Here is a 288,358-nt window from a genome sequence, read left to right as displayed (position 1 = left end):
ACAACTGTTTAAAAGTAATAGGAAATAGCAGGGGGAAAAAATTAGCGAAAGACCATTGTTTCTAAGGTAGCCTTGAATTATTTTCCCAGGAAGGAGAAAAAAAGGGGCTAAGAAACCACTTTGGTTTCCTTCGGAACCTTAGTGCCAGCTGGAGACCATGTGGATCTCCATGTGCAGGAATCCAGGTTCTGTATGGATTTTGTAGGTCCCAGTTCCACGTGTGGATCCAACGTGTGGATTCTCCGGAAGGGCTGGAATGAGTTCAGTGTCACTGCATGAGCTGCAGTGCTGTGAAACTGGCACTTACCTTTCTGACTTTGCAGACAACATCTGCTTACTCAGGCTTCTTGTCTCCCTCTCGGAATTCCTCTTGCCATGAGCTGTGTTTCCTGCCTCTGGAAGGTGCTCCATGTCTCTGCACGTTCAGCGGCACCTCCAGACGGCTTTGGGATATGCAAATTCCTCTCTCTGGTTCACTCTGAGGATTTAACCTGTGGACCTGTGCCAGCAGTTCTCATCTCCAAATACATGGATTGAGGATCTGAATAGGGATTTAACTTCCTACCAGTGGAACATAATGAAACATGCCTTTGGTTCAAAAACTGCCGACAATTTGTGGGATGGAGATGAGCTCCAGGTCCTCATTCTTATTCAAAGCTTGTGGCCAGACTCATCTCTCTGTTGAAGAAATGGATAAAACTCACATGGAGACAGCCAGAAGGTTGCATTTAGTTTTTGAGCTTCAGGTCTGAATAGGAATAATGAATAAAACAGTGTCAATTGACTCTGCTATGTCCTAATGATGTTCTGAGACATCCCCTTGCCCCTCAGAGAGCTGTGGAGGTGATGTTCTGTCTGTCAGACTGCAGGTAAGATTTGCCAGGTTGTCTTTTGGGGCAGTTGATACCAGCAGGTTCTGTGATAGAGTTGATATCTTGCTGTGTATCTTGCTGCTTCAGCTTCAAGATCACAAATTCATGTGGGCTGGGATGCTCAGAATGGAGGTACGAGACCTCCAGCATATCCACAGATGTACTGGAGGATGTATTGTTCTGACCCAATGCTGACCCAAACTGTGGTATGAACAGACACTGTGTTGGTGAGGGCTGTGCTCTGCAGGTGAGGCTCAGATTTCTTTTGGAGACACAAGATCCCAAAGAGCCATAAAGATCTGTCAAATGAGTATCTTGCACTTGCCCAGGTGTCACACTGCATTAAAATGGGATAGCTTTGGTCAGTCCCCGGGGGAACTGTTGGGGGTTAACGTTGCACGCTGCCCTTCACTGTGCTCCAGTTCCATGTAGCTTCTGCTCCATCAGCAAACAGAGACTTCCTCTCTGCTTTTTCATTTGTCTCATAGAAACATACATATAAATCCGTAGGTGTATTTTTTGTGCATACATCGTAATAATACAAAGCAGATTGTAAATAATTTTGTAATGCTTTGAAATAATTGCAAGTAATTTGGAAATCCTTTGGACACAAGTGACTCTTGCCATTATCACTATATTTTATGTATGTCTTGTAAGTCTTGTATGAAGAGAATACATTGTTGAAGGAACCACACCTGAGGCAAGGACACAACTCTTTTCCTTCCATTTTTTTTCTCTCAGTCTGGTTCTAATTGCAGCACCCTAATCTGGGAGGGAGTGAGGTGTCCCACTGAACAGCACCAGTACCTTTAGATCTCCCCCTCGAGGTCAGGCTGTGTTTTTGTAGGAGAGCTGTCAAGGCTGACATTTAGCTCCTGTGTCACCAGCACAATATTGCAGCTGTTCCTGTTAGGAACTCCTGGATGCTTGTTTAGATGCTGAAGGCAATGCATTAGGAACTGATGGTGAGTGATTATTATCCAATCAGTTCCTGATGCAGTATCTGCGACATCAAAAACTCTGCAGTGGTTTTCATTACTGTTTTTTAATTTTAAACTTCAAATGTTGAAGCTTAACAAGGTCAGTGTACTAGGAAGAAAAAAACCCCATCTTAATTGCACCACTCATTTTTTTTAGGGGAATTTATACCTTTTATCTAAGAAATACTAAGAATAAATATTACCAAGAGTCACTCTAGGTAGCACTGCTGGAGAGCATTATACATCTTGCGCAAGTTTTACTTTTTAATTATTCAAACCTGTTGTTTGTTGGTTGAATAGTTGAACACAAATTAGTCAGCAAGTGTGTTCTGCTTCTCAAAAGGGCAGGAAATGATGTAGGCCTGCAGCAGGGCGAGTCTGCAAATTCACTGTGTGTGAGTTGTGAAATTGAGGAGAAACTCTACCCCTGTGCCAGCGTGGGTGGGCTTTCTGTGTGCAGCACTTTGGCAGTGAGAACTACAGACCTAATGTTACTGTTCCATTTCTCACACTTGTGCTGGATCTAGAGAAAATACTACATTGGAAAGGAATAATCTGGTTCCGGACCTGAGTCTTGATATCCTTCTGTGTCCTCTGGGTGGGTGTGTGCCAGGGATGTCTGTCCATTTGCTGTAGGTACTGAGAGCAAATTGCACACCCTGCATAAGCAGCATATGGTCATCACAGCCCTCAGACATCAGGATTTCTGCTTTTGCCCACTTCTGTTTGAAAGTCAATGATTTTGGAGACAGTTGGGGTTTGTATTTCTGGCTCAGGCCTAAAATGTGAAATGTGTCTGACTGACTGATTTAATGGAGCTGCTCTTCCTACAGACATGCCCTGGTTGTATTTAACTGGTAACTTGTTACTGATTTCATGGTGCATGTGGTCTGTCCTAAAATACTCTGCAGTCTGTCCTACAGATACTTTCATTAACCTCAGCTTTGGGTATGGAAGACAGATGCTTACAGTGGACAGGGGAGTGTCAGGTGACATGTGGTGACCAATGAGAATGATAACCAAATCCACATAAATGTCCTGCACAAGCTACACTTTTACATCAGGGGTACTTCTGTTAGCAGTTCCTGAGGCAGCAATGGTGTCCCTTCACCAGGGCTGTGTCAAACAGGGAATTTTATCTCAGAACAAACTTCTTCTAAAACTCTGCAGGACTAAAAAGAACTCAGGTCATACCTGGTCTTGTTGAGCACCAACTTCTGTACATCAGAGTGAGCCATCTTTTAGCAGGCTCCTTTGATCCTTAGTTTAAAACAGGAATATTTTTTGGCAGGCTACAGATGCTCCCTGGAATCTCACACATAAATAGAATTTAGGGATGTATCTCTAAGGATTGGCCATCTGGAGCTTTCAGCCACAAAACTGTGGTGTAATAAATATAACTATTTTATGTGCTCTGGCCATATGAAATATTTCTTTCTGCTATGTATCCATAGGCTCACTAAAGCCATCTAATGTTAATGGGAATCTTGTATTGATTTCTGCATCTTTGGATTGTTCCTCTTGAGCAGGGGAACTTCAACTGTAGAAAAGTTACAAGAATCCTGACTAGTTTGAGTTGGGACATTACCAAGGTCATAAACATGGGAAAAATGGATTGCAATTGTTCTGGGTAATGGAAAACTCAGCGTAGAGGGTGGTTCTGGTGGAACAAGTCTTTGAACTTGTGAAAGGTCTGGACACAGAACTTTGTGTATCTTAAAGAAAAATTGCAGATGCAAAGGATTAAGCACAGGAAAGTCATTGTCAGCCCTACAGTTCAGGGCTAGACCAGCGGCTTCAGGAGATATCTTGACAAGTAGCAGTTTCAGGGTGGTTGAAATGAGATGTGAATTCAGAAAAAGTTGTGAACACAGTTAATGAAGAGATTGTTCTGCTGCTGCAGGATGCTGCACCGGGGAAGCTGGGAAAGGCAGGAAGTAGCAAGGCAAAGCCTGGAGGTCAGCGTATGGTCTGGATAAGGCCTTGAGGTTCATCCTGTGTGCGTGGCGTGTTTGGGTTTTGTGCACTGCAGAAGTGTCTCTTGGGTCTGTAATTAAGGTGCCACGCAGGTCTGCTAATCCATTAGAGCAAAGAAATTGCTGTGTTTAGCATAATCCCAGCTACAACTGTGAGAGAGTTATTAACTGCTCACAGTTGCCAGCTGAGATTAAGCCAACTCACAGCCATCCAGGTTAGGCCTGCAAGTGGGTTCATGTCAGCTAAATTTCTTCCCTGAATGTCCTACACAGGAAAAAATGGCATAATTCCACAGACAACACCTGGTGCTGTGGATATCTGTCATTAAAACATTTAGGTTCTCTCTGCATCTTCTCTGAGAGAACTATTATTAAGCAACTTGTTGAATAAACCTGGTTTATTTGGTGATTTTTGGCATGCTCCAGTCTGGGTGTAAACTGATAAAGCAGACTTGTTCTTTCTGGTTCAGCTTATTTGGCTCCTCTTGGATAATAAGGAATACAATAAAATACACATTCAAGGGAGGTCTCTGACTTCTGAACTAAAACCATTTATGTAAAACACCTAAAAATGATGTGCCTGTTTCTTCAGCTCCTTCACTTACCTCCTTTACTGCTCCTGGAACTCTGCTGAGCAGTGCCCTCAAGCCAGGGTAGCACACCTGGGTAGGGAGCTCTAACCAAAGCCTGCTTTCCTGTTGGGCAGTAAATCTCACATGTTTAGGGATAAAGTGCCAGAACTGCAAACAAGAAAAGAATCAAAAAAGTTGGAGGTACTGGAGACATTTGGTAAGATTAGAAGAAAAGCAGGTATTGAGATATGTTTGTGGAGAAAAGCCATACAAAAGTTTTCTGGAGGATGAAGTAAAACATCGAGTTGTCTCCTAGAGCTGTTTACCTGCAGGAGACGATGACAAGATCCTTCCCTGTGTGTTTCATCATGGTTTGCTGCAACAGCAGCACACTGAAGCCAGGAGAACCAACTGTTCGTTCCCTGCAGGAGGCCTCTGGCTGCTGGAGGGGCAGCTGTGGGCCCACAGGCAATTCCAGGGAAATCCTTGCCCTGGCCGAGCCCTCCAGCAAACAGGCGTGTGCTTGGGTCAGGGGTTTGTGCAAGGTCGAGCTGCTTTCCTTACCTTTCCCACTAAAGCCATGAGGCCACAGAGCACAGCCTGGGCCATCACTGATGGGGAGCTGTTGGATTTTCTCTGGGATAAATTCCCAGCAGCCTTGCAGTGTACTGGCAGGGGAGCCACTCTGAAAATCCTCAGGAATACTGAGCTTCCGCTGGAACAAACCAGAGGCAGGCCTGGCAGGTGGTCTGATTATGTTTGCTCAGCCAGTTCCACAGTATTTGCCAGACAAAAGAAGGCATCAGGTGGTACAGAAAGTCCCAAACAAAGCTCCAGATGAACACAGACATGACCAGACTTTCTCATCTGTTGCAGATCTGGGAAGGTGGAGGGAAAGGAGAAGGCACAAGGAGCAGGAGACGCATCGTTTCTGTTGGTTCTTGTGTGGCAGGCTACTAAACACTGCACTGGGGACAATTCTGATTTCTCTGTTTCTTTTGTAGTGCTTCAATTGTTTTCCATTGGTGACAAAAGAGTCACAGCTGTGTGGGTCAGTTCCTGTAGCTGCTCTTCTTGTCCGGTGGTTTTGGTCAGTGTCCTTTCCTTGCTGCCATTCCTGCATGCAGTGCTGGCTATCAAGAAAATGCCATTTTGGCACAGCACTGAAAGCAGAGTCAGTTTGCTGTGGGTGGAGGATGGCTCCTAGATTGGGATATTTTCAAATTTAGGCCTCCAAATATATGACTGTAGAACTTCTGTGGAAGCAAAGGCTCCAAAGGAGTAGGAGGAGACCATTTCTAGACAGGAATTTAGACAAGCCCTACAACGACATGGCAAAGAGATATAGATTCAAAGTACAGAAGGTCTCTGCACAGGTTAGATGTTTTTCCAAGGATAAATATCCACTGTCTGCCTCATAGCTCCCCTATGAGTGAGAAGGTGCTCCAAGTTCCTGAAAGGTTGGACTATCCCTTACCTCTGGTGCGTGAAAGCCTTATGGTAAAAGAATGTTTATCTTGCTGTAACACGTAATCTGTAATTTAAACTCAATCTCACGCTGCAAAGGCACAGAGGGGACAGAGCAATTGCACCCAGGCAACCTCAGCCCTGGCACCTCAGTTTTTCATTGCTTGACTCTTCAGCTCTTCAGCCTCGATGATCTCATGGCACCGCTTTTTTCTTTTTTTTTTAAATTTTGTTTTACATGGATATAATAAGATTATGGAATGAGTGCAAGACCAATTCAAAGAGATTTTAGAGCTTCTAGCTCAAAGATCAAACTGTGAATCTTCAGTATTTTTTTTGTATTGTAATTTGCAGTGAAAATGTTTAATGGAAAGTTTAGACACAATGAAGGTTTGCGTACATTTGGAGTTGGATAAATAGAAGGTGGTGCTCCAGCTCTACATGTTGCTAAAAGTAAAGATTCAGACTTTTTTCTTTTTTTTAAAAACCCACAGTACTTAAGGGATAGTCAGTGTTTGAAACCTGGGCAGCTCACCAAGAAAAGAGGTCTCCATTCACTGGTGACTTGCTGCAGCTGCAGATTTGTGTTATCAGTTTGCACACTCTCCTTACTGGTGGAAAATGTTTAAGAATTTTCTTTCTCTTCTGCAAAAAGGAGGGGTTTTTAGTCTGTTTTATTTAAAATTCCACTATTGCAGCATGATGGGTTCCAACTAGTTCCCTAGATTTAGTGCTAATTTGTATGTCTTGTTTAAAAAGATTTGCTCTTAAATAGGGAGATGGAAAGAAGTCATTAGAGGAAGGATGAAAGGCTTCTGGAATAATCCCATGGAAGATAATGCAAAAACTTGTCTTGATTCCACTGAGGCAGGATTTTATCCAGCAAGTAGTAAATGCACATTATTGTCATTGGTGTAATTACTACAGTTTTTTGATGAAATCTTGAAACTTGCCAAAAAAATTGCTTTTCTTTTATTTTTTCTTATTTTGGCTAATGCAATGGCAGCATTCTGAAGGTGGAGGTGTGAAAGGTAATTCTGGCAGGATGACAAGAGAAGAAGTATTTAAAGTGATGTCAGAAACTTAAAGCATACAAGATGAACCAAAAGAGCCTCTTAACCAGAACAGTCATAAGAAGAAAATCATATAAAATAATCAAGGGATTAGAATTAGAGATTAGCCTGGAGCTAATTCTAGCATTGATTTGAGTCAGTGCTTGGAATGAAGCTTTTCTTTCTTTCTCAGGGCTGGATTTGCCAACTTCTTTTTAGGGCATTTTTTATCAATCTAAATGGAAGGGCAGGTTCCATCTTATTCATCAACAGCATTTTGGGAAATGTGTGGCACTCTGTTGATGTCTCTGCAGGGCTTGGGCTGGCTGAATAATTGAAGGGGGATTTAAAATATTTGAGTGGAATAGTCAGATAAATTTTTAAAAATCATACAAGGTAACTGATGTTTTTATTGCACAGCATTTTATGACTTCTTAAAGCAGTGAAGACCCTGTAGACAAGAACAAGTTTGCTCAATAAAAACAAGGATATATTGTAAGGGTCTGACTGGGGACAATGCATTTGTTCCAACTGCAATTTTGCCTCAAGTCCAGAACTAATACATAAAGCTTATGTTGAAACAGTCTTGGTATTGAAATGAGTGGGACTTTGCCATTGTTTGCAGTTATTCTGGGATGTCACCACAGGTTTTATTTGCACATGCTGACAAGTCAATTGTACCCACCTGCACAATTATCAGCCATAATCATGGCATTGCAAATGCTTGCCCTCATCATTTGTCAATTAACACTTGTTTGAGAAGAACAGATTAAATTCATAGCCTTATTTCAGTCTTTATGTACATTCCAAGCTAGAATAAAGGTGATAACTCTTCCAAAAGAATAGTGGTTTGCTGGCAAGTGCTGGGAACTGGGAAACTGGGAACGTAGCAAGGGTGTGCAGGCTAAGGATATATTTCTTGTAAACAGGGAGAACAGAGGAGATGTAAAATGAGGAAGTAATAAAAAAGTGTGGAAATCACTGATCCTTTACAGTAAGGGGTGGAGCACAGCTGCTGGATTTTGTGGAGTTTTGTAATGAGAGCCCAAACCCTTCCAAGAGCACTGTTGTGCTCTTGTCTGTTGTTGTACCCAAGTAGAATTAGGTTTCTGTGCCTCCCCTTGGAATAACACTCCTGCACTGGAAAACACCCACATCTTCTCCGCTGCTCCCTTTCCCTGCAGCTGCTGGCAAAGCAGCAACCCTGAGGAAGAGGCAGCTTGGCTTCCCCTGTGCCCACAGGAGCTGGGACACAGCCTGAGTGGTAGCTTTTCATCCCAGGGAGATATTTGACTTCTCAGCAGGAAGCAAGTGGATATGAGGGCTCTTTAAAGGAACAAGTGTTGTCTGAGAGTCTCCAGCAGAGCATTAACTGAGATCGAGTTCTTTCACTTGCAGCTTGATAAAATCATAATCCTGCTTCCTCTGTCTTTTTGCACGAAAAGCTCATCATCACCACTGATGTCCTTTCAAGCCAAAATTTACGTAAGTGTTGTTCAGATGGAGTGAGGTTTCCGGAGTGTGTAGGCACAGGTTCTGGTGCAGTGATGGGAGCTCAAGTGGGAATGCACTTCTGAGCAGACCAATGCCTGGATGTTTCAGGAACAAACATCTTTCTGAGCCCTGACAAATACTTGTCCAATTCATTTGTTCAGTGTCATTGAAGCAGGATGAGCTAAAACATCACGAATATCAGTTCTAGGAACATTTTTAATGACAAAAAGTTAGTTTATTCTTTTCATGAAGGCCTGCACTGCTGGGTATTCTCTTCTCTCAAAGTGACTTATTCTTGCTTCCACTGTGTCCAGAGCTTGATGTGAGAATATTCATCAGCCAAACAGCTTTTCAAAGCATCATCACTTAAAAAAAGCTGGACTCATCCAGCACTGCATGAACTGATCACCCATAAATCCAGTTGTGATTCAGCTCAGTTAACAGTAGGTGTAGCCTAGTAATGGAATACTAAGCCCTCATAGTTGAAAAATAGCCTATAATAACTTTGTCCTTTAGTATTTTTCCAGTGTCCAGCTGGTTAATTTATGTGGGTTTTATGCTTTTTGTTTTCAATTTTTGACTCATGAAAATTATTAACTAAAAAGCTTGCAGTCAGCTCCATGCTACTTAGGCAATTTGGGTGGAATTCAGCTCAACTCAGCAGAGGTGCAGAGGCTGAAGAAGTGTGTAGTTTATAATTACTGTGCACGAAGATGCCAGATTGTAGAATCTCTACAGGTAATTGTGAGATTGCTATAAAGACATCACACTTGCCTGCAGAGATTTCCCAGTCTGCGACTTCTATCCAGGTTGAAGAAGAGAGAGGAATGTTTCCTTTCTGCTGTTCCATGTAATATTTTAAACTGAATTTTGAGCAAGATGTTGAAGAATGTTCTGTTGTTGAAAGATCATATATAACTCAAGAAAACTAGATAATAATATGGATAATTTCAATATTGTTTGGATCTGACACTCTGAATTCCCAGTGGAACCCTGGCCTCCAAAGGTTGAATTTTGGATGCCTCACTATTAGCTGGGACTGAGAGCAGCACCTTTCCTCTAAATTTCTGTGATCAGGAACTTCTTGCCCCTGATTCTACTACTTTTGTTTGGTTTGTACTGGAATGGCCCTAATTTTCCCCTTCTCAACACACATTCTATTTGTAATCAAATGGCAATTATTTTTTTTCTATAACCTCTTCTCTCTGTCCCTTTTTTTGTCTAATTGTTGGTGTTGGGAAAGAAAGGAGAGAAAATTCGAGTGTCCTCCAGTTGCCATCACCATCCCTTTGGCTGCAACCACGAGGAGTTTTTCTGGTATAAATCTTTCTCCTTCAATCCATGTAATTCTCACCTCATTTATGAGTCTCCCACTTGTTATGTCTTGTTGTGCATTTTTACATTTAAATTGGGCATTCTTTGAGGCAAAGATTATGAATAGACTTGTACTGTGCAGGGGTTTAAAAAAGGGAAAGAAATACAAATGAATGAGAGAACTGTGGAGTTTCTAACCTTCTGCTAATTCCAAACAGTAAGCACAGGAAATAAAAGAAGGAAAAAATACCCTACTTTAACCTACTTTAATACTCTTTTTGTGAGCAGCAAAGGAGGCTATAAAAGCCTCAGATTAATTTACTCAGTTCTGGTGCGGAGCTTGCATTGTAAGAGATTTGTTTTTGCCAGCGCTAAGTGATCCAAAGAATTTGAAGGATGAGGAACAGATCTTTAGTGTCTTTTGCTGTGAAGAATCTTTAATGTGCTTTAGAAGGAGACTAAAGACCACTGTTTGTTTCCCTTTGTCTTTTGGAAGTGAAAGGATATTTTGTAGCAAATTCTTGAAAAATCCATGCAAAAAAAGGTCTCCCTGAGATGTGACTCACAGTGACTGCTTGTACAGTATAAACAAATGAGAAACAGCTTGTGTCCTTGCTAAGGAGATTATCAGGAGAGGTTGAAAAGGTTCTTTCTAGAGAACAACTCATTCTCGTTATTTTTTGTAATGCTCGTGGAGCACTAGAGAAGGGGAAATGAACACCCAGAGCCGCATTTTCCCCTCACCACACCCTGCAGCACCGGAGGCATCAGCTTGTATTTAGGAGAAAGAAATTTAGGGTATGGAACATCTCAGTTTCACTGCGACTTTTGTGTGTTTATTGTGCTCAGCCCATCAGTCACCTCGTCCTGCCCGTGCTGGGCAGGAACTGCCCCGTTAATGGAGCTGTATTGCACCTTCTGCATGGTCCCTTTTCAGCACAGCAGCACCTCCCTGCAGCCTTTAACACAGCCAGTAATAATCCTTGTAGAGTGAGCAAATAGATAAATATATGAGGGAAAACCTCTCCTAAATGCAGAAGGAAACCTTGCTGCTGTTACTGAGAGCTCTGCCCTGGCTGCCTGGGATCGAGGATTTGACTCTCCCTGTTTCAAGCAATCAGGCAAAACCTGCAGAACACCCTTGTTAAATGATGCACTCAGCTCTGCAAATTAATGAGTGTAGTCAGCCAAAGTCATGTTCAAGGGAATGAAAATTCGCACTGCAAACTCTGATGCTGTGTTTCCAGACAATGAAATTAACTATTGTGTGGCTCTGGAAAACCCTATAAATGAGTGGGAGACCAATCTGTTACTGCATCCCTTTGATGTAAGAAACACAAAATGGGCTGTGTGCGCTGATTAACTTCTAAGCACAACGAGTAACTCCATCCTCAGGCTCTGAAACTTTCTGAGTTTCTAACTAACTTTTTCATAGTTAATTACTCGTGCTAGTATTTGCCACTCGTGACTTGAGGGGATGTTGCGTTAGAAAAATCACCATCCTACAAGTGCATAAGGCCACACATTTGTGTGCATTTAACCAGGAGCTGCTTTTAGTATCTTTCCTGTTCCTATATTTTGGTTTATGTTGTTCTTCTGTCATTTCACTCTGCTGTACCTCTGGCAGCGAGGAAAATAAAACTTCCACAGGGCTTCTCTGGTGCCCTGACTGTTATTTCCCAATGATCTACAACAATGGTTATTCAGTAACAGCTGGGCCACGTCTTCTTTAGACAAAGCCACTGTGGGGCTGAAACCTCCCATTGCTGGAGCGTAACTGTTTCCCTGGAAACGGTTAACTAGCACGTGTTTTATTGTTTCCAACTGCTTTCCTGGGGTATTTGCAGGTGGTAGAAGATGCTTTCTTAAAGAGGGGTCATAACCTCGTGAACTTTCAGATGTCGCAACAAATTGGGGGACAAAACCATTTTTTTTTCTTTCAAATGGATTAAGTAAATCTTATTATCCAGCCTTTGCGAGACAGACGTAACCCACGGTTTGATTTTTTGCATTATATCCAGATGCTGATACAAGCATTTCTGCTGTCAAAATTGTGTTTTGGGAATGAGACTCAAGACCCTATTCCAATAAGATTTCAAATAAACCCAGGGAGAACATGCAGACATTAAGATTACTGTGACTTTCTTTTGTCCTGGGTTTATGTCAGCTGTGGTTTCTTTGCCTGTATGTATTTCTGGTGAATTTGATATTTCAGGGATTTATCTTAAAAATGCACTTGGATATACCAGAATTTTTAGGTTGATAGATCTCAGGATTAATACAAAATTATCTGTGAATATGGAAAGGATGGTAACCATGAAAAAAATAACTTGCTTGGTATTTCACATTGAAAAATATGGAAGTATACCTACAATGCAGACACACATGCATTTGGATGTGTATCAGTAAGTAGGGAAGCAGAATTTTGTCAGTAGGAATTACATTTTCATTTTTTTCCTGTACCAAAATTAAATGTGCCTTACAAATGTATATATTGAATTTATTAAAAAACCCCCATTTTTCTGTGGTACACAGGAAAGTTTGAGTTAGAGGAGACAGTCCCAGGACAAAAGAGGGACAAGTAACATGTGACACAGTAAAAATGTGGTTAGATTTTAATAAATTCAGCAAAATCCATTCCTAATCGAGTGGGATGAAGAGAGAGCTCCCTCTCCTGTCTGTTTGATAAAATCTGTAGTGGCTATTTGTGTGTTTACTTTGAGGTATAAATAAGGTAACATTTCAGTGACATGCTGGGAAGTTTGTAATAAAAGGCTTCATCTCTCTGGAAAGAGTGAGCAGGTGGTTAAATCTGATCTATCCTTTTTTTGAGACATTTTGAAGCTCTTGTGTTGCACTGGTAGTGTGAAGTCTTGTTTTGAAAAAGGTACTGGCTGTGTAATCTGATTTTATAGCGTGCTCTGAACTAGGCACAAAACAAAGCACCCCAAGCATGGACGAGAAACTGTCCCAATTTTCCTGAAATTAACTCTCAGCCCAGAGGCAGCTTCAAGCCTTCAGGATCGTGGTTAATAATTAATTTTTAAATTTTTGTTATCTGGAGAACAATGCGAATATTCAGAGCCTTCCTTCCTAGAATTTGTTTAATGGCACATTTTTGAGATGATAGAGTTCTCTCAAAGGTACAGCCATGGTAGGTGTTCCTGGGCTGGCCCATCTGCTGCCTTTGTTACAGAGCACATGCCTCATTTGTAGCTTAGATACCCATGGGTCTGAGCTGTAACCTAGGCAGATGTGGAGAGAGTGAGGACAAAGTTTCTGCTGCCACAGCTGAGCTTTTCCCAAAGATTTGCAACATATCCAAGCAGTGAAGAATTAAAGGCTACTGGTGACCGAGTTGTGCCATCAGAAGAAAGCACACAAGTCACATCATGGCTGAAATGCACCTGTGAATATGACCATACATTTTCTAAGACCAATTTTTATAGTTTGTAAAGTTTTTTTCCTGAGAAACCTGGGCATTCCTGTATAGATCAGTGACCAGTGTGACTTGGTTGCAAGCTTGTTTTATATGGACAATTAATGCAGATACTCTTCTGTTTCTATCCACGAAAGTGCTTTGCTTCTCTTCCCTCTGTTCCACATCCCATCAGTGCTGCAGCTCCTGGTTTTTATATGGGCTGCTCAGTCCTTTTGGTAGCCGTCCCATGACAGCAAGGATCACTCATCACTAACCCGTGGATGCATTCAGGGCTTAAACTCAAAGGTCAGGCTGGTAAGTGACCACAGGACTGAACAATGTGTCCCTGCCCTGAGCCCTGGCTGGCAAAGTCCCTCTCTGGGACCTGCCTTGGAACAGCAGAAAGAGCAGGAAAACGGCTCCTGGGCCAGAGCACAAAGCAATTTGGCACAGCCCAAGGGAGTTTTAGGTAGCACCTGGAGGAGGAGACTTTCCTGGGAGCTGTGGGGAGCTCAGTTCCTGGCTGCACTGAGCCCAGGTGACAAGGACAATTGTCTGCTCCCTGAGGTGGCTGTGTGGGTCCTTGGGTTTGTGTTGAACAGAGGTGTGGGAATGACACCTTCTGCAGGGATACATCAAGTGTGCCCTGGCCTGGTGGGTGAGAACACTGCTCGTTTTTCACATATGGTTCAGAACTGAATTGCTTGATGGCTTCCTTCACTTGGGCTCATGACTGACTGCATGAAAACGAAATCAAACTCAATTTTTGGACAGATCCATTTCCTGTCGTGATCTCTACGTGATCTGTTAGAAGATACTTGGATTGGGGAAGAGAAACTGAGATGAGGCAAGAAAAGGAGGGAGAAAAGCAACAGGTTGTACACTCAGCCTATTCCCTCTCTCTTTTTCGAAGGGGAACAGCCTTAAATAAATTAGCACTTAAATAAATTAGCCACATTTCAGGCCAGAATTTGAGAGAAGAATGAAAGAATTATCCTCATTGTTCATTGTCTTACTCAAAGAAAGTTTTTAATCTACAAACTGGGTAAAAACTTTCTGACACACAGCCTGCCTCATGCATGCCCTGAGCTATATTCTTCAGGTGCGTCACACTGGTTATGGCTTTTCCTTGAGATTGATGTGATATCAAATAATAAGTAATTATAATAAAGTTTTTGCCCACATGCTTGTTCTGCTGGAGCTTTTCTGGCAGCAGAGTAACCCAAACTAATCATCTGCATGCAGTCACCCCACTCTGCTTCACTGCAGACCAGCACTGATTCCTCCCCCTGCCCTTCTTAGTACCAAACTAGTTTTAAGTCTGTTACATAGCAACTTTGATTCCAGACACAGCAATGAACCCACATTGAATTAATTATATGCCGTGAACTTCAGAACTCAGTTAGATAATTTCATTTTTCATAGCTCTGAACAAAGAGCAAACGAGGCAATGACAGAGACTTGAGTGTTGGCAATAACAAGATTGTATTTTGCTGTATAATTACTATCTCATTAATTCTAACTGTTGAAGAGCAGCTGCTGACTGTTGGTACCAATTTACTTTATGACTAAACCAATGGTCTTGTTCAACAAATGAATTGACATTATTTTCAGGAAGAAAGCATTAGGAATATTTACAGAGCTACAGCAGTGATTAATAACAGGAGTCATTTACCAGCTCCCCCCAGCCCGAATTTAAAAGTCCAGACTTACCAGAAAACATGGCTACAAGCTGTTCACCTTTCAGCTGTGTTTCTGCAGACTCCAGTACTGCTTTCAGCCTGCTCACTAACATTTGCAGTCACTTCAGACACCCTGTGCTGGGATAGATGCTGCCTGATGTGAGCTGGAAATCACTTAAAAAGAAAAGCCTGGTAAGCGCTGCCTTACGCCCAGACCTTTCTGCCTTTGCTCCCAGTTTGCCACAATTACTTTGCTAAAGCGATTCCTCAGGCTGGGCCAGTAATCTAAGAGCAGATTAACTTGTCACTGACTGCAAAAGGAGGCGAGTGGAGAGGAAGAGTTCTCTCCCTGCTCTCAAATCCCTGCTGAGGTCCCCAAACCGCGGCGCTGACACCAGCACGGGGGCACAGCTTCCTCGAGTCAGGCCTACTGTGCCGCCGGCTGCTCCCGGCATGGCAGCTCCCAACTTTGTTTCTCAAACAGAAAAACATCTGCTCCTCCAAAAGGTTCGGAAGCACTGGAGAGATAGCCGAGAATTACAAGGAAAATACAAGTTTTCTATAGGAAACAGCCTGGCAGTCCACACTTTGTTATTCACTTGATAAGCAGAGTCTTTTTGACAGTCCTAACCTTCTAAACTATAGGTCCTGCTGAGCCCAGCATGAGTCAAACGCTGGGTACCATCTGTCAGAGCTTTAGTGAGGTTTTTTTCCCCCTCTTTCCTCTTTTGCTACAATCTGCTAAGAGGGGTGCGGAATAGAAGTTGCTTTCCTACCCTTAAATGAGAAAGTAGGGAAATTCAATCAGCAGCATTAAAGAAATCCTGCTGTTTGCAAAAAACTCAGGAGGCACTGGGCAGGAGAACAGATTATTCTGTGTTCCTAAAGATTTTAAAAACAAGTGTATAACATATATGATATATGCCTTGGGAAGTAGGGAGACAATCTGAACCCCCAGACCGAGCAGATGATTTTGAAAAATGAATTTATGTGAACTGTGGTATTAACAGAAGTTTTGAAGTGATGCACAGTTCAGAGGTTTCAGCTGTTTTCCTAAAGGAACACTCTGAAAGGATATTCCAAATTTCCCATTGATGGACATTTAATAAGAGGAGCTGGCAGAGAAGAAATGCCCCCCTGCTGCACTGGAAAAGAATTACCAAAGGGACATTTTTATGTCTCATTAGTTTATATTCAGCCCTAAATTAGCACCTGTTCTGAACTCTGTCGAAGTTTTCTGGGACTTTGGAGACAAATGAGTATTTCTCTTTAACATGTGCCTAACAGTTCACCAAAACAGAGGGGTTTGAGGGTTATTGCAGACACAGGTGGAAATGAGAATATAACAAAAGCAGTGCCCTGATTTTCCAGGGCTGAGGGCTGTGGGAGACGATGTATCTGCAATCACCTGTATTGCTCTGCAAGGTGCAGCCAGGTTTTGCCTTCTCCTGCCTGCACAAGTGGCTATTTGAGAAGCAAATTCCCAAGAACCACAGCAGTTGCTAATACTCGAAAGAAAGAAGTGGAAAATTCTTTCAAGTCATGTATTTTTGTTGTGCACCAGCCTGTGTTTATAGGGTAGCGTGGGACTGAAGTTGTTTTGTGTTAGACCCTGCAGTGTCAGCAGTGTTAGCTCCACACCAGTAACACAGCCCCGTGAGTCACAGCCACTCCTGGGGGGACGTTTAGTGCCTTTCTTGTCTTTTCTCCCCCAGTTTTATAAACTGAAGGAAATGTTCAGCCTTCAAGACCGGATTTATGACTCTGCCTGGACATTTGTGTCAGCAGGGCTCAGTTTTCACTTGAAATTATTGTGATCAACCACAGAAATTAAGGGTATAATTGTGCATGAAGTTTTGTTTGAGTTCTGAATTTCAGAAAGCAGAGACTCTTAATTATCTTTACCAACATGCTTAGGTCTCCTTTTACTGTATCATTTTCTACCTCTGCTGAGTTGCAGCACATCATTTCAATTTGTGTTAATTTAGCAGAAGAGATCTGTGGCTAACTGTGAGCACAGATGGAGAAAGTTCCGATGCAATTTTATTGTTTCTTTAGTCACAGCAATTCTATATTGCCATTATAAAAGGTCAGCAGTGGGATTTTAATGAGCAATTCCGGTCTCCTTGCAATTTTATACTGATGCAATTTTGCTAATACATGCCAAGCACTTGTGCTGGTGACACAGGTGGGGAGGGGATCAGTGAGATTCAGACTGGTGTTTGCTTTGCCTCTTCTTGTGAGCAGGGGTGTTAAAACGTACAAAACGGGCACAAGCATGTGGTTGTGAAAGTTGTGGTGTGTGGCAGAAGCAGTTTATGTGAAGAAGTGGCTTTACAGGCTTCTTTCTGTGTGGGCAGTTGTACCTGTGGTTGTTGTCTGTGGATTTGAGTGTATCATTTGAGCGAAGGGTGATGTTGTGACTCGCCTAATATTAGGAGGCACTTGTATGTACAGTACGTCTTTGTCCAGATTCTGTTTTCATCCTCCTTGCCTGTGTTTGCTGTGGCAATGGGCAAGGACAAACAAGAGCTGAGCCACTTTGTCCCTGGTGCTGGTGGTGGGAAGCCCCCTTCCTGAGGGGCTCCAGGCTATGCAGGCAGAGTGCACAGGAGGCAGAAAAGATGGAAGGAAAGAGAACCAAAACTGTCCAGCCAAAGCTGATGTTTTTAATTGCTGTCTCCCCAATAATCTGTACTTTTGCAGGCAGCATAAAGGATGTGTTTCTCACCATGCTGCACTGGTGCAGTGATGCTGCCATAGAGTGATTGTGTGGCCTCTTTATTCTGTCCAATCTCCTGTTGAGCAACATTTAAATCCATGTGTTTCTATTTGGGATGAATATCTTTGATTTAATGTAGTATTCTGGGTTGTGTGTCTCACCCCTAAAGGCTGTGTCTGGTCCGGAAAGAGCCCTCCTGGTGTTTAGGTGTGAGCAAGCACAGCGTGTGCCAGGACCCTGTCCCAGCCATGTGGGGAGGGCAGGACAGCTCCCAGGTACATCCCTGCTTCCGAGGGGGAGCGCAGCCCAGGCTGTTCCCGCTCCACAAAAAGCCGGAGCACCTGTTCTGTGCACACTCCTGCTGGGCTCTGCTGTTTGTGTCTGCTGCCACCGGGGTCCCACGAGGGGGACTGGAGCTTTTTAATGGAACAAGGAAAGCTGCATCAGATGTGCACTTTCACAGCAGTTGTCTCTCTCTTCTTGAAAAGACCACAGTTCTGAGGTCAAATCACATTCTTTTGATGTAATTAATAAAACCGCACGAGAATTAGTTGCACTTCATCTTGCCCGGCTCCATGTGTGAATCTGGAGGGCTTTTGGAGTTAAACTACCGGACTTTGTGGATGTCACATTATTCAATTTGTAACAAATTGTGATAGCGCTTTGAAGCATTTAAACCATGCAGCAGTCACTCTGGGATATCTAGTATTTTATGGATATTTAGGAATTGCCATGTACTTCAATAAAATAACATTTCTGTTCCATCAGCATCACTGCTGGTGATGAAGGTGTGTGTGAAGTGCTGCTCATTTTCCTCTCTTTAATTTAAAATAGTTATTTAAAGCAGTGGCTTGTGTTGGTAAAAAGGATGATGTGCAAACAACAGAATAATTTTATTCCGTGTTGTAGTTCAGGTGATACTGTCATGTCTAACATTATGTCTGAACTAACTAAAAATGAGCAAATAGATGTGAGTTTTACACCAGCTTATTCTCTCCTTTGTTACATGAAAAAACTTCATACACCCTTTTGCTTCATAAACTTATTGACTCAAATGACTGGTTTGACACAGACCCATTTAGTGTGTATTATTTATTACTATTATATTAGAATTGTGGAAGATTCTTAGGCTTCTCTTTAAATTTTAAATACTGTAGGAAAACCTAAGTCAGTCCTGATCCCAGAGCCATTAATTTTAGTGGCATAACTGCCATTAATTTAGTGAGCCCTGAGGCTTTGTGCTACAGATATCAAGTGATGTTTTTAGAAAATGCAGAGTGAAAATATCTTTTCAGGAAAAAGGCACTAATGTGTCTTCGTCTTTTTGAAGCTAAAATTACACCTCAAAGTTTCCACAAGTTTTGTGCAAATACAAACATTTTGGAAATGCACTCCAAAAGGAGAGTTTCTTTTCATTTATAAAAATCATTGAATGGGTAGTTAACAGCACCTTAAAATTTGCTGTGAGAATAAAATATGTTTTCATGGCATTTGTACAGCACAGATGTTTGTCATGTAGTGTCTTTGTGTTACTTCTGTCCCTAAGCCCAGCGTGCTTTATGGGGTTTCTCTACATTTTTCATGCTGGCTGACATAAAACTGCTGTTAGAGGCATGGGGTGATTACATTTGCATGTGACTGGGGGAATTTACATTGATATTTGACTTTCAGTCTTATGCAAATTACCGGTATCCAATTTGGCAGAAGTAAAATTCCTGACCTTTGAAATGTTCATTTTCAAGTGTCCAACGGGATCATTATAGGCATTGCTGTCTGTGTTTTATACCACTGCTTAATGCTTCGGAGTAGTTTGAGTTCCTCAGTTCCTTCCTATGCATACTGGTAGATATTCTTCACTGCCTATTGAGAGTTACTAATTTGTGACAGAATTATACAATTTTCCATGCTTGCTCTTCCATGAGTAGCCTAGTCTTCTTTAGGAAAAGCCTCTCTTTTATTTGTAAATGCCCCTAATTAAATAATGTTGAGATGATTTTATTTGCATATAACTTTCAATCTTGTGATCTGCTCTGGAGAGGTCTAGAAAATTTAATAGTTTTGAGAAGAGACTTCTTCACGCTCCCAACAGCTTGAAATTCTCCCTAATATTTTTCTAAAAATGAGCAGAAAATAGGAGCCCATTCTACCTCACTGGTAAATAAGGGGCTGCAGTCATTCAAAACACGGTTTCAAGTGACAAACTTGGCACTTACAAGCTCCCTATTGGAATGTAGGAATAAGATGGAGTGAGAGGCTGTATGTGTCTGACAATATTTAATAAAAGCGAAGTTAATAGAGCTGAATCCTTCCAGAACTTTTTGTTTCCACAGTCTCTGCTGCCCAGTTTTAGTTCTGTGAATATTAATTTGCTATTCAGAGCCCTGTTACCTGCTGGAACACAGGATGTACCCGAGCAAAACAACAGGATCGAGTTAATAACGCTTCAAGGTTGACCCGCCCTTTATCCCAGAATTCGTTCTGTATGTCTTCCTATTGATCTGACTCTTGCAGCTTTTTGTCACCTGGGAATTAACAATTCAATGTTTTATTTGACCATTTATCTCTTTAGCAAAATTGTTGCAATCTCTTTGACCTTTTGGAATGTTTATGACAAGGTGTTTGCAGTTAATTGCGCTCATAAAAGAGTAAAGCTCAGACCGGGTCTAATACGTGCAAGGAGCCAACCAAGATTCCTTACAAAAACATTCAGAGCTATAATGTGAGCATTTCGTTTGTTTTCAGTATTATTATTACTAAAATAAACAAAATCTCACTTCAGGCACACCACTGAATTCCTAATCTGGTATAAATCTGCATCTTGTCAGTGGAATTCATGTGCTGCCCCTGATTTCCTCAGCTGCTGCACTTGAAACTGGTAATCTGGAAATGACTGCCCTCACGAAGCCTTGCAATTATTTAGTAAGGAACTGGGAAAAAATGACTTCAGTGGCACAGTGGTGTAAAATTTCACAAAGCAGGACCAAAACCTCCCTAATACCAGTACTGTGTAAATCAAACCAGTCACTGGAGAATCCTTGAATTATTTTCTTCACTAGTGAAATATTTTGCTGTGTGTTCATGAGTGACTAACTCCCAAAGTCTGTTCTTTCCCTGTGTGTCCCACTGCTCTCCCGTTATCAGAGTCAAATGCAGGTTTGCTGCTTTTCCAGCTGTACCTTTCCCACAGCTCCCGAGCACGTTCCGGGCGCTTCCATGTAATTTCCAAGGCCTCGCTTTAACCGATAAGACCTGAGGTGCTTGGCTTATTCACATCTGCTGCTTTCCTGGAGGTCAATCAAACAGTTCTGCATTCAAGGAGTAATGGGGTCTTACAAAGGAAAACAATTATTTCACTTGAAATCTATTGATCTGGTTTCTGTGGTTCATGTGGTGTTTTGGGTGCAGAACAGTTGCTTGAAACAATTTGAGATCAATTCAAGTGTAACTGAATCAATAGATAACCATAACTGAAATGCAGCTCTTGGTTTTTATAAGAATAGAGTTTTTGCTCCTGACAGTAAAATGAGAATTCTAAGAGTGAGCAAAACAGTGGAATTAGAAGCTCCTGTGTATTAGTGACAAGTAACTTCTAGCAGTATTTGCCTAAATTTCAGTCTAAAGGAAAGCTGGGACATGAATAGCAGCATGAAAGCAGGGATTTGTTATTTTGCAAATAATTTTTATAAATGCTTCCCAAAGAGTTGGGTTAATTTCTTTTCCATTCTAGGTATCAAATCATCCAAAGATAAATTTACCAGGTATACCATATTGTTAAGAATGTTGTCACCTTTATTATAATTTTGCTTCAGGGAGCAAAATTTACATTTTCAAATTACCGTACTTTCACAATAAATGCTGGTGCTAGAAATATTTTATTTTATAAACAGGTCTCCTTTCTATATTGCCCACAGAGTTTGGTTTTATTTTACTCATTTTTCTGTTTGCTCCAGTTCTCTTTTCTGTTGAGAGTTTATTCAGGCAGAAAATTTCTGACCATTCAAAAGAAGTTTGAAAACAATGGATGGGGAAGGGCAGTCGGGGTATCAGAAGATGTATTTTGACATTAACTCTTTGTCTGCTGCTGGAACACAGGCTGGCAACAAAATTAATGGAGCAGGGGAAGCTTTTGTTAAAGCAGTTATTAAATGCAATCACTTAGTCCTGCACATAGAAAATGTTGTTTTGGAAATCTTTCCTGTAAAATGTTCAGTGCTGATAGAAATCTGATGGACACTAAAATAGGCAAGGTTCTTTCCAGCTTTGTGGAATCTGAAAATTACATTTTCTGCAGGGATAAGAGCATTTTGGGATCCACAGGATGAAGATCATAACTAATTTTCTGATTCCTCTATTTTTGTGGGCAAGGACAGCTACTATAGCAGACTAATGCCTAGTTAGTACTGAATAAAAAGTGTCAGGCAAGAAGTATAAAAGTCTTTTTAAGCTTTCCTGAAATTTATTTCAGTTGAAAAAAAGTGCTTTTGTGTCTTCCTAATTTGCTTTCCTAAAATAATGATTTGACAAATGGTTGGTAGTGAATATTAGGACAAATGTGCCCCATTGCAAATATACATAACAAGAGATTTCCTCAAAACACCATTAAAATTGTAGTGCCGTTTAAGCAGCTTTTGAATGCATGATTGTCCCTGGAAAGGGCATTTTGGGGGTGTGTGTGATGCTGAAATGTTCAGATAAACCTGCTGGTTTTGCAGAAGTGCCTTTTGTAGGCTGAAATACAGAAACCACCACACAGAGAGCTGAGATGGATTCAGTCCTGAGCCTGGGTAGTGTGAACTCCCCATGACAAATCCAGTGAGATGCTGCAGATACTCTGAGATGAATTTGGTTGTTAGGTCTTGCCTCTGATTTCAGCAGAATATTCTAATAACAGTAGTGGCAAGAAACTCTAATATAATACTTGTTTTAGTGTCTTCTGGATCTTCAGTACAGGCTGGTGACTGTATGGTTATACAGAGAATTTGGTATTTTTAAAAACCTCTCTTTACATGTACTGGGCAGCAGCCAGTGAAGGCTTTTTTTACTATTATGCCCCAAATCTAAGAGCTGTGAGAGTGTTCAATCTGCTAACTACTACTGATAGGAGTTGTGCTGTGCCTGGGCTGCATCAGATGATGCAACTTGAATGAGATTGAAAGAAGTTTCTATAATGCAATAAAAGGTATGAAGAGGATAAGACTGTGTTTGTTGATCTTAAAATTGGAAGTTGAAAACTAAGCTCAGTCTTTTGCTGCACTGGATGAAGATGGAAGTAAATATTATTTATGATTTGCTGCTCAAATTTTTGTAGCTAAAGACCATCACCCTGGGGAAGCTGTTGGTGCTCTCTTTCCCAGAGGGAAAGGTCACCCAGTGGTGACCATCTCTGGTCTCCAGGCTGAGCTCAAAGAACAGACAGAACATGTTTTTGTTTTTCCAAAGCAGATACTATTCAAAGCTGCTGTCAGTGCCCAGCACTGCTGATTGACCAGCTCCAGAGACGGTCACTTAGATAACAGAGCTTCTGCTGGACAGCCCCTGGGGTATTGAACAGCCCTGGACCCGGTGGGTCCATGGTGTTCAGCCCCCTGCCATGGAAACCAGCCCTCAGCATCCTACACCTCATACTTCAACCTCCCTCTGGAGGGAACTCCCTCTGAATTTCGGCATAATCTTCATTCATCTCTTACCTCTTGGAGCGCTCTGCCTGGCGACTCTGCTGCTGCTGCCGCGGCGCAGGACGGAGCCGAGCTCTGCACGTGGGGTGGGGACGGGAGCTGTCCCGGAACCCTGCCCTGGGCTGTGCCTATCTCGTGTGCAGACCTTCAGCCCTATCTCTAAGTAACAGATCTTCCCAATTAGGACTCCTAATCTGAGGGATCATTTTGGAAAAGAGAATCAGAGTTAATATTCAACCTGCTTTTTTTTTTTCTCTTCCACCTTTCTTCATTTGAACGGCAAAGTTAAAACGTGCCGTCCTCAGAACTAAATTACTTTCGTCTGAGGTAAATAATGCTAAGGAGAAAATGTAATGTTTGTTGGTGATTCTCATTTAACACACCGAGTGGAATATCCTGATTCATTTCAGTAATAGACTGCTATAGAGACTAATTAGAAACTGTGAAAGTCAGGAATCATAAGGAGTAGTGAATCTTCTAATTAGCTGGGGTTTAAAAGCTGACAGAAAATCAAGATGCAGAGGGTCACAGTGTGGAAGGGAGGACTTGTCTTGGATGAACAGATAAATGCTATGCCGGGGATGTGCTTTTCCCACAAGTGACATTCAAAGAAACACTGATCCCACAGCCCACTTGCCTCCCGCCCTTATGGCACGAGGGGTGAAGTGGGAAAGGTAACTTAGAGCAATACTGATTTCTTTCTCCCTTGCCTGTTGTAGGAGAGAGTTACCAGTCTGGACATTACAGCTCTCACCTGGCTTATGGGATAGGCCTTGAAGGAATGAGGTGGGCCTGATGGAGGAGCAGTTAGTTTATCCTCTCACTCAGTTTATCCTCTCATAGTCTTACTATGAAATGGGAAATTAGGGAAGATTGTGCATTTCTGAGATAAAGTGAACTTGCCAGCTTGTTGTTTTTGCACATTTTCTAGTTTTATTATTTGGGAAACCTCTTTACCTTTCCTATGTGATACTTTGAGTGCCACAGGTTTTCTGCCAGCTCCAAGATAGGTTTCTAGGTTTTTTTTTCCCCCCTGTGCTATCAGTGATTACCTGCAAAGGTGTGTGCAGGTGGAGCTGTGTATTTCTGTTTAAGAACTGTGATATATAAAATGTCTCTTTTGCTTCAAACACTGTTAATTGCGCTTTTAAAAGCCCAGGTTAAAGGCATCAACTCTACAGCTGGAAAATGCTTATCTTTGTATGATTAATCCTTAGACCAGGAATGATAAGAAAACTGAAGGAAATGTGTAAACCATCAGGAAACGTCTTCAGTGTTTTTGGGTTTCCAGTTGTTCTCTTCACCTAAACCCCATATAATTTTGGAGCTCCATGGGTACAAACACAGAGTGGCCAAGGCAGGCTGTACTTAGGAGATGAGAGCACGATTTTGAAGCCTTGGTGATTCTCAGAGTCTGTTTTTCAGTGTCTACTCCTCACAAAACAACAAAAGGAACCTAAGAGGAAGATTCCAAAGCAACCAAATGCCTGTGCAGTTGGACTTCTCCAAGTCTGTGCCATTTTCAGTCAGGGTTTGTAGATGCAAAGCGTATCCAAATGATCATTTACAAATCATTAGTAATTGGGATACCCTACCGCAGATTTACTAAAGTAAAAGGAAGCTGAAAATTTATATTTTAGTAGCAGGGTTTGCCATTTCTGGCTTTTAAATCTATAAAAATGCTTGTTAGGTGTATCCTGTCACTGTGGCTTTTAATGATTCAATACAAATCAGCCTGCATTTGGCTCTGAGAATGTTATGAGAATGAAATTGGGTGGAATATATTCTAAATATGATGCAAAAACAGTGGATAAATGTTCCTTGGCCCTCTGACCTGCCAATATCAGCACTTTGTGGCTCTTGTCATTGTTTACAAGTCCTAAGGAAGCAGGTTAATCCAGGACAGCTGTCTGAAATTCCTTGGGACTTCCTTGGATCTTTTAATCTCGCCCTGAATGTTTATAAGTTCTCCTGAAAGCCCAATTTTCCCAAAACAGATGGGACAGAAGGACTTCTACTGTTACATTGGTTCCACTCGTGGCAGTGAGTGGAACTGGATCTACTTTAAGGTCCCTTCCAGCCCAAACCCTTCTGGGATTCTGTGGTTTAGGTAGAAGCAATGTGGTGTTGGTGGCCCCTGGGCATTGGTTATCTGTGCTTTTTGCTGCCTGGGGCTGATACACTTCCAAGTGCAAATTCCCTTTCCAACAATTCTTAATTAATTTAGCGACGCATAAGACTGCAAGTTCAGAACAAATTGTAACTGTGTGGTTGCGGTATAGGGTCATTTCATAATGGAATTAGGCTTGAGAGCCTTTAAAACACAGCTTTTCCTAGCACAGTGTGTTTGATTCTCCTACATGTTGCAGATGCAAGTTATATATGAAACTTCAGCTCTTAGATTCCTGTGTCCGGAGCTCTTTCTTAGAGAATGGTCTCCATAATGCATTTATCCTGAATTTGATACTGTCTGCAATGCTGGTTGACATGATTTCTGTTTGAGAATTGCTATTTGAACTCTGAAGGCAGCAGTTTCTGTTCCTGGGAAAAGGGAAACTTCTGAGCAGACAGATCTGCCCTTGTTCAGGTTGGAGAGAAGAAAGTTTCTGTGGCCCTTTGGCTGCGTCCCAGAGGTGCTTAAACAGAGTCTGATAATTGTGTTTCATGAGCATCTGTTTGTCCACCACTCTTTGATATGACAGTGGTACAGCAAGCACTCAATAATTTACATACTGTACAATACAGCCAAGTATAAATGATGCATTATTCTTCCATTTAGCCCCATTTGAATTGATTGATTACCAAATCTTCCATTTGTCATCTATCAGCATTGGGATTATTTATAACTTGCGCTGAGCTTACGCCGTAATGCATCAATCAAGAGGCTGAGTTGCACTTCCCTGACTCATAATGGATATTTTAATGATCAGGACCTGATCCTTGTATTATTTATTTATTTATTTATTTAGTCAACATTGAGCTTGAGAAGAGTAGCCAGACAACAGAAAACTGAAACTAGGGCTGAGAAAGACGACACCCTCCCCTTCTTTTTCCCCTTGCTTTGCATTATTGACTTTCACTGCTGCAATATTTACTTTAAAGTGTACCACAAAAAGTAACCCAGCGCTGTTAATTTTAGTAATGAGAGCAGCGGTGCCCGGGGAGCCACAGGGGACGTTCAGTTTGTGGCAGGGAGAGGAGCAGAGCAGTGCCTGGCTGTGAGTGCTGGTGCAGGGGCTGCGAGCAGGGACGTGCTGGCTCCCAGAGCTCCAGGTGCCACCTGTACCTGTCACCAGCCCAACAGCCTGAGACCCAGCTGGATTTACACTTAGACATTGGGATTTTTAATGGACTGGATCTCTGTAGTTGGCAGGTTCACAGTGTGAGTGCATTTCCACTTTATATAGCATAGCACATTATGCTGGAGGTGCTGGTGCACTGCCAGCCCGTTTTCCTTCACCCAAATCCATGTAAACCCCTCATTTTCCCAAACTGTCTCCCTGGCTTTCCCTGCAGTTCAGGTGAGAACTGCTGCCTCTCCTCCATCCCACCAGGCTCCTGACTTGCTGGCTATTCCATGGGAAGCTGAAAGAAGGAGCCAGGCCTGAGACACTAAGTACTGAAGTCTTCCCTAGTTAAAACTTGCAATCCCAGCTCATTCTGTTGAGTGAAGCAAGTGACATTAGTGATGAAATGGAGGCCACTGAAACAGAATATAGGGGTGCTGGCTCTCTTAAAAAATTCTTATTTCAGTTGGAATATTGTTAATTGACTAGAGAAGTCCCAGAGCAGGTCCTTTTTGGCTACTGACAGCTTTCACACTTAATCAGTGTGCAGCCTTTTGTGGTCTGGGCTCACCTAAAGGCATTTTTGTTCAAAACTGCACAAATAGTCAGGAGCAGAACTGCAGAGTGTGGAGCTGCAGAGTGTGCAGCTCACCGGGCTTTTACCCTCTCTGTTTCCTTATTAACATTTGCTCTGCTAAAAGAAAAGAAGATTGAACATAAAATCCTGAAGGTCGTCCATACAGTTGTCTCAATAGCAATCTATGTGACTTTAACCCTGTTGAGGAAAAGTAATTACCCTTTGGCTTTTGGTGACCTCAACTAACCTTTGTTGAAGGACCAGAGAAAATAAAGGCTGACCAACAGCCTGCCCTTCCTGCCCTGTGGTTAACCTGCTCTGGGAATGAAGAACACCCTCAACAATAGAACCTGAAAATGTTGCCATGGAAATATCATTGGTAGAAGAAACAAAAATCTATTAGAATTAATAGTGTTTTATTAGGTGACTGCTATAGAACTGTTTAATCCATGGAATCTGCTCTATCTGAGGATCTGGGGCCAGAAAATTTCAGGCAGAATAAAAGAGGGGAGGGAGAGGTACCTCTTTAAAAATTCAGGAGCTGTTGACAGAGTTGGGGTGGTTTGCATGAGATAAAAGAATCAGATGTTGTGCGCTGTAAGTACGGGAAATGATAGCAAAGAATGAATGCAATTACAGTAATTGCAAATGATCACTGCCAGCTCTCCAACTGCTCAGGGGGCATCGATACACCAATATTTGGGGCTTGTTATATGGCAAATATCAGGGCTCAGTTTCCCCTTTGGATTTTTTCCCCAGCACTGAGGCTGTGCCTGGAGAACACCAGCTTGTTTGCAGAGTGGGTGCTGCTTTTGTGATCCAAGCGCTTCCAAAATCAGGGCCTGCAATGCTTTTGGGTTGCCTTTTTTTCCCCCCTCTTACTGTGTTTTAAATTTGACACCTTGCAGGCATTGCATTTCTCTTAAATTCCCTGGTTTACTCTGCTTTGTGTTAGGCAGGATCTCGAACTGTTCATTCCCCCAGGAGCTGGTTTTAGTTGGAGCTGACAGTGCTACACTTTGCAGAAGTACTTTAGCAGTTTCCAACAAATATTGATGGTTCTTTGACCACACCAAGACAAAAAATTATGAAGACATCAAAAAACTAAATGTTGCTGTTCCACAGCATCCTGGTTTTTAGAGCATGATGAGTCATTTCAACCTGTGACATTCTGTGACATTTCCTTATTCATGGGACAAACTACAACACTTTAATGTCAGAAAAAGTTGTAAATGTGTTTCTGCAGGTGTGTCCCTAAATAATTCTAAATTATCCTCCTGCTTTTAGAGAAATGTGAGATTTTAGCACGTTCATTTGAAAACATGTTAACACACAGTTGTATACATATATTTCCTGGTATTGAAAATGAATTAAAAATAGCACATTTGTTAAAACAAAGTCACACACCAGCTTCGTTTTTGTAGTCACTTCCAAAGCACAAATATTTAAAATCATAATAAGATGTCAGCAAGAATAGTTTTACTGGTAATCTCACCATTAGTGTAAATGGGAGCAAGCCTGTGCCCTGACTGTGTATTTCTCCTAGCAAAAGCTGAAATCATGCTAAGGAAATGAATTGCAGTAAACATCAGATTAAAATATTTTCTTTTTAAAATGATAAATAAGCTTGGTTTTTTTCTCTAGTATTTTATATTTCAGCTTTTTAAAATTCAGCTGTGGATTTCACCATGTTCTCTTCAACTTCAGTGTATTTTCAAATGGTGATTTGCAAAGAGAACATCATGTGCTGGACAGAAACAGACATTTATTGGTAGATGGGAAACATTAGGATAATTTTCTGTATTGCAAATGCAATCGTTTCTGTAATCTTTTCCTAATTATAACACTCCTGCTCAATTTCTGAAGTTCCTTTGCCAATCAAAACCTTTGAGCAGAGAGAGCAGTGCAGGACTGCAGGAGTGACAGTGCACCTCTCCTTTTGTTTCTGATATGTGGACCTGCCTGGTGTTGCTTTAAAGTGAACTCTGCTGCTGTATTCAAACACTGAAAGAGGCTTTGCTCAGGTTTTTTAACTGCACAAATTTGTGTTTCAAGTTATCAGAGCAGTGCAGGGCCAGGAGAAAGGAAAATGCTTTCATTAATTTTCAACGAGAATTCCCACGTCCCTGCCTCCAAAATAGTGTTTGCTCGTGTAACTCACCTGGCCCTGGTGCTGTGGAGAGCTGGTACCTGTTCTGTTGGCTCTTCACTTCTTCCCTCAGGCTGGTACCAAGCTTTCCATGTTATTCCCTCTCCTCCTTCCAAAGGGCGTAGCTCCGTGGCCTTCTGGCTGAAGCTCAGAACTAAAGTCAAGGAAGTCCATCATCATCTGTGGAGTTTCTGTTCTATATATTGAAGAGAGAGAGAATGCAGGAGGAGAATTACAATTATTGCTCCAAGGTAAGCCTCTCCATAGCCTGTTCTGTTCCAGGACTTTGGGTAGTTGGAAGAATCCCCTTGAATTGTGCGCATCATTTAATTTCTACATCAGAAGTTGCTGCTAAGGTGTCTTCACCTGTGGCTCGTGGTCTGTTGTGCTTTGTTTGGCCCATGGGCTGCATCTTTGTCCATTGTCTCCTAACATAATTCTAAGGCCTTAGAAATGTTTAAATTTATCAAGATTCTAATTTGTGGGATGAATAAAAACAGAGGGATGAGAGATCTAGGAATGGATAGTTGTTACTGCTGTTGAGTGTTTGCCACCAGAAGGATTTTCTAACTGAATTAAGAACAAGCTGTTTATCCTCATTCTGCTTTAGAACGTGTTTCATATTTTCATTCCCTGAAATTTATTGTTGTCTTCCATTGTCAGCTGACTGGGAAATTAAATACCAGCTCTGTTTTCAGGGTCTTATTTTCCTGCTCTTTTGCTATGCCCATACAGGTGTATGCTCTGTTATGCTAAGCACAGTATGGGTAGGTAATATCAAAGCAAAATGCTCAGAATTTTTATAATTCAAGTGCAAAGTCTGGTGACATGTAACCACATTCTTTAGAAAACAAAAACCTACTTATACCTAAACTAAATTTTGTCCCTATGTTCATTGATATTTTCGCCATTAAACACAATTGCTCGGTAGCTGGTGATTAATCTCGCGAGCATATTGTCATAATATGGTGTGGGAAGGCAGAATGGAAATTATTTCTGTTCTATTCTGACCTGATAAATTCCCAGACATATATAAAATTCAAGGCTTTCAAATGTTCCCCAATTCTTAAAGCTTTAATTGACCCTAACATTGCCTAACTGGTGTATTTAACTGGTGGCCTCCTATTGTTCTATAGCATTATCTGAAATATTTTACCTTTTAAGAGAGAGACTGAAAATACCAAGGTCTAAATGTTATAGAAAGAAAAGAGAATTGATTCAGTCATCAGTGGTAATTGTGGCAGAAATATTAATTACAGCAAGATTACTTCATGGCAAACTACGATATTGAAGTCCTGAACGAACATCTGATTCTGCAAAATGTAAATACAGACTAAATTCCGAGGAATTGCAGGAATGTTTACGGATTATTTTAGCACTTGGCACAAACTACAGAGGAGCTATTTTTAATAAAATAATATGACATTTCTGCAGCAAATTACTCTCACTTTAAAGTCATCTACGAGCTATTTATTAACAGTACAGCAATAAAGCATTGAATATAGTTTGGATAAGTGTTTGTTGGTAGCCTACATCACACAAACAGACAAGTAAATCTTTAGCATGATGCTTTTGTTTCTAAAGCAACAGCAGTATTAGATATCCTAAAAGTTACCACAGTCATTAAATACCTTATAGTGCTGTGTCCCTGGTAATCCAATTTACAAAACTATATTCTCAGCAGAAACTCCTGGGGTGTAAGTAGTTCTCTTCAGTGAGCCCTTCCTGCTTTTTCTTGTCATGAAGCAGTGATGGTACATTTTTATCCTGTTGATAATTTGACTCTTTAAACTATTTCTTGTTGCCCCACTGGGCTGCTCTTTATTAGGGTGGAGGTAGCTGGAAGCCTGAAGGACTGCAGCCCATGTATCATTCTTCTTTTTTTACTGTACCTCAATATTCAACATAGCATCATTATTCTGAGGCGAAAAGAGAAAAGCTGGTCCAGCATATATTCCACACATTGCTAGTCCTTCCTCTACGTCCTGCAGCGCCAGGGAGGGGGATTATTGCTGCAGAAAAAAAAATCTGGCCATAGTGTAGGAATAATCACTGCAGTCCAGCTCACCCCCACACCTCTTTCTCTCTCGCTCCTTCTCTCTCTGCCTGTGTTTGAGGCCCCAGCTGATTCAGTCTGCATCCATCCATACATAAATCATTGCCCTTATTCTATTGGTTACATGGTACATGGCAAGTATTGATTTTTTCCGTTGCCTCATTGCTGGAGAACCCATGGTTTTTGTGAGACTGAAAATGCAAAATTTTTTTTTTTTTGCTGGAGATCCTGTCAAGGGACAAAAATGACAAGCAAGGAGGGTGCTATTTTAAGGTTTGTGTGAGTTAAAAATCTTTGCCATCTCTGTTCTACTCTCCATTTGCCTGGGTCCCAAAAAGTCGTGGCTTGTTTAATCCTTGCTGCTTTAGGTAGGGATACTGCCTGAGCAGCAGGGGAATAAGGAAACAGAAACAGGGCCTGGCCATTCTGAGGAACGCATTGCTTAATTACTGAAAGTTTAATTATCATCTGACCCATTAAAAAAAAAGGATAAAGAATATTATGAAAGTAATGCCATTTTAAGGGAAGGAATGACTCCTGGGCATAGGATGATATATTTGCTGTGGGAAAATGGACATTTGTTTCCTTTCTGCATAGCACAGAGATATAATATTGTGCTTAATTCTTGAGATAGGTCTTTGTAGCATTTTGAAACATATTTAGTAACCAATTATCAATGAGATTTCTATATAAAAATCATTTTGCTCAGCATTCAAGGCTGCCTGAAAATGTCTCACAAAAGATGGCACCTTGTTTCCTCAAGAAAGTGTTTTTGAGGAATGGAAAGACAGTTCTGAGACAGAATCTGAGATGTTCTCCTTCTGCAATAGGAAATTCCCTGGTATAAGACTGTCTCTTATGAGGAGCCTGATCCAAACCACACTGAATTCAGGAGGAATGTTTTCATTGACTCCGTAGGTGCTGGATCAGCCTCAGATCACACAGCAGCAGCAATTTGCCTCTTTATTTGGATACAGTTGCTTTCCCCTGTTTTGAAGAAGCAGTGAAATGGATTAGGATGGGTGGTTTATAGGTGGGTATAGAATATTATGGTATTTCATCTGGTCTGATTTTAACACCTTTAAATGAGATGTATTGAAATACATATTTCCTTTAAAATCTGTAATGTGAAATGTGACCCATCCCTACCCCGTGCTGTTCCCAACTACTGGATTTTGTTTCTGTGCTTTTTTGTGTGTTCAAAAGCCACTGCCCGTTCTTCCTTGGACCTCCACTGCCTTTAGACCCCAGTCTTTCACTGAATATTGACTCTGAGTCATTTTACCTGACTTCTTCCAGAGCAGGTGGGATTTTCTGTCTGCTGTTTGCATGCAAACCCAGTACCTTGAACAACAATGCAGTTTTAGAGCTTTTGTGTTCCTGGGGCTGTAGAAATTGAGCATCAAGCTAAAATTCTCAACAAGAAATCCCAGCCAGGCTCCCTCACTTGCCATATGGCACATAAAGGAGTGGAAGGCACAACTTGCACTTGCTCTCCAGTTGAGAACCAGGGCTGGGCCACTCCATCAACCTTTCCCTGAGCAGCCTGCAAGATCAAAACGTTGGGTCATCATGGAGTGAGCCATCTTCCCCAGGTGTGAGGGCAAACATCAGCAAATGTGCTTCTTCCTTCACCAGAAATGTAGTATCACTGAGAAATGTGCCTTTTGTCTCACTGGAAACCATAATTTTTCTCCTGGTTTTGTATATACACAACCCAGATCATCTTCTTCCTTAAGAGTAATTTTCACAGTATTTGAAAGGGGAACAGTTCTGTGACCTTTGTGACAAAAGGGTTTGTTACATGTCAGCGTGTTTCTCATTCAAACCAATTCTCTGGTTTCAGTTCACTCCTTTAACTTTTATTAGTAGAATAGGAGGGTTCCTTTGCTAGCTGAGGTATCCTTAGGTTTTTAGTATGGCTCAAGGAGTTCACTTCTTCCCGGTCAAGGGAATAAGGCAAGTCTGGACATGGTAAAGTTCCTGCCAGTGAGGCAAGAATTGGTCTTTCTCACTGGGGTTTCGTAGCAGAACTGGCTGCAGAAATCCTCCCTGAAAGTTCCCGATGTCAGCTTGACAGCTCTTGAGAGCTTAATTGTTCGCAGATCGCAGGGTATTGTACAAGGGTCTGGACACAGGGACACCTTTGATTTCTTCCCCTTGAAAGGAACATAAGAGAATTCTGCCAAGTCCTGCTGGTGTGTTTGGGAAATGAAGTGGCAAAGACAGCATGATCCCAGGGCAGGGACCAACATCCTCCTTCGGATCCACAGGGAGAGGCCATGCCCACTGCTCTGCAGGAAGATGGGACGTTTTAGGAATTAGGATGGAATTTTCTTTGTGCTGGTCAGAGACCCCAAAAAAGGGAACCAGGCTGGTACCTGCCCTTGGTGGGTGCTGCTGCTGGCTGAGACACACGGGGGTGGCTGCACAGATCCTTTGGGAAAATCCACCCAGCTCCCAGCCTGGAGCCAATGCTGGACTTTGCTTGTGCATCCAGCAGCCAAACCCTGACCACAGCCCTTCTCTGTCCTGCTCTGTAACAGGGGTTAGTGCAGCCAACTCAGCCAAATTCTGTTTGCACATCTTTTCTGGAGGAAGGCATGTGTTGATTTATTAATTTCCTTGAAAACGGACATGAGAATTATTAAATAATGATAAGGCAGCAACCAATAAAAATACCTTTGTTAAAAATGAAGATTGAGGATTTCACCCTCAAAGGCTTTCATAAATAAGGTTGCCACGCAGAAAAATAAAGTCTTACCAGTATCTGTTTCATAGGTGAAGAAATTACAGAGCTCTGAGAGCTCCCTCTGAAGCTGAGGTTCTGAGCTCCTGCTTGTGACACATACATGGGGAAACTGCTGCAGGACTTTGTGTCCATGTGGGAGTTTGACCCCTACAATGCTGCCAAGGGCAGTGCTTTGCTCAGTGAGCCTTAGGCACAAAAGCATCTGGCTCAGCTCAAACCTGGATGTTGCAGTTTCTTAAAAATAAATAAATTTTAAAAATTTCTAACCCCAAAAAGGGAAATAGGAAGAGCAAGTCCTTTTTGGAGCAGCACCTGCCCCTTTCTCTGTTTTGCTTAGCTTGTTGTTGTGTAAATCACTCTTCTGCTCTGCACCCAGCAAATGAACAGCACGCGCTGCAGTGTGCTGTAGAAGCCTGTTGTGGATTTATCCTTTTAAATAGCAGTGGAATATGGTGCCTCTTCATTTAACCCACACTGAATGCTGCATGAGATCCCAGCGAAGTTATTCAGCCGTAATTTTAAATCCCATCCCTGGGAAGAAAGGGGGAAAAAAAAAAAAGCTCAGGACTATACAGTTGGAGCCTGTAGTTGCAATAAAATCCAGGAAAAGGTTATTTTACCTGAATTTATCGCTTAGCAACCAAGAATCCACCTCCTGAGATTGCCGTTCCTGGGTTACCAAGTAACTGCCTGTGACAATTACCAAACAGCTGTCCCAGGAATCTACATAGCCTTTAACCCCCGTCAGCTGAAAGATGGGCTGATGACAGCTAACAAACAATAGAAACACACCCTAATATTTTATTTAAGAGCTGAGGGAAGCCACAGCTGTATGGATCATGCAGCCAGCTGGATTTAACTGCTTCAAACTGCATGGCCTCACTTCAGGAAACTGCTCTGTGTGTTTAAAGATGCATTTGGGTCTTCATCCTCCAAACGTTGTGTCAAATAATTGAGTCCAAACTCTCAAGACAGGGTTTGCTGTTGTGCAGGAGTGGGAAGTGGCTAATTAGAGAGTGTGGCAGTGATTTATGAATTTTTCTTATTAATTAATTATGTTCATCTTGGGTTTTTCTGAATGCAACTGTTCCATTGATTATCTCTGAGAGGGAGAGCATTAATATATCCAAGTAAAAAAGGAGCGATTTAAAACGAGGGGAAAAGGATAATCAAGACTGGTGAGATAAAAGTAATGAAAAGAGAATACTGAGCTTGGATATTGAGAGGAGCTTCTTGAGAATGAGCTGGATTATATCTGGGGGTGGTATCCCAAAGGAAACGAGGGAAACTACCATCCACAATGCACGGAAGTGAGCTGGAAACAGAGTATGGCCCTGGAAATGTTTGATGTATTGACTCGGGTGTCTTACATGAGCTATGCCAATTGTGCCTTTTCCCTCCGCTTCCATTGCTACTTTCTGTGTTTTAAAACAAAAGTGCAAATTTCATTAACAAAGTTACAAAGAGCAGCAGCAACAACTTGCAAACACAACATTTTCCGCTACTGCTTCAGATGCCCCGAGCCTGGAGAGCTATAGGGCCCTGCCTTCTTCTGCAAGTTCTGAGTGGCTCCTTTTAGTTTAAAATAGAAAACAGGAAGAAGGGTTTTGGAAGTTAAGGGCTCCGTTCACATTTACAAATCCCAGGCATGCGAGCTGCCAGGGATGGCAGCAGCTCCTTTTGTCCCTGCAGGCTCTGTGCAGGTATCCAGGGAAGGAACACTGGGAAATCAGCTGTGTCTTGCTCCTGCAGCTTTTCTGTAGTATCTCCTAGTTGAGATAATAGAAAGTGCTCTGCTACACTCTTCTTTTCTTTCTTTTTTCTTCTTTCTCTTTCCCTGGTATGTTCCGTGTGCCACAATAGTAAGAAGCGGCTCAGAAAAGTCTCCACCAGCTTTCCACTGGCAGCAAGTTCACAAAGGAAATTTACCCCTGGCCACTTGTGGCCAGAAACCACCTCTTTGGCACTGGAGGATTCTTTAACCACCTGGGCAAATCAGACTGCATTTAATTTGTCTCCTTCTGCTTTTTCTACATAATTCTAAAAGCAAAATTGATAACATTTACCTTTTCTGCACACAACTGTCATAACTTTTCAGGCACTCAGCCTGTAGAGGAATTTCTGGTTCCTGAAAAAGGTTAAAACCCCCATAGCCACATCAGCATCACCTCCACTGATAAAGTGACATCTCTCATGGATGAGAGTGTCCCACTGCACATACAAACAGCTTTTCCGTGAGTCTGCGCAGGAAGGAAATGCTGAGGACTGGGACACACCTGCTGGGACCAGCACACACCTGTGCAATGGGCTGTCAGCAGCAACACCTTTTCCCTTAGAACTGAAGTTAAACCTTTCTGCTACCAATTATTCCTTGTGAGTGATGAGGAATGTGTGATCGCTTAAAAAATAAGCGAAGACCTTGGAATTATTTATTAAAGAAAGCTTGAAGTGCAATTTCTTGTCAATATTAATGACTTGTCATTGCCATCATTGCACTGCCTTTACATGTCTGCTGTGGAGCTTTGGCCAGGCTTGTAACTCTGTTAATGAGATGCCTGAGGGAAGCAGCTGCATGGTCATAAGCAACTTGATTTTTTGGGGAGAACAGAACTGTCTCCAACTTGTCACTGCCTGGAGGGTGGTTCCTTTGCTAAGTACCAAAGGGGCTTTCACTCCTAAGCTGATTATTGGCTTATTTGAGTAGGAAGGGAAGGATAAGAGATCATAGCAACTATTCCTTGCACCCCATCCTGCTCATCTTTTGTCTCTACCTGGAATTTGGTACAGGGAGGCTGTGCTGGGGCATTGGTTCTGTCTCCCAATGACAGATCACAGTTGTCCTATTTTCTGGCTGGAAGTTGGTTGGTTACGTTGACAAATGTTGCAATGATTCCTTTGGCAATGTTCTGTTGTGCTGACTATTCAAACAGGAAATTCATCTTTTAGTATTTGCACATGTTAAATGTTTGTTTTAGTAGGAATCGGCACTGACAGCAGGCTGGTCAAATTGTGTGTTTTTGGAGCAGCAAACTCCGGAATTCTCAAAATCCCTATTAGGGTTTGGAGCCCTGCTCCCTGAAGTCCTACAGGACTGACTTTTGAGGAAAGGAGACTTGAGCTCCAGGTTGCTGCTGTGTCACTCTTTGAGTGCCTGTGAGTTCTTGGTGGCACTGGGTCCAGATCATCCCCTGGTGTGGCATCTGTAAGGTTTGTTGTATGGCAGTGCCTGTGCTGCCTTTGGTTTCCCTTGAGTTTCTGCAGATTTGGTTGCTGAGCTGGCCTCATGTCTAACGTGACACGAGGGAAGAGCAAAGTGGCTGTGGCACTTTGTGGTGCTCAGCAGCAGAGCGAGGACATGCTCAGGAAGCACAGCAAGAAGTGCTTCCCTCCACACCAAGACCAGCTGGAGAGCTTGATCTGAGAAAGCTGAATTTCCATCTGAATCTCTGGTTAATTCCATTTCAGGTGACTGCTTTTTGATCTTGGCAGGCACCTTCTTCTAAGGACAACCTGCAAATGCTGGTGTGATTTTTTGTTTCCTAAATTTTCATTAAGCCAAATTCTATGAATTATTTATTTGAGGGATAACAGTGTTTCCTGTGTGCTGTGGCGTTGGAGAGCCCCTGGCCAAGATGAGGAAACTTTTCCTTCAGGAGAAGTTCATCAGATGTCAGAAGTTACAGTATGTACTTCTGTAAGTCTGGTGCCAAGCATATTATGGGATGCAGCTCCATAGAGACTTCTGGTGCATGTGTGGAGCAAAGGCTTAATCTGATCCAAACCTCCCCAGACCCCTCCACTGGCATGTAATAGGTGAGAAACAAGAGGCTTCAAGCCATATGTGAAAGTTGCTTTGTGTCTTGCTGGCCTTTTGGAAATGCTTCAGGCCTATTTCGGGTAATGGAGCTTGGAGATGGAAAAAAGCGTTGTGGCAAGGCTGGTAGATGCATTTCTGAGAAACACATTTGGTTCCTAGAGGGTTATTTTTGTGTCATTTGTCAGGACAGAGCTCATCTGGAGGAGTGCTTGCTCAGGTGAGGTGGATGACAACACACAGGTGTATTTGCAATGGATGTATTTGCACAGGATTCCGTGAATAATGTGTGCATATATAGCAAAAATGCTTTCTGGTGTCAGGCACAGAATACACACCACTCACGAGTTTCTAAGGAAATCAGAAAAGTGAGGTAGCAAGGAGATCCTTGGAAATCTTACACCCGCAAGAAGGGAGAAGAATCCTTGGGAGTCCAGTGCTGATCAGCATTGATGAAATAAAGGAAATCCAGTGAAATATATCCCTCAAAACCTGACATTTGGGTATCCTGGCATTTGGAGTGGTGTTATCAGTTTGGAGCTTGCACTGATTGTTCACCAGTTAGTTGAATTTTGGACATACGTGGTTTCTGAAGATTTAGTGTCATGCATGTTTTGACGGTTTACTGATCTCCAAGATTTTAGATGCTATCTTTTTATCTTGATTTATGACTTTTCTTCTCAAATTCACCCATCCTAGTCCCTGGGTAACAGCATTGGTTCTGGAAGGGCACGGTCTTTCCAAAAGAAACACAAAAGTGCTTTCATGTATGTTGGGTGAAAATGCAGTGCAGGAAGAGGCACTGTCCTTTAAAAAGTTTGGTTTTAAGCACAAAATAATCAGGATTTGGATGTTATTAAAGTAACATTTTTTTGTGAAAAGGAACTGGATTTATAAAAATGAACCAACTCTTCAGCCAGACCTGTTTTGAATTGCAAAAGCAGCTGGGAGATTTGGCTGAAAAGTCAAGCTTGGGGTTTTTTTTCTTCGTCAGAGTTTGTAAGATATTTGGAGGGACATAGCATTTATTTCTTATTTCTCTGAGTTTCAGTCCAGGTCTTGGAAAAACCCATCTGACAGTGAGTTTGTATATTTTACATTTTTTCCCTAAGTATGCTAGGCTCATTAGCAAGCCTTGGAAAAGGCATGCTTTGTTAAAGTGAGTATGGAAAACAAGATACTAAGGGCTCAAATCTGTCTCCAGAATATAAATAAGCCTAGCTTCCTTTGGAGCAGATTCTGACCACAGTTATACTGGAAGCCTTGTTCCAGGGAGAGCCATGAATGTGCGTTTGCTCGGAAATGCTGCACCTTCAACAAATTTTCTCACAGTGCTCACTGAGTTCCTGGCTCCAGGATGTGCCATCTACCTGCAAAGGGGCTTCAGGACATCCAAAGCATCCTGGAGGGCAGGGATAGGACATGGGGTGTTGCTGGGTGGGAGATCCCTGCCCAGCAGCAGTGGGGGTGTCAGGGCTGTCCCAAATCCTGCTGTTTCCTCGCTGCCCCACGGCTCTGGCCAGCAGCAAGCAGGCACAGGCAGTGAATAGTCTGTTGCTGGCTATGGGCTCCCTGGAAAAGTTTCCTCTTCCTGTGGATCAAGGGAAAATAAATAATTTTTCCTTGCTTTACGTGGAGCTGTTTGTTTGGTTGTGGTTTTGCCTCCAGCAGCAGGGGGGTTCTACCTCTGCACCCACCAAGGACGTGGCAGTGGCAGCTCAACACCCAGTGCCTTAACTCTGGTTTGCTCCATCCGACACCCACTGTGTAAATACTACAGGATCGGCTCCAGTGTGCTGACCAAAGAGGGCACTGCTCCAAACCATGCTTCAAAACCTTAAATGAAATAAGGAAAAGATGTCTGTGGCACTGGGTGAAGCAGTCATCTTCAGCTGAGCATCTTCATTTTTATGGTCATTTTTTAATGAAAATATGGGATTTGAGAAGTTTGTATGTATGAAACATCTGTGGGAGCACTGCTTAACCAGTTGGCACAAGGTGGATGTATCCTCATGAGACATAATTTATACTTCCCTGTTAAGCCAAAGTTGTTCTATTCACTATCGTTATCCTAAGCTGGGTCCTTTGGTGATCTCATAATTCCAGAAGTACAATAGCCAAATAAGCCTTGATTAAAGAGGTCCCTGTTTTCAAGCCAAGCATATGCTAATACTGGAGAATAAAACAGTGGAGATGCAGTGGTACTGGAGAACTTGGAATATCCTGAATTTCTGCTTGAGAAAAACACAGTTTCTTGAGGCAGGATGTAAAATTTTGCATTTGAAACATACTCTGGAGCTCAGGTCTCCCCAAAGGATAAGATTTATCTGGTTCTTGAGTTTATCTCCAGCAGAGTATTTATGTGAGCCTGGGCATAACACCAGCTGACACCTTTTAGATCCCTGAAATGTCTCAGGCTGCTGCGGTACCACGTGGCAAACCCTGTGAAATAATTTTGATGAATCACTGTTCTGGCTGTAAGTGGTTTGTGCTGTAACCCATCTGTGCTAGCAGAAACATCATCTTCACAGAATGTTTATTTTTGTCAGGTTCATCAGCTTTCCCTGCTACTCTGTCTGAAACCACCTTTTGTAGCATTGCTCTGGAGATAACAACATTCTATTTATGCTGTTAAAAGGCCAGTTAGATGAATACTAAAAACTCCGCTTTTGGGTAGCAATTTGACATGGTGGGAAATGATGCCTTTTTTAATATTCCTCATAATCTCTTTTTTGTGTGGCAAAACTGCATTTATCTCAACAGAGCTCCACGGCAGCACATTAACCGTGCCCAGCATGTGCAGTTTTCCCTCACAAGGTGCAGTGTCATGTTTCTCGTGCTGCAGCAGTGCACGGTTCTGTCTCTTGGTGGGATTTACTAGAGGAACAATCCTCTTCCAGCTGGAGGAGATGGGAAGGAGGAAAATATTTTTCCATCTGTGTAGACTTGAGAGCAGCTCTGGAGTGGCGGGAGAGCAGGACTGTTAAAGAAGGACTGTTAATGGTGTCGTTTAACAAACTACAGCAGGACTCCCTGGAGCTCTGGGACCAGCAGAATTTGCCTTCCACTTCCCTCTCATATCCTCTCTGGCTGGAGCCAAAGCAAAGGGAACTGTTTGCAGAGCACAGGGAGCAAATGCTGTTAAGTGAGCAGGTAGGAGGAGGAACGGTGTGCTGGAGTATCCGCTCGAGCATTTGGGGAAGCCTCGGAGTATTTGGTTGAACCTTCCTGTAGTCAGCAAAGCGCCTCGGGAAGGCACGTGCAGCAAATCATTCATTACCTCGGGGCTTTGCTGCCCGAGAGCAGCCTGCCGTCGGATGCAGGGCTGCATCTTCCCCTGCATAACGCGAAACCAGCATTTCTGGGAGAAGCCAATTTCCCAGCTAGCTGTCATCTCTGCGTTCAGCTCTGTGACTCACTCCTATCCTTCACCAAGGCACTGCTGTCTTTATCTTCCTATCGAGATAATCAAGTGTCATTCTTACTATTTTTTAATTTGGGAACTGGGATTCAGGGAAATTGCACAACTCTCCAGAGAGGAAGGAGCCTGGATCCCATAGCACTGACTCGGTGCTGAGCAGGACCAGGTGTGTGACCCATCCTGTGATCTCAGGGCCACTCTGGAGGGTGGCACTGGGATCCCCAGGTCATTCCTCACGACACTGTGCCCTGCTGAAAAGGTCTCTCATGGAAACCTGCAGGTGAATTCCCTGGCTCTATTCGTTAATGATATCCCAGGTTTATTTTCTCGTTTGTCTGGTGTCACTAATCGAGCAGTAATTGAATTAGCTGGAAAGAAGGATAAGATAAATTACGAGGAGGAATTAACTTTGTGCACCTGAGGTCAGAAGGCTCCTAGAAAATTCAAGGTGAGAATTGGCTGGACTATAAATGAGATTTAGCAGGAGGATACCAAGTTCCCTGGAGAATCGAGAAGCAGAAGTGCATATTACAAATCAGCTGTGAAAATCCAGAGGTGTCTCAAACTTTTTGGGCAATCCCTTTCTGTTTTAAGATGGGGAAGCAAAGGATGGCATTTACATTCTTTCCAACTGCTGTATTTGATGAAGAGAATTTCCCTGAAATTTATCTTTTCATTCTTGTGTGAATAGACTCTGCCAGAAAGATATTTTCCCTTCTCTATTAATATTAAGGTAGTAAATTGTCTGTCCCTGTGTTCAGTCACTGGCCTTCCTTTTTTTTTCCCCCTCTGGTTGGTCTGTAGTTTAAGTTCATCTTTCATGAAAACCATATGTTGGATTAAAGACACGGTATTATTTTCATGCATTGTAATGTACTCTATTACCTTCTCCATCACAGCCCATGTAAAAATAATTATTATTCCATGTGTCACTTTGGGTACATTTAAGATTCTTTAGGTCTTCTCTAGAGCTTATTTCTGACTCACTGGTCTCATTCTATTTTTATGTCAGAATCAGCCAAATATAAACATCTTAATTTTATAAAAGGCTTTTAAAAATATGAAAAATGCATGTTAAAAATAAATAGAAAATGAAGTCATTCAAGAAAATATTAAGGGAATGACAGTAAATTATTTCATACATTGAAACTCCATAAATAAAGGTAATTAAGTTGCAATATAAAGAAAAATTCCAGTCTTAAACACGAAAGCAAAGGCAGCAGTTCATACACTTGCATTTGCTTTGACAGTTGTATTTGCTCTTATGAACAAAGGTTGCAATTAGGTGACTTTTATGGGTTTATGAACTTAGCTTTTTGCAGCAAGTTTAACCTGATTATCCTGACTCCATAGCAAGAGCTGCATTCGATCAGTTCACTTGATTGTTAATGTTCCCTTCCCACCAAACCTCAGCTGTGGCTGTGTTAAATAAAAATACAGACACTGGTATGGTAACCTCACCATCTGCTATGCAGCCTTGGGTTTTGTTCTGGAGTTGGAGTTGCGATACGTTACTGGAAATCGTGGGTTAAGTTGCTGAAATTAGATGGGACCCCTGCAGTCTAATCCATAGGAACCAGCCAATTCTTTTGAGTGTTCTGTGTTTGATTAGTTGTACTGTAATTAAAGAAATTACCAATAGTCTTCTGTCTGGAAGTGATTAACCCACCAAGTGCTCATACCTATATTCTCTAAGCATCTTCAAATAATATAAGGCTTCATTTATGTTCCTTAATAAGGAAACAGATGAAAATCGTCTCCAGCCTTAATTCTGTGGCTTGTGTGTAACAAGCTGTTCTGCCTTGTGCCTCGGTGATGGCTGTTCAATTGTTGGTGATTATGCTGCATTTTAATTAAAGAGCTAAAATGCTATTTGTATAAATGGAACGTGCTTCTCGGCACAGCCACGACCCACAGAGGGAAAGAAATCAGATAATGATGGGAGCCACCTAAGCAAACAAAACCTGGCACGTTGACCCTGCACACTCGTGGAGATGTGGGTGTGATTGCTTGAATTATGGCTAAATTTCTCCTGGCCTCCACAGCATCAGAGTTTTCATTCATTGAGGGAAAAAAAGGAACAAAGCCTGGGGGGAAGGAAAAAAAAAACCTCTCTCAATTCTGACTTCTTGATGATGATGATGATGATGATCTTTGCTATTTAAAAAAAAAAGCAGATTGAATTGTTTTGTTAGATTTGCAGACTGAAAGAGCAGCAAAATACAAATTCATCCTTATGTGGTTCTCATTGGAAGGAGGAGATTCATATCCTGTCCCCCAAAAAACATAAGAACTTTGTGCCTTGAGCAAGGGCCTGGTGGCTGAGGATCCCACCAGGAAAGGCCTCTGGAGTTTGGTCCAGCAGGCTGGACTCAGGGCTTGGGTGAGGAGGCACACCCACCTCGGGGCTACCCACCGAGCTCACTGAGCCTCTCTGCCCTGACCTGCCCACCAGGTGCCGGAGTTCAGCTGTGAAATTCATTGCACCTTGCCCCTCCCGTTGGACTCTCAGCTTCTCTCCAGGTGCTCCCTGACCGTGGGCAGAGGGAAAGAGGCCGGGTGAGTTTTGCTGCGGGAGCGGGGCTGCACGTGGCGGGAGAATGCCGAGTGCCCGCCTTCGCCAGCCGCCCGCTGGGGTAACACCACAGCAACCTCTACACGTTCTAGTAAAAATAACCTCCTTTTCTCCAGAGCAGGCCAGAGCAGGCCTTGTGGGAAAGGGCAAAGGAAGAAGGGCCAATAAGGCCCAAGGTTTTGCCTCGTCTCTTCTGGGAATATTCCTGCACCTGTTTTCACAGTAAATGAATTTCTGCATTGGCCTGGAGCTTGGGCTGTGCCCTGCAGATAGTGAGGAAGGCACAGATGCCTCCTGTGACATTCCTACAGTCTGTCATTTAACTCTTCCTATGCATAAAGTGTGGATAAAACCAAGATAGCCTCTTACAGCATGCAAATTAATGCAACTTCCTTAAAATAAGTAGCATAGTACGTCACGTGTTGATAAATAACCAACAGATGACACATACTGAATTTCAAGAGTTTCTGTGAGGCCACAAAATAAAAATCACTGTGCTAAATTCCTAAATTATAAATTCTGTAATTGGATTTCTCCTTTTGATTCACTGTAAATTGCATGGTTCTCACAGCAGCTTTTCAGTGGTTCCTTGGAAGTGATTATTCTCACGGAATATTTTTTTATCTTAAAAATCACTCCAGTGTTCAGCCTGAACCTGCAACCATGTTGTAATTGATATCTCAACTGGTTATTGCAGGAGAGAGACACTGCAGATGGGAAAGCTTTGAAGAGAAGCATTTCCAAAGTCAAGGTTTTTCATGTGCAGCATTGCACAGCACAGAGAGGTCTGCGTAGAACAGTTTGATTTGAGAAATAGGGATATAAATGCTCTGGGAGGTTTTGATGTACTCCTAATATTAAGGAATAAACCAGACATGAACCAGGTCCTGGTTCTCACCTGTGCTGGAAACCTAAGCATGAATGCCAAATCCATTTTAACCAACTGATGCATCTCCTTAATTTTCATGGATTTCAAACTGAGCTCAGCTCCTCCACAAGCATTTGCTGAGATGCATTTTAGATGAGTTCATCAGAGTTTGTGTTAGTCTGTAATATGATGTATGTAATGGGCTTTTACAGTAAATAGAATTTGTGGCTTCATTTCCTGTGCCATGCAACTGAAAGTTCTGTGTGATTCATACAGAAAAATCTGCTTACACAGCATTTGTCGTTGGCTGCTGCTTGTCCTCAGGCTGCAGAAATAAGGAAGAGATTGGCAAATCAGACAGGTAAATTTGTGTGGGAAATATCACTTCATGGTGCAGGTCCATTCTGTACCTCCCCTCAGCACTGCACTCAGGAGGGGTTGATGGGAGCCGGGATCCTGTGGGGTTCTGCAAGGCGGACACGAGCATTTTTCATTTGCTGGGCTTTTGAGCAACATGTATTCACTGAGAAATGAAGAGAGCAGGGATGCTGTGGAAATAACCTGACTTCTTGTGGGCTGTGAAGCCATGGGAGTGTCAAAACTGGAAATGGGATGGTCTGGTTTGCACCACTGAGCCTCTTCTGTGACCACCCAGTGGTGCCTGGTGCCTCCAGGCCCTGGAGAGTGGAAAGCAGAAGTCAGGGATGGAGGGGAGTTGCCTGTTGGGTCTGAGGTGGGAAAGGGCAGTTGACAGCTTTTGCCCAAACCTCTCAGTCCATGGCAAGGTAGTGGAGGCAGAAAACACTTTTTGTTGAGCAGGGAGTAGAGTCTGAAATCTAGAGGGGTTGTTGGCTTGTCCCGTCTCCCACAAAACTGCAGCAGAATGGGAGCTAGGGAAAATCCCTGGCCTCCAAAACAAACTCCTCATCCTTTGTTTGCTCTGTTTTGCCTACTTTGGTTGAAAATCCTCGGGAAGGAGAAGCTCTCACCATGAGTTACACTGTGCTTAGAACAGCCTGTCTTCATCATGGCTGGTACTTCTAGGAATTACTGCTTTTCCAAGGGAATCCGCATCACGGAGAAATAATAATACTCATCCTTACTGAATGTCCTTTCCAACATTGCAAGGACTAAATGGAAATAGAGAATAAAGCTACTTTTCTGGTTCTAAAAATAATTCTTCTGGGTCATGCGGAAAATCATCGTGGAGGTTATTTGTGGGAGTTCAAATGTTCAGTTGTTCTGCTTTCCTTTTTCTAGGAATTGCTGCATGCCTGAGTGTCAGCCTCCAAAATTCTCAAAAAGCTCATGAAAAGAGCTGCTCTGTTTCCTTTGGAAAAACTGGATGGCAGTGGAAGGAGAGAAAAAAAAAAAGTGTTAGAATGTGTTACGGCTTTACTGGGATTTGGAAATACATTTTAGGATTTACCTATTGGTGTCACAACTCAAACTGGACAAGGAATTAATTTGGGGATAGAATTTATTAATTTTAATGTGTTGTGACCCACCTCTAGGACAGAAGGACTGCTCAGGGGTGCAATGTCAGTGGAAAATCACGAGGTTTTCCTTGAGAAACAATGCCATTCCTCAAAGGTTGGTAGTGTGCAATAAAGGAGGCTGATGGGGAGCTGCTTGGAGCATCTTCCAAGGTTAAGGAAGGGCTGTTTGATGTGCTCAGTGATGAGGGCACAGCCATGAGGGAGTGTCTGTGTGGGCCCTGGGGACAACAGGAACCAGCAAAGTTTGCCCAAAAGAGATGGGTTTCCTAAAAGCCGCTGGCAAAGGCAGGATGCTGAGGCAGCAGAACTGCTGACCAGCAATTCCTGCACTCTTAACTGTTTGCCAAAATATAATAAATTTTTTTTATAGTCAAAGGCTGAAAATAGGAAAAAAAAATAAAGCAAACCAGTGCTGGTCCAGTGTAGAGCAAGTGGTTTCCTGGTCCTAAAGCAGTTGTCAAACCACAGGTCATCAGCTCTGCAGTTTGCAGTTCTTTCTCTGGAATAAAAGGAAGGCAGAGCTGAATAAGCAGCAGAGAGGTTCCTTCTGGGTGCATCCACACTTTTAAAGGCTACCTTGTTCTTTTTAGCTTGTATACCAGCATATACATTTAAAAGATAAATGAAATCAATCAAGACAGGAGGTCCCAGCCCTTTGCACTCTTTAATGGTTTTTTTCCCAGCACAAAATGTCTTTTTAAGTCGGGGAGTTATATCATATATGGGAATTCCTATGTCTTGGTAACAAGAGAGGGGGATGGGACAAAGGTAGCGGATCTGTGAATGGTAGGAAGATATATAGACAGTTTTTATTTTCTCCAGCTCCATCCTGTCTGCATGTTAACAAAAGTAAAAAAAAAAATTGGTTCTGTGGCCTGTATGGTGCATTTTTTGTAATCTGTTTGCATGGAAGAGAAAACTCTGATGTTCCTGTAAAACTTCTTTACATCAAACAAGGGAAGAAATCAGCACACCTGTCAATGCTCATCTTCTTTCTAGCACTAACTTTTCATCTCATGTTCTCTTGCTGCGTGCTGTACAAGGATGAGGGAGGGGAACACCACAGCACTGCTCGTTTGGAGAAGAATCTGTTGGACAAAAATTGGCAGGCTCTTAGCCTCAAAGTTTCAACTCTATTTCTTGATACCTGTCAGCTTCAGGAGCACAGCATTAGCTTTTCTCCCTCTTCTCTGTCATGTCAGCAGGCTGAGAAGAGGCTGAAATGAACTGATTGTCTCTTTCTTGAGAAAAATCAAGGCGCAGCCAACAAATAGCAAGCGCAGAAATCTGAACAACTGAAAAGCTTCTTCTGCCTTAATTAACTTTCTTGGCTCTGAGTTCTAGTCTGCCTAAGAACATGTTCAGCAATGAGGTTCACAGAGCTGAAAAATGTTTGCACTATGAGATATAACTGCTTATCACATTATCCAACCCTGATAATAGATGTGCCACCCTGGGAGCCAGAGGTTTGGGGCAGAGGAAAGATCACTTAGTTATGAGTAGAACTAAATGCTGAAGGGATTTTGGCTTAGTAAAACAGCCATAGGCAGGAGAAAAATTAGGATTTTACCAAAGAAATATTTGGGGGGGGGGGGGAGGCCGACGTTTTACTACTGGCTTTTAATCTTCTTGGCTTCTCAAATACATAGAGGGACTGGAGAATAATTACTGAGTAATCTGTAGTGAGAATTGGCTGTGTTCTGCTGGGTTAGATGTGTGTGCAGCATTTCTTCCGTGTTTTCAGCCAAAGCTTCCCGTGGTGCTGCTGCTGTGGAGGATGCCGAGTCCCAGGTGATGGATAGTCACCATTCCAGGCTTGTTCTCTGAGTTAGGCCCAGTCCTGCTAGAGGAGCCCTGGGAACTCGGGAGACCTCGCATACGAGCTCATCGGGGCCTTGGGCTGGCTGCTGGAAATTCTCCTTTCCATGAGCAGTTTAAATCCTGTGGAAAACTCCCACTGACTTTGCAGGGATTATCCATTTGTGGAAAGTTATTTTGAGGGAGGTGCATTCCTTTGTAAAACAGCTGGCAACGAGTCTGGGCAGCGCTGAGGTCTCAGTCCTGGCTGTGTATTTTTGTTGGTCCCAGTCTGTCCTGTGCCACGCACAATGGGAATGCGCTCCGTGGCTACAGCTTGCACTTTCTATTTTAGTCCCATAAAAATAATAATAAAAAAAGAAATCAAGGCTTGAGTGCCTAGGTGTTTTCAGATATTGGACCCCTTGGGCTATATCATGTCTGTGTCTTTGTGCAATTCTGCTTGAAAAACACAGACCCAGCATGACCTGTCTTTTGTTAGGGCTTTTGGGCTCCCAGATGAGGGAAGTTGCATCATAAATGGAACAGTGTTTTCATTAATTTTCTGAGCGTTGTTATTAATTGTACTCTTTTTCTATTTTAATACCTTATATTTCTGTTTATAGTGGGTTTTTTTGATCTCATTCATCTGTGTATTTTCAATAATAGTCCAATATTTAATTTGAAGGTAAAGTAGAAAAGTCCCCATGCTAGTTCATTTAAAGAACATGTCATCTGCTGTCTGCTCAACACATTTCCTGTGATGTTTCAAGACAGAGAACCCTGTGCTGCTTTTACATTGAAGAGTTTGCTAGCAAAAATACACCTCTTCTGATTTAAAATCAGGACCTACATTTCTCACATCCCCCTGTTGTCTCGCACACAGAATCCCATCCGATACTGCTGTGCCAGAAAACGTTAGCAGATAAAGTGCAGAGCAGGTCAGGGTATTCCTAATTCAGATTAATGACCCCATTCCGCTGCCTCCTTAGCAGGAAATTAGAAAGTGCTGGGAAGGAGAAAATAGCGATTCATAACGTGGGGCTCTCTGTATTGGCAGTTGCACTCATTAAAGCTAAGATATTGTTTTGATATAAAATAATTGAGCCTGACTTATTTATGGGCTGCGGCTCATGGAGATTCCTTGAGAAGACTGCTGGCTCAATGTCTGGATCCCCCTTCCTAAGGGGGAGCTGGCCTTCCTCTGAATTCCTGCTCATGGGAAATGAGTTACTATGCAGAAGTAAAATTTTTGCCTGGATAAATGGTCCCAGTTCAAGAGCATTGAACTCCAGTCCAGTATGGAAGTATGGAATGCTCCTTCAGAGAGTGATATCCATGCATGTCACACGGGCATGGAGTAGGAAGGAGCTCTGTGTGTGACGTGTCAGGTGAGACTGGGCAGAGGCCAGGGTGTGTATGAGCTTGGATTTTCAATTTTCAGCACTGGCACTGGTAATCTACAGTCTGCTGAAATCCTGAATCAGGTGTATTAGGTGTCTCTTTTAATTCTGGGTCGGGCCTGTAATCTTTAAGGACTCTACTCACCGGATACTCCAAGGTGGCCCCGTGCACAGCTCAGTGTTGCCTTGATTGAACACTGAGGTCAGAGGCCAGCAGGAGCCAGAGGTCCCTGCAAACCCGCCCCGTGCACGGGCCCGCTGAGCTCTCTGCCTCCGTGTCATGAAGACAAATGGCATTTTTTAAAATTCTCCCAATGAACTAACATTCATTTTCTGGTGTCTCTTCCTTCTTTATTGCTTCCTAATGAGCTTCGTTCCCATCACCTCTAGCCTTCTGCTTCCCAACCTGCATTTACACCCTTGCATGGAAGAGAAGCAAATTGAACAAATTAATTAAGTTGGCCTGTCTAATGAAATGGCTTTGGTGACTTCTGGGTTTTCGTCTCTTGCTTTTTACAGGAATCTTCTACAAATCTTTAATGGCCACAATTGCTGGGCTTTTTCTGTCCATAGTTGACAAGAACATCACGTTTTCTTTGTATGGTGTCTCCAACTTAACTGAGAACATTTCATTCTCTGTCTATATTTATATTTTTATATATATATTACATACACGTGTGTATTTTTACTCTTTATTTGTATATTTTTGGTAGTCATTTTGCCTCCTTGTTTATTTTTTTAGCAATGGAATTTTCATAAAAGTGCTTTTCAGGAGCCATTTGGAATAACAGCTGTTTCTTAGGAGAGGGGCTCTGTGCTATTACAGTCCACAAAACTTCCTCTTGACCCTGGACTGGTCAGGGTGTATTTTTTCTCCTGTTCTTCTCATGCTGCTTTGTTTGCTCTTGGACAAGTCAACTGATTCAGAATCAAATGTTAGCTAGGTTGTTATTTTCTTGCTCTTGCAGATGACACAACTTCTAACACAGCACCACTCTTACCAGATGAAAGTGCCATGGATTCTTTCCAAGGAATATGTGAATAATTTTAAATTCCTCTGCTGAAACTGCTTTTACTGAACCTTTCCCCCTTCCAATCTGCACTGTTTTCACGTTGAAGTAATAAATACATACAGGCCTTTGGTATCTGGTTACCTTTCTTCCTTTTCATTCCACAGCTCATCACTTCATTATAGCTGAAAAAAAGTGATGCTCCTGTGAAGTGAAGCTTGTATAAAACACTGTTCTGGTATGAAACAGTGCCTGAAACTTCAGTAGTGGTTCATGTAAGGTCTGACATGTCATGTGTTGAAATGCCAGTGGGAGCCTGATTCACCTGCCAGTGTTGTTAACCCTGTAAACTTTAGTGGCATTATGGCAGAATGAGAAATACAAATTTTAAACTCATCCTTCTGTGCCATTTAATTCACTGCACATGAGCATGTCCAGGAGGAACAGCACAAGATTTTGTTCTTGCTTCTTCTATCACACAGATTATTGTGCAGTATTTTGCCATTGTGCAACCAGAATGTGTAGAGATGGATGATAAATATGGGGAAATTATTATTTTACACACTCGGTACATTGTAGTGAGTACAATGGGTTCGTTTCAGTCCCCAGGTATGCAGTTGCTAATACAGTCTCAGAAGGAACGAGGGGATCCAGAATAAAACAAAAGCCATCAATTGGGGGTTGTTATGGGAGAAAGAAGTTCTCAGAAATTCTTTAAGCCGCATCCTCTTTCTATCCTTGTGCGGTTTTTATGTGCTCTTGGTGTCTTTATGTGTTCCTTCTACCCCAGTGATAGAAAGGCCATAAATGGCTCTCTGTGGGGAACTTAAAATGCCAGAAAGTGCTGCAGAAGACACGAGCTGGGTCAGCGCTGCTTACAGTGTTCACCTCTGGAGTCAGACCTGCTACTTGGAAAGCTGCATATCAGTGGTGGGTTTATTTGTGGTTTTTTTCTTTTAGTTTGGGATACCAGAAAAAGATACCTATGCTGAGAAGAGTGGCCTCACCTCTAGGTGAGATTTTGGACAATTTCGTTCGTCCTTCTGTGTTCACGTTCACTGGCTCCAGCTTTCTCAGTTGAAGGAGCCTCTTCCTGTCTGGAATTTCCTGCACTCAAGGCAGTAACAATTCAGCTGATTTTGGGAATTTTGGGAGCAGTCTGCACTCAAAAACTGTCACTAGGACTTAATGGAAGCAGCAGCCGGCAGTACTTGCTGAGATGGAGGGTAGCTCATAGCAGGATGAAGGTGAAATAATTTGTTAAAAGCTGCTGTGCAGGAGTAGCGGGCCTGGGAACGATTCAGCCTCATGATGCCCATTCTTCCCAATGCCTCCCAGTCTACAAACAAGGGTGTTTGACCTCACAAGGGCACAGATTCAGCAAAACCTAGATTTTGTCACTACGTACCTGTCCTGCCTCAGGAGGAGCAGTTTCCTCACTTGTGCCTTGGAATGCTTTGGAAAGGGACTTTCTAGGTAATGCTGTAGTTTTGTAGGGAATAATCCAATTCTTTTAGTCTGAAAAATCTCTTTAGATGTTTAGGAAGAAGCCAAATTAGGGGAGAGACAAACCAGGATGTGCAAAGGACCACAAATAGCATGGGGGGTTTTGTCAGTTTTCTTCAGGAAAAGAAGCCCTGACAACTCTGCTCTACATGTTTGACGTTCACTCCCTTTATGGGAGCTGGCACTGCAGAGAATATGTATTTATAGGGATGTATTCACACAACTTTGCTTCACACAGACTACTGATTTAGATGTCTAATTTAGGAGCACAGGCGCTCTCTGTAGTCGGCAGAGCCTAAATGAAGGTCTCTGAGTTACCCCCTGAGAGGAGGCACCTTTCTCCACCGAGTTCAGAGCAACCTGACGTTCCTAATTTAGGCCCGTAAGCCACATGTGCAGTGTGTGAGCCTTGAGTAAACAACGCTCAGGGATTAAGTGCTGGCCCTGGCACTGCTTTCCCCCACAGGCAGTGAACTCTTCAGAGATCATGACTTGGTCAGACTTGAGTGTGGCTGAAGAGAAGGATCATCTTCCTTCCCTGCTGAATGTAGCCAGATCCATGGGCCTCAGTGACTTGAGGGCAGAGACACACTTGCATAGGACCGTGCCCAAAATACCATTTAGTCAGTGAGGGGAAAGGGAACTCCCTACCCCAGACCCAGCCATGCATGCTCAACTTCAGGTGGTAGGGCAGGTAGTGGCACGAGCCCCTGCAAGCTGCTACTTGCACAACTGGCTACCATGGCTGTTATCCTGGGATGAACAGAGCTGGAAAAATAAAAAAGGGAAGAAAACCCCACCCCAAAGCAACCCCCACCTCTGCAGAAGTGGAGGTTAGTGAAGTGAGGACCAGAAGGGATCTGTGAGCCCCCATCTCCTCCATCTGCCTCAGCCGGGGGCTCTTCCTGTGACCCCGCACAAATTGTGGATCTCTTGCTGCTTCTCCACCTCTTTGCAATGCGAATGGTTTTATTCACAGAAGGTGATGTCACGAGATTGTTGTGAGGGGATGTGACTCAATGTTTGTATAATGCTTTGAAGATGAAGAGTGCTAAGTATTGTTATTTGAGATGGCAACAAAATAAAACAAAGTATGTTCGGTGCAGCTGTTCGAGCCAAATCCATTTTCAGTTTATCTTCCAAGCAGGAATTCAAAATCAAAGTAAAAATCCTTGCCAACTGGAACTTTACAGCTTGATGGGAAAGTTAGAAAGAGAATTAATTGGGTTTTAAATAGTTGTAACTGTATTGCGATGGAGCGTGGAGTGCTCATCTACTTCTAATTGCCAGTCAGTTTGGAACTGGGAATCAAGGTTTGCTCAGGGGAATCTTTTTTTCAGAAAAGGAAAATAGTTGAGCCATCTTGCATGGCACACTGTATAAACTGTCAGAACTCTGAAAACATGTGCTTTTTCCACTTTATGCTGCCTTTTTGCAGTAATGCAAACCATCAGAAGATGTGGAAAGCAATGAAACGGCCAAATGCCACCACAGAGCTCCTCGGGGGAATCACTGTCCCCTCCCAGACAGCTCAGCCTCTGATCCTGCTCCAAAGGGCTGCTCCAGTAGGGCAATGGTTCTCCCGGCCCCAGCAGCCTCTGCCTGGGATAATCTGGGATCGGGTGCCACCGCTCTGTGTGCTGGCCCCTCAGCATCTGCTCCTGGTTGCTCATACAGGGGTCCATGACAGGAGGATTTTCCCTTTGGATCAGGGTTGTCAATAACCACATAGCGCTTACTCACTGTGTGATAGATCAGAATTTGCTCCCCGGCCTTTGTGATGGCCTTTAGCCTCTCTCCCCTCAGTTTTGGGAACACAGAAATTCCTGTGCTGAATCAGGCTAATGGTTCAGCATTCCAGCAGCAGCAGCTGACCTAAAACCCCAGGGACAGATGTGCTTCAAAATTGTTACTACCTCGTGGTTGATATTTCAAAATATGAGAGCAAAAATCTGCTTCCCGCAGAGTCTATAAAAAGGACACAATAACACTTTCACTTCCCAGGAGCAGTGCTGAGCCCAGACCGTTTGCAAAACACTTTCAAGTCCTGGACTTAAATTAGCAAAGCTCAACTATTTTTACCTCCCAAAGACCTGCCCCTCTTAAGGAAATGTACATTTGATTTAGAGTTTTTCCTGATGTTCAAAGGGGACTTGGACGTGTCTCTCAGCCTCTTGTGTTTGATGGGATTTGTGCATGTGAAGCACCTTCATAAGAGGGTTATTCATTACTTCTCACTTTGAGTGAACACACTGTTTTCCAGCTAAGCCATCCTGTTTAAGTTTTGCTGTCCTGTGCAGAGGTATGCCTTCAGATCCCAGTTTTTGTTTTCTTAATACTTTTGAAGTTACTTGTTCCTAAAATATGACTCTCAGTAAACATTTCAGTGCTTTAATTTGGCTTCAATTTACGTTTGAATATTAAAGTTCCAAAATAGTTTTATGAGCAAATAAAAATACGATGGCTCTGGGAGCCTTTCTTTTCAATATCTTTTAGTTATGTTAAACTCTGCACTCAAGTAACTGCCTTATAAACAGCTTTATATTGCAAGTCATTGGAACAACATTCCGTAATGGCTTGCAAATGGCATAACATTTTGTGCCCCAGTTTCTGCAGCCAGAATGAACAAGATCATTGGAAAGGTTGCTGATAAAAGTGGGCATAAAAAAGATAACCTTAAATCTAAACCCTCTATATCACAAGTAATTGAACAAAGTAAAAAAACCCCATATATATTTCTTCTCAGAAGCAACACGAGCCAGCCCAATCCTGCTTGCTGAAATGCATTTTCTTATCATATTCCAAGTAAAATTTTTATTTCTTTTAAAGCTGTGCTTGCTGTGACAAAAAATGATTGCATAAATCATTTTTCCTCACCTTTGGAAAGCTGATTCTCTCTGAGAATCAATTAGTTAGCTGCCAGAAGAAAGCCTGGATCATATATTCTGGAACACTTAGTGGGCAGAGCAGTGTTGAAACACCCGTGGCAAATGTTCATTACTTGAGGTCTGGCAAAATTAAAAGTGCAGCACAGGACTGACATTCTTTTAGTTAAAACCTAAGGCATTACTGGAGAGAAACCTGTATAATTAGATGCTTATATTTCTTTTCAAGGTGTAAATCTTATAGATTTTTATGAATGTTACCATCAGCTACAAAAATGGGAAATAGCAGAAAAGATAGTCAGTGCTAGTGTGGTATTTTGCAAAATCTTGATTTAAAAAAACCCATCAAGTCACTAAAAGATATAATCTTTTACACTTATTGTCTTGACAACTTTGATATTTCAAGTGCTTTTTGAAACACATCCAGAAACTCATGGGACCCGGTTCCACATGGTACAGCTTCTTATGCCCCTCCCAAAACATAAACCCCAAACCCACCAACCAAATACCTTGCCTGAGAAGTTTTGACAGAAAATGAAGCTTTGTTAGCTGAGGGACCTGTGCCTCTTTTGTGTGGGCAGTGTTTTGGGTGTCAGCTGTTTGGTGGTCATACATTTTAATTAAGGCAGGGCACAGTGATGTGTGCGCTTTATTTGAGCTTGTTCTCCCTTTTAAGCCTAATGAACTTATTCAGCCCCACAAGCAGGAACAAGCCTGTCAGATCCCTTTGCCAGCGGACTTTGGCACAGATCCCTGAGCAGATAGTGTGAGATGGCATCACTCAAGAGAGGGAATTGTCCAATCCTATAGAAATCCAGCTGCTGTTCTTAGTAAAATACAGTACTCTAAGGTGGGGCATATTTTCCTCCTACCTTCCTGTGAGGATGGTGATGCACTGGGGGAGAAAGATGTTTCCCAAATGCATTTCTAGGAACAAATGCTTTTGGAGATGCTGAGGTGGCTACACCACTCAAATTCTGGCTTTCTCACTGCTTATTTTATAAGCTGCTCTCAAGCTTATGAGCTGCAGCCGGATGGACTGTGGTCCTTCTGGGAAACATCTCTAGGTTTTATTTCATCAGAGTTTGAGAGCTGTAGCCATGAGTTACTGCGCAGTCACCTTCACATGCACCACACTGTGCAGTAAAAGCAAACTGCTCAGGTTTTGGTTTTTATTTTGATTTGATTTGAACAGACTTTCCTGACTTGCGTGCGAGAGAAGAGAGTGAGGCAGAAAGATCAGGTGGCAGTTTTCACAGGGATGGTCCCAAAGGTTAGAGCAGCAGTTGAGGATCAGGATTTCTGTCCTTTCCCTGCCTCAGTTATGGCTCACTGTCACTGAGAGAATTCACGTGCTCTTTCTGAGCTCACGTTCACAGGGATTTTCTGTCTGACACGGTGTGATAACATTGTCTCATGGTGGTGCTGAGGGAATGATGTGTAGCTAAAGCAAAGACTTGGACCAGGAGTCCTGTTCTGGTCAGATTTACATCTGTCTGTAAGCCATGCCTGAGCTTCCTTCCTCCATCAAACGATACTGTAATCCTGAATTTATACATTAAGGAATCCCTTCAGTGGGTAACCGCAAAGTGGCCAGCGGTACAAAATGTCGTGTGCAATGTCCACATGCAAGAACGGGGTCTGTGAGGGGAAACCCTGTAAAACGGGGGGAGATTCTTGGGAATCACCCCGATACCCGTGGAAGTGGCTCTCGTGTGAGTCACAAAAGGCGTGGGCCTTTCTTGGGAGAGGCGCAAGGCAGTTTCTCCGGAATCGCTCTCTGTGGTGCCGTTGCATCTTTGCCAGTGCCGGGAGAGAAGGTTGGAGGCAGGCGCAGGCCTGGCGGCGTGGGATGCTCTAAAGGGCCGTTAAGGACCACGCCCGGAGGTGAAGCCCCTTTTTTTCTGTGGAGATCAAACAGGAGGGTGTCTCAGGCGGTCGGGGGAGCGCCGATGTGCATATTTATATAAGTGTATAATTTGTGCGTATTTTATACGTGCCCATATCCCTACGGGCCGGCGCGCTCAGGCATCGCCTGTGTGCGTGCGCCACCTGCCGGCCGTAATGCCCTTCCCGCCTTTTTTCCCGCCGCCCTTCCCGCCGCTTTCCTTGCTACTTTCTGTGGGACCCAGGGAAGAGTCGTGAGGGGATGTGGTTGAGGAGGGAACCGCCCCGGCAGGCTGCAGGTGTTTTGAACTGTGGGTAATGTCCCCATGCCGTATTACATGTCACCCACATTCATCCCGCCGTATTTTTGAGTTTCTCCAAGGGAGACCCAAGTTCTCAGCCCCAGAGGAAACATCCTCTGCACTCTTTGGAGATTCTCCCTGTGGGGAGATGCCCAGACATCTTCCACTGTCTCTGTCTGAGGTAATGCCGGCAGGGATTTCGTTTAAGGGACCCTGTTTTCCATTAGCAGTTACTCCCACACAGGGCTGCCCTCCCAGTGTTCCCAGCCTTGGTGTGTGGTTTGTAGTGCTGGAAGTCACGCACTGTTCCAGCCCTCTGTGGTGGGAACAGACGACCGGAAAGGCCTGGATTTGCCCTATGTAACCTGTGGGCACAGCTGGCCTGTGCAGGTAGCCCTCAGCCCGGGGATTTGTGTGCTGGGAGGGCTTCCAGAGGGTCCTGGAGAGCTGAGCCATCCTCTCAGATCCACACTCTCCCCATGGAGCACTCGGAGTGACTGGTTCCATGTGGGCGCATCTGGATAGGTGGCAAAAGCTGAGGAAGATAAGTCTGGGTCAGCATATCTTATCAAAGACAGGTACAGAGCAAGTTTATTTAAGCTGTGTTTGACTTACCTGTATAAAAGCCAGAGGGGAATGTAGCTCTTGGCTCCTCAGTACAATTATGTTTTATTTGATACTTTATGTCTAATTTCTGCAATTTTAGTGCTCATATTAATTATTTTTGAAAATGTCAATTAATAGGTCCGGGGGTTGGTTTATTTGTCTGTTTATCCCCAAGTGATGTTCACTAAATAACAAATCCACACAGTTCACCAAGCTGAATGAAGTCACTCCACTGCTGTTTCCCTACTTCCCATGCAGTACTTCTCATGGACAGATGAGGCTGCTATGGAATTGGTTATTTCAGCTGGGGGAGTGCTATTTAGGGGACTGTCCTCTGCCTGCTAGATACATGCTGAGGGCTCTGACAAGCCTTGACACAAGTAGTTACTCCTGCCTGGCTTCTTCTAGCCTAGATCACTATAAAGTGCAATAACAGAGGGCTGGTTACCCTTGACAGATGCTTGGAGGTGATGCTGAAGGTGTCCATCAGTTTCACAGCGTGACACGTGTATCAGTGCTTCCCAGTTCTGTGCAGGTGTCACCTCGCTGCCACGGGCACACCCAAACTTTGGTTTGCATTTAGAGGGCACTGGGCTGCCTTGAGAGCTGCTTCTCCCTTCTGCCAAAATTCCTGCCTGGACTGCTCCTGCTGTTTTTTACTGTAACATTAAGCTTGTAGATATTACAGCACTGTCAGCTGAAATCCCTGGCTCCACCACTGACTTCAAATTTGTAGTCTGGCCTTAACCTTAGCACAAGCAAATGCTTATTTAGGTTGTTTTGCAAGTGTATGATTTAAAGACATCACCAAATTTCTGGCTAATCAAGATCTTTCCAGAAGCAAACAATAAATGGCAGCAAAGCATATTCTTGAAGTAGATTTTACGTACAAAAATCTGAGCATTAGAAATCTGTCTTTTTAGTAATGAGATAAAAAACACAGAATCATCTTCTAGGATCAAAGATAAATCTCCTTGTTCTACACATAACACATGGTATGGGATGATGATGTGTAACAAGCAGCACACCTGACACCCTCACAATGAAAACCACTTTCTCCAGGCAGAACCGTTTGGTACCCTTATAAATCCAAAAGAAAATCAGGTTGTATTGTCCCAAGAAAGAGCATCTACTTAGAGCAGACCAAAATGTTATTTTTCCCTAAGGGAGCATATTGAATGCAACATTATTCTCCAGGTAATGGACAAAACCATTCTTTATTACAAAGACTTCATGCCCTTTCATAAGCGTTAATAATGCTGGGGATGTGTGGGTGGGAGAGCAGGTGGGTAGGAGTGCTAAATGGAAAAGCGAAAGGCAGAGCTATGAGGCTGTAATTTCTTATGAAATATTGCTCCATGTGATACCTCTTTGCTTTAAAACATTTTTATAGAAGAGAAATACTTTGCATTTCCTGCAGTCTTCAAGTTTTTGCTGGTTTTTGTAACTGCAGTACTTCTGGAAGGCGGTGGGGAGGGGATAGCTTAGGAAAGCCTTTGTTTATCCCAATGACGTACAGTAGCACCAGCAGTGGAAATTTCCTTGTGCTCTGGGCCAGTGCCTGAATCTTGTCTAAAATCATCTCCTAGGCTCAGAGCAATATCCCTCTCCAGCTCCCCCAAGCCTCCCGAGATGGGACTCATTGCTGTTCTTCCAAAAACATTTTCCTGTGCTTCAGAAATTGGGTGGTTTTCCCTCATTATCCTCTTTGGAGGTCACAGAGCGATAGTGGCAGCAGAGGTGGCTGCACACAGGGGTGGATTCAGGGGGATTCCTGGGATGGACTCCATGTCCGAGTACCTGGAATCCTTCCATCTTCTGTTTGCTTGGAAAATTCTGTCATTGAATCTGATTCCTACATTGTGGCCACCAAATGTTTCAGCCTCACAGCTCTGGCTCATGTGGCAGTAAGGGCCCTGGAGATTTTTTCCAGTTTCAACCTGTTTGGCTCACTATTGCTATTGTAAAACTGTAAAACCTTCCCCACAGGTACTAGTAAAGGTCTAGGACTGTCCTTTCATAAGAATTCCTATGGGAATTCCCATTCAGGGTCCAGAAAACTCTATTAACACAGTTCTTTCATCCACAGTGTCCAGAAATGCTTTTCTGAAATGATCAGATTGAAACTTCTCTTCCTAGTTGCACAGGTTTTTTCATGGCTGAAAGTAAAATCCAGTGAGCTTGAAATTTCACTATATAGACCTCACCAGCCAGCTTCTGTCTAAATTAAAGAAAGACTCCATTTCTAGGAATAATAACATTATAAAAAATAATTAACACGAGAATGAATATTTGCAGCCCTAATAGTCAGAAGCAGGAGAGGTAATGAGCAAGATTAAAATCAGTGCTGGCCTTTCCTGTTAGAAGTTTATGGGCATTTAATGAATTTAAATGGAAAAAGGAAGCTGATAATTGAATTATTCGTAAGAACTTTCTTCAGCAGGGTTTGAATGATTGCTGTTGGCTTTCACTGCTGTGCTCCCATTTGTCACCTCAACCCGTGCACTGGGAGTACTGGATCTATATTTATTTGTAAGCAGGCAAACGTGAGAAGTGTGCTATTGATGGCATTGACTGGAAACATGTAACCAGCACCACAAAAAGGTGAGTTGGAGAAGGAGCCAACTGCTCAGAGATTGCTACAGCCACCTAAAGAGTTAGACAGGAGCAGAGAAATCATTTGAAAGAGGTAACTGTGTCAGGCTGGAGAAGTGCTTTTATGCCTCTACTTAGAGTTTCCCATGTAACAACCGACAATTATATGGGGACGTGTGGGAAAAAGAGGTTCCTACAGGAAACTCTGGGCAATTTGCATTGGTCCATAAAGAAAGGCAGAGAACAGCAGAAAAAAGGCAGGCTCAGCCTACACAACTAGCAGGGAAAATGCTGCAACATGAATTAATTTTCATTAAAAAGGTGCGTGGAACAGCAGGAGGACAAACTGCAGCTCTCTGCAGATGGAAAGGGCAGTGGGAGGAAGATGCCAGCAGGGAAAATGCTGCAAATTGGTGTTTTGGAGAAAAGGCAAATGCGTTCACCCTGTCAGCTGCGGGAGGTTTCTTTTTATTGCAGGCTGTGTGTGGTAGCTAATGTGTGTGCATCCTTGTGGCTTTGGGGATTGTTAGCTTGGGTTGGTTTTAGTACCTGAAAACCCTCAAAAACTACTGGAAAAAAATCTAACAATTGTGAGTTATCCCGACACTGACATCCCTGCAGACCAGCGGCCTGCAAAGAAACCCAGAAGGAACTTTTCCCTTCTCACAGAGGTCTATCCATTTGCCACAAAAACAACAGATGTTAAAAGGAAGTAATTTTAAACTGTAAGGTTTAAATTGGCAGCAGGGGAAGACAAGTTGCCAAAATGTGTTTCTGAAAGCCTCAATTCCGCCTAGTGGGAGACTTCCACGTTTGGCCTCTGCACAGAGACACTTGCATTTCATTTAATCTGCTGTGGCGCAATCAGAAGGCCCTGGCTAAAAGAAGTGTTCTGTGAAGCAGATCCAGAGCACTTGGCCCATGGAAAGCTCCGCACTGCTCTGCTTTTATCTCTGGTGGTGGTTTTTGAGGTGCATCGGTGAGGGCTGCACTCACCAAGTGTCTGGTGGGGGTATTTGCCATGTGGGAAGAAGCAATGGGATTTGGTCCCTGGAACTTCCCAAATGCAGCTTTTCTGTCTGGGTGTGAGCGCTCCAGTAGCTGAAGGGAGTTCACAGTACCCCCTATGCATGAGCAAAGCTTAAGGAAAAAGAGATTACAGTGACAGGGATCTGTGGAAATAGCTAAAAAGGCAGAGTGTACAGGACAGCTCCGAAACTCTAAAATTACTTTGTAATAAGTTGTACAGGATCCTTTCTAATTATTACACACATGTACAAAGAAATGAGAAGTGTTTTGTAAATGTAGTGGTCAGAGAAGGAGAGTAATTGAAATGTTAATTCTAATCATATGCTATGCCCATGCATTGATTTTTTAATTCATGTTATCCATTAATTAGTTAATGCCTGTAAAGCACATTGAAGATAGAAAATGCTAGAAATTACTATGGACTATTGTTACTATCGCTATCCACTAAGTTTAATTAATTCTTGTACATTTTAATTGGATTATTGAGATGTAAACTTGACAAAGATGATTTCGGACCAAAGGCTGTCCTCAGAATCCTGGCAAAGTGAGCAGCTGCAGTGCCCATCCATACAAATCAGGAGACTGCCTTGTTTCTGCAGATTGATACATAAATCTTCTTAGGTTCGTGCTACGTGAGCATTGCATCTGATGGCTTCCCTCTCGCCTGGAATGCTCCTTGTTTAGGGCCAGGCTGGGACGCGTTCAGCCCGGCCTGGCGATGGTATTGCTACAGGAGGATGTGTTACAGTGCTGAGCAGTGATTTATGTTCCTGGAAGATGAGAAACAAGAAGATTATAGCACAAAGATGAGAAGACTCTCAATTTCCCTGTGGGGCCAGCACATTTCTGTCACCCTTTGAAGAAGGGGAGTTGTCTTTAAACCAGTAGTGTCTTTAACAGTATCTGGTTGTAGTTTGTTCTCGTTCCTTCCTATGTCTGTAATCATGATGAAACCCTCTGACTTCGTCCTTCGTTCTTGTCTGTGCTTTGGCAGGTTGTATGGGAAATAACTGTTTCTCTTCAGCCTTATTTATTTATTTATTTATTTATTTATAAATAGCTGCTTTTGAGGGAAGCATCGATATCTGATCCTCTTGGAAGAAAACCTCTGTGAAGTTTTCCTTTCAACTTGGTCCATACTGCTTCCCCCCGCCCCTGTGATAGATCAGGGATATTCTGGGTTTGTGTAAAGTTGAAAGTGGTCTAGTTCCAGAACCTGCTTTATTTCCAAAAGTAATTTCTCAGCTGCACATCTTCCCATGGCTGTTTGCAACAGGGCTCGGTGCTCTGCATTTTTTCCAAATGTTTTGATTTTAATGCTTATAAGAACCACTGTTAAAAAATCTCCCACCAAAATAAAAAAAAGGCATTATAGTGGAAAAAAGAGCACAAACACATTTGCTCTTTTTAAAAAGACATTTATCAAAGTTCATTCAGCTGGGATTTTCTGACACATGGCTGACTTGAAAAATTCTCTTTATCTTTGCATTTTGGGCAATGTAAGAAAGTACCGCTTGGATTACTGCAACTGTGAGGATTTTAATTGACAAGAGAAAAAAGTAGGCATTGTGATTTTTTCCCCCCTAATTATTTTTTGTTAGATATTTCCCTCTTCTAATTTTGTTTCTGTAATTTTCTCTGTGCAAATGTCATTCTACTTTTACAAAAAGATGAGGACCAAGGCTGGTAAGAAGTACTTGAGCAGGGTATGAGTCCAGCAGTCCTTGCAAGTAATGGAAAGCCATGTATTGGAGCCAGTGAGTTTTGGGACAAATTCTAAAATATCTAACTGGTCTCTGCCTCTGTAGCACTGAATTCCTATTAAAAATTAGTGAAGTTTGTTTCCTTTTTTAATCGTAACTTTCTTTGAGTCAGTTCTGGGGTCTTATGTAGTGACATCATACCCCAGTTCTTCAGGACTAACCCAGTTGTCCATATCCACAGATGCTAGAAAGTTACAATCTGTTATTTAGCTTTGAAGAACATTGGCCGAGTCAGCCTAGGGAATCTCATTTCTGGATTATATCCTCCTTTGTTTCACATGGTGCTGAAGTTGCCAGAGTTTGCTATGCAAAAATCTTTGTGCACACTGTTTATCTAATGTTACAGAGAAAATGCTCATCCCCTGAAGGTTGGGGGTTGGGGTTTTTGGCATCTAATATTTCCTTGTTGGGAACAATTGTTTCAACTGCAGCCTATCAGTTTATTTTCAGAACCGCTTGCCCTTGGCATTTTTCATACCTCAGCTGTGACAAAATGTACAGCAGTGTGATTCTCTTTCCTCTCCCTGTGTATTCCAAACGTTAGGGTGTGTGTCATCCCAAATTGCTGGGAAGTGACTGAGGTCAGCAGGATTTTGCTGGCCGTTCTCAAGGAATGGTTTGTGCTTTACTTAGATTAAATCTTATTTCTTGGAATTGCTAAATTGCCCCCTCTCTGTTTTAGCTCTGTTTCATTCAGTTTAGAATGTCCAGTCTGGTCTGTCATGCCTGTGGCTGTGCAAGACATACACAGGGATTTTCTCTACCCATGAATTCCTGCTCCACTTAAAAACCCAAACAAGCCTAAAAGCCTCTCACTCCAATGCCCAGTTTCCTGAGTTCATGCATCTCTTCTGGAATTGATTAAGTAATAATAGCTCAAAGGAGGATGCTTAGAATAGAAATCCTGATTTGGGTGTTCCTTTTTGTTTTGCTGTTCCTGTTCATAAGCAAATAGAACAAAATCTCCAATAATGTGCATATCATTGCAGCACAGTGTTGTAATGATACAGCATGTAACATTAAGTTAGCACTAGATAGAGTAGTTCACTTACCTAATATATTGAACACAGCCTAATTAAATATTTAATGGATTTTTCCCACTGAGAGGAATCAGCAGAATAACTAACGAGTGTGTTCCTGGAGATGAAAGTTGCAGAGGAAGGTGATCTGTGGGGATTGTTGTTCATTCAATAACCTCGTGAGCTGCCTTTCCAATTACTGATATGTAGATGCATATTTCAGTGGCCCCAAACCAGTGAGAACTTCAAAGTCTTACTGCATGACACAGTGGTAAATGTTTAGCTGATTACTGTTTGCTGAACTGACAATAAAGTTGTGGTTTGTTCCTTCCTTAGTTTAATGTGAGCACAGCTTTGCAGTGAGAAATGCCCATATATTATTACATGGGACACTCAGATTTAACTAATTCTGCCTCTTTCCTTTGTAGGAACCGGAGGTCTAAAGGTGTATCTTGTAAATTCTAGGAGCACTGTCTTTTTATGGACTATATTGAGGACAGTCCTCTCCTTTAGTAGTTCTATAGCCTCAGCTCCAAGGGGTCCCACTCCATGGCTGGGGGTCTCGGTTGCCATTGCAGTACAAATAAATAAATGAGGCTCAGCATGGATAATGCACAGCAGTCTTTATTCTGTCCTGAATGGCATTGTCAGAGCTGATAATTAATTAATTTCTGGAGCCAGTGGTGTCTGCACAGGGCTGGAGCAAGTGAACATTGTATCTCTTAGCAGGCAGCTTCCTTCTACAGTCCTGTAGTTTCCAACTGATGTGAAGGCAATAACTTTAGATCCAGCTGGGCTTTAATTCCAGCTGAAACTTACAACTCCACTAGGCACTGTGATAGTTTTACTGCCATACCATTAACTCTCCTTTTCTGGCAACCTTTCTTGTTTTTCTCATCAAAAATAATCTGTAGATAGCAATTAAAAAAAAAAAAAAAATTGGCAAAAGGGGTCTGCTGTCCTGGGCAGACTCTCTGTTCACTGGGCCCTTTCACTGACATTGTGAATGAGCCCAAAGGGCTCTGAGCACCAGCTCCTTCACCCGTGTTACTGCCATGTTCCACCAGAGCCCTGTGAGGAATTGCTGGTGAGCTGGAGACCCAGGGTTTGTTCAGATGTGGGATATAAACCCTAAGAAATACTGCAGTCATCTTTAAATTGCTGTAGCAGCGCAGGGAATGCACTCAATAGGAAGTGCCATGTTCTGTTAGATAAGCTCTGAGTGCTTCATTTCATAGGAGCCCAAACACTGAAGGGTTTTGTTGTTGTTGTTGTTGGGTTTTTCTTCTGTTCTTTTCCTTTTGTTTGCTTTTTAATTAAAAAGGAAAGGGGGAAAAAAGCCCAGTTTTAAAGAAGATGATAAGGAAATGGGAATTATCAGAGCTGCAACTGGTATAAAGAAAATGAATGTTATCACAGCCACATCTGCTGGAGAGGTTGTGTTACTCCTGCTGCTTTTTATTCTGTAAAACTTAAAGGGTCTTGGAATTCTTTCTTGCAGCAGGAGCTGTGCAGAGCTAAGCACCCCTCAGATGAAGCCTGGGTGAAGGCTGGCAGGGCAGCATTGTGGGTTAACTTGTCAGGAAATGAGCTGTTCCTGAGCTGCTGGAGTCCCAACAAGGAGGGATGTTGTGGAAAGCAGCACTCCAGACGCTGTGGCCTGGCCACTGGCTTTGGGAAGTGCTGAGATGGACTTGGGGTTGCAGTGAGGATGAGACTGATGTGGACTGATGTGCAAATGTCTCCTGTGGGTGGTCCTTGGTTTTAGGCTTTACTTTCATTACTTGGTTTCCAATTTTGTACTCAAGGACCAATGCTTGGCTGGATGAATGGTTTTGTTTGTGTTTTTAAACTAGTCTAGTATTTAAAGTGACTGTATGGGAATCTTCAAAAGAATCTAATTTTGCTTCTCTGTAAATAGGTAATCCTAGTAAAGATGTGAAAACCTTAGGATGGGAAGTTTGGATAATTTGGAAGTCCCTGGAATGGTTTCCCACTGAGCTGTACTGTGGAAGTTGTCAGTGAAACAGCAATAGACAGCGAGAAATTGGCTTCTGCAACAGACTGCTGGTGTCTCTGTGACAAAGTGGTGAATAAATAACCAATGATTTCACAACAGAGCCCACCTTGCTAACCTGAAATTTTGGGATATGTGTTGAAAGTTACAAAATCTCACCCTACCAAGGAAGGAGCTGGATATAAAAGGCCATTGCGTAGCTATGAGTCAGCTGGAATGAGTGGATGGGTGACTGATTTAAATGTTTTTTGATAAATTAAGATGATTCTAAATGAAAAATAGTGTTACAAACCATTGGAGTTCTGTCCTAGTGTAGATTAGTTTTACTTAAGCACACAAAGCTTTGTAAAAAATGCTATGAGTAATCACTTTTTGTAAAAAGGTTTTATTAACACATATCAATAATGCCTTAATCTCATTCCAATGCTTGTGCTTACTAAGTATGTTGTAAATGCTTAAAGCTCTATTGATGTCTTAGAGGAGGACAGAAGGTCTCCATCTTCATGTCTGTAGATACTGTGCCAGTATTTGCCCCTTTTCCAGGGTTGGGGGAGCAAAGGATGATACTCTAGGACATGCACCTCATCTCACTTCCCATCATATGGGCATGTACTTTATTTCCATCAGCAATGGTGGAAAGAAGCATCTGGCCCCTTATTAACTCACTAATCAAGTATGAACAGGAAGTAAAGTCCAGTGTTACTCAAATGATGAACAGGAGCACAATTAAAACAACCCCACAGATGCTCTGGTTATGTGTCTGTGTTGGATCCCAGCCAGAACAAACTGTCAGCTCTGCAGAAAAGTTGCCAAGCCCTCCACGATAAAATCAGCTGCATAAAAATGTTGTAATTAACGATTTCCCTCTAACATCTACGGATGCCTTTAAGTTATTGTTTCAGGAATGTTTTCTGCCGAGTTGGAAAGGTGCCTGTTTCCATATTTTATGTTGCCTCTAAGGATCAGCCATCAGCCCACTTGTTTAACCGTGGGCAGTTATAAAGCATGTTCATTTACATGAACCTCACTGAGATTAACAGACGGGTTTGGGAGCATGGGCCAACACCTGCAGGAGCAATTTCCCTGTCAGTTTGAGTGGCAGTATCTGTTCCTGGCTCAGGAAAAGATCTTTTCCTTACTCACCTAATCCATGACTTGGGGAACCTGGATTTGTCCCGGAGGAGGGGCACACAAGTCTACAACTGAAATAAAAGGCAAAGTGCCTACGTGAGACCTTCCAGGAGTTTTCATTCTATTACAGGTTCCAAGTCAAAGCTGCAAGTCTGGCTGAGCCGCAGCCACTGGCTAAGCTCAAGCAGGACGTGCTCATTGCTCTCCTCTCCTCTCCTCTAGGGCATCTTTGGTGTCTGTCCCAAGTCAGGGTGTGTTTAGTCTGCTCCAGATGCAGGCTTCTGTCAGCACGGTTGGGCTTGCTCCATCTCCATCCCTGGCCTTGTGTGCTTCTTCCAATTCCCTTGCATCCCAAACAGGTTCTGTGAGCCAGATCAGTGCAGTCATCCACGGGAAAACCAGTCATTATTCATAAGTGGTAGATTTTGGCATTATTTTTTCATTGACTCACGAAGCTGATCCAGCTCACCACACACTTGCATGGTTGCTGAACCATGAGGAAGGTGTAGGTGGCAACAGGAGGAAGTTCACAGCAAACTTTGCTTTGTGAGAATTTCTGAATTTTGAAATACGGAGGTAAATTTTTCAACAATTTCAAGAAGAAAAAACTTTTAATGTAGTTAGTTTTCTTACAAAATAAATAGAAACTATTTACCACAAGCAGTTAATTAAAGGGGTTTAAGTTGCAACTTTCTGAAATTTTGAAAAGCTCAATGACTAATTCAAGCTGATCTTATCTCCTCTCTTCAGGTTGTTAATTTGAAAACATTTTTTTCTAGATTTCTTTTATGTTTTCTCCTAGTTGGAATTACATGAACTTCTTTCTCTATCAAAAGTATTTCTGGGATGAGAAAAGTGCATGTTGCCTAGTTTGGTTTGCTCAAAGTTGGCTCTTTACTTTTACCTGTGGTCAAGTCCAGGAGCAAAACATGAGGATTCCATCTGTAAATGCTTTGAATACAAAAGCAGTCATTTTGACGACTGAAGGATTTTGTTTCTGGCCAGCTTTAGCTAGATGGCGTTATCCATAATATCCTTTGTGCAGTGGAAGTGGGCATGCAGTGAAGTAGGAAATACTGTGTGGATGGCCTGGTGTCAGACTATTAACTTTCATAGGTACCAACACTGTGAACACTGCTGGAGACTCCATTACGAAAAGTTGATCTATATTGTATTGTAAAATGCATTATCTAATTTATGCTGGTGCAGTGACTACAGGAGTGGCAGTCAGGGCTGGAAAGTGAATCCTTTGATGGTGAAAGAGCTGGAGGAGGAGTGGATGGATCCTGTGGCCAGTAAGTGCTGGCACAGCTGGCATTTACAGCAGGGATCTGGTTTTTGTGACCGTGGGACGCTCTTTGACTGTCAAGGACTGTTAGGAGGAGGTGTGATCCTCCTGGCCAAATAAGGCAAGAGCATTTTTCCAATGTGCTGGCAAAAGCTGCTGAGGAAAACTTTAACCTAGGATGGACAGAGAGAGATGACTACAACAACACAAATGAGGGAGTAATGGACCAGACTGGCAAGAGATCCATGGCTGGGGTGCTACCATGGTGGAGAGAGGCTCTGTAGGGACAGGATGGGAAGGCGAGGAAGGGGAACTCTCTCCTTGGTTAGGGATGGGAAGGTGTGGAGCTCTGCCTAGGGACAGGGGATGAGCCAGCAGAGAACGAACGGGCTGCGCTGGAGAGCAGCTGATGTTGGGGATGCTGTGTTGGGTGTCAGCTACAGACACATGACTGATGGGAAGAACATCTAGGAGCAACTGTAACTAAAATTACTTGATCTTTTCATTTTTAAAGCTCTCTCCACTGCCTTCCAATTTGGGAATGACATTTTTCAAGTCTGAACTCCTCTCAAAAGTATTTTTGGAAGGTCTGAACAAAAACAGTTTAGCCATCTTTGTGTAAAATGACTGCTAGGCAAGTACTTGGCTATGACATATTTTTGGCAGAGAGCTATTGAACAGCTTTAGGGCCTCACTGGAAATGTCCAAAAGTGTTTTTAAAATCATCAGATAATTATTATTGGTTATAACAATGCTTAGAGACTCCGCCCAGCAGTCAGAAACTTAAAGCACCGGAGGGTCTGGAGGCAGAAATGAAAAGCAAGTCCTTGAGGATATGCTGGAGAATTTTCCAGCAACAGTTGCTGGGTATCTGCATGTCCAGGGGTGAGCAGGACACAGCAGCGGAAATGTTTCTGAGCTGGCAAACTGTGGTCAGCTATGGAGATTTAATTGGCTGCGGATCCACATTGCTGCTGGCATTTGGCACGTGGTGTGAAAGGGCTGGAAGGATGGACAGGGACTGCCATCCCCCTTGCCACTGGACAGAGGCTGCAGCAATCCCAGCACTGCCCTCTCCAAGCTCATTTGCCCAGACTCTGCACTTCGGGCTGTGAATGAGAATTATTCAGGGGAGTATTGCAAAAATGCAGCTTTAATGTGAAAATTGCAGTGTTTGTTTTGGGGCAGTTGTGGTCCTCACCAGTGACGGTAGCAGCCCAGGAAGAGGGAAGTACTTGGCATTTGATCAGTGAGGTGTTCTGTCTAAAAGGAAAGTTTTACATTTGCCAGGAGATGGGAGTAATTATGTTGCACTTCCCACTCCGGTTTGATCTTGTAACGCAAACATGAGCGCATGTGAAATTAGACCTCTCCTTGTAGAAACGTTCCAGAGTAGTTTCACTTGATACGTTTTTGCTTCCATTATTAGACTACACTTTTCCCCAGACTTTTGAAGTTTAAACTACTTCCGATGGCCATACTCTTTGAATTCCCGTCTCACTGGTGCCTGTACAATAAAGCTGTGTCTCCTGAAGACACAACTGTGGAGGTGTTCATGTTTGTGAGGAACGTGGTGTTCCCTGAAGCTGTTCATCTCACATTCGTGCTTTCTATGGCACCTTGTGATCAAAAGCCGTGAAATGCTGCTCCAGAGAAACACTGGTAACGTTGAGGCAAGCGGACACTCTTCCCTGAAGCTTTTGTATTAAAAAGCTTTTGGACATTTTTCAGTTAACTGTTTATTTCATGGATGGAAATTAATTTGAACTTTTAAAAATCCAATGTCATGTGACCTTTCAGATCACACACTGCTGAATTAGAAGAAGAAGAAAAGCCTTTATTTATTGCTGTCTTTTCCCCAAGCTGTTCTTTTTCAGTCGCATTAAAATGGAATATATTTGGGCATAAAGGATGACAGCTCCTTTTCATGGCCTTTCACTGTATTTTTGCTGTGGCTGGTCAGATGCTTTTATCTCAAGCTTTGTTCTTTACAGTGGGAAAAAAAATCAGAGGATTTAAGAGAGTGATAGAGTTTTCAGAGAAAATAAAAATTTCACACAATACTTGGCGCTGCTCAGGAAATGGGATTTCATGCTGGCAAAGCTCTGTGCTTGGTTGGAGCTCTTGTTGACAGTGATGGGCTTTGGGGTTCCTCCTGCAGCTGAGCCAACATGCCACCTTCCTGTGGCACAGGTATTCCTTGGAATAGAGGCAGAGTATCCTGAGCAGCAGGCTGGACCTGTGGGAGCAGCTCAAGTGGGATTCCCACGCCAAGACCCATCCTGGATGGAACCAGAGTGTCTGGCATGTGGTTGGGAAGCTGAAGGTACATGGAAAATGGATCAGCTGAAAGAACATCTCTGCATGGCAATTGGGAAAGGAAGACACGGGGGACTCGTGTGGTGAAAAGTCCAAGTGTAGCCTGCGAAGAATAGGAGCAGGAGAACTTTTATTGCGACCAAGTACAGCTGGCAGTTCAAGGAGAAGGTCAGCAGTAAGAACAAAGGAACAGTGTTTGGTTCAACCATTGTTGTAGCAACTTTTAAATAGGACTAAGAGCAGAAAATAATCCTTGGCTGGTCTGGTCCTGTGGCATTGGCAGGAACATGCCAAGGGAGCTGGCAGGGACAGCGACATGGGACAGGTAGAGCACAGATTCAGCAGCTGCCAGTGGAGAGGCAGCCCTGCTCACAGGGTTACAACCTCGTGATGTGCCAGTGTTGGCATTAACTTCTTTAATTTTCCCCTCAAGAACCAGAAATCTTCTTTAATCCTACATAATTCTAAAATTGCAGAACTGGAGGTAGTAAGGGCCCATTAAGCGAGGCAGCCTCCTCTGCCCGCAGGGGGATTGTTCAGGGGGAACTTGGTGATTGAAAAATAGGGATTCAACCAATTACTCACCTAATAGTTTCAGTTCATCCACTTCTGCCTCTGAGATCTGTCGTCTCATCTTTCTTTGTAAGCAGCATGAATGGATTATCAAGTTTCATTCTCAAATCATCTGCAAGGCAGATTTATGCAGAATCTTTGAATCTCTAAGCAAATTGGGGAATATGAGTCTCTTGCTTCACTGCGGCTGAATATTCTTAGGGAGGGTGTATCAGCAGCCCAAGCCTAATTCCTATGAGGGGCTTAGCTCATGGCATGCGACCTTCAGCTCGAGTGAGGAGCTGCGCTAAGGTTGGGTGCGAGCCCGTCTGTGCCTGCGGGCTGCGCTGAGCGCCGAGGCGGTGCCGCCCGGCGGTGATGTAATGTGACCTCTCGGCAGCCGCCCCACCGGAGCCGTCGCACTGATGCGCGGGCGGCCGCGTTTGTGCCTCCGTTCCGCGGGGCGCGGCGGTCACCGGCCGGGACGCGGGGCCGGGAGGGCCGGGATGCTGCCGCAGGTGCGTCCGTCCCGCAGGTGTGTCCATCCTTCAGGTGCGTCCGTCCCGCAGGTGTGTCCATCCTTCAGGTGCGTCCCGCCCGCCGCCCCGGGATGGCCCCGGCCGCGCTGCCGGGCATTGGCCGGCAGGGGGCGCCCGCGAGCCGCGCGGGGCCCGCGCCGCCCCCGCCCGCACGTGGCTCGCGCCCCGCTGAAAAGCCGCGAGCGGCCCCGCGCCCGCCAGTGGCGCCGGCAGCGCCCGCTCCGCGCCGTTCTTCCCGCTCCTTCCCGCTCCTTCCCGCTCCGCCGGCCGGGCCGCCCTGCCCTCCGCCATGGTGCGCGGCATCGGCACTTCGCATCCTCCCCTGCATCCCGCAGCCCGGGGGCGGCGGGTACCGTGAGAGCCACCGCGCATCCCTGCCGCTGCGGCGGGGACCAGGCGCACGCAGCTGGCGCTGACCTGTTGCCAGAGCCGGGCTTCCCTTGGGGATCTTTTGTCTAGGTCTTTTTTTCTATTTTCTTTTTTTTTCCTTTCCTTCTCGACGGGGGAAGTTTGCTTCCCAGTGTGTGGCCCGGCTTCCTCCACACCCTTTCCTCCTCCTTTTCCTCCTTTTTTCCAGGATCCGCTGCCTGGGGCCAGAAGGGGTCTCCCTTATTACCCCCGGCCCAGCGCTGGAGCTAGGGGCACCCCTTGGGCTCCGGGCTCGCCCTTTCCCCCGGCGGCGGCGGGGCGGCCCCGGGAGCGCGGGGAGGCTCCGCGAGTGCCCCGGGCTGCCGGGCCGCCACCATGTCCAAAGTGGCGGCGGAAAGTTGCGGAGCGCCGGCGGAGGACTTGTCCAAGGTGTCGGACGAGGAGCTGCTCAAGTGGAGCAAGGAGGAGCTGATCCGCAGCCTCCGCCGCGCCGAGGCCGAGAAGATGAGCGCGATGCTGGACCACAGCAACCTCATCCGCGAGGTGAACCGCCGCCTCCAGCTCCACCTCGGCGAGATCCGCGGCTTGAAGGTAGCGGGGTGGGCAGGGTGGGACCCTTGAAGTTTGTGCGGTGTCTCCGCGACCCCGCCCGTCCCGCCGGGATCGATCTCGTCAGGTGGATGGTCTGGGAGGAGCCGCTCCCGAGAACCGCATGAAAAGTGGATGAGGACTAGGGTGCATAGCATTTGATCCCACTTAAAAATCCAGTCTCCGGCTAGGAGATGACCAGCTGTTCGGCAGGCTGCGGGGCACAGCTGGTTTATGCTCTGCCCCAGTATTCTTTTGGGTTGATAAAAACGCTGTCACCTTTGTGTTAGACTTCCTTGGTTTTGACTGAGGTTAAATGATCCTGCCTAAAGTGCACGAGAAATAAGGGCTTGTGTAGCTCACGCTGTGAGTCTGTCAGGCAGGCTGGTAGGCTGCTGGAGAGAGGTGGTCATTTCCAGGATGCAGTGCAGCGTGTGGCAGGTGATGGCAGACCCTTGGGCTAGGGTTTGGGATGATCAGAATCAATCTCTAGTTTATTGTCTGAAAAAGACATCTGGTAACATACCTCTGATCAAACCATTCCCAGCTGTGGACTTGTGCAGCCTGCAGTCAGAAGCAAACCAAGTCTGTAATAGCTTATCCCTTCTTAATTTCACTCTCTTGGTGGATGAGAAGCTTAGTCCCTAATGCTTCCCTCCTAGTTCTGAGGACTGGGAAGAAAAGTGTGACTATTTACAGAGCATCACCTTGCCTGTGGATTATAGACCTAGAAAGTTACCTTAAAGTAGGCAGGACTACAGAACATTTTCTGGTTTATTGCTTTGAGCATTTTCAGGAAATTCCTTCAGTGAGGTGAGGTTGGAGGGAAGGAGAGAAGAGACAGACACGCAGTGTGGACTTTTGAATTATTACAGGAAAGTGCATTAGAAGAGAGTTCTTCACTTGTAAATTCGCTTTAAATGACAATTATTGAGAAAGTGTCTTTGATAATAGTGTGGCATAAAATAAGTAGCTCATGGAGGAAGACAGTTCCTGCCTCCCAAGTTTTTGTGTTCTGCAAAGTGTGAGTATGTGTGTCCCTTTGATGGTGTCTGAGGATAAAAACGACCCATCCATGATGGTATTTAATAAAACTGAAGCTTATCTTTTAAATGTAAGTTCAGTTACAACAATAGCATCTTTCTCCCAGTTATGTGCAAGAGTGTGACATCATCTGGGTTTATGCATCTTCCAGATAACTGACAAAACACACTTAAGATGTGTAGGAAGGAGTCACAAATTCCTCTCTCAATTCCAAACTCCTTAAGTCTTGTTTGACTTCCGCCTTTTGTTCAGATGCCTCAGCTGGGGCTTTCAGAAAGAATCTGGGACAAGGAGGTCTTTTGAACCCTGTGTTGGTGTCTGGAAATCTCCCTCCTTTGTCCTGGGTGAAATAACTGCACCATGAGTAAGAATGACCAGCTGGATGGCTGCCTCCTGCTTCCTGACTGAGGAATTGTGGACTTACACAACTTTTTTATTCCATTGTGGGATCATCTCAAACATCTCTCACTAGCAGAGGTTTTAAAGGACACATTATAGCCTTGTTGAATTTTTTTCTATTGTCAAATACAGGTTGAAATTGTTCAAATTCCAAGTTATTTTGAGGCAGAAATCAGACAAACGCAGGCATTCATGCACCTAAATCCAGTGGAGTTAAAAAAGCTTCATTTTCTTAGGAAACTGTCCTAAAATGGTGTTTCCATAAGACTAAATTTTTAACAACTGTGGCTCATCTCTAGTTGTAACGTCATACATAAGAAGGAATGAATGTGTAGATGATGGGAGAAAGATAAATATGGTCACAAGTCCAAACTAGAATGATAAAATACTGAAAATGTTTTTATTCTGCTGTAGTAAACCCTGAGCATTTTTACTTCAGAGCATTTGCTTCAGACTGTTCCTCACTTAGGGAAGGGCATAGAATCACATACTTAATTTTATTAGGGGTGAAAAATCTATTTAAGCAGATTATTTCATTTCAGAGTGGTTGAAGCAATCCTGGTCAAGTGATTACTGACAAGGCTTTTTATGCAAATCAGAAACAAAATCCAGCAAACCCCAATTTTTAAAAAATCTCTAAAATGGTCATCTTTGTATGTGACTATGCTTTGGGGAGTAGGGAGTGTAAATGTTAATAATTAATTAATTGAGAGAGATTACAATTTCTGATGTACCTTGCAGTTTTATTCAGCAATAACTTGCAGGTGAATATTTCTCAGGAGAGCGAGATCATCATGAGAGCACTTACAATCTTTGCCCAATTTGGGAGCTAAATTACTCTGATATTTAGCATGAAAATTAATTAAGCACCTGAAACTTTTCTGCTGTATCAGAAGTTAGAAATTAGCTCCAAGCTAAGGGCAGTTTTTGCTGGACAGCAGCTTTGTTTGCTTGAAGCATGGTGCTGTTACAATGTGCCAGATCTACACATGGAATTATTTATGCTTCACTGGAGTGCTTAAGTGTGAGTTTGCAGCAGTGCTGTCCACTGGCCTGTGTAACAGTTTAACATCAATTCCTTTAGACACTCCTCTGTCATGACAATCTTTCTTTTAAAGGACATCAACCAGAAGCTGCAGGAAGATAACCAGGAGCTGAGGGACCTTTGCTGCTTCCTGGATGATGACCGGCAGAAGGGCAAGAGGGTGTCCCGTGAGTGGCAGAGGCTGGGCAGGTACAGCGCCAGTGTCATGCACAAGGAGGTGGCCTTATACCTGCAGAAGCTGAAAGAGCTGGAAGTGAGGCAAGAAGAAGTGGTTAAGGAGAACCTGGAGCTGAAGGAGTTGTGTGTGTTGCTGGATGAGGAGAAGAGTGGAGGAGCAGGCAGCCGGAGCTCTATCGACAGCCAGATCAGCCTGTGCCAGCTGACTGCCACCAGTGCGTACATCAGAGATGTTGGGGATGGCAGCAGCACTTCCAGCACAGGGAGCACAGACAGCCCAGACCATCATAAACACCACCCAAGCACCAGTCCAGAACACCTGCAAAAACCTCGGGGGGAAGGAAGCCCTGAGCACCAGAAACACAGGAGTATCAGCCCAGAGCACCTGCAGAAGCCCAGGGGTTCTGGCAGTCCTGATCATCACCTGAAAGGGCCGAGCCCTGAGCATCACAAAACCATTGTCAAAGTACCTGAACAACAAAAGCACAGCAGCAGCAGTCCAGAAACTATCCCAAAGCACGTTTTGAGTAGTAGCCCTGAACACTTTCAAAAGCAGAGGCCTGGTGGTAGCCCTGAGCATCAAAAGCACAGCGGTGGCAGCCCAGATCACCTTCAAAAGCACACGCCGAGTGGAAGTACAGAGCACCTGCACAAGGTGAGGGGTACGAGCCCGGAGCATCTCAAACAACACTATGGAGGGAGCCCAGAGCACCTCAAACACCTCAGCGGAGGCAGCAGAGAAGGTACCCTCAGGAGACAAGTGACAGATGAGCTGTCCCCTCACCACAGGAGTTTGTACAACGGAATGAATGGTGGGTCAATACTTGTAGCAAAAGCTCACTTTGAAAATTGCTAAGGTAGTTTCAGTGCTGTTTCAGCTATTTCTGCGGCAGGAATGAGGTTTGATGTGAAAGGAAAGGCAATGAGTCTGGTGTCAGCATTATTCCTTTAGTGATTTAATTGGAGTACACCTGTTTGTCCATCCAGCAGGATGGATGTGGGGTAGATTAAAGAAGTAGGGGAAAAGTGCATTTGAGTGTTGGTGTAAGGTATCAAGGAGGAACTCTTGGCCCTGACCCTGCTCTGTGGTTGGTAGATGTAAACTGTTTGTCCCTAGGTGGATTTCTATTTGCATAAGAGAGGAATTGCACTATGTTTCTTGTCCTGCCTGTATCTGAGTCAGCAGAGTAGAGGTGAGTGTCTCCAATTTCATTTCCACCTTCCTAATCTACCTTGTCTGTAGCTTTAAAGATTTTAAAATTTCCTGTTTATTGATTGAAGGCTTCTTATGTCCTTTTCCATAAACTTTGGAAAAGATCCTAGATGAAGAGTAGGCTCAATAGAAATGAATGTGATAGCTCCTAAAGCTTTTCAAAGCTTTGAGTTTGCATATTTTTATTCATAACAAATTAAAAATTTAGGAAGATCAGAAGGGGTTTCTTTGCTGTTGTTACTGCTGCCTTTTAGAAAGGTTTCCAATAAACATGCCTTGTTTTTAAGAGCTGTGTATCCTCCCTGACGGAAATAAATTACTTGTCTTAGGAGAGTCACAGTGTAAGTATTTTGTTATTTGGAAAGCTACAAAGTTCAAACATCCTACTCTGCTGTAGAAATAACTCTTTTTAGACTTAGCAGAATTCCCATAGCCTCCTGCCTTTTATTTCTTCCATGTGCCTTGGGATGTTTTCATGAAGGAAATTAGTGTCCTAGTTAAAAACCGTTTTCTCAGACCTTCACACAGGTTTGAAGTCAAGCTCTACAGAAAGTGATGATTTGGCTTTAGCAAATGATCTTGGATGGAGTTCATGTGTGTCCATTTCATAAGCAGCTGTGTGCAGCTGTGTTGGCATCAGTGGAAGTGACCACTTGTTGGATCTGCTTGTGAGATGGGTGCCTTTGTCACACTGGTCCAGTTACCTGTTGGGATTAACTTGCAGAATGCCTTCAGTTAACCCCTCTCTGCAGGGGCAAATCCACATTGTTTTCAGTGAAATGTGTATTGTTGACAGGGCTGGCCAACCCCAACATGGTAAGTGTAGAGACTCCTCTTTTTAATGATCTTAAAATGATTAATAAGGTGAGTGTGTGACAGATACGTGAAGATGTGTAATACAGAAGTTATTCAAGTTGGTCTTGCACAACTTCCATTAAATGCTGTATTTCTTTCTCCATTCAGTTCTTCCTGGTTACAGTTAACCTTCTGTAAGTAGCATGAAATCTGGAACCAGACTTCCTAAAAAGGACTTGTTTCTTGCACCCATGATGTTCATCAGTCCATCACAGGTTGTGTAGGAAGGTGACCTAAGGTTTTAAATGTCTTTTTAAAACTCACAGGGGAGGGAAGATATGGTTTTTCTGCTGCCAGCACTGTAGGCTTTCTGTTTGGTTTTTGTTTGTTTTTTTTTTTCCCCCAAGTAGCCTTGTTAAGAAGCATATTCCTGACAGTGCAGTGAAAGCAGTTATTACTTTATTCCTGAGTTGACTGGTATCCTTTGTGCAGCATATTTCAGCTGTCAGAAGTTTGGACTCAGGCCACAAGGTGCTGGAGAGGGCAGCTGGTGCTTTGGGAGGTTCTTTATTGACTTTAATCAGAGCTTTGCCTGCCCTGTGCTTTATATAATCACTTTTACAGAGAAGTTCTCTTTGGTTTGACAACTTCTCTCACCAGAAAGTTGTCAAACCTCTCTTCTTTCGAATTTATGTAATTTGATGCAAGCTTGAGGTTTAATTCTGACATCTGTCTGACCTTGATCAAACTTGGTAAAACTCTTCACAGCTCTGCTGTGAAGAGTTTTTAAACTTCAGGGAAATACTTGGTCTTCATGGCAAAGCTGAACCCTTCTGGATTTATTTTGTGTTATTTTGTGTTTTGATTTTGTCAGCTACTGTAAAGTTGTGGGGAACAGTTAATATGGAAGTGGTAGAAGTGCTGGCCATTATCATTTGCTATTGTTGTGAAAGTAATGTGTAAGTCTTAATTTGCGTGTTCTGTGTGTACCTGACCCTGCCAGCTGAATGTAGGTGATAAAAGTCCTGATCTTGTTGTAAGGAATGCTGAAATTGTGACAGTGGGAGTTAGGAAATGGCCTGAAAACATGGCCCTAAACTCTGATGAGCAATACAAAAGGACAATATTTTGATTGTGATCCCAAAGTCATGCAGTAAGTATATCACATTGGTGCAATCTAGTTTGTTTTCAAATTTGGAGTATCTCTAGCTGGCAGATGTTCGCACATCTGTGTCATGAGTTTGTGGGCCACTTCTAAACTTATTGTAGTTCTTGCAGACTGTCGTGTGAGCAGCAAGAGCGAAGTGTTGGTGACCGTCAGTGGTGAATGGCAGAGACAAACATGTTTTGATATTTAAAGGAGTAAAACAAAGTATTTTAACTAGGTAGTCAGAATTTACCAGAGTCAGTACAGGCCTGTCCCATCTTGGTCTGAACTGGACTCTGAATCGTGTCTGAGAGGAGAAGTTATTCCTCTTCATGATGTCAAACCTCATTCAAAAAGTGCTGTACTCTCTACCTGGAACTGGTGTTCCTAATTGGAAGTATGTTTGTGAACAGCCCAGCTTTACCTGGAGAAATGGGAGCTTCTAGCAGCTCCCATTTACCTAGATTTGTGATCCTGTCAGCACTTGCTGACCACAGGGAAGCAGTGGATTCCACAGGGTGGTGTTACCTCTCCCAGAACTCGGGCTGTACATAAAGATGTGTGGGATGGATTAGAGAGTTTGCAGGTCCCTGACAAACTGGAGCTGCCGTCAGAGCAGTTGCAGTGTAATATTACAATGCCATCAGAAATGTGATGTGCAGCTGTAGCTGCTTTGCAGGATGTGTTTATGCATTAATCATTGGGGCTTCATGCATGTTTTAAGCTATGCAGGAAGTTACCTCAGCCTCTCCCTCACAGGCACAGCTGAAGGAATAAAGGATGAGGTGATAACATTTCCTTTCATAATTCTTCTCATCTTCTATGGTCAAAGGTTTGATCTTGGTATTTTTTCTTGTATGGCATGTCAGCTTTCATTTATAAGATTTATAACACTTTGAAAAAGCCTTCTACTTCATGGTTCTACATATTTTTCTGAAATGAGTGTCCTCAGCCTTTGGAGTGACAGAAAATGGGATGGGAGAGCTAAGTTTGGCTTGGTGCCTGTTAATTGAAAACGTATGTATTTAATTCTAGAGGTTTTAACCAAGTAAAACATGGCAACAATCTTTTGCTGTAATCACACCAAGATGTTCTGGATAATGAGAACAGAGGTATTTGGGATAGAAAGATTGCTGAAATCAGATGAGAAAATACCAGCAGTAAAAACATTTTGAAGAGAGCATTAATGCAACCTAGAAGAATACATGACAGTTTAGCTCTGACACAGATATCTGAGGTGTAAGTGCCTCTATAAATTGATCAGCTTCCAGCATTTGCAGTCTAAGTGTTGGTTTTTTAATCTAAGAGATTTATTTTCAACTTTCTATTTTAAGAAGTCCTTTGTTTTGCTCTGAGCTTTGACTTTTGTGTGAAAGGAAGGTATCCAAAGGCTTTCATGTGTGCTTCTTGCTTCCTGCTGAGGTTATTAATGAAGAGAAGTTAAACTGCTGACTAACACCTCCTGTGCTGCTGGAGCTGTGAGGGCTCTTACAGAACAAACGCAGCATCGCCTCTCCTTGAGCAAAGGTGTTTGTAGGCTAAACAGAGACTCAGCCTAAATTTTGGACACTTTCTCTCATAAATGCACTTGTGAGAAGGAAAATGAAATTAGAAAATACTGCACTGAGTAAGAAGATGAAACTGCAGTGTGACTCCAGAGAGAAGAAAACTCACAGCAGTGTTACTGAGTTAACTGATACCCTCTCTGTGCAAACAGCTCCCCTTTGCTGGCCAAAGAGTGGGATGATGTCATGTTTCAATGTTTGCTTACACGTTATGTTTCCTTAAGTTGAAATGCAAATAATCTGCCTGCCATTAATGGCACTGTACAGCACTCTGTGTGTGATTTGACCTTTCCTGGTGGCACCCACGGCTGCACATCTTGGAGCCTGAGGCAGCATTTCTTACTTTTCAGAGTGTGACCAAAGGCTACAAGGATTGGTAGAACCTCTTCCTTGCCAGTAAGAAGTGACCTAGTGTTTATTTCAGGTATTTATTTTTGAAGTGTGGAGCTCTGAAACTTTGTCATTCAGAGTCTTTCAGTTGAACTCTGTAGGTTTGATGTCAGACTTGTAAATTGGTCTTAGCTGTTCCACACTGTAAGAGAACTGGGGCATGAGATGTGAATATGGATGTAACTACAGCACACTGCATTTATTACGCAACTCATTTTTTTGTGGAGTGATTTTTCATGTTGAAAATGTGTTTTGTAGTAGCAAAACAATGAACCTACTAGAAACCCGTGTTGTAGGACTTTTGGGAGAGGTTTACAATTACGTATCCTTAACTTCACTGACAAAACTTGTTTTGATTTGAATGTTTTAGTGTGCGGTGGATCATCCTTTCAGCAAAACTCTTGATATGTTAATGGTGGAGTGATGCCTCTCCTTATGGAGAGAGTGGCCTGATTTCACACGGTTGTCTGGATGTTCAGCACTGATTCCTGCATGGTTCAGAGGCTGATCCAAGTAGCAGGCAGGTGCTGGGGGCAGGGGTTTGCTGTTTGGTGCTGTGGCACTGCTGGCTGCAGTGGGATGTGCAGGCAGGGCTCACCTGCACAGCCCTTCCTGCTGCAGGACTGAGAACACCCCAGCACCTTCTGGGAAGTCACTGCTTCCAAGTTTTATGTGTCTTCCTTTCTCCCTTATGCTGCATATCCCGCTACGCAGGCGACTCTGTTTTGCAGTGAGAACTTGATTAATTCAGCCGTTCTTTGATGGAAGCAAGAGGCAGAGTAGGGAATAGAGACATTACCTTTAGGCCATCACCAGTGTACCTCGTATCTCTGGGAGCAAGGTCCCTGCTAGTCCGTGAGAGGGGTGTTAATGAGGTGGGAGACAGTCGGTGCTGTCAGGGATTTGGGACCTGGTCCCCCAGTTCCCGCAGCAAAACCCCCTGCGGTGACTCCCTGCAGCACAGTGAGCAGGGCCCGTCCCTCCCGAGCGTTTAACCGGGATGGAGAGGAGGAGCCGTGCTGGCTCCATAATTGGAGATGTGTGGCCATCCCTCGCGTTTGGAGTGTCTGCTGGAACTTCCTGACACCTGTCCCCGGAGCTCCAGGAGGGAAGGGCTGCTGATCAATCACCGCACCGGCACCGATGGTGTCTCCACAAACATCCTGCAAGCCACCGCCTGTTCCCACCCTCTGACTGTAGTACTGGTACACCTGGGATGGGGCTGACATACTGATCTTTCTTTTGTTGGTTTTCTTTTACTTCATTAGGTATTTTTGAAAAAAAATGTATTTTCTGAGTAGTGAGTGGAAGTCTGTTTTGGTGTGTACAGGAAGCAGAGAAGCTTATTTCTTTTTCATGGTGATTGGGTCAAGGTGTAAGCCATTTGCCTTTACCTCAGAGAGCTTATCAGGAGTTTGCACGGCTGTTAGTATTGTCTGCCTGGCATGAAGCGGGCACATTTGTGTGTTATTTTATTTTTCTTAGTGCCAGAATGGCAAATCCTCACATTAAAGCCTTGTCTGAGTCCTTGCTTAGAGTCCTTGCTTTAACCCGAGCTCAGGACCCCGTGTATCAGTTCTTCACGCAGCTTTTGGGGTTAGTGTTACGAGTTTATAACAGTAAAATATGGGTTTAGAAACATCAGTGACTAAACTGTAAAATTCTCTGAACTCTGGCACTTACAATGCAGTCAGCATATTACAGTAATTTTTGGTGAGTGCTGCTTGTTTAAAAATTCAACCTTGTAGTGTGTATTATGTGTGCCAGTCAGAGTGTCCTGTCTCTTCTGTCCACCTGTTAATGTTTTGGCTTTTTAAAATTTTTATTATGAAGTTAGCAATGGAGAGTTGTTGCAGGCTGTGCAGGGGTTGGAGCTGAATGGGTTAAGACTTAGGGAAGAGCGTGGCAGTCAGTGCAGTGTGGGGTTCAGGTTTTGTACTGCCACACACACAAAGTGCATGGATGTTGACAGGAGTAAGGGACAGCAAGGCATTTCAAATTACAGGGTATTTAATGAGGTATAATAAAGCCTTGTGTACCTAAGAAAATTACTCTGGCAATGAAAATTCATTGGCTTCTGAGCTAGCAAGTCATGTCTTAATTAGTAAACTGAAGCACAGCTTGTCTTGGGTCATACTGTCATATGCACAGATATATAGTTACAGAGGGAGCACTGAGAGTTATCTTGAAGTCGTGATCTTGATGTAAATCTTGTCTGCCTGTGCTTCTTCACTGGTTAAGGGGTTGTCTCTGAAGAGAATCAGCTATGACTGAAACATAGCTTTGAATTTTGCTTGATGCAGGAAGCAGTACAATAATCTGTTTGAGAGGGAATGAATTATACAAGTGTAACGGGGGTGAAAGACATAAGCTAAAGTTGTCTTTAAAAAAATTAGCAGTAATGATACTACTCTGTGCACATTTAGTGGGCTTGTAAATTTGGTTTTTTAAGTGCTTTTAATTCTGCAAGGCACACAGAGAAGGGGCAGGATTGTGATCTGTGTCCATGAGCATTTGGTGCACAGCATGCAAGTGTGTGCGAATTTATTGATTGTGAATGGAAAAGCTGCTGTCTTGAGCTAGGCTGTCTTAAAGATGAACAGTTCTGTAAAGCCTGTGAATAACAAATAGTCTTAGTTGTCATTTCTGCTATAAAATTTTGGGCATATTTGCATTGTTTCTGTAACATTCATGGGGAGTGAAGAAGCCAGCAACTCTTTGTAATTCAGCAAGAAAGTGCTTCTTCTACCCCTTATTTTTTTATTTGCATGATTCATGTGAGCTTTACTGGTTTGTAGAAGTCCATATAGTAAATTAAGTGCTTATTTGGACCAATGAAACACATCAGTGTTCAAGCACCCTCAAGAGTCAAAGATGTGTCATAGCTGAAAAAGCCCAGTGAGCCATGTGGTAACCAACAATATGGAATGTCTCCTAAAGGTCTCCATTTTGGTACTTCCTCAAGGTTACACAAATTATTCCAGAGCCTTTATGCCTGTAATATTAAGCATCTCTAGATCTGATCAGTAGTGAGATAGCTCCTTCAAATGTCTGACCTCAAAACTCTCTAGATTTCTTTCACTGCATCTCTTTAAGCTCCTGTGAGCTGTGAAAATTTGCCTTGATCAACTGTGGAGCCTGTAGCTGTGACTTGGATTCAAAGAAAAATAGCTGTGCTTTCTGCAGAGGGTACAAGGCTGATTCATCACTCCGTGATAAGCTCCCACTTAGGCCAAGTGCAGATAAGCCTGGAGAAAAGCATTGATTGCTGACCCACATCCCCTCTTGGCTTCTGAGTCTGTTTTTGGTTTGTTTAGTGAACGAACTTTAATGGTGTTCAAAGTCCATCTTATGACTTTTGTGGTCTGCAAACATTACTGAGGACATTAAGATGAGCCTCTAAAAATAGTGTTGGATTATGAGAAACAAAATGAACATTTCACTGAAGGCAGATGAATATATTGAGCACGAACACATGAATGCTGGAAGCAGATCTTGAAAATTGACTCGGAGCCTTCCAAGGATTTGAGCACTTCGCTCCTTGTTGGCACGTGACTTGAACTGAAATGGGATGCCCGGAGAGAACAAGATGCTTAAATATCCGTGCTCATGCAGTGCTCTGAATGAAGTCACTTTGTCACTGCCATTCATCTTGTTTGCTTGGGTCCCTTTTAGAAATCTATGTAACCTGAAGTTAAATTTTGAATTTTAGGTTTTTACAGTGCCACTAAGTCCATAAAGAAAACATGACGAGAAAGCATTCCAACAATGATTTTTTCCTAACCAGCTCTCCAACCACTGAGACCAAAGGCTCTTCAGTATTAACTGAACAGCAGAAGATACCAAATCTATGTCTCCTCCAGGTACAGGTGCTAAGAGCTCTTCCATTTATTCCTGTTGTTGGGACTTGATGCCTGGCCTACACTCCAGTCCATACTGCTGAATGCTACATTGTGACCACTTACAACCATAGCACGTGCAAATATTTTGGAGAACTATGAGGACAAAAGACCCTGACTTTTTATGAAAACAAATCCTCATTTCAGCGTGAAAACACTGGGATTTATGTGTTTTACTTTCTCCATGAACGTAATAAAATGGGAAGATTTTTTGAGTAGTGTATTCAATCTGATAAAAATTAATCACTGGATTTCCTGACAACATGGAAATGATGGATCAGATTATCTGGGAAGCCTGGATCCTGCAGTTTTATCCTGTCAAGTCACTCCATCATACCGGATTTTTCAAGAATGAGTTGCACAGTGTTCACTCCTTATATTGATCACAAATACTGCTAATGCATGCTGCTGTATCCCTGGAATCCTGAAAAGGTGCCTGGGGAACTCCAAAAGGAGATGCAGCACAAAAGGACTTGCTTGACCCACTTTCATGGTAACTCTACAGCAATCCAAATTAAGGTGTATTTACTTATCAACTGCCACCTGGAAATGTGGAACACTGGAGTCAGTTTCCTGGGCAACATATTCTATTCCATCTTTTCCTGTTTCATGGTGGTTTTTATTTGATTTAATTTTTTCAACTAACAAAACTGACAGCTGATTCCAGTGTCACTTTGGAAAATGGATATTTGAAGGATTGGTGAAGAATGTTTGAATGAGAAACAGTTTCTATTGGTGTTGAGAGCAAAATAGTGTTGAGTTTATCGCTGAAAAGACCTATAGTTTAAAAGTAGCAAACCTTGGCTGTGTCTGCTTTGTGCTTAGGAGAGTTGCACTTAGCACATGTATTTTTCAGTCAGTTGATGTTAGATATTAATCCTGCATGTCACTTAAACCTAATGTAAGGTTTTTGGATATTCCTTGTCCTTGTTGCAGGGCAAACAGGATGTTGACTGCAAAGATACAGTCAGGTGATGCTTGTTTTCTAACACTTGGGTGCTTTTAATACCTCCCCAGTTTTGTTAGATTTTGATTTATTTGTTCTTGCAATGCTGCTCAGAAACACATCATGATGCACAGGAAGTAAAGAGGCTCTGGAAAATCTTGGGAAAGGATCTGCAGTGAAAGATAAAAGTTACTTGTAGGTTTTTTACTCCCTGGAATGAGAAAAATCCAGATAGCATTTGCATTCTGTTTATTAGGAAATGCTGTTTCCCAGGGAACCAGGAGCATTTTCATGCCAAACACTGAGGCTCACCGGTCTGTGGCTTTGCCCATCAGGGCAGTACTTGGGTGTCAGGAGTTAGCTGGTGACTGAACCATTGTTTGATTTGCTCCTCAGGTCATGTAACTATTGATATGGGGCCCAAGTGCCAAATTTGTGTCCCATCGTATTTGTGGAAACACAGTGGGAAGGGCTCTCTGGGAGAGTTTCTTCACTGCTCCCGAAGTCTCATCAGCTGAGCACAGTCTGTTTAGCCACACCCAGAGACATCTGTTGCAAACATAGAGAGAAATTTCAGCAAACATAGATTTCTCTATTTTAATGGTGTAAATCAGAAGTATCTCTTTGCCCTACAGATTGCAGGTACAGTTCTGTTTCTGAGCACCATCCCTTTAGCAATCTAAATTCAGGATTCAGCTCCTAATTGAGGGCTTGAGCCAGCTCAGATCTGTGGAGAACCAGGGGTGGATGAGATTGTAGGTCTTGGCTTGGCATGATGCTGGCTTGTCACCTGTGGATCTGTCCATGTCCAGTTCCACCTGTGTTTCTTCTCCATGTGATGGAATGTGTGCCCTGATAGCAAACCAATCAGCTGGGCCAGAGGCTGACTGTGTGGGGTCGTGAGAGTTTGGGGAGAGCTCATCAGGTCTGGGGATAGTCAGACCTTGCATCCTGTTTTGCTCTGGTTTTGTGAACATGTGTTTTTATGTGTGTGTTGGGCAAGAAACTTCTCCCTCTGAACACAAAGCCAAATGCTGAAAAGGCCAAACCCAAGTATATGTCAGATCTGTAAGCCAGCAAAATAAATGCTAAGTGCCATCTATTTTCACAGATTCACAGCTTATTCTGAGTTGGAAGGAACCCACAAAGATCGTGGAGTCCAGCTCTTTAGTAAATGGCCTGTATGGGGACTGAACCCACAACCTTGGTGTTATGTGCTGAATTCACCATCAGAGGGAAAGGCTGGAAATCTGTAACATATTGGTCATCCTATTAACAATACTGATGCCTCTTCTGGAAACTGCCTTTGCAGTATGTCTGTCCTTTTCAGGCCCAAACCTTCAGCTCTGGTTCGTGCTGCAGAAGCTTTCCTGAGTTCCATGGAGTCCTGTGAGCTTCTGAAAGGTGCAGAGCAAGTCTGTGACCTCAGAGGTGGGACTGGGGTACCTAGGGGAGAGGAGGATGTTGTTGTTTTCCTTTGCTTACTTGCTTGCTGTGGAAAGCCATTGGAAAGTCCTGTCCTTGCTCCAACTTGTAGTGCTGGAGTTTGAGCCTACAGAGGGTTTGGGACCAGTCTTGTGTGACGGAGGAGAGAAAGCAGCTCTGCCCAGAGAGCTTGGCTGGATTACAGAGTTCTGGCCTTGGAGAGCTCCTGTGTGTGGGCTGGGATAGCATCGATGTGTGGAGCATTGATTTACGTGTGTGAACGCTCCCCTGGTGGCAGCCAAGTCAGAAGAAATGTCTTTATGAAGGTGAGACTTGATGTGTATAAAGAGCTGTGGGTGAGCTGTTACCCTGAGCAAATGCTTACACTTGTCGGTAGTGCCTGGTTCACACTTGCAGCTCTTACCAATACTTCTGGAAACAATTTACCAACCACACGATACTGTCATCATCACCTGTGTATTAAGAACCATGAGCTAAAGACAAGACAGGATTAATCAGCCACCAACTAATGCAGGTTTCCTGAGGTTTTGCTGCTGATTATTCCATTACATTATGCCAGTTTTCTAACAGCTTTTTTCTTAGTCTGTTTTCAGCATGGTGTAAAAACATGGGCTGAAGTTACTCACATGCCTAGAAAACACCTTTATGAACAATCAGCTTGAGACAAACATTTTCAAGGTGTTTCCTTTCAAAATCAACTTTTAAGGCAATGTTTCCTTCCTTTCTGAATTTCCTGAATTGTGCTAGTGGGAAACAAAGCTATTTTTAATTCTCTTTTGTGTGTGCAGCAGTCCTATTAGAAGCTGTTAATGTACCTTTTGCATTTACAGGGCTGCTTAAAGGTGTCCTGGTACATGAAGTGACTTACAATGAATCCACACCTGAAGGGCTGTGATAGCTTTGCTAGAGGAAGCTCTGTTTTCTGTCTTGTTTCTCGTGGCTTGTTTTTACTGTTGCAGAGCAGTTATGTAGCTGTAGTTGTCTTGATTTGGGAAATGAAGATGCTGGTACCAATCAGAGGCATGGTCAGCTCTCTGCTGGGGATTTCAGGCTGCGAACCGGTGCAATCCAAAGGAGCATTCATCTTCCATCAGAATAAAATTTGAAAAAGAACATTCTTGAGCTTAAAAAAAAATGAGAACACAGTATTTTGGCAAGATGGTCATCTGGCCCTCAGCATCCATCAACAGTGTGGCATGTTGTGACTGTGCCAGGGAGGGGGCGAAATGGTGCTTAGCAGATATAAATCTCCATGACGAGGTTCACGCTGAACATCTGTGACTTGGCAGATGTGGAAGGGAGGAACTCGGGATTTGGAGCTGTGCTGGCTGAGCGCCGGCAGACTCCATTCTAGCAGGTAGGCGGCTGCTGCTCTCTGTCAGACACTGCAGGCTGAAAGGTTTGCTTAAAGTCCTGTGAAGCCGGGGCAGTGCTGAAGGGAACACTGGGGAAAGGTTCTCCCTGCCTGCCAAAAGCTGGAGGTTTCCTGTGCAAAGTCGCTGCAGCAGAGTCGGTTCGGCAAGTGTTTGTGAACGGCCCCGCTCCGGCTTCGGTGCAGGCTCCAAAGCTCCTCCGTGGCGCGCCCTCCGCGGGGAGCCGGGATTTGGCATCCCGGGATCGCAGCCGAGGCATTCCCGGCCAGGGAGATGTGCTGACAGCACTGCAGCAACAACCCTGCTTGGGAGCACGAAGTTCCTGCAATTCCAGCAGCTTCCTGCCGTGCCAGGCAGCGAGTCCTTAATGGCCCTTCTCAGCCGAAATGTGCTCTGAGTGCAGTTTAATATTTCAGACCTGGGCAGAGATTAAAGAGACATTAGTACTGCTACTATTTTAATCTTAATTACAAACCAGAGCAAACACCAGGTCGTGTGTCCTGAGCATGATTTAGCAACCTGTTAGTCTTTTAATTATCTCCTTCCTAATTAGATTGCTCTGATTATTTGGTACTTGAAATAAGTGTATATTTTTTAATTCTTGTGGCAGTAACTTTTGGAAAAAATTCATTGCTTTTCATTTTGCAGACATTTTGTCTTTCATGGTGAAGTACAGGAACATATGGTGCTACTTCTGAGGTAGTGCTTGTCTAAATATCTTTGCTTGTAAAATTTTCTGCAGAGCCATATAATTTTCTCCTGTAAAAACATTCCTACTGTATTTAACTGGTTTTATAGCTACTTAATGGGATTATCACGTTTTTATAATTTCAAACTTTTAATGGATGTAGGTTAAGAATTTAAACTCTGAACCCTGAATAAGAAAAATGAGCAGTAAGTAGTTAGAAATTCAAAGAGAGTAGTAAGAAATAAGGATAATAGTATGAAGAAAATAAAATAGTTTATCTAAACACATCCCAGGTATTTTGAAAGGGCCAAAGCAGTAATTTATTTTTAAGCTGAACTCTTGGACTATCACTGGCAGTCAGTAGACATGAAATGCTCCAATCCAGTGTCCAGAATCCTCCCATGGGAACTGGTTACATCTCTGTTTGTGCTCAGTCTGGTGAACACGCTTCCCAAGTGATGGTGTTCCTTCTGCCTGAGCCATGGGAAGCTTGAGTCAGGAGCATAGATTAAAAAATGTAAAACAGCAGCACATTCATCTATATACAATGAAGGGAGACTGGAAATGTTCCTGAGTGTGGCACAGCCAGGAGAGTCAGAGGAGTGGAATAACCGGAATATTCTGTATGTTTTTGTCTACATTGCTAGACTCTTACCCAGCATGAGAGATGATTAGTGAGAGGCTAATTGGCCTGTTAAATAAACATATTTAGAAATGTATAGAGTTATGTATCTCGGGAATGATGCAGATCTAAACCCCTTCTTACACAGCAGTGGGAAATGCATTCCAGGGGCAGTGTGCCAGGCTCCCTCTGTGCTGCCTTGGACATGCTGAGCCAAGTCTGGAGCTCTTCACAGGCCAGGTACCATGGAAAACGCTGCAGGGATGAAGCGTCTCCAGGAGAGGAGGAGCTGGCCCAGTCATGCCGGGAGCAGAGCTCTCTCCCCCTACGGGATCACAGATGGAGCAGCAAGTGCACAATTGCTGGAAGCGGAGAGACAAGAGAAGGATGGACTGAACAGGATCTCCTTTCTCCTGCAACTGGATTCAGGACTGATTGCCATCTCTAGGGAAACATCACTCAGATGTGGAGGTAGTTTTTGTAGCTGTAATGAGAGCAGGCTGTGTTAGATTCTGAAGGTTTGGAGTCGCACCCTGCTGAGCACAGACAATAGGGTTGCTCAGAAAATAGTTTCTGAGTTTTTTGGGAAGAAGAAAGTAGATGAGGTCAGACAGATTCAGAGTTATATCTGGGAGTGCATAGGTTGAAAAGTGAAGGACTGAAAAAACAAAAATGTTAGGAGGACTCTGGGCAAGGGAAAATGTCATAATCCAGATACCCAAAGTTGGATTGTGTTGAATTTGCTCTGGTTTTGAACAGTATTCCTGCTTCCCAAAAATGAAGGTGTGGGACAGCAGAATTAGATTACAGGATAACCAGAGCTCCAGCATTTCCAAGTTTGAAATGGTAGGAAAAGCTGTAGGTAATGACCACTTACATGTCACTTGTTTGTGGGTGCCTGTGTAGTTTTTCAGTCAGTCACAGGTATCAGTTTGGTGTCCTGCCCACCTCATTCTGCTGTCAGGGGATAAACAGGGCATTTATTACAGTGCCAGCCATGGTGCGGTGACCATCGTGGTGCTGCTGGTCCTGACCAGCTCCCAGTGGCTGCTCAGGATTTGTGTTTCCGTGGCACCTCTGAGCTCCCCTGTGGCTTTTGGTGTCTTGACCTCTTGGAGGAGCTCCTGCCAGTCTTTCCTCATGAGTGGGAATGGAGCTTTGGTAGTCCTGGCAGTTGATAGTCTACAAAAGTGAATTTCTTTTTGTGTGGCCTCTGCTCCTTTACCAGAGTTCTCTGTGAAGCAGGATTCTTCCCCCATGTACTGGAAGGCAGAAATCTTTCATTATGGGGTATTTAATTTTTCAAATGACTGCTGCTACAGTATCAGTCAATAGTCTGTTAGTTGAAATCTGCTGCTGAATCTGAGCTTTCCTATTAAGAAAGGAGAAAGCAAAATATTGTTTCTATCCACTTTTACTGAATTAATCTTAACGATTTGTGAAAGTTGTTACTGTGAGTCCTTTGATTATTATTGCTGGTGAAAAAGCAATTACATTGGAAAACCAACTAAAAGTCTATTGTGAGATTAAAACCTACAGTTCTAGTTTTTTCCTTGATTTATTTTTGTTAGTGGGTGGTTGATTATTCAGAGTGAGACAGGGATCTAGGATTTCCTCTAGGTTCCCCTTGTTAGTCCCTGTCTAGCAGCTGTTTGAAGTTTATGGCACTATGAAGTTCTTACAGCTGCCTGTGCTTTGGGGCTTGGAAAAAGATCCCACATGAAGTGAATGGGGAAGAATCTGATGGTCCATTTGTTACATGGCCATACAGGTTAGCAGCTCATTTAGGGGACCACTTGTCTCATTTTAATTCAACTAGAAAATGCTCACTCAGCTGCACAAATAGGACTATCCATCTGTACACCTATTATGGGATCAGATTAGTTAAAGTAAAAGCAGTGAATTAACTTCAGTTACAAAGGCTGCCATGAATTGCTCAGTAATCATTTAATCCGATGTTACACAGGTAGAAGCCACCTTATAACTAACATATTATACTACAAATTTTTGATCCAACATGAGTTTTGAGGGGGTTTTTTCTTGTCTTCAGCATTGTCAAGGAACTTGGCTAAATAGCCTTACAAAGGCAGAAGGTTTGAAACTTCATTGGATAATTTGTAATGCTTAGTTTTAGCCTTAGGACTATTTCTAACTATAGCTTGAAGTACCTTTAATCTCTCAGTTTGTCTAAATGGTAATTCTGATAAATTTAACAAGAATCGAAGGTACTGTGGGATTGAAAGTTTTCCTGGAAGGTTACTCAGAAAAGAAATTTGCTTGTTTTTAATTGCACAGGCTAATACAAAATTGCCTTTCTGCTTTGAAAGCAGAAAGCAGTCACGTAGAGTTGCCTGGGGACGTCCATCCGTCCATCCATCCATCCATCCCACCGCCAGTGTGTTTGTGAAGAGTCAAAATGTTTAGCAAGGAGGGTTTTTGTATTTCTAATTTCACTGTAAGGTAATATGTGCTTTTTAGGGAAATATATAGCTGTGGGCTACATTTGTTCACAATTGCCACACCCCATTCCCTCCATGCTCCTGTACAAGGCTCCAGGTTGGACGCGAAGCTCTTGGTGGGAAATTCCAAGGGTTTCCAAGGGATGGTCAGTGCAGGAAGGTGCACAGTGGGTGACATAGAGCTTATTCTGTAGCTGTTTGAATAAGCTTGATATTCAAATGCACAGTCTGAGATGCAACAATAAGGGAGAAAATAGAATTAATACGAGTGTTGCCAATCCATTACTGTACTGAGAGCAGGAAATGAGCCCTGCTCTCTGCCATAAATTGATATTGTGGAAGTCTGGGAGCCATCCTTGCTGAGCACCAGAGACTGCCTAGTACTTCAAAGGAGAGCTGTGTGTGAATTGCACTCGCGCTGTTAGGTCACAATCTGTGATTGCACTTCTGGAGATTGGAATTAGTTTTTGCCTGTTTCCTTTTGACATCACTCTGGTGGCAGCTGAGGGCCAGCAGTGTTTGCTGAAGAGATAATGGTAGGATGATGGCTGTTGTCCTTGAGGAAATGCAGATTTTAGTCACTGATAATTAAAAATCACAGTTACTGTGTGATCTTGGCTGTGGTTTGGAGATTTTTTTCCTCTTAAGACAAGGAATTTCTTAAAGCATTTCACTGGAAAATGGAACTAGATGGAGGAACATGGTGGTGGTTAAATTGCGGAGAGAGTGAAGTGCAGGACTGTGGAATCTTTGGATGAAGTTCTGCTGTGCTGCAGTAACTCCTGTGGGCATCACAGGAACAAATGTGGTGCAATGGTAAGCCTGGGATCTTGAGGGTAAATCATTCATTGAATGTATTGTAACATGAGATGTTCTGGTGTTTAAGTATTTTGAATGAAAAGAGCATCATATGCTTTTTCAGTCACCCCCTTCACTAAAGGTGTAAAACAGAAAAATCCATATACGCTTACATCCTAAATAATTTCTTACACATGCAGGAGAGAGATTTGAAGTAGAAACAAGAAAATACCAAACTGGGATTGTTGAGCCTGTTTTCTGCCAGGAGTGGAGTCCTTGAAGCAGGAATAAGAATTAGGATTGCCAGGAGCAACAACTGACCTTTGAGCACTTGGGGTGCTAAGTTGGCAGATCACAGGGGTAGTTCCAAAGTACAGTTCCCAGCCTGTTCAACCCCATATTGATCAAAAATGGAATATCAGAGGGAGAGAGGAAGTTTATCTTGCTGCAAAGAACCATTCATACAATGATTATCTTGATTCTATTTTCGCAGGAACATATGTTTCATGTTTAGTAGTCAACTCCTTCCTTAAGTCTTTGCTTCTCACCATAATTAGAGTGTGAAAAATCAGTGTGAAGGAAGTAGGTGGGGTTGGAATAAAACCTTGGCACAGTTGGCCACATGTAGAACATCCTTTAGAGCATTAACAGAGGTGAAAAAGTGTGGCTGGTAAACCACGGGGAGAAGGGACAGGGATTTGGCTTTAATTTCATTTTAAGTAGGAAGAAGAAATGAATTTGAATGAGAAATTGATCATACACAGTTTGATCCTCTTGTAGGAATATTGCCATTGATTTCTGGAGGAATGGGATGTACCACCTTGTTTGCCTGTGACTGTGCTTTTCTCTTGGAACAGACTAATTCACGGACACTCCAAAGACCCCAACCCAAACAAAAACCACCACAAATAAACAAACAAAATCTACTTGACTGCATGGAGACTAAATTAACTTTTAAATCTCTAATATGATTGTTATGGAGCAGCGGAGGCTGAGGAAAGACTCTCCTTGAAATTTTGCTCCTTGGACTAACTCCACACTGTTCAGTAGTGGCAATGGTTAATTCATTTTCTAAAGATCACGAAGATACACGAGGCTGAAACTTTGTGATTTATTTTGAGCTCTGAGGAATATAATGTGAAAACCTATTCAGGTTTTACTGGCTGGCCAGAGACTGCAGTCACTTTAATGAGACACAGCTAAATTTGCCATGATAAAGTGCTGCTTCGTGCATGAAATAGATGTTGTGGTCCTGTGCTGGTGATTGATGATTTATTACCTTCAAAACTGTAGAACCAATGTGCAGAATTAATTTTGAGTGGATTATTCATTGTTTTTACCCCCTGGAATCTTGTATGATTGATAAACATAATTTAAAAGGAAAAAGCCAAACTCAAAAATTAACAGTGAGAGATTTTAAGGTTGTGCATTTTACAACACCCCCCCTTTTCCCCATGAGATGTTTTACAAACCTAATGTAGCATCAGTTTGTGCTGCAGAAGATGTTTATAGCTCACTTCATTCTGGTTCCTTATCAAATTACTGGTTTTACTCTGTAAAGCTCTCGGGGGATTGAGTGAAGCTCCAGTGTATGGATCATCCCTCTGTGTGTGGGCCTTCGTTCCCTGCAGCAGTCCCTGGGCTGATCCCAGCTGACAGCCCTCAGCTTGGAACCCCAGGCACTGCGAGTCTGCTCATGGGGAAATGCCCACAGCAGGGCTCACTCAGCCAGGGGGATTTTCAGCTCCCAGTCTTGTATCTGCTTCTATCCTTTAACTTCTGGGGAGAAAACCTGCTCAGGCAGAGGGCTAGCACTAGAAAACTGAGAGGAGAATCCAGCCAGCAGAAGATGGAGAAAGGCAGAGGTGTGTTAGAGGCAAGGAAAATGATTAATGTGCTGTGGTTGTCTCCCTGGAGCACAAGCACCCCACAACACAGAGTTTTAGGGTTTCTTCTGGTGCAAACAAGCCTTGGGTCTGCCTCTTGCACTGTGGGGATTTGAAAAAACCTGTGCTACTCCCCCAGTGGGTTCCTTACGCTCAGCTGTGTAAGAATATATATTTATGTACTAGCCTGTCCTGGATGTCTCATTTTGGCAATGCTGGGTCTATAAGATGAGCTGCTGATGGGCACTGGAGGTGCTCATCCAGCGTCCTGCCGGAGCAAAGAGCAGCTCGGCTCGGCGGCATGGGCCTCCAGAGCTGTACGTGTCTGCTGCTGGAACCATCAGTGTCAGCTGCCCTTCCAAAATCCAAGGAATTAGGCAACATAGGATATGTGCTCTGACAGGCTCCATAGCAACTAAATGTTGGACTTAGGTGAAATTTTGTAGGTCCTTAAGCAGTTTTGGTCCTTGCCCTACAGAGCTGAGGTGAGCTTTGCTTTGTGAGAGGTTGTTTCATAATCCTCCTTTAGACTTGGGCTCATGTGCAGGTCTGGGGTGACATGAGGGCGCAGCAGCATCTTAGCTGACAAAAGCAAAGGCTCGGTGTTTCATTTAATCCTTTATTTATTTAAAAGGAAAGAAGCTGTACTTTTGCAAGCAAGGCTCTTCGCAGCATTTGATAGCTGAGCAGGGTCAGTCTGGATCGTTACCTGGATTTTTAACCTCTGGAAAGAACACAGGTGTGCTTGTGATGGAAAAACCATTATCTTTTGAGTCTGTCATAAATAACCTGAGGGTAAAGGTTGAAATATTAAGCTGAGATTCTTTCTACTTGCTCTTTGAAACACTAAAGACCAAGAGCCTGACAGTTTTCCAAGGCTCTCTGCAAACATTGGTGGTGGAATTATCATTCACTTTTTGTCAGGAGCTGCTGTGCAGTGCTGCCGTGTGCTCCAAGCAAACATAGCCCCTGTATCCCTCTCCTTCGAGTCCTGAAGCTGATTCATGTTCTCTCATCACAGCACCTATTTATTCTCTTTATCACAACCATCCTTACATCATCTCTTTGCCCCTTGTCCATGCCACTCTTCAGTTTTAAGGTTTTGGTAGATTAAATAGATTTAATTATAATCAAAAATGTCTGCTGAGGCTGGGAATGGTGCAGAATGGTGTGAAAAAGAACCGTTCCCATTCTGGGGAAAAACTCCCTTCTCTGGCTTGTTTTCTCTCTTGGAAATTCTGTTTCCCTTGTGCTTCCCTACACATCTTCAGAAACTTAAGTACTTAAGAATTTTATGATCTATAAGCCAGTGTTTCTGGCCTTCATAGCTGGTAAAGTAAATAAGTATCAGGTGACTCTGCTCCTCAGACTTGGAGCTGCTCACAACTCCTCTGTCCATTACAGACACCAAGCCCTGCAGTGCAACAATCCAGGGCATATTCTGTTTGGTAAAAATCAGTCATCATATTCTTTCTACATCTCTCTGTTTTGTTATATGTCATCTTGGATTTATCAGAGTGATCCCTGTTTGGGTTTTCATCCCTAAATCTGGCCAGATTGTCTGACAAAAAACTGTGGCTAAGAGACAGTTTCCTTAAAGGGCTGTTGGCACTCAGTCTTCACCCCTGGAAAAATTGTGAAAAATGAATGGTATTGTGGGAGACATGGGTTTGTTTCCAAGGACTAAGCTTTATGCTCAAGGTAGTCATAGGAGAGTGATTTTAAATTATTAATGTCTGGAATGTGAAGTCATCAAACTTCTGCTATGGAAAAATCTTTTTGTATTGGAGAAATGTATCTTAGGTCAAAAATATTTTTGTCTTCCTCAGCAGCCAAACCTCTGTAGGCTCTTTGTGACTCTCTGAAATGATGCTCACGTGGCTGGAGTGGTGCTGTGTGGTCCTGCCTGGGCAGGACAGAACAAACCTGGCCACACTGACCCCTGTTTGCTGTTCCTCTGGAAAAGGCTTCCCACATCTCCTAGAGGTGTTCTGTGTTATCATTCCAGGTGCTCAAGGCATGAACTTCCACCTTTTCTCAGTCTTGGCTTTGCTTTCAGTGGTAAAACACATTTTACTGATTCCTTTTGCAAATGCTGCTTCAGTTTCTCTTCTGTCTCCATGGTGTGCTCCTCACTTTCCTGTCAACAGAAGTAATACACCTTTCTGTTACTATGAGTAATGGGGGAGATTAGCATAATTCTGAATCTCACTGTAAGTTTAAAATCTCTTATGGGTGCTGACAGAGAGACCACAGCTTGTTACTATCCTTGAGACAGGAGCCTATGGTCACTCTGTCAAAGTCTTGATGGGTGATGATCAAACTTCTGTTTTTCAGGAAGTGTGAGATGTGACAGATCGAACAGATGGCAGGCTGGGCTTCATTTTTATGTCAGAGAGATGCTGTGTGTTTCAGTGCTGGTACAATTACCCCGTCCCTGGGTATTTAGCAAACAAAAATGGTTCCTCAGGGTAGGAAAAAGAGTAAAATGGTCTTTGGCCAAGAACAGCATGTGCATCCAAAATGCTACCTTTTGGAATATAATTAATTAGTAGAATTAAAGCTTCTAAAAAGCTGAGTGTTGTCAGCAAGGAATGAGAGATGATCTTGAAACAGGATAAAACTTTGGGATAGAAAACACTGAAGGATTCATAGACTGGTTTAGATGCCTTTAAAAGCAGGGAAAGGAGATTGACTGTACTTCCTAAAGCCACAGGTATCATTCCAGCTTCTGGTTCTGGAAATTCAGATGATGTGAGCTTTGTGATCCTGATTAAATCTTGTCGAAGTTCTCTCTGTCTCTCTCTCTGATACACTTGCAGAAGCTTTATCCTCATGTCCCAAGGCAGAATTTGGATTTGATGCCTCCCTGAGGATATATTGCACTTGGTATTACATGCCCACTTTGCACTGTATGCTTCAATCTAGCTTTTCCTCGTTGAAAGGCAAAGAAATGGCAAAAAAATAGTAGAGAAGAAATGAATGTCTTCTATTGGAAATCCAGAACAAATTTGAACCAACTCCATGAGTGTGTGAAGTTGCAGTCCCTCTGTACCTGCTGTGGTGGAAGTTTTGGTTTTAATCCAGAGGGAACAGAAATGAAATTCTTGTACATGAATGAAACGAAAACCCCCAAATGTTTGCCTGACTAAGGCAAGTTGTTTAATGGTGTGGTTTGTTTCGAAGTTTTTAATATTCTTTTCCTTAGAGAAAGCAAACTGAAATCCTTCCCCCAGGCTGAGGTTTTGCAGGTGGGCAGAGTCAGCAGGAATGAGAAGTCTCTGAAGGACAGAAGGATAGGGAAAAAGGGCACTGTATAGTTTCTAGGCAGTATCCCTTACACTTAATGCAATGAGTGGTTAAAACAATAAGCAGGTTTGGTGTCAAGTTTTGAAGATGCTGTACCAGAGCCAAGAAAAGGGGAGAAAGGCAGGAAGCACTGGGATGTGCTGAGGGTGTTTTTTGTCTAGATAGAACACATAAATAGTAACTGTTTCAAAGGGAAAATAGAGGTTGCAGAACTGCAGAAATCTGAATTCATGTCAGGGCTGCTTTGGCTTCTGCTGAGTGTGCAGGCCCTGGAAACCCATTCCATGTCAGTGTGGGAGAGGAGTGCTGTGCTCAGGAGTCCCATCCGCCCGCAGAGGAGCAGGCTGGGGCATTCCTCGGGGAGAGATGTTCCATCCCACAGCTCCGCGGTTGCTGCAGCGTCAGATGCTGAGTGCCACAGCCGGATCCTAAGCTGTAGTGATGCTCTGGGTGTCGTGTCAGGAGGGATAGATCAGGGGGGAAGTGTCCGCCAATGTGTTGCAGTGCCAGTAGTCTTGGTGCTGACACTATTTTTACTTGCCTAGGCAGCATCTTGATGAAATCAAGGGAGACTGAAAATGTTTAAAGTTTTGAAGTGGAAAGGAAATAATAATGATGCTTTTCTCGAGGCCAGTTCTTTTCTCAGCCATTTCTTCACTTCTTTCCTCAGTAAGTGGGGAGGTCTGACTGCAGGAGCTGGTTTAATCTGATTTAGTAACAGCTGGAATACAGAGACTTTTTGTTCAGCTGTTTATGCATCTTAATACATCTTGTTCCTTTCACTTTCTTTCTTTTTTCTCCCCAGAAGAGTTTTAGCAAATGCAAAGACACTGTAATGAGGAGGGAAGAAAATTACTCCTGACCATAGAGCTGTGGAAATTAAATACCTCCTTTCTTTTCCCTTCTCTCTTACTAAAGAAGGGCCTTGTGAAGGTGACTCCAGGCAACCAGCCCCCTGCAGCCACAGGGAATGGGAAATGATTTGTGTGGGTGTTCCAAATCACCAGATAAAAGTGTAAGATTGGAAGGGACGAGATGCCAAGCCCTTAACTAATTTAAGGTGGCATCATGCAAAGGACTTCTGACTGATGGAGAATTTGGCTTGGTTTTCAGATCTTCAAGGCATTTCATACATGACATCAAATAATGACAGCTCTTCTGAAAGCTTCAAAGATTTGGATAGTGGCCACCGCAATGATGCAGAAGTTTTTCCTTTCCATCTTCCTGCCATGCCCTGACTTTACTGCTTAATAAAATAGTCCATTTTACCTGGTAAGCTCAGCCAGTCTTTTATGTAATTCATGATATGGATTCGGTTAAGGCTGTGCTACACACAGTAGATCTGGTTACCAGGTGCAGCAGAACTTCAAAAATAAGATGAATTAAACTGTGGAGGGAGTTTTCTGGGTCTGACCATTCAGCTTTGGGGTTCCAGTGAAGGAATTCAAGCTCCATACCATACTTCATGGGTTCTTTTATTTAGAAGTAAACAGCTCAGCTGGGATCTCTTAGCCTGATGTGAAATTCCAGCCTGATGGTTTTCTGATAAATAGTCTGTCTCCTGGCCTTTGCTGAAGCTTTAGGAAGAAATGCAAGCTGCATGTAAAGCTGCAAGCAGAGTAAGCTGTATTTCACTTTTATAGGGATTTTTATCAGTTATTTTTATTGTGCTCATATATTAACACCACTAATTTTCACTTTTGTTCCTTAAAGGCTTAAAACTAAAGCTTATTAAAAGATGACAGACTTTTCAGTATTTCCTAGGAATGGTAAAGGAAAAGTCTCATGAAGAGGCATCAGTAAAAACAGGATATCCATCATTTTATGTCCAGTGGGCTGGGTGTGTTGCTTATGTTTGAGCCTCTCTCTCAGCTGCAGCTTGTACTCTGTAGGGGTCTGGGTGGGCAGAGCTGTTATGTGTGAACTTCAAACAGGTGAGGGTGTGATGCAGATGGGGTTAAACACCTCTGACTTACAAGAGCATCTGTATTGCTCTGCATTTGATTTGTACCTGAAAATGTCTGTCAAGTACAGGTACGTGTGCTTGTATAAACCCTGCCTGTGAGGTGGTCATTACTCTGATTTTGGAATAATTTCATTAAAGAAAAGGAGGCAAATACCTTCATAGACTAAATCTCCTTTCCTCTAATTTCATCACTGTGCATTTTGCTCTTCACTAAGTTCAGGAGCAGGTCCCCCAGCCCTGTTCCCTGGGCTCTTGCTGAACCAGTGTGAGAGCAACCAGGGAAATAAATACCTACAAGTTCGCCCAGAAAGTGCTTTTGGCTGTCAACAAAGTATTGAAGTATTAACCTTCCAGATGAGTGGGAGCTGCTGTTGTGTGCTCCTACTGCTGTCTCCTGGCGGCTTCACTGGGGAAGCACTGGCATTTCATCTGGGGAGGAATCCTGCTCCTCACCTGGAGTCTGCCATCAGAAGCCCAGGTATTTATAGCACATGCACCCATGTGGAAAGTGCTGTTATTGGATTTGGGGCACTTTAGTTCTATACTTAGCTCTGTTACCTCCAGTGAAAACCCTTGTGTTGTGCCTGTTCCTTAGCTTGCTCTCAGCTCATGCCACTTGTCACTTCTCTCTGCCTCTAGACAACTGCTGCCATGTGTCTGTAGGTTCCAAAACAAGGAGAGTGAAACAACTTTCAGGCAAGTGATGAGATTAAATTGACACAGTGCAGGACTGGAGCTGAAAATGTTAGACTGCTGCTATCCCTTCAAATGCCCTTTTACCAGCTAAGAAAAACTGCCTTTAAAAAAAATGGTTGGACATGAAAAGAGGGTGACATTTAAAAGTGAACAAAGGGAGCATCCACAGAATTCACAACCAAAGTGTGAGTGAGATCAGGAAGAAAACCCCAGTTAAAGTAGTGATCAAGCAGAGGTCGTCCCTAGAGGAGGTCTGAAATATTTGTCCTTCTGTCACTTTTTTAGCAAAAGATTCAAAGGTTTCTGGGAGTAAAACCACTGGATGGTGTTTGCTTAAGAAGTGAGTCATGCCTAGGAAAACAAACTTACTCAAGATGCATCCCACAACAAAACAAACTTATTTGGGATCAACTTACTTGAATATCATAAATTAGTCCAATTCCACTAGAATTCGATATCAGTTAACCTAAATACAACCTAAATACAAATGCATGTGTTTTGTTTAAGCTTCATTGTTAATAACAAGTGAAGCTCTGGTCATCTCTTCCTTGGGAGCAAAAAAAAGAATTAATTGGTGGGGCACAACTGGAAAAGACTTTTTAACCTCTGAGGAGAGACAAGGGAAAAAGTGAAAATATTTAAACGGGGATAACTGCAAAAGACAGGTTGAGGCTTTAGTGTACTTCTAGAAAATGTAGGAGATGCTCTATGAAATGGTAGCAGGAAATTCAAAAGCAATGAAAGAAATGAAGATGTTGTTTGAGTATATAAATAAAATTTGCAACTGAAAGAGGTGATTGATACTTAAAAGTAATTTATAATAGAAAAAAGACTGAAATGTGGGTTTTAGGAACTCCTGCGTGGCAGAGCGATCTGGCTGCAGCTCAGTGTGCCAACTCCTGTGTGCTGAAACACCAACTTGAGTTGTCCACTTAAAGGCTGTCTTCACCTCTTATACTGAAGCTTCATTTCATTCTCAAGTCCTACCCCATCAATTTTTAGTTTTAATTATTTTTTTAATAGATCAGGCACAGAGCTGTGCTTGTTTGGAGAGGATCCCTCCGTGCAGAGCCTGCCTGCATTTGCAGCGTAGATACAAGTTATGTGCGTGGTTTGACTCGCACTCAAGTGAGCTCACCCTGAGGATGCTGTGATTTTTAAACACTGTGCCTTTTTTTAGTGCAGTGGATGGTTATAATTAAGGGAATTTGCAAGTAGAAATTTGTTTAGGCTAGATGTGCAGACATAACACCACACAGATTGCATTCTAAAGACACACACAAACCTCTCTGTGAAAACATGGCTGAGCAGGCAGGGAAGAGGTTGAGTAGAAATAAAATATGAAACAAGGGAGAAGCCCGTCTCCAGTAAATGAGGAGCAAAGGCATTCCTTCCTACAAATGCAGCAGGATCAAGCAGGGAAGAGGCCACAGGACCATAAAGGAAGAGGTGCATTATCTACAGCCCCATCTATTTTTACACTCACTTGTCTTCTACTCCCCTACCTGCTTACCAGCCTTAATTTATTTTATCTAAGTGAATAGATTGAAATGAAAAATTAAATTAAAAGGAGCTAAGTAAACGATTTTGCCTTGCAGCTTCCTGCAGGGTATGGAGTTGGGTCATTTGAAGGAATTTAAATTCTTGACTAGAAGCAGGTGAAAGGTTGGTGTTGGCTTTCATCTGTCATTTTGCTGGAAGTGTAATAAACCCCAGGTAACAGATGAGGATGTTATTGCTCTCAGGTTGATAAAGTCTGCATGGGAAGGGCTGCTCAATTCTTTCAAATTGCCCAACTGCCAAATTATAAACAAACTCTGTGGAACACAAGGAGTTCTTATGAATTTTATCTCTTTCATTTTGCCATGCTCAATATCCTGCCCTTTATTAAACCACCTAAGGGATGGACAGTGAGAATCGAGAAATCTCTTGCTGTTCCCCGGGCCTCCTCCATCTCTCAGTTATCGGACTCCTTGTTTTTACTAAAACTGGTGTCGCTTCCCCAGTGACAGGGGTGTGCAGAGCGTGGCCCTTTTGGTGTCTGCTGAGGGATATGAAAACCATCTCTGAAGCCCTGGAAGTTTTCCTGCTTTCTGCCTCTTTCTCATGGACATGGGATAAATCCCATCTTGAGACCTCACCGTGGAGTGAAGCGGTGAGCAGTGCTTTGGATCAGATTCTAGGTCACAGGGGTTTTTTTAAATTTTATTTTACTTCTTAAGATACAAATTTAGAAACTCATTAAAGCTTTGTCCTTATGGATTAGACATACTTAAAACAACGGCAGGATTTTCTCTGAAGGATATGATAGAATTTGTTGACAAGATTAAGGACAGGCGAATGGTGTCACCCAAAGGCCACAGGAGTTACTGAGTTTACTGATAAAGGATTTGGATCTGGCCTCCAGGATTTTGCAGGTGAAAAGAAAAAAAAAAAAAAAAGCAGCTTATTTTGCTTCTTGGATAAGGAATAATTCATTGCTACTTCCTAATAGAAACCGTGGGCATTGATTTTCCATGGATTTATGTGTGGTGGTTTACAAGACTAATTTTTACAAATGGTTTCTGTTGGCAGATGTAAGCAGTCTCCTGCTGCACTGGCTGAACAGCTGCCATTAAGCAAATGGTTGTCATTAGCAGGTACTTTTTTAAGCTTAATTTTGTTTAAGCATTTTTTTTTTTAATCCAAGTATCTGTAGGATTGCAAAATGGAGGAAAAAATCCATGTCTAGCTCAGATTGCTGAGAAATCTTTGGGAAAATTGGTTTATAAAGCATCTTAAAAAGATGGACACAGCTGTACAGTGTTGACTATGTAATTCTAAATATAATTCTAAATCCTATTAATTCTAAAAACAGTTTGATGAAAAGAAAAGGAAGCTCAGGGAGAAATATAACTGCATGGGATAAATGGGTCTCTTGAATACATAGACATTCTGCATGGAACTTACCTGCCCTGAATTTTTACTTCAATGATAGATCTCTCTTCAGCAGTTTCTTTTTAAAGCAATACCTTAGCCAAGGGAACGTGAAAATTATAATCTCAAAGTTCTATTTCTGGAGGTTTCTAACTCAACATTGAACCATTTATTCTGAGGAGAGAGCTGCTGTGTGAGGTCTCTGGTGTCCTGGCAGGGAAGCTGGGCTATTCCCTTACCTGCAATGTGGGCTGTGGGATACCTGAATACCTGAATCAGCAAGAGCCTCCCTGCATTTTAAGAGCCCCTGGTTTACCTGATACCTTTGTAGGAGTTATTTTAGTAACAATTATGTATTAGAGATCTGTTACTGTTACTTTTGCCTTGAGGGCAAGGAAGTCCTGGTGGTTCTGTGGGAATTCCAGCTGCTGCTTGCAGCTCTTTTAAGTGCTGAAAGGTTTTTTGTTTTGGGATGTTTTGGGATCTATCTCCTTGGGTCTACCTAACTATCTGAGGGTGTTGTGCTAGCGATGGGATGGGAGACCTTTGAAATAAACTGGGATTTCTTGAGGATGTTGGGTTTGTCCTGGGAACTGTGATCCAGAAGCTAAACCTTTGTCCTCTTGATGCCAGCTCTGAATGTGTGTTCAGCTACTGCTGTAAACACGCTGTAGACTCTTTTGTGAAAGTAAAAATTACTTTCTGCAAGTGCTTTACCACACTTTCAGTTAAGGGTTTTAAAACATGTATGTGATGCTATTTTCACGACACTTATTGTTTGTTTAAGGCACCTATTAATGTCTTCTTAAATATTCATATAATTTAGATTTTACGTGCTACTGCCACAAGACAGAGATACTTGTTCCATGAGAAACGTTGTACTGTTGTGTTTTATACTTCAGGGCAAGGTTAAGACTCAGTCGTTCTGCATTATATCTGGATTTAAGAAACAGGAGAGTCATGGATCTCAATTAACTCTCTCTTGCTCCTTTTGGCTTTCACATCTGTTATGGCTTTGATGTGAAATACCTGCAAACTGCCAAATTTGGCTTTATGTAAACTTAAAGAATTGTTTGAGCGTTTTCAGTTTTTATAGGCTCATTTTGTTTCAGTGTCATTTTGCATCTCTATACAATTAAGAGTTTTTAAAAGTCTTGAGTCTTCATCTGACTCTTGTGAAACCAAGGGAGATTTTTCTTCATGGCTTTAATGGGAACAAAGCTGGCACTTGGCTGCCTTTGAAAATCAGACCTATAACTTAATAAACAACAAATCACTGTCAGCATTTACAGTGGATGTCAGCATTTGCAGTGGCTATAAACAGCACTTACACCATAAATGTCCCCATTAGGTTAATCCTTACAGAAGTGGAAGGGTTACTGTTAGCCAAGCCCGGGCTGTCTAGGTTTGGCTGGATGCAGGAGGCCCTTTCCTAGGGAACGTGTCCTGGTGGTGGGGTCAGTGTCTATGTACTGCTGTGTGCAAACAGGCAGTGGGAGTCCCTTTGGAGAGGGGTTGGCTCTGGAGGAGGGAAAGAGCAATGGAGAGCTCCTGGGATTTACAAGGGAAGTTTGTGTCTCAGCCCAGGAGTAGCTCCCATGTTTGCTGATGCCGATGACAATGTGTGTTCTGCTCTTGGGAACATCTCCTGTCCCTTCAGCCAGGCTCTGCTTCTTGACACAAGCCAGAGTTCCTCTTATAGTGCCTGGAGCAATTATTAATACGGCAGTTGTGTGGAAATGCAAATAAGTGTACCTATTTTGTGTGGTCTCTAGATAACGTGGAGTGAAAATCAGATTGTTGTGCTTTCCCTGGGCTGCAGTGGGAGGAACCACAGAGAAAAGCAGTGGCTGTGCTGCAGCAGGGCTGCCCTGTGACGTTGTCCTGTGCTGGTGAATTCCCTTCTCAGCCTTCTCTCTATCCAGGGAGCCCAAGTCAGTGCACCTAAAGAGCACAGTTTGGGTATGGCCCCCTGAGTTCCACCCAAGTCCTGCTAAAGGCGTCTGAATGTGTTTCAGATCCATCTTGAACCCAGAGGCGCCTGTGGCTCTGTTCAGAACCATCACTTTCTGCTCCACGGGTGGCTGTGTCAGGTCCAGACCCCCGGGAAGAGCTGTAGCTCTGCTGTGTTCCCATTTGCCAGAGGCCTGGGGGCTGTGGGCAGGGCTGTTTGCAGACTGTTCACAACTTTGGGGCAGCTGTGACCAAATTCCCCACTGACAGCACATCCAGGATGGTGCTGGGGCAGCCTTCCATCATTTCAGGCACTGACTTCACAGCTCCTGTAATATAAAGCAGCTTTTATGTGTTGGCTTTTTATTTTTCTAAAATGGAAGCTCAAAAGCTTTTATGGTTTTCTGACACATGATCCAGAGAGAGAATAAAGAATACAGAGCTTTTCCTGCATTTTTTTTTGGAAAATTGCTTCCCTTCACACCTGCTTGCATTGACTAATTCAAGTCAATAAACCAGGACCAAATTTTCACTCATCCCCTCATATTAATCATCTTATCCATACAGCTTCCCATCGTGGCTCTTTAGGAGGATGGGGACATTGGTTGAACTGCTTTATTACAGAAAATATATGTCATGGTCATTCATATCATAATGCTCATTACATTTGTGACACTATCAGAATTAGAAGCCTTTAAAAGAAAATGCCACGAGTACTCACTTCCCCTGGAGCTAGATGAGTGAGTGAATGATCTCTGAAATGAACTGAGTAATTAGACATTTTCTCTCTGGAGACGGGACAGACTCCAGGAATAAATATGGGCAATTCCCGTTTTGAAAGGAGCATTTGGAAGGGTTACAACTTGTTCCTGTAATAAAACAGGCCAGTTAGGAGCAGAAATGTGAGGGACAATTGCTGAAAATACCCATGGAAAGAAACAGCTCTTGAATCCCTGGCTGGCTGCAAAGGGGGATGCGGGGCAACAGTCAAAATTGCCAGAAGTACCAGTCACAGGTCAGACAAATAATAGAAGTGACCAGCCACATTATGGCCAAGGACAGCCCCTTCTCGTGCTGGATTAATTAGCATTCAAGATATTTCTGTGTGAATTCTAACCCCTTGAAAAAGGCCCTAAATGGCACACTTGAAAATGGACTTTTTCACTCCTTTGAAACTTGTCCCCTCACCTTTCTTTGCAACAGGATCTAACTTCAATGGAATGTTATTTTTGTGGGCCTTTTCATTATTTAAAAATTTTGTTTTGCTTAAATAAATCTCAGTGTTAAATCTTCATTCATATGGCCTCGACCTGGCTGCCTTTTTCAAAGCATATTTCCCTTCTGTGGGTCCTCCAGCTGCAAAAATACACAATGTGAATGTCTGCCCCAGGGTCAAAGTGATGCTTCTGAGTGTGAAGTTTAACAATGTGCATATTTATCCAGCTGATAAACATGTCAAATATAAGAGACGTGTTTGACAAGGAGAGAGGAACAAAATTTTGAGGACATGGAGGCAGATGTCCGCTCTTACTGCTTTCTGTGGGCTTTCAGGTGTTTTTGTTGGCACATTTCTAAGTGTTCAGGGTAATAATTTATGTTAATGGGTGATATGAAGATGTAAGGAAGTTACTTAATTACTTATTTATTAATTCCCAGTCTCAGAAATTATCAGGCAATGAGAGTAATGAGAATGGGGTAAATCTGAAGAGAGAATTTCAAGTAAGCCCAGAGTAAAAACTGCAAAAGGACCTGGGAGTTTGCTAATTGATTGTCTTCATGAAGAGAGAAGTCATATTTAAAATTGTCCATGCATCATTTGTTCTAATGTAATAAGCAAAAACTATATAAAAGTAATTTTATTGGGGGGCAAAAAGTAATTAACCTGTCCTGTTACAATGAAACAGATTTTTTTCTAGAGAGAATTCTGCTGGGGACAGCAATCCTACCTTTGATTATGTGCTATTGCATTATGAGAACTGCAATTCAGTCATACTCATCTTGCCTTCAACAGATTTTCAATTTAGTGTGCTATGAGCTAACTGAGCTTAAACTTGGTATGAGGCTCCTTAAAGGTGACATTTCAAATAAACATAATTTTTCTGCAGTCCTTTCACAGAGGAGCTTTAACAAATGAATGACAGATGTGAAGTAATCTCACAGTCAAGAAATAGAACTTGTAAAACTTGGGTGTTTTGAGTAACGACATCCTTAATTTCTCTTTCACTTGATTAACTTCTGTACTGTGGTTCCCAGGGCCAGGAGGAATTAAATACAGTGTGAAGTGACTCACTCCCTGTGCTTTGGGAAACTGAGCTCTGGGTAAGAAGGGTTTAAGCTCTCTTGAAGTCTGGAGCAGCAGGTGAGGGGCAATTCCTGGTGAAAAATGGGAACTCCACAGTCAGCAGGTAAAGGCTGGTGTTTGGGAGCTGACTTGCAGCAGGATGAACAGATACACCAGTCCAAATATTGATTCCAGGCTGCTGGAGAGGGGAGGAGATTGTCCTGGGAGAGCTGCCCCAGCCCTGCTCTGAGGCTGCAGCTCACACTGTGAACCTCACAGTGTTTACAGCTGGGTGGGCACGAGGGAGAGGCCACATTTGTCCCTTGTTTTGGTCCCTGCTTTGGGGATTTAAACTGGCTCATATGGAAACTCTGGAAGGAGGGAACCTGGCCTTCCTTGGGGCTTGGTGACCACCAAGTTACAGCCGCACTGGCACAGAGAGCAGGGGCTGCAGCTGAACGTGTGCCCAGCTGCCCCCATAAGTGAACGTGTCGATATAGATGCAAAATACAAATATTACCCTATATAAATATCCTATTTAGCCACGTCCCTCTGCCCAGGAGTTGCAGAGCAGGTCGCTCACCCTGTGCTGTGCTCACCTGGCTCCGTCCTCGTGCCGGCAGAGCAGCCGCGCTCGGCTTGGCCACGGCTCGCGTGCGGCGTCCAGCTCCTGCTGCTCCCACATCCGTCATCTCCAAGGCTTTATGAGCCATCTGACCGCCCTGTGCCAAGGGAAGTGCTTCGTGGCACTGCACCCAGCCAGGGGTGGCAGGGCAGCCGCTCACAGAGATATACATCAGCAAGGGGAAGTGGAATTTAAACTGCCTTTTAATTTGTGCTGAGACAGGAACTGGCAATTATGAACCAGCACCATTTAATGAAATATGCCATCCTTAACAGACTGGGAGGGGGTGCTTAACATGTAGGGCAAAGTAAGTGCTGTGTCTGATTGGATTAGAGGCAAATTTAATCTTGTGGATGACACCGCTGATTCAACAGTCTACTTTTTTCCTAGGGTCAAAGTGACTTTGGCTTGACATGTGATCTGCTCAGTGCCCTAAATGAACTGTAGGCTGGATGGGTTTGATTTCGTATTTCAACAGGAAAAGGAATTTAATTTGAGAAGCTGTGATGTACAGTATGGGAAATTATCTTTTTACAGCATGGGAAAGCTTTTCTGTGATGCAAAATTTCCCCAGATATGCTCCCCAGGCAGCAAATAATAACTCACAAAGACATTTCCCCAAAATACCAGCACTTACTACAGAATTGGTGAAAACTTGTGGTTTCCATTATATTTTTCAAGCCTAAATCCAAAGGATAAATATCTTTTTTCCTGTAAAGAGGTTTATCTGACTCAGCAGATTTGATTGAATGTTCTTACAAGAGGGAGATGAAAGACTATGTAAGTAGGTTAAGCATGGGCTGAATTTTAGTGGGAAAAGCATCTTGAGACTTCAGAAGCACTTTAAAAATTGGTACTCAAATCACAGGTGTCCTGCATTAGTCCTAGGTCAGTGTGTTAAACATTGAAGAGTGAAGTGTCTCTGATTGAAGACTAGAAAAACTGATTTGGATCTTGAAGTAATTTGTGTCTATGATGGGATGTCCCGTTCCTGGGAAATCCCTGTGAGACCGGGAGTGTCTGAACACCTGGGAATTATGAACCGAGGCAGCTATTGTTGCAAGGGAGGAGCTTTCAACAGAAAACATTTTCAATTTATTCTAATGTATTTATTTTGCGGTTCTGAAATGTACTCTGTTGCTCCAACTCAGACTGTTCTGTGGTTCTCTGAAAGAAACTGGTTTGGTGGCCCCAGCAGTGGATGTTATTTGGCTTTGGCAAGAACAAGGAGAGCAAAGTAGGAATTGACGTGACACAGTGAGCAATTACCCTGAAACAAAATTGGCCATTGCCACCATTTACCATGGCCAGTGGCAAATGCTTGATGCTCAAGGGATTGTAGGCTTTGGATGCAATGGATGGCAAGAGGAAAACACAGCTTCTTTACAGGGAGTTCTTTACTGCTGGGTAAGAAACACTGTGTCTATGTTAAGAATGAGGCAGTAAAGATAAGGTGCTTTTCTGAAAACAAGATTGCTGATTGTTACTCACTTCCTCTGATTTTACTTTCCCAAACAGGTCTGCATTCCTCTGACTTCCACAAGAAGAGATTTGTCTCATTTGTTAGTTCAAACTGAGGTCAAGTTTCCTTTCTTTGAGTCTGCTACCCTGTCTTTCCCTTCCAAAAGCTTCAAATACAGGTGTGAGTCTATCCCATAATCTTTCTCTTACTAAAAGTTCCTTTAGAGAGCTGACCCTTTAATCTCACATTCTAAGACAGAGCAGTAACTTGTGTGTTCATGTTTAACTCAAGTAGAAGGATTTTTATCAAAACATAAGATGTCCTCAGTAAGGGCAGTCATCAGCAAGCAAATCTGGAAGCTGACACAAGGCTCAACAGCTTTTAGGTAACAGTTTTGATGTTTAGGTGGAAATGATAAATGTTTCATTAAAATGTTGGCCAGGCAGCTCTTGGTCCTTTTTACTTAGGGACTCCACCAAAAATGGCTGCCAAAGTCATGCACCGGGGTGAACCTGGTTTGATCCTGTTGTTGCTTTTCCTCTTTCTCTGATGATGGGAAGCATCCCTTGGAGTCAGTGTTCCTGGGAGTGTGGGTATAACCCTCCGTAGCATCCTTGGATCACTGACTAAAGGAAGGACTTGACTAAAACCAGGAAAAGCCCGTGGCCTTCTAACAACCCCCGCTTGTCACCACGTGTGTTCTGCAATGGGAGCACTTTTCTCGCTGTCCTGCCCAGTGTAAATTGTCCCTGTGTGCTGACTGTGGAGCCAGGCCCCGGTCATCGTAGAACAAATGCTCTCAGCAAAACTCAGCCAACTGTGTCAGCTGCCTCTGCAAGCCTTCCCTTACCAAAAAGTGAAAATGAGACCTGGGAATATTGTCTTTGAACAAACAGCTGTGAGAGCAGGAGGAGACTGGGATGGGACAACTCACTACTGCTTCCTGGGTTATGGGCTAGAGATGTGTTAAATGCCTTTTTTGCCTTCTGCCTATTTGTAACAGTGGGACAAAAAAAAGGTGCAACCAAACCAAACCCCAAACCAACCCAAAGCCAGGCAAACAGAGCAAATGGAACAGTTCTCGTTACTTCTCACTCTACTTGCCGCCCAAGTGCTTTGGTCAGTTTGGCTGATGAGGAATGGTGGGACTTGCCACTGCTGGAAGAGGTCAGTTCCCACCAGAACTGGGACCTGAGTGCCCAAGAAAGGGTTATTTCAGCTGTCCCAGCAAGTGCCCTTTCCCCTGGGAAGTGTGGGCTGGCCAGGTAGGCAGGTGTGGAGCTCTCAGTGGCTGTTCCACCGGAGGAGCTGCTGCCGCTGTTGTTTTTCAAGGAACCTCCTTGAAATGTGTTTATGCTACGGGAAAAGTGAGCTTATAATTTTCCTGAGCTCCTGGCACCTTTCCAGGAAGGCATTGTTTTGTGTGTCAACTCACTCCGGGGTTGGTGTGTTGTAATTGCTGCTCCGGGAAGAATGGGAGGAAAGGAGATTCCTTTTAGTCTCCAATCCTGTACTCTGAGATTTTTCTGTTAGTCTTCCTTAGGACTGGAAGTTTCTGTGGGGTTTGGAGCTGAGGGCAGTTCTCTGTACCCTCGGGTGAGGCCAGGATTGCTTGTTGCCATCTAGGAAATACCAGGGAGCTGCTGGGGGTCATCTTTTGTGTAAGGTTTAGAGATGTTGTTAACAACTGTAGCGTGACAGATCTTGGTGCCACGGAGGCAATTCCATACCTGTGTAGAGCAGGTGGATGCAGGAAACACTGTGGGATGTTCTGTGGTTTTCCAGCTGGGGCGGGTGGGTTTTCTCCTTGTGCTCAGCATGCTCTAAACAAGGTGACAGAGGGTAATTGATACAGGTTTCCTCCTGCTGTTTCCACAGGTGAACATGAAAGCAGGGCTGTCCTGAGGAATGGCAGGAGACAGTGCACATGGATTGGAGCTCGTTGTCGGGCTCACAAAACCCATGAAATATATAAGCCTCTTGCAATAACTTATTGCTACAGATCTTATGTTCATGTCCTAAGTCACACAAAAAACCTCGTTCATAAATTTAATTTTGGTCCAATTGTTTCTGCCAAGATTTTCTTTACAGGAAAAAGCCCACAGACTTCTTTCAACTATATCCACTTCCAGCAGCGAAAAGGAAACCAGGCATTCCTGGAATTATTATCAAAATTCCTTTGTCTCCGCAGGGCAGGAAGCCAGACTGCTTTGTTTTAATAGCATTTTTCTAGCCTTAAACCTCTGACGCTGTCTATATGTCTCAATTTTCTCCAGAAATTTTGGGATGCTGTCTGCACTTTGTTACAGCAGCTGCCCTGATAGCTCATTTATACACTGATTTTACCTTTCTTGCCCACAGCACTACAGTATCTGAGCTGATCCCTCTGTAATGAAACAGTGGGTAGGCTGGTTTGGTTGTGTCTCTAACATGACTTGCTGTGGTCATACATATGTAATGTAATGTGATTTGTAATCCTCCCCAACTGTTTTACTTGGAGTTTTCCTGCAGTTTGTAGTTACAGTCACATCTGTATTTTATGCCCAGAACCCTGGGAATAATTCTTTTTGTCTTCATTCTAAAAAATCTCAGGAGATTCAGCCCCACTTTGCACCTATTGGTAGAGAAAAATGTCAGTATTTTTTAGTTTCTAGAATTTATTCTATTTCACAACATTACTGTATTTTAGTTTCATTAGTAGTATTAACCAGGCATGGTAAGTGGGACTGTGCTCTACCACCTGCTTGGGAAATGCTCACATGTCTCTTCTATCTTTTTGCCTGCTGATGGGGCAAATTCTTCCTCCTTGTAATTCCATAAAAGAAGCTTTCAGAGTGACCAGAATGAAATCTTGGTCATTTGAGGGTAGGTAGTTCATGGGAAGACCCTCACCTCACGTGCACGTGTCCACATAAACACATACACTTGATTTTTGAGTCTGACTCATCTCCCAGCCTGTGTTGTGTGGCCCAGAAGGGGCAAGAAAGGGCCCTGGGGAGCTCCTCATGCCGGGGACAGAGGATTAGTCATGGATTGCTCCATGTAAACCTCAGCAAGGACACGACAGCTTCCAACAGCCTTTGTAACCAAAAGCCCTGTGCAATTATTTGTATGTTTGGGGAGAGGAAATGCGTAAATTGCTTTCCCATTAGTGAAGTAACCAGGAAATAAACAGAGGAGACCTCGTTTAAAATGTTTGTTTTGTTCCGATGATGAAGATAAGCAGCTGGGAGAGCTCTCAAGTTTGACTGCTCTCCCTGAGTCATCCCAGCTTTGTCTGGATGCCGAAGGCCCTTGTGCTGAACACAGCACTAAAGCCCTGCAAATGGATGTAGATCATTTAGAAACTTGAGGAAGTATTGCAACTGCTAATTTGCCATTTTCCGGTTCTAGAGCACTTCCTGCATTTGGCTGATTTCATCTCTGTTAGTTGAAATGGTTCTTGGAATGTAAAAGGAGAAGGGTGCAGGGGCAGCCAACAGCAGTGGCCTCGATTCCTGAGTTTGAGGGACAGCTCACAGGGGACACGGATCTGGGAATAGCTGTGCTGGGTAGCTGATTTGGATGTCCACAAGAGTGGACAGACCATTTCATGGAAGGCAATTGCAGTCCTCTAGGTAGGGCTGCATGGAGAGATAGTTGAGTCTTGGAAGTCTAGTAAAGTGCAAGTACTTCATTAATCTTTGATTAGGAAGATGCTCACAACACCTACACGTAAGGATCAGCTTCACTAGCACTGGGGAGAAGTCCCCTCAGTGGAAGAGCTGCCAGGCAGCAGTATCCTAGGGGAGCTGCCACATCTGCTGTCCTGGGATCTCCAGTGCAGCCCAGGGAATGGGCAGCTGGCTATTGAATGTGCTGACTTGGGAAATCTCAGCTGGTTTTGCTACAAAGACATCGCAGGTCAACAACCAACAGAAAAGGAGAGGACAAGGGGCTCCATTTGCTGTGTCTGGGGGTAAATCAGACAATCATTAATTAAATCATTGATTCAACAGCTTTATAGCAGGTAAATGTGTCTAGTACAGCATACAGCTCTCAGTAGTATGTGCTGTGCTTTGTTACCTGTGTTAAGATTACTTGTAAGTTTTGAATATTTTAATCAGCATCATGTTAATATAGCAGCAGTGTATGTTGATTGCAGTGAAATAACCCTGAAAAGGCACTCAGAAACCAGAAAGTTGTTTATGTGGAGCATTTGGCTTCCTCTGAAGCCCTGAAAAAACACAGGCTCCCATGGTTTATGCCTTTCACAAGTGTTGTTCTGCATCAGTCCGTGATGTGGGTTTGTGCCTGTGCACTTTCACAAAATAAAGCACAGTCTTTGAGTAGTTCTCAGGCCCAGCTGCAACAGTGTAGGATGTAGCCATAGAAATCCCAGGAAGGCTGGAAAGGCAACAAGGCAGGGGAAAATGTGGGTTTAGGACAGAAAGAATCTCACTATGTGGATAGGAAAATACCTAAAAGGTGCCTAAACCCCATCCCTGGGAGAGCTTGGAAGCCTAAAAGTGCAATGTGGCAGAGTTTGGCTTGCAGCACCTGAGTCCCCTCTGCCCTGGCTGCTGGGAGTCTCACTGGACTAATCCCATAATCTCAGCATCATATCAGGACCACAGAGATACTGATCAGACATACAGATCTTCAGAAATGAGGGAAATAATGAGCTGAAGCTGGGGCAGGATCCTCTCTTAGGTGATGCCTGGTCTGCTCTGGCACAGGAATCTTTCTGCCCCTAAGGTCAGGATGTTTGGGCTATCAGGAACATTCAGGAGACATCTGCAGAGTTTTCCAAAGTGCTGAAGTAGCTGAGTGCTGATTTCAGCTAGAGCTGGACACTCAGGCTGATTCCTGACCTCTGAGGTCCCTCTTGGGGCTTTCCCCTCGCAGGGATTTTGTCTGGAGACCTGGATGCTCCAGCTGTGGAGGGAGCAGCCCAGGAGATGTGAGTCCCTAGAGAGCGACATGCTTGCACGGACAGATTTTTGGCTTAAATACCTTGTCATTTGAATACTTCTTTTCATTATCCCTTCCCCAGTCATTCCAAAAGAGTCTTACAGAGGAGCTGGAGACTGTACCGACAGCCCTTTCCTCTGCTATTGTGTAGCTGCCAGCTGAAATGGATAGAGCTAATTTTTCCTTGGAATTAGGTTCTGTGCTGAGATTGCTGGTGCAGTAATTTTACAGAATACTCATCTTTCCTGCTTTAAATGTGCCCAGCTCAGGAGGGACAGGCAGGCGTTACTGTACCATGGCTCTTTAATGGGCTCTGGAAGCAAGAGGGTGGTTTCAGTCCCCAGGACATATTTAATCTTGTAACATCTTTTACTGCATTTAATAGCCTGTCCTACATCTTAATCACTCTGTGTAGAGAAATTAATCCAAAATCCCCTTTTGTTCTGATGATTTTAAATCTACACTGTTTGCCCAGGTTGGCCTGTCTTCCTCTGGCAGTTCCCCAGCTTCTGCCCTTGCCTGCTCACGGGAATGCTCCCCATTGCTCCTCACAGAGATGGATAATTGTGCACATCTCGCTGCTTTTTCCCTTGGATGCTTCCTGGTTTTGTAGTTTTTCCTGCTTTGTTTACAGGAGGCTTTGGATGCTGTGTGCACATCACAGTTCATGCAGGATGCTCCTATTGCAGGGAATGAAGCATCAGCAGGATGAGAAGTGAGACAAGGAGCCGGAAACAGCCCGAGAGAGTGGCCCTACTGCCCCTCTTGCTTTCCTGGCCCTGCCTGCTGCCCAAACGTCTCTTGGAGCCCCTGCCTCTCCATCCAAATTTACCCCACGTAAACCCAGAACAGGGACTGTTGGTTTCACTCACACAGGGAGGAGGAAGAGTTGTGGGTTGGCTGTTCCTCCACATATTCATGTGGCTATCGATCTTTGTTGTGAGTTTTGGCATCTCTTTTGTAGTTGGAGCAAGAAAATGTTCAATGGTTCGGTGGCTTCAGTAATGTGAGAGCTTCTATTTCTGTACTCTGAGGAACGTCGTTTGAATTTGGGATTAAGTCACACGAACAGTAACCCATAAAAGAGGAGTTTACAGGTTGGATAACTGCCTCCTAACGAGGCACTAGATGAGCATAAAAATGATTGAGAGGTTTGATCTGATTCAGAATTCCTGGAGATGTAGTTTTCAGGTTTGGCCTATGCTGCAGTTTCCCAGGTGGAAGCCAATGTATTATTAACTAGAGATTGCTGTAGCAATACTAAAATTCTCACCTAAACTAACTTTTCTAAACTATGTCTCTTCAACATCTGATGATTGGAGCCTGTGAAATACAATTTTATGTGCTAAGAAAAGTGGCTGTGAGCATCTATGGGGAGTTGTGGGGGCGGTGAGGGCCTTTAGTGCAGGTATTTGGTGTCTCAGTCAGTTTGACCCTCTGGTTTTTGCACAAATATTGCTGTTGCTGGGAAGCTTTGCATTTTCATTTATAGTATTTTTTCATTTTGTCCTGTAAATATTCGTGTAACAGTGGCACAGCAGAACTGGGAGAAGCTGGAGGTGGCTCTGTGGATACGGTGGTTTCTCAGTGGCCATGGGTTTGCAGGGGACCTGGGGCCTTTTCAGCAAGGGACACTTAAAAGATACAATTCTATGTGACAAGGAGGCACCAGGGTAAAGTTGAGATTTCTGTGTGAAATCAAATGGAATACTGGAAAAGGCAAGCCTGAGAATAGCTTGGCTTAGGGAAGGAAGGAGATGAGGGCGCTGGGTTGGAGAGATGAATGAGTGCCCTCATCTCCCTTCCTTCCCTAAGCCAAGCTGTTCTCAGCTGGTGCCTTTTCCAGCCTTCCATTTGATTCCATGCAGGAGCCTGCTGAACATCCATCCCCCTTTCCTTGTGCTGTGTTTCCAGTCCGGGGGCTGTGCCTGCGCTTGGGGACACGCCTAATGAGCACAGGAGAGTGCGGTGGCACAGGGACAAACCCGAGTGGCTGAGTAAATGGAACCAATAAAGATTTTACTGATCATAAACCACAGCCAGTCAATACCAGAACAAGCTGACAGCCAGTGGGAAAGGCTTCAGCAACAGCATAATGGGTTTGATTTTCTCTGTTTCCATCAATAACGTGCCAAATGCATTTAGCACAGGCTGAAGGGGAGCTAACGGGATATCAAACAGGCCAGCAAGGAAAGCCTTGCTGTTGTCACCTCTAGCACCAAAAAACCCCAAACAAAGCAAGGTTAGTGTTTCAGCAGCCCATTAGTGTGACAGTGTTATCCAGCTGTTAGCAAGAGCGTTACCTCAGCTGACATCTGAGACCATTTTTAGGTGCTCCTAAAGTTGAATCCTTTTTTCTCCATGCGAGGTTTTTAAACCTTTTTTTTTTCTTTCTTTTTTTTTTTTAACTTTTTTGGGGTTTTTTTTCTGGATAAATTCAACTGGAAATTTTGTTGCACCTAAAGCTAAATGTGCAACAAAACCTCCAGCCTAAATCGGTAATGTTTTTAAGTGGAAGCCAACAATACATTTCTAGTAAGTTGTGTCACAGGCAGCATTTGGGTGACCTGGGGCATTCCTTGGTGGCCTCAGGAAAAGGGAAAGCCTTGGCAGAGCTTCACCACAGGGATGTGCGTGCACAGTCAGCCCAGACCTGCTCACTAACCTGCCTGATCCACAGTGGCACCTAAATCCAGGCAAACACAAGCACCTTGAAATCTGAGTCAGACCCCTTCACTGAATTGGCTAAAGGCATGGCAAGGGCTGCCTTAAGATAAGGAGAGTATACTTTCTTCCGATAAATAGTTAATCTGTGATTAAAAGCTGCTGCACCTGAGAAAACACTGGTTTTGTGTGAAATCTGAATAAAATTCTCTGATTACAGAGATAAGGTAATTAGCACCTGTCTGTGTGTAATGTGTGCTGAAAAGGGGAAACATGGCACATGCTGCCTGAGAAGCGTCAGGGCTGCCACTGCATCCTGGATGTTTGAACCAGCATGTGCCAGCTTTTCCCTTTGCTAGGATTCAGTTTTGACACACTTGGTGAACTAGCTCAGCTTAGTTAATTATATTTTTAATTACTGGGAGAAGTCAAGAATTGCTGGATCCATAATCATGAGGAATCTGAGCTTGGGGCGGGAGAATTTCAGACAACAGCAAGACTGAGAAATGCAAACCCTGTCTTAGTGCCATGGTGCTCGCTGTCCCAAAACTTCCCAAGAATATGTGTCTTTGTCGTAAATAGCTCCTAAACATTCTGGTGAGCTGAATAAAATCCTGCCTTAGGCAGATGTCTTTCTTTCTACATGATAGCACTAATCCCAGTGTCGCTGCGTTGCCGGGGAATTCGGCTGCACTCTAATACGAAGTTCTCCAGCCCTTCTTCAGTAAGGGATGTTATGTAAGATGTGCAGCCCTAATGGAAAATCATAGGAGACAGGGCTAAAAATGACCTTGGGAGGTCCTCTGATGCTGCCCCGGGGAGGTGGGTGCTGCCAGCGCTAGCACTGAGTGCAAGGGGTGTAAATTGCTGAGTGTAAATCCAACAGGGCCTTTTTTTTTTTTTTTTTTAAATATCCAAACAAGGTAGCTGAAAGGGGATGGATTGCAGTGATAACATGTCTTAGTCATGAGTATTAATACTGAGGTAATTAAATCAGATGACTAGGACAGGGAGATAGTTTGCATGTCATTGAATCTGCTCCCCAGTTAGCAGAGGAACCCTTTCCTAAATATGTGGAGCTGCCAGGGAGTTATAGGAGGGTTTAAAGTACCTCTTTCACAACCTTGGTTTTCGTCTCTCATTTATTGAAAGATTATTTAGTTGTCACTGCAGGGTGCTGGGTGTGTGCTTGAATGACCAAAATCTGATTTGATATGCAATTATTAAATTCCTGCCAGCACAGTGCAGGAAGCTCAAAGGTCTTTTCCAACCTAATTAATTCTGTGATTCTGGAAGAGCAGCATAACAAATGGAGTTTGTTGAAGTCGGACATACCTGAACCAAACCCTCGTTGCCGTACATCAGAGTATCCCTACACCCAACATGCTGAATTCTTTGCCCAGGTAAATTGTTGGCAGTTTCCCTCATTTCTGCCCTCAGTGTTTAAAATGTGTGCCTTGGGATCTGAGAGTTCCAGATTCTGGTGACCTCCTTTAGGAGCACGAATACCAAAGCAGGACGTATTGCTGTTAACAGAATCCAGGTGAATTTTGCACTGTCACCAAATTGTGTTTTTCCATTTTCTGGCCATGAGGATGTAAGGACTGCCTCAGAGCAGCCTTCTGTCCAGCTCTTGGGTCTCCCACTCTGTCTTTCCCTCAAATACTCCTCTGTTGGATAAAATCCCTTCCACTTGCCCTATTGGGCTTGTTACTCCAGCTCATACGAACAAGTGGAAAAGTAGGTTGAACCTCTGGGGTTTTTCTTTCTGTGGGTTTCTCATCCCTTTTCCAGGGATCTAATAAGTGTGTAGAGGACCTCAGACTTTAAGATGTTCTCCAGTGCAGTCCCACAGCTGCTTGTGAGTGGTAAAAAAAAAGAAACAAACCCAGAAAGAAAAAAGAAAATATCAGAATTTAACATGACATCCTCACCCATTCTAAAACAGCAGAGGATAATCTGGCTTAAAGAATGTTATGAATTCCTTGCTAGACTGAGATCAGGCACAGTGACATAAAAATGGATAAAACCAATGCACAAATATGCCTTTGGCAGCAACATAAGTGTCTGATAAAGTTTGACATAACCCCAAAATATCTACTCGCTTCAAGAGTGTGGATGTCAAAAGAAAAAGAGATAATCTATGAAAATATTGATGCTCTCTTACAACATGTTAGAGTGACAGATGTGGAGAGAGGGCGAATTGTCACTGAATTTCCCTAAGAGCAAGATATTTCTGTGTCTCTAATAGCTCAGAAAATAGTTTTATTTCAGCCCTGGAATGAGGCACCACACGTTGATCACATTCTCAATGATGTTAAGAGCACAGGAAGCTCAAGTAAGGAAGCTCATTTGGTGGTAACCCATTCCTGAGAATGGGAATTGTTCAAAATCGGTACATCCTTAGCAATGCCTCCCAAAGGAAGATGGGAAGGAGAGGAAATCATGTAACCAAGGGGCCCACAGGGGTCAAAACTGGCAGTAATGACATGAGCCAGGGACTGTCTTGTTTGCACAGGCTGTTCCAAAGCAGAGAGATGGATCATGTCGGTCTTCTCATAAACGCTTTTAGATGCAACTTTTGTTTGGTTGGGTTTTTTTAAAGTTTGGTGACAGTGTTTCACTTCATGTGTTTTCAATTTCTCCATCTCCTATGTCCTTGACTGACTTTTCTGCTCATTTTTCCTCTAAGCTCATAACATCCCAGCATAAATATATTAACAGATCCTGAAATATATATGTGTCTAGTCTATGTGTCAAGAAGACTCACATACCTTAGGATTTACTTGCTCAAGCCTTTGGTAGATGACCTAATTTTCCCTTTTAGTCAGATTACAAGAGGAGATTTAAATAACTGTTTCACACTTTAGAAGGGTTAAGAGGCACAGAGATTCTGGACCAAATCCTCAGCTGGTAGGAGCTGGCATTGGGAAGCTGAGAACTGAGGCAGAGTTGTGTGATTTGAAGCAGCAGAGATCTCTGCTCTGGACTCACAACAGAGAAGTAAAGGAGTAAAACTAAGGCAGACGTTGCCAAGAGGCGTGTGTTGTCTGAGGGGATAAGAAATGCTTAACCAGGAAATTGCAGGCGGCCTGGAGCTGAAAAGAATCCAGAGGGGAACTCTCATGGAGGGAACTGGTGGGCACAGCTGGGAAATTGGACTCGACTCGACCATGAATCCAAATCCACGCTGCCACAGCAGTGAACTTGTAACCAAGGAATTAGAGCTGGCCAGGGCCAGAGGGAGCACCTGGTTCAGCCCCTCTGACAAGATGGGTACTCAGGGACCATCTCATGGAGAAAACAACAGAGGGAAGGGCTGGGATGTGCCGGGAGCTGTTGCCTCTGCTAAGGGCTGTGATGGTGAGGGAGTTCCTGCGGCTCCTCCCAGGGGTGCCTGTGCTGGGAAGGAGCTGATTTGGTGGGAGGGTCCCTGTCGTACAGAGTTAATTGAATGAGCTGTTCATCTCCTAAGTGCTCATCTGAGCCAGGCTCAGCAGCTCTCCAGAGATGCACCCATCACTAACTATGAAAATCCTCATGCAGCAGAGCACGCAGAACCTCAGATTACCTCTTCCTCTTTTATTGCACAAGGCTATTTTTAATCCAGTGCCTGGCTGGGCATTAATTATCTTTGACAAATTACTTTGTATTGTCTTCATGTTGTGTAAATTCCCATGCATATTTTAGCCCATTGCAGTCTCATAAGAGCAGTAAGTGACACCTTATTTCCCTTATTTTACAGGCAGGCTGCAGTAGTGATGAGGTATCAGAGGAAATTCATGCCCAAATTCGTCTGTCAATTGAAACCAGTGAACAGCTGTGTTCTCAACGCAGCTTTGCAGGACTATATCAGCCATCAGCACTGCCCTGATACCCATGGATTCCATACCATCAATCATCAATTTTGCTAATTACATGGCAATATGAGTACAAATGTGTGATGGGAATTGACATCTCAGAGGAAGTTGAGTGGATGGATCACTGAGTCAGGAATGAGTAAATGTGGAATTCCACCTACATACAAGGAGGTGCAAGAGTCGCAACAGTTTTTCTGCATCTTTTTTCTTACACTTGAGTGCTACATTCCTAGACATGTCTCTCTCTTAGATCCAGGACTTTAAGAGCAGCAATTCTATGTGACCCAAGAAAGGTGTGATGGTAAAGCTCTTGGGTGCTTTTAGTGCTGGATCAGGAATCTCCTCTTCTTATGTCAAGTTCTTGGGGGCAGACTGGGAGTGACTCACGTTCATCACAAGGCACCAAAGGTTGCCCTTGTGGAGGTCAGTGAGGGACTGGTGAGCAGAACAAGCAGGGTTTGCTCTTTGTGCAGTTGAGAGAGCAGAGCAGGGCAGTGGGAGCGTGTCCCTGGCGTGTGGGGGAGAGGAGGACGTGCCGTGAGGCGCGCTGTGCCCCGGCCGGTCCTGCTGTCAACCAGCTCAGAACGTCCCGGGCCCTGGGGACACACAGCTGCTTTCCAGCCCAGCCCCAGCTGTGGCAGCACGGCCTGGCAGGAGCTGGGGCTGGAGCCCACGAGCTGCTGTGCTGCCTGGGGAGGCTGTGTGTGCCCCAGAGCCCCGGGACTGTGCGAGGGGCCCCTCTGACCCTGGCTGCCTGCACAGCACCATCTGCTCTCCCTGGGCTCTGCAGTGCTGACCTGGTGGGATAATGAGTTATCCTTGTGGAGCGTTTGCAAATGGGGATGGGTTGGAAGGACTCAAGCCTGTGTTGTCTTTCTGTGAGATTCCTCGGGTCTGAGAAGGGACCACCTTAAGGTGCAGCAGTTCAGAATCACAAGCAACAAGGAATTGATCAGTTCCAGGACCAGGGCTGTTTGCTCTGCCCTGGGAGGAGCAGAGTGGGATGTTCCATGGATATTTGAGAGAGGCAATCTGCTGTGAGTACAAGTGAGAATGTGGCGCAGGCTCTGGCACTGGTAAACACAAGCAGACCTCTGTGGATAATATGAGTTTTTTTCTGTTTGATTTTTTAGAATCAACCTTGTCCTATGTTAGGCAGCTGGAGGCCAGAGTAAGACAGCTGGAGGAGGAAAACCGCATGCTGCCCCAGGTGGGTGACAGCCCCGTGGGAGCACCCGGGCTGCAGAGGGACCAGCAGCCCTTGTCCTTCCTGCGTTTGAACACCCAGATAACCAAAGGCTCTCACATCTGTTTGCTCATCTTGCTGTGTTTGAGTAGGAGATTGATTTAAGGCTGTGACAATGCTTTCATTAATTTTTTTCCTTTGCAGGCATTGATACCTTGCTAAGAAAAATTCTCTGGAAGCTGCTACTTCTAATTAATTAATTAATTTATGGGTTGGGAATCACAGTGAACTGACCCTTTGCATTCTGGTTTTGTTCCAAGAGCTTCTTGTTAAAATATCAACTACTTTTTACAGTTAACCAAAATACTTTGCTCTAAAAATGCAAACATTATAAGTAATAATTGGGTCATATTATTTTTAATACTCTAAAAAATTTATTAGATACATTAATGCAAGACTGAAAGTCAATTGACTAAATATGGTGTTAAAGGTTTTCCTAACATGTTTCTAAGAATGCAAAATTTAAAAGCTCAAGACAAATGAATACACTTGTAACTTTTCATATAGGTACATACTTACTAGAACGTACTTCTATCATGTTTCATTAAATAACCCTTAGAAAATTTTGTCAGGTCTTCAAATGAAATTGCCCAATGGAAAAGAAATGAAGTTGGATTTTGTTTAAATTGAACACTAGCCATTGGTCTGAAGAAAAAAAATGCTTTTTGTTGGACTTAGTACCATTATTTGACTGTAAAATCCAAGGTAACAGTGAGGTAGTAAGAAGTAAAATCCACTGGCTCAGATTTATTGCCCTTTTGTTAAGGCAGAGTCTAAGTAAAGTGTGGTGGATTTTCCCCTCACCTTTAATGTGACAGTTGGAAGGGCCTCTGCAGCTCTTTGCTTGGTGACCTTGGGCCCTTGGCTTCTCTCTACTCTGAGTTTTGGATCTGGAAAAGAAGGACAACAAGAAAAGTCTGCTCATTAACATGTAAACAGTTTTCAGTAGGAAAGACAATGGTTGATCATCAGTGATAAAGAGTATTATTTTCTTTCAAGAACATTTTTCATGGCAAATGTTAACAAACCCACCCAAAAAGACTGTGTGGTTTGTCTTGGGTCTGAAACAACACTGGGAGATAAATTGTGCAGAACATTCTTCATGGGCCAAATCTTTAGAAGTGTCCGTGTGTTTTATGTTTGATTTGTCTGGGTTTGAGGCGCTGAGGCAGAACCCACAGAATGCATTCCCAAATCTTACCAAAGCCTGGAACACCCACACTGTGGGCGCTGAGTTCAGTGAAAATACCTTGGCTAGGGTGCCAAACCAGAGAATAGTGCCTGTGGAAACAGCCCAGCACCTAAGCCTGTAGCTGTTCCAAAATCATTGAAACAAAATACGCTGAGGGTGGGGTTTTGAAGGGGAAGAGTGAGGTGAGCAAGCCTGGAAACTGCTTTTTGTTTTCAAGTAGCCAGGTCAGAGTTTGTCTTATGTCTGGCTTTGTTGGCACAAGGATCTGTGGTGGAGTTCTGAAAAATCTCCTCGTATCTCTGGATACTTTATTCTAAGACTTAATGAATGGCAAGAGTTCACATTTCCTGGCATATTTTACTCTTCCTCCTGGTTGAAGTCATGGCTTTGGGGAGAGGAAGGAAGTGTAGACACCAAGCTTATTCTAACTTTGCATTCATCACCTCGGTGTTACATTTGCCTAAGCTTGTTTTGAGAGTTTGTTATTCCTGTGGGTCCCACCTTGAACGTGCTCACCTCAGTGGTGATCAGGCTCTGTCACAAAGACAAGGATGCAGGATGGAAATGCATAAACTCCTGGCACTGGTTTAATTCCATTTAGTGGGAGGAGTGGGAGTTTGTTGGGCATGAAGCCAAGCCAAGTGCTTTTGACAAATAAACTGAAAATCTACAACGAGCTCCACAACCGATGAAGGTTTTTGGCACGGCCCTTACTCAGTTACAGTGTCCTGCCTTAAAATTTCAGCAGTGTCTGAGTGAGGGATGCCTTTTGCTTTTATGGATAGCCCCTCCCTGGTAGGGTTTGGGAATTGCAGGATTGCACTTAGGAGAGAGGTGACGACTCACGCTCATGAGTGTGACATGTCTGCTGTCTCTGCTGAAAAGCCCTGGCCTTGTCTCAGGCTTTTTTCTCTCCTCCTGCCATGCTTTTCTTCTTTTTCCTCTCTGCTTTCAATATCCTTTCTTTCCCCCCTTTTCTGCTTATGTGTCACTCCTGGAAATGCACTGACACAATTGTCGACACCTCTCCAGACAAATCATTCTGTTCCTCTGTCACTTAGATGTGGTTCCTTTCCAATTTCTTTTGCTTTGCTTGTCTCCCTCCATATGTATTAGTTTTCTTTTCAAAACCCCACAGACCTCTAATGTAAAGGTTTTATTAATATTTAGTGGCAAGAACATTTCCAAAGAAAATGGTTTTAAGTGCTGCCATCACTGTTCTAATGGAACCCGAGTTTCAGCTCCCTCTGCTGTACCGAAGGGCTGCTTTGTCAGGGGAATTGCAGTACCACCACTGAGGCAATATTTCAGTTTGATCAGGTAATAGAAAAGGTACAAAAATGGGAATATTCACTTAAGCCTGTTAATGTCTTTCGCTGTGCTGCACAGCGGTTGTGGAGATGGTTCAGAGCATAGGAGGGGGTTTCAGAGTTACGAGGAGCCGTAGGTTGCAGGTTTGCTGTGTTTGTGGGAGCTCTTCTTTTGTTGTTGTTGTCGTTCTCTGTATTCCTTCTCTCCAATAACAAGATATAACCCAGACCCTTTCAGTTTCTGGCCACAAGCAGGACTTTTGAGCAAGAAAGCAGATACTTTCCAAGATTTATGGCACGCAGCTGGGTCTTCTGTTGGGAATGCCAGACTGTGCCGGCTGCAGCCGGGCCGAGGGGTGAGCAGCTTGCACTGGGGCTCCTCAAACACTCCTGTGGGCAAAGCTGTGTGACAGCAGGGCCTGGGGGCAGCAGGGATAAAGCAAGAACGTTTCTGTTTTGCTGGATGAGTTCAGGCCGGAGTAGTTCCTCACAGGACTGAGGCAGGAGCAGCACATGGGCTCTGGCAGTGCCTTCTGCTGACTCAAAGTGCACATGGAACTGCAGCACCACTGGAGATTGGGTTGTGCAGCTGACATTGAAACAGGAGAATGCAGCATCAGCAATGCTCTAACCACATACAGCGTGTTGACCCTGGCTGGAGGCCAGGTGCCCGCCAAAGCTGCTCCATCACTCCCTTCCTCAGCTGGGCAGGGGGAGAAAATACTGCAGAAGGTTCATGGGTTGAGGTAAGGACAGGGACAGATCACTCATCAGTTACTGTCATGGGCAGAACAGACTCGGCCTGGAGAAATTAGTTTAATTCATTACCACTCTAATCAGAGTAGGATAATGAGAAATAGAAACTAAATCTTAAGACACCTTCCCCTCACCCCTCCCTTCTTCCCCGGCTCAGCTTTGCTTCTGACTTTCTCCATCTCCTTCCCATCAGCAGCACAGGGTGGACAGGGCTTTTCTTCCTTCTTCTTGAGTGTGTAACTCAGCTGCACTGAGCTGGAGGGCTGAGAATTGGGAAGCCATCCCTAAAGCCTCCCTGTTACTAAAACCTGAGATCTTCGCCTACCACTCAAATCTTGTCACACCACCTATGCTGTTGTAATGAAGATACTCAGCAATAATTAAAATATGTAGGGGTCAAAGATTGAATTCGGATCCAGTTGCAGCTCCCTGGGCTGTGACAGACCTGTTATGCCAGTGAGTATCTTCAGAGGCCTGGGAAGAGGAGTCTCCTCCCAGACTTGCCGTGGTGCATGACTGCTCCCCTGCCTTATGCCGGGAGAAGCCAGATCAGGATCTGGCATCCACATGTCAATTAGCTGAAGATATCCCTGAGTTTTTGTTGGGGTGGTATTTCAGGGCTGATAAGCTCAGCTGAAACGCCCTGGGAATGCGGACATCTGTCATATAATGACAGTGAATGCATTTGCAAAAGACAAACTTGGCAAGTCACCCAATTTAAATTGCTTCGGTTCTTATTTGTTTCACGGGAGGAGGAGACTTTTCCCCTTCCAGCTCTTTGTCCTTGTAATTCAGCTTTCCCTTTCAGTGAAGGGGAAGGGAAGCATTGCCAGGATGCTGCAGACAAGGTGCCAGTGGGCCGGAGGTGGTATGCAGAGGGAGTGAGCGCCCAGCTCCCACAGCACAGGACCAGGAGGCAGCTCTGGTGCCAGGCTAGAGCAGAGCCTTCTGCTCCCTCTCACCTGGGCTCTGCTGCCTCTGTTTCCTCATTCTTTCCTTTCCAAGGCTTTTGGTCCTTTCCTATCTCTTTTTGCGGTATTTCTTGCACTTGCACTGTTGCTTCAGGCCCTTTTTTGGGGGTAAAAACATCCTTGTTAGCCCATTCCAGTCCTGGTATGTTTAACTGGGAAATGGTTAGGCACACATGAGTTTATTCTTAAGCTCTTTTAACACTTTCCATTTCCTTCTTTCTTCCCCCTTCCATTAGATTATCACATTTTATTTCAACCTATTTCCAACTCTTTCAAAAACCTTTCGCTGAGATCTGTGTTTTTTCATTTTCCCTCTTCATGACATGGTTTTAATTATAAATCTATTAGAAGGTGGGAATTGTTTGGTTAGTGTTTCTTTTTCTAAAATCTGTGTCACTCACAGTTCCATAGTGTTTGTCTCCTCCCTTCCTTAGCAGGTAGGATAGGGAATCCTTCAACCAAAATGTAATTAAAAGCCATTGAATAAACTCATGTTTCCTAATCATGCCATCAAATATTTGCTGAAAGAAAGTGAATCAAGAGCATCCACCCACCCAGTTCTTTCATGTGCTCTCGTCCCCAGTGTAAATTAATAGGCCATTAATGAAGGGCTCCAGTTCCCAGCAGCTGCAGTTCTGAGCAGGGTCTTTGTCTCAGGGTGTCCATTGTGCTTGACAGGGGAAGGCTGGAAGACAAGAGCTCATGAGCTTCATGTTACCAAGATACAAATTCAAGAAACACTTGGTGCACAGAGAGTTGCCGTTCTGAGAGGACAGATGGTCTTTTTTTCCAGTTATAACTCTAAAAGTCGGGAGTTACTTTGTCCTCAGGATTTTCTAGTAGACTGTATGGAATCTTCTGGATTTTCCATGTGTGACCTCCAAGGTTTGGAGCTGCCACAGCCCAGAACGTTTTTCTCTTGCCTGTTCATTATCAAAAGAGGTTTCTGACAGGCCTGCTGGAAATGGCTGTTTCTGAGGGGATGTAGCCAGCAACAGTTTTGGCCACTCAGAAATCTGAGTGTGCCTCCAACCCAGTGTGAACATGTGTGGATTTTGGCAGCAATATCCTGGAGAGGTTTCTGCTGAGGTCTTTGAGGACAGGTGAAAAACTGCAGTGTTTGAAGATTGTGTATTTTAATTGACAGGAATATTCCCTAAAAAATGTCTCTGTTTTCTTTAGTGTGTTATTAATCCAGCAGAGCAACATGCTGCAGTTACTGCTTTCTGGTTTTCCTTTCTCCTGCCTGTTTGAAACAAGCTGACAAACACAGTCTGTGTTTGCTTTGAGCCATACAGGGAAATTGAGGGCTGGGGAAATCAGGGAAAAAAGCTTTGAAAATCAGGTAGTGATTGAACTGATGTGGCAGCTACCCAGCAGGAAGGATCTACTTCCCAGTAAACCACTTGCCTCTGGGATAAGAGGCCGCTGCAGAATGAGGTAGGGCTTGGATGGTGAGTGAACCAGTGCCCAGTGGACAGGAAAATCCTGCTCTCTTGGAAGCTTTGATGAGGTGACTGTGAGTGTCCTTGGGGCAGCCGTGGACTGCTTTTCCTTTCCTGGCTCTTCCTGCGTGCCAGGCACCTCCGGAGGGGCTGGCACATGGACTCCCACGGACTGAGCTGGCCACTGGGCTGGGCACTACAGTGGTTTTCATTCATGACTGTCCTTATCAACAATACAGATTGAAAAAATGAAGCTTTCTACTGAGTTGAGTAGAACAGCTCGTGATTAATTCTCTCCATCACAGAATACCCTGTTCTACACAGGGGTCTTTATTCTGACCCTGGCCAGGGTACAGTGCAGGGTTTGCCTCTGGCACTGTGGGAAAATGGCCTGAGTAGTAACATTTTGTAGTTAGTGTGAGTGAAATGCTAAATTTCCATTCATCTGGGCTTTTTGTTAGGTGATATTACAGGACTGAGTCAGATTTCCTGTTCTTTCTATTCACTAGAGTCACGTTTTGGCATTAGATATTTTGTAGATTTTCTTCTAACAGCAAATGGATCTGCGCATTCAGGGATTCTTATCCTTGTGGGAAGTACACAGGATGTGGTGTGGGTTTTACCTGCTCTCTGCAGTGGGATGACCTGTACAGAGATCCCTTTAGACTCAGAAGAGGCCACATGCATGCTGCTGTACTTGGGCACAAGGGCTGGCCAGGCCCAGTAGGGAAGGCTGGTTGTGTGGGATGAGCAAAGAAGTAAATGATTTCTCAGGTGCTGATGTTATACAGCGCTGTTTGTTCACAATTACTCAAGATGTTTAAAGTTTATAGAGATTTCAGCACTACAGAGCTATGACTTCATCCCTCCTGTCTGATTTGGATCCACTTCCACAGTCTGTTACTGGATAAGAAATGAAAAGATCTGTCACACAGGATACTGATTCCAGTAGCTGGATGCAGGTGCTGTGTGGAGCTAGGAAAGAGGAGGAAGGGAGCAGATGTCTGTTCCCATCCTCGAGGTCCCACTCAGGATCCAGTTGTACTTGGGGCTGGGCAGTGACAGGGGGCTCAGAGTAAGGAAGGTTAGGCCAGGTTTTGGAGGAAGGTGAAACGTGTCCATGCTCCCCCTGGGAAGCAGCAGCTGTGCCAGAGGCTCTGCAGACCTCAGTTCCTCATTCCCCAAGGTCCTGTGTGTTCAGATACCACCGCTTCGGCAAAGTGCCTTTTCCTCCTGCTTTGCTTCACTGCCTCAGGAACTCCTAACAGTAGTGCTGGAGTGCCTCCAGCTCACAGGGCCCGTGCTCAAGCTGGGCATCCCCATCATCCCCTGGAATAAGCTTCCTCCAAGGGAGGCAGAAGCTTTACTGCATCAGTGGAGTGGCCTCACCTGACATGAGAAGTCCCTGAGCTGAGGATGGGCCTTCAGGGCTGCAAAATCTGCCTTACTTTTTAAAGAAAAGCTTATGTCTCTTATCAAGGACAGAGGGAGGAAGGAGAAGGATGTCCACAGGGGAAATAATAATTTTCGGTCTCCTACCAACATGTGCTGGCTGCTTGAAGCAGTGTGTTCACAAGTTTCTCGTTCTCATGAAAGGAGACAAAAGTGTGCTACATATGGCAGGGAAGAGGCTGTGGAGCACAGCTGCCTGGAGGAGAGCTTGAGCTCTGAGAGCAGCACTGCTTGCAGGAAGTTTGGATTTTTTTGTGTTCAGAAGGCTACATGTGTAGTCCATAGTCATTTTCTCATCATTTTAATGGCAGTATTTCTATTTTCTATTCAAAACTGACCAAAATCTTTGCTGCCTCTGGAGTTAGTAAAGAAACAGAATAGTTTTCCTGATACAAGCCCCAAAGCTGACAGACTGAGTCTATCCTAAGCCAGAATTGCTCCAAGCTGCTTTATTACCCCTTTTCCTTCCTCTTTCATTTCCTTTCCCAAAGTACAGCATTAAGTCTGGCCAGTCACGAACTTCCCAAAGTCATGAATCCTTCCCAAAGCAAAATAAGTCCTAAAGCCCCTCCATACATCACAGCAAATTGGTGATGGCCATTGCTGGGGAGGACTGCAGGATGCTGCCCCGCACAGCCCCGAGCGTGTGCTGGTGTTGCCAGCCTGGTTACAAGATCCATTAGTGCCCACTCTTGTGGATTACATGGATCCAGTGCTTGGCAGGAGGACAAGTTTGTGTATGAAATGAGGTTTCAGATTCAGGCTTAAAGTACCTTTTCCATGGGTTTAGCATATGCAGCATTTTGGGGATTTTTGTAACATATTCAGGTTTTTTTAGGGTTTTTTTTGAATATGTGAAGTCCAGTCCTGCAGATGACTGTGGGGGTTGAGTTGATGTTTTAAGTGGCCGGGAGGGTTCTCTCTGCCCCTTGGCACTGCTCTGAGCCTGCACCTTTGGTTACAATGGCCTCAGTGTATCCCAAGAGCATTAGGAACTTGCTTTGGACTGGGTTACTTTCCAATGAATTTGGATCTGTGAAGTTCAGCCTCGTGTCTTCACTGTGTGCCCTTTTTCTCCCACCCCCACCTTCATCTTTCCTACTGTTTAGATTAGAGATACCCCCAAAAACTGCACTGTGCTATGTGCTTGCTCAGCAGGGCAAATGAGAGCCCATGGGGGCACTGTTCCTCATCAGAGGCTCTTTCCACTGTCATTATTTTTCCTTCAGAAATGCATTTCCCACACGTTCCAGCAGGAATTAATGCTACATTATTTCTTAATGTTTCCTACGGTGTTTATTACTCTTTAAGGAAGGAACTTTCCTTCTCTCTGTCTTTGAAACATTTTGCTTCTTCGGAGTTCTCAATTTTTTTACACAAAGTTCTGCATAAGGAATGAAAGGGAAGAGCAGGGCAAGTTGGGAGCAGCTCAGGAGTGGGACTAGGGCGGTCCCTGCGGCTGCAGTGCTCACATTGCTGCCCACAGATGCAGCAGGAGTATTTTTAGCACTCCTCCAGAGCTGCCTGCTTGCTCAGGTTACCTCACTCCAGGAGATGCTTTACATCCTGCAAAGTTTGAGGTGACTGAGCTGGAAGAATTTAGGTAGCGTGCATTTTTTTGGCAGTGTCCTGAAGAGCCCTTGCAGGTGTCCACTGGGACAGCCCTGAGGTTGTCACTGCTGGGGACAGGTTGACATCTCTCAGGCCAAGGGGGCCATGGCCTTGCCCTGGAGGAGCTGGAGGCAGGGAAGGAGTGAGCTGGCAGCCCGGAGCTCCTGGCTCCTTCTCTGGTTGGCCGTGGCTCAGCTCATATTGCAAACCTCGCAGCAACGTTCAAAAATGTGAGTTCTGTTGAAGGAACAACCTCCAGAATTACTGAGATAAAATTAGACCTTCTCAAAACCTTCCTGTGAGGTTGAAATTATCTCTGTAAACTTTGTAGCACTTTTGTGAGGTGATGTACACACATAAGAAATTTTGTCATGTCCTGATTTTCCAGGGAGACACCCTTGAGGGCCAGAATGTTTGGGTGACACTCTGCAGTGCCACCCACGCTGCCTCAAGTGGGCCTTGGTTACTGTGGCACAGAAAGAGGGGAGCTTGGGAGTAACACACACCTTCAGTGCTTCTGAGCCTTCTGCAAAAGAGCAATAAATAACTGACATCTGTTTTAATTAGTGACCAAGCCTTTTGTGTATTAAATAGTGTTTAATTTTTTGCGAAGGATGCCATTAGGATGCCAGGAGGGGCGGAGGGGAGTCACTGCTCTGCAAACGAGCCAGCCAACGTCAGTGGACATGGCTCAGCCTCTCAGCAGTCTGACTCAGTGGTAAATGCTCTGAAGGTAACGCTGCTCCTCTGGTACAGTCCATGCAAAACGTCCTGTCTGTCCCTCAACACGTGTGTATTGTCCTGGCAACATCCCCATGGGCACCACTGGGATGTTACTGTCATGAGTGGGGTTGTTTTTGTTTGTCACTCATTGCATCTGTGGACTGTGTGTATCCTGGGCAGGGTCCCGCCCTCACAGCCGTGTTGATTCCAGCTGTAGCCGCTCTCCACATTACTTACACTTGTAGTTTTTCTTTGAAGCTGGAAGTGGTGTTTTGCTGAATAAGGAAGTCTTTCATTGAGGATGCATGTTTGTGCTCCAGTGGAATACAAGGGATTCCTGTAACCCGTGCAAAGAGAAAGACTTTAATGCAGAGATAAAGCCAAGGCACACAGTATATTTCTGTTAAAAATGGCAAAGACCACAATCCCAAGGTCAGTGCTGAAACTCCCTTGGGAACAGATGTGCTTTACCCTGAAGTCAGGGCTACATTGCAAAGGCCTGTGTGGCATTGATATACAGCAATTGACACAAGTAATCAGAGGGGTAAATCTCAAGTTCTCACTTCTGTCAGCAGTAAAACTGTTGCAATTAAAGAAACTTAGAAAGTGTTAGAAGATTCCAAGGTTTGTGGGGTGACATGAGACAACAAGTGGCTGAGTTCTCTGTCCCACTGCAGCACAGGTGCCAGTGGTACCCGTGTTCCTCTGGAGGGGAATGAAACTGAGGGAGAGCTGAGCAGAGAGCAAGGACTGTGTATTCCTCTCTCCCAGTGCTGGCTCAGACGTGGTTGTCTGGGGCTTTGTGCACCTCTTCTTTTCTGTGCTTCACTCATTCCTAACCTGCTTTAGGTTAAGGGGGTGTTATTCCCCACCTCTACAGGTGTTGCAGGGACATACTTGGAGTGGGAGGTTGGCACTCCTTCTGGAAGGGACTTTTGTAGACATTTGCTCTGGTTTTGAGCTCAGCGGTGCTGTTGGCTTGCCTGGACATTCGAGTTCCTGCGCACAGTGATTGTCTCCCTCAGGCCGGGTGACATTGGCTTCTCCTCCGTGGAGCCTGAGGAAATGGGTTTATGCAAGTGAACCGAGCACAAATTACAGCCATCAGATCCCTTCCTGTAACACAACCCCGGGGCACAGCAGCGCTTCCCCGCAGCCGTCTCGCCTGTTTTCCTGGCATGCAGAGGGGAGAGGCAGCAGAGAGTGCCCCAGCCCCTCTCCTCATGCCCTCAGCTGCACGTTCCCTCCGCGATGGCCGCCCCAGCCGCGTCCCTGCCAGCTGCACTCAGCCCAGGAGTGCGCTGATCTCACCCTCGTACAACGTTCCCAGCTCCCGAGGAGTGCCTGGTTCAGAGTGCTCCAGGTCCTCTCTGCATCTTCCATGTATTTCACCTGCTGCTGCCTAGAAAATAAAGCTATGCCATGTAATTTTGTCAAGAGATCATGTGTCATTATGGAAAAAAGCCTTTTGTAGTTCTCTTAAAATACCCCTTGGCAAAGGCTCTTCCCTGAATGGAGCATTTAACAAGGTGCTTTTGACAACCTGTAGTAACAGCTGGTCCGTGTAAGTGAAATATTGGAACAACAGCTGATGCTTTGCTTGCTGAAATGGATTGATAAGAAATACACAGAGTTTAGTTCAATATGATGTGAAAGCTGTGCTTTAAGTTCACCAGGAGGTACTGCAGCAATTGATATAAATGAAGTGTTGTATCCAAATGGAAAGTGAGCTGTCAGCTCACAGATTGCCCGACTTCCCCATCCCCAGCCAGGGAGCAGACCCTGCTTTTCCCAGGGTGAGGCATATGGGTTTGATCCCACCTTTCTGGGGAATGCACAGCTGATCCTTGCATCACTGCAGAATCAGGTGCAGGAGGAAGAACCAGCCAGCACCAGGAGCCTGCTTTTCAGTACAAATTTGGCAACTTGGAATTCCTGCAACAAAAAAATAGTCTCTGTTATAAAACCTCATTGTTAGTGCAGCCCACTTGTGAACAGCACGAAATCTGAAGAGCAGGACTGTGTTTTAAAGGGACATTTCCATTAGAAAACAGAGGAGGTGGTTGTTAAAATAGTGCTGTTGTTTTCCTGACTTTGAAAAAAATGAAAAAATATTTTAAAAATTGCCTGGAATCTCCTGCCAGTGGAGGAAGTGGGGAACAAGAGCAGAGCTTTGCCATGCAGCCGGTCGGATGAGGCTCTTCCATGACCTGCTCCATCAGGCAGGATGGTTGGAAGAAGAAGTTGCCACGTGTGTGTCCCCATTCCAGTTGTATCTGACCAACCTGCTTGTGGTGCTCTGCATGGATTGACTTTGCACTGAGACAGCTGGAAAAATGTGCAGTGTAAGTTTAAGGGGTTTAATTTTGTATTCCATATTGAGCCTGGAAACACCTGAAGATGCAAAGTAATCTTCGTTTAAATGCTGACAGTATGCCCTTGAAGATTTTATATGGAAATTAAGTCAATTACTGTTTCTGTAATGCAATTACTGTTTCATTAGGAACACTGTAGTGTTAACATGTGGGTTAGTATTGATCAGAAAAATCTATGTGTATAATATATCTGGGATAAAGTACTGTATGACTCAGCTGACCTGAATTTATCCTTCATAAGAATAAAACTTGGCAAGTGTGATGAAGCCTGGCAGCCTCAGTTTCCCCACCTGAACAATGGTCCCTCTGTTTTTTTCTGCCTATGATATTCCTTTGTAATTTATGGATAAAACCCAGTTTCTAACTCATACATATTTAAAAGTAATCCATAAAAATTCTTGTGATGTAAGTAATGCCACTTCTAAAATGCTCAATTTGACATTATCACTTCATTTGTGTAAATCTCAAATATATACTTGTATCCCACCTTGTCCCTTTGTTCCCCAGCCATTCAAAGCTCTGCTGCTGGCATTGAAATGCTCCCTGTTCCTCTGACTTCTATAATCCGTGCCTGATTTGACTATTGATATATTATTATACTTTTAAAATAGTTGGTTATTTTCTTTCTGGTTTTGTCTTCTTACACCCACCCAGTCCATGTTCAAAGCACAGTGGATTTGTGATGAACAACTTATAATGTTTCTTTTCTTTTGCATTCTCCTTGCAGTTCCTGCCAGGCTGTAACTCAGTGTTTAGCTGCAGCCTGATGCACTGTGGGTGTTTCACAGGAAACATTTGCCATGGCATCATTTTGCCTGTGAAAACAGTGGAACGATGACAAGTTTCACTTTGAGCTCCATAATTTTGATGCATGGTGTTGATTGGTACCAAAATATTGCAAAACGCAAATATGGATGTGTAATTCATGCTGTAGGAATTTTGTGGTGTTAGATGATTGTGCTGGTATGTTATTAAGGTAACGGAGGTGGGAATTCTCTCCTCAGGATGTGCATATGGAATTGGTGCCTGCTCATCAACAATGTATTTGGGAATGGTTTTGCTTTGTATTTATAAGCTTGTAGTGCCTTAGGAGAATGTAGCCACATGTGACAGCGGGTTTAGAGGCAGTTCATTGTGTATTAGTGAGCATGGGTGTAATTCCAAAGCACAGGAATGTCTGGATTCGGTCTGGAGGGGTGTTACTCATATTTTCCTCAGGTTACTGGGAAGCTTTGTTTGCAATTCACTTGGGAAGGGAACCCAAGGGAAGGTGGTATACACCAACTGGGATTTTAGGGTGTAGCTGGGCAAGAGGGCTCGGGCAGCTGAGATTTCCATGGGTATTTCCTGCTGCTCACGGAGTCCCACAGGGCTGGAATGCTGCTGCAGCCCGGAGATGTAACGGCTCTCACCTGCAGTTGGGTGCAGGTTCCTGCCTGGATTCCAGGGACATTCCTGCATCCTGGCACTCTGGTATGTTGGAAGTAAGCTAAAAAGGAATCTCCATGGCTGCATCCTCAGCCTCACAGCTGTCCTTTAGCTGAGGTTTCTGCTGAAATTTGGAGTGATTTTGAGTGACATTTTGACCCCAGCTTGTCACTTGTGCTTAGGGCATGGGCTCTCCTGTGTGGGTTTTCCCCTTCCTAGCAATCCAGGGTCACTCATTCAGCTGGAACTAAAGGACCTTGGGAAGTGTCATCTCCTAGTTTATTACTGTGTCAGCATTAGCTGCTTGGTAAATCTTGTCTTAATATTTATTGACAAGAAAAATTGTTGGAAGTCATGGTTAGGCGCAATGTGCCTTCTCACAAAAGCTGTCCAAGAGAGCTTCCTCTTTGATAGTATTAAGTTAGGAAAATCAGGAAGCAGATGTTGGAAAGAATTGTCAGATCCAGCCTGGCTGTGCCACAGACACCCAGTCTGGGAGGTGTCCCTGAACCCCTATTTTTCATGCTCTCACCACTGCAGTGTTTCACTGCACAGCAAACGTGCCTAAAGCACACATGTTTTTTATGATGGTGACTTGGGATTTCTGGCTGCAAGGTTCTGGTCATACGGCACGTTTGCAGGCTTTGGGTCATGCCCACCCACTGGAATTAAAGACAGTTCCCTTTAAAGACTTGAATTTGGCCCTGTAACACTGTAGTCGTGTTGCTTCCAGTCTGAAGTATTTCTGGTTTTCATGCTGACACTCAGGTTTTCTTCAGGAAAGGCTCAGAGAAACTGGGTTATTTTCCCATCTCTTGTACCAGATCACAGTAGGACCTTGGGTTTGTTCTGCCTTTGCTCATCAGCTCTAAGAGCTACCTTTTCAGGATGTCAGCTTCCCAGGATCCAGCTCCTTTGTCTTTACTCAGTGCCAGCTAATGCAGTGTCTGTTCACTGCTGGACTTTAGGCACTGGTAAAATACAAATAATGAATGATGACAATGGAAAACAGCTTTTACCTTTCTTGACAGTCATATTGCTGTTGGCCTGGAGATTAATGGGTGATTTAGTAGCAGTTACAAAAAAATAGTCTGAAATTGCAATACAATTGATAGGAATCACCATTCTTGTCTCTAGCAGTCCCTGAGAGGCCTGGGGACATTGACATAAGCTACTGTTCTTGTGCTCATATTCCATCGACCTTTCTGTAAGTCATTGTAAAATACCTCCCTAAATATTGGGGGGTATCACTTCTCTGCCTTTTTAATTCTGACATTGGAACATGGGTGTTAAGCAGAGTAGCACAGTGGCTGCAGGCACAATTCCTCTCACCTCAGAAAAGAGCTAGTGGAATAAACACTCCTAATGCCTTCCTTGGTTTGAAGAGAACAAGTAAATGCTTTGAAGCAGAGGAAGAACTGCTCTGTGGTTTTTAAGCTGGAGATGTTTAGACACCTCTGGAAGGATCTTTGTGCTTCTGAATCACATTCTACAAGAGATGTGGTTGGGGAAATAGTTGGACAGAGTTTCTGTTGAGACCTGCAAACACCCTCAGTCTTGTGTGTGAAGCGTAAAATATCCCCATGATGCACGTGCCAGTTCATGTGTCCCTGTTTCTAATCATTTTTACCTGGCAGCATGTGCTTTCTGTGTTCAGAAGGAATGCTGTGTCCCATGGGAGACAGTCTCTGCTCCTGTTGTGTGTTCCTACCCTGTGTCCTACCTGTGCTGCATGGTGTGTGTTCCAAGCTGTGGCATTCCAGCTGCATGTCCATAGGAACGCCAGTGCTCCTTAACTGGGGATAATGAGCTCTCTTTCCATCCCTCCCTCTAGGTTGTGTGGAGGAAACTTGGAGATGCTGCAGGGTCGTGCCCTGGAATTAGACAACACTTGTCAGGAAATCAGTATAAAGGACCTATGTAAGAGGCCCTGACCACATCCTCTCTCTGAAGAGCACGAGTTTGAACTGCCCAGGAGAGGGGAAGAACTGCCTGTGTCTGCCGCAATTCCCAGCTGACGTCGGGGGCTCTGCACTGCAAGAGACTGCTGGAAAGGGGGGACATTCTGCACAGGGGTCTGGCGGGGAGCCGTGTGGCAGTGTCCCCCAATCCTGCTGTTCCAATATCCCGGCTAATGAAGAGCTGCACCCTCACTGCAACACTCCACCCTTAGAAGCACTGAGGTATTGCCATCCTAACCAAAAGATATTTGGGATTCTGCAGGCGTTACGCAAAATAAGTTTTATTTTGGTTAGTTACAGTGAATCTCTGATAGGTCTGAACGAGTTTGCCATTGGATTTAAGAGAGGTTTTTCAGCAGACTGGAGAGACACTGATAAACTGTGCCTTTGGTCTCCGCAGGTTTGAGAAAGTCGCTTCTTAGTAACTCACACTTCAGTCTGTAAAGGATCCGTTAATGGTGCTTAGGCAATTTCCAGGTGATTTTTTTGCTTTGGTAGAATACCTGCCTTTGGAGGTGCTAAAAGACCATAAAGTCCTAACCAGCCGGTAGTGTAGCATAACTACAGTACTTGTAGTGATCCGCAATTTCTTTCTAAATGAAAGTCAAGATAGTCAATTCTTTTCGATTCACGTTGATGCACATCTTCTGAAGAGGTGTAAGGTGTTTAATGAATGGCCCTTTAATTAACAGAATACTTAGGCATCACTCTTACAGGTCTCAAGTCAGGATTTCCATCAGAGTTTATTTTGGAAAATATTTTCCAATTGTCAGGATGCTAATTTCTACTGTTTAATTTAGAGACATGCTGGTTTATTTAACAAGAGCCTACAAGGATCTAAAAGATTGCACTGCATTATAAAAAAAGCTTTTCTTGCCACTGTAGCGTTCTTTCAAAGAAAAAGGTTTTATGATCCTCAGAGCATGTCTTTCATTATTATGAGGCAGAAAGCTCTTGTTCAGATTGCCTGAGATTTGACCAGACGGCGCCCTAGATGTGCTTAGTTTATTTTTATCTCTGTGTATATGATCCTAGTTGTGTGTATTGAATTACAACAATAGATATTTTGTGTATATCTTAAAGCAATGATAGTTTCATGTATGAATGTGCAACAGGCTTGTGACTGAATGCTGTTGCTTAACTTTTTACCATAGCTGAGTATCAAAAAGACTAATAAAAATTAATAAAAAAAAATATAGGAATGCAACAATTCCTGGGTTTCTGGTTTGTTCTTGGTTACTAAGTTTTGAGCCAAAGTCAGAACCTCTGTTTTTCTGAGCTTGGACTGTGTCCGTGGGCTATTTGCAGTGGAATGTAGCTCGGTTGCTGTACAATCTTTTGTTATATAGGCGTATGATGTAAATCTGCTATCTGTCTTCAGAAAAAGTGTGTTAATTTGCAGCAGTAATTCTGTTGGTTTCTGTTGTTATTTTCACTTGGTACCATTCAATGTAAGGCCTCTGATCCAGCATTGCTTTCTCGGGCAAAACTCCCGTTCACTGCTTCTCCTTGAGTTGGAAATGCAGAATCCAGCCTTCTGTTTTGAGCCATTGCCCTCCTGCGTGGTTTCTGATATAACCCCCAGCCCAGACAGCTCTGTCCTCTTTCCATGTTGTTTTCTCCCCTATATTGTTTGCAGAGTTCAATTTCAATTGTTGTATTCCTATCTCTCTGTATGTATGAACAGCTGTAACACCTGTACTTGTGCCTGCGCTCTGGACGTGCAGGGGCCAAGCGAGGGACACTGGTCTTTTGACACTACACTTGTGTAAATTTTGATACTGTATTAAAACTATTTTTTTACAGTTCTGCATATGATGGGGTATCAAGTATTGTGTTCATCTTAGCAATGGTAATAAATTATAGAATCCCAGCCTTGTTTGCTCTCCTTTACTCACTGAAGCTCTGAGCTGCTTGGGCTTACAGGCAGGAGCTGCTGGAAATCCTGCTTGGTTGAGAAATTAGCTGCATGCTGTGCATTTTTCTTCATTTTCTTGCCAGGTGTCTTTAAAAAATCCCAGCAAAGTGAAGTTGCTTCTCTGTCTTCTGTTAAATGAGGAATAGCTGTGTGTGATTGTGCAGGGGGCTGTGACCAGGTGCAACTCGTTCAGTCCTCAGCTGTGCTGCGTTTGCAGCCCCAGGACACCTGTGCTGGTTTCTTCTTCCTCCCCTCCTCACAAGCCAGTCTTGAGGTGAGGATTGGGGAACATGGAGCTCTTGGAGTCTTTTTGTTCAGGTAAGGGGTGCTGGTGGGGCTGGCAGTGTCCTACAGCGTGTTGGTGGCTTCATGTGCCACCACATCCTTGCCCCAGTACTGAGTTGTGGGGGAAAGGGCTGGCTCTTACTGCAGAGCAGAGAACTTTCACTAAATTTTCTGGAGAAAAGAGATACTTAGTACAATTGATATCTTGAAGCTAATAAATCCCATGGGGACTCCTTAAAGTGCACCTTCCTAAGAGGAGGAAGTGGGCAGTGTGTGGAGAAGGGAATCAGTGCTCCTGGGGGGGGTCTGTAGCCTGCTGAAATGCCTCTGTGCTAATGAATAAATGTTGCTGTAGTACTTGGGGACCTTCAGCTCCTCTGTCTTGCTCCCTGCCCCTGTGGTTAAGCCTTTCTCAGTGAAATGTAACTGTGCCAAGCTTTGTGGACTCTATGTACAGTTGTTTGTAGCAGACTTCTGCTTTGGTTGAAGATTTGCCCATGTTGTTACAGGCCCTTTCCCAGGATCTCAGCTGAGCCTGAATGAGCTATAAATTCACCGTGTGAGTGAATTTTAAATAGCACTTGCGTAGTGGATGTATGGAGTGGATTTTACCTTCTGTACTGTAGAAAAGCTGCTTTGCTGAAGGGTTAGAAGGTAAAGAATGGCACTTTGTTTTCAGCAAGTGACTGGTTTTAGTAGAGCCTGTTCCCCAAAGGCTGCACTTGATGGACATGTTTATGAACGTGGCATGAAGCCAGAGTGCCCTTCTTAATGTTTTGAGCAGAGCCAGCCCAAACAGCCTCTGTGGCCTGGGGACAGCGCCTGGCCCTGCGCTCCTTTGTGCTGCCCAAACCTTTCAAACACCAAATGCCCTCCAGGCTCTCTGTGTTGTCTCCGCAACAAATACCAGCCCTGCCAGGGCACTGGATTGTTTAATTCCCCAAATGTTTTTGAAGTAAGTCCTGGGGTGGTGTGAATTCTTCATACTGATCTCACCACTTTGATACAGAAGAAAGTAGCTTGGCTCCTCCCCCCCCCCACTTTTAAGTGGAAAAAAGTCTTGATGAGGCTGTCCTTTATTTTGAGCACAATGGGCCATCAAATGCAGCTGCTGGGTATGGAATGCCAAAATCTCTATCTCCACACTTGTGTTTTCCAGGCTCAGGTGAACCACATACATGGGGACCCCAGGCATGAATGTCCCCATACTAGCACTGAACTGCAGTTCTGGTCATCCAAGATCCCAAAGGTAAGAACAGCTGACTTGATAGCAGCTCTGCCTGGAGTGAATAAATAGAGGCTGTGCATTAATTAATCAACCAGCAAACAGGAATTTGCTGGGCTGCTTTGGGGTTATGGTACTTACTAGCACGTGCAGGCAGGCCCAGGAGTGAATTGTGAGTTGGTGTTTGCCTGAGCTGGCAACTCACATCTGATGTGTGCAATGCTGGGAGTGAGGGGGAAGGGGAACTGCCAAAAGAGGAATGAGCAAATCATCTTGCTAGGAATTACTCTTTTCTTAAAGAAAAAGCTCCTTCCCCTCTTCCTTGATGGCTCCAGACTCCTCCTGTTTGGTTGGTTTTTTTATTCCAGAAACAGCATGGCATGGTTGAGATTTTCAATGTGCAGAAGGTCAGAGAGGAGGGGAAGGCTTAGCCAAGACTATGTAGGATTGGTGGGGGTCAAGCAAAACAAAGATGGTAATGTGAAAGAAAATTAACTTTTGAATACTCTTACATAAATACAAATGTGACTGTGTTTTAAAAACTTAAGAGAACATGGACTAGAGACATAAACCTTACTTGAATCTGTCTTAACTGTGAAAGCTCAGACACTTCCATGTGAGTAATTAGAAAATGGAGAAATAAGTAAAACCATAGTACCCTATGCTATTGATATGGGGGCTTTGCTGGAGTCAGGCTCTGGGGAGCTCCAGCCTAGTCCAAGCATTAGTGGCTCCCCTCATGCTGGCTGGTGGGGAAGGACCCCAGGGACTGCATCCCACGCTTCTGTCTGAAACAGCTTCCTAAACACCTGGTTCACAAAGAAGTGCCAAAGTAATAATACTGAATTATTTAATGTGTTTGTTAGAACTTGATAATTACTCTCCTCTTGAATAGGAACTTGTTATAATGATCTTTTCAAAGCACTGGCCATGGCCTGAAGTTTGAAGATTCTCTGGATTCCATCCCCCCCCCCCCCCCCCCCCCACTACTGCGTATAGGTTGAAGTGTGTGTGTGTATATATATAATCATATATATATGATTTTAAAAATATTTGTAAGTCTGCAGATGAAAAAAAAATAACACAGGGAGCCCATCCCCAGCTTCTGGAAAGAAAGAGGACCAAGGGAGGGGGTTGGGGACCTGCTCTGCCAGGATCCAGGTGGCTGCAGGTGAATCTTGTGCTGCATTTAGGTGGGACAATCTGTTTGCAATGACCTCAGCTGTGTGTGGCAGACACTGAGAGAAAAGCAGGGTGGGAGAGAGAGAAGGTGGTTTAACCCTTTCACAGGTGACTTTGTTTTCTTTTTATCATCACTCTTGGTAAGCGCCAGGGGTTCGGATCAGCCTGTGAGCAGTGCTGTTCCCAGGCCTGAACGCCTCCACTGTGGAGCAGGAGGGGTTTGATGGCATGGTTGGGTGTTTTTTCAAGAAGCTTTGGAAGTGCCTGGTGTGGCAGGGGACCATCGTGGCTCAGGCCAGTGTGCTGAGCCCTGGTAAAGCATAGCTTCACTCACACCTTAAGCATGAGGGTCACAGTGAAAGGAAAACGTTCTCTTGGGTTTGGAGGTGGCATTTCCAAATAGGATCTGGTTTGTTGTCAGAGTGGTGGTGGTTGGCCTGGACGTCAGTCAATGGCATGGGGCTGTCGAGCTGCTCTGTTTTCACAGGTATTAGACTTCATAAGAGAGGAAATACACAATCTAAAAATAAAGTCTTTTCCTCCCCCTGCTGGAGGGGAAGCTTCCATAGACTGCTGTGTGCTCCCATTTAGGAAGGCCAGAGCCCACCCTACCCAACCTTGAGAATCCCAGGAAAAGTGCACCATGAAACATGGAAATGTTTCCATGGGAACTGTCTTCTACTTCTGCTAATAAAACAGACCAATAACACCAGTGACAACAGGTCCCAGTTTCTGCACCGAACTACAAACAGTGAATGCTACAAAGGGAGCTGGTAAAGAGCAGAAGTGTAATCAACAGTACTCTAAATTAGGTATGTGTGTGCCTCTCGGTGAGAAAGCACAAGCAGATAAACAAAGCCCTTGGGGGTGGGGGGAGGGGAAAGGAAAAGATCATTTTAATTATAGCACATGCAGCCAACATAAACCCCATGGATTGTGTGAAATCAGGTTTGTTCCTCTGATCTGCAGCAGGAAACCCTGTAGCAGATCAAATGTGCTCAGGGAAGCTGTCCTGCTAATTGCTGCTCCTAGTTGAGCCAAAGCCAGCTATTTAGACAAAGGAGAGAATTCACTTCTTATTTAGTATTAATTATGAAATAGCATGTCTTGATGGGCTTCACAATAACACTAAATTTCCTGGGGAAAAAAAAAGTAGTTCTAATCCTGTGAAATAATTGGAGAATTAACCCATTGCTTCAGGCTGGAATCCAAACATGTGCATACAATTAGGTGCAAGATGAGTGATGTGATGAATAAGGCCTTTTCTTCAATCACAACCAATTATGAAACTTATTTTAAAGCCTTCCTTCCAAGCATTCTTGTATGCTCTGATGTTAAAAGAGCATGAGGTTCGGTTGTTTTTTTTTTTTTCTTCTTCTTTCTGGCATGATTTTCATGGTTCCTTTTGGTTTTTATTTTTAAACCTGTTGTGGCTGTTTTGCAGCATCTCTTTGGCTTCTCACTAGAGATTTCAGAGTTCTGCACTGAGTATTTTGAGGGTTGGATGTGTTGCTTGGGTACTCTCATGGACAGGAGGTTTTTGTTTCCTCCTGTGCTTTTCCAGTGTGCGTGGGGTGTCTTGGAGCAGCTTATGCACGTTTGTAGCCATGGACAAGCAAAGCCAAAGAGGCAGAGAGGAAGTTGTGTTGGTACCCTGACAGAATGGAAACTGCAGGAATATCCATACAGAGCATCCATAATCCATATGTGCTTATGTTAAGTAATAACTTTACTGTGTCCAGGAAAATGTTTCTGCGAGCGCTGATGGAAAACTGAGCTGGATGGGAAGGCAGGTATGTGCCAGCAGAGACCAATAAATGTGCTGCTCTAAAGGCACTTCAGAGACATTTTCAGGTGTAAAAATGAGCAGTTGGTTAAAAAATACAAACAAATGAAAAATAGACAACTTGAGGTTTTCCCAGCTGCTTCCCTTGGCTCTTTTGAAGCTGCCTTTCTTCAGAGGATAGTTCTGTGTGACAGTGGGTTTGACTTTTTCCCTGCTAATACCTTAGCAGGAAAAATGAACAATGGAGAGAAGAGGCAGCCAGTGATCGGTGCCCAGACTGGCGCTGATAAGGTTTTATCTTTGACCTCGGTGAATTAATTGATGCTCAGGTCTCAGTCAGAAACGTCCTGGCCTGGTTGAGGAAGGGACCGAGGGCTTGGTCCTGCCCGTGTCTCTGTCCCAGGATTCGCTTCCCGGGATCGGGGCGGGGGTTGTCGGGGGTGTTTCTGTCCCCTGAGCTCCCCGGGGCTGCTTTTTTACAGTGGGGTGACTTCACGTGGTGCAGCCGGGACGGCGGGGACCGGCGGGAGCAGCACCCGCCTCACAGAGCCCCCTCAGAGCCCCACCTCCCCTCACAACTTCACTGACATCTCCCTCCTTCCCTCACGCCTCTCCCCTCACAACTCCTGTCTTCCCGCCTCACGATACCATCTTCCCTCACAACTCCCTTCCCAGCCCCATCCTCTCTATCTCCCCTCACAACTCCCCTCTCCATCTCCCCTCACAACTCCCCTCTCCATCTCCCCTCACAACTCCCCTCTCCATCTCCCCTCACAACTCCCCTCTCCATCTCCCCTCACAACTCTCCTCTCCATCTCCCCTCACAACTCCCCTCTCCATCTCCCCTCACAACTCCCCTCTCCATCTCCCCTCACAACTCCCCTCTCCATCTCCCCTCACAACTCCCCTCTCCATCTCCCCTCACAACTCCCCTCTCCATCTCCCCTCACAACTCCCCTCTCCATCTCCCCTCACAACTCCCCTCTCCATCTCCCCTCACAACTCCCCTCTCCATCTCCCCTCACAACTCCCCTCTCCATCTCCCCTCACAACTCCCCTCTCCATCTCCCCTCTCCATCTCCCCTCTCCATCTCCCCTCACAACTCCCCTCTCCATCTCCCCTCTCCATCTCCCCTCACAACTCCCCTCTCCATCTCCCCTCACAACTCCCCTCTCCATCTCCCCTCACAACTCCCCTCTCCATCTCCCCTCACAACTCCCCTCTCCATCTCCCCTCATAACTCCCCTCTCCATCTCCCCTCACAACTCCCCTCTCCATCTCCCCTCACAACTCCCCTCTCCATCTCCCCTCACAACTCCCCTCTCCATCTCCCCTCACGGCCCCATTCTCCCCTCGCAATCCCCCTCTCTCCCCTCACAGCGCCGCCGGAGCCGGATCTTCACCCCCAGCACAGGTACTCGCCATAAACACCGAAAATACTGATCTAGGAGAGTCTGGAGGGGGGAAAAAAAAAAAAAAAAAAAAAGAGGTTGAATTTGGAGATTTCCGGTCCTTTGTGTCATAGAGGGAGGGAACTTTTCTTGGGCTGGATGGAATCTACATAAATAATTTTTGCCTCCCCCTGTGCCCGTGGGTAACTCAGCAGCTGTTGATGTCAAAGACTGAGGAACACTTTCTGAATGTATGTTATAAGAAACGGGTTCTAAGTCATATTTGCTGCATTTTAGTTTTCTGTCATCATAGAAAATATATAAACAGTCCATAAGTCAGAGCGATTGGAACAGGGAAAGATGTTTAGTCTAATTACCCTGTGCTATTTGTTTGGATGGGGAGGATATATTAGGCAGACTTTTTTCTTCCCTAGGAGTAATTAAATATGCTCCCAAAAAGGTTTCTGGTTAAACTGCCTATTAAAATAGCACATTTGTAATTCCTATTTCACATATTACTAGCTTCAGAATTCCAGTGGCTGGAACAAAAGGAGCTGAAATTATATAAATTAAGGGATAGTATTAGAAGAGAGCTGTATAACCAAAGTAATTCTCTGCTCAGATGTGTCCTCTGAGTTTTTATTCTTTTCAGACACATAAAGATGGCCAAAGGGCAGGAAAAATGACTGCAGTGTTGAACTATAACTGCACACAAACCCAAGTTTTCATTCTGTTTTCAATTACTTGAGCGATCTGTACAATATTCCAACCCACCAGAAAATTAATGCTGGTTTACCAGATATTCACCTTAAAAAAAAAAAAAAAAAAAAAAAAAAAAAAGGCCCAAATCCCTTCATGTTTCTATTGCTGCTTTACAGACACAGTCCTGTTAACTGGGATTTCATGGGTATAAATGACTGGAAAATTACCACAAAACGATGTATTTTCTATTCTTGTTTTGGCATGTCTGTTGCGATTTCCTGAGGAGTGGGTAAATTACATGGAAATTGTCACATGTAGTGATTAAAAGGGTTTAAAAATCAATTTCACCTTGCAAGTTGGTAGAGAGGGGTGACTCTGCGTGGGGTTTACTCTGAGTTAGTGGAGCCTGGGGCTAAAATGCAGGCTTGGTTTATTTGGTCTTAGTTTAGTGTTTATGTTAGTATGTGGTGTTACTTGCTGTGGTACTACTGGAAGGCATCTGGGAGTGCTTGATGGCCTTAGCCTGGGAACACTGATCAGAAAACTCCTGCTGTTTGAAGTCTGCTCCTGAGGGAAGGTCTGTCCAATCGGCTGGTGACTTCAGCCCTAGACTTTCAAATAATTTTGGAAAAGAAAGGTAGATCCCAAACAGCCTCATTAACACCATTTTTGTTAACACATTTTTCCTCAATTTTAAACATTCCAACAGGTGTCTGGGGTTTTTTTTGTTTACATCAATGTGAAATATTTATTGATGTGAAGAAATGCCTTCATCTCTTTGAGAGACAGGTTTGGTTTGCACATATTCCTGCTGTGCACAGGAACATTTGCTGCTGATTAGAGGGGTACAGCTCTGTTTGCAAAGCAAAGTGCTTGCATGAACAGATTTCTCCCCTTTGCCTTCTGGTTTCTCTTCCTGATTGGAGTTTTCCAGGTGCAAAATGGTCTTCATTCAGAGAGAAGACCATCTGTGTTTTGTCGATGCTCAGAGGAATAAAACTTTGCAGCTGAGAGCTGATTTCAGTCCCTCTCCTTTCCTGCCTTGATGCTGGAGTTGGTTTTGTGGCTGTGCCAGGCAAGTTGGCAGAGGCTGCTGGGCCTTGTGAAGTCATGCTGGGCTGTGGCTGGAGCAGCTCCCCGCTCCTTTTATCCTGTAGGAGTGTGTTTGTTTTGTGTAGGAATGTCAGTCTGTCAGAGAAACAGCATTTCTCCTGCAGACAGTGACAATAAACATTGCGTCGTGTGGTGCTTTAGCTCCAAGTCCAAGATTCTACATCCCAGCCTCTGCTGTCGGCATGGCTCAAAGCAAAGCCGTGGATGAGGGAGAGAGATAATGCACAGTGGAGAGTACTCTGAAGGCCTTTGCTGTAGTGGGTGCTGTGAACCTCCCTGGGATGTGTTGCAGGGGTGGTTTTGATCACTCTGTGCAGTGCAAACCTCCAAATCTCAACATTTGTGTGTACGTATCTCCCTCCTGGCCATGGAGGTCATGGCAACCAAAAGTGGTTTCCCTCAAAATTTAACAATGCCCATTTGTTGGCGGGGGAATGAGTAATTGCTGAGGGGTAGCACCTCAGTAGTGGCATCTGGGAGGTTTTGGTCCTAGGCCAGCTCACAGCTCTGTCATGTGGAGCACCAACGCAAAAATGTTTTCTGTGCTTTTGCCATGTCCAATTATTTGCCTGGTGAATGGGGGAACTGTTTTTTCAGGCTGTAAATGTGGCCTGATTCTCTGAGCCCCCATTCCCAAACAGGAACGCTCCCCCTGAAGGCTGAAGGGAGCAGCACACCCGCGTGTGGTGCAGGACTGTCACAGCAGCCCTCGGCGCAAGCAACAGTGATTAGCAATTTCCAAAGCACTTCAGCAGGTTTCCATTTCCAAAAGCAGCTCCCGGATGGCAGGAGAAGCAAGGAGGCCCCAGCCTGTCTGCACATGGTAGGTGACAAAGTTCCTCAGGTACTGATATGCTTTAAAAATATATATGTGTTTAAATTTTCAAGAATGCTGATTCTTATCTGGTGGCTTGTGCAATTTTATCGGTTGTTTGCGTAAATAAATTTTTATCTACTCCAAGAATTGCCATGAATTTTGTCCTGGCAAAGGGCTTAATAAATTGCAGGAGACAAAAATGAAGAGGAAAGTGCAACCTTTAAATAGAGCATAAAGGAATCATGGACGGACATGGAATTTTTTTGTTTGTTTTCCTCTGTAATGGATGTACAATATTTTTATCCATTACTAGCTGTTGGCTGTGGAAGTGAAAATATAGAGGCGGGCGATGCAAGGCCATAGAAATGAGGAAATACTAATATGTAAACCCATCTGCATTAAAATATTGCACTTGCCCAGAAGAGAAGTAACACTGGGTGTTAGTAGTGGTAGCAGAGTGATGGTTTGCTATTAGCCCTCATAATTTATCCCATGCAGAGTGTTTCCTGTGGACTAAGGGCTTGACAGATCCTCTTAGGCATCCTGGTGTAGCAGGAATCAAGGTTTTGTGTTTCACTCTTAACTCAGTGGATCAAGGAAGAGAAGCCAGAAAGCAGAACTGATGATTAATTTTCGGGGTGTGCATGTTATTATTGCTGCAAATCTGTATGGCTTAGTCCACGTCAGGATTGTGTGGTCTCCAAGTGGCTAAGGACATGTGCCTGCTTGCTCCAGGGGAGCTGCTCTGTCGTATTTGAAGAATTTTCAAGAGTCCCTCCTTGGGGCCTGTAGGGTGGGCAGCTCGGCCACTGCTGAGCTGGGGTGTTCAAAGAAGGTGGGCCCAGGGTTTCAGTTTTATTGTCTGTGTTCTCTCTTTCTCCAAGTGGTTGCATCAGTGTGCTTTGGGCTTAAAGGGAATATTGCTGAACATGTTACGGGTTTTAAAAAGTCAGTTTGATACTGCTGTAGGTCAAGAAATCACTAACTAGCGGGTTAGCCTGCAGTCAGTGCTGCGTGGCCATTTAGAGCTGATGATGCAGCCACAGGTTGTTAAACAATTTTAAACAGGCCTATTTTCAAAGCTTGTAAAACTAACATTTAATGAAGTGAAACAGATCAGTGGTAAATTTTGTGCAGCAGCTCGGCTGTATTGATTGCAAGGTTCAAAGACTTTCAGTATGGCCCTATTAAACACCTATAATGTTAGGGCTGAAATGACGCTTGGCAAATGCTAACAAGGTTGAAAATAATTCCTGCTTTCCAATGATCTGCTGCCCTCCAGTCAGCAGGGAGCGATGGGAGCTGTTTGGTCACACAGGAGTTGCTCCTGGGTTAATCTGGGCTGGAAAGAAAGGAACTTCTGTGCTGGTGCAGTGGCAAAGGCAGCCCTGCAGCACCTGCGGCTGCTGAGTGTGCGGGTGTGGGAGCTCTCCCTGGGTTCTTGCGCTGTGCCGCTCTTGTCTGTTGTTCCCCGAGGGGATTTTTGCTGTTAACGCGTGGACAGGGCTAAACCTGGGCCAAGTGTGAGAGCAGGGAGCAGTTTGGCCCCTCCATGCCTGGTGCCTGGGGCACTGTGGGTGGATGTGCACGGTGGCTCCGGGCAAGGACCTGCTGGAGACCGTGACTGCCACAGCGGCTGTTTGGCAGAGCACCTGAGAGTGTAATTTAGCTGTGCTTGGCTTTGGCACGCTAAAAGCTGGATCCTGGCTGCAGCCCGGTCCCCTGGTGAGAGGTCTGTAATTTGTAACCACTCAAGGCTGCCGGCGGCTTTTCCTCTGCTCCACGGATGTATGCCCGACTCCGCAGGCTCAGCTGAGCCATGCCCCCTCCTGCCCAGCAGCAGGGTGGGAATGCGGGAAGATGTATGATCAGGCAGGCAGTATGGCAAAAATAAAATCCATGTGGATCAACTGAAGAGTTTTAATCTTGCCTTGTAATAACTCCTTATCTCTCCATCCCCCATATCCATTACAGTGTGGTGTCACTGAACGCTGCTCGCTTGCAAATCAAAGTGTCCCCATGCAATGTAGTGACTGTAAATGTGTACACACACACACACCAGGAGTGCACCCCTTGCTGTGAGAATGGGGGGTGTGCACGGAAACAAACCCACGCAGCTTCCAGGGCGAGTACAGCAAGGCAGGGCCTTAGGGAAAGAAGAGTCTGGGTGCTGCGTTTGACCCTGGAAGCTCCTGCTCCGGGTCGGCTGACATCCCATGCTTCACACCTGGGTAGGAAGGGTTGTTCTTCTGTAAAACAGCAGCTCCCTCTCCCGCATATATTCTGACAACAGCAATTAGAAACATAGCAGCACACCAGGGAGCTGCTAAATATAGAATGGCCTGAAGGGATGAGCTTATGTTTCCTGGATTTTTTTTGTTGTGATTCCCCACCCCTGTCTTATGGATGGTGCAGGAGAATTTAAAGGTCAGGTGAGCAAACTAGCTCAGAAAGAGGAAAAGGGATCCCTACCTCTGCCACCATGGCATAAAGAATAGGAGTAAGGAAATTCCATAGGGAAATAAAGGACCATTAACTCAAAATGAGTTTTTGCCAGCCTGTGGTGGATAAAGCTCCTGCTGGTTCAGGGATAAGGAGGAGGAAGCAATGCTGAACTAAGGGAGTGTGGGGGCTTGAGCACAGTGGGATGTTAGCTCTGCACTGGAGCTTGGAGAAGGGAAGTTTTGCTGAGGCCCAGCCCTGACCTGGCTGGGCCCACAGTGCTCTGGGACATCACAGCTCCTGTGCAAGAAATCCTGCCTTTAGGAAATTCTTTCCCTTTAGGAAATGCACAAAGAGTGAGAGCTTCAATTCCTGAATGTCTTAATTCAGAATGAGTTGTTGTCAGTGCTGCAATAACACAAATTTTGCTTTTGCATAATATATTATTTATTTAATGAAGGCTGAATGAAAGAGCTCCCTCACTCCCTCTCTGTGGTGTACAAATGTCTGGGGAGGGTTTGGTGCTTGCTTCAACAGCTCACGCTCCTGAAGACTTGACATCTTGTTTATGTTACCTAAATAGATACGTGCTATTTCCAGGAGCTGGTGTTGGGCTTCTATGGCTGTCTTCATACACAGTTTCATTTTTAGCATAGGAGAGGTCACAGCATTTTGCCGACTCAAAATACCTGACACTGACAAGAGGAAGCAAATTTCATTAAATAAAAAAGGGGTTAGCACTGCACAGGCTGGTTATTTATAAATAGTGCTGCCAGTTGATACCTGATGGTTTATTGAACTTAATGAAACTCCTGTAGCCAAATGTGTATTTAAGAAGGCATTTGACCTTGGGCATCTTTCCTGCTGAGGGGATGCTGTCTGCTGTGTCAGTGGTTCAAAATCAATAACCTCCAGCACCGTCCTATTGAGAGCTCTTGTACTTAAGGGTGATATTGTAAAAAGTGACAATATTCTGCTGATGAATGACTTGATACCGGTATCCCTGTGGGAAGGGTGGGCAGGGTTATGTGGTGACTCTAAAAATGCACTGGTAATGAATGAAGAAAAATTCTGTTGGGGATGCCACTTTATTCATTTAGTACTTGGAGCTGCTGCCCTTCTGTCAACCTTTACCAATGCTGTCCCTGGGGGTCCGAGTGAGACCTGTTTGCTATTGTGACTCACAAATTTCATGAGACTTGTTAGGAATTCATACTTTGCTGTTCTCCTGCTCTTAGTCATTGTAACAGGTTGATAGTCCTTATGTAGAAATTACACTTGTATTGTACACAAAAATCACTGCCCAAGTCTCACTTTAGGGGCTGGCTGGACATTTTAGGCTGTTGCCTAGAAACAGTTTGAGGGTGAACATCAGGAAAGGAGAAGAGCTCTCTGAGGCAGGAGTAAATGGGGGTAAACTGGCAGTGGCTGCATTTATTGTATCAACTGGAAGAGAATCTCAAGCTAGAAGTGTCTGCCTTTAAAGGCCAAAGCAAAAAGTCGAAGTTCCTTTTGAGTATGACACTCAAGTCACATAAGGGGATGTACACTGGTAGACAGTTGGGTGTGTTGCCTTGCAAAGGGCTTTTTACAATATTTAAGGCTCCAGACTAACTGAGATGCTGTACATAGAGGAGCTTCTGTGCACAGCATCAGTCTGAGGTTGTTGGCACTAATTATGAAACTAGGCTGAGCCTGGATTTTCTGGGTTCCTGGGTTGGGAACTGGGGCGTAGATCAAAGTGGATCTGTATGAAATATTTTGACAAATCTACTTGCGGCAAACCTAACTTGTGTTGGAAGATGTGTAGCCTTTCACAAGGGTAATATTGTAATACTGTTACTTCCCTGTAAACATCCCTATCATGGCTCAAACCTCTGGCTGTGGAAACACTCCTGTGTCTCTTGCTTGACGCAGGCTGACAGGAAGAGAAGCAATAAATGCAAGTGTACATGTCGATTTTTAATTGCAATTTTCCAAAATAACTTTTTTAATAACATCTTTTAAATACTTTATGTATTAAGGAGCTCAGCGGGTCTCTTCTTAATATACAGTGTGATTAATTCAAATGAGAAAAAATAGTCATGCAGACAGGCTTTTCAGCTAACGAACAGGATGCATAAAATATGCTCTGCCTCACTAAGGTATTACTGTTGTCTGACATTTTTGGAAACTCCCATGGAATTTATTTTGCATTAGCTTCTGGTAGTGCTGATGGAGTGGGTGAATTATTGCTTCTTTGTCTTGAGACTTGAGCTAATCCTCTGTGCAGATTTTTGGAAGTTTCTTTTGCACAGTTTGAAGTTAGGCTCATTATAAAGAGAATTGCACACAAGAAAGTTTATCCCAGCAGCACAGGCAGAAGAGACACATCACTGTGGGTTAAGGCAGTAGACCTGTAAGTCCTATTTTTTTGTGCTAGCAAGTCTTAGAATTTTGTTGCTTGCTTTAGTCCGTTGTACATTATCTGTGTAATGTTTTTAAGTACCTGGACCATGTGCAGAGCACCTCCTGGTATTCTCTACCTGAAATACCAGTAAACTCATTTGGCAGGGAGTCCTTCATTTCCCATGCTCAATGAAAAAGCAGATTTTGCTCTCTAGCTTCTAAAGTCATCTTATTACAGAAGAGATTTTCTGCCCTGGAAGAAAACAGAAGAGGAGTTGCTAAAGAGATAAATGACAGACTCAGCCTTAAACCCTGAACTTGCAATTTATTTGCGGAAAATGTTCAGGGAGTGCAAAGACAGGACATCTGTTTCATGTTATTCCCAAAGCAACCTGCTTATTCAGCTGCAGACATCTCCGCCTGCTCCTCTAATGAGCTCGGATCTCACAACATTCCATGTTCCTTACTTTGAACCTGGGCAGAGCTGTCTGAAGCAGGGGAGCACTTCCTAAAATTTAGCATAGAGAGAACCCTCTGCATATGTGCTGTTGGAGTCTCTCTGACTCCCACGCTCCTGGGGCTGTGATGGCTAAATTAGGCATTAGTGTACATGCTCCTAATGTAGGATGTTGTGTGAAACTAGAGCAATTTTGGGGCTGGTGAGGGGTTTGGGCTCTGGCCTTGAAGACAGAATTTTTCAGTGTGATCCTTTTCTAATGCACTGCTGGCATTTGACATTTACCATTGACTGCTTATGCAAACTAAGAGGTAGCAGAAAGACACTAATTTCAATTTCTTTTCCCCCCTCCCTGTACTTTAATTTCACAAAGTAAATATCAGAAAGAACTGCTTTGCAGGTGATTTTTAGCACAGTGAGCATAACGCTCAGGGAATGCAGCTGAAATCCTTGGCCAAGGCTGCAGAGTCACTGTTTCAAAATGCATATGACTTTGGTGGAAGCTCTGGACTAAGTGCTCCCAGCCTGCAGAGGTGCCCGCAGCAGTGGGAGAAGTGCTCCAAAAATGGTGCAGTCATCTGCTCAGGCAACCTTCTTTGGCAGGAAGGGAATGCCCTTGAAACTTTACAGAAGTGGCAGATCCTGGTCCGAGTCCCCTGCTCTGAAGGTGTCCATGGCAGTGGGGTGCCTGCCCTCCTTTGGAGGCTGGGGATTGAAAGTGGTGTTCAATTGTACCTGAGCTTTCTGAGCTGACTTCTCGTGACCTGTTCGGAGCAGAGTAAATGGGGCAGCAGGGAAGACAAAGAATGGCTTTTGTAAACTCCCAGGAAAGATTCCTTCTTGAGCAGAAGCATCCCTGGGAGCCTTGCTGTGTGTCCTTCCTTATACTGTGCTATTTTTTGCTCTCCCTACAGTCAGATACACATTGTCAGACACAAATCCCCTCATTTGAGAAGGACCTTTGGTGTTTTATGCTAAACACTGTCATCAATGAGCCATTTACTTGGTGTGATGCCTCTTGCCTTTTATCAGCCACTGTTTCCCAGACTAGTCTTGGCAAGAGAGGATAGGTCTTTGACAGATTCCCAGGAGGGCTCAGGGCAGGGTCCATTAGGATAGGGGCGACAGCTAAGGAGAAGGAGTGTAAAACTGCCTTGTGCTGGCACCTCCCAGTAAATATTCTCAAATAATTCAAAGAACAACATGATAGATTCAGTGTACCAAGCCTTCTAGCTGCCTTTCCCACAGCAAATGTTGTGTTCTGCCCCAAAAGCCGTAGGTATGGATACGTGTTGGGAGCAGTGGGCAGCCCAAAGCCAGGAGGCTCTGGAGCACGTGGCTGGATTCAGGCACAGGGTGAGGCAGCCCAGTGGAGTTGAGGGAGCCGTTTTGCTGTCCTACGTGCAGTTTGGTAGTGTAAAGGTGAGTTAGGGAGATGGGATGGGAGTATCCAACAGTGACGGTGTTGTCTGTAGTCACAGATCAGAAAGAGAATTTCTGGAATTGTGAAAACAGCTGCTCAGTGCCATCCCAAATATCACTGCCTATGAAGGAGACAGATTTATTCTCCTGATCAAATATCTTCCCAATTTTGTCACCCTGACCAAAGACTCTTGTTCGTCATTGGTTTTTCATTTCCCACTAATTTTTCAGAGGATCAGAGTAAATATCAACAGTGCTTTTTGGTGCCAACAGAATCCTGGATGTGAGACTGGATGAGCTGTGGTGGCAAACAATCCTGGCCTGGAGGCACTGGAGCTGCTTTAGCAGCTCTTCTTGTACCTCTGCTCCCTGTGCCAGGAGCTCTGTGTCACACTAGCGGCCCCCTGCCACGTGCGAAAAGCAAGTGGCAGCGAGACTGAGTTACACGATCATCTCTGATGTGAAATCCGACTGCTCTGGCACGGTGATTTTCAGAAAGCTTCTACATCAGTGCTGGGCTGAAGGAGTCTGTGGGATTCTCTGTGACATGTGTCTGTATGTTGGACCTGACTGGATGAAACTCTGTAGAAGTGGCAGATTGAAGGATGTGTGAAAAAGATATGATCTGCAAAAAGCAACTAAAAATTGCATATAATGAAAGGGGATCTGCAAGTAAGTGTTTCAGTACAGTGCACCAAGAGAATCATCTTTATCATCGTGGTGATAGTCAGGTCCTCTCTGCTGCTGTCTCCCAGGAGCAGCAGATCCAAAGAACAGAGCTGTGACTTTCTCTTTTGGAGTGAGCAGGAGCAAATCACCTCATTCTCCACGAGGAAAAAAATTGCCAGTGGTGTTTGCCTGTTGCACAGAGCTCAGCACTCAGATTGTCTTTAACTGCAGTGCCTCCATTTGTAAAAAACCATCTCATGATAATTAGTTTTATTGGGTTTGGCCAACTGCCAGGTAAAAAGCTGGATAACACATAGTATTGGCATGGTGCCCCACGGATCCAGACATGCTCCATTTCCAGTAGCTTTTGGAGTCTTTAGTGACTTGTACTGCACAGTTATTGCATATCCTGAGTCAGTGGAGGCAGCACAGTACACAGCTAAGTGCCTTTTGCAATGCCCAGTATTAAAATTTATTGTATTTAAGTTGCTATATGGGTAGAATCAAGTATAATGATTTTCTCTTTGTAAATGGGGTGGACTTTTCCTGTTATTGGCGGTTAGGCTTGCTGGGGCAGAAAAATAGATGAGAACATGGAATTACAACAGGCTGTAAACTCAGTTTAGCACCAACTATATATAATTATATTTAAGAAACAACAATAATGGCTGGAAACTATGGCATGATAGAAAAAATGCGAATCCTCCCTGGAAGAATGCCTTTGCTATTTGTAGCCAATTTCACATGCTTAGTAACTTAATTCTACATTGATTTCTGTAAATGGTGCTGTAGCTCACAAGGTGGCATTTAGCACCTGGAATGGAGTAAAGAGGGGCAGTGGCCCCTCAGAGGGCACTCAGGGCTCTGATAACTCTTCACTGGGACCATGAGAAGTGGGAGGCTATTATAACAAAATTCTGCACACCATCAAAACTTCCCCCCCTTTCTTCCCAGGAAAGGCCAAAGCACAAACACTTGTTTGGAACCTGGGACTGGGCTTTTAACCAGGGACTGGGATGTGCTGCAAGGAGAACTGCTGATCCCTGCTCTGTGTGTTGCACCTCTTCCAGAAGTGACCAGGCCTTTTCCAGACCCACTACTGTAGTTTTTCCTCCAGTGACTAAAAAATAAAATATACACAGCAGATGTGAGACCCACTGGAGCACCAAAGAAAGATTAATAGCAAACTAACAGAGGTGGATGTGACTGAGGTTTTGTCCTTCCTTCTGAATGACCAAAGAGTTTATTCACTCCTAATTTAGAAATTAGAATTAAAAGGGGGCATCTTCAAAAAAAATTCAGTTCACAGTGGCTTAGGACTTTGTTCCCTTGTGTTGCTTGCTAACCTTGGCAGTAAATGTGACATTAATATGTGGCTGCAGGACCTCAGAGGATAATCGCTGCAGGCTCACAGCATGCGGGACAGGCCGGTGCCCTGCACCTCAGAGCCAGCATCCATCACACACACAAACCAGGCATGGCAGATGCAAAAGATCAGCTTGTGCCCGTTTAACCACGGGGCCATGCTGTAAAGTTCTGTCCCATTTAAAACAGTTGATTAACTCCAGTGACATCTTTACCATTATCTCTACCAGTCAATAGATTTGTCTCCATCTAAGCTTTCCTTTAGGAACAAGAGAGTTCTTGATACCTCAGCAGGCTGTTTGCAGATACCAGTTTTGTTTAAGCACTGTGATAACTGACTGTAAGGGGCTGATTTTATTCCTGTAATATTCATGTTAATAATAGTAACTTTTGAGAAACCTGTTAAAAGTCTGCAATGGTATTGTAAAAGAAAGGTCAGATGCACCATTCCCCATTCTGTAATGATCAAGTTAGTAATTTTTGATGGATATATTAAATGATGCTGTTGTCCCTGGGCAGATCACAGAATCAAAATAGGCTCCTATTTCATTCAGAGTGTAACACCTGCAATGAAATGGTCTTCTGGCTAAAACAGGTGTTTCCAACAGAGGGAAGGTTTGCTATTTTAAACTGCATCCAGCCAATACTGTGGGTGTCTGCCAATAGACAGCAACCCATAATCTATATATAAATTAAACAAAACCCCTTCATGAAAAGAATATTATTAAAGCTGCAAAGTCAGGCACTTGGAGGTGAAGAAATGCCAGCATCAAAGTTTCCTGGGTGACCTCATTTTGTCCTCTCCTTTGCTTGTGCACATGCATAATGATGCAGTTTATAATTATACAGCCAGAAGTTACTCCTTTTTTAATGCCATATGCCCATATTCAGCACCTGAAATGCCCTTGCTCTTGGGGCTGTGCAGTGCTGGGGCCTTGCCTCTGGATTCTTGCTACCTAAACCAAAAAGGTGATTTATGGAACAACACCAGACTTGTGCCCTGGAGAACGTGTTGGGCTGTTGTCATGTGGATTCTGCAGGAATTTAAGCACTCTGTTAAAGCCAGAGTTGCCACATTGTGGATGAGGGTGTGAGAATGGGGCTCCACACCTGCACAGATGCTGTCAGAAATGGGCTTTACATCCAACACTGTGAGGAAAAATTATGCTGGAAATCTTTCAGGAGTTTCTCCTGGTGTTGTGTGTCTGGTGAGCCCTGGTGGGATTTTAAGCTCACTTGAAAGTAGTACTTGTGCTTTATAAGGCAATGTATTTCCTGGGGAATTTGGAGCATCGTTCTGGCAAGAACAAAGAGGACAAGTTTCTCCAGTCATCTGCTCCCGCATTTTAAACCTCTTTCTGCATACTTCTGATCCTCGGTACATAAAATATTATTGTAAAAAAGATTTATATCAAGAGTGTATTGTAATGATTCTCACACAAACAGTGATATTTGCAACTTTCAGAATGAAGTAATTGGGTATGATTTCATACTTCCTTTAACAGACTTAGCAGCACCGCAGCTCCAGTGACTGATGGTGGCTGCAGATCTCGCTGGCCACTTCAGCAGATCCGTCCCTCTGTGATCTGCTGCTTTTGTGCCCAAATCCCTGCCAAGGCATGGAGAGCTCTTGGCATGGCTGGAAGGAGCTCAGCACCCACATCTGAGTGTGTGTAAGGGGCCTTGTCTGTCACCTGGGGTACCTCAGCTGGCTTTAACTTGCTCCTGAGCTCTTGGCTGTGTGTTGAGCCTCTGCCAGCAATGCCTTTCATTTCAAAGTAAATGAAACTGGGACTGGTCTATGTAAGTCTGCTGCGCTCCAGCCAGAGCTTCCAGCAGTGCTGACGGCATGAGATCAGCTATAGATCGAGGCTGTGCTGTGTCCTCAGCTTATCTTTTCCGTCTGAATTGTCTCACTTTTTGTTTTGTGTCCTCTCTTCTCGCTGCTAGATCTGAGGGTTGACTTTGTAACACTCTCTGTGCTGTTGGGGCAGGGGGTGTCTCAGCATGTCCTGCTTGTGCAGGACCCGCCTGCCTGTGACTCGGGGACCAGTGTCTGCAAGGGCTTTCTGATCTCTGTGAAGTCATAGTACAATATAGATATTGAAACATGAGAGAAGAACTCGGGCACAGAAAATGAACAGAAAATCAGCTTTTCTGTATTAACTCTTCCTCTGCTGTGACTCTTGCACTGTGTGTGCACAGCTGTCTCTGGTTTTGAATTTATTTATGGTATTGTCAAAAAAAAGGGGGAAAGACCTCAGTTTTATTCAGCATGATTTTTTGGATAGATGTGTTAGAGATTATAGATCAAGTTTAAATTTCTAGAACAAATGTGTACATTTACACATGAAAAGTTCAATTGTTTTCTTTTTAAATAGAAGGTTTTGTTTAATACTTGAGTTTACTCTTGCTTCAGAAGGCAAAGGAAATCCTGCTATAGAGCCAGGGACTGGGAGTCAATAACAGAAGTTAAACTGAAATTAGACATGAAAGATTTTTTTTTTTTTTTTTTTTAAATCTTTTGTCTCTGGCGCCTGAGAGAATGGTGCCTTTCTAGTTGAAGGCATCACACAAAAGGAAATTCAGCCTCATTGGAAAACGTTTTATTCCTCCGAGACAGAAGGGAAAGTCTGAACAGAAATATTTTTAAGTGTCAGTCTGTCTCCCTCTGATCAGACTGTGCAAACTCACCACTCCTAGTTTGATTTGGGGGGGTTACTTTGCAATTGTAAGCCTCTGGCAACAGTTGGCCCAAATATCAGCAAAGACTCCATCAAACCCCTTGAAGACATTTGGGAAAATAGAAATTTATTTACATGTTTACTCATTGAATAGTCCATGTACAATAAATTTAGCAAGGTTGCATCCTGACATAAGACGTTTGCAGAAACTTTGAATTTTTGAAGTTTGCAGAAATGGAGCAAAAATGTGAGAGTTTGCAGATCAAAGTGAGTGGCACTCACCTCCTGGGGCAGGCTTGGGGTCTGCTCCCTCTGGAGGTTTTCCTCAGCTTTTAGTGGTTCTGTGTGAATTATCCTTCAAATATGTTTCTGTAAAGGAAATACCATTCCCAGAGGCAGGATCAAGCTGCTAAAGGTTGTTCAAAGAAAAAATAGCACCGGTTTTATTTACAGAGACAAAACTTAGCCCATGAGGTCTGTAGTATCAGCCTGCCTTTATCCCTGTGGTAACGGCTGGGAGCAGGGGTGTGCAGGTGGAATGGGAAAGGACTCGGGCTGGTGTTAGGGAGAGCTGTGTGTTCACACGGGGCTTGCTGGTATTCCATTTGGGTTTGCTCAAAGGGGGCTGTAATCTCATAAGCTTCTATTTCAGATAGGAATCTAAAATATGGAAGGACATGCCTAAATTGCAGAGATCTGAGAACTCATGTGAAGCTTTGCTTCTCCAAACTCCAATGTTGTCAAACTCAGCAGAAAAGTGCTATAAATGTGGTGTAAGTGAAAGCCACATCAGACTCGTGGTGTAAAGCCTGTGTTTGAGACAGACATCTCAAAGACAACGAATATATGCAAGTCACACTTGCTGCTAAGGAACATCCTTATATCCTTGTAGAGAAGTTTATCACCTTCCTGAGCTCATAATGGTGATTTTATTTTTTTTTTTTTTCTCCTGGCTTGAGCCGGTGACTGAAGCTCATGTGCTTACAGAGGACCAGCTTGCTGTCATCTCGTTGGCATTCTGGTTTGCCACTTGCAATTAAATCTAAATGTATCTATGTGCCTTCCCCAGAAGACAAGAACCTGCTTGCAATGAGCTTCCTGGTGACAGGGATTCAACTTCCCACTGTGCTCACTTTGTCTGACCTTTGGAGCACCGAAGGTTGTGATGCACCAGCCTGCAGGGACCTGCACGATGTCTCTTAATTGTGCTCTGTAATCAGCGGCTCGTTTGCAACCCTCTGCAATGACACAGCTTTGTCCTCCAGCTGAGGGCACCACGAGAGGCCACTCTGCAGGCAAAGGCACGAAGGAAGATCAAACACTGCCGGCAGCTCTGCTTCGATGCTGGGAGGCTCCTTGGATCTGTGAGAGGGACCTCAGCATGTGTTTTATGGTGTATTGATTGGCAGAGGAAGCATAAAATACTGCCTAAACCCACATTCTCTTGGGAAGCTTCCATTACCCAAGGCAAAACAGGACCCAAAGGGCTGGGGTCCTAAAAAGCATTAATTCCCCTATAAAGATGTGTGTGTGACCTTGGATTAATCCAAAGTCAGGAGAAATAGGTCCCACTCAGTGTCTTGCAGGAGTTTGCAGGCTCATGGAAGGACCCTGTGATACACACCATAATAAACTCTGCAGGGATTAAACTGGGTGAAGCAGAGGAAACCTTCATTGCATCATCAGGGGTGAAGGAGCTGCAAAATTGTTCCACTTTTCCAGAAAAAGGAAGAGTGAAGAACCTGTACATTGGCTTTGCTTTGGATTAGTAAAAGTCTGTGTATAAGCTCTATGTAGAAATGGGGGCACTTAGAAGTTGTTGCAAGAACACCTTTCACCCCAGCAGCACAAAAAAATGCACTGTTGAAGAAATGGAGACCGCTGGGGATGGTCCAAGAGAGATGGGACTTTGCTTCTTCAAGTTGTCCGTGGCTCAGGTGCTCCTCTGCCTGGAGAGCTAAAAGTGTAAGGGCAGAAATGGCAAGATAACCCCACCATTGAAATGAATTGCCATGTGCTCAGAAATGGGTTGGACAAGACACTCTGTGACCATGAAATCACATTTTGGAAAGGCGGAATTGCATAAGCTTAGCCCTGAAGCTGCTTCAGCCTTGTGGAAGATGTGAGCCGATAGTGTAGGATGGCTCTCTGAGTCCTTCCTGGAATATTTACCCTCCAGAGTCCTTTCTGGAGCATTAGGCTTTCTCATGTAAAACAATCATTCCCTGCTTCAATGGATTCTCATGAAATATAATCTGCATAAATGGAACTACTGTAGCCGTGTCTGGGTTGAAACATACAATGCTGTAAGATGGAAAGAAATGGTTGTGTTTTTCCTCAAGGCAAAATTTCTCATATTCTTGACAGCTTTTGAAAAAAAAGGTGGTGTATGTGGAGTGAAAATCTTTGATGGGCAAGTGAAATAGTGAAATAAAAATGAATGATAGCTCAGTTGTTTCACTTTTTAAAGGCGAGGTCCTAAATTTCTAAAGTGGCCATCCAGATGCTAAAAGGCATAACTTTTACAATTTATTGCAGCACATTTTCTCCTTTATGTCCTATAAAACACTCTAGCTGTTCATGACCATACACCTTTGTCAGAGCATGTGATATGTACCTGAAATGTATTCATTCCCTCCAGCCAGGGGACCCCCAGGACTGTGTTTGCTTCAGCCTGTTTTACTGGTCCCTGTGACGAGCAGAAGTTGGAATGAGCTTTAAAAACCTGATGGTAGTGATGCCAAACCAGCAAAATAGTACAAAGATTCTGTAATCCATGTTTTCCTGCATGGACTGGGCTCTAAAGCAGGCCTGGCCTCCTGTGGGATGTGCTTGACCAGGAAAATGCAAATGTAGTTTTTGTACTTTTTATCCTTTACTGTGGGAGAAACTGCATCTTGATGTTGTAGAGAGTGAACCTTAGAATCACCATGAGGACAAATGCAAACAAATGTAGCTAAAGAAGAGTTTGTTCTCTGCCTGGGAGGGAAGAGGAGGGTGAGCTGAGAAACCAGACTGGGGGAGTGGCTGCTCCTTTCTGACACCACTGACTCCAAACCCTGGGGTTTCAAGCCAGGGCCAATGTTTCTCCTAGGAGTAATTCAAGCCACAGCTGATAGGCCCTGGGCAGGAGCTTGGCTGGATACCCCAGACCTGTTTGTTGTGTGCTGTAGAGCAGATGGGATCCACATGAGGTCCAGATTTCAGAGTCAGGATGTTTGCAGCCCAGGCAGGGTTCGGCAGCTGCCTGTATGTTTCTTGTACACATGGTGAAAAGTGGGCCAGATTATGAGAAGGGGGTGATTCTGTGCGTGTCCTGGTCAAAGCCGGTATATCATGCTGTGCTTTTGTAGTAACCAGCATTTTTAACAATCTGCAGTATTTGTATGGCCTTACATTTCAGGGGAACCAAATACATCAGACTTAATTGCCTTCAAAGTGCTGCAAGAAAGAGCTCAGCACAGGCTGTACTGGGAGATCAGTGCTAGCACAGGGACCTCAGAAATGAGTTTTTACAAGCTCAGAGCTTTTACACATTGATAAATCAGTAACTTCTTACCTACCATAAGGGAAAGCAGCGTAATATAGAAGTACTGATGTTCAATTTACATTTAAACATATCCATATTATATGGATATTTGACACTTGTATTTATTAACCATACATTCTTGTTTATGTTAAATAATTTAAACATATAGTGAATACATCATATAGCCCATATATAAATACATTTTTTTCTTACAATAACTATTGGCTATATTTAGTTTACTACACTTTAGCTTAGTAACGTGAGTTTTAATTAAGCCTAGTAAAAATGTTCTCTCCTGTAACTGTTCGGTAGAGAGGTAGGACAGGTTCCAGTGGTAAATGCGTTTAATCTCGTTAGGGAAAAGGGGAAAAAAAAAAGATCTTTTATGCATTCTAGTGGTGAACGTTAAGGACAACATCTGCTGGGAAGATCTAATGTTGGGTTGGAAATTGGACAATCATATTGTTCCTAAATAAAGTGATCCTGCCTCTATGGGCTTAACTGGACATGAGGCTGATTTATAGTGGGCTACTTCCGTACATCAAATTGAATGTATAAACATTTTCATCAGTATATATGGAGTATTTCTAGACTGTATCTGGGAAAAGGTAACTAACAGGCAAAAAAGGAGGTTTCCCAAATTGCCAGTATTTTTACTGGTGTAAATATGAATACCTCTGCCAAGGCATTATGGTAGATGGCCCACATCTAAAGACCTTTCAGTGTAATGGGGATTTTTCCATTGCTTTCTCTGGCATTTGATTCAGGGTCCCTTTCCCTGGAATTTGGCTGAGAAGCCTCAATAAAGCTGTACAAAAATTGTTTATTTCCATTGCTGCTTAGCAAACCAACATGACATGGAGTATAACATGGTTCTGGAGGTTTAGTTGGGTTAAATTGTATTTTTTTTTTGCATGTTCACAGGCTGCTCCCTCCTAGCCTGTGGATTTCTGCCACAGGACTTATTTATTGCTCTTGTCTAGAGATCAGGAGCTGGGTGGTTACATCTGTCCTTTCCTGGTCAGACTGCTCAGGTGGCTCAGGTCAGCAGTGCATTCAGACACCCTCTCAACCACCTCCAACTCAACTGAAACACCTGGTCACACATGGGGAAATTTTGTACTGTGAATTCGTATAGGAGCACATTTGGAAGGCTCTGAAGAATGCCTTGGGTGTTTTCATTTTTGTTATTCCTGCAACCTTTGCAGAGATTTAACACCCGGTTATATTCGGATGCGGGATCACTTCTGAAGAACTCTCTGTTCTCACATCTTCTATACAAATACTTTTTCTGTATCAGGTCAGGGCACAAATGCTACAAAAAGCGTGATTTATTGGTAAAATAGTGATTTTTCTGAGAAAAGTTCAACAAAGAAAGGCCAAAACATCTCTTCCATCTGTCTCCCAAGAAGTACAAACTCCATCTTGAGATACTGTTTTTTGATTCCATGCTTGGAGACAATTGAGAGCCTGATTCCTTCTCCTGAGAAGAGTAATAGATTTTTTTCTTTTAGACTGGGTATGGTATTTGAAATGCTCTTGGGGTGCTTGCCTTCACTTATCTTCTGTTTCTTATCTCTTGAGCCAGCCAGTAAGTCACTGGAAGGGTTCTTTTTTTTGTGTGTTGTGAAGGGATTTTTTCATTCCTTTCCATGTTATATGTCTTTATCATTTATATTCAGGGGAGTAACAGGGCCGTCGAAGATTACCAGGCCGTGTTGCTTGGGAATCTCAGCTCTGCACACATTTGCCACACGTTTGATTTGTAGGTAGAGAGTTTAAAATCTATTTTAGGGTGTTTCTTTTGCAGTAAGTGGAGAATGGCTGTCACCATGAAACCCAACTCTTGTGGAAACATGAGCCAAGAACAAATATATTTTACTGCTTTTGCGGGTAGGGCTCCGTTCCAGTTTTGTGTGCTGCGCTCTGATCGAACTGCTGAAGGCAGCCTGTGTGAGAGTGTAGATGTAGACTGACACCCTGCCTAAATTAACATGTCCTCCCTGTTTCTGGGGTCTGAGAGTTTTTTGGGTAAATATTGTGCTTGTTTGTGATCTATAATTGGTTTTGATCAGTTACATTGATGGAGGGATGGATGTTGTCTCCCTGGGGAAGGATCCATGACCCTCCCTGACTCAGCTGCATTAATTCACAAGAAGTTCTCCCTTCCTGAGCAAAAGGAGAGTTTCAGACCTGACTCTTCCAGAACCACAGTAAAGAGAGTCCAGATGGTTGGGAGGACCGGGATAAAACCTGGCTTACAGCCTGGGATAACTGCACAGTGAGGATATAGCCAAAACGTCCTTCTCTGGCTCTTCTGATACTCTCTTGAGCCTTCCTGCTCTCTTCCCTTGCAAAGATCCATATTGTCCTTTCCTGGCTTTCCTTTCCAGCTCTTTATTGCTTTAGTAATACCAGAAGGATCTCCTGCTCAAGCTGCCAGACAGGCAGCTTGTAATAACAGAGGCACAGAACCAGCACAAGAGATTTCCTGGTTTGACTAGGATTCGTGTGCAGGAAATCTCCTCCTGAGCCCCATGTGAGTGCAGAGGAACACTGCAGCCTTGCAGCCCAGCAAAGACATGGAGGTAAAACCCCCAACCACCCCAGATTCCTCCCCCACAAGAGAAGGGTAAAAGCATCAGTCAATGTCTCCAGCACCTGTTTCATTGAAGGCAGCAGCATTTGGGTGAGCACTCAGCCCCTTCACTCTGTGAGCCCTGGCTCCCACGGAGGGCAGCAGCCAACGTGAGACCAGCATTCCCTGACTTGCACCCTCTGACAGTTTTCGTCCTCTGCCTTCATCCAATGAGCTGGGTGTGGAGCAGGGGATCTGTGGATATTGCACTGCAAAGGGAAGTGATTCCAATAGGTGCTTTGGGAGAAGCTGAAGAGCATCTTCCATGGCCTTTCCAAACCAGAGTGCTCCGGAGCTGTCCCCGAGCTTATTAGCACTGAGCCCTCTTAATTCCAAGAGGCTGCTCGATGGCCACTTGGGAGATAAGGGAAGATTAAATAGAAGAGCATAAGTGCTTGAAGATGAATCCTTAATACCTATGATGAAAAGGAGGCTGGATTAAGTGAGAGTTGCACCTCTGTGAGCTTCATTTCAGAGCAGGGATAGCTGATCTCACCCCCAGCTGCCACTGGAAATCAGCAGGTCCTGGCTGAAGAAAAGTTCAAGCCATTCTGGCATTAAGCTAAAATCTTTTCTGGAGGTCTACACTTTAAAAAAAATAGTTGTGTAAGGGACTGAGCAGAATATTAATTGAGACTCTCAGGATCTGGTGGCAAAAGGATTGTTTAAAGGGTGACATGAGTTTTGTAAACACACAAGGGATGAAAATGATGAATCAGAGGAATGCTCTGGTAAAGAACAGCCTTTGGTCAAAGAAGATACTCCTTCCTCTAGAAGGTATCTTACAGAGAGCTAAAGAGAAGTGATAAAGTGTGAACAGTAGTCCTGATTCTTCTACTGCACTTAGAAAAATAAGGACAGACCTTGCTGCAATACACAGGCTCCCACAGTTGGCAGGAAGGGCAACCCTGGATGGGAGGAGTCTCTCTTTCTCTGGGCTGGACTCCATCTTGGCTCCAGGCTTGTCCATAGGGATTTCACCTCTAGAAGGAATGCTGTGGGAATGGCTGCATGCCAGTGGCTACTGCAGTGGTGGGAGGGTTTCTAAGAAAACCAAGAGGATAGGTGGGGTTTTGTCCTCTTGGAAGGTCCTCATAGGAACAAGAAAATAAATGTACAGGAGCTCTTGACTCGTGCTGCAGCTGCCCCAGGGTGTATAAGCTGATGCTGGGTGCCCTGGCTGTCCCGGAAGGCAGCAGATAATCCATGTATGAGGGAAGGGCACAGAAATGGCTCTTTCAAACGGTGCCCATAAGTAAAACTAAATTTTGAACAAAGAGGTGGCCTCTTCTCTTCCCCCCTTCCAAGGATATTTGCTGTTTATTGAATGGCATCTGACCAAAACTTGCCTGTTTTGCACTGGTGCAGCTGATGAACACTCCAGCCTTTGACTAAAGGCCTTACTGGTAGATCTGCCCCTACTGGGAGTCTGGTGGAGCTTTGCCCATGTCTTGACTGCCATACTTGAGCCTGTCTCTTAAAGCTGACCTGGGGAGAGATTTAAAAAAATGCTTTGGTGTGGCCCTTTTCAGCAAAAGGATTTTATGTTGCTCCTGGAAAGTCAATTGCCTTGATGAAGCTTTTGGCAGGAAAGAGGAGCTGCAGCTCACAACTTCTGAGGGACTAATCTTGATGTGTTTATTTCTGGTGTCTTTGTTGGAGCTCAACCATTTTAGGGCAAGCACTTTTTTTTTTTTTAAACCTCGGTCTGGATTTTGTCATTCTCTGAGAGCTCTGAGGTTGTAGAAACCCTCTGAAATGTGCCTGCAGCCATCACTTTGGGGCCTGTTTCACACACTCGTGCCTGAGCTGGTGTCAGTGCCCTTTCCCTGGGATTGCCTTCCCTGCAGCCCTCACTGAGGTGCCGTGGATGGGAGCACTGAGCAGAACGTTGGCTTTGTTGGTGCTGATTTCCTCGCATTGTGGTGCTTTAGGCCTGGCAGCAACTGGCACATTGTCAACCACTGGAAGCCAGGAGATTCCAAAGGGAAGGTCAGTGACAGGGCACATCCCACCTGAGGGAGAGTCAGTCGATTGCACCAGGCTGTGCAGGCTTCCCACAGCTTTCCAGACCATTAAGTGTGTTAACATCAGTGATCTAAACCCACAAGAGCCAGGGAATTTGGACTTTGGGGTGAAGCTCAGGTTTCTAAAATGCATGTCTATGCCTCAGTAGCCCTGTGTGTCCTCCACAGGGAGTTCCTGGGGGGATGTTTGTTGGAAGCTGGAGCAGTTGGCAGAGCCCAGTGCTGGGGATGGACTCTGTGCTGCACCGAGAGTTGTCTTTGATGTCTCTCACTGGTTGCTATTGTGACTGCTGTTGCTGTCAGGCAGAAATGTAGCACAGTGAGATGAAGACACTGATCTGATTATGGTGACAGACTATGAAAATAAACTTTTCTCTAAGAGCAGAGTTTTGACAGTTGACTTTTTTTTAAACCCATTCATAAAGCTTGGGATATTATACTTTCTTACTGTTCAAAGCGAAAGGTTGCACGCACTAGACACACATGGATATGTAAAATTAAATGCATTAAGAAAACAAATAATTTTGAGTCAAATGTACACCTCTTAAAAACTTATTGCATTTCTGGCTGTTTTGGGTCTGCCTGAGATGGAGTTAATTTTCCCCACAGTGCTGAGCTTTGTCTTGGTAGCGAAAATTTGTTGGTAAGACCCCAGTGCTCTGAGCAGTGCTGGCACAGCATCAGGGCGTCTCCCCAGCATTCCCCCTCACCAGCAGCCTGGAGGTGGGTGGGTGAGAACTTGGGACACAGCCAGGACAGCTGACCCAAGCTGACCAAAGGGATATCCCATTCCATTTGACATCAGCAGCAAAAGTTATGAGGGAGGAGGACGGGAGGCACATTATGGTGTTGTTTGTCCTCTGGAGTGATCCCTATGCACCCTGAGGTCCTACAGCCCGGGAAGTGGCTGGACATTGCCTGCTGATGGAAAGTAGAGAATGAATATTTTGTTTTCCTTTGGTTCTGTAAACTGCCTTTCTCTTTATCCATTAGATTCTTCCCATCTGATTTTCTCCCTACCCTGTCGTGCTGCGGGGAGCGATAGAGCAGCCCATGGGGACCTGGCCTCCAAGCAGGGTCACCCCATCACATCAAGGGACTTTTCTCTTTATCCTGACGGCACTGGGATCAGCTTTGCAAAGGCAGCTGAATGACCTGAGCCAGGAAGTAACAGAGCCTGATTGCTCATGGATTTGTACCTCATAATTGATTGGGCTTTGGCAAAGCCTTTCCTGCAGGACAGAAATTAGTAAGGCAAGAGCTTTTTAAGAAAGTTAGCTTGCAGTCACTAGAGAAAGGAAAACTTAGTAATTATATATGCAATCAGTTCTGCTGGTGAGACAGGGATTGAGCTTCCTAGAGAACTGTCTGTGGAAATCTCTTTGTCTTTTTTTGGAAACAAAAAACTGTTGGAGAATACTTTGGGGAAAAAAGGTCATGACATTTGAGAGGGGAAAAAAGAAAAACACAGTACAGTGATTTCTCCCGCCCCCCAAACCTGAAATCTGCAGTACCTGGTCTCCATACTTCTGTCAGCAATTTTCTTTCCCCTCCTATTTTTGCAAGAGAATTTTAGTATGAATTGTTTCATTACTTGTGAGGCACAGGAATTGCCTTGATTTCCCCCAGCCTGCACTGTACCTGTGCCCTGCCCTTCTGGCACAGCCCCTCTCTGCGTTGTCCCTTGAATAATGAGTAATGAGCTTTTGTCGGGGATGTAGCACTGGCTGGTGGGAGAGGGTTGGGTTTGGTTGGCTCTGGTTGGCTCCTGCCAGCAAACACAGAGCCATCAGCTGGGACAGCGATGGAATTCCCTAGTGAGGTGTCAGGTGTGGTAAACTGCACTCTGTTCTAGGAAGATTATCTGTAGAGAGGCTGTTATCCAACAGAACATAAAGAACATTTATTTATATTCACATTTAATAATGAACCATAAACTGCATCAAATCAAACATGGATTCCCTGTTGAATAGTGTTAAATTAATGGTGACTTCTAGTTTTACCTCCTTCTTTGTGTGCTGTAGGGTACTGTTTATGATGGGAGCAAAGGAAGTTTGTGTGTTATTGCACCAAATGGTTAAATAACATTTGCACTAACAGCAACTGTGCTTGTTTATTGGAATGCGGGCATCTGGCCTGTTTGCCTCCGTCCTTCCTGTTACTATGGATTGTTAAACTGTCAGACGCACTTTTGGCTATCAGCAATTGCATGCTTAAAGTGAAGGTGCCACGGAGGGACTGGTTGGATTACCCCAAGGGGATCCCTACACACCCCACTTTGGAGTACTCAACGTGCACCAAAGGAAGCAGGGATTTTCCCACAAATTTCTATGGCTTTGGATCATCCCCTGCTCCTGTTCTCTCACCATTTGCTCTGTCATGGCTCTTGCTGTCATCAGCAAGCTTCCAGGATTTGGGCACTGCAAGCAGCAGGTACCAGGGCAGTGTATGTAAGGGGGGGGTGTTGTACATGGGTGTTATTCTCTACTTGCATAATTTTTTGCCAAGGAAGTGATCTTTGAAAATAAAACCCAGCTTTCTGCTGGGATCTGTGTCTGTGAAGGGCAGTGGGAAAGGGATGCTGCTTTTCCCTGACCTGCTGGATTATATCACTCCTATTTCTCAGCAGAAACGTTCTCCCTTTGCAAGCGAAGAGAGGATGTCTCAAAGAAATCTCTGCAGAGCTCTGACCTGTGCTCCCAGTGGAGCTGGGGTTAGCAGCACTCCTGTCTCCAGCTGTGAAGAGTGCAAATGGGCTCTGCCAAGCCTTCCATATCCCTGCCAACTTTTTCTCACAGTTCAGTTGGTTGTTTTTTTAAGATTTGTTACAGAGCTTTTCTTTTTCAAAGTAAACCAATGCCATGAGCCTCGTACTTAAATGAATGTGTGTGCTCACGTAGGGGCAACTAATGCAATAGAAAAGTAAGGTTAGAGGTGATTTGGGTAATTTTCCAGTTTGTGAGTGGGCACAGTCAAGTCCCTCCACACAGTCTGGGAGAGCATCTGAGCTGCTCAGTGCTTTGGGGCACTACATAAAATCCAGGTGCATTTTGTGCCTGGATTGTAACCCAGGCAGTGTGGTGGGTTTGGGGAAGTGGTGCTTGTGTTTTTTAGCTTCTCTTCTCTCTTGAATGCGCTACCTTTGCAGTGCCTCTTGCTCTGATAGGCAAAATCCATGGCAGTTTGCTGTTTTTATAGCAGCCTTTTTTCCTAGGAGAAATATTGGAAATATGCTGTATCAATAGTATCCAACTCTGTTACCATTGGGAACCACCTTGTAACAACTGAACGTTTAAATCTTTCCCTTCTGTGGTTGAGAGAAAGATCTTCATTCCTCACTGTTCCTAATTACTCCTCTCCTCAGTACCTGCCGTGGGCAAACATGTAAATTTGATGGGATGAGGAATCAGCTTGGGTTATATACAGAAAAGCTGAAAATCTTGTGTCTGTATGAGACTGGATTTAGTGGGAGCATCCTGGGGAGCTGATGCACTAAATTTCACATGAACAAAGCATGGCCAGCACTTGTGCAAGGGTCCCTAATCCTCCCTGGCCATGTCTAATGCCACTTTTGAGCAACTTGCTGGAGTTCAGGAGCAACCACATCACTGAGGTTCATTACTCTGTTTGACTTGGAGTGCTCTGAACTGTCCTTGGCAAGGCAAAATCTGAGGGACTGGATTTGCAGTCAGTAAGGGACTGACTTATATTAAGCAGTAGAGAGTTAAGGTAGAATACACTTTATCATGTTTTAAGCCTTTAACATAAACAGTGATGGGTTGTTCTTATCTGAGTGCTTCCAAACAAGGTTTTGATCCCACCTCGCACATTGCTGTTCCAGCTGAGGGCGTAGGAAATCAAAGATAAAATGCCGAGATGAAATGACCTTCCCCTCCTTTCTCCCTGTACATGATTTACATTTAAGTCCAGATGCAAACCTAGATTTCACGGCTGGTTTTCTTGGTGTAGACTAAACCAAAATCTTGGATGCAAAGCTTGTCAGTGTTCAAAGTAAATGATATCACAGTTTATTTTCCTTTCTGGCAGAGGTAGAGTGAAATTCTCAGGCAGAGATCAGTGTACAGTGAAGAAAGCTTCATGGAAATGCTGCTGTTCACTGGAATGTATACTTATTTATTAAATTTCTGGAAATCTAGATGAAAGACAGGGAAGACAGAGGGATTCTCCTAATGAAATTGGCAACAGTAATTGTAATCAAACTAAAACTGGTTAGGTTTGAAACAAGATAATTTAGAGTTTGACCAAAGCTTTGCATTGTTGATTCTCTTCCTTTCTGACACTGCAGATGCATTTCTGCTAAACCATTACGTGTTTAGCATTGACTTCCACTGAAAACACATTAAGACTGTGGGAAGATTTTTGTCACAGCAGTGAATCACTAAGAAGAGCTGTGTGTGACATACGAGGACAAAATTGTTATTTCAGTGTTTGAACAGTGCCAGCACAAGGCACACAGCCCCTTTGGAAATGGGAAAAGTTGGGGATTGCTACAAGGCTCCTTCATCATCCTTCCTTACCCATTTGGTGCTGCTGAGCAAAGGTTGTGCTGGGGTGAGGATTTTGCTGCAGCTGGGAATGGAGTTGCTCCCTGGCCAGGGCAAGGAATGGTTGATGGCCATGGCATGAAAGGAATTACATAATTAGCTCCCACAGCCTGTATGGGAGTGCTGGTGTGGAATATGTCCCTAAACCAGAAATGGGCCATCTCTAGTGTTAGGAAAAGTGCTGTCTCTGTTATGCTCCCCTTCCTGCAGAACTCAGGAGCAGTCACAGGAGCTGCCCAGACAAAGGCAGAAATAGGGATATTTTGAGTGGAAAACCTTTGACTTCAGACTTTATTTCCTCTACTGTTGTTGAGGGCACACAATAAATCTTCCCTAGTTATTTTCACTTGAGGCAATGATGCACCAGAGTGATGTGTTATAGCTTACCCTGGTGCAACAAATATCCTCAGTTTACTTTTTTACAAGCCTACTAATTTTCATGGATTTCTAGAACTGTTTATGAACTGAGGAACAGCTGTATGATGGAGAGGGATATAAAACCCCCTAAGCACAGAACCTTCAAAATATCTGCAGTGAACAAGCAGACAGACCAATGCATTTATATTGAGAAATGAGAGAGACCCTTCACAGCTGATCCTTCATCAGCTGCCACTGGTATAGCATTGCTGTCTTGTGCCACATCCAAAAGTTTTGTAGGTGACCAGGGGTGGCACTTTGCGTCCTCTAATCTACACTGGAGATTTTTGCTCCAAGCCCTTTGAGCAAAAATGAGATGAAATATGGTTTCTTTTTGCTCAGAGGGGCCCAAAGGTCTTGGAGAAAAATCAATTTGCTTGACAGACTTGGCAAGGAGAGCTCTCAGCTGGTGGCTGGCCTCTCTCCAAACTCTCCCAGTCCAGAGACAGGCAGGATAATTTAGCGGATCTTGTTGCAGCAGAGTGGGATAACATATTCATGGGTGTCCAAGTGACCGAAGAGATCAGTGCGTAAGCGCTTGGGAGAACAAATCTGTTTGGTGCTGGCTCTTGCCTCCTGTGGAGAACAGGAACGTGTCTGACCCCGTCCTGTGGCAGGCACCACTTCAAAGTCACTTTGAAAGGGGGCAATGGAAAGCACTGGGATGGTCCACAAATGTCCAAACGTTAATTTCTCTCAAAAGTACCCAGGATTTCCCCTCAGCCTGTGGGTATACCATGACTGATTTATCAACAGTTGGCTGATTTTTCCATTTTTCCTCAGTTTTTTTCCTTACTGCTATAACTTTTTAGCCTTCTTACCACCTCTGAGTGTGTTTTGGGTGATTTTAAATGAAATTTCAACACTACTCTTTTTCAAGAGAAAGCATTGCTGTTACTTTAGCAGTCTTGCAGACATACAGTTATTACTGCTGTAACACAGCAATGGAATAATATGACTCTCCTTGAACCCTTCTCTCTGTTTGTTTTTACTATCACTGCATGTCTTGGGATTTAAGGATCTCTGGAAACCTTCCCTGTGTGCAGCCCTTGGGAGGAGCCAGTGTGTGCTGGCACAGGTTGCCCTGGTGTGGTGGATAGATGAGTTTTTCAGCTTTCTCCAATTCCAGTTAGTAACTGTGATAGGAAAAGCACAAAGGGAAAAAGGGGCTCTTCTCCCTCTCCAGCTGCAGCGTGTCAGCCCTGCCTTCAGCTCTTCAAACACATTGCATTGTAACATGGAAGTGTTGCACCAAGCAAATTTGTTGTATGAATGTGGCTGGTGGTGCTTGCAATGAATCCTGTGGCTTATGTTGTGTTTGCAGGATGGAGGCTGCTTTAAATTCATTACGCTTTCATTAAGTTTGTTCCGTGGTGCTTTCATTCACTGTCTGTGGGACCCAAACAAATGAGACTCCTGGAATATCAAAAGAAGGGTAACACAAGCATTAAGCATTTCTTTTTTATGATAAAATCATTCTGAGTATATGGGAAGAAAACTACAGAATGCAAATTGCAAGTTCTAAATGTCCAGCGTCATTTCTAACCTGCATTTAGAGGAATCTTGTGGTTGCCCTGCTTGGAAGAGTCAAACACCTGAAAATTCCTGCAGTGAGGGCTCCCTGCCATGCGGCTCAGCTGCCCCTGGGCTGCACAGGGAGGGTGGGACAGCTCTTGGGAGGGGTGGGGCAGAGCAGGCTCTGACATTGCGCACTGAAGGGCTGTTGTTGGGTTCTTCAGGTCACTTCAGACAAAGTCAGGAGTGATTCAGCAGAGCTGATTCTGCCTTGAGGAAGAGAAAGGAGTAACTGACCTGGGAGGATCTTTTCCCACTCTGTTTTCTGTGATACTGTTCCTGTTTCGATCCTCTGGGACCCAAAACTGTGCAGTATTTTGCATCTCAAAGTCAGCCTGAGAGAAGGTTATTGAATGGAAACAAGTTTACCCAACAATATGGGAGATGAGTTTGCAGAAGGTGTTGAAGTATTATTTGACATCACTAACTTGTGCTTTTACTCACAAGAAATGAACCTGAAAAACTTCATGGCACCCTCCTCTTCCCTGACAAAAAATGTCGTAAGAACACGTAACAAAAATAACTTCAGCCCCTTACACCCCATCTCTGTCACAGGGCAATGGAGTAACAGATTAACACCACAACATTTTCTTTAGAGCCTCTCTTCCCTTCCCTTCCCACAGGCAGCCACGTGTCGCCCTGTTCCTGTATTACACGGAGAGGACAGCCCTTAGCTGCCACCTCTCCGGTTCTAGCAGAGCTGTGCCAATTAAAGAGACTTTATTTATTATGGAAGAGTTACTTACATCCAGTGACATTTCTGCTGGCTGCTGTTAAAATCCTCTCTGCTCCAAAGTCAGCAGCTGCATCTCAGGGTGACAAACAAAACTGGTACTGAAGAAAATGTCTCCTGAAGTGTTGAATGTAAAATTGTTTAATGGTAAATGATACAGCCTGCAAAGATATGCTGGGAAAATGGACTAAAAGGAGAAATCAGATTTAAGGTACTTCAGGTTTTTGCTCTTTGCAGTTACAGGAATTGATCATGCACAGTTAGTGAGAAGGGTAAAAACACTCAGGGGAGACACCAACACATCTCAGGAACAGAAAAGACAAAGGTTTCAGAAAAATTACTTTCTAGTTGTTGTTGTTTTGGTGTTTGTTTTTTTTTAAGAAACAATGCACTTGTTTAATCTTCCCCTCTCTCCTCCTTTTCATCTTCTTTCTTAAATGTCTCATTAGTTTCTACTGTGGAGTTGTGCAAAATCAAATGTTGTCAGCCTGTGCTGATGAATACCTCTCTGCAAACCTTACATAATCCATGCCAGCCTCAAATCAGGTTAGTGCAGAAATAGAGCTTTACACCTTTGAAGTGCCAATTCTGCAGCAAAAAGCAGCTGCTGGCATTCTGTGCCAGGCCAGGCTTTGCCAGCAGTCAGGAAGACATTGCACTAAGTTTTAGGACACAGAAATGAGGAGTTGCAGCCACTTGTCTCAGATCCTTTGGAAGTCCTCTACTAATTTATTAAGGCTGAATCAGGTGCACTTTTTTCATGGTGACGAAGATGGAAAATTTCAGTATTTCCAAGACCATACTCAATAATGATACTGATTTTTCTAGTTCTCCACTTAACTCAGTGTTTTTCCTGCCTAACTCTGGGACATAGCAGGGAGACTTCTGTGCAATTCCATTATTGCCAAGGGCCAGATTGTCAGCTGCATGTTTGAGTGGGGGACACAGAATCAGAAGGACCCACAAGGATCATGGAAGTCCAACTCCTAGGCTGACAGGTTGCATTTGCAGCAGTGTAGGTGCAGCTTAGGCTGACTCTACTGAGATTATCATCCTTTGTACTCCATACAGGAGCAGCTATGGTAGTTTGTGCATCCAAAGCAGGCCGGGGAATGGACTTTTGCAAGAAAGGCTGACAGGGCTGCAGTTTGATTTTTCTTGGTTACTCGAGAAGACGTTTGCTGGTTACACAGCATCCCTAGGGAATCCCTCAAAACCAGACAGGGTGCTCATTATTTTTCACTGGGCATGACCACTGCTTGTGTTAAGGCAATTTATTATTTCCATGTTTGCTGTCAGAGAAGGGTTTGTTTTGTCTTATTTTAAACCTCCTTGAAGCCTGTGCATAAACATTCACCTGTTGCTCCGTGGCATGTAAATAAGAATTGAGCCTTTTGTATGCTATAGGAATAAGATGGAAATGTTGCACTGAGGATGCAAGCAAACAAAATAGGATTATTGATTGATCTCTTGAAAAATGTATGTGCATTTCTCCTGGACCTACTGTGAAATGAAGGAATCTGAGTAAGTGTACATCCCTGAATCTCTCCCTTCTGCTACTTACCTTAGATATTTGGCTCCTCATATGTTGGGGCAGCAGCAGCAAAATGCATTAGAAAACAGAAGTACAAGTAAGGGCTGCAAGGAATGAAAAACTCTTGGAGGTGGTGTAATCTGCAAAGAAAAATGTGTTGAGGTAAATGGTCCTCTCCCAAAATGGGAGTCTGGCTGCAAACAAGGAATCAGAGAGAAAATAGGGAAAGTGCTTTTTACAGAAGTAATCCAGGGAAATCATATGCTACCACTTTCTTGCAGGCCAAGCACTAATCTAATCACAGGAGATAAAATGTGTCCTAGCTCAGTGCAGGAAATGGCAAGATCACTGGCTCGTTTATTTCAGGGTTTAAGTGCACGTGCATAGGTCATACTTTATTTTCCAGATACTTCCTGCAAGCAGAGTATTTGGATCTGCTGCATGGTAGAGGCCTGAGGATGGTTCAGGAAAAGGGCCATGTCCAGTGTGGAACCAGAGGACGCCTTGAGGGCTGCCTTGGTGAAGGCCTAAGTTTCCAAATACCTCAGTTTTCCTTGCTCTGTCACATGCCAAGTGCCAGAGCAAAGTGACCTGCTTTTCTCTTTCCCATTTCTCTGTGTTTGGTGCTTCGCACTGGAGAGTTACTAGGTAACAAATACATAGACACAGAGAGAGAGAGATGCTCATTAAATGAAGGACTAAGTAACTGCACCTTACTGACTTTAGTGGATCCCAGATGTACATCCTGTATTGCTTCTGGATCTGGGGGAATCCCAGCTTCAGATGTGAGCTTTGCCTGCAGGTCTTCTCCAACTTGAAGGAGCCTTTCAATTAGAGCTGCCTTGAGTGTGGCTTATAATTTGATGCTGCTGGCCTGCTCAAAGTACTTTCACTGGAGTAAAACCCATGCCACAAGTCCTGTTTTATGATGTACCTGTCAGTGCAGGAAGTGGAAGGTGGCTGGTGGACACCATTGGGATACTCGGAAGTTAAAGACTAATGATCTGTATTCCAGACTCAGGAATGAGGGAGGGAGACAGGACCAAAGAAAGAGGGAATGTGACTGATTCCTTAGTGCTAATATTCCTCAGAGAGTGTTAATGGGCTAAAGGGAAATTCAGCCACTTGAAAAGGAAGTTTGAAACAGGAGGATTACTGAAGGCGGAGGAAAGAAAGGCAGAGAAAGGCCCTGGTCCTGCTCCAGTCAGGGGATCCTAATGTGGCTCTCAGCTATTCAAAGCTAAAAAAGCAAGTGATGAGGAGGCTGTGCCCCCTCGGGAGGGATGCTTATGGAGAAGGGAAAACATTAAACCAACTGCTGTGTGCAATTTAGTCAGGCAAAAGGCAGAAAGGAAGGAAACTGGAAATGAGAATGCAGTCATAAAGAGCAAGGACCAGGTCAATGCTATTTTTAGTTTCCATCATGTTACGGTTCTATTTAGTGAAGGAAAATGGGGTAAATTCCTCTTTGCCATCAGGCAAGGATGAACGAAAACTTGAACTTTTGTCTCTTACTTCTCACTTTGACTAAAATCTGCCAAGAGGGTTTTTTTCCAACTTTGTTTGTCCCGTCCAGGTCTGAGATAAAAGTACCTGCTATTTTTGTGATGTGCCAGTGGTGTTGTTTCTGGTGTTTATGAGGAGATGGGGATGGCCCTCCTTGCAGGCAGCTCACAGTCTGTGGGGCAGGCACGCATCTGGAGTAACTGGGGAGCTCATTCCCTCATTCTCTCCTTGTTATTGACTGCTTGGGTTGCTTCACTGCAGGTGTTGGGAAATGCTGGGTTTAAGGTGGGGCAGGACACAGACTGCCACAAAAGCTGTGATGAGGAGGGCATATAGCAGGAAATGGGAATGTGAGCCTGAAACACCGATAGGGTATTTAGCAGAGGGGGTGGGAGGAGGAGACTGCAAGACAGCCCTGCTGCTGCACTGGGCACACACCCCCCGGAGCCAAAAGAGGCTTCCCAGGCATGGAAAGAGCTCAGGTGGCTCTGGGGTTCTATGTCTCTTGCTTCTGTGGATTCGTCTCTTTTAGCACTACACTGCCGTATTTGACTTTTCAACACAGTAACTACCATTTTGGTGAATTTTGGGATGAGAACATCTCTCCCCACAACTCAAATGCCCGTCTCACAAAGACGGTGTCAAAATCTAATTATGAGTAATTACCCTATCATATGTTTCATCATTCATTCCTGTAATTGGGTTTGCAGGGCTCAAAGACTTCTGCTGAAAGATGTGTAAAACGATTCAGGTTTTTGATACTCGCCTTGAGAATGTTTGTGGTGATGTTTTGAGTCCAGAACCTCTGCAGTCAATAGCTGTGGCTGTAATGGACACCGAGCCCTTAGACCACTGCCAGCACTCCAGAGCCATCCACGTGCCCTGCCTGGGGGGAATTCTGTGGTGGGCACCATCAATAACATCCAGAGAGGAGCTTCCTGCTGGAGCTGGATGAAGCCTTGGGCACTGGCAGTTCACACAGGGCAAAACTCCTCCAGGTTTGGGCAGTGAAGCCCATGGCAATGTGGGAGCCTTCCTTTACTCCTTCCCATTTTTGCTTGAATTCCTGCTGAGCCCCCGAGTCTTTTTGCTTGAACACATCTGGGTCAGCTTCTGTCCTCGTTTGGATGTTGGTTCAGTTTTGGCTTTAAGCAGGTTTTCAAGAGAACAGCTGAAGGGAGAGACTGGCCCCGGGGAGCTGCTGTGTAAGTAAGAACATTTACAGATCTTGTGGGTTGCATAAGCAGAGGGGGCAAAAAGGACAGCAGTCACAAGAACAGCTCCCTTCCCTGTCTCGTTGGAACAAACTTGATCTTTTCTTCTAGGACACAGCCATTACTTTTTAGACGGCAAACGAGGTTGTTTTGTTGTTTTGGATTTACAAATTGAATTTGTTATTAGCAATGACTCCACCATTGTGATGTTAAATGGCAGGAAATTGGCCTGCTCTGTTGCAGCCACCTCTTATTACAAGTATCTTTCCCCTTCTCTTCTAAGAGGCTGGGTTTTGAAAAGCCCCGAACAAGGACATTATGGAGAACTTTAGTTCAGTTTAAAAGCTAAATTAGAGTAATTGACTGTTTCGTTCTGATGATCAGAGACTCCCAGCAGAAAATCCTGAAACATCTGTAAGAGCCAGACTTGAGGAGTAACAGTAAGTGATTCAAAGCTGTTTGGAAACTTATTTTTCAGCTCACTGACAGTTATGAATGTCATAATAATAATCGCAAAAATTTTCAAAAAACTTCAAGTCAAACTAAAATGCAAGGGCTCCTTTTGATTGCAAGAACATTATTTTAAAAACAAAAGGAAGCAAGGTATTTCCTCAGAGCTGGAGAGCGACTTTTTATTAGAGCATGTAATGATAGGCCAAGGGGAATGGCTTTAAACTGACAGAAGGTGGGTTTAGATTCAATATTAGGAAGAAATTCTTCCCTGTGAGGGTGGGGAGGCCCTGGCAGAGGTTGCCCAGAGCAGCTGTAGTTGCCCCATCCCTGGAAGTGTTCAAGGCCAGGTTGGACGGGGCTTGGAGCAACCTGGGATAGTGGGAGGTGTCCCTGCCCATGGCAGGGGACAGAATGAGGTGAGCTTTGAGGTCCATTCCACCCAAACCATTCTGTGATACTTGTAATTGAAAGACAAATCCAAGTCTTTATTTAAGAACATTGGTGGAGGTTTTGAGACTACTCAAAAGGTATTTGCTTTTATTTTCAACATGGGACTTGGCGCTATAGGCACAGTCCTGTGGCATGATCTGAAATATCTTTATCCTTCACAAATCAGACAACCTGCCAGAATACGCTCGTTTGGTTCACTTTATGATTATTAGTCATTATTTCTCTAAAGGAAACAGCTTCATTTTGAATGGATTGATGCTCTGCATAGGTTGAATTTTGAGGGCTTTGCTTAGACAAAGTTCCCAGAGTTACCCCAGTGCAAGAGCCCATAGCTCTGCTTAGTGGCATTGTTGGAGCAACGGGATCCTCTGAGGGAGACACAAGGCAAGGACAGCAGCAAGGTCAGCCCAGAGAACTCTGTGAACTGAAAGCTCTGTAGGCAAGGAACACATTGCAGAAAAGTCAGGGGCAAACTTCAGTGAAACATCAGCAGAACAGCTGAAAACAAACAAAAAAGTTAGGAAATCATCCCTAACAGATTCATCTGGAATTGTGACTAATGCATCGTTCTGGTACTCAGTGAAAGAAACCTCAACTCCAAATTTATTATATTTTCCTTTGCACATGTGGTTTTCATAGGTGCTGGAATGAAAACATGAAGGCAAGCCTATAAACCCCTCTATATTTAAAGTTAATGACACAGAAATCTGGCACAAAAAATACACACCAGTATAGCTGGTGTGCCAAGAAAAAAAATAAATCACATTCTGCTCATCTTTACTTTTTGCCCTTTTTTGTGTTACTTTTGCTTCCTTGGGCAGATTTTGTCTTTAAACCAGTTCCCAATAAATGACTATTGATGACACCAGAACTGCCCATGGTTTCAGCTGACACTGCCAGGCTCTGGCTCCACAGCATAGGACATGAACCAAATCAGAAATAAAACCTGCCTCTTAGCTGGGCAGGCTTGTGGCCACTGCATTAGGTGTGTACAGCTGCTGACCGTGTGACACTGAGTTTGGAGTTAATAATGAGCTCAAACAGTTTGTAGCATTTTGTGTGTTTTCCTTGAAATGTGCTCTAAAAGGTCTTGACTCAAAAATGGCTTTTCTTTTCATGGGGAAAAAAATACCAAGTCTTCCTGTTGAAAATAAATTGGTAACATGACCTGAATGCTTCCTAATGACTGAAACTGGAGGACAAAGAAATCATAGTGTCTATTTATCTTAGTCACCTGCTTCTAAGCAAAGCTATTTTGCCTCTTGTGCTCCTCCATGGGCATGAAATTTTTGAACTCATTGGACAAATCCAGCCAAAGCTGGCAAGAAAAGAAGAGCAGAAGTCTCACAAATGATACATTTAAAAATTTCATGACATGAAGCAGATGGAAGTAAGTAACCCACTCCAAGTCCAACCCACATACAAGACTCCAGTTAGGATTTTTTACTAGGATTTTTTAACAAAAATCCTAGTTTGGCAAATTTGATCAATGTAGCCTGGGAAAAGACTCCACTGATGTCTGTCAATCTACCAAAAGATACAAATCAATATAAATAAAATTTTATCGGGTCTTGAGCAGCCTAATCCTAAAAGGTGTCTACTGCTGTTTTGCAAGTCTCATTGGTTTTTTCCGTTTTTTATTTTTATTTTTTTTAGTAGGTGATCTCATTATATTTTGGAGAATTGTGAATGTTTAGGTTTAGAATGTTTCCTGATTAAAAATTACAAACCCATTTCAGGCTACCAAGGTTTCCATCCAACAAGCTTCCCAGGAACTATGCCTGCAATTAGGATTAATTTACCAAATGAAATGACCTCTGGAGCAAGCAGGGCTTTCCCAGTCATGCGCCATCCCTGTGATGCAGGTTTGGAGAGAAAAATATTTACTAAGGAGAAGGGAAATTGCAGCACTTTGCTGAGTTAAAGGAACTGTGTGTAAATAAAGATACCCTCTGCTCCCACAGCCCAATTATAACACTGATGTGCGTGATCTGAAAATTATATGCTGTGAAAATAATCCCCGGTTACAGATCCGCCTCCGACTGGCTCTCCTTGATTTCAGACACACGTAGGATAATTGCATGCTCCAACAGAGATCTTAATTTGAATTATTCCAGAAGATAAACCTTTATGAAGAAGTTTTCACTGTAGGGCACTAAGCCAAGCCTGTGAGGGACAGGGAACAGAAGAATGGACTGTATCCTATTTTGTGACACCAACTCGCAAGGTGAAACCCCGTGGCTGAAGGCACAAGTGGGGTTTTTGCCAGGCCTTCTCGGAGAGAACCTGCAGAGCTCAGGCACAGGAGAATCTCTGGGATGGCTTTGTGGGTTTGCACACCCTCATGGCCTGTGCACCTGTAGGTGAACATCAGGCCCACGTGCAATGGGGGTGAGTTTCCATGAGAAAAGGCCAGCAACAATAAACCCATTAACTCTGCTTTGAACTAACTGCCGTTATCACTTCTCGGTGTTTGGGGCATGGAAAAGGTTTTCTTTCTGGAAACGTGGGCCAAATACTTTCTTAAAAAGACCTCTTTATTGGAAAGCAGCAGTAATTGCAAACATCCCCAAACAAAATGCTGCAGTTTCCTTTGACTGAAGGGATAAGAAAACACGGTGTGCTCTTGCTGTCAGACATCGCAGTAAAGCTGGGAAAGTATGTCCTGTAGGATTATTCAATTTTTGTGGTAATTTTGCAGGCAGCTTTACATAAGCATATCTGAGCTACTACTTGATTGGCAAGGCTGGGTTGAACTGTGTGTTTCCTGCCTGTAGCAGAGAAATCCTCGAGAAAGTAAATGCGTTGCCCTGATGTTTTCTGAGCATTGTTGATATTGCCAAATTACACGTTTTGGTGAACAAGCTTGAAAGTTCAGCGTGTCCCCTGAGTTTTTCTCCAGCTCCTTTAAAGCAGCACCTCTGTGTTCCCCAGCAGGGACTGGCTGTGAAGTTAATGTACGACAAATCTGGGATGACTCACCGGCTGTTTGTTACTGTGCATACATTGTATATTCATTACCCTCCCCTACAAGCTGTTTTCTGACCCAGCCGTTCTGAGTCAGGCTGATGTTTTGGAACGAGGGAGTTTTGTGGGGAAAAGGAGCGTGCTGGCGGTTCCATGTACTGACAAAAGGCTGGTTCTTCCCCTAGCTCAGGAAAGGAGCTGCTGCGTAATAAATTGCCAATGTTTGACTCAGGAGAAAAAAGGATGGCAAGAACTTAGTAAAAATATTCAATTCACTGCTTTTATAGACAGGCCTGACTTGGTGTGATGTTCAAGCCTTAAAAGCACGGGTTGAGCTTCTTGAAGCATTCAATTGTAATTCAAATTAAAAGAATAACTGGAATAAACAACTCCAAAGTTGCAGCCCTATCAAGCACTATGGCAGGATTGGCAGCTGCCTGAATCTCTCTGCATGGGATGTACCTTTTCATCTCCTCTGGGCCTTGTGTTTCCTCTCTGTGTGGAAAACCACTTGATAGCAAACATCCCTGGGGCAGAGAGCATTGGTTTGCTTGGTTTGCTCTAGTCAAAGCAGAGATCAGTGGGACCTTACGGAAGGAGGGGGAAGCTCCCTCCCTTGGAGATTCATGGGACTTATTCAAGAGCGAGCAAGAAACTAGGAGGTTGCTGGGAGGTGCAGAGCCAGTTTTGTAAGGAATGGGTGAAATTTCCCATTGCTGGGTCAGAACTGTGTGTATTTGCCTGGCCATTCAGGAGATTATGGAGGTGGCTGGGAAGGAACTCCAGGCTTGTGCACCAGGGTGCAGGACAGGCCTGTGCTTTTTAATATGTCACCTTTTCTCAGGATAGGGCTGATCATTTCCTCCTTTGTGTTTCCCAGGAACAGTGCACTGTGATCAAGGCTGGACTCAGACGCTGGAGTCCTCTTTGAACTTGATCCTCTTTGAACTGTGTGACCACTAAGGAAAGCTGGGGAAGTTTAGAGAGGAAAACAGCTTATCTTTTCCTTCTCCTTGCTGGACGGTTGCCTTTGTTTCAGATCATTCAGCTTTATTTTTGCCAGGGAAAGGTTATTTATTCAGCATTCAAATGTTTGGTCAGCTAATTAATTTTTTACATGCAGGAGCTTTGAATATTTCTCTTTGAAATGCCATAACGAACCACCTTTTTTTGGTTTTGTTTTTTTTCCCTGGGTAATGTACTTGGCTCTTGAGTCATGACCCCTCTAAAGTTGCCTGGAAAAATAACCTAGGAGAGATCTCCAACTCGTGGTTATCAGGTGGGACTGAGAACAGGTGGGACAGTTTATGAAGAAGCTTCTATTACTTATGCTGAAAGGGGCATGCCTTTCACAAAAATTCCCAGTATTCACACACAATGTTCAATACACTCAGTATTCAGCGTGTGAAGAATGTGTGCCTGGCAGAGCACCCAAGGCCACAGTGGTCAGAGGGGAAGCCAAGGGGTCTCCTTGTCTGCTGTAGCATCCTCCTGGTTGTCCAGCCTTGCTGTCCTTGCACATCTGCCCCTCATTGGTGCTGCTCTGAACTGGAAATAATCCCCTGAACCCATGGGCTGCACAGAGCCTTTGGCTGAGGACGAACTGCTGGCACTCCAGTGCAGTGATGGTTTTGTGTCCTATTGTTACTTCTGGTGGAGCTTTAACAGGCACGGGAGTGTTGCTCTTCAGGACAAATTCTATGTGATGCTGAAATAGATGTAAATGTAGAGGGTTTTTTTTGTCTCCTGTACATTCTACTTCAGGCTTGCTTCCGGGTGGGGTTTTTTTCTGGATGAGGAATGTAGAAAAAGCAGCAGCATGGTCTTGCTCTCCTTGCTTTCCAGCAGGCCACATAATGACCCTTTCTTACAAATCTTTTTGGCTGTATTTACCCTCTCCAACTTCTCTCGCCTTCATTTAATATTAATCCTCAATTAATTTTTTTTTGGTTGTTCTCTGACAGAGTAATTTTATTTCATCCAACACCCTCCATTACACTGGTGTTTTCTGAGTTCAGCCCTGCTGGCTGCAGGCTCCAGAGTGAATAAAGGAAGGTTCTCTCTCATTATGTGCTTTGAGTTACCATTCCCTCCTCTCCCCATAACCTGCTCCCCCAGGCAATTCATTTCACACATCTCTCTGTGGAAGCTGGGAGCTGCTCTGTAGGTCAGCACTTATTTATTGCCTCATGTCCTGTTGTTATTTTGATAGACGTGCTCTGGTGTCCTGCACACCCACCCCAGGTATCTCCCGCTCCCAGTTCATTACTCCGAGTGGTGTTTCCCTGGGGTTTTACAGCATTCTTCTCCTCTTCCTGAGCTGCAGGTGCTGGGGAAGCTGCTCCTCATGGAAGGCAATGGGATATTGGTGGCAGCAGAATATCAGGGGCATCTTTGTACAAGAACAAGATGATCAAGAAGCTTTAAAAAAGTGCCTGTGCGACTTAATAACCAGCTCTGTTTAAAAGCATTTGGAAGCAAGTCCCCTGACTTTCAACTCTTTATATTGTTTATGTGATTTTGTTGGTTGTATTTGGTTATTCTTAAAAACGAGACAAGACCTGGGGGTCATGACCCACATTTGGAGGAGCTGAATGTGGTCCCTGGTTTTACCTTTGGTGCTGTTTCACATCTTCAGCACAGAAACTGAGGTGAAGCTGCAGCCCCAGCCTCGAGCACTGAGCAGACAGAGCACAGGGACTCCTACCTTTGTGGGGAGCAATAGTGGGTGCCAGCCCTGGAGAGAAATCCCCGGATAGTTTGGGTTTTGTTTGGGTGTTTTAGGGACAGGTTCCTGAGCTCTGTGCTTTCCCTGTGCCTGGTGCAGGAGTGTGCAAACATCCTCCCCCAGGCACCAGTGCACCGCAGCAACGCGGCTTTGTCACCGTGTCAGAATCCAGCATTAATATCTCTAAACTCTGGCAATCTACCAGGGAATTTAATGCCATCCCACCACAGAAATTTTGTATGCAGACACACACTTTGCTAGGATATAATTGGTGCTATTGCTCTACTTTCCAAATACTGCAGTCAAATACATTCTTGTGGAAAGAGAAACTGATGAATCTTCAATAGCAGGAGAGTCGGAGCCCATCAACAGACTTTTAATGAGTATCAGGCTGCATTTCTCCTCTTGCAGGGCTGCTCAGGCATGGGCTTGCCTGGAGGCACTCAGGATCCAAGACATCCATTTAGAAAAATGGGTTTGTGGTACCAGGGAATGGAGCAAAGTAGGGAAGAAAGAAAAAGCTAGTGCATGATGAAGCCCCTGCTGTGTATTCAGAAAGGAACTTGCAGGGGTACAGCACAGGGGCATTCTGGATGGAGCTCTGTGTGTGCTGGAGCCTCCTTAGGAGGGCTTGTCATATATTTGTATTTTCAAAAAATACTAAGCCTGTATTTCACCTTGCAGCCAAAAATCTCGGGTGCTGTGGCAGTATAAAGCAGTTCAGTTCAGTATTTACAGCCTTGCTCTAGTTAAATGTTTATCTCATAGAAAAATAGCCTTACAAATCTGGAAATACGTGATTGACGTAAACTTGGTCCTGTGATTTTAGAGCCTTATCTTTAATTTTATTTTTTCTAGGAATCTCAAATAGCTCTTACATTGTATTTAATATCACTGTATCTTGCTGTGTTGTGGTTCAATTTGTATCTATGTTGGTAACAAAGGGAAGTGTTGGAAAATCTGCCCAGCACAGGAAAGTTCTGGATGCATTTCAAGGTTCTCTTTCTCTTCTGACCACTGTGCGCTTTTCACCACCTTTTTGGGTGTCTTGCAATTCGTTTTATACATTTATTTACAGCCTAAAAAAATTCCATGGATCCTTTTTTGACAACCCAAACCACAGAGACATCTTGGTTGGACACTCTGGATTGACAAGGTCAGTCAGTTCCCAAAAATGCTGCATAAGCCTACAAAGAGTCCACGTAAAGCTGGTTAGACAGCCAACATGCCTTGGAGCTCAGGAAATTACACCATCAGTCAAGGAAAAACATTTTGTTGCTCTTTTATTAATTCAAATGTCATTCCTATTTTAATTCACATATTCCCAGCTAACGTTTAATTAGGACAGGTATTCTGGGGTTGCTGTTTTTAATTTTCTTCTAGCTGCGCTTCCATTTCTGTAGCTGCTTTGCTGCTGGTTTTACTTTCACAATTGATTGGAAAGGTTTATTTTCCTTTAATGTTAGTTTTTAAATACTTGCTCACAACAGGGGCTCTGAAATATGTATTATCTTGGATTGTGGGATGAGAAACAGTCCACAGTGCTGGGTCCAGAGGGTGATCTCCTGCTACACACATCCCCAAACACACACATGTGCTTTCAGTATTTTTGCTGTTTGTCTTACATTATTATTTTTATAATTATTTAGATCATTACAAAAGTACAGATATCCCAGGAGCCACACAAAGCAGCCATCAGGAAAAGACTGATTCTTTGGTAGCTGTATCGAAGAGTTCTCATCTTTGGCATGGGAAGTTACTCAGTGTGTCCAGCCCTCAGGTGGCTTCTTTCCTTATGGAGTAGGAAGTTAATGGGTTTTGAGCTCCAGGCCAGGGGTTCACCCTGGTCCACAGTGGTTCAGTGAGGGGAAGATCCGTCAAGCCATCAAACAGCAACGCTTTGCATTAAAACTGGGAAAAACCCCCAACATTCATATAGATCACAATTTTTCAGATCTTTTTCACAGCTTTGTCTTTAACAGAACCTGGGGTAGGAAAAGCAAGACATTTGTTAAGACTTGTTGTCTTGGCACTTTTTCAGCCTTTTCCCGTCATTGTGGTGTCTCTAATGGCAATTTCAAAGGCAAAAACATAATTTAATATAAAAACTTGATCAGCCAACAGTCCAGAACTCTTCCCTGGGGTGACTTTCATGGTGTTACACCAGAAAAAAAATCTGTTTAGTCTCAGGAAAGGATAAAAACGCCAAAGGTCTCAGGCCTGTTGCCTCACTGTTACACTCATTTGCAACTCCTCCAAGGTCTCGCCTTCCTTAGCAGTGGTTTGCAAAGTTCAGGCCTGGGGTGAAGGTGTTTGTCCCTTGTGTGGTTGGGTTCCTCTTCTCCTGCCCTGGCTGTGAGGTCACCAGGGGGAAGCTCAAAGCAACTGTTTGCCCTTTCGCCCCCATAATCCTGTGTGCATATGTGCTTTCTCCATCTTTAGATTGGAAAATTGACAGCTTTGACATTGGATTATGCAAAGTGACAACAATTCAGCAGCCTTGTGCTGGTGCTCAGATCATTCCTAGGAATGCCAAGAGTATCTCCCCAAGCTCCCCTGCAGAGGAGTAAAGAGTGTCCTGATTTAATAAAGCCTCAGTGGCCCCACAACTAAACCTTAGCTCCATTTTTGCTATCCAAGTGTGCAGTCTTGGCGAGCTCCTTGCGTGCTCCCTGTTCCCAAACCTGCCCGCAGCAGAACCTGGCCCGTGGCCTTTGATGTCCCATGCTGCAGGGCTGTCTGCATGGGAACCCAGGAAGGCATTGGCATTTTCTGGGGATGGAGTGGCCAGAGGTAGCCAGGATGGGCGATGTACAACTGGGCAATTTTTGCGAATACTTAAGAATAATTGTTTGGGTTACCTCATGGTTGAGGCTCTGCTTAACGCCAGAGGGGTGCAGGAAATTGCTCTTCAGGATAAAAAAGGGTTTATCTACTACCAGGAATGAGCCAAATGGTTGCAAAATTCCTATCCCAATTCCAGATCTTTTGGACAAAAATTATGGAACCATCCAGTGCAAACAGACCCCTCAGGGTGTTACTGAGCCCCAGGGAAGGTTGGTACTTGTGCTACCCTGACAGACCTGTCTAACCTGTGAAAGGCACCTAAAGGGTTCACAGCTGTCTCTGATTCACCAATCTTCCAATTAGGAAAGTTTTTTTTCTCCCTGTGTTGCCTGGAGGATCTGCCTCTTCCAATTCTAGAAGTCTTTCCTTTGACTTAAGTGTGTGATAAAGCCAGTGAGGAATTAGCACCTGAGTTAGGGAGTAAAATGCTTTAAGGGTGTGTAATACACACAGGGAAAGGGAACTGTTCAAAGCAAGATAAGCTCTTAGCTCTTATTTGAATGGAAAATCCTCTGTTTCCCTGAAGAAGAATGAGAGCTCCAGCACAGTTAAATACAAGGGCAGGTGAGCACAGAGTCTGAGCTTCACTTGCAGTCAGTATTACAGCCTCTGCTAACAGCACAACGTGGGCTGTGGCTTCCATCTCTGCACATTTACTTTACCTCACTACACGTTAAAAGGTCAAATTTGCTTTTTTTGTTTGTCATCATGTAGATCTGGCAGTCCCTTTGTAAATGCAGCAATGTAAATAATTCATAACCGCAGAGCTGTCGCTGTCAGTGCTACAGCCAGGTAAGACCTAATCCATGACAGTCTCCTCTTCCTCGAACACCACAGAGGATGGAGCTGTGCAGTGACTGTGCCAAGCTGTGGCACCTTGCTGCAGGCTTGTCTGAATTTCAGGATCAATGTGGCTGTGAAGACAAGAGACAAAATATTGAGCAAAAGGAACTTTCCCCTTGATGTAACTTGGAAAGTGCACTTCAGGTGCTTAACTGGGATCAAACAAGGCAGAAATTATATTGGAAAAAAATATTGATGGCATATTTAGAAGGAGGAAGAGTGTTCCTCTTGGAGGAGCACGTTTGGGCTGTCAGTTGTGGCAGAAATCAATGCAGTACTAGGACAGACTGATGGTGTTTAGAGCAGCTGCTGGCACCCAGAGCCTCACGTGAGCACAGATTTGAGTGTCAGCTGTCCCTGGAGTTTCATCTGAAATGTCTGGCATTTTGGAGGAGGAGCTTGGCCTTTAGCATCCCTCGGTGAGGATGTTAAAGCAGCTGAGATTCACTCCCTGTCTGATGCATCAGTATTATCCTTGGAGAAGCTGCTGTGGCACAAAGAGCGTGTGCTGGAAATCCATCTTGAAAGTTATGAGGTGCCTGGAGCTGCCTGTTCAAGAGTTTTGGACTTGTCTCTTGCAGCCCAATCTTGTGACAAAAACCTGCAAAATCAGAAATTCCAGAGATCACTGGCACTCTTTCACTCTTTACAGGAAGGCCTGTTGTGCTCTTCAGCTGGAAGAGCTTCTGAAACACACTGAAAGAAATAATGAAAGAAATGATATTGCTGTAGAAGGAAACTGATGGGGCTTCTCAGTTTGGCTTCGATCTCTCCTGCTCGATCAGCTCTGTGCAAGTGTAACTATAAAGGAATCTGGAATAGCCTTAGGACCAATGTAAATTCTGGGGTTTACCCCTTCCAAATAATTTCCAGGTGCCAGGGCTGATGAGCACAGTTTGACTGCAAACGTGGAGCAGCAGCTGTGTTACCCGGGTTGTGTGTACCTCGTGTCTATTTGCATACAGATTTAACAATGTAGTTGTGTACTGACAGAAAGCTCATGGAAAGAGAAAGACATGAGTAAATCTGCTTCTGTATTTCAACTAAAATTTCAATCTCCCATTTTGCAGCAGAAGTTGATTTTTTTCATTCCACACAGCATACCTGGCCAGCTAGAAGCCTTGGAGCCAAATTTATTCCCTCTTATAATGTAGACCCCGAGTAAACTGAGTGAGTGAAGGTCAGATCACCTGTATTTCAGCATTTAACAACATGCTTTCCATAATGAAAAATAATCTGCAAGTGAGGAAATAATGAAGAAAACAAACACAACCACATCCACTGGAAGCAATGCCCATTTTCATTCCGACTGCAGTGGATCAGGACTCAGGGCAATCACGAATACATCTGAAAAATTTCCTCTCCTTGTCTGTCCTACTTTTCTGTTTCCTCATCATTTAAAAACCTCGGCATCAGGCTGATTTTGGAGGCACCTAGCTGCCAAGGACTGGTGTTTGATAGGGAAATATGCTGGGGAGAGGAGAAGCTGAGTTCTTCTCTTGAAATTCTGTCCTGAGTTAGGGTTTCTGTTAGAATTGTGATATGGGCCTGAAATGAAGTAAAAGAAAATGGGTTATAGGATATAGGTGCCAATGTCAATCAGCAGAATCTCTTTAAGCAGAGAGAGTATTGGAAATGTTTTGGGGTTTTTTTTTTTTGTGTTTCTCATTCATATTAAGTATCCCTCTCATTATGGTAGAGATGTCAAATGAATGACACGCAGGAGATAAAAAGGAAAAAAAAAAGGCAGACTAGGAGTAAGTGTTAATTAAAACAGGATTTGGAACAATCAGGAAGTTCTTTCATATCTGCTGCATGTGGACCTTCCTTTAAGAGCCATTTTGGTTTGATTTACTTGAGTATTGGCAATTATTTATAGTGGATATTTCAATGTGATAAGGTGCCTGAAATTTGATCAATCTGCGACCCGACTTTGTGCCGTCAATACTCTGAACTCACAGACTTGGCATGAACATCTGTCTGCTGAAAATTAGGGCTTAGGACTTGGGAATGAGTGTTTTGCACTACAATCCTTGTGGGTCTCTTCCAACTCAGAATGTTCTGTGACTCCCTGTCTGCTGGCAAACCTGGGAATGGAACAAGTGACATCCCAAAAGCTGCGTTTCGTTTCCTTGGAATTATTTAGCAGGTTCTAGAAGCGGGTGACAGTCTTAACTTTAGGGAAAAGAAACCACATGAATATTTACAGGATTGCTGGAGGGAAAAAAATACCTAATTGGTTGTTGACTAGAATTTGATCCCAAAATGAAGAGACTTTGAAGTTTGTATGTGTACAAACACACACAGGTTTGTGTGTATGTACAGATGTATCGAGACAGAGCTGTAGAGAATTTGGAGTGATGTGTGCATGTATAGATCTTATAGGTGTGTGTTTGTGCGCATGTGTGCACACATTGCTGCAGAATAAACCCTATTTATCCTCTCAATATTTAATAGAAAGCTTTGTGCAGTTTCACATCAGCCTAGGAGGCTCCTTTGATCTGAGAGCTGCTGCCAGTTGTTGGGAGTTGTTTGGGAACCTTTTTGAGGTGGAGCATAGCGAGCGATGATAACTCAGGCTTATTTTTGTATCATCAGAATGTTTAAGCCCTCAAGTTCTGTTAAGCTGGTGTTTTGTTTTGCTTTCCCCAAATGAAATCCCCCTTGAAAAAGCTAATTTAGCAACTGAAGTGGATCATTGTACAGAGCATTAGGGCTGCCAGTGGTAACAGCAAATGGTGAAGCTGGAATTCAGGCACCACTTTCCCTTATGATTTGGTTTATTTTACAGCACCTGCAGAAGTTCCTCTTGCCCCACACACAGCCCTGCTGAAGGAGCAGAGGTCTGTCTGCGCTGGCAGCAGCAGTGCTGGGGAAGGCAGGCATTGTCATCATCCCCCAGGGACTCCTCAGTGAAAGGTGCTGGCTGCAGACTCCCAGCCAAGTGGCTTCTGGGGAGGATAATCCCCACTGTATTCTGGGCTTCCAGCTGAGACCCAAACCCAAATTACGACGACTATTAAGTGTTTTCTGTGGCTCAGCTTCAGTTTCACAGCTACTGCTGTGGTTTAACAGCAAGTTGGGAGCTAGAATATAAATACTGGCTCTTCCTTCCTGGAACATGTGCACTTTGATAGAGTAATTTATTTTTATGGGATAAGAGTTTGATATAGTCGTTTAAAAAGGAGGGAACTGGTTGAATGATTCACTGTCTTCCACATGGGAAGGCCTCTCACAGTACCAATCCTGGGCTAGACAACATTCTCCAGGGAACAGCATCCCACCTTGGGCATGTCTGGAGGGGAAAAGCTTTCCCTAAACAGAAAAAACCCTAAAACCTTGGTAAAGGTTGGGAAAGAAAGGGAGACATCAGTAGTTCATTCCCATTTCACAAGGAATTTAGCCAGGAGCAGGAAGCAGCCAAACAAGTATGAAATGCTGTAAGAGCACTTTGTAATCAAAGTATCTCAGATTTAAGAAAAAATATTGCAGGATTTCACCAACCTTTTTTTTACCAAACAACTCTCCACAGTGTTTGTTGGGTGGAGTTTGCAGAATTATATCCTTTGGTGTTCTTGGTATTGGGAAGTCTGAACTGAAGGCACGTGAGATTCTTGGCAAGGATGTTTCCTATGGTACTTACAAACCCATCTCCTTTCTGAGCATTTCTATTTGAGTGGGTTTTGGAAAAGTGTTGGTAATACCCCAAACATTGTATTGGCTCTTAACTTTACAGAATAGCAACATCACACAAAATGAGGCAAGCCCAGAAAAACAATCTTAATTATTGCAGATTGATTTATCTGGAGTGGGTGAACTGAAGAGTCAAGGTAGGAGGGTTTAGTAACTATTAGAAACACTAAACTGCAAAAGCTGTAGCACAAACTGGGTACACCAGGCCTGAGTGACAGGAATCAGGGGAAATAATCCAGTGGATTTTCTCTTTTTTAAAATAGCTGGTCATTGGTGATGCTGGTGAATTCATAATTCCCAAGCATAGATCATTAAAAAAATTAGGCTAATCATATTTTAAATGGGTTCTTCTAACATCCAACACTTTGGTTACTTTCTGATTCTCTCAGTTTGTCCTTCCAACATATCTGGGACTATTTGAGTCTGTTTGAGCAGGTGAAACTGTGAAGGGAGTTTTGGCCTCATTTTTCACCTGCTGTGGGTTCTGGTGCAGGGGATGATTATTATCAAAGGAAAAGAAAACACATTTGTTTAGCAAACTGTTCTCTCTCTGACAGAGAACAGGCTCTCTTTTCCTGATCTCTGAACTACAAATTTGAGCAGGACAAACGTGTCCCTTCTCATCGCCTTTACCCAGGGATGAATGACAGTGAGGCAAATGCAAGGGGACTGAAGGCAAATGCAGCTGATCCCAAGGATCAGGTGCCTGTTGTTTCTGCAGCACTTTGGAAATACGCAGGTCTGTATTTATTTATTTTCATAAATTGCAAATTGTGAACACTGTCTCGAGCCACACAGTTCTAGAAACACTCCTGTGGGTTTTTCCTTAGAAAGCCCTGCATGTAATTTTGAGCTGAGGCTCTTTTCCACTCTCTTTCCTGCATCCTCCTTTTCAGGGATGCCTGTTAAAGGGCTGAAGGTCCTCAATGGTAACATTTTCCCCTCTTTCTGCGATGGGGATTCAGTTGTCACCCCTGGCTCAGTGCAGTGTTCCCTCTTTGCAGCCCCTTATTCTGGGGGCAGGATCCAGCATCTCCTCATTGCATTTTACTATGGGCTGTTGCACTTGGAGCCTGCTTTAGGATGGGTGGCTCAGGTTTCTCCAATGGGTCTCCATTTTCATTCTATTGTAAAAGCTTGCAGCCAATTTTGCCAGCGTTTCAGTGCAGGCTGGATTGGGTGTGCAAAGTGCAAGCATAATTACAGTCGTGGAGGAGGTTCTACACAAATAGTTTGGCTATTTAGGGGCATAATTACCCAGACTGCATTCCCAGAAATAGTTGCTATACACAGATCAGTCCAAATGCTTTCTACAGAGCTGCTCCTCGTCCTAACCTGGTTCATTATTATGGAGCCACAACAAAACCCATCTCAAGTGGCATCCATGGATGCAGCTCTCCTTGCTGAGAAACCACAGTCTTAATTACATCTTCTTCTAAAAGTACACTAAAATGCTCATAAAAAATTAAGACTATCTTCAAACTTATACCACACTATCACTTGGAAAGCTCTAGGTAAAGAATATAATTCAAATACAATTTCTATTATAGGACACTTTAAAATATACATTTATTTAAATGGCTTGACTGGCTCCTTTTCATAAAGCAGGTCACCCCCAAAAAGGATTATTTTATGTCCCCTGGACATGTATGGAGCCAGTGCTTCACACAAGGGTTTTAATGGCAAAAAGATGAAAATTCTTCAAAGCTTTGGCATATTATAAGTGGTTTTATGCCTGGGTTTTGTCAGTATTGGTAGGTGGGGGAAGGAGGGCCAGAAATGAAATTGAGGGAAAAGTAAAAGAAAGAAAGGAAACATTAGAAGATGCAAAATATGGGAAAAGACCAAAAAAAAAAACCAAACAAACAAACAAAAAAAAAACCCCCTCATGCTAACAACAGGAGGGAGAGACCCCCTTCCTGACTGAGACGTTCATCAGTTTAATCAGGGGGTGTAGTGCCTACAAGCTGGGAGTACACTTTGAATACTTCTATTTTTTTAATGTTTGTTTTGTGGGGGGCTTATTCTGGTGTGGCAGATGTGAATTCTGATGTGGTGATCTACATGACCTGATCCCAACAGCCAGGTTTATTCTCATCAGAACGGTGCCATCAGGCACAGAAGTGTTAAAACCTTCTGAGAAGGACTAAATGATCCATTGTGTTTAGCAACTGCAGCCTCATTTCCTACCTGCTGCTCCTTCTGTGGTCGCTCTGAAGCAATTATTTCAGATAAAGTGGTAAACAGGCCATTGATGAGAGTCCATCAAGAAATCATTATCCCACTAGAAGCAATGTACTGGTTGTTAAACAGAATTGGAAGGTATGGATGCAAAAATATTTTTCTTACTTTTTTTAGCTTCCTTTTTGACAGGGAGGGGGAGGGCAGAAGGGGCTGGAGGGCTGTCACCACATTGTCTGAGGCCTGGTAGGTGAGGTGCAGTGGCACACTCTCCACTTTGCACTGCCCATGCCATGGGCTGTGGCTGTGCAGCCAAGGGCCTGAAAGTGCTGACAGTGGAGCAACAGCAGCTCAGGCTGTTACAGGTGAGAGACAGATTTATTATCTGTCTGTCTGTCTATCTATCATCTGTCTAACATCTCTTATCTACTATCTCATCCAGCTATTTATAAATCTTGCCCCATTGCCTTGCATACAGCAGAAATTTGTTGTTCCTGCAACATCCTGGGGAAAAAAATCCTGATCTGACTCTGAAGAGCAGCTCCAGGAAATCTGTCCAGTCTGAATTGCTAAGAAGGTAGAGAAAGCCAGGCAGGATTTGACTGGGACACCTGGATTATCATCTAAATGATAAGGTAATGAAGGCATTTGTGCTGTGAGCCCTTTCTTGCTGAGCAATGCTGTAATATTTTATTTAATGGTTTATTGTGGACATCTCATGATTTAACATCAGTGAGCTGACTGAACATCAGTAGGCAGAAATAGCTGGGCATGTGTATGGGGTGCAAGGGACAGAATGTGGGCACCTGCTCCCTAGCCAGATTCCCACTCTAATTTTGGATACCATTTTAAAACATTATTTTTTTTACCTGCAAGTTATCAACCCAAACATTCCAGGTATGTTTCCCCTTTGTAAGTCTGTAACTCTTACACACTTTCTCCCTCCAGTCCAGCTGATGTCTAAGTCAAAGTGTCTCCCCAGTTCTGTGGTGGCTGATGGTGTGGATCCCATTCCGTGGGCGTGGAGCTGACCTCTAAAACTTGTGGTTATGTGCCGAGGTGACAGTACACGAAAAGAAGCGATAGTTATCTTTTCCTCATCTCTTCAAGAAACAAAGACCAAGTAAAGCAGGAAAATATTGGTTCCAAACAAAAGCAGACTCTGAAAAAGACCTTTACATAAAATATTTCTGGAGCTTAAAGCTCCTTCTCCAAACATCCCTCCCTCCCGCTTTGCTCCAGGCTGGCCTGTGGGGTGGATCTGGTGCCCTCCTGCTCCCAAAGGAGTGCAGGTAGGGAATAATTACTGACCCTTTTCCCCACACCTGGACACAGGCGTGACTGCACTGGTTTGTCTCCTGAAGGGATCCTCACTAACCCACACTAAACCCTGACCAGAATAAAGGATTTCAGGCCTCCCTGTGCCACTGAGGGCTTTAATCAGGACGAAGTGGCACTGCCAGAAACCTTCCTGATGGTCAGTCAAGGCAATGTAATGCAGCAGCTCAGCCTTTTTTCTTTTTAAGATGTTCTTCCTTCCTTTTTAAAAACATTTGTCTTTAATCTGATAAAATAAATATGTAGTATCTCTTACCATTTGTTTTCCCCAAGGGAACTTCATTTTCCCATGGCTATGAGTTGTGTGCTTGTAAAAAAACTCCTTGTTTAAAGGCCGTGATTACTGCTGAAGAAATCCTATGGAATCTAAGCAATGGGTTTGTGCAGAGTGAGACACAGTATGTCCCAAAGAAATAGGCTACAGTTCCAAATTGAGCAGATTTTGGTGCCTTTTTAAATTAATTTTTTGTTTGTTTGTTTTTTTAGAGTGCCAGCCTCTTCTGTCTGCAGAAGCAGGTGAGGAACCCAAGAGTGATGAGGCTGCTGTGACACCAGTGGCACATTCAGCACAAGACCTACAGCACTGTCAAGCTGGGAACAGAGTCCAGGTCAGGAACAAACATTTCCTAAAGCTCTTAACAGATGAAGGTTCTGGGACTGGCACCTGAGCACAGACATCCCAGAAATTCCTTTTCAGCCCAACCCAGAACAAACACAATTACAATAATAATAAATGCAGCAATTACAATAATAATAAAAATGGTCTTTCCTAGCGTGCAGTGCCCTGGGTCATGGATGGCAGCCTCCCCCTTTTGGTGGTAAAGGTTGGTTTTGTGTCACTCCCTTGAAGGGCTGACTGCAGCTGCTGGCAGGGCAAGGAGAACAGCAGAATTCCTGAGGACACTGCCACCCCAAACAGTGTCTGGGGCCCCGGGGAGCTTGGGCGCCATCCGGCACAGTCACCCCAGGCACTGCCTGTCCCTGTGTCCGGAGTGTCCTCAGCAGCTGGTCCCTCCCAGCTGGCTGCCCCTGGCTGGGAGGCGAACACATGGATGGGGCACTGCACAGCTGGAGCCTGAGGCAAGGGCAGGAATGTCCAGCAATGCTTCAAGTCCTCACTCAGGATGAGCAGAAGGGGAAAACTCCTTTATTTTGAGAGCAGTCCAGAACCAGGGTAGCTCACACTGCTCCAGCCATGAGGGAAGTTCTACATCCCCTTGGAGCCAGTGCCCAGCTCAATGCCAGGGATCTGTTTGGGCACCAAAACTGCTCTCAGTGTGCTGGGTCTCACCGTGGGACACCAGCAGTGCTCACACAGCACAGGGCATTGTTCAGTCAGCAGAATTAAGCAAGTGCTGAATTAGGCTTTGCTGTCAGGACTTCACCTGCCAGTGTTTGTTTTTTTGCAGGAGGAACATCCCTCATACCCTCAGTTCTCTCCTGAAGGAAAAATACAATATTATCTCAATTAAACAAAAGCTTTTTTTCTACAGCTGTATCACTCCAAATGGAGCAGGATGACAGGCAGATCAATGTAGGTCCTGTAATTCAGAACAGGTATTCAGAATTGTTTCAGAGAGAGGGAAACCTTTTCCTCCCACCAGTGTAATTTACAATTTATGGCTGGGAAAAAGCAGGAGGGGGGTGTTTGTGTGTGTGTTGCAGTAACTATTGCTGATTATCACCCCTGGACTCTTCTCTTTGTTTTCCTTAGATGAACAATATTGGGTATCTGATCCAAACAGAATCCATTCAGAATTGCTGGACTGCTGCACAAAATGGTGGTGTGTTGAAAAATGCCTTTTTTCCCCCCCCTTGTTGGCAAGTCAGTGTGGTACAAAGATGGGAGCAGGAAAGGATAAACACATGTATGGTGACTGCAGTGAGCAGGTGCAGGGATAATTCCCAACACAGCCTGTAAAGCCCACTGCCATTTGAAGGTGTCAGCACAGTAATGGGAGATGGATGGGAGCAATTCCTGCTGGGGCTCTTGCCAGAAGCACACAGTGCCTGAATCCACACTATTGACGCTGCTCTCCCCTCATCTGAGCTGCATTAGAGACGCTGCAAGAAGAGGACTGTGGACAGGGACAGTGGGATGCTGTTAGTGAGTCACATAGGACAGGAACTGGGAACTCAGCAAAGGCCATGCACTGTAGCACAAAACTTGTATCTGCATGAAAATCAAACCCTCCTTACTCCATGTGTGCTCTGCATGGTGGGGATGGAGCTGCTCCTGCAGCAGCAGAAAAGGCCCTTTAGCTGCCCCCAGGTGCCACCATCAGGATGGCAACACCTGTGTCCAAGGGATAGAAAGAGGGAAGCACAGATGGACACAGAGAAGCCCCCAAATGGAGCACGAATGGGGATCTGCTGCTGCTGGCCAGGAAAGGGTCAGTTTTATCCACTATAAATATACAGATTTGATATATAATGGATATATAAAGGTAAGGATGAATGGAAGTAAGGGAGGACAGACTTAGGAATGGATGGACAAAAGGAAAGAAGGCAGGAGAGTCAGCTGGAAGGAAGGACAAACAGAAGAAAGAATGAACAGGAGGAAAGAATGGGTGGAAAGAGGGACAGAAAGGGACACTAAAGGACAAACAGAAGGAAGGACAGATGGATGAAAATAACACTGGTAGAATAAAGGGATGGAAGCATGGGCAAAAGGAGGAAGGAAGGAGTGGAGCACAGAATGAAGAACAGAAGGATGGAAAAGAAGATGGAAGGGGTAGAAGGAAGAACATGTATAGACAAAGGGGAGGCAAAATAGGTGGAAAGACAGATGGAAGAACAGAAGGAGGGAGGACAAATGGTAGCAGTGGCAGAAAGAAGGACAGAGAGATGGAAGGGAAGGAGGGATAAAAACTGCTGCTGGAAAGATGGGAGAAGAACAGAGAGAAGGATGGAAGGCCAGCAGCAGAAGGAAGGAAAACTGAAACAGCACACTGAAAGAAGGGAAGAGGCTCACCCACTGTGCCTTGCAGGTCCTGGCCCATTCCACTGTGACGCCAGCAGGGGCGATGCTCATGCCTGATGTGATGTGGGATGGGGCTGTGCTATGGGAGGCAGCAGCAAAATCATTTGAACTTGATAAGCAAACATCCTCCCAACTTAACAAAGCCCCGGTGGTAATGGGAAGGTTATGCCAAGTGTTTCAGCGCTGACTGTCATGAGAGGAGTTTCCTCTGGGCCAGAGCTGCACAAAATGGTTTCAGGAGAGAAGAAGCCAGGAAAAGCCTTTGCTGCCTGTGCTCCAAGCGCTGCTTTCCCCCAGCAAACGCAGCACCTTGGCCCTCGTTACAACACGACACAGCCACCCCGAGAGCTGCGGGCACAGCAACGAAGGCAAAATCTGCAGAGGAAAATTTGGATGCTGGATTCAAAACTTGCAGTGCTTTTTAAATGTACATTGCAATTCATCCCATGGAGGGTCTACAGAGAGCAAGAGTGACCTATTTGCTTCAGCTCTGAGCCTAGCTCTGGAGAGCTGGGTTTAGTTCACAGCTCAGCCACAGGCTAAAATATTGGACATGATGTGTGCCCTCTTTTCCCTTCTCTAACGAGAGATTATTATTTCAGTGCCTCACACTGGTGAGAAAAGACAGAATTCATTAACCTCCCTGTGTTTTCAGATACTCTGCTCACAAAGGTCACATATAAATTATAGTAAAAAAGTGGCTATTTTAGGGGATTAAACTGAGTTAACACACCAGGAAATATTAATATTAAAACGAGCAGCTGGCATTAGATCTGGTACCAGTACCTTGGAGAAACTAAAGAAATACCTCCCAAACTCCTTCATTTAACATCTGTTTTTTGGTTATATCAAGGAGGGACTGGAGTTGTAAATCCTGATCACAGTTCTCTAGAATCACAACAAATTGTCCTTTTCAGCACACCCAACTCCTGTAGAGACTTTGCTCCTGTCACCATGGAAAAGTGATTTCTTTGGGCCAAGTTTGCCCTTCTGGTCTGAGCTGGCATTGGGTTCCAGAGGGCATTTTCCCCTGGGAAGTACACTGGGATACTCATCCAAAAAAACCCTCCAGCAACAGCGCTGTGGCAGTTTCCTGAGGTCAAACCAAAATGTGTGTCCAAACACTAAACAGAATTAGCTCCACTTCCATTGCAGGTACCACAGATAAGAAAGGCAAGGGAAGTGAGAGTATTAAAGAATATCTTTAAACTTTTTATCCCAATAATGATATTTTTGTACAAGAAATCTAAAAAGATTTACAATGAACAATAGTATTTATACACACATATAAATATATATATAAAATTGTATTTATATGGAGATGTATAAAGCAAACCTGTTCCATTTTTCCTCTTTTGGGTCAAACATCCCTTGTTCCTTTTCTGATTCCCTCTAACCATTACCTCTCTCCTCAGGAACTCCCTTTGACCTGCAGTACTGTTCAGCTACGTTTGAGTTTTTTTTCCAGTAGATGGTTTTCCAATTAAAGCCAATTAAGTCTGTAACCCAACTTCGTTGTCATTCCTTGTGATTTTTAGGGTCTTGCAATTTTACTTTCTCCCTGAAAGGCCCACTCAGGGGATTGTAGAGCATTTCCATTTTTATTAAAAAGAAAATCTTTGAAGATATCATGCAAAAATTGAAATGATGGATGGGAAAAGCTAAACACCCCAACACCTTCTCTTTTTTTAAAGCTTTGTGAGCTCTTTGATGCTTCAGTTGTAATGATTTAATGCTTGGAAGCAGAGGGACTGATGAAGATGTCAGCCCAGAGCCTGGTTCTAGGGATTGCTGTATCTGAAACACCAAAGCAAAATACTTTTCTACTGCTTTTCCAAATGGTTTTGGTCTATCTTTAACCAAAGTCTCTTCTGCTGTAACTATTTAGGTAACACAATTTAATGACCACTCAATTTCCCAATGAAAAAAGGAGAGACTTCAACAAATGTCTCCACCGCTCTTCCTGGTGCAATATCCACCTCTGCCAGGGAGAAGAGCCACCAACAGTTCAACAGGAAGTGAAAACAATGACACAGAGTTCGATGGGAAGAACAAAACCACATGTAAAACAGGTTTGAACCAGAGTTTCCCACTGCTCTCCCTCAAAAGCATTCCCATCTCCAATAAGTACCTGCTGCCCACTTGCTTCCAAGTGAAATTCTCAGGGACACTCAGACTGCACAGTAGAAGTTGCCAAGGAAACTGGATTCACTTATGATTTCACATGTTGATTATTTCCATCTCCTTTTTTTCCCCCACCCACATATGTCTTAAAATTAGTATTGTCCTTCATGGTCTAATTACCACACTGGCATTGCCATTCAGGACAGGAAATTGGATTTGCTACCTGAATCCAGGCTTGAGCCACTCTCTTTCTTAAAGCAAGACATTAAAAACCCCTTCAGAATTATTTTTTCAGTAGATTACTTCAAACTGCCTTTTTTCCACACTGATAACCAAAATATCCAATGGCACATCCAGCTAAAGAGCACAAATACAACATTCCCCGACTGAGCTGGTGCTGTAAAACTGAAAGTAGACAAGGAAAAAAAATGGATTTCTCTTTGTTGTTGTTTTGATTTCTGCGAGTCACCCTACTGGGCATTGGCCACACAATGCCAATGCCTTCAAATGCAGTGGGAGGTAATATTGATCTCAGTAAAGCTGGGATCCCCAGTGCATTTCAGGAGGTCACCAGCTCCCTAGTTAAAGTCAGCTGGAGCTGGAGGAAGCACTGAGATGCTCCAGTCTGCATGAGGTGGAACAACAGCTCAGGGACTGGACAGATCTTCAGGCTACACAAATTACAGCCATAGTTTGTACAGGGACAGCTATGGACTCTTAGGGTTTGAAGAGTATTTTTAAGAGTTCCATATTTTGATCCTAGTCCTGAATTTTTCCCCTACTTTGATCATCACTCTGTGCATTGTTTGAAGAGATACTCAAAGCCATGACCTTCAAATGAGAGCCAAATGACTGAGCACAGTTGAGGGTGATCATTTTCCCATCACCAGCACTGTCAGAACAGTGTTGTTGAACTCTGGGCGTGTTTCCATTTCTCCCTTGCTTTTCCAAATGATATGAGAAATGCACCACGTGGCAGAATGAGAGGAAATTAATTAATAGAAAATTAAAACATGAGCTCCTTTACTCTCATGAGGAGACCACCTTGCATTTGGTTTAACTGCACCTGTGAGAATCTTACCTGACTGAGCCTTGCAGCAGGTTCCTCCCAAGCTGTGTGATGCAGCTCGGTCAGGAGGGATCGTGGCCTCTGTATGGATTATCTCGTGCCTGGGGCTGCTCTTAATAAAGAACAATTAAACAGAACCTGGCAGAACACCAAGGATGACACACTGTTCCTTCAGAGCAATGGGAGTCTCTGTAATCAGCTCCAAAATTCAAGGGAGGCTCAGGACTATTCCCAGGTGGTCGCACCTTCCCCTCAGAGCCAGTGTTAAGGAATAGCGGCAGGTGTGTGCAGGTCATTTGGCTGCTGTAACAGATGTGGCAGCTGACAGCTCCACAAGGACTGGAAAAGGGAATTCTGGAACAATAGAGCACAGTTGACTCAACGGATAGTTTTGTGGAATGGAGCTATTTTATCACATTTTAAGTGGTTTAAAAATTGGGTATTGGCAGGGGATCATTACACAGCTACCGGTTCCATTAAGCAGCTGCAGAGTTGACAGGGTTAGCACAGATACTCCGTTTTTCACCTACTGCTGCTTAAATCCAACTAAGACCACTGGAGCCAACTAGCTCCAACTGACACAAGCAGCTTTTTTAAACTGATTTCTGTTAAAAAAAAAAAAAAAAAAGCCATTTACATTAAATTCCTTACACATTGATAACCCTCTGAAGAGACTCATTGGCATGGGAAGAAAAGTAAGCAGTGACATGGTTCATGGAGTGGATCCAAAAGCTGGTTTTCCAGAGGACTCCTGTAAGATCTCGTGTCAACCTGCAGAGGTGAGAGGTGGAGAGGGGTGTGAGGAGCTGTAGCAGAGCCCCCAGGGACGCCCCTCTGAGTAGGACAGAGACACCTGGAAGTGTGAAGTGCCTCCATGATGCAGTGACACGAGACTCCCAAGTATTATGGCTTTGATCTGGCCCCGGTCCCCTTTACACTGTTAGAAAGTACACATGGAATTAAATCCGACTGGCGCCGTGATCAATACTCTGAGGTGCTTTCAAAATTAAGTATTTATTTTGGGGACTCCCCTTCTGAAGTTCCCTGGTTCTCCTTAGGAATTCAGTGTATTTCATTACACCAAAGAACTTACACCAAAACTGTTATTTCATCTCCCAGGAAAATTAATCAGTGTCTTCCATCAGCTCCTACAAGCTCCATCTGTCATGTCTCCAGTAGCCCTCCAGAAAACACTGGAAAGCACATCTACACATTTCCTTCAAAACACAAACCTAACGGTTGATTAAAAAAAGGGAAAACCAGGGAGTTTGCAGACAAAGAACATCTTTGTTTGTTGACAGCAATGAAATGTAACTTGTCACCAGCGCTGATATGTTGTATTAATGGCTCTTCTGTGAAAACACTGGGCTGGGTGTAATAAATATTGATGTGAGCACACTGGGTTGGGAAGTGTGTGACAGATGGAAACTTTTTAAGGTGAACATAAAATCATCTTCAATATTTCTCCAACTTGAAACTCTAATATCCCCTTTTAACTGGAAGCCATTATTATGTTTATCACCAGAAACAATGTTTGCTGCTGATACAGGAGATAGAGGAGGGAAAAATATCCTTACCTGCTGCTGCTGCCAGCATCCCTGAGGAACCAAACTGAGGGTAAGATCTCCAAATGGTCTGGAGCGTTAATGTCTGTTGTGCTTTGGGCTTTTTTATTTTTGGTATGTAAATATCTTGATGCTCCCAGTGACAGCCTGGTTGCCATGGTTACTTGTGAACCAGCCTCTCCCTCAACCTGAGGAGCCAGACTATGTTTTCTCCTCCACACTGGATGTGTCCACATGGACATTCCCAGAAAGAACAGGGTCCCTCAGGAGCTGTGGGACCGAATCAGCATCCACCACTCAGAGTGTGTTTTCATGGAAAAGGACGTGAGGACATTCCTGATACTCTATAGAAACAAAATAACTGTATCTCCCCACCCTCACCAGCCTTTCCAAGTTGCTCAAAATCTCCTTCTACACAGTACATATTAAAGTAATTCTTTTGAGGGAGCTGAGGTTACACAGACTGTCTTTGGCGCAAACACGGAAGCCTCCCCTCAAGAGCTCTCACGCCCATGTGCCACATCCCATGCCCATCCAAAGGCTGCTCCCCTACCCAGGCAGCTGGAATTGGCCCATTGCAGAACGTGCCCTGGAGTGACAGGGAAATAGGGTTTGCTGAACCACATGCATGTGCCAAAAAAAGGAGTCAGCTAAACCCAGGAGAGAGGGAGCTAAAAATGTAATGAATATCCACAAACACACCAGCTGCTCCCTCAAAGGGGCTCAATTAAAAGATAAATAAAATTAGGTTTAGTTAGTCTATAAAGCACTGGGGGATTTTCAGCACCTCATTGTGCAAGGGGGTGCACAAAGCCAGAGGGAGGGATTCCTGCTCCTACAGCCCTGTGTGGGCATGAGCCTCCTTGGGAAACTCCCACAAGCAAAAAATAAAAACCAAAATCAAACCTGGAAAACCCCAACCAACCTCAAACATTTTTACTGCTGTCAAAGAATAGACGGAAGGAACAACTTTCTACTCACTTTTCAGGTGGGAACCATGGTACAGGGAGCTGGTCCTGACTCACCTCTCCCTGAGAGCACCACATCCTGCTCAGCACGGCCGGGAATGCTCCAGATGGAGCAGGAACAGCAAGGGACAGTGAGGGGCAGCCCTGTTGCAGCTGCAGTGTGAGGGCAGAGGCAGCAGTGCTGGTCCAGAACACCCCAGCATGACTTGTGTGAGTTCTGTCATTCCTGAGAAACAAAGAAAAGAAAAGCCAGTTAACCCAAAGAAATGAATGTAAGGTTTAAATTGACTGGAAATTTTACCAAAGCAACGAGCAGCTTCACCCTGCCCCACCCCAGTGGATCTGAAGGTCACAAGCAATTTCAGACCATGATTACTGTTTTTAACAAGCTTTAGCTTATAATTTAGCCAAGGTTACACACACTGCTTTGAAAAGGTAAAAAGCACCATGAGAGAAGAGTCAGGTGCCATTTCACAGCTTACAAACAGTAACTGTGAAATCCAGTGATTTGGCCTAGCTTGTAGAGGAATTTGTACCACGGCCGGAGACTGAGACTGCAGCACCCGATCGCTCTCCTGCTACTTGAGCTGCAGGAGCAAAAGAAGTGACTTGGAGAAGAACACAAACAGCAGATCTGCATTGGAACAAGCACACAGGGAACATAAATGGCAAAATGGCTTTTAAAAGTATTTACAACTCATGAAGAAGAACAACATATTTCAGGTGTTGATGGGCATCAGATTTATAGAGAAGAATTTCTGCTCAAGAATTTCTGAACAATCTGTACCGTGGAGCGCAGGTGGCAGAAATAGGAGGTCAGGCTGACCAAGGATGGTGTGTAGGGATTCAGAACCCAAACAAAAGGGAAGATGCAGAATCTGAGCCAGAAGTACTTGACATCCAAAGAAAGGTTTGTGTAGAAAAGGTTTGCTGCTTTAGGATGGAGGAACGTGAGGCAGTTAAACAGTGGCTGCTTCTTCTCATGCTTTAGCTACAGTAGCTCACATAATTCACATCTCACCCCAGCCTAGTGCTGTGCATTATATAGAATTTACATGGCATGGGAGAGACATGGACAAACAAACACTGACATCACAGAGGAATTCAGAGACTGGGACCAACACTGGGAATCATGGAGACCATTCCAAGCTAGCAACAAAACCCACTACAGACTGATGTCAAGGAGGTTTTAAAGAGTTGGTGTCTAACTCTAGAATAGCATCTCCCTTTGAGGAAAATATATTTGGAATACTGGAAGGCAAAAATCCAACCCCAGGATAGAAAGGGAAAATCCAGTTATTTCATCTTCTCTGTGGGTATTACAAAATATTTGTTGGCTAAACTGGGTGAATTAGTTTAAGAATCTGCTATTAGACATCACTAAAAACCCAGCATTTACAGAACAGCAGCTGTAAAGAACAAGGCACTCCAGGTCCAGAAAAACGTGAGTTTTCTGAAGTTCATCTTCAAGCAACACTACTGAAATACAAATTCAAGTCTTAACACCCAACACTGTTCTCCAAGTGCTGGTGGAGTGTAAGAACAAAAGCCCTGAATTTTTAATTGACATGTACTTTAAAGAAGAATTTGACTGCAAAGATATAACAGAGATGGAGAGCAGAAAATGCCAGAAAGCAAACTCCTTAACCTACCTCCATAACAGAGAACAGAGATCCAGTACAGTATTTAAAAACCACAGGAATATTCCAACAAGGACTTACTCCTACCTGCAACAACCCTCAATCCACTGAGCTGGTGTAAGGCCCCAAAAAACTCACCTGATGAGGCTTTTAAAAGGACTTACAATGGTTCCTGTACTCTGAGTTCGACACACGGGGGAAATACAGACAAGATTCTCAAGAGGTGAAAACAACACAAAAGGCTTTACTGGCAACTTCAGAAAATCAGAGAACTGTGGCAAAAGGTTTAGTGCAACATTCAATCAACAGAAAACACTTCCCAAAGCATTAACTTAGCAAACTAAGCCCATTTAAAGTTACACAAAAATTCCAAGAAGAGGGAATTAGAAGAAGGAGAAAGAGAGAAAGAAAAAACACAGAAAATCACACATATAGCTACCAGCCCCTGGGTTCCAGCAGTGCTCAGCTGATAGGAACTGCAAGAGGCAATAGGGCCAACACAGGTGCCCAAAATACCCCTTGGCCTTCCCAGCCCCTTCCCCCAGGTGGGACTCCCTGGCATTTGGCTCCTCAGGAGCTGGACTGGGGCTCCAGGGGCAGGTGTGGACATTGCCTCAGCTGTGCCAGGGAGTGGTGGACACTGCCAGGTTGGGATACAGGCTCTGGGGATGGGGTGTGGGGCAGGACAAGGCCCAGCCTGCCCCTGCCCCACAGAATGTCTCGGGACATCCATTCTTCCAGTCCCTCACAGCTGGGTGCCTAAATCCTGGTGGTGTTGGATTGTACATTTCTCCAGGACTCACATGAGGAATTCAGCACATTTTATTCAGCCAAAGCCATGCCACACACCTACAGGATTGCTGTAGGCTTGAGAACTGGCCCTGCGGTGAATAAATTCCATACCCTGTGACATTCCTTGCGCAGCTCCACAAACCCACCAGTGCTTTTAGCCAGCTCACTAAGGACCAGAAGCAAATCTTTATTTTATGGATTTCCTCAGCCTTCCAGGTTGAAAGAGCACCCAGGAGCTCGAGTGACCTTTACAAGACAATCCCTATTATCACTTGGTTTGTCAGACACGGAGTTCAGTCACATTCAAGGGGCAAGGACCCACTGCACTGAGAGGAGAAATCAAACAGCAGTTTCGGAGTTGAACCATCAACTGACCTCACCAAAGTATTCACAGCCCAAATCTTTACTTACCCAATGCTTTACTTTACTTACCCAATGCTTAACGGTCTGGGGGTTGGACAATTCCTGGAAATGTTCTTCAGGATACAGGAGGGTCAGTCCAGCAAGGCTCTCTGCCTTGCCCTGCCTGAAACTCCCCCACAATTCTTTCAGCCATCATTTCCTTTGCTCTTCCTGCTCTTTTCCACCCCTGCCTCCCAGCACTTTTCTGGGCACATGAGTTCAAACCAAATGGGCTAAGGAGGAAGCCAAATCCTGCCATCCTGTGGTCTGAGTGGTGGCTCCAACCATTGCTCACTGGAGAAAGCTGGGCCCCCACCAACCTCCTCCCATCCTACAGTTAAAAAATTATCCCCGAAACAATCCTACAAGTGCTTAAAACATGCGATAGAGTCCTGCGATCCTGAGGAAGCAGCAGAACCTGCAAGCCCTGTGTGGAGGAGAGCTCCTATCATTCCTGGTTCAGCCTGCTCAGCTTTAACATTTACAGCCCCAGGCTCAGCCCCTTGTGACCATCACCCTGCAAACCTCCTGCTCAGCTCTGATTTATCGGCTGAGTAAATCCAACCAAAACGCGGCAGTAAAAGAAATTTGTGGGCTAATTTACTGCTTCAGTTTAGGTTAAGGTTTTTAATAGTTATTTGCCTTTATATTTTAGATAAAGATTTGTGAGAAGCCAATTACCCAAGGCAGCACAAGTAGCTGTGACAGCTGAATTCAATGCATGAGCTGCCCTTAGAAAGCACTGCCTGATTTTCTGATAGAAAACGCTACAGTTACATAGAGAGGCCAGAGCCTGTAGCTTGAAATGGGGAAAAAATGATGAAGATAATTCGCATGGAACGTGGCTTTTGAGGATAAAAGCTTCCCAAGAGAAGAGAGGGAGATCATCACCGTATATTTATATAAAGCCAGGGCTAGGGGTTTTTGTGGGCTCCATTGAAGCGGTGCCAATTTACACCACCTCTAAAGAGTTCATTAAACCTCTGTCTCACCAGCGCAGTGCTCCAGCATTTGAACGTTTGTTCATCTGAGAAATTCATTATTCTCCTAATCCTACTCAGTTCCTTTTTTAAGACTGGGTGTGAAATGTTGATGGTTCCTGCACTTTTTCCCAGCATTTAAACACCCCGCTGCATTCCCTGCAAAGTCTGGGAAGTTACAAGTGTCTGTTTAGCTGGAATGGGAGGAGACGTGACACCCACACTGGAGCTTTTTAACTCAGCTGTGCTTTGGGTTCAGGGCTCTGCTGCCCCTCAGAGCAAAGGGCCTTTTACTGCCGCCTCATTGGGTTGTTTGGGCTAAACTCAGTAAAGTCAGATGAATAATTTACACTAAGTTTGGATTGATTTTGTGTCTTTTTCAGTTTGCCAGGGAGCAAGGAACCAATTGCAATTCCTCATTAAAAATCACTCCTGCTTAATTCCTGCAACTCCAGTTGTGGACACTGAATCTCAACCCTAAGCCTTGGTAAGCTCAACTCTGCATTTTCCTTGTGCTGGTGCTTCAGCAGTTATGAACTAGGAAGAAATTGTCTAAATAATCTGCAACACTCAAACATCTGTTGCTTTCAGGCCACTGGCGAAAAAGGGTTTAGCATTGCAATGTAAGAGCCTTCCCAAAGTAACTGGAAAAGGGACAAGAGCCCTAAAAAGGGAGATGGTTTCCTTATTTTTAGTCATCAGCTTTCTCCAGCCCCTCACTGAGCAGTGCCCAACACTCTGCTGGTGCTGCCACAGTGGATCCTGTCAGCCTGCAGGAAACAAAAGCTATAAAATGATTTACACTGAGAGCAACAGGCCTGTTCCATATTGGCATATGTTAGCATTCAGCATCCAGGATTTGTGGCTGCCGGCACAGAAACTCCCAGAAGCGACACTGAAATCAGCCCCAATTATTTTGCATATTCTTGTGTAACAATAGCTGTGCGCTGAGCAGGCAGTCACGGATTCCCGGGAACAGTCTGGCACCTCCATCCACACCTCCCGCTCGGAGATCCGCAGCACAGGCGCTCCACTGGAGGATTTTTAGTATCACCGTCAGAGATCAGGCTGTTACAGATCCGCACCCACAGTCTGGGTTGCCATCCCCACTCCAAAGGAATTTCACTACCTTTGATTTTGCATAGGGGCCAAACCCAGAAGTAACAGCGCACCACTGTTCGGGAGATTTGGGATGGGGCAAGGCACTTAAAACATTAAGCCTACGTTTGCAAAGCACAAGTAACAGAAGACTACCACAGTAATCCTCTCTAGGCTTAAACTCTCCTGTTCCTTCCAAGAGATTAAAAACATATGCCAGATCAGAGTAATTAGAGGGTAAGCACTCCTCGTCCTACTTTCCTCTCCACTTCCAGTGAGGCGATCCCGCGCCAGTCGCGTGAGAGGTTTCACCACACTCCTGTCCCTCCCTGATCTCTGAGTGCTGCAGCAACCCTGCACCTCTGCACATTTGGAAATATGGATTTACATTCTGTGGCTTTGGGAGGAAACCTCCTCCCACACACTTGGAATTCACTGCTAAAGTTCAAGCTGAGGCATTTTGTCTCTGTCAGGGAACAGTGAAAATCTTCTGATCCCCTGCTATAGAGATTAATTCATTAATGACCAAGTGGATTCCTCTGTAGGTGTCAGGCACTTTCAAGGGTTTACAACAAATTACACCCAACACTGCCCAGTCTCAAAGTCAAGAATGTGTGCTGCTGTAAGGTAAAAAGCTGTTGAATCTCACCTGGGGAAAGTTCTGCTGTGCTGAAGTAAAGAGAGGAAAAAGAAAGAAAAAAAAAGTCCTGCTTTTCAAACAACAGAGATTTTGATAAATATCCACCAGAAAGCTTTTCCTCTTTCATATATATTATGACTATTTTTGCTTGGCTTTTCTCTCATTATCTCCAATATATTTTTCAGGCCAAGGCTGTTCATTTTGAAAAGTGAAATGCAATACTGAATAGTTAGAAGCTTCTCATGGTGCCATCCCCATTAGCTCAGGATCTGAGTACAGAGCATTTCCCATAAATAATGCACAACTTAATCCCTCTGTATTTTTTTAAGAAAACCCCAACATGCTCCAAAGTAACATGAGGGAAGAGAAACACATTTCTGTAAATACATCCAACTCCTATAAACTACCTAATCAATGACTTTTGTGATACACTGAGCTGAACAAATGATGGTTAGTGAATAATTTAATGACTTTCGGCAGTTTCTACTCCAGAACTGACTGGGAACAGTTTAGATTTTCGCCAGCACATTTTCTTCTACAAATTTTCTCCTAAATAATTTGTATGAACGGTTATTGCTCTTCAGAGCATTTGTGAGCACTTCCCTGTGCCTGTGATTGAATTTGAGCTCTTTCAGACAGTTTTAACTGGGTGCATCAATCAAAGAGCATAATTTCCTTTTCTTGACGTAACCCTACCAGCCAAGTGTCTTTTTCTCCACTTGGTAATCCATTGCCTAATCCAGAGTGATGGTCCCTAATCTCTGCGATTTGGGAGAGCATTTAGGGATGTGCCACTCTCTAAACTGGTTAATTGCTTTCCTGAAGAGAGGTAAGGATAATCTCAGCTTTAATGAGTCTCTAAATTAGCGTTTTTAGGTTATTAAAAAGTGTAAATTTAAAAAGTTGCTGTCCCCACCTGTCCAGTTTCTTCACTCCAGATGAAAGCCCAGGGGCTGGTGCAAGCTGGCACTGGGCACGTCTGTAGGTGTGGGTGAAGCTGCTGCTGTCCAGGCACAGCCCTGGCTCTGCCGCCCCCCAGAGCACCCATAGGAACCACTTTGCCAGGATCCCTCCAGTTCAGAATGTGACGGTTTGGGAGGCTGGAAGACAACACAGAACCAGTTTTTAGCAATACAGGTAATGGAAAATGTGAAAACATTCCTCTTCTAACAGAGTGGAAATTCAATTTGGTGAACACAGTCAAGGAAGATCCTTCAGGAAAGGAAAAAACCAAATCTTACATCACATATAAAACCTGAAATTCTCTCAGGATGCATCTTCAGAAAATGTGGCATTGAACATCTGAAGGTGAGAATGGATTTGCAATAATGGCTTTTTAGAGGAGGATGAATATTTGATTATATTGTCAATGTGTATTTCTAAAAAATACGCTACACTCTGAGTGATGAATTTGAGCTACAGTTATTTCTAAAAGTGGGCAGATTTTGTAGGATCTCTGCTCTTCCTTCCCCCAGAGGTGCCATTAATTCATCAAGACTATTTAGAGTACACAGAAAATGATGGTAGCTGGAAAGGATATAAAGTTTTTGTTTGACTTAAGAAATTTTGTGCTCTTTAATTCAATAACTTTGTAAGTCAACACTGAACACATGAAATTAGGACCTGAGCTAAACAGCAAGAGGATACTGAGTTTTCTCCTTTTATGAAGGAATTGTGTTAAGGTCAGCAATGACGGAAAACTCTTCAAAGTGTTGCTTAAGTGTGGTGGGCAGAGAGAAATGAGGCCCTTCCTGCTCCCATTTCTGTCCATCCAGTGGTTCTGATCTACCACGTGCTCGTTACTGTTCCCAACGCAGTGTAAAACTGGAGACAGCTGAAATTGTCTTCAGTAACCTTGCATTGGTGGAGGAGCAAAATACTGACAGCCTGATTTTATAATTGAAACCCACTTTGTTTCGTGCCATAGGGCTGTCATTTCAATTTTCCTTCAGGATTACGTTATGCCATTTATGGCTTTTCTTCAGTAAATTGTTGACTCAAGTTGCCTTTGGACCCTGTTCACTATTTCTGGCTGAAACTTTCAGATCTAATGTTTTCAAACTTACTATTTTTCACTGAAAAATACTCCTGGTCTTTAAATATAAACTTTCCCCAGATTCCTGCATTTTTTGGATGAACTCCTACAGGAGTCAAACCTTACACTCAAGTGTTTTGTTTAGGAAAAAAAATTCCTGTTTCTGTCCTAAGGAATGAAAACTGAATGGTTCAATTACTCATTTCAAAGCAGCTCCTCCTTCTCAAGCTTGGAAACTACATTTCAGTGGAGGAGAGGAAAAGAGTGGAATATATTTATTGAACTAAGGCAACTGGAAGAAATTAGAATCACAAGGAGGAGCTTTGTTTGTTTGTTTTGTGCCCATTTCAGAGCAGACACCATTTTTCAACAAGCTCTGCTGTTCTCACACCAGATGGCTTTATTTTTCCAATACTTTCTTTTCCTCACATACATTTTCACTGCAAGTATCTTGCACATGGAAGGAGGATGGGAATGCTTTTTATTAATCTGCCAGATATTTAACTATGCACTAACTCATCCTGGCATCTGAGCCAAATTTGGGGCACCAGATGATTCAATGTGTATATTCCCAGTATACCATGGAATAGCAAGAAGGGCTGGATTTTCCCTATTCAGTAATTATCAGAACTACAAAAAGCTGTTTGCTGAAGAAATGCTTCCAAGGGTTCAGTTAGTAAATTAAAAATGGGTATCAGCATTTTGTTGGATTCCTGTATCAACTCCCCATTTAACAGGCAGTTGATTTTCATCCTTGCAGGAATTTGGTGAGTTTGGGGGTTAGACAGAGCAGTGGGGCTGAATTCAGCACTGCAGAGAAACCGCTCAGCTTCCGCAAGGGAGACAGAAATGTGCAATTAAAAAATGCAACATCCACCACCCATGTTTGTGTGGTGCTGTTTTCAGATCAGCCTTCATTCCCAGCCTTTAAGTGGAGATACCATTTGGAAACAGCTGCAGCAAAGCAAATGCTTTTAGGGTCTTGCAGGTATTGTTAGTATTTATAATAAATGAAGTTATGAGACAGCTTCACATGTACATACAGCTCTCCATTTATAGTTTGTCTGAAATCTATTAAATCCCAATTTGGCTGAAAGGAGAGAGGAATGCAGTGACTGAAACTCATGGCACTCACCTAGGAAAAAATATTCCAAAAGGTAGCCTATCAGTCTTAAAACCACTTTGTAGCCTTATTTTGGTCATCTCAGCAAGCGCAGTGCCTAATTACCACTTGGACTGCGTTTCTCTCTGGAGCCAGCGCTCATTAAAAAAATCTCCTGAATTCAGTAGATCACTGAAGGCCATCTGAAGCTGGGATGCCTCAGTACCCAACCCCCCAGCGCAGCTCTTCTCTTTAATATCCTGAAGGGGCTAAAATAGTTTTCCCAGAATCCAAAATGGGTTTTTATTCACCACCAGAGTCACAAAGTACATTTTGCAGCACAACCTGATTTTAAGAGGAGTTTCTCTCCCAGCTTTGTTGTGAGAAAGGCTCCTTTCTCAGTCTCCTGTTCCCTCCTCCCTCCCTGCTGCCCCTCTGAGCTGAGATCCCTGTGTGTGCAGACTCCCCCCAGGAGATGGGATCTCTTCATTTCAATCACATTCTAAAGGCTGTTATGTTTTGGAAATCTATTCCTTGAACCACTGGGGCAGGGAACCAAGGGAATATCTTTGCCTTGTTTCCAAGCTAGGTTTATTGCATCTGGCCAACTGTTTTACAAGTCATTTAATATTATCCTCTTGATTAAGTCAAAATATTACCTACTCTCCACTTAAAACACTTTCTCCATCCTCCTTGCAGGATACATTCAGGATACATTGTTACAGAAGAAATAACCATTAGCACAGTATATTGGAGGACTCAATTATGTTCACAGCCACAGAAATACTGTTCTTCCTTTGATGGTTTTCCACCAAAATGTTTGGAAGGGAAGTTACAGTTCTGTTAATTTCCCATTTTAATTTCCTCCAAATATTTCTGTCTAAGAAACAAAACCAAACAAACAACTAAACCCATTTTGGTAGGGTTCAACAGAATCAGTTCATCTTAATTTTCCAGACCCCTTTAACACAGCTTTGGTGAGCCAGGCTTTACAGCTTAGAGTGGACCTTGCACTGGGAGAAGATTTTTGACTCCTTGTAAAAAAATTTTTTTTTCCTAGTTTTTTATAACATGCTTCCAATATTGTAGTTTCTTCAGCATTTTAACCTTTCAGAAATAATCCTATTTATTGGAAAAAACTTCCAAACAAAGCCTTGTGTAAATGAGATCAGTGAGAGTAACCTACTGATAAGTGATTTTCAGAAAAGCTTCAGGGCAGCACCACGATCCCAGGAAAAACTCCCCAGCTGCAGAAATCAAGACTGATTTTCCAGAATCTCCACTAGCAGAGGCAACACTTGCTGTGCCTTAGCTTTCCTTGCCTAGAGGGAAAATCTTCCACCTCCCGAAGCCTTTTGAGGCGCAGGTTTCTCTGGACACAGCTCTTGGTGTGGTTCTCGGGGTGTCTGTGCAGGGCCAGGAGTTGGACTCAGTGATCCTGCTGGGTCCCTTGCAGCTCAGGAGATTCTGTGATTCCATGCCCAGCTGACTGCTCGCTGCCAGGCCAAACAAGCCCTGACCTTGGACAGACCCTCTGGGCACTATTTCAGCTCAAACTCAATTAAGACATTACTGGACATGGGATTGGCTTCCTCAGCACTGCCACATCATTTCAGGATGGATCTAGGGAACAGGGTGGTTTTGAAAGAGACTCAGATCCTGCTGCCTCAGCACTCCTAACCCTATTTGCCATAAACAAGGAAGAAACCAACTTTAATGAGAACACTTAATGCCAAAAATTTTGCAAGTGCTAATGTTTAACTATCTGATTACATTATTAAGAATTTATTCTATTTCGGAGGCACTGTTTGACATTCTCAGAAGATGTATCAGCCTCATTAGGAGGCTGAGAAAGGCAGAAACTGAGCTTGCAGATGAAATTTAGTTTGTTGCTGATACATTAATATAGAAACAAACACTTAAATTGTGCCATCTGTCTGCCTGCTCCAGCATTCCAGGAGGAGGCACAGGAGCTGTGTTTTCCTTTAGCCTTCCCTTGGCCCATGGTACAGACTTTGTTGCTGCAGTAGCCAGTTGATATTGGCAGAACACAGCATTTATATAGAATGGTGAAAGAGAAGGAGAGCTGGAGTATAAAATACAAAATTCACAAAAGCAGCATTGGCCTTGCAAGCACCACTGCTGGTACATCACCAGGGGAATTTGTGTTCTGAGCATGAAGAGCACCAAATGAACCAAGTATGTCTCTGTCTCCCAAAAGGTAAAGAGGGACCACGTTTTCTCTCATTTTTAAGGTCTCTGGCTTCTAGTTTCTTGTTTGAACAGATACCACACAAGACAAAAAATGTGCCTTAAATCTCATTTTAATTTCGTGGTCACTCTTTTCCCCTTTTTCACCTGTTCTCCATCTTGCAGAGCTCATTTCCCAGCCCGCTGCTAGCGACTGCCCGCCTGGAATGAGGCTCAGCCTTCAAAACGTCAAACACAACGAAAGCAAAAAAAAAAAAAAACAAACCGTAACGAAAGTGGCCGTGGGGACCTGAGGGCTCCTGGCTCAGCCTCAGCCAGGCTGAGCTCCGCAGCTGCACAGACAGGGAGGGCTCTGCCCCCAACACCCCCACGGGACGCGGGCGACCCGAGCCGCCAGCTCGGACATGCTGCGGACAGGGACGTGTCTGCAGGCCGCCGTCCTCACACACAACGAGCAGCACCAGCTCGGCACACTTGGCACTGGGAAAAGGAAGAGCCCAAACTGCCAGTCCCGCTGCCCGAGGACGCGTGTTCCTGGCTTGGGCACTGCGCACCAGCTACGGAAACAAAGGGAGGAAAACCAGAGTTTGTGGAAATTCTGAACATTTTCCTCTTCTCCTTTCCTTTCACCTTCCCTCTCTCCACGCACAGCAAAGATCCAGGTCGGGGGAAGCACCCCTTGGTGCTTTGGTGGTTTAGGATTCCCCGTCCTGGGGCAGGACAGCCCCGGAGCTCAGAGCTGGAGCTGGCGATGAGAAGCCAGGAGACACCGGGTGTCCCATGTGCCCCACGCTCCAGCCTCCAGCTCCTACCACGCCCTGGGATTCCTAAGGGGCGGGGCTGCCATCCAGCTGCAACTCAGAGCCCAGTGGACGAGTCCATCAGGATATTTAGGACAGAGAACAAATGGGTAATAATAAAAACAATAACAATAATAATGATGATGGTGGGAGACACGAAGAACTCGCCCATCACTGGTGGCCGCGCACTGGCTGATCACAGAACCTCCCGCTTTCTCAGTTCCATGGGACATGAACAAAACTGGGAATGGAAATTCAATGGCTCCTTAATGAACCTGCTTATTTTTGGGGCAGAACAGCAAAGATTCCTCAGCAGCATCATCAGCTTTAAATCCCCCCCGAATACCCTGTAACCTCCAGTACGGCAGGTCCTTGGCTGAGTGCTGTGGTACTTAATACACAAGGATCTATTTGCTAAGATGTGAGTGGGTACTGAGGGGAATAAAAAGCGTCTGGGAGAGTTGGGATGTGAGCATGGAAGTGGCTCAGGAGGATGAGAACATAGTGAACACAACAAAACAGAGCCTGGTGGAAGAGAATCCCAGTAATTAATAGGATGTGATGTAAACTTGATTGATTTCAGTGCATATTTACTGCACTGTTCACCAGTGATTTATCTTAATTTTATATTAATCATTAATATATTCAGCTTGACCAGAGAAGTATTATTTTCATTACTCACCATAAAGGAGAACTTTTTCCAAAGGAAAGCTGATTTTACACGTAATCCATCATCTGAAATTAGCCCAGCATTCCTGCCTTTTGCAGATACAATTAGTGGTAAACTCCCTCTTCTTGCAACCTGTGGCATCAGCTACAGATGCTCAGCCCACAGGGGAGGTTCAAATTGGATATTAGGGAAAATTTCTGCACTGAGATATCATCAAGCACTGAACAGGCTGCCCTGGGCAGGGGGGAAGTCACCATCCCTGGAAATATTTGAAAGCTCTGTGGATGTGGCACTTGGGGACACTGGTTAGTGGTGGCCTTGACAGTGCTGGGGGAATGGCCAGACTGGATGATCTTGGAGGGCTATTCCAACCTAAATCGTTCCACGATTCTATGAAAAATTCCCTTGAAAGCCAGTACTTATTAGCAGTGTGTAAAATATCCCCTTTGCCCCCCGATGTCCCTGTGCTCGGTTAATGATCCGGATCAATGGTTCAGAAGCAGCTGAACTGCACTAACATTTCCCTCTCTATAATTAAAAGGAAAAGGAAGTTGTGTGGCTGAGCAGGGCCAGCATGGGTGGCAGGTGCTAAAGCTGCTCTGGGGAGAGCAGGGACCCTCCTCATGTCTAACTGTGAACAGAGAAAACAAGAGATGCATTTCTGCCTTCAGCAGGGCCAGGAGTTCGGGGGATCTTTCCTGTTAGAGAAAAAATGTGCTCGAAGCTCTGTCATTGCCTGAGTACTCTGGTATTTCAAACACCACTTCTGGAGCCACTCAGGGCTCAGGAAGTTCAGAGGACAATAAAACCACACCTATTCCTGCCAGCCGAAGGGCTCAGCCCATAAACAGCACCAAGGCAGAGTGCTGCCTGCAGGGAACTATGGAGTCAGTGAATCTAGTCAAAATATTAGAACTAAAGTGGTGATTCCTCCCTCCCCCCCAATAACTAAAATGATGTACAGGATATTTTTGTGCCATTGCTTGCACTTGTTCCTGGAATAAGCAAACAGTGTTTGATCCTCCATTAAGGAGCAAAACAAGAGAGTAGAAAGCTATTCATGCTGCAACACAAAGAGTTTCAAGCAGGTTTTTAATATTAAAAATGATTCAGTTTAATCTGCAAGGTGTCCCCCCAGTAATTAAGCCCAGAGAGACCAGCTTCTACCAAATGTAAATATTAGCAAGTGCACAAAACTGAATGCTAAAAGGTGATTTGGCCCTTTCTGAGGAACACTGGGGTTTATTAATAATGCCAAAAATGGTCAAGTTTGGGCAATATCACTCTCTGCTCACAGTCAAACATCTTGGCTTCATGGAGTTGGAAACTTTCCTTTAAAATACTGAATATTGATCATGTTTTTACTGTAAAAAGGCAACAGTTGACCCTTGATTTTCCATTCTCTTCAATGCTGCCCTGCAGTGACTTTAGACATGAGCAAACCTAAGCCTTTCCTAAAGGAGGGGTTAACAGATTGAGCTCAGGATGGTTCCACCTGAATCCAGCTCAAAGGCTTGAACTGCACTTAGCAGAGGGTGTTAATAGATAGCAATATTCAGAAGTGAACCAATTTTTTACTTCTAGATGGAAAAAAAAAAAAATCTTGAAAACGGAGAAAAAACATTAAGCAGGAAAATAGCTTTCCTGTTTCAAAATAGTTATTTCCAGATAGGACAAAGGCAAGTAGATATGTCTGCATGCAAATTCTAAAAGACTCTCAGGAAAGAATGATGTTCAGCTTGAAAACAGATGAAAAACTTGAAGTTTCCTGTTTTCAGAAGACTATTCCTTTTTAACCATGAGTCACCAGACCACAGTCTGTCAAACTGGCCTTCAATCATAAAGAGATCAACTTGCATATTTATAAATTCCTGCTGCAACAGGAATGTCTCCTGATTCCCACTGATTAAAGAATCCCACAACTCCTCTTGGTGATCATTGCCATGCAATGGCAGGAATTACACAGGTAACTTTCTGTCCTGAGATAGGAACACTTTAACTTTAAAAATTATTTGTATATCCTGAGCATTAAACAAGTGAGTACAACAGAGTGACGGGAGAAGGAGTGGAACAAAATGCAAGTCAGAAATGGTTGGAAAAGGGCTTTTCGGGGCTTGAATTTTCTTTTTTTAACCTATGATCCAGCCTAGCAGTAACTCGTGCTCAATAAAAGTGCCCCAAAGGACTTCACTGCCCCTGCACACAGCAAAATATATTTTACCATACCTCAGGACCCAGCCTAATTTCTTTCATGTCACATAAGCACAGTGAAGGAAACAGAAGTGTGGCGTTATTTTATGTGTGACATACCTACCAACACTGGCAATTCCACTAGCAACAGTGAAATTCCAGATGGGAGAGACTGCAGAATTCCTATATCTGCTTCAAATACAGACCATTAAATTAAACATTCAGCTTCCTGTGAGTGCCTCCCTCTCAAACAACAGCCACCGTGTTCCCCTGGGAAAGCTGGGTCCTACAGTCAGCTTGCCACGCTCTCACTGCACAACAGGACCTGGGAATAGCCTTGGAATTCAGCTTCCAGGCAGCCCTTCAGCTGTCAGACAAAGGGACATTCTAGTAGGAGTTACCCCAGCTCCAGAAGGAGCCTCCATAGAAAGGTCACAGTGTCTCAATCCAATCTTTGACAGCACACTCCAACCTTGCTTAAACTGATTGTCAGCAAAGTCCTGACCACTGGGTTTTCGTTTGCAATTTTCTTCCTACTTTTTTAATGAAAATTCCTTCCCTACCATTGCATTTATAGCAAATTGCTGCAGAGTTTGTTGGCATCACACAATCAACAGCAACAAAAAGAAAATTGAATAGATTTGTTCTGACTTGTGTTGTGAAAACTCCCTGGAATAAAAGCACCAAACATTCCGGGCTCATCTGTGGCAGGTGGGGAGCGTCACTCCGGAAAGGGAACAGATGTCTGATTACGTAGAAAGAGCATGAGAAACAGGGAATTTTACTGTTATCACTTTCATGTTTGCACAAATGCATTGTGTGCTACATTTCAAGAGATGCAAGGGGTTTCTGAATAACTTTTCCTGTCCTCTGAAATAATCTCGGTTACCGCTTGTCTCCCCATGGAAGTTTACTACACGTTGTCTCTACCCGTTTCACACAAACAGCCACGACAAGGATTATTTGATCGAAGGTTTTTGGAGGAGATTAAATAAATCTGTAAGTGACATTAATCTGGGAGCTGGGTGGGTCCCTTTTTATCTTTTCAGGATCATCCAAGACCAGTTTCATGGGAAACACAGCAGGTGTGTCACACACCCCTGGGGCTGGGCAGAGGGACATGGCATTGCTGAGCACTGGAATGTCACAGCGGGTGACATTCCATGGAACCTTCATTGAAGATGCAATTCTGCCTGAAGTTTTGAAAACCTGAGGCAATGAAGAGTGGAAGAAGTGTGCTTGAAAAAGCTCAGTGAAGAACAAACCTCTCTCCAAAGTCAGCTCTGTGTTTAAACATCAGTAGTTTAGGCTAAACATTTCAAAACCTGATTTCATCTACTTTTTAAGTAGTTCCTTTCCTTACTGGGTTTGATTAGGTCCTAAATGTCCTGCAAAAGCTGTGCATGGCATTTTTTGGGTATTTGTGACCTCTCTCAGGAGAAGTATTACCTCAGAATAGCTTCCTGTAGCCAGTTGAATACTGTGCACAAAGTAGGTTGGTCAGAAAAGCTGGTCAGCATTTCTTAATGACAAATTCTATTCTGGTATGGTCTCTTGTTTTGTTACTATTATTTTAGTTTTTGAGCAGCAGCAGCAGCAGCATTTCTGGCAGCAGCACAGGTATTTTGAGCCTTGCAAGAGGATTTTCAGTATGCACAGCAGAACTTCTGTAAATTGTCCAGTGTAACACAGTGCTCTGCTCTGGTGTTCCAGGATTTGCAGCAAGAGAGAAGGAAGAAAGGAGGGTTTAGCCTATTTAAGACTAAGGGAGGGAAGACCTATTCAGACAGGAAAAGAGAAAAGTTCTCAGAAAATCTCCATAACTTACACCTTTCTTTCTCTCCACTGTACCTGCATTTAGAGCCTATAATAAGAGTAATATATTTCCTGACCTGCTCATAAAAATGGATAAAGAAGAAACACTCTCCCAGAGAGTAGGAGTGTGAGCTTAACAAAACAGGAGAAATGCTGTGAGAGATTCAACTTCTGTGTGAAGCCTGTAAAATATTAATTAATCTTGGCTGTCTATACAAAATCCAAACATAATTCGAGACACAGTGGAAGGAAAAACTTCTTTTTGCACCTTGCAACTGTAATATTCAAAATGTTTTCATTGCCCAGGTGGGGAGCAAGCCCTGCCTGGCTAAGTGCCTGTCACAGACAGTTCCCCTCAGCAACACAAAATTCCTGCCCTCTCCATACATTTTTTCCGTTCCAGCCTCAGTCAGGAATGCCTGGGTGATTTGGAGAGGCGATTAGGTTGCATTCCTGTTATTACAAGTAAGGGAATCAATACTAATTCACTTAGCTTTATTTTATAAGTGGCTAAAGAGATGTAACATCAGCCTCCAGTGAGGGAGAACACTTCCTGCGTGTGTTGGAATACTAATAGGAATTGGCTCAAGGTAACCACCCAGCAAGAGCTGTTTGCTAAAGCCAATTAGTTATTAATCAGGAGCTTGCTCATTTGAAAATGTCTGACAATTTTAAAGCAGAAGAAAAGTACAGCCTGGAGAGGGATAGCAGACCCAGACACTGCTGAAGTCAGGTGAGAAAATAGAAGTACGTAGCATAAATTTTGTAATCTGAAACAGATAGTGAAGAGAATTGCATGAAAAACAGAACCTTTCCAAACTGAAGAAATTTAAATCTGGTCTGCAAACTGGACTCTTCTCTATTCAACATTTGAACTGAGGGCTTGGATATGCTGCTATGGAATAGGCATGTTACAGGTTACACATTTCAGATCAAAGGGCCAGGGCTGGATGGAAAAATACTCTGCAAAAATATGCACTTCACTTCCTTGGCTTCTTCCCTGAAGGTCTCCAAGGGCTGAACACTAATGCTGAATAACCTTTCCTGGAAACTCTCTGTAGTGGATATAAGCCACTGAGAGAGACAACCTGAACCACAGGAGAAGGGAACATCCCTCAGCCCCAGCCTCTGAGTTAGGAACGACCTTATTTCTAAATCCATCCAAAATCCACCCCAGTTTAACTGGAGAACAAACTCCTTCAGCACCAATATCGTCTACCAGCAAACTGTGTGCTGCTGCAGCCCCTGAGCCCTGCACCGGTCCCAAACCAATGAGAGCCCAAGGCAAACCAGGACTTTCAGGCCATTCTGCCTGGCATTCAGCAACACCCTGCTTGCAGTAATGGCCGTTCCCCGCCTCCAGCTGTTCTGCCATACTCTCCCTTCAAACCCACCACTCCCAGTTTTGTTACGGACCTACAGAGGTTTCAGCTGGCTTAAACAATCAAGCTTCCCAGGATAAGAAATCAATAACCATTTAATATTTAAGCAGCTTACAAGGCACAGCTGAACTCTGGATGTGGCAGCAGTGTTCCAGCTACAGGGAATTTCTGCAAAGCCCAATGCCAGGAGCAGTGAGGGATTAGCCTGGATCCTGCCTGTCTCTATTTGAGAGCCCGGCACCTCACTCGCAGAGCAAACACCGCTAACGATGCCTGCCAGTGCTTGCTGCTTCCCCACTGAGTGCATCCTGTTCCAGTCTTGGGGCAGCTCATTGACAACGAGGCCTTAATGGAAAGACAACTCCGAGCCAGGCAGCGCCCCAGTGGGAAGTGCTTCGATCCCTCTGCCCGTAAAGCAGGTACAGGATCAATTATCCCCCAGCAGGGGATCCATGGCTGCTCTGCTCTCCCAGGATATGTTTTGCTGCAGGTCAGCTCCTGAGAATATCTTCCATGACTCTGCAGAAGCAGAGCACTTAAAAGAGAGTTTCTGTGCCAAGTGGATAAATGCAGCCAGATGTTATGGACTGGTCGGGAGTTCAGCACTAGGAAACCACAAAATAACACAGAGACTGTACACAACAAACCTTCACTCAGGTATTTCCTTTGGACTCAGAGGTATCACTGCCAGGAAAGAGCTCAAGGAAACAGCTCCACTGACCCCAATTTAAGGGCCTTCTCCTGCATCTACATATTTGCGTTGACACAGAGATAGGAACTGGAAAGCTTCCAAATATGTTTTCACCTCCAGTTAGTAGGTGAGAAGTAATCCCTGCAGGAACAGCTCAAATAAGTATAAATATATATATGATATCTGTCTGAAAATTTATAATTTAGAAAATTTTAATTAAAATTCAATTTTTAATAAAATAGAGATTTTACAAATTTATAATTTGTAGAGAAATTTGACAGAATAGATCTCTTTTCACATTGAAGGAAGGCTTAAAAGCAAAATAATCCTTTCTTTTTTCTAAGCTGTGTGCATACTTCAACAGTGAACACATTAACTTTTAAAGGAAATCAATATTATTTATTCCAAGCCTTTAAGAAGAGGTAAGAAACCTGAAACAAGGATTTTCTGCAGATAAAGACTGTTGGGTCCTTGTAATCCTCAGCTTGCTTTTTTATCCTGAGAAAATGTACTCCTTTGTTGCAGACAGTTGGCTGCTCTGGAGTATCCCTAATCCGTGAGGGGCTGATCAGCAATGGCTGAGTCTGCAACCCTCATTAGGGACGACTTTTGTCATCTACCAGTGCAATGAAGAGATTGCTGCCACACAATGCACTCATCAGTCGGCACTCTCCTTTCCCGGGCGATAATTCTGTTTATTTTCCTACATCTCCTTGTGGCAGGAAACAACTGAATTGAGAAGAAGGAAAACAGGCAGCTATGAATCCCTGAGGACTTCTAGGTGTCTCCCCAGTCTGCTTTTTTTCTGTAACTTCTCACTCCCGAGATACTTGGGGGAGAGCTACACAGGGCATGTTCTCTGAGATGCACTCTGCCTATGAAAAAACCCTTCCTTTTTAGGAACTCTTGGTTTTTAAAAATGCTTGATAACTTTCAGCTTTGAGGAGCTCCAGAACCATCTGTGACCGACAGGAGATTGGGCATTCCCTACTAACTGTGCCACAGGATGGATTTTCTGCCACAGGTTGTTAAAAGCCACCCCAGTGACTCCTGTGGGGCTCTGAGGACATGCTGTGGTTTCCCAAGGCAGGGGAAATGGCAGTTTTATTTAGCATTTACAGAAGGTTGGTACCAGCAGTTGTTTACAGGAGCAAATACCCAGTGACAAACAGTTCCTGGAAGAATCCAGCCTCTAACACACATTTTTCAAGGAAGCCAAGCCTGACAGGTTGTCTTTAACCTGGTATCAATCAATAGAACAGCAGCAGCAGCTAATCACACACATTACTGCAAAACACTGGGGAACAGCATTTGGAAAGGCACAGGGACCCAGGAGTTGGGAATTGGCAGAATTCTGCTCACAGACACTGAGTCCAACACCCCCATGATGGGAATAACGAACCAGCAGCAGTGTCCCAGACGGAAAGCCCTTGGAGTCACACACTCCAAATTCCACCTATCCCACAGGTAGAAAACAGAGATCCAGGCCTAATTTTATGTTTCTTGCAGAGCAGCCAAAGTCACAATAAAACAGATTAGCTGAGAAATAGCAATAAAACCTCGTTACCTTGATAATGCTGCCTTTCTCACTAGGATTTAAGGGGTGTTACTGCAGGGAGTGTGCAGTAACAGGGACCTGCAGGTTCCAATTACTAATGGAGGCATTACGCTAAGGATAGCTGACTCTCTGGGATGACACACTGGAGGATCCACCTGGCACAGTTAAGTTTAGCCAGAGCTCTTAACTACAGGGATTTGCTAGTAAAGTTTTCAGGACAAAGTATGTCACTATCACATTCACTCGTCAATTACTGCTAACGGAAACAAATAACTTGCTTACTTAAAGTAATTACAAACCTCGTGCTAAGAAACAAAAATTAAGTTAAGCAAGCACAACTCATTTCTTCACCATTTCCCCACTGGCAAAAGAATTAAATTACATTTTGCAATTTTTAGGAATGCTTAGTATAAATCATTGATTCTATCCTAATAACATTACTGAATAGTCTACAATTTTTTCAGGAGTTGCAAACGCTTTCACAGCTCCAGATTCTCCCCACATGAAAAAAGCAAATGAACATATGGAAATAGTTTTACTTGAAACTTCCTTCACATCCCCACCAGCTACAGGAGCACTTTGCAGATGTTTTCTCTTACACAGGTATTTGCCAGCTTTGTCAGCAACCAAACGACAGAGAGGAATGCAAACCTGCCTCAGCATGGTGGACAATTTTCTTTTCCTCTGACCAGAACAGCCTTCCCCGGGGAACATAAAAGAAGAGATTTTTAACAGAGGGCTTCTTTTTTTGCAAGTTATTATTTTCCTATTACCATTAAAAGAACACGATGACCAGGCCTGTGTCTTCTGAAATTCTATCCTTGTTCCCTTTCATTTGATTTCTTTCAGATTTCTTCCTGAACTTTTCTCCTTGATGCCCACCTGGAACTTAAAATGCTTTACTATGCTGTAATGATTCTCTTCAGAAGTTCCTGGTTCCTTAGGAAAGCACAAAGCTGGGCACACACAGGTTGCAGAGAGTCCTCTCACCTCAGCTGCCCATTCTGGAGCAGGTTTGAGCTGATTCAGTGCTCAAAAAATGATAGAGCTGCATACATTTACCCTCTTCCTCCTCCTCCAATAATTTAACTCCTGGGTCATTTAATTACCAACTCTAGCTATATTCTTAAACTTTAGATCAGCCTGTGACCACTTGCACTTGGGTTGGATTTACTGCTGTTAGGATCTGCATTGTTGTTTTTAGCTTTCCAAGATAACTGTGTTGTTTTAGGTTTTTGACACAACACAGACACTGAGATGTCTTTTTGCATCATCTCTCAAGTATCTCAGCTAATCAGCATTTCTGTTTCGTGGTTACAGTCTCCTGGCAACAAAACTTTATCTCAAACTGCCCCTTGTTGTTTTGGAGACCCCGTGCTCAGAGCATGGTACATCTTTTCTTTTTCCAAACACACTCAGTACTTTTCCTTGCTCTCCTTGTGATTACCCATTGCTTGCCTGAAATAAAGCACCAAGAATATGCTAACATTTACACACATACTACTCCTGTTTCTGGTCGTTCCCTTGCATGAGCCATGACTCTGTCACTGAGCAAACCTTCCTTTATAGAAAAAAAAGAGGAAAAAGAAAACCCTCAAACCACCAAAAAGGCTTTGGGGGCTCAACCGTACTTTTCCAAGTATTCACACATCCCAGCTGTCCCAGCCTTACAGGCCTGTGGAAGAGGCTTATAGACTTCAAAAAAGAGATGGTGAGGCTATTTAAGAATATGTTATCTATAAATTCAAACTTTCTAATGCTGACAGCTTCAGGGAGGACACCTGCACCCCCCAGCAAGTCAGAGCAGCCGGTTTCCCCATGTCATTTGGAGCCCTGATTGCCAGGACTCCAATCTTGTCGGTTCAGACTAAAGCAGAGATACCTGGGACCTGGCTCTCTCCCTGTCCAAGGCATTTAACACAACTTAACACACACATTTGTGATTTGACTGGGGGGATGAGCCTCAGCTTCACCTGCATGTCACACCCCCCACACACGTATTTACGTTACAGACCTTTTTTGAGCCCTGTTTCTTCAGACTCTCATGCAGAAATAAATGTATGGGTTTTTTTGTATAAAAGCTAGACAGATAAAGTGAAAGACTTGTATGGCACCAGCAAAGTGGCTTAGGTAGTCATGACAACCACGTCAGTGCTTATAAAACTTCCCTTCTTCTTAATCTTTTTTGCAGTTTAGATAGCACACATGCGAGCTGTAAAAACCAGTATCTGATCTGCAGCAATAAAATGAAAAGTAAAACGTTCACAGCAGCCACCACAGTGAGGCTGAGACACTGACAGTTGTTGGCTGTCATTAACAGCAGTCTTGTCCAGTTCCCAGAGGGGCTCCTCAGTGTCTCCAGGCTTAAGAGAGACCAAGAGCCTTATCCCAGATTTGGGGTGATCAGGGAAGGGAAGGAGGGAGAGGGTTAACGCTGCTTTAAAGGGAAGAAGATCACACACTAAATACACACAAACAGATTAGAAATGTATTCAAATCCCCATGTACTTACTATTTCCTTCATCATCTGATCCCAGAAGGGCTCTGCTGCTCAGCCCTAACTCAAGGGTTCCCACCAACCATCCTTCCTTGAGCAAGAATCAACATCCATCTTTTGCTTTCAATCTTCTATGCTCATTACTTTTTCACCTGATTTTCAATGTGGAAATTTAAAATCCCTCCCGGCCATACCATTCACAGGTGGAAACCAAAGTACACCAGAAATAAATACCCTGCTCCATCCCAGAGAGAAGTAAATGGATTTGCTTCCAGCAAAAAGGGTGCGACTGCTGTCAATAAGACAAATCACCCCCTCTCTAATCAAGTGATAAACTCAGGAAAATTGCAATGCTTTATATACCTAAATCTGCCAAGAATCATGTGCAGCTTCAAAGGGAAAAACCAGGTTGGCATCTGGACTCTAATAACTGAACTTACTTTCATGTACTATTATTGTTAAGAAGTATAATTTACCACGGTAAAAAACAAATAAAAACTTTCTTTTATAATAAAATAATTATAGTCAGCATGCTCATTTCTTTCTTCTTGCTCTCAGCTGTGAGGAGTAATTCCCTGACATCTGTACGAATTCCCCAGTTTCATGTGATACTGAACTTACAAGGTCTCCATCAGCAGTCTCAGGCAAACAGCTCCATCTTCTGGGAGGCAGCCCTTCAGTGGCCAGGGAGGGAGCAGTTCCAGCGGCTCATCGTGTCCCTTCTCAGGGGTTTATCAGCAATGTTATCAGTGCAAGATCCTTGGCTCAGGAATCAGTCTCTCTGGGCTGGTTTGCAGTGGCAGAGCTGTTAAAGCAAAGCAGAGGGGCTGAGTAAACAGAGACTTAGTAGCCAATCCACAGCAATAAAAGCATCCCGCAAAACTTTTGGGCACAGCAGAGGCATTCCCGAGTATCCCAAATCCACGATTTGTGTAAAACACAAACATCCTTAGGATGATCCCCACCACGAACAAGTTCCATAGTTCCCAACACAGAAATCAGTGATACTACATACAAAAGATTTACCAAGATTAGCACAGCAAATGCCTGACAGCAATTTCCTCCAGCGAGTAAAGACTGGATGTTAGCTACTTGTTCTACAAAGGGAAAAAGTGGTCCTAGGTCCTATCCTTGGGATACTGCATTTAGCAGTGTATAAATGGCAGTTTGGGATGGAAGCTTTGCATGTCTTTCCAACTCAAAAGCCTCCACGTGGTGAATTCTCTCGTCCCTATTAATCTCAAGTTCCACAAAGGCTGGGAATGAGTTCCCTGAGTGATGCTAAGGAGGCTCGTTAAGCAGGAATCAGTGACTTAAAATTGTGCTGTTTCATCAGCTGTGATTTCTGCTTCAAGCATGTAAAGTCTGACTAAAGTCAAATAACCAAATATCTGCATCACCTTCCTGGGAGCATTAATACAAAACTGTTGAGAACTTTCTGTTAATTATATACAAAATCATTATTTTAGTCTTAGGCTTTCAGTCACTTTTATGCACCTTTTGACAGCACTGGCAAAAACACCTTCATCTTTTGGTTCCTGTCTATTTTGCTCATTAACTACAGAGAGAAGAGCTTAAATTACCTCCAAGGGTAACTGATCTTATTAAATGTCTCCACCTTTTTTTTTTCCCCCAGAAAATAATGAGCCTGAAACTAATACAATAAAAGTTCTGTGGCTGATCCCAGGGAGCTGTGCATGGTCTTCTTGGAGTGACTTGGAAGGAAGGGGACTCTTATCAAGCAACAAATGAGGACAAATAATCATTCTTAGAAAATGTTCAGGACAAAAACCTGTCTGCACCACCGCCCTGTAACATTTAGAGGTGAGAGTTCTCTAAGGACATCAATAAGAGGACATTTACCATTCCTTCTGGGTTCTTTGGTTTGTTGGGTTTTTCTAGTTTGGTTGACTGATTTTTCTGGTTTATTTGATTGGGTGTTTTTGGGGGGGATATGTTTTGGGGGCTTTTTTGGTGTTGATTTTTTTCATAATACTGACTTAAAGCCTTGGTGTGTAGTTTCAGTTTAAGTACATTGAAAATACATTGGTTATACATTTAGTACATTGATTCGTTGGTGAAAAAGAAATCACCTCACATTTCTTTTACAGCAAAGAACCCATCTGAAGATGTCCCCTTGTTTTTCTGATGGTGGAATGTCTGTGAGCAGAACAGAATGGCACCAGATTGGTTTAATCACAGGCAATACCTCATGCTTTTTCTTTTTCTAGGTGAATTGAATGAATTGTGTTATCTCCTAAATCACATGGAATATTTTCTCTCAGTTGGGCCCAGAAGACAAAGATTGAGTCCCTCCTCAAAGCAAGGGGACAAGAGAGCAGCTTCACTCCACAAAGGAATTTCCAGTCCCCATAAAATGCTTTCACCCACTTTTTTTGTTCCTCCCCTTGTCTGCCCCTCCAGCACATAGACAGAGTCAGCGTCAGAGATTTATTTTAGACGTTTGCTCCCCCTTAACTCCTTCTTGAAACTTCTCTCCCAACTTTTGCTGAATTTAGTACAATGCATCTAAAACTTTTCTGGCAGCTCTCACACCCGCAAATTTCAGAAGGATTCTGCCTTTCTCTGAGAGCTCTGCAATTCCTCTTCTACCACAGCAAGCCCACTGTCCAGGAAGTCTAACAGAGCCTCATTTACTGAATCACAAAGTTTTTGCCCAAGGAGCTCCCTGCAGCCCTGCCTGAGCCGCTGCCTCCCTCAGAGAGGTGCCAGGAGCCTGTTGTTCCTGCAGGAAACATGGAGCCGCATCCACCTGGGCTCCACAAGGAATTTCCTGGTGCTTGCCGCAGCTGTGCTTCACCCAGTGTCCTACCTGGCCACCGCCCTCCTCTGCCACTTGGTACCAACCCAAGTGCTGTGGCACACAGAAGCCCTGGGTTTCTCTAACTCTCTCTACAAAGTCAGGGAGAGGTTGGAACTGCCATCCAAAAATAACTTTGTGCCGAGGTTTCATCAATGAAATCAGAAGATTTGCTGATCCAGACTGTAAAATACAATTTTAGCTCCTCATCCGTGGTGCAGCTTTCTGTAACAGGGATCAACAGGGAAACTCCCACTCCAGCTTGAACATAAGGTCCATAAATAGCCAAGCCCACTAACAAGTACTTCATTAGTGCTCCATGGCAACACTGAAGTGGTTTTGCTGTTCCTACAAGTCCCACAGTTGAGTGAGGAGGCATGATTTGCTTTTTCTCTTTGTCATCCATGAGGGCAAAGAAGATAAGGGAGCCAAAAGAAGAGAATCCCCATCACTACCGGAGCAGCTGCTTTCCTGCCCTGAGGCTCTGTTGTAGTGTTTTCTGGTACCTTTTTACTACACAACTTCTTGGACAAAGCACTCCTGGATGCTGCACTTAAATTATCAGCCTGTGTAATGCTTGGGATGGTGCGGATAAAGAGTGAACAGAAACAGAGTTTTAAAATGACAAATCACCCTGTTCCCAGGGAGGGAAGGCAGAATTCTTTTCCTCTCTCCAAGGCAAAGACTTCAATGAGCCTTCTGTCCCTCCTGGTTTGTGGGATTTGTCCTTGGCCAGGGGTGCCATGGTCAGGGACAGCATCACCTCCAGCCATCACCCACCCCCAGTCACACTTACAACAAGGTGTGCCAGGCCTGACTGCAAGTTTTCCCTTTTCCAGGGATGTCCCAAGGGAAATTTCTACCTGCCCTGTGCCTGCTGGAGAGAGAATTGCCCAGGGGCCTCTCAGCAAGCTTTGTTCCCTGTGTCCTAGGCAGTGTAAATGACTTGGAGCACACCAAAGCCCTCAGCAGCCACGGAATTGACGTCACCAGGGAGGAAGTACCCACATGTTCAGCACCAACACATCAGGAGGAAATATTTGAGGAGAGCTGAGCCAATGCCCTGCTGAGGAGATCTGCACATGCGTTCCTTCCCCCTCAGCTCCTGCATCTCCTGTACTCAGCAGAAGTTAAAGTCAGGTGAACTATTATGAAAAATAAAAATTCAAATATTTACATTATAATTACAAGTGCTGCGAGGCCTCAGCATCTACCTGTAAAATAAAAACTCATGTTAAACCAAAAAAGGCAGCCGAGTGTTGTTCCTGTCGTGTCAGACCCACCAAATGCCAGGGCTTTGCCATGGGAAGCACAAGGTGTGTCCTGGAATACCTCAGCAGAAATACCCCATTGACACAAACAAAGGCAGCACCCCACTGGCTCTGAGGCATAGCTGACATATGGTAGATTTTGCCTCATCTGTGAGTCATTTTACTGCCTGGTTTGTTTTTTTCTTTTCAGCAGGACTTCAGAAGAGTGATAATTAATTTTAAAATAACCATGGACTTCTTTTCAACTTTTCCAGACTAACACTGAAGTTCATCCACTGGAGTCAACTGTAATTAGGCACATTTTACCATCTCACTTTCCCAAACTCTAAACACTGTTTTCCTCAGAGGATGAAAAATTTAATCAACTGAAAGGTCCCATGTAGGTTATAATTCCTTTTACTCTCCTCTCAGGAAGATTTGCCTGACCAAAACCTGAAGTGCAAAAAATGCAAGGATTTGGAATAGAAGCCTGAAAGCCCCATCAGGAAATCCCAGAATACCCATACCTATACATGTTCCAAACCATGACTGTTTTATTGACACCTTTACATCAGCACCCAGGGCAGAGTGGGGACCGACAGGAACTTCCTTTCCCCCTTCTCCTCTACCTCATCTCCCCATCAAAACAGATGAGTATAGAATGAGGGCTTTAAACTTCAAAATATAGGATCTCTGTTGTCAGACACAGAAGAACCACTCAAAAATTGAGAAGCTTCAAGTTATCACAACGCTATTTATAATCATTTGAGGTTATTCGCAGGTTGGCATGGCTGACTCCTGCCTGCAGCCTCCTTCCACACTCATTAAAATCATCTCATTTTGACAGAATTTCAACCAACTGCGCCCCAAACAATTTATGCTTTTCCACGGCAATTTTTAAATTCTGAAACACCTGGCAATAACTAGAGAAACTTTTAGCTGTCTCTCAGGAAAGCTCTTCTAGAGATGGAATAGCAGAGTCTTCCTTGCTATTTCTTTGAGGCAAACTACCGACTAAGAATTCCAACAAGAATACAAAGTGCAGGGCATTAGAAAGAGGCAGAGCAAAAGGCTCACAGCGAGTGACTGCTTTGGGGTTATTGAGGCTCCAGGAGGTTTCAATACCCACTGATTTTTGCAGCTAAAAAAGTAGCTATTGTGTTTCTGGGCAAAATGCTCTCAGTGGTTCCAAGTGTTGCACTGGAGGAAAAAATTAATCATGCACAGTTGAATAAGTTTCTTTAAAGGACAGGGATGGCCACGATCTGACCCTCACACAGCCTAGCTCTGGCTCCTTTGTGCTCCTCTAATGGAATGAGGAGCAGAAATGCTGGTGGCTCCTGAGGGCAGTGAGGAGATAAAATCATTCCCTGCCTCAAAGTAGCTCCCAGGAGAACATACCTGGCACAGATCCTCTTGTTATCCTCAGCATTTTCTCTCCTTCCGTTCCATTTCTGAATCTACAAAATGTTTAAGTAAAGCCTGGGGGCAGTTTGCTGCCGAGCTCCAGGTGTTTATTTGCAAATATACTTAGGGCACTTCCCATTCAGTGCTGTTGGAGACTGACCAATAACAAATACAAAAACCTTCCTAAAAGGCAGGGCCAAAGGACCTGAGATCACTGGCGCCACAATAATGACTGGAAAAGGGAAGGAAAAAGGGAAGAACACTGCAGTACTGTCACATTCCCTTGCGCATTCCTACCTGCTTGCTAAACCAAGCTGAAGAGAAGCAGGTCTGGTTTACAATAAGACACTCTAAATAAGGCAATTTCAAATATGGGTTGTTTCACTGCCATTTTGATTATGTGAGAAGTAAATAGCCTGTAAAAGGTATTCTCTCTACCTCCCTTCTGGCTGTGTGTGCACAACCACAGTAGCATGGTCTGAGCCTTCTGGAAGGAACATCACTGCCATGTGATTTAACATTTTATGGGAGAGCAGACTTTTTAAACTTAACACAATTTGAGGGCCACTCACATCCCCCGTAACCTTTATATGTACATACATTTCTCCGTGGAAGTACAAATAAAAATCTCTGTGTCAAACAGCACAGTGTCAAAAGACCAGTGAGTCATGTACTATAAACTATAGAGACTCCCAGGAGCTTTGTGGAACCGGAGCAGCAGCAGCATGCGAACAATAAAGCAGAGAAAATACCCAGAATTTGCTTTTCCTGCCCAACCAACTGATTTTGATTATTAAATGGCCACAGTGCAGCTCTCACCTCCTTTTTATGCTCCCTTCTCATGAGTGTCCTGACACTGAAGGCTGCAAGGCCTTGTGTTTTGAGACTGCTTGGTTACCGAAAGTTTTGATAGCTGTAAGAACCACAGACTTTGCAAGAAAGCAGAGAAATAAATGAATGTGGATCACAGTGGAAACAGGTATTTAAGATTAATTTCTACTTTTCAAAAGCAATTTTTTTCTTAAAAAAAAAAGGAAAGAAAAGCGCACATTTCATCGTGTTAGATTTCCACACGCCCCCGTTTGTCATGTACCAAAGTGCTGGGGTCAGTTCCTTGTGTCACAAGCACATCCTAACTTAAGCAACATGGGGATTTTTGTTTATTGACAAAAATTATTGTATTATGTGATCAATAATACAGACCCTGTGGGCACAAATCCAAAAACTCAGCAACAACTGACTGGCTGGATTTGAAGGAAAAAGGAACATGTCACACGTACTTTTAATAACTAGCACATTCTCACCAGATTCACATCATGTTGCTTAATGCCATGATTTAGGTTAACCACCCTTATGAAATAGGAAGAAAAAAGCTGTCCAGTGTTCTCATACTGTTGACCTAAAAACCATGAAGTGCCAAGCATGAGCTCCATGACAGCAACACACCAGGAATGCAGGTGACTTATCCAAAATTCAAAGTCAAATGCTAATTTGTCTCTAAGTAAATCATGATTATATATTATTAAGTCAATTTGCAAACCAAGCTTAAAAGATGCATAATTACAAGAAGTCTGTTCCGCGCTGGTGGAACAAGGGAAGGAGGTATTTTTAGCTTTCCTGTGTATCACCTACACCACGTCAGACGTGCACTCCTTAACATCACCTCTGCAGCTATCCTGCACCTCCTGGGCTCCCCGAACTGGGACGTTGGCTCCCATCCCGTCCCAGTGGTACCAGACACACACAACTCCTCTCTGATAAGCACAGACCCCATGTCTCTATTTGGAGGCCCACATCTAACAGCCTTGTAGCTTTCCCTTTTTAGGAAAAGCTGCTCTGGGTCTCCCTGTGATGACTGTCCCGATGGCAGGTCCATTCACTGATGAAGCAACACGAGCAGTCAGCTGATCCTACACCCTCCTCCCTAAAACACTCCACCCCTTTATAAGCAGGGCCTGTGTTTGGAAAAGAGAGAACCATTAAAAATGAGATGTAGCAGTTCTTGCTCTGCAAACTCTCAGGGTAAATCCAGATTAATTTAATTGACTTCACTGAAATCCTTGCAAAATGTTACAGACACAAGTGAGAAGCCTGAGGATGGATGGGACAGGAATACGTTGCAACGCTGGATGGAAAAAAAAGTAATCCGGCAATATGAGTGGTTTTGTGGGTTTTTTAAAAACCCTGACAAGGAAAAGTATTTCAAAGAATGAACTCTATAAAAGCTTCAAGTATGTGATTATGCCTCATGAAAACCAGTGCAACTAAGGATATACCTTATGAGAGGTGTGCCTTAAAGTACAAGAGTAAAGTTTTTTCTCTAGAATTGGCTTTAATCCCTCTTCCTTTTTTCCCTAATACAATTTTCCAGCTGTTTTTATTTATCCCCTCTCTTCCAGGTCTTGCCTTACACATCCTCAGGAGCACTTCTTTACACCAGCACACAGAACACGTATTTTTTCCAAAGCTTTTATGTCTAAAAAGTTTTTGACTGTGAGGAAAGCCAGAAATACCCTGAAACCCCCCATAGATGCTCCCAGGAGTAACTTTTTAATCCTCTCCTCGTACACCAATGCTTGCCAAATACAGATGTGGGCTGGAGGGCTCAGCTAGTCTCACCAGGAGGGTGTGAAGAGCTGAAGAGGACAGAGAAGAAAGCTTTGAATATTGTATGACTGCAAAGACCACAGGACTGCACTTGCCAACGCCATGCTGAATTTGTCACAAGCGTGTCTCTTGGTCGGCAAAGGCTTTTGAAAACTGGAATGATTTGTTATTTACACAAGTCTATTGATACATCCCTCAGTCATAGATGAACCCTTTCCATTTTTTACTGGGTATTCCAATTCCTCCACAGACACACAGGTTTGATTTCAACAACAGCTTTTCTGTCGTCTCAGCCCACTTATGCAACCTCCTCTCTGTGCAAGCACAGCTCCATGTCATTTTCCTCCAATTCTGTACAGACTTGAAAGTAAATTTTCTGACTAATAATTAAAAGCACAGTTCGCAAGGCTCATGTTTGCCCTCTTCACAAACTAAACATTACAGCCACTCTCCTTTTTCATTCCCATGAGGTTAAATTAAAGATAAAAGACCTAAAAGCAGAAAGCTTCCCCATGTTCCACCTTCTTTGGGATAAACAAGAGGTGAGAACACAGGGAAAGTGAATTTACCAAATTTTAAAATACACAGACATGCCAGGAAGTTTTCCCTACTACTGGTGTTTTAAGCCCAAAATCTCCAGGAATCAAAACAATGAATTCTTACCATTTAAATCCAGTAAATTGTCACAGATCCACGGAGTCAAGTCAAAATAGCCCAGCTGAGCTATTGAGCAAGACACCAAACCACTGAGCCATGTGGAACTGAAGAAAACAATGAGCATGTTCTCCTGCCATCTAAAAACCCAATGGCCCTCTCTACTCCCATCCAGACCCTGGAGAAGGATGCTGCAGGCCTGGTGGGAGGATCACATCAATGCATTTCTAACCTGTTGGCTGGCTGAAAAAGTGACAGCCAGTGTGACTTTGCACCTTCTAGACCATTTTCCTGTCTCCCCAAATGAATATACCAGGAGCACCAAGAGAACGAGTCCAGATTATTTCCTGCAGCCACCTCTGCGGAGCCGCTGGCGCTGCTGAGGCTCTGCTGGCTCCTGTGGCCACGGGCTGGCACAGATCAGAGCCACCCTCGTGTCCGGGAAAGTGTCACGACTGTTACTGTTTGAGAGACTGGATTGTGGTTGATGCTACACGAGCCCCACACTTCACCTGCTGGTAACTCGCTCCCCTGACACACGCACATGCTTTTCACCTTCTTCAGTTTATTCCTTACCGTGTGCTGGTCAGATGCTCCAACTAAATCAAATGCTAGTTGCATTCTCCTTGAAATGTGCTCCTTTGCCCTTCTGTAGCTCCTCTGATCAGCTTTAGACCATTTAGTCTGCATGCAAACACCCAGCCTGTAATTCAGAGTGTTTGCTCTGATGTAAGCAAATGCCACGGCCAAGTCAGAGCATCTTTGAGGAGAAGAGGAAGCCCAGGAAGTGCTCACCCGGGCCATCAATCAAGTGTCAGACTCACAGGCTTCCAAACTGCTGATAAACAACTGGCATCTCCCCTCACTTGCTACTGAGCGAAGAAACACTCCTGTGTGCCAACCCTTCTCCTTCAGATTTACTTTTGCAGGGCCAGGATACACCCCATTTCCCTTTGGGAGAGAACTCTCAACTGCTGCAGGGTCAGGATCGTCACTGCAGCACTCAGAACACCGGCACGTGCCTTCAGCCTTGTCAGACACATCCCCTCCTTGCTGGTGGGTGCTACCCTGGTTCCTTTGACTTTTGTTTTGCTCTGGTAAACCACATTTTTGCCACAAGGACATCCCAAAGAGCAGAACTGGCTCTCGCCTACAAGGACAACCTCTGAAATACTTTGTGGTTCACTTTCCAGATGCAAAGTACCAGGTTCTGGGGCTGACTGCAAATAAGCAACGTGACATTGTTCTCTCAAAACAGAGCCCAAATCCTGCTTGCACATATCCTGCTGCCACCTTTGTGCCACAAGGAAGTTCCTGAATCAGACCACTGCTGATAAAGGTTTGATTGAGTAGAGCAGCCCTTGAAAACCATCCACTGAAGATCTTTAACACTCAACATTTTTGAAAGGGGCCCATTCATGCCGCACTTCAGATGCGGCATGAACTGAAAGCAACTGAAACATCAGCAACTATCACAACTCCTCTGCCAAATCCAGAGGTTTCTCATGCAATTAATTTTCATGTACTCATTCCCATGCCATCGGCAAAGTGAACCTAAAGCCCTTCCAGGAATATTTACGTTTTGCATCTTTGCTTGTTACATTCACTTCAGGTGATTCAAAGAGCGCTTTGCAAAATGCCAGTTTATTCCATCATCTAAACCCACTCCGCAAACAAATGAGGGCCAAAAAGTCCCCAACGAGGGTTTGCCTGAATGACATCAGCTCCCAGCTGTTCACCTGTCAAACCTGCCCATGAGCTGCTGGTGCAGCACAGGCAGGACAGAGCGCAGCCCCAGCTCCAGCCTTGGAGAGCTTTGGGAATAAAACAGGAAACCAAACTAAACCAAGGCTGGCAGCCCCACTGGAAGCAGGCCCACAAACGTTTCCGAATCAAGAACATCTTGCTGTTTCCTGAAGAGGCCTTGATGTATTTTCCCCAAAAGCCTCTTTTATCACCAGTTGCTGCTTCAATTTCCTGCTTGCTGTCCTGAACAGCCTTTTTATTACTGTAATTCAATAGTAAGACACTAAAACCAAGCAGGTAAATCAAAGGCTTATGACATTCATTATAGTAATCTTCCCTTCATACCCTCACGTATAATAAAAACCTTTGCAAAGTTTGAAAAAAAAAAAAAAAAAAATCCACTCTGCAGTTGTTTAATTTCCCTTTTATTTAATACCTGTGATATGTCTCAGAGAAAAATCCTTTTTTAAATATCAAAGTATCCTCAGGGTTTCAGTCAAATGGCTGGCTTACGGGAAACTTGGATTTTAGGCTTCAGATCAGCATGCTGGATGCAGGCAGGAATGGCAGAATGGTGCCAGAGAGAGCAGGATGCCAGACTTGGATGAACTGGATACAGCAACTTAGAGATGCAGCCTGCACAATTTTCAGCTGCTTCTTTAATCAAAGAGTCCTTGCAGCACAGCTTTTAATCCCACAAATCTACATAAAGGTGAGAGCTGGTACCTCGGAAAGCAGCTTGTTACATGCTGGCACCCAGCCTGGCCTTTGGTATTTCTGAGAGACAGGAGACTGTATATTAAAAAGGTTTAAATTTCTGAAAAACAGATTGAAAGGAACACTGCTCACTGATAGTTTTCAGGCTCTGAAAGCCTGGTATCAAGTCTCGTGTAGCACAGACTTCTTCCTATACTGAGTGACCTTTGCCAGGGCTGTAAATCTGCTGTTTTCCACAAATTAAGCAGTTTCTAGTGCATATGGCAAAAGCAGACAGGTCTTCAATGCCAAACTAATTACAGCCAACCTCCTTTATGACATCCAGTTATTGTGACATCTCTATGTAATGTCACTTGGGTTAAACCCATTCACCTGAAATTTCCCATGCGTTTCTCTGTTTTGACTAAAAATAGTTAAATCAAATTTGATATTCGGCAAATTAATTGCTAAACAGCACTTGGAAACATGTTGCGTTTTCAATTTTAGTGCTATTGAAAAAGCTCATTGCACCAGCAGCTTGTATGAGCCTCTCTAAGTGCACTTCATGAGGTAGAAATGAATTCATGTAATTGAGATTAAGCACCTTTGGACGGTTGGATGTGTTGCTATGAAAACCTCAATTTAACTCAACCAGTGCTTATTAACTCATATTAATAATACTAACAGTATCAACTAATGCTCCTAATGTAAGGGCTGGAATGTGGGTGGCAACAGCCACTCTTCTTCTAACTCCACAAATGAAGTTCTCACAAATGCAAAGCCAATGTCCAAGAAAATAATTGTGTAAATACAGAGCAAAAGAGGGGTTGCTTAGGAATGGAAATGTGGCTGAACCATAGGAATTAGAGGCACTGTTAAAGGGCATCTCCAGATCTCTCTCCTGCAGTTGTCCAGTCTGGAACTTGGTTCTTCTGCAAGGGTACAAATAACTATTCATTCCTCCTGTGTGTTAATCTGACGGGTTAGAAGATGGTTATGGATTTCCTGAGCCGTGGAGCTGAGCCCCTGTAGACTGGAATTGTGAAAGGCTTTGGGAATGCACAACCACAACTGCTTTTACTCTTCTTTTATATTCAGATTATTATTATTTTATTAAGATGCATCAACCTTCTCATTTACAAACTGCTGGCTTATGAGCAGAAATTTACAGCACCACTCAATGGTTTGCATGGGCAAAGGTGGATCTTGAGAGGATATCCATGGAGGCCATGAGAAATTCCGAGGGACGTCTGGAAAAGCAAGGACACCTCATACAGAATTTTGGTCTGTCAGCAAGGCAGCTCTGGGTGACAGGTACGAGCAGCTCTGCTTAAACATTTAATTAGCGGCTGCAACACAGCCAATTACTCACTATTAATTTAAAGGCTGTTTGACTCCAGTGTTAACTCGATGGCCTTAACTGGTTTCCAGGAGTATTTGCTGGATACGTGTGCAACGTGAAAATGATCCAAAGCAAACCCAAGCTCCTGTCTCCAGAAAGGCCCAGGAGTGACTCTGAGCATCCCTCCTGGTTTGTATCCAGTTCAGTGGCAAAAGAGACTCTTTGGGAATTTCAGGCTGTGCTGACTTGTGCAGTTCCATGTTTGGGCAGAAGGAAGAGAAAATGGTCTGGAGGTTTAACAACATTTCCAGTGAAGTTCAGTCAATTTATTTAATTTTAAATTACCCAAACTCAAAGACCCATAAAATTCACTCCTAAAACTTAATCTAATATTTGCACTGCATGGGGAGTAATTACCAGAACACATTTATTTGAAGTTAATTGGTCATCTAGACCATACCCTGTTGCATGTTAATTACCCTGCCTATCTTGAATATGGTAAAAAAAAAAAAAAAAAAATTAGAAAGGATTTGTTTCTTCATGTTAATGCCACACATCCTGCTCTGCCAGGGAACAGGCAGTCACTACAAAATATCAAGGGTGCCATTTATGTGCTTGAGCATGATGCAGATGGGATGCACAACAAATTTGCTGCATTAATGAAGCTGAATGAGGCTTTAAGTCTTAAGATTGGCACAAAGCTATTAATTTGTCATTACAGCAAAATGCTTTACACAGACCCCTTGAAAACAGACTTGTCATGTGTCACGAAACATCTCTGCCAATAAAAAAAAATGAATCCAAAAAATGGGACTTTCAAAAATAACTGTTTTCCAATGCCAGTGGAGGATCTGGCTCCTATTTTTGGTGTTTGCTGTTTAAGACTTAACAAATACTCAAGGATGTAAAGGAGCCTTTTCCATCCAGAGAAAGAGGACTTCTCACCCAGGATGTCCCCTTGCATTTAGCACACTCCATGATCATTGAGAACCTGCTCTAAACCCATCCAAAATTAATAACCACTTATGATAATGGCAGATCTTAAATTAGACTGGGCTCTGTGATCCAAACATGTTATTTGTAACCGGCTCAGCAATAACTCTTCGCAGTGCCAGCATTCATGACGACTTTCTTTCTTGAAGGGAATTTTTAAATGCTTACATTTTTCAACAAGTTTGTTTGGTTTTTTCCATACAAAGTAAAGTTACTGACCTTTAATATGAGTAGATGAAGCTTTGGAAGAGAAAGACCTTGCCATTTTCTTGCTCTTTTTTTTTTTTCCCCTCCCTCTATACTGCATAACAGAGACATTTTCCCCTTGCCTTTTTTTGTCCCCTTTCCCTTTAAATGAAGCCACCCTTTCCATTTAAAAGAACCTACATTTTCTGTGGCAGAAAATTTCACAAAAGCCCCATATTGGAGACACAGTCTTAGCTACTCAGAACAGCCTCCACAAGTCAAAAGTTACATCCTATTTATACCAATGCAGAACCCAGGAGGAAATTTTATTTTCTCCTCTGTTATTAAATCAGATAATCCAAAAGGACTTTGCTCAAGACTTTTGCACTCCATTGGCTGCATAGCACATCTGGAAATTAAACTGGAAGTTATCTCCTGCGACATCTGAGCTGTGCAGAAGTCAAGACAGGAGGATATGGTTTGCTGTTATTTTAGCTACAGCTGATTTACAGATAAATCAGAACCTCAGCTGTGGGGTAACATGCCAAATGCAAAGTTCAGCTCCTCCTATGAAATTCACCCACTTTGCTTGGCTGAAATCTTTCTTGAAATGTTAATTTTATTTGGCCAATGTGCAGGAAGAATGAAAGTCTCAGCAAACATATCATAATTTATATATTGCTTGAGTAGCTGCAAATACCAGAAATTTCTTTTGTGTGTAAGTTTCCTCACTCCCAAATCTTTCTGACAAGAAATCAAGTTTGGAGATTATTTGCTGGAAAAAAAATAAAAATAAATGTGGGCTTTGTTAAGCACAACAACTTGCAGTTTTCCCCAATATATTCTTCAGTAAAAGTCTCTGATGTCTTCTCAGCAGCACCTGAGAGTTTGGGGATTCGGCTCTGGGGACCTTGTCTGAGTCGCAATAGGAGCGATGGAATTTTGGATTTCAATCTGCAGGATCTTTTTTTGGGATGAATTCTGCCTCAGAGGGCATTCCATGAGGAGCTCAGGTAAAGCTGGTAGATAAGGAGCAATGACAAAGCCAAAACATGAAAGGCCTCCAAGCCTGCGAGATTGATCTTGAAGTATTACTGGATTAAATGTAGTTACAAAATTCAGGGTTACCATGAAGGTTTTAAAATAATGTTATCATTCCTAAATCAGTTTTGAAAAGTTGGCTTTTTTAATGGTTATGGTTAATGTAGTCAAGGAACTTAGGGGTTTTGCTCCTGTTCTGCTCCTCTCTTCCGCTTCAGAGTAGAAAATAAGCATAAAATAATCATAGAAAAGTGTTTTCAAAATAAAACAACATCTACTCTCAGATTTATCTACTTCATCTATTTTGTTGCCCTGAATTAATGCAATACTGCTGTTTTCTGAGCAGCTCTCAACATGCTTTCATTACCAGTATTTGTCAGCTGCTGATTTTCTTCATGCAAACCCAGGTTTATGAATGATGAGGGAAACCAGAACAGGATAAAACTCAGCAGTACGAGGTGCAAACCCAGGCTCAGGAAGTAGCAAAGTTTTCTGATGTAAACGTGTGGAATAGAAAACTCACTGAACAACCACCAAGGTGATCTCAGACTGGCTTAAAGCTGCCTTGCAGTGGCAAAAAGGAAGAACCGAATCGATGAGAATTATTTTGAGTTCTCAAGCTGCTGTACAAAGGCCTAATGACCTCATTTGAAATGCTGAGCAAAGGCTACCAGAGCTGTGAAGAAGTCAGCAAGTAAAACAGGTCTGAAAACAACTACCAGGGTAATTGGAAAACAGAAGGAAATTGGGAACTGAGAGACTTCGGCCTGATTAGCCAAAGTAAAACTGAATGGAATTGCCACTCCTAGTGTGGCTGAGGTAAGGCCCAAGGAGGGAAAATGGCTCCATAAGCGGAATTGTGAGAGCTACGGAACTTCCCAGGAGCGAATGCTCCTCACCACCACTACAGCAATCAGATTGCGGAATGGCCTCCTGAGGGGGCTGGATAGGCAGAAAGAAGGGAAAACAAATGATAAAAGGAGGAAAAAACTCAACACACCAAATACAGTCTCCTCCCATTAACTGCTTCTAAAATTGGGATGCTGATGGCAGCAGCAGGAAATGGAATGTGCTCATCCAAGTCCCTCAAGCTCAGATCAGCAAGTGCAGATTGCCAACAGCTCCCAGGAAGCGCAAGCCAAACACCAGTCCAGGGCAGAGCATCAGACACTTGGCTCCACACTGCAACAATGCCTTCAATGTCATTAATCAGGGACTGGCATTTTTCATTTTTCCCCATGACTGGGCCTATATTTGCAAAACATTTAAATCTCCCCAATTCCAATATTTCAGGATGACAGAGGCTGAGCTTGCAGTAGGAAACTGCATGGTTGATTAGTGCTCTGATAAATTATTCCCAAGTCAGCATCCTCCTACCTGCCACACACAACAGCTCTCCCAAAAAACCTTTCTGCATGCGGGCCACCACAGTTCCCACGGATTCCCTGAGAACAGGCTCTTTCTTGGCAGGATGAATAGAAAAGTAAAAGGTTGAGGTTGATGAAATGAAGTAATGGGGTTTGAATTGTTTGAAGGAGTAGGTGTGCTTTTGAAGCAGCGGCTAATCCGGGAAGATGTGTCCACCTTAGTGGTTACTACCTTCAACATCCCCTTGTTGTCCTTCTAAAGGGTTTTGAGTGTTATTTCCCATAAAATACCATTCCCAGGTGACTTCAGGTGCTGCCCTGCCAGGTCCAAGTGACTGATACCCGACTTGGCTGTCCTTTGCTTGGGCCTCAGGTGGAGCTCAGGGAGTTAACATGCATCTTTGGGCTTGCTTTCCAAAGGAGCAGAGGTTTTCCCCACGGACAACCCTCATTAATCAATTTTCCCCTGTTATGGACAAGCTTGCAGGCACAGGATGATGCCCTATTAGAGCAGCACACGCAGCTTTTGGGCACACGAGGCTTTCCTCTGGCTGATAATGCAGTAGCAAGCTTCAAGCAGAAGGCAGGTCAGACACAGCTACATCAGCTGATGATGTCAACAGATTATACAACTGATGCTGGAAAAATAAGACAGCAGCCACAAACCCAGTTACAAATTTCTGCTGTAATTCCCTCTCTGCTCTAGGGCTGGCTATGAGTAAAGGAAACCAAAGAACACGTTTGCTTCCTTCCTTTCTGCCAAAAGATTCTCATCTCATGCCAGCTAATTCAAAGGATTATAATAATGGCAATTATAGGACCCATTGGTCCTATAATTGCCATTATTAATTACTATAATAATTACTAATAATTATCCTGACTCTAGCGACCACATTTCTCAGTCCTTTATAATGTAAAGGCCTTACAATCCCACCAGATTATGGGAAAACCAACACAACTAGCAGTGCTGTGAATTACCTAGGAACAATTTCTATAGCTGCCTAAACCAGTCCTTGAGGGACACATCTAATTATTCATGACATTTATCAGGCCTTTGTAATGCTCTGCAATCACTGCTCCCTCCCTGATGTATTGGGTTCTGCCAATGACAATCCATTCCATGCCCTAACGTAAATCCATGGATCACATTCACCCCACTGGCTCCTGTCCAGAGGGAATCCCACTCCTTTGCACTGCTAAGTGCTTAGGGAGGTGCAGGACTCCCTGCTTGCTCATAGCTGACATTTTAAAAATCTTTCTGCAATATGACACCATGATTTACTCAGCAAACAATAAATGAAGCTTCATTTCTTTCCAGTTATTTCAGAGCATGTGATCCAAGTGCCACAGATTAAGACACAACACAGGACACCTCTCTGAAGAATTTATTCCCCCCATTATCAAGCCAGTAAGATAAACAGAAAGAACAAAGTTAAAAAGCTTTTTTTGACCTGTTGTGAGACAAATCCCATAATTTTCACTGTCCCATTTACAGAGAACAACTGCAATTGGCAAGAGCCTCTTGTCATATTTTGGAAGAGCACACAGCTGGAAAGGAACAGAGTTTGAGGTGGCTCCTGGGATTCAACCCTCACACCACTGAGGAGGTGCCAAAGCAGCCACTGGGACTCCCCCAGGGAATCCTTCACTCAGCTCATGCCAAGTCCTGTATAACAAATGCACATCACAACACTTATGCACAAAACTGAACTGCAGAGGGATGCAAACAAGATGGAAACTGGGAAGACCCCCCCCCCCCCCCCCCCCCCCGCCATGAATCACCTGAGAAATCTTTAGGATATTTGATGTCATTATTAAAATGTCACTGCAGCTTTAAGATCCATTAGTTACACTGAGACTCCTTAATGTAGCAACTATTATTTTCTGCTCCTGTATCTATAATTACATGTTGCCTAGTTAATGCTTATTAAGGTAAGAGTTTACTTCATAAACAGTCAACTATTTTGGCAACAAAAACAGAGGAATGAACCAGAGAATGGGATGAATGGGGGGGACACCAGGCCAGAATTCTGCTGTCAGCTCCCATTTTCCTTTACCAACTTTTATCCACGTGAGAAGCCTTTACCTGAGCTCAAGGTTAGATTTATATTGAAGAAAGCAAAAGAATGCAAAAAGGGAAAAAAGAAAGCTTTTAGAGATCTCTTTTTTGGAAATTCAGGGAGAATTACTTGAGGGCTGGTTTATGAGGCATGCGCTGAGCACTTGAACGCTGCTTCCTTCTCACGTTTTTGTCCATCTAATCCCCTCTATGATATTCCTAACTGGAACTGCTTGGTCGACCCAGGCAAGCAGTGTTTGGCTGCAGGTCTTGCTTGGATTAGCTCAGACTCAAGACAGGTGGAAATGATGAAGGTTAAGGAAAGGATTTAACACAGCTGCTTTTAAAAAAGAGCAAAATGCGGGGGAAGAGATAATGATGCCACGTGAGACAATAAAGCCTTCAGGAAAAGTTTACTCTTTTCTCTACAAAGACAGTATCAGGTGCTGGATCCATTATTTCACCACCATTTTCTACAGAGTTTGTCCTGTGCAGGGAACCTGCAGGACCTGCCGAGAGTTTGCTCAGAGATGACATTAAACATGGCTCAGGCTGTGCTGTTTATGTGAGAGCTTTCAAAGGCAGGTCAGCCAATACCATGCTCCACCTCTGGCTGGGAGGGCTGAAGGATATCTGAACATCTGCAGAGAAGTTTGTTTCCATGGATACTTCTGCCTCTCACACCTCTGTGAACCTGTGTTCCAGTTAAGGTACCTCTTGTGTTTGGCAGAGGCTGAACATTTTCATAAAAATAAATCAATACCAGGAGATCTTTGCAGAACTGTTTTGCAATGCTCAGTTCTGAGAAATAAAAGTTCAAAGCAACTATGGCAACCACCCAGACTGCTTTATTTTGCAAAAAATACAAATGAGGAAAAAATTGCTTGATGGAGCAAAGAGGAAAGATGGGGAAGGAGAAAGATGCTTTTAATTTCATTAAAACTTAGCAGCTGGTTATAAACACAGAATTTTAAAGTAAGGAACCTAGCAAGACGATACCTGATCAATGTGCTAACATGCAGAAAAACACAGGAAATTTTTAATTGCAAAGGAAACCAAGGGTATAGCCTCCAAATGGGAGGAATAGATACAGCAACATTTGCTGTCACATTGACTGATACAATTTTATATCTTTAATAATAAACTGGAGAAAAAATCCAATTGGATATTGATGAAACACGGAGATGACCCCAAACTAGAAACCGTGGAAAAAAATTGTCAGAAAGTAGATTATTTTTCTCAGACAGAGACATGCACTAACTAGAGTTGAGACTATAGACAAAATTTAAGAGAAAAAAGTTGCTTGGCAGATCTAATGCTAAAATACTGGCCAAAACCAGAGATAAATTGAGGTAGGTTATGTTTATACCTTACACAGATGCTGGAAATGTTGTGAGGGGGGACCAGATACTTCCATCCCACGTGTTATATTCTCTGAGCACTGCAGTTTTTCATCACCTTTATGTATGTTGGAGATTCCCAAGTGATTTCAATAATTACATCTAAACTTTAAAGCAGTACTGATTATAAAGATCAAGTGGTAAAGGAAACAAAGAATAGACACATGGGCTGCTTGTAACAGAGGCAAATGAAATTAAGGACAGAGGGTTTTCTGTGGTCAACAGGGGCACAGAACTTTCAGAAATGGCTGTTAGACAAAAGAAAGAACTTTAACTGGCAGTAATTAGACAATAAAATAGCTGCATGGACATTTCAGCAAAGAAGGCAGAAAAGCCGGCCCTCAAGAAAAGATTCCTCCATAAAGGAGGTGAGTGCTCCTAGTCTTCTATTCAAGGGACTTTTCAAGACTCATATCAACCATTTAGAATTTTAATTTTACTGTCTGTCTAGTTCAAAGATGCCATTTGACATTTTTTCTCTTTTCATTCTCATGCAATTGACCTTTGAATATCAAACCTGCCAGAATCAGCTACAAGAGAAATCAGCTCTTCAGCCAGTGCAAAGAAAAGCATAAACCATCTACAAGTAATTTCAGCCTGCCACTGAAGCTATTCAAAAAGCATCCCAGCTCATTTGGTTTTAAAAAAGAGAAACAATCACCTTTCTTTGTTCAAAAACATCAGATCATCTCTCAAAACATGGGCTACACAAGACTGAATGATTCTTCCTAGGTGGTAAAATAGAAAATGTTAACTGCAGCAAGACCTTCAAATCTTCATCCTAGTGGCAGGGTCCTCACTAACATGAGGTTTGAACACATGAAAACGCACACAGGACGTGGCTCTGTGTCAAATCTGAGGTTTAAAGTTAAATGGTTCCTCTCTGAAAGCCAAGAAGAGGAAATTTGCAATTTTACCTTATAAAATGTAATGCAAAGGGCAATTTTTATGATGGCCATGACTCAAAAGAAGCCAAGGTTTCGTTTTTTTTTTTTTTTTAAATAACACATGAAAGTAAGTAACGAACCCCAGGAAATCTGCTTTGGGCATAGATCAAATCCAGACCATCTATGCTGACAGAGAAAGTTTGGAGTGTTTGAAAACAGGAAAGTTTAATGGAAACCAGTTTGTGACTTTTAACTATTGCTACAAGGCACTCATTAAAATGCTACAGTACATTAAAATACATTAGCCTTAAGTTATTGCTGTATTAAAATATCCCTAAGGTGTAAAAATACAAGTATCAAAACATTTAAAAATCACTGCCTGCTGCTTTACCTGGTCACTGCCAGCCACACAGGTTGGGCTCACATCTACATCATTTTAACCCAATACATTTTGGGGGGTTTTTTCCATCTTAATTGCCTGAAATTTATTTATATTGCTATATTATGTTGTGCTTGTTGTTGCCATTTTTGAGAGAAGGAAGCACACCTGTGCTTTTCCAGGGAATTCAGTCAGAGGAAACGCATCAGCTGGGAGCACACTGAACAAAATTGCCAGTGAGATGATGGATATCTACGGACAAGTTAAAAAGCAGATGGCTTTTGTTTCTATTCCAACCTAACAGCAGAGAAAACTCCAATTACAATATCCTAAACTGCTAAGGTTATTCTCAGTAAATGTGATCTCCATTTGGATGATTAACCAAAAAAAAAAAAAAAAAAAAAAAAAAAAAAAAAAAAATCATCAAATCAGGCTCTTTTTAAAACTGGGTTCATCTACTAATCAGACAACCCGACAAGATGACAGCAATCTAAAATGTAGCCAGTAAGAATAAAAGAACACTCAGACTACACCAGCCCTGGGCTGTGCTGAGACTTTGCTGCAGCTCTATGGTCGCAGCACCCATATGAACAAGGCACCAGAAGTTTCTCCAGTAGTCCCTAGAACATAAAGCTCATAATGCCAAGGTGAAAATAAAAATACTGTAGCATTTTAATTTAAAGGAATAAAAAGTATACGCTAGCCCCTTTTTTTTTTTCCAATAACAATCTGTCAAGGAATCCTTAACTAAGAAATGACCTCTAACATCCCATCTCTAACTTGGAAGACTATGGGCTCAACCCTGTTCTTAACAATTTCTTTCTTTGAAGAAGGATCTAAAGTTTTCAAATAAGAAGATTAAGTTTAAAGGGCTTTGAACAACAAACAACCACATGCCATGAAAAATAGGGGGGAAAAATACCAAAGTGCCTATTGTGTATATAAAGGTCAGTGCTTCTGATATTAGCAGACTGAAAGACACTGTTTCACCCAAAGAAATCCAGAAATTAATGGAGATTTCAAGGGAATGGAATGTATCTGCTCTGTGCAGTTGGAGTAGCAGGGATCTTTACTACCCACTTCGCTTATTCCATCTTTCTTTCAGCAACTACTGAATTTGTGTACAGTGGTCCATGCAGAGCTCTGGAAGATGTACATGCCTCAGATACGGAAGGAATATGGTGGTGTTGCCCACAAAGCCACAGCAATCAGCTGAAGAACAATCTCAGAACAGGATTGCTACTTTTAGATCCTCAAAGACAAATTTAAAAAGAGCAAAAATGGCAAAGAGCTCATTCATGACAAGTTCCTTCTCTCACAACACACAGTTCCTGGCAGCCGCAATTTGGATGCCAGTTCCGGACACCCCCACATTTTGGTGTTTCCCTTTCTGCATATCTGTGTTTCCATCCCAGTGTCTGTGCTATGGGAGCTCTGTACTGTTCAAACAGAGAAAAAAAGTGAGGAAGAAAAATTAGTCTGGCAAGTTTTCAGCTGCTTTATGATTCAAACTCCTTTTTGTCTCCTGCAGCACAACATTATTGACCCGATCTCTTTGCCCGTGGAGCGGAGAGCATTTGGATCACATTGCTCACGTCTGCTTGCTAATCGCTCTCTGCTCTAATCTGCCTGATTATTTGGAGCTCTTGTACTCTAAATTCAACCTGTTCAAACTCAACTTGGCATAAATTGATTACTTCTATATCACTCCCAGGACTACTGCTGGCAGCCAGGCAAATACCCCTTGTTTATAAAATGCCTCCAAAACCCTGAAGAGAGAGTGGCTGGAGGTGCTTCTACATGGCTACAAACAATAAAGGGCATTTCCCTACACGGTTACAAATAGGGGAAGCTGGAAGTTGTGTATGTGCACAGTCAGGTCCCTGCCCCAAGTTTTACAACTGCCTTCACACACGACCTAACCCTGCAAGCTTTCAAAGTGAGACTTTCAATCCTGATCCACTCGGAATCAAGTTCAACCCCAGCAGATTCCTTCTGGGATAAATCTGGCCATACCTCTCTCCAGCAGCAGCAATCCTGGCAGCCTATAAAGGCAGCTGAGATTCCCCACAGCAGTGGGACCAGGCAATCACCCAGTATTTGTTGCCATCCTGTGCAGAGGGAGACTCTTCTAATTCCCTTTCCAGCTCAGCACCAAAGAAGGACAGGATTCTTTTTCTTTACGCTTGCAGAAAACTGGTTTGCAAGCTGCAGAAGTTAAACTCATATGGCATTTTGAGCCTCCCTATAATTTCTTAATACCTCTCATAAAATTTACAGGTATAAGTTGTGTCTTTTTATCTTCAAATACAACATTCTTGAAGAAACCTCTGACCCTATTTGCTTTTGTGTTTTGTTTTTTCTTCTGGAAGATGACCACATTTGTCCCAAGACGAAAACAACTGCCAAGCAATTACATTTACAACATACATATTCTTTGGTAGATACTTTAAAAAAATGAAGCTGGTATTTTTACTCCTAAAGTAACATATAACCATTTAATCAAGAGCATCTAAATCACTTCAAATGAATGCGTATCACTGAGCTTTTTCTGCAGGAGTTCCATGTTTGAACAGATGAGCTCCCAGAGCAGCTGAGCACTGACAGTGCTGGAAACTCTGGGCTTTGACACAGGATGAGTAATGGAACTGGGAAGCTCATGTGAGCGATCCATCTATTAGTGCCACTCGATATACAAAGTACTTTTCCTATTAGAAATCCCTGCATTTTAACTACATTGCAATTACACTGCACACCATAATAGCCATCAGCTCAACTCCAGCGACACAGTGAGCAGTTATCACACCTTTCCCACACTTCAATAAGGCGTAATTGCAGTTATATCATCCTTATCTCAAAAGGGCTTTTTTTGAGTAATTAATGACTGATTAAAGCACAGCCATGATGCCTAAATGAGGCATTTTGGTGACAGATGAAGACAAACGAGTGTGTCACAAACCTGTGCCATGGTAGCCCTGCAAATACAAACCACAGGACACTACAGAAATGCTTACAAAGCAACACAGAGTACTCAACATTTTATGAGTGGGGCTGATGCAGAACACACCAGACTGGCCCTTCTAATAACTGCAGATGCAACATAAAATTTTGATAATTTCTCAAATAATTAACAGGACCATTTCCTATATACTGTACATTATGGTTCTTTGATTTTTTTCCTTAAGGAAGTTCCACACAAATGAGATAAATAAATTTTATATACTTCCCCCCCATCAGTTTCAATAAATAGCATCGATTAATTTAATTTCATTAATAAAGGAAATTAAACCATTTATGAACAGTGTATGTCAATCCAAGTCACCTGGGCTTAGCAGTCTCAGTCCTAATGCCTCCCTAAGTCCTTGGCAAAACCACACACACAGAGCCCACACGTACTCATGGTTTCACTGATTCATTACTCGGGAAAAGCTGCATTTCTGCTGTACATAAATACATCTCCATTTGATTGATACAAGAGCCATTCAATATCTGGCTAATTTTAATCCCCCTCAGAACACTAATAAAGAAAAGAACAAGCCCAATCAAGGATGGCAACAATTGAGATACCCACATGGGTAATAAATAATGGGTAATTTTAGCAGTACAACAGCCTGCCTGGCTGACCAGGGGGATTCCAGGACACAGGGAAAGAGGTTGGCTTTTTTTGAGAGCAACTGCTACACAGCGCTAGGGTATAAATAAAACAAGGAACCAATTCACTGATCTCTACTCAGAGAATTCAGCTGCCCTCACCCAAGAAACTGCCTTTCCCCATCAGGGCACAAAGACACTTCATGTGGCCTATCAGCGAACTGCAGGAGGAGGCTCAGTCTGGCGGCATCACTCAGAGGACACTGATGGGAACGTGACACCCCTGGGAATTAAGGCAAAGTGCCCCTTAGGAAGAAGTACTCAGTGAAGCATCAGGCAGACCCCTGGTGCCTTATCTAACCTCACCCAGCCCCGAGGCATGTCCTAACTAGAAAGGCATTGTAGGCTCAGAAGTCATAATTTATGAGCAGTGTTTCTCTTGGACATGTTGAAATAAATTCCACCCTGTAGTTCTGATTACACTGCATTTCCAGACAGGAGACAGAACACAAATACCCTTTGAAGCTGTAAAATTCCTGCTCCTGGTGTTTTACTCTTCATTTTGTTGAGATTGTGGTATCTCTATAACTACCATGACTATACACCATCTCTCTGATTTTCAAAAATGTTTCAGCCTTTGGAAAACGTCACCCTTAATTTAGGTGCAGTGTCAGAACTGGCTCCTCTTTGGGAAAACACAGCAGGCACACACACAGTTACCATCTTCCTCGAATTACCTTCAGAGGAAGTAGAATATAATCTTTTGAGAGAAGCCTTGTGATTGCAGCACCTAGATAATGTTACCTCTCTTCTTCATAAGTGGTGAAAAATCAATGAGCTTGACTAAATTAATTTACTTCAATCTCAGCTCCTGTCAATAGCAAACAAATTATTTGAGCTGGGGCTCTGTTCAGTGAGCTATAGATACAGTCAATAACTCATCAGTAAATGCTAGCTCCAAAGTGAAGCTTCTTAGGTGTCTAAATCACTGTCTCAAACTATGCATATTTTGTATGTCATGCAACCCGCATTTGGGTTGGTTTTCAGGATAGAACATCAACACACCTCCACTCCTGTCATTCCAGTTTTAACACAGGCTTCTCCCTAAGCACACCCAGGCCACGGCTAGCTGTCCAAAATCCAGGACTGCCTCCCCCTCTGACAAGTACCTTGTCATTAGAATATGAAGTTGAATTCCTGCATTCTTAGCCCAGCTCTCTCATCTGTCCCCTTTACAGCATGGTGGCAAGAAGTGATTGATTTATGGTGCCTTTAAACCACACTTCTGGAGATGCAAAGAAAGACAGAGCTTCTAGTCTCCCACTTCCTCAGCGTGTCCTTCAGGTCACTCCATCAAAGCAGACAATGCTGTTCCCTGCTTTAAGGGAGTGTAATCCAATTGCCCATAGCCAGGAAGACAAATGAGGCGTTAAGAAGCAATAGCTCTGGGCTGTAATTCTTCAACAACGCTGAGCCAAGCCGTAGGTAGGTACTTCTGCCTGGGAGAGGAGTAAGGCTTCATTCATGCTCTTTCTGATTTTCTTTCAGCTAATGAAAGAATGCTGGTATTTGCATGCTTTAGACACAATACATGACTTTGGATATCAGGCACATTTAAGAGTCTCATTGCTACCAAACCCAACTGCGCCAAGTCAGGAAACATTGGTGCTAACTTCTTGTTGTGACTGAGACACCCCTGGCTGAGCCAGTGGCACTGGCTGATGCAGAAGGAAATGGAGTGAAGATCCCCCAGGACCCGGCCTGGCTCTTGGACACAAGAACTCAGCCCACGGCTGGGGGCTCTGCTATCAGCAGCTCATGGGACAGAAACGCTGCCTCAGATTGCTCTGAGCAGCTTTTGGGAACAACAAACAGCAAAGGGGCAGGGGAAAATTCAAATGTTTACCTTGTCCTTCAGTAAACTGGCACAGAGCCATGGGAATCAATGAGACAGAGCTCATTTACAGCCCCACAGGCTCGGACCTACTGTTTGCTGAGTAATATATTTGCAAGCTTCTAAGATAGCACAAACTACAAGAATTCCTCTCCCTCCCAACAGCTGAGAGATAAATCTCTCCATGCACACATCAATTTACAACACAAATAACACCTTCCAACGGGATACATTTACGCTGCTGCTTGGCAAGGAACACCAGTGCATGCAATGGATGATCCACTGCCTGCGCTGGAGGAACCAGAGCTCAATTATATTGACTTTTGGGCAGTAATGATTTTGTCCAAGGTGTTTACGGTCAGTCACGTGCATAAGTGCCTCGCTGAACCCAGGTATCCATCATTTGTGTATCTCAGGCTCTCAGACCACCTGATCTTTCCCTGCCAACAAACCAACCCCTGCACAAACCACCTTGTGCCGTTTCCTTCTTATCAAAGTGGTAGAAAAAGAAATGGGTTTGTTGTCATTTAATCATTAGTAAGAAAGAGCTCTTTTCCCCCAATTCTCCACCAGGTTTAAAATTTTAGCAATGAGAAATTGCTTTAAAATACTGTGATGTCAAATGCAAGCCTAGTAACCCAGACAAAACACAGTCATCAAGTTATGAGGTTCGGCAAATTACATAGCTTTTTTTCAACTCCTTCTGTTCTAGCTGACAAGAGAGCACAATGGAGGGCAGAGGGAAAAGGAGGGGAAGGTGCATCCTTGTGTTTTCATTATCAGAAGAGAATGAAAGGACAGTTGTGGCACAGCACAGGCACACAGGGCAGGGTGAGGTCTGTCCATCTCTCCTTGCAGTTGTGGGATGTGGGAATTGCTACCAAAGCACTGAACGCTTCTGTTTTCATCCTAACACCAGAACAGAAATTACTGCTTCAACATTAGCCACATTCAAATGACATTAAATGTCACTGTCAGATGTTATTTTTCCCTTGCCAGAAATATGTCCAATTAACATAAAAATCAGACATTTAACATGCAGATGAATTAAATAATTAGCTAGCTAATGCAAATATCCTCTTGACACTATTAACCCTGCAGCAACTAGATCCTGGTTTGTACCACAAACTTCAGGCCCACACTCTTCCCCTTCAGTTTGGAACTCTCTGATAATTTATATGTAGAGGTGTTTATCACAAATATCTGGCCTGTTTTCCGAACACAAACTCTGCCATGATTTGTCTGAGAACCACCTCCTTTTCCTGGGGTCTGTAGTCACCACAGAAGCCATGACTGAGCATCTCCTGCAGCTCTACAACCTTATAAATCACACCTGCAAATTTGTGACCCCACTGGAATCAGAGAATTTGCAAAGAAGAAACCAAGAAATTCAGCTGGAAGTGAAAAAGGCAAGGGAGCTACAAGAATAAACTCTTCTTGCACATGAAAAATGGAAATTAGACCTTATTCCAAGAGCAGCTTTCTTTATCCTGCCAAGAGAAGCAGCTTCATTGCCGAGGCAAGAGGGGTCCCATCTCATTAAGAGCTGTCCTGGACACATCTGTAATTGGGAGTGTTCAGGCCTTGTTTGCTGTGAACAAACCCCAGTAGATACTGGCTCCAGAAACTGCTGTCATTTGAAAGGTCTGTGCTTGGGCTCCTGCTGCTGGCAGTCTCTCTCCTAACTAATTAAAGATGAAGAATGGTTTCTCTGTTGGTAATTCCTCTAAAAAAATGGGATATTTGGAAGTGTAGTCCTTGAAAGCATGCTGGCTTTATTCGTGGAGAAAAGATGACATTGGGCAGAGCCTGAAGCACTGTACAATGCTCATCCTTGCTCTAATTTCCTTAGAAAGATGCCACCTCAGAATTTTCAGTTACTTGGGGGCTTCAAAATGACTGAATGGTTTGTTTAAGAAAATACAAATGCGGCCACAGAAATTAGTACAGGATGAGGAATAAGCATTTAGAAATCATACTGATCTCCTAGGGGTCTGTTTTTATTGGGTTTTATCCTGTAGTGGAAAACCTGAATACTGTGCACTGAAGAGCATCTACCTTTTGGTAGAATCCTGCCTGGATACCTGTGCCAGTAATTATCACTGTCAGGCAGGATAAAGTGCTGTATTGGATTTGTCTGCATTTGCTGTTTTCCTCATTGAGGCTGCTTTGGCTGAAAATTCTCACACGGAGTTTCTGCCACAAGCACAATTAGCTGGAAAAATTTAGGCAAGAGGGAAGCAGCTGCTGCCAATGGAAATGCTCACTAAGTGTAAGATGCTTCCAAACCTCGCCCCAACTTCCCTCCAAAAATCAGCTTGAACTTTTCCCCTTACTCCTCTTAGAAAAATCTCGGGGATTGGGGCAGGGAGTGACAATGGGGGAAAACCCGGACTGGATTTTGCCTGGAAACCGGAATGGGGGAAAACCCGGACTAGATGAGTTCTACAAGTTTTGCACAGATAATCAATAGATATCTAGCATGCCATTCCTTTGAAAGCTTTATCCAGATTTTGGCTTTGATTTTCATTTCAATTTTCCAACAGAAGGGAAATTTTTTACCTTTGTGAGCCTGATCTTACTTTTACTAATGCCAACAGAAAGAAATTAATTTCCATGGGAGCAGTGTCTCAATTTTCATCAATAATGTCACCTCACATCACAAAGTCTTTAATTTGCTGTAAGAGCAGAGTCACAGGTATTTGCACTGAAGCCAATGAGAAACCTTCTCCCTTTTGTTTCAATGGATTTTCCAAGCCCAGACTCTCCCATTAGTTTTGAGATTCAAGGACTAGGAATTTCAAGAAAACCTTAAGATAACAATATGTTTAACGTAAGCCAATATAACCCACCCTTTATGTTTCTGTCTCCCTTTTCTTCTGCAAAAGGCCTTGATTCCAAGTCTAAACATTCCCAAAAATCCCACAACAACAAGCCGCTTTCATTACTCTCTCATGTGCTGCATGTCCCATTTCATAACGCCACAGGATTGTTACGGACATCCACACTTAGATTTTTACCAGCTCCAGATATGAAGGGGGTTTATGACTTTTGGGAGTTGAACTGTAAAATCCCAAACTGCTGATGACCTTTTTTAACATCCCACCTCTCCCCTCAAGGTTTAGGATGAAAGACACCCCTTCATTCGCAACATCCTTCCAAGAGCAGTGATGGAAATCAGCTCTCTGCTGTCTCAGAAACAGGAGGCCAAGTTCTCCTGCTAAAAAAGCATCTCCATGGAAACAAGTAGCTGCTCTACCCCTCCGGCCTAAGGCAAGCAGGACTAGGGAAAATTACAGTAGTTCTGCTGTTCCTCAATTAGGAATAAAATCAGCCACAGCTTCACAATATTATTACTCCCTGCACTGTTCTCGTGCCACAGACAGAAATTTCATCTCTGCTTTTGAGGAAGAGGCTGAAGAGACAGTAATGCCCTCACAGCCCCCCCATAAATTTTGAGATTTTGCTAGTTTGGTTTTTTTTTTCCTAATGGTTGCCAGCATGAGCTCAGCTGCTCCAGCCAGACTTCATGTTTGTTCCTGATGGTTCTGGCAGCTCAATGGCAGGCAAGGTCGAATATTAAACACAATTAGCTGCTCCACACAGAAATTAATCCCAGCTATCTCCCATTTAGTGGAAGCCCCTTGCAATTAAAAAGCACTTCTGAATGAAGTGACTTGCAGCCAGGAATAAAAATTTCCCTGATTGTTGGTATCGAGGGACAAATACTCATTCCAATCCAGAGCTATGTGGACAGAATGTTAACAGCAGGAATGTAAAAACAAGTCACAAAGCAAATCAAAGGAATTTTTACCACCACCACAAAACCCCCAAACAAACAAAACACCCAAACTCAATCAACACCAACCCAAACATGGCATTTCATTTTAGACCAAATGTTTGGAAAACAAAAGTCAAATACCATTTGGTATGGGGCAAGCAGGTCACTGCTAGGTAAGCACAGTCTCCTTCACTCCATGGAAAATTGCATTAAATTTTTCTGTGATTTAAGGAACATTTGAAGATATTTCTAGCTGGAGAAAATCAACTAACCAGCCCTCAAAAGCTTCAGGTTTCCATCTCAGCAGATCCTGGTATTGCATTGATGAAGTTTCTCCAGAAGAGCTGAAGGTTTGAGGGGATTTTTTGGAGGCTCCCTGCAACCCCCCTCAAACCCATATTTCTGGCTGTAAACCACACGCCACACAAGCACAGATTTACCTGTACCAGCATCTGACAAGATTTGGGGGCTAAATTATGGGTTTACTTTGTTCAGGCATCCGAGCTGAAGTTGTGGTGAGCTCTTGGCATGAGGTGTTTCTGTACCATTTCCAATACGTGGCTGATTGATCCCCCTATGCTCACATTCATTAACTGCAGCTGAATGATTTTTATGAAGAATACTTGTATGTTGCTCAATCTGCTTCCTGTTTAGAGGAAAACAGCCACCCTTAAAAAATTTTGTAATCAATTCTTTTTTTCAGAGGCATTGTGATAGCTGCTGTTAAAAAATAAAGCTCCTGCTCTACATGGCAAGGCAGAAGGGGAGAGAGATCATTTACAATGACATTTTGTAAGGAAAAAAGGCAATTAAAACTGGAAATGGGAGGTTAAAAAAAGTTTGATACCTCAGCAGCATATTTGATCAGACACCATATTTTTGTTTGTTTAACATCTAAGGCCAGGTACTGGTTTGCAGACATCTGTAGAGTCCTGGTGAAATAAATGCAGCTGAATGAAAGATACCAGCTGATGATAAAATCCATCACGTCTGGTGCACTCTGAGGGAATATTAAACTAGATAATGAGCAATATAGATCACTGTGATGGTGCTGCTGTAATCCAACAGCAGAGATCTTGTCCCTTCACATCCCTGAGCGCTGCTCGTGCTGGTGCTAAGCAGAGCTGTCACATCTCCCTGCCTGAGGTTTTTTAGTGTAGGGGGAAAAAGGAAATAAAAACCCAACCAAACCCAAACACCAAACCCCATTTTGATTTAAGGTTTAAACGTGCCAGCCTATCAGACAGGCCTGACAGGTGATTAAATGTCTTGCTGTTCTGACTGGAGGCACAGGGGAAATGCTTTTCTTTCAGGACCACGGTGTGTGTGCTGTATTGTGCAGGCCCTAGGGAAGCAGCTGAGAGAGGAAGGCATTACCCAGAAGGGAAAGGGCTTATTTGGTTATGAACCTGCATGTGCCGTATGAGAATAAAAGCAAGAAGCAGTACAGATTCAGGAGAAAATACAGCCTAGTATGGATTATAATGCATGACATATAACTCATAATAATAGAAATAAATGCAGGATAAAATACTTCAGGGCCTTGAAAAACTTTGCTCTGTGTAACTTTAGAAGGCAAGTGCGTGCATCTTGCTCACTGAGTGGCTTCTTTCCCACTCCACACCCACGAGGTGCATATACAGGATAGCACAGGCCCTTCCAGCAAAGCTCTAATTGCAGCTTCTGCCGGAGTGAGGGGTCCCCTTCAACGGGAGAGAGGGAAAGGCAAATCCTATGGCCCCAAGCTTGAAGGGGATTCATTACCACGCAAAATGGCTGAGGAAGCAAGTCTGCAAAATGGCTTTCACTCCCAATAGCAGCTCATTAGCAGCACAAACTGTCATGATAAAGAATTCAAACGCATTCAAGCCAACCAACCCTCTTTAATGTGCCAGGCATAGCTTCTTATGTTAAATAATATATTTTCTCCCACACAGCAGCAGAACATCTCACCTACTTTCAAGCTTTTATAAAAATCACAGTATTTGAGTAATTCCCATCCTATCAAAGAATGTTTTTAATATCAGCTGGAGGAAAGGGGTCACTCTCATTGCTGGCAGTTTCCACCACCAAAGTATATATAATTTGATTCTATGTAAATCATGCAGTGCAACTCTTCGGAGAATACAGATCTCCAAACAACATAAAACACTCAGCAGAGTCCACAATAACACTTGAGCACCATTTTGAAGTGAATTACTTGAAGCCATGTACCAACTGCTATCTCTAAACCCACTAGTTTACACGTGCTTGTACTTTGAACACAATCCTCAGATCAATACTACTCACTCAAATAATTGTTTTTAAGCTCTTAAACAAGAAATTCCCTCTACTGCAAAGTGTGCTACCAGCTAAATATGACAGAGAAGATGTTTCAAGATTCTAGCTGCTCTTATTTGATGGGGAATGGGACAAAAGTAAACACCAGAGGCAAACTAACAGCCCAACATGAAACACACTGAAATGCAGGAATATGATTTACAGCACAGAAAAACATTCTTAGCCCTCATTATGAAACATTTAACTCCTCTGGTTTGGAGATTTCAGGGATCTGACAGGAGATTTTTTTTTTATACAATACATGGAAGTCTGTGTTTGTACCACGTGTAATTGGAAAATGTTGGCAGGGTGCACTCTTGAAACCTGTTGGCTGCAGCCTCAGAGCCCAGGGTTGGAAAACAATCCATACAAAGAACTGGCAGTATCAGGTTTGCCCTGCAGGGTTACAAGAAGGTCTTTAGAGAGCCCAAGACTGTTTTTATTAACAATGGCACAGCTCTGTGCAAGGCTCAAGACATCTGCTTTGTTTTGGGGACATCTATTAAATCCCAAGGATAGCTCAAGCTGGCAGGACTCTCATTTATAAAGTACTCGCTCTGCATGCACAATTCCTGCTCCTGGGGTAAGAGATACTGCAGGTCCTGTCAGCAGCATGCTACAGTCTAGGAGCTAGGGATCCTCGAGGATCATAAAATGAATTGGCACACATGGAAAAACAAAGGCTGCGCCAGTCCACTGGAAAAGGGTAATGCCTGCTAGAAAATAAACCAGTCAAACAGCTGAAAATCGGAGCTAATGATTCTGTACTTGTCTTTCCCAACTGCCACTGCATTTGGATCAAGCAGCTTTTGCAGCCAGGCCACAGAAGCAGATATTCCCTGAAATTCCTGTAACAGCGGCCTTCTGCAGCTTTGATGCAAGAATTTCTCTTGTGATTTATTCCTTCCATCTGATAATAATTTCTGAGGGGAAGCAGAACTGCAGGCTTTCCATCACAGAAAGCCAACATGGCCGTAACAGCTTCAGAAAGAAAGATTATGCAGATCACTGTTTTGCAAGTCCATGTCTCAAGTCACTGGTGTGATTGATGCTGAAGGGCCTGGCCTCCTGCATCTCAGCGTATACCATGGGAACAGCAATTCCAGGGAGCAGAAAGGCTAATTCCGAGGATGCTGCCTTTTAATCACTGACTTGTTTTGGGCTGCAGGTAGAAGGCTTCAGTACAACCCTCTCATCGGCTGGGCACAATGCAGCTGCTCACAATTAACACAACTACACATGAGGCTGATGAAGATTTCTCTAACCTGGGAAAGAATGTTAGCCAAGGTCATTAGTTTGGATTTTAAATGAAAAAGAAAGAGAAAAGTACCAAAGAGGATAATAGCCCAGAATTAATTTGTGAGGAAGAGCCTGGAGATGGCCAAACTTCAGCTGCCAGACACAGTTAAAACAGAGCACCATCAACACCAGCTAAAAGCAGCACATTTTATCCTCTCTTCACACAGCATATTCCCAGATCAAGTGCCAGAGGCTCTGTAATTGCTAAGGTGGGTGCTCAAACCCAAGCCCTGCAGAGCTGCATTTTACATCGTGTGAAGCAATTTAAGCCCTCCAGCCTGGGGTGGGGGCAGCAGTGGAAATTAAGATGAGCCGAGAACCCAGTTTCCTTTTGGGAAATGCTGGGCATCACTTCCAGCAAAGTCAGGGGTACAGAAGCAAAGCCTCTTGTACACCTTAAACTCTTGTGTAAGAGATGAGCAACACCAGAGCAGATCCTGACCCAGCACAAATTTAAGGACTTCATTAACTCAGTCCCAGAAAGTCACTACTCATAACTGCACAAAAAGTTCTTTTTTTGAAGACAAAAAATATGTCTATATTATCATCTCCAAAGTCACAAATAACGTCTCCTATTTCTAAGTATATAATTGATGCCTGGGATTTATTGTGAAAAGTAAAGGCCACTATTGTAATGACTTCACTAAAAGTCATGAAATATTGTGGAAATGAAAAACTGCAGAGTCCTCTGGCACATTTGGCTCGGGAATGGGCAATATATTTGCAAGTAAAATCAGTTTAAGGTATTATATAATTGGATGAATAATCAAAAAATGCTCATTAAAGCATCAAAGGATGCTGATATAGCAAAATGCTCTCCTCTGACCTTCAGTGCTTTGCATTGTCCATTTTAACTGTTTCTTGCCGCCTGCCAAACAGAATAAATCCAGACTTTGGAATTACTCTTCAGCAACCCCCACTTTCAGCCATTTCCACCGTCCATTTAAAATGCTCTTTTATCCCTCTAAGAGGTGCCTATGCAGTGGTGGGTCCTTGTGAGCCCACCCTGGTTCACTGCTGTAAGAGGTCATCAAGAGAAAAATGAAACTATTTTCTCAACCTACTAGTAATCAATAGTTATATATGGGGCAATTAATCTTAAAAGATGGTTGTTCCTAATTTTTTTCCCAAAATATCATGAAACTACCACAGAAAGTTGGTCTCCATGGAACTGAATCTCTGTGGTCAGAGTTAAATGCATCTCTCAGACATGATTCTGTGAGATGACAAGCCAAATAAGCACATGTAACAGCTATTATTCTGTTAGCCATAATTTCAATCAGCAGGCATCAAACATCATTAGCTGTGATAGCTTTGGGATTTTGAGAGGGTTTTTTTAATGAAATACAGTCTTAATGGAATACTGCGAGGTGTATTTGTAATTATGTATCAGCTTGGCATTTGGCTTTCCCTCCAGGGAACACAAAAAGACAGTAGATGTGAAGAAAAATGACAAAAAAGAAGCTCTACAAAAACTCTCAACAGAAAGGAAGGGAGAGGAAAAAGCCAGAAGCACAGATTTTAAGCTACCAAAAGGTACTAGGAGTATATTTTAACATCTCTCTTTTTTTTTTTTGGTAGCTTATTTTTGTAAAACGGAAGTAGCTCAGATTTGCAAGTTCTGGAGCATAGGAAGAGGTTCAAGTGTTAATGATGAATAATACTGTGGTAAGAGATTGTTTTTTAATAAAGAAACCTCAATTTATTATTATAAAAACCCATTTTATAGGTTTAAAAACGTATATGGTACCTAGCCATGCACCTACCAATTTCCTTTTGTAGGATACTATTTTTGGTAGGTGTTTTTAAATGGGCTTTTAATACAAAACCCCATTAGCACTGGTTCTATACCAAAGCTTTAGCTGCTCCAACTTGGATGTCCACAAACCATTAAACACATGTTCTGTTCATTTAAACAACTTCACAAATACTATTATTAATTTTCCAACTAGTGAAATTATTTTCATATTAAAAATGAATGCAAACAGAAGCCAGTAATGGTCCATTTCATAAGCAAGACATACAGGGGAAGAAAATATTAACAAGCTCTTGCCTATTTTTACTTGCTATTTACATTCAAACATGATAAATGTTTAGGAATATTTAATACACATGGCAAAAATGCCACTAACACAATTCGAACCCTTCCTCCAAGGACCCATCCCCACCATCATTCCCAGCTGATCTCGTTAACTGCAGCTACCAGCACCAAGTACTTCTGCAGAGCAGAAGACACAAGCCATAAGGTAGATGCAAATGGTTCCTTTTTATTTTTTATAGCAAGATAAGCCACTGCAAATTGTGTTTATGGTTACTAGGCAGGAAAAGCCGCTTCAGACGAGACCAAAGAACAGTAAGAAGGGCTTTGTTTTGAGCCACAGTGTTTCCACCCTCACTCAATTAGGCACGAGGGACCTTTTCTCCCTCACATAGCAAACACCTCTTCCCCTCAGTCCTCCATTACCAACATTTGGGGGGAAAAAAGCCCCAAAAGCCCCAAACAAACAATTCCCCCTTACATAAAGGCCTTCTTTTTCAGGGGTATTGCACAAGAAAGCAAGTTTTTCATACACGTTGTTCCTAATTTAAATATTTTAACAGAAGAAACTTGATAGCAAAAGCAACAACAAAAAACCCCAAACACAACCCCCCACCAAACCCCAGTACTTTCAAATACCCAGACTATTAAATTAAACCTCATAAACCTCACAAAGCATGAACATACACAACCCTCAAGTTCACAAAACCCACAAACTTCTCCTGTCCGAATAACAGCTCCCTTTTCCCACCCAAACCAGGCCCCACACGAAGATGGCTCAGCCCTCAGGCCCTTACCTGGCTCCCGCCCTCACAGAGAAGCTGCCACCCTCAGCCATGTAGGATCCAGGGACAGGAATATCCCACAGCCATGAGGCATGCAGGGACAGGAATATCCCCCAAAGGGAGCAGGAGAACTGCCCAGTTTGGCTGCTGAAGGGGGAATGCAGCCTGGCCAGGGGAGCACGCCCAGCTGCAGGAGGTGATGCCTCAGGCTCCTGGGGCTCCCCCACAGCTGAGGGCAGTTACTTGACTGGATGTGCTGCAATCAGCCCCTTGATTTTGTTCACCTGTTCTTACCTTGCAGGTTTGTAAAGTCTTTGTATCACCTCCATAAATTGTGTTTAATCCAGAGTATGTAATTTGTTTCCTTTGACAATGAGGGAGATAATATTCTGTTTTCTATAGTGTGATCCTTGTACCAAATGTCAGAGAGTTGCTCACTTTACTCCCAGTTTCCACTTTGACTAAAACTAGCTCTAACAACCTACCCAGTGCTGCATCTTTTTGACACAACAGAGGTTTTTCAAGTGTTACTTGTCTTTCACATCAGTCCAGACAAAAGACTGACTGAGTTCAGCAAATGCAGGACAAACCCCCTTGTCTGTAGCTGAACCACAGGCTGATGAAGGGACCTGAAAAATCAGTGAGTCCTAAAGGGGAGATGCCCCAGAGGCCCCTCTGTCCTCTTGGCCATACACTCAGGGCTGATCAGACATTTAAATACTCCTGCAATGAATAAAAGGAAGCAAATGCCCATGTCTGAGAACTGTCATCGTGTAAGCTGACAGAAATGATTCAACAGAAATGGGGAAAAGACCAATGAAATGCTGTGAGGGCTTTTGTTTTCTTTGTACATATATCCCAGACGGACTGGGTAGGACTGCGGCCACATGAAACAACTAAGTGTAGGTCTATTAAATTCACACCCAGCCAATGCCACATGTGCCATGAGTTAGCCAGGTGTATGTATGTGTGAGGGCTGTGTGCACTGCATTTTACGTTATTTCTAGTAGAAAGCCACACAGAATAAAATCTGCAGGCTTTGGTGGTTTCTCGTGTTGCAAACCCCTTGTCCACATGGTTGTTTTCTTTTCATCCTTCAAGACAGGAGGCTCCTTCTGTGTACAGATAGTATTTCCCATCCTTACTTTGAAAATGCTTCACTGACGAGTCCCTAGACCTTGATCTACTCTCCTTAAGTCACTGAGAGGATTTTCAGCTCTTTGGTAGGGCTCAGAAGAATAAAGCTTCACTTTAAACTCTTCACTGAGCCACCTTGGACTGGTTTTCTCTGCCCTCACTCATGTGGAGTCTTGTGGTTGCTGCATTTTAAGTGATTTAGGGGAAAACCCACATGAAAACATTGCACAGTGAAAGCAAAAATGGTACAGGGTTCTGGAAATGTGATACCAAGTGTCATTACTGAAGGCTGTATTGCACCATTTTCAATTCTGTCTTGGGAAAAAGTCCACTCAGTGCCTTATCCGTAAAGGGGGATGGTCAGGGAACAGGAGAAGCTTCCCTGCAAAGGTTTGGATATATATATTGCCACAGAACAAAAGGAAAATGAAAAATAGGCCTTAAAAGCCAAGTATGTTAGAAAATCATTTTCCCGGGCCAGAATTTACTATGAATAGATCTTTTCAGACCTAAGCAGCGCTAAGAAAGTAAAGGCTTCTCTGAAGCCAGGTTTCAGCCAAAAAAAGGTGTTCCTTTATTTCTCCTTCTCTCAATAAGCTCCAACTCCTTTCTGTTGGTTCTGCCCCTTTCTTCCTACACTAAGTAAAAAAAAACCCAAAAAAACCCAGAAAGAGTGGAGCTGGACAAGTTTGATAGTTGGGCTCAATTCTTACATTTGTAAAGAGGTGTTTTTTTATCAGAATGGCATCCACAAACTGAGAAAACAAACTAGAAATCTAACAACAACAACAACAACAACCACCTCTGTGGTTTTATCTGACAGATTGAAAGAGGTGTGGAAACAGCCTGTCTCTCTAATATCTCTTTCCTATGTCAACTCATGCGGAAAAAAAATCTCCTTACACTAAATAAAGCTCATGGAATGTATTCTGAAGTCATCTCCCTATATGTAAAACAGATTTCTTTCTCACGTCATGCTGAAGTGATGTCAAAAATGGTTTTGACTTGAACCATGTTAGAGAGCTGAGGGCGGTTTCAGTGCTTGCTCTGCCACACTGGATTTACCTGGAATCAGACAGTCTTGATGGCACAATCTGAGAAAACCGCTTTTGTAGCCCTGATGGCAATGGGCTAGAAAATACACTCTAATAATAATAATAATAATAATAATAATAATAACAACAACAACAGAATGAAAATAGGTTAGTCCTTACCTAAAAGCCTAGGATCACTTTCTGCTAGGTAATCAAGGCTGAGCTGGAGAATTCTGCTCCAATTTCCAGCATTATTGACTGTGTGGGATGTGTCACTTCCCCAAACATCTGTCTGCACACGTTGTGTAACTTTTGTAACCTATCAATCACTGTGTTGTTTCTTGTTAACGGAGAGACCAATTTTTGTCAATATACTGCTAATCAATATATTACAGGAGTTGACTGCAGCTGCAACAATCCCAAACATTTATTAATCCCATCAGAAGCAAGGCTGAGTATAAAAGATGTAAACTCACCCAAAACACCCACAGGCTTGTAGATTTCATCCAGTTTAATTTTGTATGCACGGGCTTTACCACAGAACTAAGGATTTATACACCAGCTACTTGCTTTGAATGAATTACCAGCAAAAGTCCAATTCTGCTTAGAAAGCCAATGAAATTCACAGCCACGAAACCGATGCCGAGCTCTTAAACACTCCAAGTACTGCACTTGTTTATCAGGCTTTATTGGGAACTCTGCACCCAAGCCCAGGGCTCAGATAATTGGTAAGGGTCTATGATAGGATGTTAATTCACTTCAGCAGAGGAGAGGGATCTGTGAGGGCCCCTCGTTTTACAAATACAACTCCACAATACACATCAGCAGAATTCCTAAGGGCCACAGCTCTGGGGTGCCATGGGGCTGGATGCACTCTCCATGCTGCTTCCTCTTAGCTCTTTTTGATATTCTCTAGAGAGCTACTAAAGGAAAAAAATTGCATTTCAAACACTTCCTTGGACAACCCCAGAAGTCTCAGACAGATGTCTGTGAGCATGTCTGAGTGAAAGTCCACCTGCAGAGCTGTAAAGCACCACCTTTTAAAATTAAGGTGATTTTTCTCCATCCTTGGGGCTGCTTACCTAGACAGTGCTTTTAAAGACTGAGAATTCTGTCCCTGAAGAACTGTTCTTCCAGCTAAAAGTTGGAAATCCAGCCCTGGAGCAAAACATGGAATCTTAAGTGCAAAGATGCCTGAGTGCCTCCTGTCTTTCAGGGGATTCTCCCAGGCAATATGTTCACGTGGGATTTAGAGGCTTTAGTGCACAGCTCCTTGAACTTACAAGTACAGCCACAAAAATCACCCAAGACATTGCTTTTTGTGTCATCAGAGTGCTATTGTTCACTACACCAAATCATGGCAATGCTTTTGGTCTCATACAAACAGTGCATGGACACCACTCATTTCATAGAATCATTTAGAATAATTTAGGTTGAAAAAAGCCCTTAGGATAATCAAATCCAACCAGTGCTTCCATCCCGTGCTGGAATTCACTGGCAGGATTTGTTCATGTTAGCTGCCAATATTTCAGTCTGGAGACAGAACTAGTGGGTCATTCTAATGCCAGTCATTCACTGACAGAATGAAAATTATCTCTGCTAGGATTTGGGATTCATTCGGAATGCTTTGCCTACCTGTGTGATCAACAACCTTTTACACTGTTAACATGATGAAATGTTAGCTGGAAAGCAGTGGACCGGAATTAGCTTCTTACCATGTCTCTGGCTGAGAAACACAAGGTGACCTCACAATTTAAAACCTGACAAAATTTTAAATTCCCAACTGTTACTTAGCTTCCCGTCAATGCTTGCTCTGTCTCCTTCATCTTCCTTGATTAGGCATCGACTGTGATCAAATTATCTTTCCCTGGGAATGGAGAGAGCATCTGATACATTCTGGCTCTGAACTCCACTGGATTTCCCTGAAATACCATTCAATAGAGACAATTTCCTGCATATCTCTTTTTCATTGCAGTGTTTTCAACTGTACATCCTTATATATGCATAACTTTGTTCTTTTCATACAGGAATCTTTGCCAGGCTGCTGTGTTACCAACAGGAAAGGTGGCAAACCCTGCCAAACCTCTACAGAAAGGGTCAGTGTCCCTATGACTCAGAGATTTTGTTGGGAGAAATGGGATGAAACTGAGTTAAGGTAATTGGGCTGAGCATAGAGAAGAGGTGAAAGGGCTCCTCACATATGAGGCTCAACTCTGATTTTAATGCAAGCCACCAGAACTGTACCACCACTTTAAAAAAGTAACCTGTGTTTGGAATGATAAAAAGCCATTTAAAAGAGACTGGGTAGACTGAACAGGAAGAAATAGATTAATAGATCTCCATGTGAGCATAATTGATTTTGGGCATGTACTCCACAAACCCTTCACCAATGATTTATATTCATTTGGGGGGTATAACACCGAGTTCAATCAGGTCCTCAGAGAGACATCCATCAAATGCATCATCAGCAAAGAAAAGTGCGGCCTTCTCTTTCTATTTTATCTTTCCTTTGGCTTTCATATGACTTAAACAAAACAGGAGAACCTTTTTCTTCTAAAAATAAATAAATCACTGCTAGTTATTGAAGTAATTCTGGGACAAGTGACCCACCAGTATATACAACAATTGAATTTTCCCCTGAACCATGAATTTTCCCTTTCTCTGGGTGGCAACACACCAGTCAAGAAAGTTTGGAAAGACATGAGGAAAAGGCTGCAGTAAGAGGTTTCAACAAGGTTTGGTAAAGGTGGGGAAAAGGAATGTGTGCAAAACATCACAAAAAAGAACTAGAAGGGAATCATCAGGAAGCTGCAGCCAGGATTATAATTACTTTAAACATTCAAATATGACAAAAGAGGATGGAATAAAAACATAACAGTCAGGCATGAAACGTAAAAAGTAAATGTTACGCTATGTTCCAATCGCTGACTTTCTGATTTATCTACTTTTCCTGCACTTACTTAATTGTAAACTCTGAGGAGGAGCAATACAATTCTTTGAAATCACATTTAAGAAACGCATGGACAGCATTTGGTTTTGGGTGTGTAAGCTCACTGAAATGGGCACCTCATCTATCATATTCCACATATTATTTTTTGTGACATTTAAATAACATTGAACTCCATCAGGGCAGAAAGCAAATGGAAATTTTGGGAACATTTTCCCAACTACTTCCCTTGCTTTTCATAATTTTTGACTAATCAGGCCAGGGGGGTGCAGGGGATACACGTGATAAACACAGAGTTCAGACATTTGCAGGTCTGTAGCTTCCTCCTCATGATAATTCACAGACACATGGAAAAGCTGAGGTAGGAAGGCATCTTTGGTGATCCTACAGTCCAAGCACCTCTCAGAGCACAGTCAGAACAGGTTCCTTAGGACTGTGTCCAGCTGGACAAAGAAAAAGCCCAGCAACCAAAAAAACCCACAGCAATAAACAATTGGAATTCCCTGAAAATCAATTTATATCCACTGCCTCTTGCCCTGCTAAGATTTTGCATTCAAAGCAACACAGGGAAGCAAACAAAAAATTATTTCACTTTTTCTCTCAAGTTCAGAAACCCAGAGCTGAGCTCTGAAGTCACACTGCCAGCGCCTATGCTTAATCTACAAAAATAATGAAATGGGATCAGTTACAATGAAATACAATCCCCAAGTAATTGAGACAGATTCAGATTTAATTCATCTTTGCAAAGGAGTTGGAAAAGTTGATGGTGGAAAAGGTAATTTTTCTTTTATAAAACAGCTCCCAGCATGAGAAAGACTTTTTTCCTCTAAAAAAAAATGACCTAAGCTGAAAAGAAATATCCCTCAACAATGGGAAACCTGATCCTGCATGAAAATGTAAGCAGAATAGGAATTAAATTAGTAAAATATCTTCAGCTTTCAGAGGACTAAAAATTGGGAATCATTCTGTGGTACTCTCCTGGAAAGCCTAACAGCACTAGCGAAGGGCAAGGTTTTCCTGAAGTTCTGTTAAAGCATCCTAGACAAAATAACAGGGTTTAAGCAACTACTCCTGTGTTATCTCTTAGATCTGAGTGGGTAAAGTGCTTATTGCTGCTGGCTCAAATGTGTGTGGAATAACAAAACATGTCTGTGAGTGGTACTGAGCACGGGGAGATGGGAATTCCTGCTCCAGCCCCTGGCTGGGTTTCTGTCTGGTTCTGGGGCAGATCTCTTGGCAGCTGGTATCAATACTGCACTTCCCTGGATCGTATAGACACAAGGCATGGATTTTGGTGCCACTGGGGCACTGCTCCCCTACACGTTTGGGGGACCTAAAAGCAAAGGTCTGTTTAATCACTAAAATGAATTATTTTGCAAAAAAGCAGAAATCAGTCTGACTTTTAAGCCAGGAATACTCCTGTTTGTGATCATCCAAGGAGCTGGCAGCAGAAACCACGTGCTATGACATCAATGGCCAAATGTTTTGCTCTGAGATTATCCATGGAGAATAACTGCATTCAACCTTTAATCTGCAATTTTCTATGGACCAGTACATTTCAAACTGACAATTTCAAAAGGCCAAACACCACTGTCAAAACCTTCAAATAATTAAACTTAAAAACAATACAAATCAACTATTTCTCCAAGGCAGAACTGGTCACTGAACTGTCTTCTGTGTGTGCAGGGACCTCAGCTACACAATGCCCTGTTAGTATTCCACAAAGAAGTAGGATCATGTAGTTTTATTCACTATACAAAATCTTCTATTAAAAATTATGGTCCTTTTATGAATATTTAAAATCTCTAAGTGCATTTTTTACGTTCTCCATCACTGAATACCACAGTTCCCTTTGTGTTCAATGTGCTGATTTATTCCCACTGGTACCAATAACAGGTAATAGAAAAGACCCCACAGCATTATTAATTACCATAGGCATTAATTAGATGTTACACATGGGAACAAGACAGATGGCAAGACAAACAGGAGTCAGACAGACAGGTATGGCTGAGTACCTCACACTGTCCTGGAAAGATGGATGATGCCTCTCTAGGTGTGTGAGCTGATAGGGAATGACCTTCGTTGATGGAGAAGACACACGGTGGTAAGAAATATTAATGATGAGACAAGTACCAGAAACTTCAGGTATAGGAGAGATGTAAAAACAAAGGAACAAGCAAATGTTTCCTCAGCTCAACTGCGTCCAGTAATTGAAATAAATGGAACATCCCAGCTGAGGAAGGGAATGGCATCTGCACTGAGTGACAATGATCCCATGCTGAAGGATGGCTGGTGGCTCCCTACAGCTGCTGCTCGCTTTGCTTAATCATCTCCCAGCAGGAAGAGTGATAACATGCCAAAGGCGTCCATCCTTCTTTTTTCTCCCCTCTAATTGCTATTTTACTTTTCAAATAATTGACAGAGCTTAGTTATGCATTTTGTATTAGCCCAGAAGAGCTGTGGGAATGGGGAACACAACCCAAGCCCTTCCATCCCAGCTGCTGCAGGATCAAATGACGGACTCTCTGCTCCTCTCTCCTGGTCATCCCATTACCATGACCCCCCTCCCTGTCAGTGAAAAGAGAGAGAGAAGAAAGACAAAGGAAATATTTTGCTTGAACTCCTTGCAGCAAAATACATCTCCTAAACCCCGAGTTTTTAATGTCATATTCACACAGTATGGTAGATGAAATTCAAGTGAAGGGGTTGCCCCTTTCTAACAGGAAGGGATGTGTAGTAATGATATTCAGGTGCTGTGCAAGAGATCAGAACGAAGTGATCCTCAGTTTGTTTCCACGGGAGCCCTGTCCATGCTCTTTCCCACCCCAAATAAGCAGCATTAAGCCCACTGGGTTTGGTAAGGGTGTTTACAGGGTGTTTCTGAGCCTCCCCTCATCTGTTGCCCGACCCGCCACATGCAATCCTGCATTTAAAATGGGTACAAGAGGCTTGGGTCAGGCAGCAGAGAGCTCTGCAAGCTGCAAGAGCTCGGGATTTATTGGTTTTGTCCAGGGATCCACTGGCTGGGGAAAGTCCAGGGATAGCCCAGTGATAGCCCAGGGATACTGTGCCCAGCCTCAGCTCCCACTGCAGCTCTGCACCCACCAAGGGGCTGGGACAGGCTTTGGTGCGACAGCAGTTTTAGGGTTCTTGTCCTGGGACAAACAAATCTTGTGGTGGCCTCTGTTACCTCCCAGCTAAGGCTGACGAGAGCCTATCTGTCTGTCTGTCCCTTTGTGCTATGTGATAGCTGATGGAACTCAGAATAAATGCCCAATTCCTGCCCAGCTGGAGATGACAGCCAGCAGATCCTCGCCCCAGGGGGTTCTCTTATCCCTTTTTAGCATTTGCAGACAGAAAAGTGATCACAGCTTTTCCTTCAGCCCAGGGGGATTTCACCAAGCACATCTTTATGCCAAGTCTGGCATGTCGCTTCCGTGATTGTTTGGATGAGGCAGCATCAGATTTGTTAGAAACCCAAAGCAGAGTCCGTCTCCCACTTAGAGCACAGTTAACCCACATCTTTATCCCTACAAACATTGAGACGTGGCAGGGCCAACACATAATTAAACAGCCAGTTTAATTGGTGTTATCAGTAAACAAATGCTGTTGTTTCTCCATATCCTAAAAAAGATCAAGTTTTCCATGTTACATCCAATGATTTGTTTTCAAGGTTTTCTGTGCAATTGCTTTCCACTGGGCCAGAAAGCAGCTAATCAGCTGAAGGCTCTGCAGTGGGCAACTTGACAGACAGTTAATAGCTTTAAAAAAATTTTTTCTATGACCTGCCAAAGTTATTTAGGTTTTCTTCAAGGTTTGTAATACAGATCTATGTGCCAATTTATTTAAATTATTTTCCAGTATACCTTGAAAATCATGGAAAATCGAAATAAATGGATAAAGCATGGAGTGCAAGGATGTGTTGCTCCAGACTGTCTCCTTGGCTTCATCTTCACATAAGCACAGAAACAATAATAACAGTCAAATGTAAAGAAATTGGGAAAACATCAGCTTAAGCATATTAATCACTGTATTACTGAATAACGTTACTGTATTACTGAATAAATTACTGTATTACTGAATAACACGAAGAACAAACAATACATACGTAGCTCAGAGAGAAATCCAGATTTTTCATGAATCTTATAGAAAGATGTGATCATTATCAACTTCACAATATTTTAAGATGACTGTTTACATGTTAAGTCTTACAAAAATCTCACATTCATCTCTCTAATTTCATTCTCTGAGTTTTAAGGGAAAATCCCACCTCCCACCCAGCAAGGAAAGCTGAGGAAACTTCAGATGGAAATCTCCAGCGGATGTATTAGAGCTATAAAACTTAGCACGTGAATTGTGGCATGGACTCTTATACATTTAGTGCAGCAATCCTGGGATCTCTATGACAACAATCCCAACAGATGCTCTCTGAATGATGCTGCTGCACAAGGCACTTACTGTGCTTCTAATGGGAAAACCACTATGCTGATTCCCACAGATTATTTTTGGAATGAGAAATTGCTTGTTACGATATTTTACTAAGAATATGGAGAGGGGGTTGCACTGAAACATGTAAATGATCTAAAATTTGGGCTGAGTACAGACACAAAAGCAGGAGTTCAAGGTGATGTCAGTGCTCTCATGCTTCTTCCTTCTCTCCTACGGAAGATCATTAGGAATTGACTGGTTTGGGCCCAGAATAGCCCCAGGAAGCCTCAGCTGCAGTTCAAGCTGCATCATGGACCACAAGAGAATTAGAAAGGAGATCCCTTCACCTTCCACACTGGCTGGGCTGCTCACCAGCCATATCCCTATCTGCCCATTTATTTGTGCTTAGAGATCAGTGGAGAGCTGCTCCAGTTTTGTTTCATGAGACTGGAAGCAGTCAGAGGTCTGTCTGGTCCCTCTGCCAGGGCAGTGGCCACGTGCACTGCTAAGGACACGGGCAGAGTCCTTTAAATGTCTCATTCCACAAAACCCTATTTTCTTTCTTTTATTTTTTCTGACATAGGAACGGACTGAAAGCAGCCTCCCCTGTTTGCAGCAATGCCTGTTTCCATGGCACCCAGAGAAGCAGCTGATGGCCTTGTTATAACAAAATCTCTAATAAATTTCAACAGATTGCTGGGAATTGCTTTTTTTCCCCCCTAAACCCAGACAACTCTCCATTCCTGGAACCACCTCCTATATGGTCTGAAACTCTATGGTGAAGTTAAACTCTTCATAGTGATGATAGTTTTTTTAAACAAGAAATAAAATTTAACATGCATCCCTCAGAGAGAAAGAAAAAACCCAAACCTTATCAATGTTTCTTAGCTATCATGGACTTGACAGAGCTCTAAATACGTTTGTCTGATGAATCCTACCTGTGCAACATCTGTTCACAGCCACTGAAAAGCAACCATGGATGGCCTTAGAGACAGAACATCTTCCCCCTTGAACTGTGCTCCCAAAAAGCTGCTAAGCTGCTGTGCTGCCCTGTGAATTTTTGAAAAGAGATAATTGAACATGGGCATTTTACACTCAAATACACTTTTCATCACTCTGATATTCACCTCTGTAAAACCTCATGAATATGTAGCACTGTCTTTTACTTCTTTTTAATGTCTTCCATCCCAGGTTGAGTCAATTTTAGATTCATTTGGTTTCTAAGGTGTTGATCCTGAGGATCCTTTGATTTTGTGTACAATTATAACTGAACATTGAGGAGCATTTACAAAACTGGGAAAAGCAGTGGAAGAGAATTGTCTTTTCATAGTTTCAAAGGTAACTGGAAAAGTCCAGACATTATCCCTCATGCTTTGTTAATTATCCTGGTGACAGCCTGTGTTACACTGGTCAGGAAAGAAAATCAGGTTTCAAAACTGAGGACAAAACAAAAAGCAGTATTCAAATGACTGTATGGAAAGAAAAGTAGAGAAAGCAGTACTAACATTGCATTTGAGAATTCAGTATTAATGGAAGATTTTGTGCTAAATTCAGAGTATCTGTTTGCCAGAGGTGGCCTCAATGCTGAGCATTACCAGGTTCTTTTGTTAAAGGGAATCAGTGAATGTTTGACCTGAGTATTTCTCCACATCCTGTTCTCAGTTCAGTGCCTGTTACTGCACCTGCTCTGCTCTCTGCACCCCAGCACCTCACAGACGGTGACCCAAACTCAGTAAGGAACTGCTCAAAATATGTCTTTCCCCAAAGAACCTGTAATTCAGTTAATGAATAATAAAAATAATAGATCCTGCAGAACCATAGAACTGCATATTGTTAAACATGTGTCTTCTTGGCACACTGTGGAAAAACAACTGAAAAGCCTTAACTGAATTTCAAAGAGAAACCACATTTAGATATTAACTAATTGTCAAAAGTAACTGTCCTACAGGTAATTACAGAGAAAAATACCCAGAAATAAAATCACATGACCTTAACCAAACATGACCTCAAAGGAAATGATCTTTGGGAGCCACAGGAAGGAAAATATGGATAGGGAATAAAGTGAGACTGCTGTTCTTTAGGAACAGTAACTTAATCACTACTGTTACTGACAGATCATTTCACTATGAGAAATAACATACATTAAAAGAGAAGAGTTTCTCACTGTTTTGGGAGACGCTGCTGTAACACATTGAAATTATCGCTAAGGGGTTAGACATGCACTTTGGCATCCGAGGCTCTACCATATGGTTTGCATCCCCACTTCTTGAGGAGCTGCGCACGTGTTCTGCACAGGCACAGGGAGAGTGTTCAAACAAAACACAGCCCCAGCAATTCTCCATCTCATCCACAAAGGGCTTAATAAAATGACTGAAATTACTCCAGTTTAGCACATCATTATAAATCATTTTGCAGCCCTAATAGTCTCAGGTTCAGACATTAAAAGGACAATAAAACTGCTTAGGAAATGTTCTCTCCACTTAAGAAGCACGATGGAATTCACCAAACTTATTTCAACGTCTGGGGAACCGCCAGGAACGTTAATAAACTAAAGTGCTTGAGGAGTCTATTAATTTTGGACAGTGTGATTTATCTTCTGATACTCTTTAGAAAGTTGCCCAGACAAGACTCCTCACTGGCTGATTTTGTGTACTGTTCCCAGTGCTCCAGTAGTTTTCCTTCTGCTCCCTACCCTGGAATGGACTTTTCCCCCTGGAGATGAGAAGCCCTCTCCACACCCTTACTCGGCTGTGTCCTGCCTGCTGGAGGGGTCCAAGCAAACATGCAATTTTCCTCCAAATACATGGAAAACATGACCCAGCAGCTTCCTCCAAGGCCTTTTTGCCTGGATAATCCCAGACAGACTGCTTCCAGGTGTGAGCATCCACATCCTGCCTTCAAGCCATGTAAAAATTGCCACTCTGCTGACAGAGCTCCACCTTATGGATTTCTATTTTTCATCTTTCCTGTTTGACAGACTGAAGGATTGAAAAAAGCACGGGTTAGCATTTGGTTTGTTTTAAAATGCTGCAAAAATTCATTCTGCTGGCATAGCACATGACCCACCCTCCAGGGAGGGACACTGTGCTGCTGTCACCATTTTTGCCGTGACACCTTTATCACTGGCTGAGCAGGACTACATCCAATATCTCATCTTCCTCTCAGCACAGCCTGAAAGTATCACTACCATCCTGTTGATCTGTGCTGGCTAACTGGCAAAAAGCTGCACTGTCTGTCCTCTCCATCAGGTTCCTCCGGTGCCATGGGGGCTTTAGATCAAACCAAGGCCATATAGTTTGTCCTGGAAATATATACATTGAATTTTCAACATGCATCCCTGCAGCAAAGTATGTTAAATACCACCGAGGGAATATTAAACAACTCCAGAAAAAACTGGCATTCTACCTAATTTCTTTCTTTGTGTCTCAGGCAGGTAAATTATTAGGAATTTGCTATCAGAGAGCAAAACATTTCAATGTTCCACATGATAATAGTAATGAGACGTGCCAACAACCATAATTTGTGCATTAGGAGAGATCGAAAGGGCTGTTTAAGGGCGTGACAGTGGCTCATTTGCCATGGCACAGGGTGACATTTTGTAAACCTGTGACACGGCTCAGACTGTGCTGCGCTGCAATTGCTACATGTGCTCCTTTCCTCCTTTTCCCCATCTTGACAGGGAAAGCAATTCCTACACCTTCAACTACAAACCAAAACAAATGAGAGGGAGAGATTATTTGTGTTTGATGTGTTCTGCTTCTCGCCACTCGATAATTTCATCCAATGGTGCTGCTCCACACAACTGATGTGATTTGTTGGACTCTCTAGCAGCTAATGTTTTTATTTTGAAATTGTTATCTTATTGATTAGATTTTTCATATACTTCACATTTACTTGCTTCTATCTCCTCCAAAACACTTTCCACACTTCATTTTGTCCACAGTGCAGTTCTACTTACTTATATATTATAACACATAATTTTATACAACATAGAACGAATGCAAAGTTCATGGTCAATTTGAAAGATTAAAAGTAAGATTTAAATTCTCCTGGCTGAAAGTGACTTCTGAAAAAGTTAATTATTCCTCCTTACCTCAGACTTACCCCTTAAAGCTGTCTGCTAAATCACAAGAGGTCTGAAAGGATTTCACTTTTCACTCCTGGCCACAGAAGGGCACAGCAGAATTTTAAAAGCTCAAGTAGTGTGTGAAACGTGAAGAGTTATTGCTACTATTTACAAAGCACCAGGAACAAGTCCTGCTTTCAATTATTTCTGAAGATACTCCACTGAGTCTGATCCCCCATTGCCCTGCATAATATATACATTTAAATCCACACAAAGTGGGTTAGAAAGCACTCCTGGTCTGCTCTGCAAACATTTCAGCTTGAAGTGACACCGATAAAGAGCCACAAGAGAGACACTTGTTTCTAAAAAAGATGCTTTAGGCTAACAGAAAATATTATCAATAAACCTTCTGTGTATTTGAGGAGGGGAAAAATAAGCTGTATTTCTAATGTGCCCTGTCAAGGCAGCTGGCTACAGTTCTCATTGGGTTTAATGGGATGTATTTGGTTTCTGCTGAAAACAGAGTGGAAACGGAACATCGGTTTCACAGAATATGTTATTAACATCTCTTATCTGAGAGATTATTATCTCATATAATATGATTTCTGGAGCAGTATTAGCCCGGGAAAATCCCAGAGACATGCAGCCTGTGGCTGGGAGAGGTTAAGCACAGTGTATTTGCAGAGAGAGAGCAGAGGAGAAGGAAAGGTACCTGCTCAGGTCCTCAGAGAGCTGCTGCCCTCTGGCCTTGGGCTCCCTACAGAGCACGTTCAGGCCTCAGGTGGGCATGAGGAGAAGGACTGATCCTGAGAGCCACCTCCAGGCTGGAAAGGCTGGAGCAGGGTGACCATCACCCTGCTGGGGGATCAGGGTGGAGAGAAGGGTCACCCACAGGACTGCGGAGGGTGTCAGCACTGGGCATCGGCCGCAGGGTGCTCTGAGGAGAGTCCAGTGCCCATAGCTGGTTCCAATGGGTCTGTCCAGCTCCAGAGGCTGTGAGAGTCAGCAGAACGGAGCCCTTTTGGGTGCTTGACCTTTGGGAACCCTCCTGCGGCACACTGTGTTGTGTCCTTACAAACGGTGTCAACTCCAACATACAAAGACCCCATGTTCCCACAGAGAAGGCAGGGGAAAGTTCTGTGGGATGTGCTGTGAGAATATCTGCTGCTCGTACATGTGGTAAAAACCACGGGGTTGAACTGGGGTTTTACAGCATTCTTAGAAGAGAACTTTGGAGGAGGAGGTTTGTGTCAGCTCCGTGACACGACCTTTGCAGCAGCCGACGGGCTGATTAGCTCAGCAGCCCATCAAAGCCTCACCACCACCACTGCCTCCCCCACATCCTTCCCCAGGGCTTTGCTGCTTTACTGCCAGTGAGTTTTGCAGTAACTCCTGGCTTTCCACAAGCCATTTGGGGTGACTGAATCCAGGATCCCTTCTCTTGTCTCTGCGTGCTCCCAGCAGAGCCTGCAGAGCCCCGCACACCTTCCCCAGGCACCCCCCTGCTCCTGTGGGGCTGCACCCCAGGGCTGCAGGTGAGGCCACCCAGCACCGTCTGGGCACTGGGAGGGATACCCCGGCACCTCCTGGAGCCACAAAGCCTCCAGGCAGGAGGAAAGGGAGCAGGATGGCGGCAGTGCTCACATCAGTCATCTCCATGCCCTAACACCCATGCCAACGGCAGAACCAGAGTTCGGCACCTTGCACAGCATCAGGCAACATGAGAACATCTCCTCCAGGATGAAATGTTTCCACGTTATCTAATTAGGTGTGGCCTAACAAATAAGTTAGAGCAGTACTGGATGTTAGAATTTAATCATGCTGCAACTAACAATTTTTGTCAATCCTACAGGAAAAGAGGCAGCATTGTAAGTGAGTTGCATTCCCAGCACTGCCTGTTCCTCCTTCCTCCTGCACAAAAAACCAGGAACGCCTTCTGCCAAGAGAAACGGAATCAAATAGCTCCAGACATCTGTGAGCCTCATAGTGGAGACTATTTTCCTAGAAATAAGATCATGGATTCCACAGAAAAGTATTATTGCTTTTCATGTGATAGGATACCAACAACACAGCACTGAAATGATAAATACTAGAGATGGCAGAACTGCTTGCAATAAGATGTTAAGTGGATTCATTCGGCCTCTTGGTTTTTCTTTGTTAATTCTTCATGAGCTGATTTGAACAAATACTACTTATTTGATCACTAATTCATGCAAAGATGTTTCTATCTATAGACCACTTGCAAATGATGCACTGCTACTGCTGCCTCACGGTGTAAACAATCACATAAATTATATATTATGAACTCTATTTCCTGATCAGAGACTTGCTGAAAACAAAGATGAAGTGCACAAGAAGTGTCACATCCCTTGTGACCAAACTCCTGACCTGAGTGAGAATTCTCATCTCAGTGCAGCTGTGCTCATGTATTCCCAGATTCTTGGTGCAAACACACTTTTTTGTATCAGTACAACTGGCTGGAACAACTCCCATTAACTTCCCAAATGATGAGTTTTTGGAGGACCACTTTCAAATAATATTACAGGTGCAAATATAATGTGAAGTTTGTGAGTACAGAATAAATCCTGCTCTATTAAAATAATAAACAAAAGTGACAGGATATTAAACTGAGTTTCCATGAAAACAATTCTCTGTGGTCTCCTGTGCAGGTTCCTCAGCTCAGAGCTTGATTAGACACTGCCATCGAGAGCAACCATGAGCTAAGAGCTCAACCAGGGAGGAGAGGAGGGAGTCCAATCCAATTTCACCCCAAATTACTTTTGTTTGCTCTTTGTTTGTTTGTGTTGGTTTTTTCCAACTGCCAAACTCAAACGACTTCAACACAAAACTGCCAGAAGGCTTTTAATCTATGAGACAGAAGCAGGAAAACTTAAACCAGTAAAAAGCCACCAAACCAAACACCAAAGCTTAAATACAACCCAAAAAGGGCTGAAACAGCCAACAAACTGATCCTGTGTAGGCGATAAACTGTAAGTAGATATAATCATTTGAAAGCTGGTCTTCATAATTCTTCATGTTTTGTCCCACAGAGCTTTTGCAGTCACAAGGAATACTTGTGAAATCCATAATCCATGGGAATATTCCATGTCTGTCCATGTGGGGCTGTAATGCTTTTGTCTCCTGCTGTATACAAATAAACACTTACGTACAGAAGAGAGGAGGGCAGCTTGTGAAAGAAGAAGGAATGATCCCAGACCTGTTACAAAATAGACTTCAAGAATGTGAGGGAACTTTGTAGCGCAGCCTCCCTAAGCCCTGAACTCAGCCTTTGGAGATAAGACAGGACCTGGCAAACTGGGATGCCGTAATTGTACTTCTGGGTTTAATTTATCCATCCTAATAATACACTTACATTGATGCCAGTCCCTAAGCAATAATCTCCAGCCTCCACAGTCTCATATGCATACTTCAAGCACATGATTAAGATGACTGGAGATTTCCTGGGGGGAATATTTAGATTTAGGTTCAGTACTGCTCAACTTTGCAACAGACAGAACTAGTTACTACACATATCAAAACACATAGTAAGTAACAAATTTCAGATCTGTGGTGGGGGACACATTCGTATCAGCATGACAGAAAAGCATTTATCCCACAGCTGATTAGGTTCTTGACCCACTAGTGAATGAATCAAATTTCAAATCTGATCTAAAGCATTTTTACTCTTCTTAGCCCTTTCTATCTTTTAATAAGCATGGAAGTTTTCCACTTCCTGCTAGAGTTTTGATCATCTATCCCTGTACTGCAAGGAAAATCTTGTACTTTTGCATTTTAATATGTTTTTCATCTTTTGAGTAAAGTTATCACTTATTTTTAACCATATTTATTCTTCAGGTAAGTGCGGCCAGAATTTCTTTTAAAATGTCCAAGAATTAAATCAATTAGCAGGTCTGGCCTGCTAGGAATTCTTCCAAGATCTGATACAGGGAACATAGCAAACACTCCTACAAACTTGAAAATTCTTTAAGGGGGTATCAACAACAAACTAAAAGCTTGTTGGTTTAGGCAACAGAGCATAGAGACACTGATGGAGAATTTCACCAACATGGTATGGTAAAAGTTATCAGCAACCCTACTGAGAGAAGCACAAAGTTAGGAGGACTTCCTTTGCAAGAATAAACATGTGAAAATACCTGTTCTATCTGTGTTTAGAGTTCCACCTCCCATGCTGGTGGACAGGAGACATTTCCCTCTCACAGAGCCTGTAAGTCATAGAAAGTGCAATTTCACCATGATAAGGATTTTTAAACTATCACAGATTCAGGCAAGAGCAGCAAATTTTCTAAAGGGTTTACTTATGAAAGTCAAAGTATTTTATTTTGAGGACTGTAAATGTCTGCTCAGACTTCTGGCTGATCCTGGAGGCATTCTTTGATCTCTAGGGAAAGACAGATGAGGCTGGGGATCTGCATGAGCTGCGGGCTGAAGCAGTGCTGGAGCTTGGGGATGTCACCCACACACTGTACTCCTGGCAGAGCCCCTTTCACCTCCGTGGAGTTTGGGAGAGCTGGAATACAAACCTCTGCCTTACAAACTCCACGTGGGATTGGTGACTCTCTACCTATCCCCTTGGACTGGGGCTTTGGGTTCAGCTGTTGGTTTTACTCACACATTGAACTGAATCCCCACAGCACAGTGACAGAGGTTTGTGCCTCTGATCCAAGCCATGCCTCGCAACTCTGCATCATTCTGATTCAGTAAAAGTAGCAACTCACTTGAGACTTTCACAGGCGTCACACTGACCCAAAGCAATCCCTTCAAAATTCTGTGAGCATTTGCAGCATCCTTATTATTCAGCATTTTTGAGCTGCTAAATCTGGGAACAGCTGTGGATAGATGCTTGGAGGATTAGGCTGTACTTTGCTAATAGGACCTGACTGCAGCATCTCAGGAAACAGTGAAAGTCATGCTATAAATAGTGAAGGTTTCTGTTACAAAATGCTTTTACATATATTAAATCAAGATGCCATAATTAAAGTAACCATTTCAGAGGAATGGATAACAAGGAAAAAGTCATTAATAATCTCTTGCCTCGTGTGGCTCTGGGAAAAGAATCTGATTGAGTCAAGCTAAAAATGCTCTGCAATTGAAACAAAATAGGTATTTTCATTGGTTTAAAACGAATTACTGGTAGTGAAAAGGATAAGGAAAACATACAAGTCTATTAGTAATACACACTGCTATAGGTCTTCTAAGGTTTTTCTAAGCATATCACAGTGTTTTCATAATCACAATCAAAACAGCTGGTTAAGTGAGTGATGCAATGTAAATTACAGAATTAAAATGTTTCAACCATTTTCCTGCAGATTTGGAATGGCTCTTTAAAGCATCTGAAGTGCCAGTGGAGTGCCAGGATTCTCTACAGTCAGTGATTGTCTGCTGTTTGCAATCAGTCTCCAATTTGTCACTCTGCTTCCAACAAAATATTAATGTAATCAGATGAAATTATCCCCCTTCCAGCCCCACGTGTGGTTTGGAGTCAGTGTTGTGTTTGCTACTGCTCAAAGTGGGTTCATGGTGCTCCAAGGAAGCAAGAGATGCTGAGAGATCAAAAGGTGACAATTTAAAAATGATACTTGAAGCAGCATTTTAAAATACCTCATGGCATCATAAAGTAGAGTGTGTCACTCTGTCCTAGGACACCATTCCTGAGATCCCAGAGGCTTCCTGGGGAAGGAGAATATTTGACACCCCACTGCAGTCTTGCTTTTGTCCAAGCAGGGCTTCAATTTACAGCAATAAAGCTGGAAACCATGAACATCAAAAATCTGTAGAGAAATTAAGTTACCTTAAGAGCACAGTGGTGTAATTAGTCACAATTAGTGGAGCTATCAGTTGTAAGTGATTAAAAATGAGGCTTAGATAAAGGCGGTGAATTTGACTAAAAATGTTTCCGTTAGAAAGATTTGACCTTCTTACCCATTAAATCTGAACATTAATCCGCAGATGAAAATCAAGTTACAATTGAACAGAGACAATTACATTTCAATTTTGGTTGACAGTAAGCTCAGGTTTCAAATCTAATACAGTTATTTTGTGACCTCAGGCACCTCATTTAAAAGTCCTTTCCATCTCTAAATGAAGATAATACTTCCTTGCCTTTGTGAAGAGCTTTGAAACTTTGGCTGAATTGTTATTATTTATGTGTACAGCCCTGAAAGCATAACTCAACAGGATGGCTGTGTTTGCACATCCGAGCCTGGATGTTATTGTGAGCAAAATATTTACTCTCTCTGCACCCAAATAAATTTTGCTGGAAATATTGCAGCAGATGACTACTAACACTTCACTTGCCTGCTTGTTTTTCCAAGAGAATCCTAAATAAAGTTCTGGATCCTACCAAAATGTATGTACTTGACTTTCATCACAGAAATCAATCCAGTGAAATCCATGGGATTGGTCACATGCCTCTGTTCAGGCTTAAGTGCACAGCAGCAGCACAATCACAACTTAAGGGAGCACCAAATATCAAACCCATTTTTAATCCATGCAAAGTCAACACATCCTACACCAACCCCACCCCGATGCCTTTGTCCTCACATATCCCAGCTTGTCACACTCCCAACGAAGTCCTTGGATCAATGGCTACATAACTACATTGAGAGATGAAATGCACGAATTTTTCATTCATTACAGATTCTGCCTGTCCCCTGAAGAATTGCCTGATCTCATCCTCTGGGGTTTAAAAGTGTTCAACTTCACCAATAAGGAAAGGAATGAAGTGTTGAGTAATGGCAGGGGTTGATAGATACAATTTAATAGTGATGACATCAGTGAATATGTTGTCTAATTAAAACGAGAAGAAAAGAAAGATTGGTAAAAAGAAAAAAAATAAAGAAAGATTGGACATGTATAAGCATGAAAGAAAGAGCTCTCTTTCAGCCTCTACCCTAACAAGTTATTAAATTACCTCCCCTCAAGCTCAGGCGCACTGCCCTGTTTCCAAGGGACAGCTCTACTCCGATTACCCTCTGTGAGCAAGGGAAGGTGGTGGCAATTCAGCAGTGGAGCACAGGGCAGGAGAGCACATTCAGGGTTTCTCTGAGCAGTGTGACAGCACAGCCATGGGATCAGCACATTTCTGGAGCTGCACAAACACCCTGAGAGGCCTCTTGGTGAGACACATTCCAGGGATGGAAGGAAGGCAAGTCACTCAACGACTTCCTCTCGTGCAGGAGATGCTGTGAACAACAGCTCCAACAATCTCAGGGACGAACTGTGCCAAGACGAAACACGGGGGTTCCTTTCCTTTTGGATTTTCTGCTTGCACAGTCCAGGCACTGCTTCCCACTCCAGCTGCAGACATGGCTCACATGCAAAACCAGCACTGCAAGTGCCCTGCCAGGTAAACTGACTCAGCAGGTACCAGAGAGCCAGACCCGTAAAATGTGCTACTTCTCAAGCCCCTGACTCCCAGAGAAGCCAGGGAGCACAGCCCAGCTGCTGGAGTCCACAAACTCCACTCTGGGTTGGTGCCTGCAGCTGGTGCAGGCTGACTTCTGTTGCACAGGTCTGTGGTGAGACTAGTGCACTATCAGTTTTTACATTTAGGAAAGATTTTCCTGTCTCCTAAACTGCCTGTGCCATTCTGAAAACAAGGGTGAGGAGGTGTGCCTGCAATATATCCTGCATCACCACTGTTTGCTTGCTGTGACAGTAAGGGTTGGCACACAAATATCAGCCATCTCTGGGAGTGAGGTATTTTTCTCACCTCCTGAGAAGGGGATGGAATATCCCCTCCTCTAAAGAAAGTGACTGTTCTTTCATATTCTTAAGCCTTCTAGGTTGTGTTTTTGTAGCCAGCAGCCAAAAAAAGCTCCAAAAGGAGGCTTCAGAAGTCAAATAAAAGCCAATGTGTACGTGAAGGTCGCACGCACAGTCACCAGGAGCAGCTCTATTTCTGCATTGCAGCTGAAATCAAGATTATGCCTCAGGTTTCCTCTGCAAGCCCCCAGGGAGAACATTGCTCACAGAGATGCAAAATTAAAAGTACAAGTACAATGGATTTCTTGCTCATTGGGTACGAAGGCCACAAACAACATGACTGCACTTGCATACAATAAATAGAAGTGCTTTCATTTAATGATGACTCTGCTGTTACCAAGAACACCTTTAAAGCTTTCAAAATATATTTGCAAGATTTCCTCTTTCTCACTGGTATAAGCAAAAGTAATGCAGAGCAAGTCAGTAACTGGCTGGAGCTCAGAGCAGAGCCATCATCATCTCCGGCAGAACCTTCTATCACTTACAAGGAGTGAATGACACATAGGCAAAATCAAAAGTATTACCTAGGAGGAAAAGACCTAAAAAGTAGCCCAGGGCTACAGAAAAAGCTGTAACTATGTCAAAACAACAAGCCTGAAGGTAAATAAAAACATGCAATAGAAGCTCTACTCTAAAAATTGAAATTTCCAGTTTTTTCAGTTTCTTAAACTTCAATGGAAGCCAGAGGAAAGCTGAAAGAGGGATGTGATGCACCTCCAGCTTTCAGTCTGAACTGCCTGCAATGTATCTCCTGCTGAATTGGCCATGTTTATCTAAAACTGGGGTTGTAAGCTCATGACAAAGATCATCTGCATTATTATGAGTCACATGGAAAATCATCAGTCACGTTCCAGAGGGCTATATTAAAGTATAAATGCGCTTAAAAATGTGTATAGGTCAATAGTTGGGGTTTTTTTGGTTGTGTTTTTTCCATGTGTGCATGTGCCAATATGCGAGGAAATACATGGTTTTACTTCAGAAGTATTCCCTTTTGTTCAGAGCCACATTACAATGTCCTACATGGCTTCTAACTTTGTTTACCTGGAATTTATAGCAACATATATAAGACAACATTCAAAGCTTGGTAGCTGTGGCCAGATTCCAGCTTTTCATCGGTTAAATGAAGGGATGCAAACTTTGATTTTTCTTCTGGTGTTGTTTGTTCAACAGGAAATAAGATGAGAAGAGGTAGGGAAAATGGGTACAGAATGAGGCTCTGTTCTTCTTCACAGGAGAAAATTATTACAGAATATGCAACTTGAATTGCATGACTCTAATTATTTGGTACCTAAATTTCATCCGTTTTCTTCTGTAGAGGGATTTAACTGAAGAACAACTCCCCTGGGATCATTCCCAGGCTGTTCAAATGTCTCTCTTAAGCAGGCAAAGTGACAATTACATAGGCTGTCATCAGGCAGAGCATCTGAGAGCCTCACTCTGGCAGCCTGTTGAGATGGCCAAATCTCAAAATTAAGCCTGTGCCATGAAGAACATTCCAGTCCAGGACAAGCAATGCTGTGGAGCCTGCGGGAGCTGTAAGGAAATGACCTCATACTTCTCTTTCTATGAATTTTAAGCACTGGTACTTCCCTGCTAGGTCTGTGCACCACGGACCATGAGAAGCAGATATATTTGACTTTTGGGTATTTAGCAGTGAGCTAGATTGAATACTTTTGCTCTGGATAAGGCAGACATTTGCTCACACTCGCTGAGCACATTACTGTATTTTCCACATGTGCAGCATGTGAATTACCTGTGAAACCAACGCAGACCAGCTCCCTGCAGCCAAGCAAGAATGTCAAAGTAAATGATGTGCAGATGTTGTTTTCCTACCCAAACACCCACTGCCCCTCATACTCTGTCTCCCTTCTCACACACAGCTTTTTTACTTTATTGCCTTCAAAATCTTTCCGTTCCCCCAATTATCCCTGCCACTATCCCTTACTCTTCACAGGCTATTTGAAAATCTACTCCTATTTTAAACAAGGTAACAGTTACCCAAGGTGTGTGTTACCTGAGTATACCCCATGTGCTCCCATTTACTAACAGATTCCAGATACTCTCCTGCCAGGAGTAAAGAAAATACCCCTCACATCTAACAAAGAGGAGCTCCTCTGACTTTGTTTCTCTTCTTGTCACGAACATTTCTGTTAGTCTTTATTTATAACTAACCTCAAATAATATTAAATTACACCACTAGAGAGACTTCTTACATAATAGCTATACAAAAAGTCCCACTTCATCC

At 43.5% G+C, this 288,358-nt stretch overlaps 1 protein-coding gene and 4 long non-coding RNA genes across 12 annotated transcripts; 3 read left to right on the top strand and 2 right to left on the bottom strand.

Moving 5' to 3' along the window:
* Positions 1-67,767: 67,767 nt before the first annotated feature.
* LOC125323142 lies at positions 67,768-71,817 on the bottom strand. Its single transcript, XR_007202396.1, has 2 exons — positions 71,368-71,817; positions 67,768-70,885 (listed from the first exon to the last, which is right to left on the bottom strand). It is a non-coding gene; the product is annotated as an uncharacterized LOC125323142 (long non-coding RNA).
* Positions 71,818-72,092: 275 nt separating this feature from the next.
* Positions 72,093-139,750, top strand: CCDC85A (coiled-coil domain containing 85A). Of its 6 annotated transcripts, XM_048297807.1 has the most exons (5): positions 72,093-72,833; positions 75,392-76,307; positions 122,541-122,617; positions 132,004-132,123; positions 137,751-139,750. In XM_048297807.1, the coding sequence occupies exons 1-5, from the start codon at positions 72,618-72,620 to the stop codon at positions 137,838-137,840; spliced, it is 1,419 nt and encodes a 472-aa protein (XP_048153764.1). In that variant the 5' UTR covers positions 72,093-72,617; the 3' UTR covers positions 137,841-139,750. The 6 variants fall into 6 exon arrangements, with proteins under 6 accessions (XP_048153764.1, XP_048153765.1, XP_048153767.1 ...); XM_048297808.1 differs by lacking the exon at positions 132,004-132,123; XM_048297810.1 differs by lacking the exons at positions 122,541-122,617; positions 132,004-132,123.
* An 8,346-nt stretch (positions 139,751-148,096) lies between these two features.
* Positions 148,097-204,749, top strand: LOC125323646. Of its 3 annotated transcripts, none has more exons than XR_007202596.1 (4): positions 148,097-148,303; positions 196,103-196,259; positions 197,449-197,570; positions 198,677-204,749. It is a non-coding gene; the product is annotated as an uncharacterized LOC125323646 (long non-coding RNA). The 3 variants fall into 3 exon arrangements; XR_007202595.1 differs by having other exon boundaries at positions 197,449-202,017; positions 204,664-204,749; XR_007202594.1 differs by having other exon boundaries at positions 197,449-204,749.
* A 766-nt stretch (positions 204,750-205,515) lies between these two features.
* LOC125323647 lies at positions 205,516-275,662 on the bottom strand. Its single transcript, XR_007202597.1, has 5 exons — positions 275,390-275,662; positions 275,201-275,312; positions 228,796-228,979; positions 212,140-212,323; positions 205,516-205,897 (listed from the first exon to the last, which is right to left on the bottom strand). It is a non-coding gene; the product is annotated as an uncharacterized LOC125323647 (long non-coding RNA).
* On the top strand, positions 209,874-232,174 carry LOC125323648. The gene is made up of 4 exons (XR_007202598.1): positions 209,874-209,972; positions 212,397-212,531; positions 229,811-229,998; positions 230,286-232,174. It is a non-coding gene; the product is annotated as an uncharacterized LOC125323648 (long non-coding RNA).
* Positions 275,663-288,358: the final 12,696 nt, after the last annotated feature.

The sequence above is a fragment of the Corvus hawaiiensis genome, chromosome 3 (assembly GCF_020740725.1).
Source record: "Corvus hawaiiensis isolate bCorHaw1 chromosome 3, bCorHaw1.pri.cur, whole genome shotgun sequence".
NCBI lineage: Eukaryota > Metazoa > Chordata > Aves > Passeriformes > Corvidae > Corvus > Corvus hawaiiensis.
The sequence above is the reverse complement of the archived record's forward strand: the minus strand, read 5'-3'. Positions and strand labels throughout refer to the sequence as shown.

What these genes read in the sequence shown, in the direction of transcription:
- CCDC85A (XM_048297807.1), top strand. Translation starts at nt 72,618, where the DNA reads ATGTCCAAAGTGGCGGCGGAAAGTTGCGGAGCGCCGGCGGAGGACTTG. An exon ending in TTTGTACAACGGAATGAATG is followed by an intron (nt 76,308 to 122,540) that starts GTGGGTCAATAC and finishes TTGATTTTTTAG; the next exon opens with AATCAACCTTGTCCTATGTT. An exon ending in CAGTGGTAAATGCTCTGAAG is followed by an intron (nt 132,124 to 137,750) that starts GTAACGCTGCTC and finishes CCCTCCCTCTAG; the next exon opens with GTTGTGTGGAGGAAACTTGG.